This window comes from Gouania willdenowi, chromosome 22 (assembly GCF_900634775.1).
Source record: "Gouania willdenowi chromosome 22, fGouWil2.1, whole genome shotgun sequence".
Classification (NCBI taxonomy): Eukaryota; Metazoa; Chordata; class Actinopteri; order Blenniiformes; family Gobiesocidae; genus Gouania; species Gouania willdenowi.
In genome coordinates, this window is record NC_041065.1 from 14,159,659 (window position 1) to 14,448,016 (window position 288,358).

Sequence of the window (288,358 nt, forward strand, 5' to 3'; positions counted from 1 at the left end):
TCTGTGATTATACTGACTCCGAGCGGCACGACTCTGATACTGACTCCAAGGGGTCAGACCAAGGGTCTGCAACCTGCGGCTCTGGAGCCTCATGTGGCTCTTTGAGTCCTTTGCCATGGCTCCATATAGCTTTAAAAAAAATACTGAAATAAAGAGTTATTTTCTTACAGAGGCTATTAATGATTAATGACAAATAAAATCATGATATAACAATTTGTTAACTTAAAATTAAATCACGTTGTGCACCTTCCTACTTCACCTCCTGCAACATTTACAGACCATCAACTTTCCTGCACCTGTGGTTAAAATAAGTTTTAAATCCCTGGTAAGATAACTAAACCAACAAAAACACTATTCTGGAAGAAAACAGATTTTAATTGTGTGGGAACAGATTCTTTTAACCACCAATGTGCTGGTTAAATATACATGCTTTATGTGTGGCAAGAAATTAGCAATTAGCATGTGTTGACCACATGATCATGCATTAATACTGTTAGAAAGGCTCCAGATGTTTGAAGTTATTAGGCTAAGTCATTGTTTATTATTTGCATTTAATGTGTCCACCTTAAGGGTTCATGTTAACTCACCCGTTCCACCTTAAGAGCTGACGTTAACTCACCCGTTCCACCTTAACAGCATGAGCACTGATCATTAGCAGCTGCAGTGGAGAGTAAACTCCGGTTAAGCTTAGTTTTCTCATTAAAGTCCATTGTGCAGTGTTCAAATGTTGGTGTGCGTCATTGTTGGATAACCACACTCATACACCTGTTCAGAGCTGTAGCCATTATTTCATTCGTCCTCATGCCTGTTGTTCACCTGTGCCTGCAACTATTGACTAAATAGTTAAACTTCATCCATTCAAGCTCTCATTATTGTCTCCTGACCGACGCCCTGGGGGCGAATGAAGCTTAAACACACAACGAACCAACCTATTATACAGTCCTTCAGTTAAATCTAACCAACAAATACATTAAATACATTAACATAAAAAATATTATTTATATAAATTGTGTTCATGTAAAGTGAAATGCGTAAGAATTTGAAGATGCAAGACACGGTTTTGTTGTTATTTTTTTTTTTATGTCAATTCATTTTATTTTAAACTGTTTTTAAGTTGCCATTTACTTGATCAATATAAATCAAATCAAATTAAATCAAACATTATTCTATATAATTTGAACTGTATAGAATTTAATACACTGTATTCTATACATTGAGGCGGTATTTTTCCGGCTCCAGGAGGACTTTATTCGGGGTGAGATGAGGTTAAATGGCTCCTTTGAGAGTAAAGGTTACAGATCCCTGGGTTAGACGGACTCCGAGAGGTTCAGTTCATTTGTCTTACATTGTCTTTGTGAAATAGATATAAGTTTGTCTAGCGTCTTTGTAAATTTACATAAACATGACAAACTCTTTTCTTTTTATCATCTGTACTTTCATTGCAAAGACTGAAGTTTTTTTTTTTTGAAAAGCGCTAAATAAAATACATTTATTATTATTATTATTATTATTATTATTATTATTATTATTATTATTATTATTATTATCCACCAAAGCTGGAATCACCATTCAACATCTGCCCGTAGTTTGCTGATAAAAGCCTTAAATATAAATGTGTTTTCACATAGAGGTGAACCTGATCGGAGCTGCAGATGGAGAGGTGGGTGATGGTGATGTCACACCGTCCGCCGCTGCGTCCACGGTAAACGGGAGCTGCGAGGAGCCTCCATAGGGACCAGGTCCACATAGCATCACATCCCTCAGCATCCATGGCGTCCTCACACACCCAGACCTGGCTTTAGCGTGCAGGATAGCAGCACTGTGTGTACGTGTACGTGTGCATGTGTGTGCGCCGCCATCATTTCCTGCGTCGGTGTGCCGCAGAGGCAGAAACATTCAGCTCTCAGCTTATTTGGTATCACCGTGTTTTTTTTTTTGGGGGGGTTGTTTTTTTTTTCGGAGAAGAGACGATGGATGTAGGCTCATCCGGACCTTTTGCTGCAAACACGGCAAACGGACGCGATTTTTTATTCCAAACGCACCCGCATCTGCCCTACGTTGCAAGGTGTCTCTGAGAGAGAAAACACCGAGAACGGGATCTGCGATGAGACGAGAAGATTGTCGTGATGGTGAGTAATTGTTTCATCTTTCACCCCCCCCCCCCCCCCCCATTAATAACAATGGTTATTATTAATGATGATAACACGGGGACTCGTGCATGTAACGCGCAGGCTGCACATGCTTGTTTTCAATGTGACTCCTGCATCCGCTGGTCATGCACACATAAAGGATACTGTCACGAGATTCCACTAAAGCCCCCAATGTAGCCACTCATCAACTCCCATGCTGTGTCACCCAAAAAAAGACCACCATGTTAATCAGAGTCCCATCACATTCTAACATGACCTTCATTGCCAGCTGGATGGTTATTAAATCACACATGGGATGTACAGTAGACTGGCTTTCTTACATGTAGTTATTCGTGCATGAGTGAATAAGCTGCCCTATATTATAGTATGCCTGATACCTTCACCCTGTAGGTGATGTTATCACAATGCAAAGCTGTGTTTTTCATTCATTTCAGCCATGGAGCTTGTTCTGACTCGTGCTCACCCATGAGGCACTCTCTCTGTGTCCCAAATACATCACGCTGCATTTGCCCAAACCTCGCTTATGTCCTTTAAATGTGAATGAATGCACTCTGCTCATTCCTGCTTTGTTTGTGCATGCAGAGATGAGCACAATCAAAACAACAGAGAGCCACAATCACCCTTTTCTATTCAACTCATGGAAGCATCACCATGGAGACACCATAACTACATATATCACATGCTACATATTTAATAGGCCTCGTACGCATGATCTCTAGACTGCAGCTGATCCTTTTTGTATGTATAAGTGACTCAGGGTATGAAGGTATGCGTACTCGGCTGCATTCATGTAAACCAAAGAGCTTAACCCTGGAACAGATAGTAAGCACAGTCAGTGTAAGAGGATTTGTATGAAAATGTATTGATAGCATAAGCCCTTGAATTATGTACTGTATGTGCCTTGTGATCCCCCCCCCCCCCCCCCTCAGATGTGTTTTTTTGAAAACGATGGCACACATGATACAATGAGTTCATATTTAAGATTAATTTGAGTTGGGTTTTTTTTTTTTTTTTTTTTTGTACAAGCATGTGCAATACATTCAATTCTTTGCTTTTGCACGTCCCTTCTTATACAACTTGCAGGTGGGTGTGTTGTAAGCCAAAGGGGGCAGGGGGGGCTTTCTTTTCCCCTCAGCCTTAAGATGGCACTATCCCCTTTCAATAGAAAGGATATGTCACACCAAACTGCACACCCATTCTTTAAAGTACTTGAAAGAGCTATGTGGATTAATATTAGTATTGCATAGAACATAATGTAATCTCCATAGTTAATGTTTTTTTTCCCTCTCCTTCCAAGTCTAATGCAGTATTTCTGGTTCTCTCTCTCCCTGCTGGTGTAAAGGAGCCATCAATAAAAGGATCTGTGTGTTTTTCCTGATCAAACACACCTCTTGATTACATTAATATTCTACAAAACAAGCATCATTAAGCTGTGACCTCCCATGTGTTTCTATGAGTGCTGAACCACAAAGAAGACGGAGCCAACCTCTGATCAGACGTGAATTCCCACAACCTCAACACTTGCTTGGATTTCAGCATTCAGTGAAATTCACCAGGTTTGTGCTGTGAAGGAGCTCCTCCATTAATCGTTATGACCATTGATCCAGAGTGGGTAAAAGGTTATTGATTGTAATGAGAACAGGTGTGTTTCTTTGTAAACTAGCCACGGATACGATTAATTACCACATCTAATGATCTGGCGTATGTAAGGTGTAATTAATAGTGGGTGACGATATGAATGACCTCTTAATAATTGACTATTGATGATGCCGTATCTTGTTAATCCTGACTTTTTGTCTTTGGTTTGCACTTTTCAGAACAGAGTATGTCATCTGCACCTTTTCACAGAATCCTACGACCCCTTCTGATCGCTACTTTCATCCTGGGATGCTTTGTGACTCTGTTTTTGATGTATTTTAAACCATCCACCAGCTGGTTATCAGGTCCCGTTGAGTCCACGGTTACCACAGATCGAGTCAAGAATCTTTTTTCCACTAAAAGTGATAAAAACGTGACCACTGTGCTGATTTGGCTTTGGCCGTTCGGGCAAACGTACGACCTTGGAGTCTGCAGCTCTCTGTTCAACATTGAAGGCTGCTTCATCACCGCAGACAGGAACTTCTACAACAAGTCGGACGGAGTCGTCATCCATCACAGAGACATTTGCACTGACTTGACTAATCTGCCACCTCCTCAGCGACCCTCGTTCCAGAAGTGGATATGGATGAACTTGGAGTCCCCGTCACACTCGTCCCAGCTGCCTGGAATCGAGAACTTGTTCAATCTGACTCTCAATTACCGTCAGGATGCTGACATTGAAGTGCCTTATGGGTCCATTGTAGCAGCAGAGAGTGAGGAGGACTTTGTGCCACCCAGTAAAAACAAGCTGATCTGCTGGATTGTTAGCAACTGGAACCAGGACCATGTGCGGGTGAAATATTACAACGAGTTATACAAACACATTGAGGTTCATGCCTATGGACAAGCCTTTGGGGAGTACATCTCTGACCAGGACTACTTTCCCACGATGGCCAGCTGTAAGTTCTACCTGGCTTTTGAGAACTCCATCCATAAAGACTACATCACAGAGAAGTTTTACAACCCGCTCTCTGTGGGGACCGTGCCAGTGGTTCTCGGCCCAGCCAGGCAGAACTATGAGAACTTCATCCAGGGAGACGCCTTTATTCACGTGGATGACTTCACTTCTCCCAAGGAGCTCGCCGACTACCTGCTGCTCCTTGATAAAAATGAGGAAATGTACCTCAGGTACTTTGAGTGGCGGAGGCACTTTAAAGTAAAGAAGGCCTATTTCTGGGCTGAACACACGTGTCTAGCTTGTGATTACCTGCGTAGGCACAAAGAGTACAAGGCATTCAATAACCTTGATAAGTGGTATTGGGGTGGATAGTGCTTGAAGGGCTATGCAGTGCGTGTTGTGTGGTTGGAGGTAGTGCTTTAAGGTTTTTGTCCTTCAGTCAAGGTGGAAAGTATGTTACTGTTCTTTCCTTAGCAGCCAAATTGTGATTTTTCTATTAGTTCAGTGGCCCAAAACACATCTAGCATGTTTGTTTTATTTATTTATTTTCTTTTACAAGAAATATTTTTGAAGCCTTACATTTTTGTTTGAGTTTTTGCCATTTTCTATTTCTTATTAAACAAATTGCACTCACATTTTATTTTTTATTCACCCATTTTGCTTAACATGACCACATTTGCTGCTATTCTTGTACATCTTAATTTCTTGATTCTTGATTGAATGTTTCTTTCTAGCAGACCATATTTACTATGTTTTAACTATCGGGAAACCATTTTTTTTCTACTGATGAAAGGTTTTTAACATATGTTGGCTTTGAAAGAAAGCGGATAAATAAGGTACAACATTCATGTGTACGTTAAAGTATTTTCATCTTTGCTAGTGACGCTGTCACCTATGCAGCGTTCACTGAACTGAAATGTGAAAGTAGTTCAATAGTGTCATGTGCATACCGTGACTTCCTTGAAATGATGTAGCGTCCATTTTTACTCCATTGTTTTGTTTTTTTTTTGTGGGATTTTACATTTGCACTTCTGAGTCAACCTTTTCTTATTTGTACATATGGATAGTCAATATTGTCCATTGTCATATCAGGTAGTCATAGGTGGCACCATTACTTCTTTGGTCTTTTACAGCCGACGTGACCTAGCTCTGCAATAGGGAAGATGCTAGGTGATCATGTAGAAGTGGATTATTTGTCATTTTTTTTATGTAGAGGCTGATGGAAAAGCGGCTCTTATCTTTCAGTTGTGTTATGAGGTGAAAAGTTGTAGTTTCTACATGACAAGAAAGAGCACAAGTGGATGCATTATTTTTTGACATTTTAGGAAAAGATTTCAACATGCACTGCTCTTTTATCACCTTGCTCAGTTATATTTTTTTTGCAGAAAATGTTATCAATAACGATGATAGTCAAAAAAGGTTTTTGCAAGACTATTCATGACTCGTTAAACCTCATTTTTTCTATTACGCTCTTCTACAAATAGTATGCACACATCTAAAGGTGTCAAATACCTTTCATATTTTCAAGTAAATCTTCTGGATAATGCATTTCAACAGCACTCAGCAGCTATATTTACATGCCAGTTACATTTCTACAGAATCTACTGTGCAAAACCACATGTATGCAAGAAAGAAAAAGTGGCCTCGCGGTCAAACGAGTTTTACGTTATTGTTTGATTCTTTTTACTGTCACATGGGCCACTGATGTGAATTGGAATGAATATTATTATTTTTCTTATAGATAATGGTTACAAATGACACATTTGAAATCTGTACATAGCAATCATAGTGACCTGAGGCGTCACCTGGATCACTGATCAGCGGAAATCATTTCTGTATGTGCGGCAGAATGTCGAAGAGTCCACGTTTAGCGGGAAAATAAGTCGTGTGTTGTATATATTTTAATGTCTTGATAAATAAATGCCAGTGCTGTGAGGAAGTGAATGTAACTTGCCTTTGGGAGTAACGGCTGGTGCTTCAAAAAGCTGTGAATGAGTGATGGGGAAGGAACAGACACTAGAAAGTGAAAAACTGCATCAGAGGCAATGCTTTCCATGTTGTGATGTGAACTTTTTTTTTCTTTCTGCCAAAAAAGGGAAATTTGGAACTCAACATGTTTTTTGTATGTGGTCGTAACTCTGTTGGCGTGACCCAGATTGAAAAAAAATATATAATAATGTTGTGCCAAAATGCAGCAGAGAAACAGCACTTTTATTTGTTTTGAGGTGTGCGTGACTCGGTGTTTCCTGGCAGCCATAGATAAACCGCGAGTCTGTCACTCATGGTTTCATATTGTATAGTCCAATTTGATGTCTGAAAACAGCTTCCCCATGGAGTGTGACTTGTTACTTTAAGAATCAAATGTTTGTAGGTTTTTGTGTGTTGTTCCTATCATCAGTTCGTTTCTTTCACACAAACAGAGCAGGAGCTTTAATTTTTGGTACTCCCTTTGTGACCCAGGGCCCTATTTTTATAGTGCGAGACATGACACCCACTGTTAGTGTGTGCGTCATTTGTTAGCTAGAAATGCATCTCGCAAACCACAGGAAGCACACAGGACTGACACAATGCAGACAATTTTAAAGGTCACAAGTACATACATTTCACTAAGGTTAATTTTTTATCAATGCGTCATACAGAACCAAAAAGAATGTTCACAACCTCATTTTCATTGACTGAAAAACTGCATCAGAGGCAATGCTTTCCATGACTATAGCCACACGCTGCCTGCCCTTCACACCCATACATTTGGTGTCACTGTGTTGTGTTCAAGGACCCTCATCGCATTTATAGAATATGACTCGAGTTTGCACCATTTATTTACTTTAGGGGTGTCCCGATCCGATATCGATATTAGATATCGGTCCGATATTAACCTGAAAACGAATATCAAATGTTGGATTCAAATTTCGATTTTTCCATTTTTCCCCCCAATTCATTTTTTATTTATTTTATTCAATTGTAGAATACTGTAGATATTATGTTGAAGGTTAAAATGTATGGAACAATTAATTAATAATAAATGGGTCAGTTTTTCTCATACCTGCTGTTGCTGACTATTGTTCTCTGTTTGAGTGACATCACTTGAACAAGCCTTTTCTAACATTCCACACTACAAAATAAGCAATTATATTTTTTTTTTATTAAAGAAAAAAAAAAGTATGTATGATTCATGCTGATATTGGATCAATATCGGTATCATATTGGAAATGAAGAAGTTGTATGGGACATCCCTAATTTACACTTGCAGAGAGCTGAGTTTCTGATTGGTTCGGGTACAAAATTTCGACCACGGTTTCACCCAAATCCATCAGGCACACACGGTGCCTTTTTGAAGCAAGGCTAGAACAAACTAAAAATCACTTTAGGCTGTGATATTGGCCTTCTACGCTGTCAAAATAAGGCCCTGAGTCAGCAAGTCTGAGACACCCTGACAGAGTGAGTCAGGGTGTCTGTGGATACTGAATACCTTGGCACAGATTTCACTAGTATCGATGACAAATGATACACACTGTATAATGCGTGGTTTGTGTGTGTGTGTGTGTGCGCGCGTCTGTGTTTTCAAGGACTGCTCAAGTTTTGCCATTTTGCTGAAACCATCACTGAGTCAGTTGGTACACTTTTTTTTTTTTTTTTGCCAATTTTTTGAATTTCTGCCAAATGTTGTGTTCGAGCTGTAAATGTCTGATAGTGTCAAAAAAAAGATAATAAAGACATATTTGATGAAATGAGCAACTCGAGTATAAGCTTTTATTTTCTGTTCTGGTAAAACTGCTACTGGTGATGCCTTAGGATGACTGGGAATGTTAAAAATACAAAATAAATATATGTTTAATATGTTCCCAAAAACATTTCTATATACTGTACAATATAGATTCTATATACATCTATATATCACACTAGGGTTGCCAACTTTTCAAAATAGGGGGGTTTAAAATGACTTTGAAAATACTCCACATTTACTGAAATATACCTTGTTATAATAAAATGATTACCAGCTAACATCACCTTCAAATAATGATGATACACACGAGCCAAACCGAGGCTCGTTTGGCTCGGTTTGGTTTATTATAAAATAAAACAATACATTTTTAATATTTATTTATTAATTTAAAAAAATATATGTTTAATAAATAAAAATGTATCATTTTGTTATTTTTTATAAAATAATAAATGTTATTATTTATAAATGGAATACCAATTTATAAATAATGGAGCAGTTTTTAGCTGAGGCAATAGAAGAAAATCACAGCAGTTATGATAAAAAAAAAAACAAAAAAAAAAAAACAGTTTTTTCAGAGGTGAGAAAAGAGAAGTCATTTTTCATCAGTCCTGACTCATTGGATGTATGGACACAAACACTTACCTCATCGAATTGACATCCTTGCCACACCATGTCTTGTTCTCATGCACGTTATTTTAGGAATGCATTAAAATATACAAAAAGGCTCCAAAAACACACAAAATTACTCCAAAAAACATACATTACTGAAAAATACACCAAACAACAACAAACATATGAAAATGACTTCAAATACACAAAACTAAATATTTATGCAAAAATACACAAAATGACAACAGAAATGCACAAAACTACACAAAAAAAGATACAAAAATACACAAAAAGATTCCAGAATCACATTGCAATGGCAACAAAAAACAATAATTATACAAAAAATGCACAAAAAGACAACAGAAAGATACAAAAATACACAATTATACCCCTTATGCTCCCACATGAATGCATACTTCCGACGGGCACTGTACTAGTAATAATAAAAAGAAGAGCCTAGTTTGATCTTTATACACGTTTTTGTTCTTTTTTATTGCATGTGAGAGATACCCTCCCCCCCCCCCCAGTAACTTTACTTACACCAGTAACTTTACTTCTACTTCAGTAAAATGTAATCAAAGTAACAGTACTTCTACTTAAGTAGATTTTTTTTCTGTACTCTTTCCACCCCTGAAGGTTTGAAACTTTGTCATTTTGCACATCTAGCGTGTAAAATGATGTTCTCTTGCATTACATCAACACTCCTCCACTAAATAGCCATCTAAAAATCCCTGATAAGTGATTGATGAGAACAAACAGTTTTGTGTTGGTAACGCCTTGATCCCCCGGCTGTTGTTGGTTACCTTATATCCTCTCTAGCTCACTGGCATTTACAGTCGTCTCCATCACCGGCCAGGGATGACATATCTTTGTGAAGTGGCAGAGTTCACCACTACAGGTCAAAATGTGTGATAACTGTATGCTGCTCGGATCAGTGACGTACCTAATCCATCGATGTCAGTCGGGGATTAATGTGAAAGTTCAGGGGGGATTGATTTTCTTCTGGTTGTGGAGCTCAAGAAAGTCTCTGGGAGGACGTCATCCAAAGAGTCCGATCTCACATTGGCTTGATGTCATGAAATACAAAACAAACTTAATATCTGTAGTCCCTGAAATGTTAATCATTTGCTGTGTGCATTTGAAAGTGGATAAGGTCTGGATGTTGGACAGTTGGGGAGGTTGACAACTTGACTGATTAAAAAAAATGACAAAAGTGATATTTGATATTAAGAAAATCATCTTTGACCATAAAACATGTCTAAACTTACAACAATTGCAGAATTGCTGTGAGTTTAGATCCAACCCTGATGAAACTCAGTGCATCAATTAAGGAACCAACTAATTTTGTAAAGATCAGTGAATTACGAACCGAGATGTCAATTTCTGGTATGTTGCCAATGATGACAGATAGGGATTTTTCGATTCATTAAACTGATCCAGGATCAGTATATTGATCCAGATCTCCTCCAAAGTTCAGTGGAATCTTCCATGGCGTGAGGTTTATCCTTGGTTAAAATTTTGTCAAGATCCATTCAGTACTTTTGACGTAAAGCTGCTAAGAGACAAACAAACTAAACAAAAGTATTACCTCCTTTGCAGAGGTAGCGTCATTTTTGACTCCTCCTACCTTGTAACATCACTCATGGTCCAACTTTCAGGCCCTGACATTGAATCTGTTTCAGATATGAGTTCACTCCATTGGCCATAATCTCCATATTTTATCTAATAGACACCGTTGGGTTCTGGTAGAACTGGCATTTGTATCATATACAGGTAAATCTAAAATAAAATTAGAATATCATGAAAAAGTTTAATATTTTTGGTCACTCATTTCAGAAAGTCAAACCCATATATGATATAGGCTCATGACACATAGAGTGAAACATTTCAAGCCTTTATTTCTTAAAATTTTGATGATTACGACAATTCAGTGTCTTGGAAAATTTGAATTTTGCATAAGATCAATTAAAAAAAAGGATATTTCAAACAAAAATGTATGTCTTCTGAAAAGTATGTTCATTTCTATGCACTCAGTACTTGGTTGGGCCTCTTTTTGTACAAATGACTGCATCAATGCGGCGTGGCATGGAGGTGATCAACCTGTGGCGCTGCTCTGGTGTAATGGAAGCCCAGGTTGCTTTGATAGCAGCCTTCAGGTCATCTGCATCGTTGGGTCTGGTGTCTCTCACCTTCCCCTTGACAATACCCCATAGATTCTCTATGGGGTTCAGGTCAGGCCAGTTTGCTGGCCATTCAAGCACAGTAACACCATGGTCATTGAACCAGCTTTTGGTGCCTTTGTCAGTGTGGGGCAGGTGCCAAGTCCTGCTGGAAAATGAAATCAACATGGAGAAATAGATGGGTTTTTGTCCTCATGTTACATGGATTTGAGTAAAGCATGAGGTTACTGTTTCAGAACAGCATTGCTGGAAGATGAAGGAGAATATTTTGGGATTTACTGATAGATCTGCTTACAATACAAACATCAGCATATTACCGGTGTCGTGCCAAAGTAGTTAACCCCGACAGAAAGTTTATCCCCTGCACTTTCAAATGTATTTATATTAGAAATTGTAATAATACATATATACAATAATTATAATACAGTTACAGCAGCTTGGTTTAAAAGCCTCAGAAACAGCTGATTTGCAGATGCCCAGCTAAGCCCAGACTCCGACTGCAGAAAACGGCTCGAAGCAGGCCATGCACAGTAGCAATACACACACAGACAGCTTTAAGCTGGTCAAAACGGCAGCATCCACATAAAATAGGAAGCATGTATTAATAAATCGATCAGGGTTACAGTTCATGCAACAGAGACACAGGCAGACTTATCACTTCAAGCCTGATTTAAGGTTCAGTGTCAGGACCTACGCGTGCCGTCAATGTGACGGCCATGTACTTCTGCGTAGAGGGAACGTGCACTTTATTTTTCAGTATAAACATAGGAAACTAGTAAAGTGTAAAAGTGTATCAGGCGGACTGTCGACGTAGAGTCGAGAGTCCCAGCGGGGGAGTTGGAGTGGGACAGCGCTGTAAAGATTGCTTTAAACATAACATCATGTCTGCTCCTCTATCAGCCTCCACAGCATATTGGTCATTGTTTAGTGTTAATGAAACAAACACACACACAAACAGACTGTAGGTACAGGGACGAGGCAGTAGTAGTGATAATAACAGTAAGCACACACCTTTTGTCTGTGATTGACTCCGTTTGGCGGTGTTTCGTGTGCTGCAGCCATGAGAAGAAATAATTAAACTCTGGCACTTTTAGTCCGTCTCGGTTCTCTCTTTGACTCATTCCACTGTAGAAATAACGCTCGTATCGCTACGCAAAAAGTTGAAATATGGTGGTGTGACTGGAAAAGGCAGTGACCTGGGCTGAGGTTTGGAGCTGACCAATCACAGCCCTAGCTGACTATCCGTCACCTTGACGGGTAGTCAGGATTTTTGGTAGGCGCACGTAAGGTTATGGGTGAGGGGGGTCTACGTCTACGTGCGCCTAAACCTTGTGGCGTCAACGTAAGGGTACAAGGGGCGCAGACAGCGGAGCCTATAAGAATAGCACACAAGCTAATAAGCTAATCTAGCGGCTGCCGACGGTAAACAATTCAGGGAACACTTACTGTCAATCGTCACAGGAGCAGCATGGGTCCCAGAGTGGCATGACACCAAAGGGAGCGTAGCAAAGAGGAGGTCACTTTTATGGAGCGGCCAATGACTGCTCTGACCCATATGGTAACAGCGCCTGCATACGGCGCATAATTTGGGCCTGATCTTACCGGAGCAGGATCCGGCAAGATTTTGACCGCCACTTATTTCTTTCTTTCAGTTCGCAGAATGTCTCGTGAAAAAGGAAGACACAAATTTTCCTGCCCCAAATGACGTCATAAACAGACACAGGCTGGAAATTGCCGTTACTCTTCTCCTGGAAACTGGTTGGAGATATTTTGGTATTTCATAAAGTTGTCCATAAAAATGTGAGTTATAGTAAATACTCTGAAGTTACCTAAATATTGTGAAAATTTGATGCATGACATTATCCCACATGCTTTTGTGACCAGATGACCTGACAGACAAATGTCACTTTTGTGGAGAACAAGAACATGAGACAGATGTGAACTGGGCAACTTAAGGAGTTCAGTAAGAGTGATTTCTAAATTTGAAATGGAATAATCTTTTGATAATGGGAATTGTCTTTAATGCTTAGGTTCTGTTGTACCTCGGACTATTGCTTTATTTCTACTATCGCTCCACTTCAGATATTCGTGAATTGAATACAAAAATAACACAACAAAACCAAAGTACAGCTTCTTGTGTCAGGTTCTGTTTATTTAGCCCTTGGGGTCCTTTTTAAGTTATTCTGTGACTTTGTTTATTCGGTTTGAGTCTGGTCTTGTGTTTAACTCTGTGTTTCAGGTGTTCCTACTTGTGGCTCCACCCCCCCCCCCCCCCCCCCCCGGTGATGTCTGTGTCCTTGGTTGGTGTCTGGTTAGCTCCCTCATGTTTCCACCCAGGTGTGGGCCATTCCCAATCAAGCTTCCCTCACTATTTAGCTGAGTGCTTGGACACGGTACGACTGCGGGATTGTTCTGTTACGGTACGATGTTGGTGTGGACCCAAATGCAGAGAAAGAAGGAGGCAGTATCGATGCATAGCGTTCTTGGAACCAGTTTATCTTTTATTACTAAAACAAAACTTCAATCCAAAAAGACAGGAGGTACAGGGAGCAAAGACCAGACGCAGCAGGACACGAGCAGGGAAGATGACATACACACACACACACAATGATCCCGCAGTCATGCCGTGTCCAAGCACTCAGCTAAATAGTGAGGGAAGCTTGATTGGGAAAGGCCCACACCTGGGTGAAAACATGAGAGTGCTAACCCACACCAACCAAGCACACAGCCATCACTGGGGGGGTGGAGCCACAAGTAGGAACACCTGAAACACAGACAAGAGTTAAACACAACACCAGACTCAAACTGAATAAACAAAGACACAGAATAACTTAAAAAGGACCCCAAGGGCTAAATAAACACAACCTGACATCTTGAAAGACATATTTTTTAAAAACCTATAGATTCTATGTCTTTCAGATTCAGTGTGATGTTTGTTCACAGTGGTTCCACCAAATGTGTGCTCAAGGCCCACCAGCAGAAGAGGATTTCATTTGTCCAGCTTGTTTAAGTTATTAGCTGGATATAAACTTTGTAGAGTGGTTATTGTTAAACTGTTGGACCAGAATGTTTGTTGTGTTTGTTATCTTTGTCATTTATCTTCAGCTGTATATACTTTTTGCCCAAAAACACATTTTGATTGTGTTATTTATATAAATTATTGGTAAGATAAATACTTTGTATTGCATTAAAGTGTATTACCTTTTTTCTGCAAGATGCAACTTTTTTTTTTTTATATCAATACGTATTTTTATTGTTTTTTATAAAACAATTCTTGCTAAAAGAAAAAAAAGCAGGCTGAAATAATTTGTGTCCCTCATAACTTTAGCTGTGTTTGACGAAACTAGTACTAATTCACAAGTTTTGTTATGCATGATCAGAAATGTCAACAGAATAAACCAGATGATGTTAGTACATCACCTGTGGATTATGGAGGGGGATACATTTTCTGGCAGGACCAGTGTTGCAGGCTGAAATAATTTGTATCCCCCTGATAACATGTTCTGGTCCACAGTCCTGTATCGCCATTTGTCTGTGTTGAGAATTTCTGAATAAATGCTATGAAGTTTATGATGATCAACAGAGGGTATATTAAAAAAAATACACCAATATCTAAATATAAGATCCCCTGTGGAAAGGAAAGTGAGTTACAGCAACAACTATTGTTGGCAATGCTGCAGTGAGTTCATCAGAGCCTATCATTTGAGTCAAAAAGGTGGATTTGAGTCTGGCAGTGTGTTAAAATACTCACAGTGGTTAGTTTTATTAATAAGATATACTGATATCTAAACACGGAATTGCAGCTCCGTCCTTCCAAATCCATGTGTGCTCCCGCAGCAGGGGATACACTTTCTGTCAGGGGGTAACTACTTTGGCACGACGCCAGTTCCTTGTCACTTTGTTTATATTGTTTCTATTAAACGTGTGCTAACTAGAGTTGTCACAGTTTGTTTTTTTTAAATTCAAAATGCAATCGGAACATTTAAAGCAATCAATTAAGGCAAAACATTTTAAATGAGTTGTACATACCAAGGAAGTGACAACTCGTCTACAGAGGAGATCATATATCTGTCACTATAACAACCCCAACCATAAATAACTTTGATGAGAGCTGCGGTGGATCTGATGGAGGTAATACCTGGGCTCTGAGCGTGCCTCCCTGAAGGGGTGTAAGGTTTTGTGAGATAGCAGTCATCGTAAGCAGCATTTCCTGGGGTCTGGAACTCCCTGTGAGGCTATCGTGTTCAGCCGGGAGTACAGTGCTGAGAGTGAGCGTATAGACGAGCACAGACTGCTCTAAGAGGCGAGTTTGTGTGAATGCTCTTATTAACCACCAGGAACGTCGCTCATCTCAACCTAATGGATCGCACTTACGCTGTCATCGCCATGCCAACCAGTTGTCAGCTTTGGTGCAGCCGTGCCTTTGTGTTTCAAAGAGATGCAACTGAGACGTGTGTAACTGTCTCAGCTGACAACAAGTCACCAGATCACTTGAATACATTTTTTTAAAAAAAGGGAAAAAACCGCTATTGACACTTTATTGTAAAGCCTGAATACATAGGGATGAGAGGACACCAAGTCCAGGTCAAAAAAAGGTCTTTCAGTGATACAAACAAGCTGCGTATTAAATCTGATGGCAGACTCCATCTTGTTGACTTCAGAGGATTAAGCAGACATAAAGGAATCTGCTGGATCAGCAAGGCCTTTGTCGCACAAAGGTGGTACCTTCCTCTGTAAAGGTCAAAAGCTTAAGATCAGAACCATGAGCAGCAACAGTGAAATTATAAACAATCTGACATGAGCTGTGTTTCCATTACCCTTGGAAATGCGCAAAATCCGAATAGCGCAATACAAACTGCTAATGGGAAAATGTGAATTACAAAAAAACACTCAAATATCACTAAAAGGTTTTTACGTTTTCACGAGGAGGTATTTTTGAATTTTTGATATTGTAATGTGTCGCAAAAGCGCATTGGAAACACGTTTTCCACAAATACACCTCAAGAGAACGTGACGTGCATGGTCACATGACGTGACGTACTTGTTCACATGACCACTTCTCTCCAAAAAAAAGGCGCGGTACGTGAGGATAGAAGAGGAAACCGGGACATTTCTTAGCATTATATTTAAAGATTATTACAATCACATTAGACGTGAAACAACAAAGGAATACGGTGTTATAAGGAGGTTTGGAGCGTCCATCTTCCTGCAGTGAAGTCTCGCAGGATGAGATTTCACAGGAGTTACGGCTCTTGCCCAAAACAACCTTCAATGGAAACACGTTCAAAGCGCAATTATACTTTATCAACATTTAGAAATATCGCTTTTATTTCACAAATATTTGTAATGGAAACCCATCTAGTGATTCAGTTCAACTCCAGCAAACATAATATCCTTTAAAAGCTGGCAAATAAACCTGCTTGTTGACATGCAATTCATTTTCTATGACTTTCATATTGGTCTCATGGACTCAGGGATGAGTTTTTGTTTTGCAGAGGAATATAGGTCAGCTCATCTCTGGCAGCATGTCACATGGTAGCAGACATATTGAGCAGCAATGTAACAAAGATTAGAAGCCTTTGAGAGGCTATGGCTATATCTGCTCTGCAATGGGTTGTGGATTTAGTTTGGGTCAGCGTGGCTTTGTGACCTGCAGGCAGTTATCGAAACACAAGATGAGTGTGAAAAATACAATGCTTCGCCTTTTTAATCTCTGCAGTTCTGCCTACTTAGACAAAACAACACATTTATTGTGCACAGTGTGAGTGTGTGCATGTTTGTGTGTGCATGTGTGTGTGAGGAAAAAAAAAAATTGCACATATGTGTGCTGCAGAACCGTGTTGAAACATCTGATGATCCAAAAATGGATTGCTTTCATTACAGTGTGTCATTCGAGATACTGTACGAGGAACGGTACCAGAGTTAATGTGAAGAGAAGAGCTGCATTCCTTTGTGCTACATCACTGTGGCTGACCTTCCTCAGTGTGTGTGTGTGCGTGTGTGTGTGTGTGTGTGCGTGTGTGTGTGCGTGTGTGTGTGTGTGTGTGTGTGTGTGTGTGTGTGTGGTGTGTGTGTGCGTGCGTGTGCGTGTGTGTGTGTGTGTGTGTGTGTGTGTGTGTGTGTGTGTGTGTGTGTGTGTGTGTGTGTGTGTGTGTGTGTGTGTGTGTGTGTGTGTGTGTGTGTGTGTGTGTGCATGAGGGATTAGGCCCATGGGCTGGTCTGATGGTCTTCACAGGCTATTTTTATGAAGATGTTTGTCCCTCTGATCCTTTTGGATAACTGATAGGAGCACCTGTTTAGATTAAAACTTAAAAGATTATTCCACTGTCATTCACAGATGCTTAATGGGGTGTCAAAAAAAAGTGAGGTTTCAGTAGTTTATTAGTAATCTCTATTTTTTGCCTATTCTGTGTCCCCATTTAACTTTTTCATTTGCGATACGATACCGATATTGCAGCTTTCCTTAGGGTGTATTGTCATTTACTAAAAACAGTCAATAAATAGTGCAATATAAAGACCAAAAAAGGGTATTTAATCATAATCTACAACCTGCACGTATGTGATCATCAAAGCACCAGAGAAACTACTGAGTATCATCATACAAAACAATAAGCAAGATCGATTTAGTCCAACTATAAAGGTGATAAATCTTTGATAAAGTATCCTTCAGTGTTAAAGGGATCCTCCACTTGAAATGTCCTTATTAGAAGATATATGCTAAACAAATTTGCATTATTTTGCACCATATTCATTTAACTTTTCCTAATAATTTAGAGCAAAGCTGCTAAATGATCTAAAAAGCAGGTTGAATGCTTCACTCCAATAGAAAACAATGGGACGTTTACATCTTCAATCACGTGATTTCAAGATGGCAGAATACAGGTTCTAAAACAATAGAGTGGTCCCATTTTTAAAAGTTAATAAAACGAATATGGTGCAAAATAATGTGTTTTTTTAGGCCTCATTTGTAAAAATAGTGGAGGATCCCTTTACAGAGTAACTAAACCCCTGTTTTCTCTAGACCTGTCGCTAAGAGGGAAATTGAATTCGATACCGATATTGCAGCTTTCCGTATTGACCGATACCAATATCAGTCTGATCACGAGTCAGCCATACATACTTTTATAATATATTTTGTAGTGTGGATTGTTAGAAAAGGCTCGATCAAGCGATAATACGATAGAACAAGTCAGCAACAGTAGATATGAGGAAAAACTGACCCATATATTATTAACCAATTGGTTACATTTTAAACCTAAACATCAGAATATTCTATGATTGAAAAGAAAAAAAACACCCTGAACAATAACATCATTAGATCTACTAACAACAAAAAATGTAAGTTCCTTTTTTGTTGATGATAATACCATCTTTATTCATCAATATCAGATGAGGACAGCCCCTACGCCTGTGCACTCACCATTGTGCTTTTATGGAAAATAAAGCTTTCACTTTTCTGCCCATAAGCAACATGGCCACCTCTTTAACTCTCATTTTAGGTCTTCCACCATCGTTTAACGTTGTCAGCTTCTATTTTCCAAAGCGCTGCAGGACGATCTGATGGCCAGTGAGAGGTTGGGGGAACGTGTTTCAGTACGTGGGAGCCACAGAGATGCTGGCACCTTTTTCTCATAAACCATCTGTAACGTCTTTGGTGGAGCAGCTTGTGACTAAGTCCACAGTGAGGTGTTTAGATCTGCCAACTGTTGTCAAACTATTGCTTTTTTTGGCTCTAATGTTAAAAAATGATGTTATTCAGCCTTCAAAGTTATTATTATACATCAGTATCCCTTACATATCAGGTTTAATGTTAAACAAATAATAATTTGGCAACAACAAATGATTTAGCATGAGGTTTAATGATCTGTGCACCATCGACTACCTTAAAAGGTGCAGATCAGATGAAGCGTAGTATGGTCATTCCCTCCAGAGATTACTACTAATCAGAGGGTCTGTATTTATAGACAAGCCCCCGTCAGTGGATACCCCATAATCCTGACTGACCCCTCTTTCCTCCCTGTGTGTGAACCAGTCACTCCCCAACAGTGCACATCTCTAGCTGCAACCACAGCCTGGCCCACAGTAACACAACTTTTGTTGCTTTTTCTTTCAACTAAAACAAAACTCGCGCTTCACTCATCGGTGGGACGGAAAGAAGCTGTTTGGACACTTCTAAAGCATTTTCTTATCTTTTTATCTTTTTATTTTTGGTCCTCCTTCTGCTGTTTTTGACCTGAAGCTGAGAAAAGCGAGCAACATGCCCACCACCGAGCATTTCGACTGCCATTACTGCAAAGACTCCCTGCTGGGGAAGAAGTACATAATCAAAGAGGACAAACAGTACTGCACTAAGTGCTATGAGAACCTCTTTGCAAATTGCTGTGAGGTTTGCTCTTCACCGATTGGCTGTGACAACAAGGTAAGGACGAATCCGAGCTCAACGGAGAGTTCCAGTAACCATGCATGTGATGTCACTCAGCAATAAATCATTTTGTGTTTTTAAGAAGTGATTTTTTTTTTTAATTTGAAGGTGTTTTTGTGAATCCCTTTCAGGACCTGTCCTATAAGGATCGTCACTGGCACGAGCAGTGCTTCAAATGTGCAAAGTGCAGCCGCTCTCTGGTGGAAAAAACCTTCGCTGCCAGGGATGATCTGTTGCTCTGCACTGAATGCTACGCTCTTGACTTCTCGTCCAAGTGCAGCACCTGCAAGAAAACTGTCATGCCAGGTATTTGGAGACATTGAAAAATAGGAGAACACAACGGCGAGGGTGTATTGTCACTGCATTTACTAAAAACAGTCAATAAATAGTGCAACCAGAATCTACAACCTGCACGTATGTGATCATCAAAGCACCAGATAAACTACTGAGTATCATCATACAAAACAATAAGCAAGATAGATTTAGTCCAACTATAAAGGTGATACATCTTTGATAAAGTATCCTTCAGTGTTAAAGGGATCCTCCACTTGAAATGTCCTTATTAGAAGATTTATGCTAAACAAAATTTCATTATTTTGCACCATATTCATTTAACTTTTCCTAATAATTTAGAGCAACCAAAAGCAGCACCAATTGGCATTTTGACCGAAAAAGCTGCTAAATGATCTAAAAAGCAGGTTGAATGCTTCACTCCAATAGAAAACAATGGGACGTTTACATAAATAATAAAGTAGTCACATTTTTAAAAGTTAATAAAATGAATATGGTGCAAAATAATGTGTTTTTTTAGGCATAGATCTTCCAATAGGTACATTTCAAAGGTTTTAGGCCTCATTTGTGAAAATAGTGGAGGATCCCTTTACAGAGTAACTAAACCCCTGCTTTCTCTAGACCTGCCACTAAAAGGGAAATTCAAAAAAAATGCCTTGATTATGGGCGGGACTTCTGGAGCAGTTAAGACACACCCAGTCTATACTATAAAATCTCCAATGAACAATCTATGCTATGTTAACTAGCTACTCATTACTCAATAAACCTCTATTCACTCTTCTCTCAATCCATCCTACTCACCACACATTGTAGAGCCCAGAGGGGCTAGTTTTGATAAAAGGGGCGGGACTAACAGTGCTTGTATATGATGCAAGATGGTCCCAAAACATCACATGATGTTGTTCTCAGCCAATAGCGCAAATCTGTTGTAATAGCTGGGTTTCAACCCATAGAGGGCAGTCACTCTGATATTTTACAATAAAGTATGCCAAGTTTAAATAGTAAAATGTGAAGACTTGGACCAGGATTCATCAACAGCACTACTTTTGGGGTTTAGTTACTTTTTGAATATATGTTGCTTTGTGTGTAGAAACTGTCATCGATGGGTTTTCAATATTTCCAACTTCAAATAATTCTGAAAATGAAGGCTGTATCCGATTCCTCCCCAATGAATATACAGTATCTGGTGTGTTCCTGTGTGGAGAGTGTGGTCATAGAGGTACCATATGCCGATTCAGCTGCTTTCCTCCCCTGCCAGGATCCCGTAAAATGGAATACAAGGGCAACAGCTGGCATGAGACCTGCTTCCTGTGCCACCGCTGCCAGCAGCCAATAGGAACCAAGTCCTTCATCCCCAAAGACTCCGGCTACTTTTGTGTGCCCTGTTTCGAGAAGCAGTTTGCCTACCAGTGCTGTGCTTGTAAGAAGGTAGAGCAACTACGTAGTTTATTAGAGGCATCCCAGGGGGACTTCCTGACAGTGTTGGTGTGTGTTTGTGTTGACCTGGTTAGGCCATCACCACAGGTGGAGTGACCTACCAAGACAAGCCGTGGCACCGTGAGTGTTTCCTGTGCATCGGCTGTAAGAAGCAGCTGTCTGGCCAGCGTTTCACCTCCAGAGAGAATTACCCATACTGCCTGGAATGCTTCAGCAACTTGTACGCAAAGAAGTGTGTGGGCTGCACCAAGCCCATTACTAGTGAGTCAGCAGCTGTGCTTCTGTTTACCTTCAGTCTGGCACCATGTGGCCCTTTTACCAGGGTTGGGGTCAATTATAATTGTAATTGCGTAATTGTTTATTCATTACAATTTTTATGTATATATGATTATAATTGTAATTGAAAATATCTGTTGCTGCTGTAATCATAATTTAGTTGTAATTGAGTTCAATATCAATAATAATGATAATTGACTTTGCAATTGTACAGTAATTGGCATGGACATTTTATAAAAACTTTCAATTACAACGCAAACCTGTGGAACCATGCTACATACGTAGTTAACAATTATTAAAATATGTATCATATCTTTTCCCATTGTCTGTCACTTCTCTTCAGGATAATTTTACCATTTAAAAAAGAAAGTGTCTATTTGTACGGTTGCCGTACGGACAACTCCCGGTGCTATTGGTACGGTTACCTAAGCACGTGTACATAGTGTCTTAGGGTTAGGGTAAGGTTTAGGGTAAGGTTTAGTCTTAGTCACATGACTTAAACTGGCCTAAATAGGGGTGCTGCGTACGGATAGAACGTCGGTTTATTCATACGGCAACCGTACGGATAGACACTGCCTTTAAAAAACATTTTAATCTAGTGTTATACTGACAGAAAAAAGGCTCAGACACCCATTCTGAAAATATTAATACCAATATTTCCATTAAATAGAAAGCCTAACAAGGTAACCAATAGATGAAAAACAAAATAAATGACAGATACAAATTGTTAATGTATTTTACAGCTGATTTAAGACATGGGTCAAAACTGACCAGTTATCATATGCAATTCAGTTCAATTATTAAATTATTAAAAAACAAAATACAAAATTCTTAAGAAAAAACCCAACAAATCCACATGCTACAGTGGCAGATGCTAATAAGAGATGCTAACAGAAAGCTAACATACGAGGATGGTTACGTTTTATGGGCTTATTTATCAAAGGCTCAGTAACTCTGATTAATTGAATTTGAACTTTAGTATTGGTAATTGAGAATGTAATTGTAATTGACTTTGAGGGGGGACAATTATTCTTAAATTGTAATTGTAGTTGGAAAAAATGCCAGTCATTGTAATCATAATTGAGTTGTAATTCAACATGGATAATTGAAGACGTAATTTAATTGAAAAATGGAATTGACCGCAACCCTGCCTCTTCCCAATAAGCCTTTTCACACTCTCGCTGTGGTTCAGCTCTTCCGCATTAGGTCAAAGGTCAAGAGGGATAAACTCGCTATGGCTGACAGCGTAGGAAGTGAGTCTGACAGAGATTTCTATCATTTCTGCTGTTGGAGCGTTGATTCCTTAAAAGATGTTTTGCACAAACGTGGCGTCAGTCTCCAAGGCAGAAAGACCAAGTTAGCTGCTAAAGCTAATGCTGCACACAAGCTGCACACAAAACATACCTCTTGACCTATGACCCCCGCAGGTCACGCATGAGTGTGAAAAGGCTTACATATGTATTATGACCTACATGTGCACTGGTGTGTTGACTGTCATCTCAACAGCTTTTCAGCCACTCCTCCATGGTGCAAACATGTCTTGATGATTGTGTGCAGGTCTAGCCGGAGCCAAGTACATCTCCTTTGAGGAGCGCCAGTGGCACAGCGAGTGCTTCACCTGCATGCAGTGCTCCGTGACACTGGTGGGACGGGGCTTCCTCACGCAGCGGGACAACATTCTGTGCACCGACTGCGGGAGGGAGAAGTAACCTTTTCCCCAAGGATCACGTCTTTGCCCTGAAGGCCAGCAGCAGCTCTCATTGTCATACAGATGACATGTTTCTGTGAATGCCACTCATTAGCATGAAAGATGGCGCAACAAAGTCTAAATGTCACATGCTTAAATGGGGAGCTAGAACTACACACACACACACACACACACACACATGCTGCATCAGGGTTGGAGTCATTTACATTTTTCCATTACAATTATGTCTTCAGTTATCCATGTTCAATTACAACTCAATTACGATTATGATGACTGGCATTTTTTCCCAATTGGAATTGTTACAATTATGTTCTCAATTACTAATTACTAATCTGAATTACTGAGCCTTTAATAAATAACCCCATGAAACATAATTTTCTCTTTTTGTTACCATCTCTTGTGATACCGGGTACGTCTTGACCCATGTCTTAAATCAGCTGTAAAATACACTAAAAATTATCGTCTTTCATCCATTTTATTTTTAATCTCTTGGTTACCTTGTTAGGCTTCCTAATCCATGAAAAATATTGGTATTCATATTTTTGGAGTCAGTTCACTTGAGTGTTAAACTTTTTTGAATAAAACATATTTATTGTTTCATGTGTTATATTAATGATAATTTGACAGATCATTCAGTTTGAAAATTCAGTTTTTTTCACAATCCTGTTATCACTGTCAACGTCTGCTATTGCAGCAACATTTTTCACAACATTTTTTTTAAACGTTTAAAACAATTTCCTGTTGACAAGCATGTTGAAATAATAACTTCCTTTAAAAAAAAAAAAAAAAAAATGAGCAAATAATGAAAATAAATAAAAACGAACCAGGTTTATACTTTATTGTTACTTTTAAAACATTTGAAACAATGACAATTTATTTTATTATTATTAATATTATCATTATTGAGAAAGTGCTTGGCTTATTAGCAGGACATTGTTGTTGTTTTTACTATAAACAAGTCATTTTTAAAAACTATACCGTGTATTTCATGGTGTTACTTTAGTCCCAACTATGAGGGATATTAGTATCAATGTGGTGTAATTTGATGTTTCCCGGACGTTGCTCAGTCATTACACATTTAATCAATTTAACACCAAATAACATTTGTGTGAGATGTTATCTCTGAAAGATAAACACTTGTTTGTAAACTGATCATTTTGTACCAGCTCTTTGTTATAATGAACTTGGAAAGTAATCACCATAAAAAAAATGATCTTTTGTCCCAAGTAATCATTTATGTTAAGGGATTGTGCATGATTTCATACACCTTATTCCCGAAGGTGCTACTATAGATAATATTGTAAGCAAAACTCCCTGTGTGTAGCTGTAACGTGTGGCTATTCCCTAAGACATGCAGCTCTAATGTTATGTTTATCTTGTGTTTACTTCATGATTGCCATTTTGAGCAAATATAAGCTTTTTATAACAACAGGAAGTTAAAAGTTGGTGATTTGTGTGCAATGAAAACAAAACAAAGCTTAACTATCACTTGCACTTATAATTAAAAAGTAGCATCCCCTGAAATAATGCGAACACAATGACACGTTTTATCATCTTATTTTAAGTGCCACTGACTATGTTGCCCCAGTAAGCATGTGTCTAGTGTGTGCTCATGCTTTGATACATTTACAGTGTAGTTACACAAAGGAAGTGAAATAGTGACAAATTGTTTTTTGTGTCCTGAATGGAGAATGCCTTAGCTCTATTAAAGACCTTCAAAATGTCCTTCTCTCCTTCATCATGAGATACTTGGCTTCAGTTTTGCCACTCAGACGTGACAAAGAGATTCTTTAACGCACCAAAGTTCAATTTGACATATACGACCATAACGTGAATGTAAAATGTTGATCTTTTATGAGTCTAGTCAATCCTTGAACAATCTTGGCTGTGGAAGCTCACACTGCTACCAAATTTAGTCCGATCAGCACCTCTATTTGTATAGAAAGTGTCTATTTGTACGGTTGCCGTACCGACAACCCCTGGTGCTATTGGTACGGTTACAGAAGTACACGTACGTAGCATTTTAGGATTAGGGTTAGGATTAGGTTTAGGTTATAACCGGCGTTTAAAATAACAGCGTTTTTTTTTTCAGTAACGAGGTAATCTAATGAATTACTTTTTAAGCTGTTACAACGCCGTTAACGTTACTGAACGTTTAATGCGGTGCGTTACCTGCATTGATTGAATGAACTGTTATCAGAAAGCATCCCTGGCTTCATACGCAGCTGTAGTGAGGAGGTGGGTTAAAAACAAGGTGAGCGATTATGATTGGCTAAGGTGGCGTCATGTTTCATGGTAGCCAATCAGAGCCAGTGTTTTTACACATGTGCACACGTGCACACGCAATTAAAAAAAATCTGAATTCTTTGACATGTAGCAACTTTTTTTTTTCTTTTAACAGTAACGCAAATAGTTACTTTCCTTAGTAATTAGTTACTTTTATTATAGAGTAATTCAATTACTAACTCAGTTACTTTTTGGATCAAGTAGTAACTATAACTAATTACTTTTTTAAAATAACGTTCCCAACACTGGTTATAACCCACTTTTTAGGGTTAGGTTTAGGGTAAGGTTTAGTCTTAGTCACGCGACCTAAACTGACCAATGACTGACCTAGCACGTGATCTAAACTGGCCAAATAGGCTGCCTGCGTACGGACAGAATTTCGCTATATTGATACGGTAACCATACGGATCTCCACTGCCATTTGCATTTTACCCTTTGACCAAACTCCCTTTTGTTTTTTGCCATAGTACAAACAAAAAACATAATATTGTGGAATAAAGAGGAAGTGAAAATTGTAGGAGCTGAGTAAATTGTGCAAGTGTGCTCACATGGCAGGATGACCCCTGTAAAGTGCTGACATAGACTTCCTGTTAGGATATATGGTCACACTGTGGAGGCTAAAGCACTTCACACTTCATAAACTGGTTTCTAGTGCAGGAGTTACAGGAAGGCTTGGCTGCAGAGAGCTCGCGGCGTCTCAAACAGATTTCACAGGAGAGAGCAGTATCTGATTTAGGTAAATGTATTGATGCAGTCTTTTTGCAAAAAATATTGTGTTAAAGTATCGACTGCTGTGCATGCTGGTGACTTTTTGCCATATTTTTTTATATCTTTGAGGTTATTTTCTCAATTTTATTATGTATTTTAGAGCTTTTAGTCAGACACACATTTATGAAAAACCAGCAGATTCAAAAGAAAAGAGCAGAACCAGCATCCAGTGTATAGAGTGTTATGAGCGAAATATCTATACAGGGAGCCGAGATGCAACAGTCCAACACCTTATTCTTACCATCAGCACTAATGGAACCCTGAGTGCTGGCCAGAGAAGAACTAGAGAAGGAATGGCTCGAAAACTGGGCTCAAGTAGCCCGATAACTCAACTGAGAACAGTCCCACTCTACAACTATCTACTGGTTCTGTGGGACCGAAGCATTACTGCCCTCAACATGTTGTCCCTGGAACCTGTTCCGGCTCTGAAGAAGATCCAGCAAGTGTCTCTGTTTGAAGTATACAACGCCTTAGACCAAGCATTGCGTGTGGAGATGGTGACGTCCTCCAGCTCCAGGAAGCTAATCCGGATCCACCGGGTTGGAGTGGAGAGTTGGGAGGTTCTAAAGGAAGTCACAATGCAACAAAGTCCTTTGGCTTTCGCAGTGGATGGTACAAGCCTGTGTGTGGCCACCAGCGACAGGTATCTGCTCTGTGATCTACAGACTGGAAACAGCGAGGAGCTTTTCCCTCACAGCCACAGCAGGCAACACATCGTCGTGACCTCAGTAGAGCAAGGGGAGTTCCTTCTGCACGGCCCGGAGAATTTAGGTAAGAGCTGCAGCCAGAATGCCCTGCAGCCTGCTGTGCAAAAGCAAGTTCATATCAATCATAACCCCCTAAACCCATGTAGCCTAAGGATATTTGTTTTTGACAAGATCTATCTTCCTCATCCTCTCATCCCTCAGGCATGTTTGTGTTGAAGACAGGGATCTGCCAGCGACCCCCCCTGCTGTGTCTTCAGGACGTGCTGGCAGCCACAGCGTGTTTCCCTTACGTTTTAATCCTGCAGCCTCAAACGCTGTCAGTCTACAGCGTTTTAGATCAAAAGCAGAAACAGTCAGTGAGCGTGATGGGTGCAAAAGGATTGATTTCCACACCAGGTAAACCTCTAAAGCAGTGGTTCTCAAAGTTTTTTGGCTCAAGTATCCCCTTTCTCTTATTTCTGAATCCAAGTACCCCCTTTTGTCAGACTGCAACATTCTGCTTAGAAAATAGGGGTGTAACGATTCGTTTAAGCAACTACTTGATTCAAATCAGGATTCGCTGTTGCTGATTCGATTCAAAGACGATATTGGTTCATTTAGAACGATTCAACCCAAAACGATTCAGTGACTTTTTAGCAAAAATAATAATTCAACCAGTGTGACTGAAATAAATACCTGAATACTGTACAGTGCAGGTTAGGTTTCTTAAAGCTGCAATCCGGAGTTTCTGAGAGGACGTCTCGATGTCCCGCCCTAAACAGCCTCACTTCCTCCCACTGCCTCTCACAATCTACCAGAAGCCACGCCTCTACTTTTCTCCACGCGCATCACGGAACATAACAAGGTTGCTTTGGGTTGCATTGATATATATCTATGGGTCAGGTAAGAGCCAAACTCATATTTACCTGTTTGCTGTTGTGACGCGCGGCCTTGTTTCCGTGCACAGTTCCGCATTCACTTTGACTGACAGTCTCAAAAACAGGAAGTCAAAGCCTATTGGTTGTGCGCACTCAGCAATCATTTCCATTTGTATGGAGATCTATAGGACGAAGTATATACATTAATGTATATGAATGACCACCGTCAGTAGACCATAGTAAAAGACTAGTTAGGTATTTATTCGCATTTCAAAAGAATCATACATAAACATAGATTTCTCAGAAACTTCGGATATCAGCTATAAGGGAGTCATCTATACATTAATTATGAACATAAACAAGTAAACACTATTTAATGGCAAACGTATTCACATTTTATTTAAGTAAACTCCAACCAACACTGTTGCATTGAACGCTGTCAGAAGGGCCTGGTAGTGGAGTCGACACAGTGAATGACTCCTTTAGAATATCTCTGTGCTAAAAGTCAAAGTGTTTCCACACGCTGGACCCAAAAGGTGGATTGATTCATTTCTCACTCACTGGCTGTCAGTGCCCAATCTTTTTATGGCCTGATCCATTCGGATCCTTTCAAAACATGCGCGAAACGCGTCTATATCCGGTCGGCCTATTTTACAGCAGTTTGTGTCCTTTTTAAAAGGTTGAAACCCTGCTATTTAAAAACAATTAGAAATGTATATTTTGAGTGAAATCCAATTTATTTTGGGTCTTATTTTATTTTTCTGTTTTGTATTGTATTGTGTTTTGATCCGTTTTTGTATATATCGTCTTGCGCTGGTTTAGGCTTTTTGTTATTAACAATTAAAACACCACAAAAACAGTCACATATTTACATGTGTACTATCAAAATATTTAACAAACGTCATACGGTCGGTTTACATTCACATATCACGTCCCAGGAGCTCTGTCGTAAGGATTGCGAGTAATGGAAGTGACGTAGTCTACGTGCGTGCGTTGAAGGGATCAGGCCCGTGAAAGGAATGGCCACTGACACTGGCTTATCCGTTTTGTTATTGTCTGCTGACGCACGCCACGTGGAAGTAGAATAGATAGATTTGCGTGACGTCACACATCCGGGACATTTGACCTAGTAACTCGCCCCGCCATTTTGAGGTGTGCCAACAACTAAATAGTTACTACTACTGAAAGCGACACACGAACTCTCACATTTCTCTACCTTTTTGAGACCCCGTACAACGTTTATCATGGCTAAAAGGTGCGCTGCTTTTGGATATGGCAGCCACTCGCTGCAAGGCCAGAAGGTATCGTTTTTTCTTGTTGGAAATGGGCACAAGCTTTGAGAACAGTCAACACCGACGGAACTCGATTTGAAATTACTTATATATGTGTCAATGGCAGTGAATGACAATGGCTTTTAGTCTTGCCTCAAAAAAGATGTATGCCTCAAGACTTTTGTACGTTTGCATTTTCTCTTTTGTGAACACACCAGGAGTCTCGACCAGGTACTCGTAAATAGCCGGCCACTCCAAATCAGGCCACCCAGTTGTCTTTCCACGAACCCTGAGGAATTTGGTACGGACAACACTTCAAATCGAGCATGGAGAGCTTCTTTTCATACTTCAGTCTTTCTAGGGGACCTAATCCCAGTCTATAATCGTAAGACACGGCGTTTTCTTCACCAGAGTCGAGTGTAAGTTTCTAGCTTGTTTGTTGGCACCTCTCAAAATGGGGGACGAGTTACGAGGCCAAGTGTCCTGATGACGTCACCGCGAACGGTACTATAGATTTATTTCTATAGTTTTTATCATTTTCAGTCATCACACACCTGGTGTGAGACCAAAACTGACACTTAATCTGTTCATTTTCCACTGTCTCTGTCTTAAGTACCCCCGTAGTGCCTTCACGTACCCCTTGGGGTAGACGTACTCCTATTTGAGAACCCCTGCTCTAAAATACCAAACATGTCAAATTACTATTTATTAGGATGTTGAAACCAAGCCAGCTATTCCGCACAATGTGTTGCAGGAAAAATGACTGCATATCTCTCCTCAGATGGTGTGTTAGTGTTCACAGAGAGAGACATTTTCAGCCTGGCCTTGGTGCCGCTCGAGGAGCAGATCCACTCACTTGTAGGACACGAGAGGCTTGAGGAAGCTTTAATGCTGCTGGATGGAGTTCAAAGCCATCGTCCACTTGACTCTTACAAGGTGAAAAATAGATTTAAAGACACACTGCAGGGCAGAGTTACAGTACATCAGCTATGTATGACTTTGAAATGTCTCTTTTCTAATTCCCTCTGCGGCTGGTCTTGGATGCTGTGAATTCCCACCAGCGTTGGGGTCATTTATAAATGTGAACGTGTAATTGATAATTAATTGCAATTATGACGGAATTATAATTGTAATTGAGTTCAGATAATGTACTTTGTAATTGTAATTGGTATGGACATTCTATAAAAACTGTCATTTGCAATTTAATGAAACGTAAACCTGACCATGTCACAGTTCTGTGGCTTACACATAGTAACAATCATTAAAATCAACTGTTCCTACTGCCTGTCAGTTCTCTTCAGGATCATTTTACTATTTAAAAAAATATATATAAATCGAGGGGTTTACTGACAGAACAAAGGCTCAGACGCCCACACCAAAAATATTAATACCGTTATTTTCATGGATAAGAAAGCCTAACAAGGAAACCAAAAAATGAAAAAGTATATTTTACAGCTGATTTAAGACATGGGTCAAAACTGACCCGTTATCATTAGAGATGCTAACAGAAAGCTAACACAAGAGGGAAATGATGGGGCTATTGTGATTAATTGTAATTGAACTTTAACAACTGCAAATTTAATTGTATTTGACAATCAGGAGGAAAATAATATTTGTAATATTATTTACAATTGAAAGAAATGTCGGTCAACGTCAGGGTTAGGCTCAATTATAATTGTAACCACGCAATTGGTAATTAATTACAATTATGGCATAATTATAATTGGAATTGGAATTGAAGAAATACGTTGCTGTTGTAATCGTAGTTGAATTGTATTTGTAATTGAGTTCAGATTATTGGCTTTGCAATTGTAATTAAACGTTCAATAAAAACCTTTACATTTACAATGTAATGAGGAACCATGTTACAGTTCTATGGTTTACACATAGGCCTCTGTCGTAAACCATTATTAAAATATGCTTCAAATCAACATGTTAGTTACCTTAAGGATCATTTCACCATTTAAAAAAACATGAATTAATCTAGGGCTTTACTAACAGAAAAAAAGGAAGGTTACATTTTATGAGCTTAGTTATTAAAGGCTCAGTAATTGCGATTATTTGTTATTGAACTTTAATAATTGTGAATTTAATTGTATTTGACAATCAGGAGGAAAATAACATTTACCATTCTAATTGTAATTGGAAAATGTAATTAACCCCAGCCCTGATTCCCACTATTTAAATTGACTCTGCATGCTCACTACTGATGCATGAAGATCACACTCATGCATTACAAACTCAACCTGGCATTGCATCAAAGCATCAGATCTGAAAACTCTGCAGAACAGAACAGATTGTCTCAGGATGTCAAGCTGCGGAGTGATTACATTAGAGGGAGTTTGTCGTAGGTGTGTATCCCAGCTGAATAAATGCAGCTGATAGCAGCAGATGGTGTGTGTGACATTTACAGTCATCTATATATGACAGGTCAGTTAACAGGTTAGAATTACCATGTAGAAGGTTTTTGTCTTCCAGTCTGGAACCCTTCTGCCTCACTTGTTTCAACTCACAAATGGCTGCATCAGTGTGCGTCTGCAACAAAATAACATATATTTTCTCTCCAAACTGGCAGGAGTTGCAGAAGGCCATTGCTTGCCTGGCTGGATTTGCCCATTTTTACCAGGGGGAGTTTTCAGAGGCCAGAGATCTATTCATGTGAGAGTAAAAGCTTTCCCAAACACATTCTCCATTCTAACAACACTATGTAAATCTCAGCAAACAGCACCCCTAATATGGAGCGCCAATTGTATAGTTGCACATCCTAAAATGAACAGCAACTTTTGCAACAGTTAGCAAAAAACCACAGCTATATTTGTGAAATTTATGATGGATTTTTTTTTCTCCTGAAAATGTAATGTAAATGTTAAATGTAAATAGTAAATGTAAATGTAAATGTAAAGGTAAATGGAAATGGAAATGTTAAATGGAAATGTTAAATGGAAATGTTAAATATTAACTATAAATATCAATTCTAAATATAACGGTTGAATATAAATATAAATATAAAATTTAAATAAATGTAAAATGTAAATATAAATGTTAAATCTAAATATGAATGTTAAATTTAAATATAAATGTTAAATTTAAATATGAAACGTTTAATCTAAATCTAAATGTTTAATCTAAATCTAAATGTTTACTCTAAATCTAAATGTTTAATCTAAATCTAAATGTTCAATATAAATGTCACGGGTGAAGCTAAACCGGTGAATTTGCTTATTAGCTAAATATTCAGTTCCACCCGTGACATTTAGATTGAACATTTAACATTTAGATTTAGATTTGATATTTAACATTTAGATTTAGATTTGATATTTAACATTTAGATTTAACATTGACATATTTTTACGAGAAAAGAAAGATCACAAATTTCACAAATATCACTATAAATCTGGTCACAAAAATTCACACATGTTTTCTAAACTTGGTTTGTTGCTAAATGTTGCAAAACGTTGTTTATTTTAGCATGTGCAACTTTACAATCATTGTGCCCCATTACCTAATAGCAGTAGAATTCTGCTCAATATTCTCTGGATGCCTTTACAAACGTCAATACTTGTTACCTACTTGGACAGTAAAGGTGAGCTGGACCCCAGAGAAATCATCTGCCTCTACCCTGATGTGAAGCTGTGTCTCTGTGAGGATTTTCAATCTGGCCTTGATCAAGTGAACAAGAGCAGGGGCCTCCAGGTGCTCTGTAACCAAGGCACAAAGTCATCCAATCATTACCTGGCCTTCCTGGGAGAGTTCCTCAGAGCAGTTAGAGGGACCCAGCAGGCTCTGAAGTGCAATAAAGATGTGGACAGCGCCCTCCTGAGGCTGTATGTGACACTGATGGATACAGAGATGCTTCAGGAGCTCGTGGCTTCTTCCAATGACTGCTGCATTGATCACTGTGTTCCTGTTTTGGAGGAAAACAGCAGGTAATCCAGAGAAAGTCTATTATTTACCCCAAACAAGCACAAACACAGTAAAATGTCATCAAATGTAAATGAAGTAACACAGTGCAAGTCTTCATATAGGTTGCCAGATCATAAAACACAACATAATCCATAAATATCTAACAATAAAATGTTTTTTTTTAAAACCTTAAACTTCATTATACTAAACTTTTATAGTCTAGACTAGAGTCTGACTCTCAGCTGTTTATTGAGCTCATTAAAATCAGTCAAACAACAGGATAGAATTTAGATACACTTATACAAGGAGTTACGACATGTATTCTTTATTATTTTTTTCTTTGTCTCAAACTTCATGACAGAATCATCATCAAAAAAATTAAAAACCAAACAATGAATGCATATGTTCTAATCACTATACAGTGAAAAACAAATGAGAACACACAAATTGTACATGTTTATCCTCTAGTTTGATCAACTCTCAACATAAAGTGGTCAACTCATGTCCATTCAGTTAACAACACACGGTAACAGATACACACAGAATGACAGGATAATAACCTTCTTACCTGGTATGCACATATGAATCAATTTGAATTTATTCAAATATTAAAATACAATAAATTACACTAAATAACTTGAAAAAATATATCAAATACAAAATATTTTCTGAAAAAAGTAGGATTTAAAAAAAAAAAAAACATGTAAAAAAAAAAGATTACCGTGACAATTACAAAATAGGTTACACATACAGTGCATGCATATACATTCAATGGCTTTAGAGTAAATTATTGGTTTTAAGACCTTCCCTAAACCTGACACAACTACTTGAATTTGTTTTATAACCATATTTCTCATATGTTTCCATTAATTTCTTATTTTTACATTTCTTAATGTCTCACTTTTCCTTTTCCAGATATTTTGCCTTAGGTTCTCTCTATGAAAGTAATGGCATGTTGGACGATGCAATAAAGGTATAATTTCAAAACACTCTCGCAGAATGGATGGTGTTTGTGTAACAGTACTGTCTTACAGAATGTTTTATTTTTCCAGACTTGGATGAGTGTCACAGATGGCATCAATGAAGATCCTACCTGCTCAGATGCTTATGGGCACATAGTGAGGACACTCAGTCAGCTGAGAAACAGCGAGATGGTGTGGACGTTTGCAGAATGGACTGTGCAGACAAATCAGAAGGTGATTTATTTTTAATTTTATTGTTGGTTTTTTTAAAAGAAAAGTTTCTCACTGTAAACTGCAGAGGGCAGAGCAGGTCAATAGGACTGACTCACTTATAAGAAAATATTCTTTATTCCTCAAAGATAGGCGTGCACATTTTCACCAAGCGTCCACCAGATGATCAGTTCGAGGTAGATGATGTCCTCGTTGTCTTGGAGACGTTCCCACAAGCTCTGCTTTTGTATCTGGAGTTCCTAATTTACAAGTTAAACAGTAAGGTGGGTGCAGCAGCCAGAGCAACTAAATCTGATGTGTTCAGTCTTTTATCCAATGTGTGATACATAATGTATGTCCTTAGGAGGAGAGACACCACAGCAGTCTGGCCCTGGCATATGTCAGCCACTCACTGAGTGAGGAAGGAGGAACGGGAACTGGTTCAGGTGTGAGAGAGACCAGAGGAAAGTTACAGCAGCTGCTGTGGGAGTCCAAACATTATAACGTCTCCACAGTGTACGGTGTGTAAATGACTTTTCACTGAATAACAAAAACTCATCGACAAATTAAGTGGTTAAATGTTTTGGTAAAAGTCTTTTGAAATGTTCTTTTGTGTGATGGTTATTACATTCTTTCTGTTAAAGACAAAAATAGTCTCCACAGCATTGTTAAAATGCAGTGGCTATCCGTACGGTTGCGTTATTAATATACCAACATTCTATCTGTATGAAGCGCCCCTATTTGGCCAGTTTAGGTCACGTGACTAAGACTAAACCTTCCCCTAAACCAAATGCTAACCCAACCCTAAATATTGTTGCGATATTGTGTTATAACCTAACCCTAACCCTAACCCTATATGCTACATACAGTACGTGTACTTCGGTAACCAAACCAATAGCACCGGTGGGTAACACTTGAAGTTTCATACAAAAGGCTGACATTACGCTGTCATTACTATGACATAACACCTGTCATTAGCATGAATAAGGTGTCATGAAGGCTGTCATTAAGTGTCGTTCTTTACCCTAACCCTTCGTTACCCTAACTCCAAACCCTACTTAACCTTACCTAACCCTAACCCTAATCCCTACCAACCCTTAACCCTAACCCTACCAGCTCCTAATCCTATCCCTGCCAACTCCTGACCCTACTAACCCCTAACCCTAACCCTACCAACCCCTAACCCTACCAACCCCTAACCCGAACCCTATCCCTAACCCTAACAGGCTCAGAGGTGGCTGACTGCATCCAGTCTACCCACTCCTGCAAGTGGTCATGTGACCAGGTACGTCGCGTCCTGTGAAGCGTATTGGCAGAAAAAGTGTTTCCATGGCGCTTTTGCGACACATTTCAGTATCGAAACTTCTGAAAAACCTCCTCATGAAAGCGTAAAAAAAAAATTGCGATATTTGAGTGTTTTTTTTTAAATTCAGTTCCAGTACCAGTTTTTAATGCACTATTTAGATTTTGCGCATTTCCAAGAGTAATGAAAACGCAGCTTCAGACACCTCCAACACTGATACACCTTCAAATACTCTTTGATGAATGGTGTATGGAACAGAGTAACATGAGCAGGCCCGCATGGTCTGGAACCGTTCAGAGGTTTCATCTACAAAAAATAATCAATGCCCCTAACCCTACCTAACCCCACTAGATCCCTCCACCTATCACAAAGAATGCCAACATAGCTCTAAAGTGGTCCCCTTTTAGTGGTGTGTAATATTTTAGCGAACAACACTTACTGACAGCCTAATGTGCCTTCATGACACCTTATTCATGCTAATGACAGTGTAATGTCAGCCTTATGTATTAAACTTCAAGTAAAATGTTACCCAAAGTTTTTTATACCTTCTGCCATCAGGCTGTTAAACCTGGACAGGAGTCTCATGGACTGTTAGATTTGTATTATCTATTTTTCTCCCCTGTGGATGCTGAACTACATGGTGGTTAAAAACTGATGTGGCAATGAGCATCTCTGTCAATGTACTTGTACTGTCTTTGTCTGCTATTTTAAATGTATGTATGGCTTGGTGGACTGCATCCAACTGAATTTCCCTTTGAGATAAATAAATTTGTCCATGTCTAAGTAAGTTTTCTTTTCACAGAAAGTCTTAAGTCTACATCTCTGCACTCAGAGAAAGCCATTGTCCTTGGAAGGTCTGGTAAACACTCTGAGGCCCTTCAGTTGCTGGTTGATGAAGCGCGGGACCCTGAGGGTGCAGAGGTATACTGCGACAGGGCCTCACAGGGCCGCGACTCAAGCTTCAGGCAGGCCCTGCTGCTCACTCTGCTTAAAATCTATCTGAACTCTGAGGAACTCACAGGCACAACCATAGATCTGCTGAACAAACACCTCCAGGTGTTCCCTCTGGAGGACATGATGCAGCTTCTACCTGATTCTTGGTCAGTTCAGCTGGTTTCACCGTTTATTGTCAGTTCTCTTCGGGGCACTTTCCACAGGAGGCAGATGGTGAAGTTAGAGAAAGCTTTGGCCCAAGCTGAGCTTTTCAGGCACAAGGTTATTTGGGTGAGTAATATATTTTATGTTATTCTGGAGTGTCACTAATGTTGATTGCATGTTTGTTGGTCTTCTTTTCATGAGCCTTGATGACTTTTGGTTCTCTGCAGATCCAGGCCTCCAAAACAATGTGCAGAATGAACAAGGACCAAACATGCAGTGTTTGCACAAAAGGACTCACAGAACCACCGTTTGCTTCCAACCTGCAAGGGGAGCTCATGCATGTCTGCTGTACAGGAAGCTCTGGATTTTAATCATCAATAAACTTTGTCTTTTTTTATCATGAAAACTTTCTAAGTGTGTCATCTTAGGCAAACTCTACAACTTACAATCTTCGGAGGAGGCATGTTCTGAAATTAGATGAAAGTAAAGACATTGTGTAAATAACTGGCAATTGAAAAGTGAAAAAAAAGAAAAGAAAGAATGCCTGCAGAGCATTTTCCAGGATGGCATTTCCTTGACTGATCAGTTTTTTTGCTTTTTTTTTTACTTTTTGCTAAACAAGGAAACCACGTGTGGTCAACCTGATGAGCAGGCAAAATGTGACTTGCTGCTGTATATTTACTTCCACTCCATCATGGTTTCCAATGTGTATATTTGTCTGCATTGGCCAGAGAGTCTGCAGGCAAGAGCGGTTTATTTAATTGTGCAGAAATCTTTCTAAGTAAACTGTAAAATCATTCTTACGAAGCTGATTTTTTTTTTTTTTTTTTTTTTTTTTTTTAATGCGTATAAAAGAATTAATACCAAGTAAGACTTCATAGAGTTGAATAAATGCTACATAATGTGTTAGGTGAAATAAACACCGAGTGTATCAACAATGCAAGGTCCACTGACTTTCCACTGTTGCTGTGTGTTACCTTTAACCCTCATATTATCCTTGGGGTCAATTTGACCCCATTCAATGTTTATCAATCAAAAAATGATAAATTACTTTTTTTGCTTCATATTTTCTGACGTCTCCCATGTTGATGGTTACAATTGATTATGTAGACAGTTATGACGACATCTATCTATCCATAGGTCTGTGTGTGTTGAGTGTGTACGTGTGTTTGTGGAGCGAATATCTCCACAAAACTGGTAGAAACTTTATTTATCAATTCATCATGTGCATGTCCCAAAGAATTAAACCGGGGAAATCACACATGCTATTTTACTTTGCACCTGTCAATGCTACAGAGAATGTACACCTCTTTGTACTGTACATCCAACCTTCAAACACATACTCATTTGGCCATAATTGACAACTGTACTTAAGCTCCCACATGAATGCATACTTCCAACGGGCACTGACTGTAGTAGTTAACGCTAAAACTGAAAGTTTGACCTGATGGTGGCGCTGCAGGACAGATCATATCATCACCACAACCAGTAGGGTTCATACTCTTGTGGTCATTAATGTTGTCAGTAAATTTGAGAAGATTTGGATGAAAACTATTCAAAATAAATTGATTCTAATTTAAAAGTTTGGCCTGATGGTGATACTAGAGAACAGATCTAGCCATTTATTTAATGCTTGGGGTCAGATTGACCCCAAGCATTAAATGTATTTGTAATATTGAGGGTAATAGGAGGGTTGATATATTGGGTGTAAAAATAAATATACATTCTCATTTTTACTCCAACATGATAATGTTACCACTGATTAATTTTCTGAATATGAAAAACCTGGACATATTGACTTCTTTACTATCATTATGATGACCATACCCAGGGACACAAGCAAAGCCTTAACACATCCATGGTATTGAACATAAGCGTAATAAATTCATACACACTTTCATATTATAAACAACTTTCCACAAATAAAAGTTTTGCTACATATTGCATACGTAATTTACAAAAAATATATGTTTTTTTTAGATTAATTTACTCCACTCTACTCGGCTTGAGTATCACAATCGTTAAACACTCAAATCACTAGGGGTGTAAAGATGAATTGATATAGATCAATTAATCAATTGTTAGATCAATGATTTAGTCAGATCGATCTAAACTAGAAACATTAATATCCATCGCCATTTTGCTTTCCGCTTTGTTAAAACACCAAGCGTAAGTTGGTGAGAAAAAAGGTTTTTCAAAGAATGTTTTTCATGTAAATGCCTTAAACAGTCAGGCAATAAAATTATCAAAATGTATCAATGTTGTGTTTTTATTCTTTAATGTGAAAAAAATCCCAAATATCAATTGCAGGCCTCTAAATCCAAATCATGTCGTGGTAGGCTTTGTGACATCGGCAAATATTGATTGATAATCGACATCGTATCATATGGGTATGAAACAGGTGATTGATACCCCTTTGAATCACTGAACATCGACATTTTTGAGGAGCTCTGAGTTTTCTTTGTAAGTTTTCACAGTGCTTTAAAGCCTTTTTGGGGGTGAACCAACGCATGTGAGGAGCTGCGTAATGAAAAATCTAGATTCTAATTTAAACTGAAAGGTGTAACTTAGAGAGGATAAACTCAATCCTCTGACGTAATACGACTCATAAAATCCAAGAAAACCATATTTTCAGCCCGTCGCCTTGATGTGGTCTGAGGAAAATTGCCACATCCACTTCTCTATAACAACTCCCTGTAATTTCACTAATGTTAGTGTATATATTACCCTACTTTACTGTTATTCTGCATGGAGCGCTGGAGTGTAGAAGTTTAGACAATCTGAAAGCTCTCTGAGTTGTAATAGCTTGGTATGAGATGCAGAAGAGGATCTCAGCCTCTTTATGGACTGTCCTCTGTCCTGTCCTGTGATAGGCTGGATGGTGGGCTGTGTCCAATGACCAGTGACCACTGGGTGGACCGTGCCCACTCTGTCCACTCCTTCCCTCTCATAACTCAGTCGAGCCGTAATAGTTTGAACACTTGTGGGAAAGGCAAAATATTTTTCTTGCACTTTGATGGTGAGTCACCGAAAAGTAAATATAACCAAACCCAAACAGATCAACATCTCACTCTGCTTCATTTAAGAAGTGAGACAAACTAATAATGGAATGCAATTGATTGGAAATGCACCTAATATTTTCTATTATAGTGTCTTTGTTCATGAGAGTGTTAATACTTGAGTGCTGGTGTTTGACACTGGTGTAGATTCAGACCTTGGGTCATATAAGAATACTTTTAAAGCCTGCAGGTCATTTTACTTTTAAGTTAAAAAAAAAAAAAAAAAGGCTGAATGCAAACATTTAAAGAGGAAAGTATAGAGAGTTTCCAGACATTGGACGCCAATTATAAATATCGCAGTGGCCACAGAGGCTGCCCTTAGAGGAAGTAAAAGAACATTTTCTTCTTGTGCTTTGCTAAATATAAAATTAAAAACAACAATTTACTGTCTGGATGGCAGAGACTGAGTGTACATGATTGTTTTGGACAGAGAATTGATTATGTGCAAGTGTATCATTGACATTGTCACATTTTTAATGAAATGTTTTCAATTTGAATTGGTGAATATGTTACATCAAAGCATTGGTTTTTGGTCTTGGAAATTGATGGATTTCAAAACATCTCTGGTCTTAGGGCTAATCAATGTACAGTATCAGCAAAATGCACATGTCTAAAGGTCAGGGACAATCACATGTGCATAATAACATCATGCAGGGTCACCAATGGGTTAAAAATGCATGATTTCAATGAGTGGGTGGATGCACCGAAAGCTCTTTGGCTCAGATTCACATCCACACCTTCCTGCTATGAGGCGACAATGCTAACCACCCTTAAATGAGCAGCTCCAATCTAAACCGAGTCATGTTTGAAAAAGATAAATGTTGTTGTATGCTTTTTAAATAACATGCTTGGACTATTTTGGTTTGAATTCCAAATCCAATGTGTTTTTAAAGTTACATAATGTTGGGTGTTTTCAACATTGAAATGTTAAACGGAAACACCTTTGATACCTCAAACTATTTCAGAGCAAGAATCAGTTTGATAGATTTTTCCAAAATTTCCATACCTACTGATCCTAAATAGTGGTGAAGTGCTGAAGTAAATGTTCAATTGATAAAAAAATTAAAAAAAATCCCCTTTTCCACCTTGTGCACCTTGTTTCTATGAATCAAATAATATCTGGAGAGCTATTTAAGCGGCCGACGGCTCCATCAAACACTTCAGGGTTTGGTTTTCATTTTTTGTCTTTTTTCTCTCTTTTTTCTTTCTTTTTCTTTCTATTCTTTCCTCATTTTCCTCTTCTTGCTGCAGTAACAAACCAAATTCATCTGTTGGATGAATAAAGATCAATCTTGTCTTGTCTTTTACTTTATCTTATCTTATAGAGTGCTTTTTTCCCTTCATATGTAGCACAAAGTACTTCACAATTAAAAACAAAGAATTTCAGATAAATAAACACTACTGGCATACAATCATTTTTTGCTACAAAGGGTTGCAGCATCTGCTGTTGTCAATCCGTTACGGGCACACCCTGGACTGCAGAGCCAACACACTCACACATACCTATATACTAGATATTAAAGGTGCAGTTGGTAACTTGGAGGACAGAGAGGACTTTGCATTAAGTACAACCTTCAGATCCTTCCACCTCCCTCTCCGTTGCTCTCCTGCCCTGCCTCCAAAGTCCCTCCCCCAGAGCAGGCTGGCGTGTAAACTGTCGATAAGACTGTCAGGTCACTTCATAAAGATCTCGTCTGCTACTTTCTAACAAAACACCAACCAGTAAAGTTAGCATTAGTATCGGAAACAAGCTAACGTTTGCCCGACTGCAACATCACAGTAATATAACATGCACTATGGAGTACTTGTGTAACAATTACAAATCAAACATAATGTAAATCAAGTAGGGGTAATTACCTGTAAAGCAGAAAAGGCGACAACTCTGCGTCACTTTTGATTCCTTCCAGATCACGGAGATCCCTCCCCTTTTGAAAAGCCACTCCGATGTTGACTCTCGACTTGTCCCGAGCTCTGTCTAATTCTTTCTTTTTAGCTTTTCTTTCTTCTTGCTTCCTCTTTTTACTCGTCGTCTTTGCTGTTGATGCTAACGGAGTCGCGAGCATGAGCTAGCTGAGGAGGAAGGGGCGGGAGCTGTGATCGACAGCTGTCAGACAGTCCATCAAACGCAGTTCTGGCTCTGATTGGTTCTTTTTGCTGGGTCGTGGTGGATTCTGGCAATTTACAGTAGGAGCAGTAGGCGGGACTTAATGAGCCTGTTTTTTTTTTGTTTTTTTTTTACAGATTACTAGTTTCACGTAATACTGTCTTTACATTATAAAAAGTGACTTTTATAAGAGTTACCTATTGCACATTTAAGGGTGTAACTATTCATCCATTAGATCAATGAATAGATTTATATTCCTATGATCTAACTACATCGATCTGAGCTCAGCAAGTTGGCCTTCCGGGTAACATTAATCGATCTGAAACCGTTATAAAAGGTAATCAATCGATTGTATTGACACAAGGAAATAAAGTAGACTTTATGTGAAAGTGTTTTAAATGTTCTGGAAAGCATTAAAAATGTTGTTTACGTGTTTGTTTATGACCATAATTAATTCATAGACGATTCCCTTACGAGACACAAAGTTAACCTATGAAAGCTCACCTGCACTGTACAGTATTTATTTCACAGTCACATTGGATGAATTATTATTTTGGCTAAAAAGTTACTGAAACGATTTCAAGTCACTGAATCGTTTCGGATCGAATCGTTCTAGATGAATCAATTTCACCCTTGAATGGAATCGGCAGCAGCAAGTCGTGATTCAAATCAAATCATTGCTAAAATCAGTCGTTACACCCCTACTACACATACATTCATTTGTGTGAACATTTTCCAACAATGTCAATACGCGTTTACAATGGAGACCAAAACAAACTTTCTATACTATTGTATTTTAATCTATTTCAACCTTTTCTTAAGCAAATCATCTTTAATTTATAACTCCTGGCCTATTATATATACCATGGATTTATCTGAAAAAACTTTTGTCTCCAGCAGAAGAAGGTTGCTTAAGAAAGAGACAAAGATAACATAAGACATTGATATTGAATTGACAACACAATCACTGAGTAAAGCTGGAATGCTTGTAGTTCCACTTTACGCCCAGTTTGTAATTAATGGACATAAAATTAACATACATGTGCTGTCAGCTGAAAATACACCTGACTGCTTTTTATTCCTTTTATGGGAATTTTTTCTTTAAATATTCTCTTTTTTTTGTCAAATCAGATGATAGAAAAATGAATCGTTTAGAGCAAACAAAGAGACAAGAACAAGGTCAACAAACAAAGAAAACAAAGCAGGAGCTGTAATTTTATTTTCCAGGAAATCTAAAAAAAAATGTATGATACATAAAACATGGAAAGATTTTGACTTTAGGATGAAATCAAGTTTAACAACAAACCAAAACATCAATACTTAAACAAAGCTTGAGGAAAACTTAAACACACAATGCGTCTTTGTGCATTTTGCATCATATTTATAGTCAAAACCACAAATTACTGTATCATGTCCCCATATGACGCATTTTTCAGACTCAGTGGCTGCATGGAGAAAAGGAGAATCCTAATTTGCAGCCTTTTTGGTAGCAATAATGGTAAGGTAGCAGAAAAACCTAACCGATTGAACTTTAATTTCCGCTGCTTCCTGCAAAACTAATTTAGTAGATATAGTAGGAGTATGGGAATGAATAGGCAAAAAGGATGTTCAAAACATGTCTTTTTTAAACTCTCAAAGCAAGACTCTCATTTTCATGGCTTGCTACCTTGGGGTTTGGCGAAATGCCACGGGTTGAGAAGTGTGGGGTGGCCCACTGGAGACATGTAGCATGGAGACAGCGACCACAGACACCCACCCTGCCCTGCTGGGAGCGGAGAGCCAGGCTATATACATCACACTGTATAGCAAAAGGACAACACAGCCTTTGCTCGCTTGTTTCACCCAGTGGATATTTTTCACGGATGTTAATCAGATCTCTAATATTCCCTATTTTCAGCAAAAACACACATTTGTTTACTTCCAGAATATGATCTAAGATTAACATTAATCTGCAAAGTGCTAAATGAGCTGAAACAATTTTTTTTTTTTTTTTTTTTTTTTTTTTTTGTACATTTTTTCATCACAAAATAATCTCAGAGGAAATGATTCCATTTGTCCATTCAACCATGGGTACACTACTAACAAGTATAAGGCGTTGATGTAACAACCCTGTACGCTGCAATGTTCTCTCGTTCATCGTGAACGCTGAAAAAAAAAGAAAATAGTTGGATGAACTTAATTAAATTGTTTCGATTGGCAACAGCAAAATGAGTCAGTTTTTTTTTTTTTTTTTTTTTTAATTAAGTTAATAAGTTTGAGCAATACATTAATTTACTTGACATGAACTTAATAATTTAATTGTTCTCAATAAGGTGAAGGCTGTCTGAGGTCTTCTTTTCTTTTCTTCTTCTTCTTCTCTTCTTCTTCTTCTTCTTCTTCTTCTTCCTTCTTCGTTCTTTTTCTTTTCTTTTTTTTTTTTTTTTTTTTCTTTTTTCTTTCTTTTTCTTTCTTTCTTTCTTTCTTCTTTTTTTTTTTTCTTCTTTCTTCTTTTTCTTTCTTTTTTTTTTTTTTTTTTTTTTTTTTTTTCTTTCTTTTCTTTTTTCTTTTCTTTTTTTTCTTTCTTTTTTCTTTTTTTTTCGTTCTTTTTTTCTTTTTTTCTTTCTTTCTTCTTTCTTCTTTCTTTCTTTCTTTCTTCTTCTTTTTTCTTTCTTCTTTTTTCTTCTTTCTTTAAAAATACAAGTTATTTCTTGGAGCTCAAGTCACGTCGACTACGTCTTCCTTTCAAGGATATGTTGAAATGTTATCAAGATTTTTTTATATCCATAAAACAGTTTCCGCTCTGCTTTGACTCTGACAATATTACTATTTGCCTGATTTTATCACGAATTTACAACATTAAACGACGGTAGGCTTCAACGTTTTGCAGTCAATATTATCAATTACGTTACTAGTAATTTTGTCTTACTGACTTGTATATGTTACACAACATTGTGGTTGGCATGAATCTTGAGGTGCTCTATATATTTAATTGTTGTTTTTTTTTTTGTTTTTTTCTTTTGCTCCCTCTGACAAGAATCTCAAACTCTGCCTATGCTTATCCCTGGATTAGAGGTGACATATAGCCAAACTTGTCGTTATCTGAAATGTAACGAAGGCCATCACCCGTTAATGAAAAACTATTATGACTCTTTTTCTTTGCTGAAATAAGCATTATTAAATAATAAAAAAAACCTGTTTTTATTTTCTCAACAATTTTTTTTAAATATCTAAAAAAAATGTTCTAACTATCCAGCAGTGCATTCAAGTGAAATAATTGTAGCTATCTTCTCTACATGAGCTTGCTTTTCAAAATAAAAGATATTTATGCAAATGTGTAGTAAAATGTATTTTTCTTCCTTTATCGTACCAATAATGTAGCACCCCACCCCGCAGGGAAATTGACAGTGGACGAGGCCACCCCACACGCGCTCTCTGGCCCACCTTGGCCACCTCAGTAAAAATGACCTGCACTCGCCAGGAGGTGATACATTTCCCATGAGGGAAGTGGTTCCACAGTCTGTCCTGTGTGAAAAGAAATGTAATTAAAGCCCTGAAAAGAAGGAGTCGTTTGTTCGGCACCACAGGGAATCTTTATCTGCATTTCTGTGCCTCATGTGGTGTTTGACATCACTGATTACAGAGCATGTGTAACTAGAAGTCACTGTTACATCGCCCTGGGAAAGTAAAAAGAAAAAAAAAAAGGGAAACTCATAATTAGACATTTAGCACCAATCTTTGTCAAGATTGAACACACCCATTACCACAACAGATTAGCCAGGGAGTGTAAAGGGTCCCAGTCGCCCCATTATCTCAACAGAGCTGGACTGGATTAGGAATACAAATCTAACTATCAAAAGATCAAATTAGTTCAACTGTCTGTGCAGAAATATCTGACAGCACATATGAAAAAAGGTCTTATACCAAAGCACAATAGTCACTTTAGATGTACAACAATATGAAGTATACTTTTCCAAAGTGTATGCAAAGTTTTCTGATCACCCTTTTTTTTTTTCCAAAATTTCACTGTACACACAAGGCAAGGCAAATATATTTGTATAGCGCATTTCATACACAAGGCAACTCATTTGTGCTTTACATGATCAAAAAGTGCAACAGAAAACATTCAACAGCTTCAAATCTATAAGAACATCATTTAAAATCATCAGTAAAATCATTTAAAATCATCAACAAACACATTACATCAACAGCATGGCCAAAGATCTCCCTCTCAATCATACGCAGTAAAGAAAAAGAGTGCCTTTAACTTTGATTTAAAAACAAGGAAAAACACATTTTGACATTTACCCACACAAATAAATATTCAACTGTTGTACTCAGAACTGCAGAAGTAATAAACGTGGTTTTACTGATTCTGATCCGAAATATGTCAAATCGTGAATATTACAATAACAGAAAGGTAAATCAAAACTGTTGAGATAGCTTATCTTCCAATATTTATTGATTATATTATATTATATTATATTATATTATATTATATTATATTATATTATATTATATTATATTATATTATATTATATTATATTATATTATATTATATTATAGTTGGTTTAGCATTGGCTTAAAATCAGTGACGTGCCGTGACCACTAGGGTTGGGTAGGCATGTTGCGAATCGAGACCACCAATGACAATTTCATATGTTTCTGCTGGCAAGTGTTAATTCAATTCAAATCAACTTTATTTGTATAAAGCAATTTACAACAAAGTCATCTCAATGCGCTAATCAAAATATAAAATTCATAAATAAGAAAGAAAAAACCCAACAAGATCCACATGAACAAGCATTTAGCTATCTAACAAAATCAACATCATAAAACACCATTAAAGAAACATAAACAATTATTTAATATAGCCTCCATACTCTCCCAACAAGATATATCTCATGACACGGCAGCGCATCTGTTGTTTGTGTTGGAAACACAGAGAAAATGGCAACAACAACAACTCGGAACAGCCACAGTGAGGAGCATCCCCAAAGCCAATCCTTCCTTTTGTACCATTCACTGTGGAAAAGTATGAAACAATGTTCTGACCTTACCTTTGCTGAAGCTCTGGTAACTCAGGTGTTGTTCTCCCATCTTTTAAAAGCTGTCATTTTTTCCTCAAAAAAAAGTTTCTCTATCGTCTCTAGCGCTGTCATCCTGCCTGTAGTGTTATAATCCCGCCCACTAGCTAGCAGCAGTGGTCACATGGGATCAATTCACTAATGCACTGTGAACTTACGTATAGCATTTAGCATAGCGCGGTTAATGGTTGTCATCTTGGGGACCTGACTGCGCACGCGCAAACACGTAACAACACGCTATGAGAACAGAGGCAGAGCAGCAATGTGCTTTTGGGAGGGGGCGTGGCCTCCACCTGTCTTACAGCGGAGTGAGACGGCAGCCGTTCCAGGAAATAGCGCTGTTTAGTAATTTTGGCTATGAAACGCACAAAATGCGGACACTTTCAAACTTATAAGTACTGTAGGCTATTGGAAATGGAAAAATAAATAATTTATAATTATATCATAAATAAAACAAATAATCAAAATATCAATTCACCCTTTGGTAGGCACTGCCTACCTTGCCTACCCTGACGGCACGTCACTGCTTAAAATCAATGATCACATTTTAAAATCATTTAATTACCCTGAGCATAACCTTTCACTCATTGTGAACTTCAGTTATTGATAGAAAATGATTAATGCATTTATTGCAATCTCAGGAGAATCCTGGAACCATGTAAACCTGAAAGTAACAAAAAAAAAATGTGGAAAAAGACCTGTTGAATACCAATAAAATCGTTTTAGGAAGGGTTTAAGTGTATGATATTGCAAAGATACCGTTTCTTTTCATGCTTTACCAACATTTTTGCTGCATGTTTCTAATAGTTATGCACAGTTTTCACAGCAGATCAACAACCTTTAACCCAGCGTGTGTTTTTTTTTTTTTAAAGTGCTTCAGTGTTATTTTTGGATTTAAGTATAAGATTGCAATATTTCCTTCACCACATCTTGGTCCACCCCTTTACCAAGATACTAGTTCTATCTTTGACGAATTATTTGCTGAACGATGTGTTCACTTAGTGTTCAGCATGTGCTTAAAGCCTGTGGGCTGCGATGGGGCTGTAAATCAAAGAGCAGTCACCACTGTGGTAACAGCACGATAAATCACAGCATCCTAAATAAAGATCTGCTGCTTTCCATTGTTTAAGCACCCAAAACCATCCCTGAGCTCTACGGCATGAAGTGGTGCATGGTTAACATGATGCTTAATGAAGCCATTAAACTATAGAAACAGCTGCTATTATGCGTCAACTTCAGCTCGTAAAAGCTGGAAAGATTTGGGACACTGTGTTCAAATACTGTGGAAAAATGGGTTTTTAATTATTGTGATGTCAGGTTTGCATCCATGTGTGGTGTTTTCCCCTCCCAGTCTCTGAAGCTCTCAACCACTCTCTTCCCCTCAGGTGTATCCACCACGACACGGTCATTAACTCATTCAGTGCCAGCCATTTTCAAAATGTCTACCCACTCAGTGCCAGCCGTTTTAGAGCATTTTGACACATTTTTAAAGACCCACAGAATGTTTTGTGCGATGACAATCTGACATCTGAAGATTAGACTCTCTACTTTCATTTGTATTCGTTGAATAGAGGCAAGTTTCGCACAAATCGCCAGTTTGTGACAAAAGCTGAAAAAATACGGCTTTTTCTGAAAAAAATCTTTTAGTGACTTTGAAGCCATTTTTTTTTTTTTTTTTTTTTTGCTTTAGGACACCTCAACATAGGTTTCCATCTATAAAACTACAAAAACAACACTGAGACCGGGCCTTTGATGGCAAAATGATTATTATTTTGCTATTTAGGTCAGAATTGAATGGTTTGCTTATTGTATTTTTGGCCATCCTCCAAGTCTCTCCCCCCGTCATTCTCCACACACGCAACTTCCTCCTCCTCCCGGACATGTCGAGTGTCACCGCTTGCCCTGTTTTTTTGATCGTATTCTCTCACCATTGCCACACTCTCAGTAGTCCACTTAGTTCCACACATGCTCTGGTCGAGTGTGCGCTGCTGTGAGCTGCTGAGAACTTCAGCATCAACTTCCGTAGTGCCATTTTCTGTCTCGTAAACTCTTTTCCTCTCCCTCTCAGCTCTGCCCGTGATTTCCCATCCAAAGGTGCACTGCTGCCACCTACATGTCACCACTTGGTCACTACATCATTGTACAAGTTAGATAATCACTGGAGAGCTTCATCACACTCTCTCCTAGCAACCCCGGCCGAAAAACACAATTCTCGTCTATAGACGTGAATGGCACTCAATGAGTTAATAACATTAACGGCGTTGTAACGGCGTAAAAAGTAATTAGTTAGATTACCTCGTTACTGAAAAAAAAAAAACGCTGTTACATAACGCCGTTATTTTAAACGCCGTTACTCCAAACATTGGTGTTCAAACTCCTCCATGTTAATAGATAGATAGCAGCATAGGCTGTGATTGACAGCAACAAAGTAAAGTTACTGACGTACTTTACTATTAAAGTACTATTTCTTAGTATCAGTGCAGGAGAAAATCAGTGGGAGGTGAATCACGTTCATTAACAGTGTTATGTGTACCATGTTTTCAGCACAGATGGATCCAGAGAAGGACAAAGATACTCCATTAGAGCAGTATTTCAAGGCCCATTTTTCACCCTAAAACCACATTTTTCTGCTGAAGGTAAGAAGTAATGTAGTTTATTGATTCTAGTCCCACTGTTCACATTTTAGTCTAAGTATTTAAATTTAGTTTTAATTTTAGTCTTAAAATGTCAGTTGAATGCCGCCTATTGCAATTGCATTTTGCTATTAGCTGAGATCAGATCAGTGATTTCTTTTTGGATCAGTCACGTCACTAATCGTCTCTGTTGGCCATTCATCGCGAGGGTTACGTTCTAAAAATAACCCGCAATAGGCAAAATCTGCAAAATAGTCAGCTTTTTTTTTTACACTTATTATACATGTTTTACGGCTGTAGAACCCCTCCCCACACACTTTATACACTTTTCTCAGACAGGAATTATCATTTCGTCAGGCCGTCAACATGGACAGCGGTCTGTTCACCCATTCAACCATAGAGTAGAAGCTGTGGGTGACCACCTGGAGCTGTATGACACGGCCTTTATAACCGGGACCGGACTAGGAAGGCTTTGGCGTGGAGGAGAATCAGCGAGGAGGTGGTAGTAGGTAAAAGTTCTCTCTGTAGCACTGAGCTAGCATAGCATTAGCCGCTAATCACACCGGCTTTTTTCACTGGTGGTTTATGTTTATGAGAGGAGAAAAAGGAGCGCAGCTCCTCGCTTCAGCAGGCAGTGAAACTCACAGAGTTGGATGTGTCGCTGGTGGGTGAACGCAGCATTAGCCAATCAGGAAGCAGAACACAATGCGCGTTCATATGTTGTAAAAAAAAAATGCATCCAAAATTGCACAGTAAAAAAATCTGCGAAACACAGAGGCCGCGACAGGTGAACCACGTTAGAGCGAGGGACTACTGTAATAAGCAATAATAAAGCTTTATTACAAGTTATAAGCTCATTAAGGCTTTATTACTAGTTATAAGCATTATAAAAGTTTTATTACTATCAATATTTAATAATTAGCATAAACCAAAATGGTTACACAATACCAGAGTGTCTTCAATAGAGTATATCTTGTTTAGTCTTGTAATGGTCTGGCTCTCTAATGGTGTCTACTATCTTGCGTCTTCAATATGCTGAGATCAACTCCAACATCTTGAGACCCAACACATAGATGGTAAATGGTTTAATAAAAAGCTTCAGCAGCACCATCCATTTACAGACAAGATTCAAATAAACAATGCGACAAATGGAGCCAGGCCTGTGTGTGTTATCATTATAAACCAGGGTAATACTTTGTGAATGGAGATTTGAGAAAGTGATTGACAGATTGAAGTGTTTCTGTGCAACTTTCTGTGGCTGCAAATACCATCTATTTTCTTTACCCTCAGGGTTTTTACTGACAGTTATGACTTTATCTCAGTAATAAAGAAACAATGCCTGTCGACACTCAGTCTCTCAGATAAAATAAATGACAGTTTCAGAACGACACTAAAATCTGTCACATTTGAATGTTAAACACTTTCAAAGAAACAGCCTGAGAAGCTTTTAGCTCTTATCATAAAAAACCCATCTCAGCTGATAATACCAGGTTTCGGCGTATTTGTGACCTTTAATTTGGAGAGGGTGTTTCACAGTCATGAAATCTTGCAAAGATAATAGTGGGTGAAAGTATAGCTTGCGGTAGCTTCATGCGTTCAGGCGGGGAATATAATTAGCTTAATTTCAATGAGGTGGGCCAGGCACATATCTGTGAGGCACAGAGGAGATCAAACTCAGCAAAGGTGCATCACACACTGTGTGTGATGTGAACGTAATGACCTTTTGAATTAGAAGTCCAAACACTTCTTTTTAACATTATTGGCTTTTAATATCTTGATTTGAAAAATGATAAATGCATTAGATTTTATGGAGAACAACTAAGAAAACTGGCTAGTCAATTAACTTTATATCAAACTCTTTCATGTGAAAGTTATATAAACCAGGAAATGGTATTTTAATTTCAGCTTCAATTTTTTTTAATTTCTCCCCAACAACGTCTGACTTTGGAAGACAGCTTAATAAAACAGTCAGCTCAGGGCACAGTATTATACTCTGTATCTACTTCATTCAAAAAATATACTAAATTTAGCAAGTCATTCATCACATCAGGCTTAAATAAATCATTTTTAGAGCCTGAACTTTACTCAAGCATGAGCTTTCATGCACAATTAGAGATAAAGTTCAAACTTTGCAAGCAGATAAGCATCTACTCTAGTGGAAATGTGGCTGTGCAGCAGTAAGATGAGTCAGCAGTACAGATGAACAACCCACCAACATTGCACTAAATGATCAGGGCCTCTTCAGAATCAATTTGGGGCCTTTTTAATGAGGCTTCGGCACTGTTTCTGGGTTCACCAGAGCTGCACTCAGACGCGAGTCACTTTCAGCACTACTTCCGTCTCTCCCGTGCCCAGTTTGACAAACTGCTGACACGCATCAGAGCTCGCATCTCCTACCAGGACACCAACTACAGGTGCTCTATTCCAGCAGAAGAGCGCATGTCCATCTGTCTCCGCCTCTGGTTAGTGTTTTTTTTTAATTATTATTCTAAATACGTCACAGTTGGGAAAAGCTCCTGATTGGTTGACGTGCCGCGATGTGCCCCAAAAGTTCAACAACCCCAATTCTAGCATTGGCCGCATTGGAGGTGCCGGACTCACGTCAAAAACTTGAAATCTCAAAACGCGCAGCGTTCGCCGTGCATAAAACTTGAAAACGCGCCACACAGGAGGCGCAGGATGTCTCCTAGAAGCGCGTCCACCATATATTTCCTGTGTAAACCTGACACTGTTGATACTTTGGACACGTTCGATGTGAACGTGTCATTAGGGTCAATCTGACCCCAGGAATATTTACCTCCAGAAATTTATTTTCAGAAAATTGTTGACCAAGTTTTTGTGTCAAGCACTTTATTTATTTGTTGAATAAATAAATAACCCCTTGATAATGAAACCTTGACCTGTTCTCTAGCACTACCATCATGCCACATTTTTAAATTGGAATGAATTTATCTTGAAAGGTTTTCATACAAATCTTCTCAAATTTACTGACATTAATAACCACAAAAGTATGAACCCTATTGGTTGTGGTGATAATATCACCTTTCCTGTAGCGCTACCCTCAGGTCAAATCCGAAAAATCTTTCATTCCTGCTCTAATTTTAGGTGCACATTCATGACTTTCACAGAATGAACCATATGGATTGATGTTGGTGACCCCCCCCCCCTTTTTTTTTTGTCATAAACATATTTATTTACATGTTTTTTTATCTCCTTTTTTGTAACATATTTGGGGTTATTCACTATAAAGTCTCAGACACATTCTTATCTACGCCATTTTCACTGTGAAAGAGCTGTTCCAATTGACAGTAAACCTTTTCCTAGACTAGAGGACATTTTCTTCAAGAGAGAGAGAGAGTGCAGATTGCAATACACAGAGCACAATGAGGAATAGTTTGGATAAAGGGCCCCCATGCAAGCTTGTATATGTTTTCTGAGGGTTGTTTAGTCGGTAATATTTTTTACCAACATTTATTTGTTTAATACCCCACTCGTATCGAATCCAGATTGCATATTTCATTGTTATTTTTGGGGGGAAAATGGGGGTGCCCATACATTTGGACGTACTGCGTCGTTATACAGTAAATGGGGGTAGAAATTTGTTTAGAAAAGAGGCCCTCACTGAGGTAAATATTTTTTCATAAAAAAATTAAAACAAGAATCTTCTTGCTTACTATTATAAAGATCAAGTATTTTGTATTTATATTAACTTGTGATTTAAAAACATCAAATGTATTTATATGATAAGAATTGAAAAAAACAAAAGACAAAAAAAAAAACAGACAGTATGATTTTTTTTATTTACTGTTCCAACAAAGTAGTCACTGCTTGTAAATGTTTGTTTGCCACACTGAATGTGACACATTGAGTTGCTCAAATAGGGAGAGAGTTTCCATCTAAAGATAAATTCAAGTCAAATGTTCTGTGCCTTAAACTAAAATGGAAGGCTGCTACCTTTTAAAAACTACAGCGAGACTTTCCAGAGACAGCACACCTGTCTGTCTGGTGGAGGAAGAGAGTCAAGAAGCGGCTGCAGCCACAGATTTATTAAACCACAGGCTGCTAAAGTCTAACCAGAAGGACTGGACAGATGTAAACAGTGTAGCAAAAGAAGTGCACCAGTATTAGCTGTGTAATTCTCTCCTGTTTGACCACACGACCACAAGCTTCCCCATTTGAAGATTTTGTTTGAAATACAGAACTGTAAATAGCTGAGCTAAAAAACCCAGTGGAAGGTCTTTAAAGTCTTTAGCTAAAATGGTAATTTACCCAATCTGGACTGTCCAGTCATATACAGTACTTTCAGATTTCCAATATGACTTTAAAGCATAGCATTTAACCTTGATAAATGGCACTTACTGAAGCTGCATTATCCAGAGGAAAAAACTGGGATTTGGAAGAGGAATTATAGAAGAGATTAACAGGAGCTCTTTGTCGGGAAAGAAGGTCATAGACCCAAAATAGTCATCAGGCCTGTCCTAGAAAGATTCCTCACCAAACTGTCATTGCTGTTAAACATATATGCATCATCCCACAATTGAGGGAAAGAATACTGTCAGGAGAAGACGTAATTATTATGTTAAGAGGAAGGGAAAGTTTGACATGCGGATCAGGCAGGTTAACATGTCTGCAGTCGCGGTCATTTGAGACAGCTGCAGTGTGCTGTAATTACAGAGCACAATGAGTCACACGCTTTCTGTGTTGGAGGCCACTCAGCTGGTGATGGGACAAACCCTTACTGTAAAACAACCGTTCCACAATAAAACTATTGCCTCATCAAAATAACTAAGCCTTTGTTCATGCTTTGCAACGCTGACCTCAAAGACCACCTATATGCAGGAGTGGACTGGGACAAAAATTCATCCTTGGCATTTTCTATTCAGACCAGTTCACTACATTATCAGCAGACACCACGTAGAAGCTGTTTGGTCAGTAATGCTCAACATGTGGCTTTTTATGTTTTAATTTTAGTTAATATTCCATCCATCCATCCATCCATCTTCTCCCGCTTAGCCGTTTCCGGGTCGCGGGGGCAGCATCCTCAGTAGGGAGGCCCAGACTTCCCTCTCCCCGGCCACTTCCTCCAGCTCTTCCGGGGGGACGCCGAGACGTTCCCAGGCCAGCCGAGAGACATAGTCTCTCCATTGTGTCCTGGGTCTTCCCCGGGGCCTCCTTCCGGAGGGACGTGCCCTGAACGCCTCACTAGGGAGGCGTTCAGGGGGCATCCTAATTAGGTGCCCAAGCCACCTAATCTGGCTCTTCTCGATGCGGAGGAGCAGCGACTCTACTTTGAGCCCCTCCCGAATGACTGAGCTTCTCACCCTATCTCTAAGGGAGAGCCCAGCCACCCTACGGAGGAAACTCATTTCGGCCGCTTGTACCCGTGATCTTGTTCTGTCGGTCATGACCCAAAGTTCATGACCATAGGTGAGGGTTGGAACGTAGACCGACCTGTAAATCGAGAGCTTTGCTTTTTGGCTCAGCTCCCTTTTCACAATGACGGACTGGTGCAGACTCTGCATCACTGCAGACGCCGCACCAATCCACCTGTCGATCTCTCGCTCCATCCTTCCCTCACTCGTGAACAAGACCCCGAGGTACTTGAACTCCTCCACCTGGGGCAGAACCTCATCTCCAACCCGGAGAAGGCACTCCACCTTTTTACGGTCGAGAACCATGGACTCGGATTTGGAGGTGCTGATTCTCTGATTCCCTCCCGTAGGCCCACCACCCGCAGGAGGGATCATATGAGGCAGGTGCAATGTGGATCGGGCAGTCGTCCAGGGTGGGGGCCTTGGCGATCTGATCCCCGGCTACAGAAGCTAGTGTTAGGGACGTGGAAAAATGTTAATTAATATTACCCCAGAAAATCTTAAAAGGTGGAAGCTTTTTAACCTCTTTTTACCTATTAACTTTGGCTATTTTGCAACTTCCTTTGTCCCATTTTTGTCCATTTTTGCAAGTTCTTTGTGACACTTTTATCCAATACTTGTCCTTTCTTGAATTTTTTTTTGGCCACTTTTCATCCAAATAAGCTAACTTTTGCATAATAAATACCACTTGTTTCCTTTTTCCCACGACATTTTGCCCCTTGTTGTTCCACATTTTTGCCCCTTTTCACTATTGTTAGCTACATTTTTCCCTTTTTCACTATTGTTTGCCACATGTTGTTCATTAAAGCTAGCCTTTTCCATTACATACCACCTGGTTCCTCTTTATTTGCCCATTTCTTGGCCACTTTTGACTGCTTTTGGCCAACTTTACTTACTTTTCACTCTTTTCTTGGCATGTTTTTGCCACTTTTGGACCATTTTTGGCCACCTGTTACCATGCATGCCACCATTCGCTCGGCAAAAAAAAACAAAAAAAAACAAACGGCCCACTTTGGTGTCTCTGTCATCATTGCAGTAGTTTACATGAATAAAATTGGACAGAGCATTTAATAACCATCTGTTGTAAGGATTACAGAAAGTAATCCAGAACCCCAACGAGGGTAACGATAAAATTACATACAACATAAAACAAGAGCCTTAACTACAAAGACACCTGAAATCTTACAACAATTACTTTACACAAGGGCAAGTGTGAAAAAAAAGATTTAGAGGATATTTCCATGTGTGCTGCATATATCTTGTGCATCAACCTGAACTTTAAAGTTCCTTTTTTAAGACTGGAATTCAACAGCTCATTTCATATGAATGCAGGTCTAATGGCTCCTTTTGAGAATCGAAGGCTAGCTTTGATTTGTGGAGATAAAACATTTCAATTGCTTATAATTTCACAGAATTGTGTGGAAGTGCAAACGCGCACGTTCAGCCACCATGTCTCCTGTGTTTCTGAGAAAACGTCCACCAAAGCACTAAAGTCAAATTTAGCACACAAGCCTTCAGATTTGTTTGGTCTACACTGGAAGGACTGACTCTGATGACCTGTGGTTAGAAACATCTGAGGCTTTCTGATATAGGAGACACTTGAATTTTGTGCACATGTTTGCGCTCAATCAGTCAGTATGATGCCTAAAGAAAGAATAAAGTTCTAAAACCCTACAAACTAATATAATCACATAAAATGCATTGTCACATCTATTTCAACAGCGCTCAAAACGCAATAGCACTGACTTCTATACATTTATTGCTTTTCTGGTTAGTAAAGCTCTATGGATGAGTTCATAAATATCTCAGACTTGTGCTGTGTCCGTCACATTTTTATTTCCATGATCTCGAGCCACATCAGGCTCTGGACAGACTCACACAACACAAATGTTTTTGCACTTAGGATCCACCTTTGGCACGTCTGGAGAAAATATATTCTACAAATATAAAGTCTGGTCCAGTAAAGCCACAAAACAAACACAAAGCTGAACCAACTACCAACATGCAAACCATTTGGATCAAAACTTTGTCTGTGTGTCTTCATCCTGATTTATTCTAGGATGTCCTCATGTCTGTGGATTACCAACAAGAAACTCCAAGACATCTGAAGTGAACCACTAGTCTGGGCCTTTGTTTGTCAAGTAACAACCAAATCAAATAACTTGAGTGAGATTCCAGTTACTTTCAGGCCAAACATGAGTTCAATTGAGTTGTAAATTTACCATTTTGAAATACATCAACTTGACTGAAATTAGTGTTTGGCTTATGTACTGTCGCTCAGAGCAACTGTCATGGCCAATCTGATTTACCATAGGGGACAAGATGACATGAACTGCCTTTCAAATATTGGTTCATTTTCCTCAGCTGTCGCGCAAACTGCCAAGATGTGTTCCATTTAAAATGAGTCAGAAATGAAAGGCCTGTGTTGAAACCATTCTAAGTAAGTCATGCATTTTATTGAAGGCAAAATGGTGTTTGCAGAACTCAACAGCTGAATGAGTGAGTTGAAACTAAATGACAATGACAGGTGGTTTAACTGTCTGTTCATAGCTGTGTTCTGTCCTGTCTGAACGATAAAAACTCCATAAGGACGCTTTTTAAAAATACCTTTTTGCAAGTTTTGGGGGAAAGTCTGGTTTCAAAGCTTTCTATGAAAAGGTAGCATTCATGTTCAGTACGCCTTGGGGAAAATACATACCTTATACATAAATAAACATCCCTCAGTACAGCTCTTATCTCTGGGATGCCAACTTTAAATCATATTTTGCTGTATCTAAGGTAAGTGATGGAATAAATCAAATGTCATATCTTTGGTTGGGCTAGCTGGGATAGGCTCTTTTGCAAATCCACAGCCACTCATAACAAGGTCGACTCTTTCCCTCCAGCATAATAATGGAAGAAAATGTGAATTTGTATTTTTTTAAGATACCTAAACCATTTTTCTAGTCATTTCATAAGCCTCTTTAATCTTATCTATAAACCAAGGAACCTCTGTGCGTGTGTGTCTGGGGCTCACATATCTGTCTCGTGGTCCTCAGTGATGGTGAATAGCTTTTGCTCTGTCTCAGCGCCCTGTGCCCACGTTCTGTGTCCTGCTCCTGGTGCAGACGGCTCCTTGTGATGTGTCCTTACCTAGATCCTCTGTACCCAGCCATGTGCCATTGTCCTTATTGTAACTTGTGTGTCTGTGTGTAGTGGGCGGTGTATTTTTAACTACGTAAAAGCACTTTGAGCTAAATTTCTTTGTATGAAAAGTGCTTTTTTTTTTTTTTTTATAAATAAACATTGATTGATATATATCTTTTTTATAGCTTATTTTGTATCAAATTAGTTGTTTTAGGAGTCACTGCTTTCATTACTTCTCGAACAGCATGATAAGCTCAGTTAGATGGATTTTTTGAATGTGTCCTAACACAAACCTTCCCATAAACAAGCCGCACTAAAGAACTCACTCACACGTGCTGTCCCTTAGAGGTGAAAAAGTCAAAAGTGGCACATATTGTGCAGCTGTTTGTTAAATTATGTGCATGTGTGGCTTTTTGCATCATTAAATTTAACCCTGAATTGTCTTTCTGCTCAGACTTAATTTGATTTCAAAATATCGAGATTTATCTCATATATCGCTATTTCGAGAAATGTTTTTTCGATATTTGTGTTTTGGGCCATATCACCCAGCCCTAGTTGAAAGCCGAGACACAGTAAAGGGTTTAGTGGACCATGCTGACATATCTACAACATATAACAAGATAGAGATGGCACTAAGGAGATACTTGTATGATTAAAACAAGAAAGAAAGATGTGACAGAAATATGATTAATTTGTCATTTTCTGCTCCGAGTATGTTATTCGAAGACATCAACAGGATAACTTTGTTTATAGATTTTCCTAAAAGAGAACATTTCCCATTTGGAGACTATTAAGGCTGCCGGTCTGGCAGGAGTAAAACGCTCACACTCTCCATCGGCCAACAAAACAAACCTCTAAACCGCAGCGGGTCAAAGCTTGGCTCCACCATTGTGTACAAGGCCCCATACGTTAAACTCTAGCTGACTTCCTGTGGTCTTTACACACAAATGTCACAAGCAAAGGTATGTGAAGTGTGTGGGCACGGACAAACACTTTGACTCCATTTTTTATTTTAAAACAGACGGTGGGTGGAGCAAAACACAGCGTAGGGAGGCTTGTCATTGTGTTGTACAAAATGTGCCTTGTTGTCGACTCAAAAAGTGTCAGTCATCGCCACAAATTCTCGAGTGTGCTCAAGTAAATCATAATCACATAGGTAGAAAAGTCAAATATACATCCACCCTCTTCTTTCATTCCAAAGATACATTGAAAGCCTTTCTGAAAACAAGCCAACCCTGCACGAAACAGGCGGTGGAACCTAGAGTTTTTACAGCTTGATGTAGATGATTAGTTATTATCCTTAAATGCAGGTCTATGGTACCTATGCTTAAGCAATAAAATTCATATTAGGACGCTTTTACTTTGCTTTGATATCACTCGATAATCCCACAAATAGCAGTTGAATATAAGTATTTTATAATCTCTTTCTCAAATTCTTACTTTTGAATAGATTTAAAACAAGACATACAACACAAAGCGGCAACATTATAAACTTTATTCCATTTTTTTTTTATCTGTATATCTTACTCTTTACCATTGTAGATGTGAAACTGATGTGATACCCCTTATTACCTGTCCGTATGATGTGCTCATCAAACTGAAAATTTGACTTTTAAACTAAAAAGCTGCTTGATCTAAGTTAAATCACTCCAGAAATAAAACCACAACGATGAAAGCAAAAACACGCATATCAGATAAAGTGGCATTTCAGTTGAATTAACATGAGCTTTCACTTCTAGAAGTGTGTGCAACACCAAAGTCATCGCGCAGACTGGCATCAACATCACAAGCAGAAAAGTTTCCGACTTAATTATAGAGCTTTTTTCATGGGTTTATAAAAATGTAACACAAAGATGTAAATTGAGACCAGTGCGTCGTGTCTCGCCGCGGGAGAAAAGTTGACTTGTTTTTGACTTGTTAGCTCACAGTCTGGAAGCAGAATTCATTTTCACCTGGGAGTTTCTGAGGACGCCCAACAGCTGCTTTCTCTTCCCTCCCTACGGTTTCCTGTCATCCTGGGTTTCTGACTGGTGGCCTCCCAGATACCATTCCCCATCTTTAACACCGCCATCTCTATCATTTTTCTTTCGTTTCTTTTTTACTTCCGGCTCTGTTTGGGTACACTTTCTTCCAGGACCTGTAATTTCCCAACAATCACTCACAAGGGCCCCCGACAAGGCTGCCATTCATAAAGTTTAAAGTAGTTCTTAGTGGTCCGCGGAGTTTATTGAAACATTAAATTTAAATCCCAGCAGTGATGATGTATCTTTAGCCCAGCTTAACTCACGTGCTTGGTTTGGGTCCCTTAACATCAACTGCCAATTATGTTCCTCTGTTGGGTGTGGGTTTGCGTTTTGGTCAGCATGGTGAGGAAACCAGAAACATCAATTCCTGAGCAGTGGAGCGACTGAAAACAGACAAAAAGTAAAAAAGCTTTCTTCTCAAGACTGTTATCATTGTAAAATACAAGGATAAACATCAGAGAATGTGCCAGTAAAACCATCTAACAGCAACCACAAGTGGATTTAAGTCACAAGCTGGTCTGGAAGACAAGAAAATGCTCACAACGTTAGGATATGTTCTGTGAAGGGACAAAGTTTGCCTTGTCAGAGGTTCTCATGCTTGCTTATTTTTACCTTCTTTACCAACGTAAATCTACATTAAATTTAGGGTCCAGAGCTAAGTTGTGATTATACAGAGATCTCACATCTTAAACAGCAAGAAAAGCATAGCTCACTATTGTTCACTACTTGGCAGCTGCTGCGTTTCCTTTTCTGCCTTTCTGTCGCTCCATAATTTCTCTCTCTGGCATCTATGACAGACGACGACATACATTACCAGTCGTTTCAAAAGAGAGAACAGACGGCACTTTATAGGGATACTCAACCCAACTGAAAGACCGTTACATATGTGACCTTTACCAGTATACGGGATGAGAGCTGATTGAAAAGCTGCATGTGCAAATTCAACTTTAAATATTAGGCAGTGATCACTAGAGGTGGGACGATACACTGTGTTCATGATACGACAGGCAATAATGGGCTTGCAATAATGCAATGCAATAGTTTTGGAAAGGAAAAAAGATAACAAAAAACTTGCTGTTGGAGAAATACCCATGGTTTAGACTGTGGGGATTTTTTTTTTTTTTTCTTGCCACCCCCATGCCTCGCAACACAACTCGTACCCTCGAAGATACATCTTGAGACGGTTTGTTTTTTTTTTTTTAATTATCTTGATATGTTGTCACATGATATATCGTCTCATCTTTAGTAAATACTCAAGAATGCTCCATTCAAGTAACTGGTTATATATGGTTAAAGTGATCAATTTGGTGTAAGCACACACCCTCTTTCTCTGTTTACAGCCACCACCATCATGATGTTCAATAGATTACACCCCACAACAAAATATGAACAACTGTAGCCTCACATTACACTTTCAGCACAACCAAAATAGTTGACTCTGATGACTTTCCCCACTCCTTCCACTGTTCCACCCTGAATCCCTCTCCCCTGTTCCTTTCCCCCTCACCAAGGTATAACACAGCCCTCTCTTTTTTATATTGTCTTTAATAAAGTTTTTCTTACCCTTCCTTAGGGAGGGCCGGTGATGGTCACAACAATGAAATAAAGCATGCATAACTTATGTTAAAAAATTGCACAACAGTATGTGCTGACAAGACAAAAAAAATATATATATAGATTGTCCCAATCGTAGCATAGGCGTACCCTTTTTAAGGTGTTTTCCTTGTTCAAGATTGAAAGTGTTGATTGTCATCTGCACAGTAAAGAAACATGTTTCCTGCACAATGAAACTCCTACTTTGCTGTCCACACTGGATTCCACAAAGAAAAAACAACCAAATTTGAAACAAAGAACAAAACCAAGGAAATAAAAGTATAATAACAATAATTATAATAATTTATAAAAGTAATAAATATATACTGTATATGTACAAGTTAGAATAGGGCTGGAATTCAGCTGAAATAGGGTAACTACACGTCCCCTTTTTCTGGACACTGTCCCTATTTTAAATGACCTCTCCCTGCCTAAAGCTGTCCCCGAATGTGTCTTCGTCTTTACCAATGAGAAAAAATGTTGCACACAGACTAGACCAATAGTTATTACTGTAGCCGGGCGGATTACGCCTGACAGGATGTCAATATAATATGCTAGTACTTTTAAATTTAGTTTTTCAAAAATAGCTGTTGAAAACACACACATGTAATCGTTTTTTAAAACATAAATCTATATTTTTTCCTGCGTAAGTCCAACATGAGAGACATTAAGTATTCATTTTTGACCAGCTGTCCGTGACCCACCCAGTACAGGTCCGTGACCCACCAGTTGAAAATCGCTGTATTAGGGGTTATGCAAATTTGAAAGCTAAAAGTTGATATAAATGACTCCAAAGAAATTTCTTACGTGAATCAGTAACAAAGTTTTACTATTCAGCTGTAGACCAATCATCCTAAGTGCTTTTATGTGATGGGTTGCATGTTGTTTTAAAGGTCAATAGACAAATTTCCAAATGTTTAATGTGTTCATTTTTGTCTAAATGTTGCATTTCTATTCACGTAAAGACAAATGAGTGGCCTTGTGGATGAAATGAATTGACCTTGTCATTAGAGGTCATAGAAGTGAATATCTGTGTCTGAGTGTCTGTCTAAGTTGCTGGGCTGTACCATCTGAAGGCTGCAATAATGCTCTAAAGTGCTCCAACTTGGATTTGAATAAATCACCTAGAGAGAATGAATGTGCACAGATAAAGCTACATCATAGAAAGCAGCCATCTACACGGCTAATTCACTTTAACAAAAAAAATCTCATTATGTTATATTGTGTCTTTGATATATAGACAAATAACAGAATTGTCATTAGTGACAAAACATCTCTGTGATCTCACTTCTGCTTCTCTGCAATTGTAAAGTAACTCCAACTTCCTTTATTTGATCAAAAGTCATGTTAGCACTTTTAATTTGTAGACACACACACACACACACACACACACACACACTCTAGTCTAAAGGGCCCAAAGGCACATTGTATTGCATTGGATGCAATTTGCAGATACCAACTCCTCTATCACCTGAGCTGCTTCTGTGAGCTTTCACTTTGCACTCAGTATCTTTTGGATTTGTTGTTCATTTAACTTCTTAAACGTCTAAATCCGCTAAGGATTTTAAAACAAACATTTGTTTGTAAGATAGTGAAGGCATGTGTGTATTTTACAGTCAGCACCTTAAAAAAAAACAAAAGAAGAATCCAGTAAGAGAAACCAGTTTGGGAGCTGTTAACCTAATTTCTAATGGTTATTACAATGAGACTCACTAACCACATCAAGCTACTGTGGGCAGTGTGATGAGCAAAGCAGACACAGTTCTGCAATCCACTTTCACAGCCTTCACTGAGCACACAGTCTTTCTCAGAAAAAGCAAAGTGGTGTGTTTAGAGGTAAAGGAAAAAAAAAAAAAAAGATACAAACAACATCTTTCCTTAGGCTGAACTAAAGTATACTTTGGTTTCAGGGCTTGGTCTGAATGTTTCTGTCTCACATGTGCAGATGCAGGTTGTTGTGTTTTGGACATAAAAAGGTGAATCATTGTTCTCAGTGGGTGGAACTATATACAGAACTGCCTTTTCAGCGGTTTATCCATGTTTGAATTGCGTAAATAAGCTAAAATGATATGAGCCTATAAACACGTAAACTCCACCCTCTGTGCCTCAGACATTTCATCTAAATTTGTTTAAAGATGGAAAGCCTTCGCGTCCCCTCTGGGCAAAGAGATTTAAACGTAATAAAATCTAACTACGAATCCGTTCAAAGTAGCGACACATCACTGTGATATAGTGATTCAATCAAAAGTAAAATCCTCCACCAAAGAACAAACACACATTTCCTCAATCGAATTGAAAAATACAACTGCAATCTGAATTAACTTCAAGTTTTGCAGCATAACATGTGACGTCTGCACCTGTGATCCTGTGGTTACAATTTTTTTTTCTTTCCACCAAACATTTAAAAATGCAAGTCGTGAATCACCGGGTGTTTGTTTGACAGGTGGAGTGATCTTTAACAATGCTTGCCAAACTCGATTAAGTACTATGAGTTAAAGAAGGTAGCACTTTTCAAAATTGCACATAATTTGGTTTAATTTACACACACACGCGCACACAAACAAACCTAAGGGAAATAAATAGTTCAAACAGCGTGTGTCGCTGAATCTTTCATTATACCTATGTTGAAAGAAGCCTGTCACAGTCACATGGAAGAAAAAACCCCTCGTATAGAAACAGGGTGAAGCCCTCAATCATACAGTTCCTTACCATTCCTGCAAAATATACACACGTGTTGTCAGCAGTATATGTTTGAACACCATGAGAACACTGTAGGAACATCTGCCAGAAACAGTGGCGGGCTGAGAAAGTTTCGGGGATTTAGCATGGACCGTATCGTTTATGGCTACTTGTGCGTTTGAGAACGTGTGATTATTTGGGAGTATGCATTTCCTATGTGGCTGGGGTAAAATTGAGAAATTACAGTTGGAAGCTCTCAGAGTAAGCAAGGCAAGGTGGAGGGTGAGTTTGGGGGAGGATAATACTGGAGGATAGCTCTGATTTTGGAAATACAACATCATGACTGAAACCAACTTCAAGTGCAGGAATAGGTTTGAAAGCTTCAATGATGCCTATGCATTAAGGAGTCCAAAAATACCAAGTGACCGCAGGGGGCCATGGCTCCTATTCTACAGCAGCAGCACTTTAGCACAAAGAGGGATGTTGTGTATCAGTGAAACCTGCCCTCTGCTGTCCTAACATGAGTGGTTCATTTAAGCTATACTGCATTGACTATAGCAGTGGTTCTCAAGTAGTACCCCTTTTTCTTATTTCTGAATCCAACTACCCCCTTTGTCCGACTACAACATTTTGCTCAGAATACTATAAATAAACAACTATAAAGCATAATAATGGAATGAATGAATGATAACACATTTTAAAGAATTTCATTTTGTAAATAAGTGCAAAGAAACAGTATTTAGTGCAGTGGTTCCCAACCTTTTTTTGGATCATGACCCCATTTTGATATCAATAATTTATGGTGACCCCAAAGAGAATTTGTTTTTGATCATGTTTGAGCTCAGATAAAAAAAAAATTCAAAAATTACTACATTTTAGTTGAAGTAGAGTTACATTTCACAAAGTGAAAGTATAGACTTACAGTTGTTTAAGATTGTGTGTTGTTTTAATCTTTTTTAAATAATAATAATTAAAAAAATTCAAAAATCTATTTACATTTTTTGAAATTTCAGGCAACCCCAAGTGAGGTCCCAACCCAAGGTTGAAAAACACTGATTTAGTGGCTCATGAATAGATTTAGTTTAGTTTTTATCATTTGCGGTTACATCACAACTAAGGTGGGACCTAGACTGACAATTTACTTTACTTTCTCTCTCAAGTACCCCCTATAGCGCCATGGGGTACATCTAGGGGTACACATAGCCCCATTTTTTGGAAACACTGGACTATAGCATTCATAAGACTGCTCATAAACAGGTCCCATTGTCTTTTCCAGTGGATCCTTTAAGAGCATTTTAAGCAGTTTTTGAGTGAAAAATACACATAAGGGAAAAGGAAAAGGTCCTCCTGGAATAGTGGATAAAAACTAAAAAACACTGTGTTCCCTATGTGCCACAAAAACCAACAGAACCAAATAACATCAAGAAAATGTCCTGAAATAAGTAGACGAAACACTAAATACGTGTCCCTGGTAAATGAAGGCTTTATAGACAGACATAGTAAACATGATTATTAAAGTCAAACTCTCCTGCAGCTTTCATTGGTGTCGATCTGTCCAAACCATTTCCCTTGTTTACGTTATCATGGTAGTGCAGAGGTGTGCAGACAGTAAGGAAAGGTGAAGGTGGGATGAGTTTAGAACTCGACTGTACATCTTCAATGCAACCACTGTAAAGCTGAACTGGTGCCAGGACGGATTAAGCAGTTTGGTGGTTTTTTAATAGATTTATTTGGACTATTTTCACAGTTTGGTGTTTAAACAGCAGCTCTTTAAATATGACCATGCTGAGCACTGAAAACAAAAGTACAAAAATATTAGCGAAGTGAACATTTATTCTCCAGATATTCTTACATTGCTTTTGAGATGTTCTATAAATGCACATTGATTTATTTATTTGATCCTAACATGATGATTTTCTTGCTAAAATGGATAATCATGTGTCTGGATGTTCAAGGAACGGAGGCACCCTGATGTGACATGCCTTCTTTGGGGCAGATCTGTCTGCTAATTACAGCCTGGCTTTGAAAAGGGAGGTTCTTGCGGCATGGGGGCATTTCTTTTTTTTTTAAGATGTGAGGGGTAGATATGGTATAAATACCCACATTGGTGTACTGGAGAGCAGCATATCCTCACTTGTGCTCATACCCTAAGGATATACAGCAGCACCAGCGGCTCACTGGTGCTGAGGACATTTGGCTTTTCTCTCTGTGGATGCTGGTATGTGTGACTTAACTTTTTTTCTGTTAACTTGTTTGTATGTTTGTTTGTTTTTTGGAGGAGTGTAACCAACATGTAGGCTTTGTCAGGGCCTTTGTTCAATATGATGATGCAAAGAAAGGTTTATGACTGGTTTGGAGATCCTAGAGGTGTCTCAGCTTTTCTGAAGGATAAAGAATTATCTTCAAACACACCTAGTTCATAAACATTGCAGGGACTGTGTATCTTTTAGAGGGTGATACAGTTTGCTCAGAACTTCTGTCTGAATTCTGACTGCCATCCCTCCTAGGTCTGACTTTGGAAAAGATGGACCTACGTGTAGCGAGCATCCTCCTCATCATGGTGGCCTCTACAGCTGCCCATGGGAAGGGGTACGTTGTGAAGAAGGTGATGCCTTACCCCGTCAAGAGCCATGGTAAGCAAAAATGTACAATTGACTACTACATGTTGTGCATTATTGTGCACACACAACAAAAAGCTGATTTAATGCAAGAGTGAAGGACTGACACTGCTCTTTCATCTATAAAATGATTTCTCCTTACATTTTCATTCTGATCCTGAGGTTTTTTTTGTCATTGAGGAAGCATGAAAACTACCCCAAACAGCTGGACACATGTGCACAGCTGCACCTGACTTGGAAATATTAGCTCCACCTTTTGAGAGGGCAAATAGAATTTTGATTGGCTGCAGCGTTCTACGTGACTGTCCAATCCCTAATGTCCTTTCAGCTCTAGGACAGGATCTGACTAGAACGGGGCACAGTTTCACTTTTTCAGCGGATGGTTTATCCAATAATGAAGCCTGCTTATGCAAACCAGGAGCTCAATATTTATTCATTATTTACTAAATGCACGATTGCACTCTTTAAGACCTTTACGATTTATCGCATTCTTTATATTGGCTTTCTGCACAGCTAAAATGATTTCTTGAATTTAATTTGTATTTGAAATTGTAGGAGGAAAATAAACACAGATCATTTAAAAGTTGCTTTTATGTAAACATTTACCTATAAATGTCTAAAATGTCTTGATTCATTTTTTTGTATTACTTTTAGTTTTATGTCAGTTTGTTATAAGGTTAACAAAGTCTAAATAACCAGTGCAGACGTGCATCATCACCCCTACAAAAAGTGATTTGCTCTACTTTAGACGCATGTGCTATGGATTGTTTTACAGTGTTCACTAAAAGGCTGCACATTATTTGAATGATGTTTCCATGTGCCTTGACATGTTCCTGTTTTATTTGAGAAAGTAGCTGTTAGTGGATTATTTTTACTTTGACACCAACAATTAGAGCCCAGTCAACCCAGAAGTGCGGTTGGTTTGGGTGTGTCAGCGTAACACACAAGTAGAAACATCTGTTTGACTTAATTCAAGCTAAAAGAAAGTTATCCGAGCAAAGAGTCTAATACACTTAAAAACATGTGACCACATTAAGTCAACAGGTTATAAAAAGAGATCTATTCTCTTTTTTTAAGCCTGCTATTTCTCAAACTCAACCAATCAGACGTTCCTTTAAAGTTCAGTTCATCATATATATATAATATAATAAAATATAATGAATGGAGAGATAACTATTTTAACCTTTTTATGCATATAACCTTAGTTTAAACTAACAAACATTCATGTGTTTTAACTTCATTGAATCATAAACCTTTGGAACTGCAGTTATACACTGAAAACTTTAGTGGGAAAAATAGTGTTCAATACCTTTCCCAATTTAGAAAAAAATAGTGAAATATTATTTTATCATTATATGAAAAAAGGAATGATCTCAATGCACACTTTATGGCCTAAAGTGAGATAGCTACTCAGGATGATGCTGCAGAAATTGACTTAACAGGTGTTTAATCTTTAAGTCGGAAGAAGATCCATCATTCCCAAAGTTCAGGATTGATGATGTTCCTTTAAACCAATGCACATGGCAAAGTTCCTCCCACAGTGACACCAAACCAACCATTCACATGACCTCAGTACATGTGTTCTGACCATAGTTTATGCTAATGTAGCATATTGAGTGTGAGTGCTTCTTCCTGTCTTCATAAGATGCATTTTTAGTCCGTTTTAGTGACACTGATGATGTTCTTTGTTTTTCTTTTACACAGTGGTGTCTGTAGCAGGTGAGCCTGGTGCTCCAGGTGAACCTGGCCCTGAAGGACCTGCTGGCCCTCCTGGCCCCCCTGGTGAGAATGGTGAAGGCCTCCCTGGACCCCAAGGACCTCCTGGATCTCCAGGGGCTCCTGGCCGTTCCATTGCTGGAAAACCTGGATCTCCAGGTGGAGCTGGAAAACCTGGCAGTGCTGGTCTACCTGGTGATAGGGGAGACACTGGGTCCCCTGGCCCTCAAGGACCAAGGGGAGCCCCTGGATCCCCTGGAACTCCTGGACCTGCTGGTCTCTCTGCTACTGGCAAGCCTGGCCCTTCAGGGCTTCCTGGAGCAATGGGCCCCCGAGGAGAGCCTGGTCTTAAAGGACACCCAGGTGTACCTGGACTGCCAGGGGCTAAGGGTGATAGAGGGGTAGGAATTCCAGGACCTCAGGGTGAGACAGGAGCTGAAGGACCTATGGGTCCACCTGGAAAGCCAGGTGAGGGTGGAGTTGGAAAGCCAGGAAGACCAGGAATGGCAGGTGAACCAGGAAAGTCAGGTACCCCAGGTAGAGATGGTGCCACTGGTCCCATGGGACCTCAAGGACCTAAGGGACACACTGGTGCACCCGGTGTAGGTGCTCCTGGAAAAGCAGGCGATAATGGTGCCCCAGGTTTACCTGGTCAAACTGGCCCTAAAGGTCATCAGGGACCTGCAGGTGCCCCTGGTGCCCCAGGTGTTCCTGGGTATGGAAAACCAGGTGCAAATGGAGAGAAGGGAGAGAGAGGAGCTACTGGTAGCCCAGGTGCAACAGGTGCAAAGGGTGAGCAAGGTCCTACAGGATATACTGGTGCCACTGGTGCAACTGGCGCCACTGGTCCAACTGGACCTCAGGGAGAGAGAGGTTTTACTGGTGGACCTGGTGCTGTTGGAGCTAAAGGTGACACAGGTGCAACTGGACCTCAGGGTCCCAAGGGAAACAAGGGTGATCAGGGAGCTCAGGGGTTCCAAGGCAAGCAGGGTTATCCAGGTGCAGCAGGTCCTCCTGGATCTAGAGGTGCTACTGGGCCAATGGGTGATAAAGGAAATGTAGGTGCCCCAGGTACTCCTGGTGCCCCAGGTATTCCTGGACCTGCTGGACCCAAAGGTCATCCTGGTCGTGCAGGTGAGCCAGGTACTCCTGGAGCTGAAGGGGTTACAGGCGCTAGAGGTCCAACTGGGCCTCAAGGTCCTTCTGGGGCTGCTGGCCTTAAGGGACACCCAGGTCTACCTGGTGCTCCTGGCCCAGCAGGTTTGGCCGCAAAGGGTGTTCCAGGACCTCAGGGTCCCCCAGGTCTGCCTGGTGAGAACGGAGCTGATGGCCCAGTGGGTCCTGCTGGTCCTCCTGGTCCACCAGGTCCTCCTGGTGAGGTTGTCTTTGAAAAGGGTATGGGAATGAGTGAGGTCATGGTGAAGTCCCCCATGTCTGCTTTCACTGCATCTCTAGCTACGCCGTACCCTGCTGCTGGCAGCCCGATTAAGTTTGACCAGATCGTGTACAATGCTGAGAATCACTATGACCCAGAGTCAGGAATTTTCACCTGCCAGGTTCCTGGAGTGTACTACTTCTCTTACAGCATCCATGTTAATGGAGCTCACGCTCTGGTGGCTCTTTACAAGAATGGCCAGCCTGTTATGTTCTCCTATGATGAGTACAACAAAGGCTTCCTGGACCAGATGTCCGGTAGTGCTGTTCTTTTGCTTGATGAGCAGGATACAGTCTATATCCAGATCCCTGATGAGGAGGCCAATGGTGTCTTTGCTGCCGAGAATGTTCACTGCTCTTTCTCTGGGTTCCTCATTGCTTCAACGTGATACGTTGATAGGACAGTTCCCAAAAGCCAACCAACTAAATTTGCCATCTATTTCTCAAAGTAAACTCCCTGTTCAATTTCCTCAACCCAATAGACAGGCAGTTCCCTCTGCTTTGAGCAATAGAAGCATCGCAACTTGAAAACTACAAGAAACAGGTGCTCAGAAGAAGGAAAATTAATTTATGATAAGATGATCGGTGAGGAGAAAGCAATTCAAACAGTTGTCAGTGAGCTTGAAATGGATTCAGCATGTGAAATTTAAATTTTCTAAGTATGTTGTGTCCTGACTTTTTCTCTTCCAACTTTTTTCTTTCATACTGACTTTAGCTAGTGACTCTTAAGTTAGTGTTTGTCTGTTTTTATTTGTTTTTGTACAATTCGCTTTTTTTGTTTGGGTGACCAGTAATCTTATTAAAGTACACTTACTTTTCTGTTTGACACGTTGTAACTGAAAGTGACTTGAACAAGTTGTGAAATGGTAATGGTCAAATTGACTGTTACGATGAAATGAGTCACTAGAATACTGTCATGAAAACACAAACTGTTTAACAGCAACATTCGTGTATCCCTGGACATGCATTATGTCATGTAAAACATAATGACCAAAATAAATCATGTCTTAACTAATGTTCTGTCTCTGCTGTGTTCTTTTACAAATCACCCAGAGTTACATTAAAGTGTGTTATAATTGTGCCTGTTTAGATAAACATAAGCTAATATCTTAAATTCCAGATTGGTTCTAGTTGTCAGTGAAGTTGTGGCCAAGATTAGATTTTTTAAATTCACGATAAGTTGTTGATTCCGACACAGTCTCACTCCCAACTCGTCACATATTGACGATCGGTCAGGACTGGCCTTTTCGTGATAGAGTTCAAGTGTTTTTCTCCCCTTTTATCTGAGGTACTCTGGTTTTCCTTTTTGGTCCAAAGCATCAAGTGGATTCACTACAATTAGTTTAGAACTCTTTGTGTCTGTGATGGTCTTGTGATTGGCATCTTATTAGCTTACATCAGGCTTGAGATCCCAGTGCTGTGTAACTGGAGGTAGCTACAGAGGAAGACTAATAATCAGCTATTAAATGTAGATTAAGCTATTCAATGTAGATTAAATCATATGTATGACAATCAACAAATCTTGACTTAAGAAGCATTTATGACTTTATGTCACTGTCAGAGGTATTAAGAGTTGGCTTGGGTTGTAGTTTTTAAACTCAGATTTTTAAGAACAGTAGTATATTTAAAATTTACATGAGAAATTTTTTTAACATTAAAATATATTTCTGAATTAGTGTGTTTCTCACTTAGCTACAGAGCACGTCCCAGACAGGATGCCAGTCTGTTGCCAAGCTATACAAAGAGACAGACAAATAATTTCAAACACCCATTAAATGTTTTTGGACTGTGGTAGGAAGGTCACTAGGTCAGGTAGAAAACCTATTAGGGTAAGTAGTTGTCAGATATTCAGCCAAAGTGTAGAAAGTTTAATACAAACCTCTGCTATGAATAGATTGGGTGGCGATAAGAGGCACTGGGACGGTCATTAAGAAAAACAGCAGCTAACAGCTGTTTGATTATCTTTAGAAGATGGAGCAAGGTGTTAGTGAGGTAAGAGTGATGAAGTTGGTCAGAAGAAACCACTGAGGATTGCCACTGATGGTGCAGCCATTCAGAAAAAGGTCTGTGGTTGGTGCCCAAAGTGGTACGAACCAAAGCACATGAAGCCTCAACCCCTACAGGCCAAAAAAAGCCAAATGATTGTAACTTCAAGGAATTCCAATTTGAACTCTTACCTGATATGTCATGAATGTTTATGCACATTGCAGTAAATCCAATTAGTGTAGAAGAATATACAGTAGTTATGTGCTTCTTTGCCTGTGAGTGGGCTGAGAGGCCAGTAGAGACCAAAGGAAACGTGAATCCCTCAAGAACCTGACCAAACAGAGACTAAGACGCAGAAATAGAAAATGTGCAAAACACACCCGTCTAGTGGTGACAGAATCGGTGGTGTGCAAGGTTAAAATGGGTGCAAAGGAAATTGGTGGTTTGAAATGAGAACTGGTCAGACTGTGGGCTGCTATAAACACCCATAGAGATATTTTGGGCATTCTCTTCCACCCTAAAAAAGGTGCCAGTGTTTTCCATATGAGGTTCTTTTAATCAACATGTCAACATTGAGCACAGGAGTGACATACATCTACACTGTACTGTAGTCGTATATTGTAAAACTTGTTTAAGGCAAAATTGGCAAGTTGTTTTTCAACTTGGGATATTTGGGACAATAACACATATTTTGACCAAGATTCACCATGTATTGTATGACATGGCAAAGAAAAATGAAAGTATTCCTGTTTATTTTCCAAGATACATTTTTTATTAGATGACAGGTGGGGTGACTGTGATTGTCTGTCACTGTTTAACCTGTGATGGACTGGCCGCCTGTCCATGGTGTACCAAACACTCTGCCCTGAATAAAACACTCCTGTACTTAGAGACCAGCAACGTGACGTGAGCACTAGGGTTGGGTAGGCAGGGCGTTGCAAATCGAGACCACCAATGTCAACACCAATGACATTTTTATATGTTTCTGCTGGCAAGTGTTAATCTAACAAAATCAACATCGTAAAAAACCATTAAAGAAACATAAACAATTATTTGATATAGCCTCCATACTCTCCCAACAAAATATATCTCATGACACGGCAGCACATTCGTTGTTTGTGTTGGAAACACAGAAACAGGGAGAAAATGACAGCAACGACAACTCAGGACATTAACAAAGCCAATCCTTCCTTTTGTAACATTCACTGTGGAAAGTACAAAACATTTTCTGACATTACCTTTGCTGAAGCTCTGGTAGCTCAGGTGTTGGTCTACCATCTTTTAAAAGCTGTCGTTTTTTCCTCAAATAAAAGTTTCTTTATCATCTCTAGCGCTGTCATCCTGCCTGTAGTGCTATCCCGCCCACTCGCTAGAGTGCCTTACAGCGGAGTGAGACTGTGCAGCGTCTCTGCCGTACCAGGAGATAGCGATGTTTAGTCATTTGGTCTATGAAAAGCACAAAATTCTGACACTTTCAAACTTATAGGTACTGTAGGTTATCGGAAATTGAAAAATAAATAATTTATAATTATTATATTTAAAACAAAAAATCAAAATATCAATTCACCCTTGGGTAGGCACTGCCTACCTTGCCTACCCTGACTGCACGTCACTGTTAGAGACCCTGCACAGCAGGAAGTAGAAAAGATGCAAAGGTGGGTTTGAACTATTAATCCAGCCATGCAGAGATTCCTAAAGTATGAGGCAAGCTTTGAGCAGTTGATGTCCACTGTTTTTTTGTATTAACAGTTTAAGGATGTAAAATATAGGAGAGATTAAGTATTTTTTGCTGTTTGGAGGTGAATGAATTTCTGTCAGCTTTAAGTTGTCTACAAAATAATACACACTTGGTTCTTCCAAGCTCTTCAACCACATTCTACTGACCTTATGATGTACAGTATGTCTTATCCAAGTGCCATCAAATACTGTTCAATAGGATGTGTTAGCTTTCTTCTGCATTGTTAGCATACATATGTTAGCATAGCCTCTAAAACAGACACAGGCAACTTTTAGTGGGGGCCACAAAAATGATTGTCTGCTCTGTCGGTACATTTAGTATATTAATCCATCGTTTTTGTTCATTTTTTGTTGTTTTGTATATTTTTCTGTAATTTTGTATATATTTTGTATATTTTTGTTTTTTTAATCATCTTGTGTATTTTAGTTTTCCTTTCTTGTATTTTTATCTAATTTTATATGATTTTTAGTCATTTATTTATTTTATTTTGTGCATTTACTGCAAAAAATGATCCCAAGGGCCGAATGGCCCCTAGGCCGCCAGTTGACCATGTCCGCTCTAACACAAATGGCTGTGCCTTCAAAAAGATGTTGTTTATGGGGTGTGGCAGAATGACAAAAAAGATTTTTATGCATATACAATTGTTGTATGGGGATGTTTTTCTGCCTAAATATTTTAGAATACAGCCTTATTTGAACATCTTTAAAAAAGAACAATGAAATATATTGTGAATCACCCCGCGACCCTGACAAAACAGGAATAACTGGGTCTGAAAATGGATGGATGGATGGATGGATTATGAATCAGTAAAACTCAAAAGTGTGTGTGTGTTAGCCCTGCATGGACTGGTGCCCTATCCAGTGTGTCAGAAGATGAATAAATTCATGAATAGCAAATATTAATTGATATTACTAATCATTTTTCAAATTATTTGATGAGTTCCACTAAATTCGAAAAATTGCTAATTTGATTCTTAGAGTTCGATGGTCTTGTAATGTCCTTTGTGTGTTTTGTAATATTTTTTGCTATGTTCTTCATTTCCTCTGACTTTTCATACGTTATATACGGTTTATCAGTACTTTGTTCAAAATGTCATGGTTAGAGATGGGTGATTTTATCAGACCACCTATATTAGCCATATAATGTGATATTGGTTGACACCGGCAACGGTTTTTTCGACCGTTATTGGGAAAAATCGATATGTAAAGTAGTTTAGACAAAATAAAAACCAATATGAAACGTTTTTCATTACTAAAATGGATTCTTATTTTTGCACAAATGTTTATTTGTGGAATACATCCAGTGGAACATAACATTAAAAGTAGTCATAACCTGTTATTTCTATTGTGAGTTATATATGACCTAAAAATAGGTTGATAGGGAGGCTTCTGTGTATATATTATCCCTTAATTCCAAAAATGAAATAGTGTTGGAAAAGGATGGCAAAACGCTAGTATCAAACATCCCTGTTCATGGAGTTATTATGCACCTATTGTGTAATTGTTTAAATTAAAGGAAAACGTTGTTGTGCCACAAAAAGACAAATGCTTGCAGCAGGTTTGCCATTATTATTTTTTTTTTAATCTAAAAACATCCAATTTGAAAGTTTTAAATAGTAACAACCTAAAGAGGGAATTTGCCCTGTTAAGGCAGCATTATGTAACCACTGTGGGTTTTTTTTGGTGCATTTTGATAATTTCATGGCACTTTTTTTTGTAATTTGATTGAATTTACCACTACCTTTTGAAAAAGGTTTTGAGTCCCACATAAGATATTTGGCAGAGAAAAATATTTACATTATTCAAGTTAATGTAAATTATCTTTAAAAAAAAAAAAAAAAAAAAAAAAAAAACATTTACTAGTACTTTTATATGCTGATGCAGACTTCAAAATAGGTAGTGACTCATCTCCCCCTCTTTTGTGAGATGGCTGATGTATTTACCTCAGTGCACCACATGAGGGTGCTATAGGGCATGAGAATCAACCTCCAAGTCTCAATATCACAGTGCTGCAGAACTGCATTGTGAATAAATGAGTATTGAGGACCAATTCACACATTGTTTTATTATTCAGCAGTTTGCGTTACATCTCATGGCATAGAAGGTGCGCGCCATTATATATATATGTATGTGTATGCTAAACTTAAGGTGTGCATTAACCAACAAAACTCATTTTTAGCTTAAAACATCTCCCAATTTTATTCAATCTTACAAATGGTGAAAAAACAAGAAAACTTCATTTACAATGGGTAATCTGTTAAAAACTTCAGTCATTTAGGTACATCTCAGTCATAAAACCAGTAATATCAAAGTCTATACAACGTGCATTACTACAGAGTTTGGAAATGGTAGAATCTAATGACAAGTGATGAGCACCTATTGTTGACAGATTACTAAATCTAGATTATTCAGGAATGGTTTTGTGTCCACGGGAGCATCGAAGAGTTGTAAACAACTGTGCACTGCAAAGACAACATTTAAGACTCAGATTAAGACTTTCCCTTTAAATATCACAATGTGTCGGATCTTGCAGACACAGCTTCAGCTGCTACATCCAATTGCCCAGCACCAAATACTTTGTGATTAAATATGTCAAATTCATCAACATATTGACACTCATGGATTCATGTAAAGAAACGAAGAAAACAAAAAAGAAAAGAAAAAATCCACTGACAGTCGCACATTCACACTCACCCATGTCACAATTGCAAGCACCAACGAGCAGTGAGGAAGCAGCACACACTCCACCACACCTCCTGTCCATCACTGCCAGGGACGCTGCCGTCATTATGGATGAGATGGTTGCAGAGTAGTAAACAAACAAAAAAACGATTTAAAGAAAAAAAATCCCTGGTTTTAGACAAGTCCTCGCATTCCTTCAGATGGGCTACATCATTCTCCTTCATTCTGGCGTCTGGTTCAGCAGGATTACTCAGTGGCAGCAGCGGCCTCTGGACTAGCTGCTGCCTCTGGCTCAGGTGAGGCTTCAGCGGCCTTCTCTTCTCCAGCTGCTGCTGCTGGTTCTTCTTCTTCTTCCGCCTTGGGCTCCTCAGCTGCCTCCTCCTTGGCTCCCTCCTCAGCAGGTTTGGCCTCCTCAGCAGCAGAAGCTTCTGTTGCTGCGTCTCCGTCGGCTGGAGCAGCAGCCTCAGCTGTTGCTGCCCCTTCCTCTGCAGCATCTTCAGATTCTTTCTTGGTTTTCTTGAAAGAGAAGCCGCTCAGCTTAAAGGAAGGCTTCTTAAAGGAGAAACGCTTTTTCTTCTGCTTGCCATCCTCGCTGGTGGAAGGAGTGCCTTCCTCCGCTTTGGCAGAGGCCTCCCCGTTTGTGGCGGCCGGCTCCTTCTCTCCATTAGCCTCCGCAGCCTCAGCTTTCTCACCATCTTCCTTTGGAGCCTCGTCAGTCGGAGTGCTGCCGTTCACATGCACATCGGATTTGTCGGCATCCTCTGCGGCAGGAGAGGCATCCCCGTTAGTCTTGGCGTGACCATTTTCCTATAAAATGCACACAAAAAATACAAACTAAAACATTTGCATTTTTTATACTTTAGAGAAATTGAGTGATTAATGTGCAGCAAGACACCATCCTGTAAAATGTAGGTCGTTTTGATAATGGATGACCTCAGGTTTTAGGAGTAACCAATGAGAAAACGAGTCTAAAACTGCACCAAACATCTGTTACTAGGAGAGTGACGACAGAGGCTTGTGGAGCGGACTGCAGTGACACCGACATCCAGCAGGGGGCACCCCACGTGGTGTCTGGCACGTCTGAAGAATTTAGGCTTTTGTTTTGTTTTCCCTTTTTTTTCCCTTTTAAAACCGACCAATGAACTCAACCAATGCGAGTTTATTCAACAAAAGACACGTATCCCCGCAAAACATCGATGTTTATTACATTTATAGTTTTGATGGAGGGGTTTTAAGGGGGGAATTGTGGGGTTATCCCCTAAAAACCTGGCAACAAAGGCGTGGTACCGCTTTTTAAAATGGCCATGCCTCCGCAACCCCCTTTCTGCACATTCCCATTTAAACTAACCGTAGAAACCTACTGTTTGCTTATAATATAATATATACCACCATGATGTGATAAATTCTTAAAGGATTTTGCAAATATGTACATATTTTAGGAGAAAATATTTAAATCATTTTTCCCAGTGCCACAAAAGACACATTGGCGTAAAGATGTGCATCTAAACCTACATTTTAAAAATAAATAAAGAAAAATCAGCTTAATGCGTATATATATATATATTTCCTTAAATATAATAGTCATTGTGGGAGGTTGAAACGTGTTCACTTTCTCTGAATGCCGGTGAGCGTGTGGATGCGCTACAGGGAACATGGAGCACGCCATTGACGCAACACATTGCTAAATTGGGACAAAAAAAAAAATCGGTGCAAGCGATAAAGTGTTGAGTCAGTGTGATGTTAAACATACCTGTCCGTTGGTTTTGGCTGCAACAGCCGCTCCTTCTGCCGGCTTTTCCACCGCGGCTTCGTCTTTCCCAGCGGTTTTGGAGATTTGTGCTCCCATGCTTTTGTTCCAACAAAGGAACCCACCCGATCAAATGAATGAACAAAGACCACAAGCGTCCTCCCCACACGGTCTCAAGCCAAACGCCGACACCTCACTCTTCCTGCTCGGAATTGGCTCGAATTCGAGGACGACCACAAAAGGACAAATGAGCGCTTGCAATAAATAGAGACAGAAAAGCGAATTCTTTCCAATTTTTCCTCGAGTGGAGTTTGTAAATGCAGAAATCGGCCCCGCCGCAAATGAGATGCGGAGTACAACGCCCTAGTCCGCTGATGAATGGACGCCGAGCCTATGACGACACGGCTCCTGCCTCTCCACCAATCACAGACGCCCAAGCCAATGAGTGGGAGGGGCATGGGTGAGGGGGGCACGGACAATAGAAGAAGCAAAACAACATGGCTCACAACTTGTTTTAATTCACATTGGTGCTCTGCACAAACTTCATTTTACATTTCATGTTAAGATTTAATCTCCACTGTGTGGGTTATTGAGTATTTCAATAAAATCTGTTACAAGGCGGTGCAATCAAAGAGGAACGACAGTAGAATGGACGATTTAGTAGACAATAGCTTTGACTTTTTTTCTTCTTCTTCTACTATTAGTAATGCTTCCCTTTTCTGCACCAATTTACTCTCTTTTCTCATGTAAGCAAGTTCCAATCACCATAAACTGTTGCTGAAATAATTGTTAGGGTACCAACATTTCAATAATTATTATTCCTTTAGTTATTTGGTTATTTGTTTCAGCAGCATATCAATTCTAATAACAATAATAATAATAATAACAATAATAGATTTAATTAATCATGCAATTTTCATTCCAAGGAATCTCAAAGTGCTACATTTAAAAACACAATCAAACTACACAAGATTTAACAACACTTGTGATTGTAAATTATTTTAAATAAATAACATAGTCAGTACATCTGCATCTGCTGAACCTTCTCCAGAATCGTCATCATTTGAAGATGAAGTTAATATATTGTGTGAAACGGATAAATGACGTGTTTGAGAATCCACCTTACAATTTCTGCCTCGATGAAACAATATGTAATGTTTTACATTAATGATTATCACAGATCAACTTAGAATTAGAAGAACAATCCTGGTCTTTCTGTGCCATTTCATTCTGCATCAACATCTTCATACTTCCAGCTATCGCTTCATGCTTTATTTCTTTAATCGCCCAGTGATTAATGGAATAAATGGATAAAAAAGTCATTTTATCATGTATATGATATATCATTTATATTTTCTTCCATATATTGTTTAAATATAATAAATGATGTGCAGGCAATTTTTAAAAACTGTATTTCTAATGAACTTTAAATGCTCTTTACCTGAAATTAGACTTTTTGCGATATATAGTTGTGACAAATATGGCATTGAATAGTTTCTGTCAATTAAAACAAACAAGCCTCAAAACAACAGTGAGTAGGAACCCCTGCTTTGAATAAAGACCATTCATCTAATCTAGTATTTAGTCACACTCCTAACATATGTCCCTCTCAGAAACAGACAGCCTCTGATCACCCTCGCTCGTCCCTTTTCTTGCATAATAGTGTCTAGTCTGTATGTTGCAGCAGGAGCATCCCAGTGACCCAGATATAATGGGACTTTATGGCTCTTTGCTGCTGACTGCCTCAGCAGCCTGCACTGTTCCAAAGCTACCACCAGCTACAAGTCTCTTTCTTCCATCCCTGAATGACTCTCATCTCTATGGTTACCAGTTTAAAATGGCTGCATGAAGGAGGCTGCTTTTTGCTGATGAGTGCCTCAGTCATGCTGGCTCACAGTGAAACATGCAGTTTGAGGATTAGGGTGACTTCTTTCATCCACCCTCCATTCACCAGGCTAACTAGGCCACAGTCATTGTTGTGATATTCTGATTACATGCAGAGCTGTGATTGTTATGGTGAGCGACCATGAATATGTAATTGTGGAGACAAAGCCTTGAGGTCACGCAATATGTTTATAGTTACTTTTTTTTTTTCTTTCTCTTTTATCTCTTGTAACAATGTTTGCTTTATTTGTTTGATTAAATGTGTTGTATTGTCAATACTGGAAAATCTACAACGTTTTTCATATATTTTTTTTATTAAATGACTGATCTTTGGGGCAGTTTTAATAGTTTTTATATATATGTTTAAAATATATATATGTTTAATACACAACTTCAGTGAAGGACAGTGGCAATGCTTGATTTTCAAAATAAGTGTTTAACACGGGGCATTTTTGAGAAAAGTTTCCCTTTTAAAGCATTGCTGTGATTTTTTTTGAATGAAAATTAATCCGATTGGAAAACAATGCAAATGACTGTGATTCCAAAGTGCCAGAGAAGTTCCTTCAGTTTGATAGTATCCATCCATCCATCTTCATACCCGCTTATTCCCATTTTATCAGGGTCGCGGGGAGTTTGATAGTAATTCATTGAATATCAATGTGTTTAATTTAATTAGGAACTGTATCAATACATATGAGAAAACTGAGAACTAATGTTATAATCCACCAACTATAACAACATAAGTGTTAATTCGTCTGTTTGCTGGTAGGATTTCAGACTTTAACAGAATGCATTCCTTTGCTGCACAGCAGCCACTAATGAGCCATTATATGAGTCAGGTGTGTTTAATGAGGCAGAGATATAAAAAAAAAAACATGTGACATCATTGTTGTGATTTGGAGCTGGGGTTAGAAACATTGATCTCAAAAGGAGAGGGTTGCCAGGAGACATGTGGTTTTCATAAATCATTTGACAGAAATAATGTTTGTTTGTTTTTTTTGTTTTGTTTATATTTTATTCATACACAAATGTAAGTTTAGGCCTAAATTAAAGCAATAAAAAAAACACTTTACAGTGTCTGTTAAGCAGCCAAATGAAGAGGTTTTGGTAAATTGAGATCAAATGTTATCAGCGTGATTCATAAAGTAGTTTATTTATGTATTTATTTAAATGTTGCTGTCATTTTTTTGTCTTTGGATGGAGCACTGACAGGAGGGGGTGGAGCTTTCCAACATTGCAGACTGCACCTCCATCCATCCATGCCTGCTCCTTATCAAGGTTGCAGGGGTCTGATGGTGCCTTTCTCCAGCTATAACAGGCCGGGTTGGACAGGGCGCCAGTCCATTCATCCCAGGGCAACACACACACACACACACACACACACACACATGGCTCCTGGACACTCCTTGAACCAATGGCCTTCTTGCTGTGAGGCAGTCCTCCAAATGACTTCTTCACCAGCGGACACCACCTTTAAGAGCCAGAGTTTAGGGTGAGGGGAAGAGATAGAGAGGGTTTAGGGTGAGGAAAGACAGAGAGTTAGAGCAGCATGGACGTCTTCAGTAACATGATGATTCTGCAGGATCATGGACAGGCTCTTATTGGCACCGTCAAGATCTTTCGAAGAGGTATTTTTCCTAAGAGACACTTTTTGCCACAAAGCCCAACATTCTTCCTGCTCTGCCAACAGCAAAACTATCTCCAATCCACAGCTCATGACTTCTGAGGCTTCATCCAAACCTAACTTGATCACAATCCCAAAGATCCAATTTTCCTCAACAATGGTCAGAAGCTGATAAGGGTGCTCAGCCTGACTCCTACACGATGGTGATTCAAGCTGTTTTTAAGAAGACCCCTCAAAACATTTGCTGGGCTGCATCCTCCCACTGCAGCCTCGGTCCAAACTCATTTTTCGTTGGTAAAAAGACTCTACAGGAGGACATTTTCAGTGGCAGCTTCACTGACAATGTCAAATCCAGAAAAGGATTCATGGCAGTCCCCAATGAAGATGGAGTTGTTAGAGAACCTCAATAGCTGCATATGACACATGCATGTGTAAGGTTTTAACCTTCTCACAGACGGCAAACACAACGTTTGGCAATTTAGTCATTGTCTTGTGCTTCAGCAAATATAAAATGTGTTTCATTTTTTTTTTATCACACTTATTATTCTCCAGATGCTCCAAGCATTGAGACAAGGTCTCACACTCATGGGAGTATAGATTAATTATAGTCTGTCCAATTGCTTTTTTAGAGTAGGTTCACTTGGACGTGCAGGTTTTGCTCTCATGCTTGGCTTTTGTATTTTCTGATGTGCCAGTGTTCCCGGAGGTGTCCATGGCAGCATTTCCTTAAATGTTCTTGCACCAATTCCTCGTCCATTTCCTGGTTGCTTTTTCCGAGACATCGGTGGCGGCGTTTCCGGCGGTTTTTGTGTTCGCTCCGATGGAGGACTTGAAAATGTTGGTGGCATCGTTTCCTGATGTGTCAATTGCAGCATTCCCAGAAATGTCTGTGGCGCTGTTTCCTTTTCCATTTCCTCAACTGTCAGTTGCACTTTTTCTTGCCATGTCCGTTCTAGTATTCCTGGAGGTGTCTGCAGCAGCTTTTCCGGAAATGTCCATGGCGCCATTTCCTCTTTCGTTTCCTCAAGTGGCAGTTGCAGCATTCCTGGAGGTGTCCGCGGCACCGTTTCCAGAAATGTTGTTGGCTGCTTTTTCTGAGGCATTAGTGACAGCCTTATCTGAGGCATCGGTGGAGCCATTTCCACAGGTCTTGGTGTTCGCTCTAGTGGAGAACTTGGAAATGCGAGTGGCAGCGTTTCCTCGTCCGTTCGTGTCAGTTGCACAGTTTTTTGCGGTGGTGAACTCTGCGCCAAAGACGACTGTGCCTCCATTAGCAATTGTACTGTAGCAGCTAGTTTCTCCAACTGTGCGGACAGCGACTGCAGCTGAATTCCCTTGACATCTTTGTACTTAGATATTAGATCCAACCCTACCAACCTAAGCCTAAGGCATGCCAGTGTATCCATGACCGATGTGCATGCGAGAGTCGCTATTGGGAACTTAAACCTACTCTTACCTGCTCTATCAGCAAAACATCCTGACACGTTGCCTAAATCGTGTTCATGCTAAGTCACTTTAGCATTTGGAAAGTTGGTTTTGAGTCCTAAATCATAGTCTGTTGATCTTCCCATACATTGCAGATATTCCTCTATGGCCAGAAAACTGAAGGTGATTTCACCCAATGGGTCAGGACGAAAAATAAGTCATGAAAAAATAATTAAAGTCCAATAAGTTTTTTTTTTTTATATATATATATATATATATATATATATATATATATATATATATATATATATATATATATATATATATATATTATCTTTCAAAGCAAATCCAAAGCAATTTTCTAAAATGTTCCAGATGTGAGGCATTAAAAAAAACAACAACAACAAAAACATGCCTTAAAATTATTGTTTGTTTGTTTGCAGTAGGGGGCTGTGCAGCTGTATGCCTGTTTTAAACTTTAGGCTCTACGTGTCATGAACACAAAAAAAAAAAAAAACATTTGCCATCCTTGCCCTGTTTTCAGCCACTCGAAGGACGAGAAACGCCCCTCTCCATATTGTTCTTTGTCATTGGAGGAAAGCGAGGTCCATCACTGATGTAGTCGGTGTGTTTCTGCATCAATAACAGCTGCGTTTAGAAACCCAGAGAGGAGACCGGAAGTTAGAGACTGATGCATCTCCAAAGTAAAATTTCATTTGAGACTCATATTTATACATATTAGTTGAGAATGAAGGATGAGTCGTCACAGTTTGATACAAAAACCAGAAATATTTTGCCTTCACAAAAGAAGCATCATTCGTTTTTCCACCACGGACGGAAATCAAATGTCAATTCAGGGACGCATGTTATTGGATCGTATGAGGAAAACAGGATTAGTTTGAGGAAATCGAAGGACAAACAGCTTTATTTTTCTTTCGTTCTTCAATTTTTGCACACATCTATCTAATCAGTCAATATATCAAATAATGTGTTAGGATTCCACCCCAAAGTTTATATCACCCATAAATAATTAATATATTGTTTCAAATGGAGATCACAAACTAAATTTGATTTACTATTTTAATGAATCAAAAACTTTCTCCACTGTCCACATTGACAACACATATTATTTATTTACCTTGAGGTCACAATCCCATGTGGGGTCGCCTGGAATTAAAATGTGGTTGAAATGTTTAGGAATTGATTAAAAATAAAATGTAAAAATACTGATAATTAAAACCACATTTTACAATTTCTTCACACTATTAATCATTGTCACACACAATCTCAAACAACTGTAATCTTTACTTTCACTTCCTCAAACATAAATCTAGTTCAAATGAAATGTCTCTAAACCTGGCTACGCTGTATTTGTAACGCAGTATCATAAAACGTGATGAAAAACGAATTCTGGAGGAAAAAATGTCTCAGGGGTTGCCAGAAATTTGTGGTATAAAAAAAAATGGGGTCACGTGACCAGAAAAAAAAGGTTGGGAACCACTACATTAGATGATAGTGGGCTTGGAATAACAATACAATACGATGTTTTGGCATAAAATAATCCATCAACTGCTGAATGGGAATGTGCAAAATAAATGGTCGAAGCTGATCAATATACTGATTATTGATCAACTGAGGGGGGGGGGGGATATATCTATCTATCTATCTATCTATCTATCTATCTATCTATCTATCTATCTATCTATCTATCTATCTATCTATCTATCTATCGTTTTACTGCTACGAGAGTTTTATTTTGAAAGGTCAAAACGGAACCCATTGTTGTTTTTAATGTGGGCTTGTTGCAAATCACCGTCGTCGTCATCCGTACACACAGCATCGGCGACAGGAGCTCCTGAATCGGCAGGGACGGACGGGTCTCCCGGTGCTCGTCTGCCTCCCTGCGCACACATAAAACCTGAGTTGGAGAACACACACACACACACACACCGGTGCACTTTCTCCACGAAGCCCCCTTTGGAAACTCCGATGGATTAGTCTGATTTTTCTGCGGTAAGAGCCCCTTTTTCTTTCCTCCTGCGTTGAATTTCAATCGCTGCACCCGCCTTGTCGCCTGTTTTTGCGCCGTGAACTGCGAGATGAATCCACCTCCAGAGAGATGGAGGAAGGTGATCAATTAAACACATTGAATCAAAGCCGTTTGTGGGAGACCCGTTCATCTAATCAACAGATTAGTTTGGCCCCTGGGGCCGCAGAGGAGAGAGACCCCGGGCTGACGGCGGCTGTTTGTCCGCGTGATGTTTTGCAATGCTGTGATTCTACAGAGGGGGCTCCGGTGTTGCAGCAGAGGATGGATGCGCTGCAGAGCAGGGCTGACCGCTGAGGCCACACGCACACGCACACGCACAACACAGGCCACAGTAGCCTGCTGACAGCTCCTCACTGATTTACCCTTAACGTTAACATATGCTTTGGGCTAATTGTGCTGTTGCATATCCAATCAGGGACAGGATGCTTTATCTGATGAGCTCATCCATTCATCCATCCATCCATCCATCTTGTATGCTGGGTGTGTTGTTTCTAACCTCTGCTGCTTTCCATGTGAGCAGATAAGTTGGACATATTGGCAGCCTAGTGTTTCCTGGAGCAGCTGCACGGCTCACTGCACAATGGCTCTGGGTGACATGGAGTCACTGAGAAGGGAGCACATGCATACAACCCTCAGGCCCTTCACGCACAAGAACATCACTTCTGTGTATCAGACATGCTCACACACAAGCAACATCATCATCATTGAGTGTGTTTTCCTGATAACGATCAAATAATTGTTTCGGTTGAGCAAGACGACAACATATAGTTGAGTTGGTGACAGAAGTTGCACTATTTTAAGTATTCATCCATCCTCCGTCCTGCCTCTACACACTTCAGGTACGGGTTAAGAAGTACCTGTACGTACTTTGGGTCAGTGCACAGGTCCAGATACACACAGAAAAACATGTAAAGGAAGAAAAGGCCGACCGATTGATTGTTGTGGGACGATTGTAGCTATTACCACTTATTTGACATCAATCAATAGCCTAACAGTGAGTTATTAGGGATGGGACGATTTACGACACCAGGCCAACCATAACCCTAAGACCAAAAACATGCAGTATATTTGACTAACTTGTACTTGCACATTTATTAGGGATGTCCTGATACAACTTTTTCACTTCCGATACGATGCCGATATTGCAGCCTTGCATATTGACCGATACAAATATCAATACGATATCAGCACAAATCATACATACTTTTATTACTTATTTTGGAGTGTGGAATGTTAGAAAAGGCTTGATCAAGTGATGTCACTCAAACAGAAAACAATAGTCAACAACAGTGGGTATGAGAAAAACTGACCCATTTATTATGAACCAATTGGTTACATACATTTTAATCTTCAACACAATATCTACAGTATTCTACAATTGAATAAATATAGATGCATAAAATCTTATATTTGTTTTCTGGCTGATATCGGACAGACATCCGACATCAATATCGGATCGATACACCCCTAATATTTATCTAGATGTAACTCAAGTGAATATAATAAAAATTGAATAAACAACAAAATAGGACCTATTTTTCCGATATGAAGAAAACTCCAAAACAAAAACTGACTATTTACTATATACCACTGAATATATATATATATATATCTTGTGATAATTTAATATCGTAATATCTGGTTGCATGATATATTGTCCCACTCTTAAAAGTTATGTATTAGTGTGGCTGTGGCTTTAAGCATTATAATCTTGCCACCTTTGTATCAGCAGTAATGATTAGAAAAATGACAACACTGGGAGAAGTGCACCAGTTCATTATTTACAGTTACATCATGCCTTTTTTTGATTTTCCCATGTTTACTGTCAGCGATTTGAGCAACTTCATTTTTTACATTATGTTCTGGAAATACAGTTTGCACAAGTTTGTTTTTTTCTTATTTATCAGTGGCTTTACAGTCTCAATGTTGACAGTGTTACTAATTAAAGTCCCTTATTTTAGCTCAGTAGCTTTTTGCTTCTTTGTCTTGAATCATATTTTGTGTATTTTAAGAGTTTGTGTTCATGTACAGTATCTAATCTGTGCATATCTATGTTTTTACCTCATACAGTATATTGGCTGATTTATCAGCTTTTTAAAGCCCCAAATATCTGTTTGGGCATTGGCCCCAAACTGTCTCTGTCAAATGTTATTCCCTTATGGTCCATGTAGAATAGCCCATGTGACACTATTCATGTTTACTGTAACCTTTTGATGCACATCATACAATGATTTCTAAGCACAGCAAAACCACTGATTATAAAGAAACTAATATTCAACTCCCTCTAGGGATGAGTTTAAGAAAAAAGATTTAAATCGAATTTCTATTAGGGATGTAGGGAAGGGAGTTAAAAATCGATTCATAGGTATCACGGTTCATATCGATACTCTGAAAATTGAATCGCAGTACTTTTTTAAACAGCAGAGGGCGCTTTATATTTATCCTTCTCTTGTCCAGAAGTGTAGGCGGCGGGCGGAATCACCTACTACTCTTAAACATGTTCATAAATGATTCATTACCCCTTTAGCACCGAAAGAATATCTGTAATATTACGTGAATATCTGTAAAAGTCACGTTTTTCTATTAGCTCTGTCTCCTAGTGCATAGCATCTCTTCTTCACTGCATGAATATCTGCATGCCAACCGACAACTGGGTTAAAAGCGCCCTCTGCTGGTCCAAACAAATATATGACGTAAATACAGTGCAATGACTGGTTTTTATTTAAAGTCAAATTGTTAAGGCACAAAATACATTTTCAGTTGCACTTTTAAAAAGAAAAAGAACTATTATGCAGTTTTGCATTGTTTACTATAGAACCAGAATTTAAATTAATAGGCTTCTAAATTTGAATTATTCTTTTATTTATTTCATTCAAGATTTATTTTTAGTTAAATTGCATTGTTTTGAATAGTTTATCAAGGGATTCTTTTGACAATGAAAAATAAAAGGAAAATAGTACAGTATCTTCTAATTTGTTTCCCCAAAAAAATAAAGGAATAATTTTCAGTCATCATTTATCTACAGTCCCATTTTGTAAAATAAATCATAAGAGAATCGTATCGGGAGTTGAGTAAATCGTTACATCCCTATTTTCCATCGATTGGGCCCATATTGATTCATAAAAGTTTTAAATCGATCATTTATTATGTCTTTTCTACCATGTGTAATGGCAGGGCTGTGGGCTCAATCTTTACTGAAAATCAAATGGAATACAATAGTGAATGAAATCGGATCCTTGTGAATTGAATCAAATCTATTTGGGGAAATCTGAATCCCTTACCCAGCTCTAACCCCCTTATTTTACAATTAGTTAATGCTATAATGGTGTAAATCCTTACACATGTCACGTCTGACCAAACTGTCACTACAGTCTTGTCCTCTTTCTTATTTTGTTTCTGCTCAGTGACGACTTTTAACATTTCCTCAAAGTTTCAGTTCCGTCTTCTCCAGACATGACAATGTGCAATTTGTGGTTCATCCCTTGGTTTTCAGTTTCCATCAAATCCAATGTGATATAGGTCAACCACCAGCTTTCCAGCTTCCATTGCGAGAGATTGACCACAGTATTATTTTTTTTTTCCTACTGGATTTTCACACACACCATTGCAGTCCGTTGGCACAAGATTAGGAAAGTATATCATCTCAAACCTGGAATTCAGATTTTTCAGGCTGGAAAAAGAAGATGAATAATCTCTTCTTTGGGGAGGAAAAAAAAAACCAGTTGTTTACTGTCTTGAGACTCTTTTCGTGTATTCATGTGCATTTATTTAACAATGGTTGCAGTCATGTAACGTGACGCTACATACTCGCGTGTGAACGCCGTGGTCCTGCAAACATGTTTAGGATTAAACCCACACGTCACGTACATACTGTATGAAGCTCAGCTGTGAGTTTTACAACAAGCCCTGCTCATTCAGTGCACGAAGAATGCTTGGAGAGCTTTAACACAGATTGTCATTGTGCACATAATCCTGTTGCACAGTGAAATGTTTCTATTGTCTTCTTGTTGATTCACTGAATGAACTCGGTTGTCCGACTCAAGCAAATGTTGTAACTATTCAGAGAATGGCAGACACAAGTAGGAGACTGTGTCCTGCAAACATAGCAGTGGGTTTCATCTACTAGTTCATATTGGGGCTCCAGTGAAAAGCGTCTTCTTTTTGTTGCTGTTTGAATGAACAGAATGTGAGATTTAGGTGATAAACAAGGTCACTGTGAGTGGGATGTCAGTGGGAGGAGTGTGGGTTGACTGGCCTTGTTTTGTGCCATGTCAATGATCTTAGTGTAAACGGACTCCAGTCATTCATGAAGACTGGGCAAAGTTGTTGAACACAGATCTCTTCATATCTGACATGTTTCGGGGGCCACTCACCTGTCTGTGTACTGGATTATAAACTATGCTGCACACACCAAACACATATTTGTGCTCATAGCCCTGTACTACAAATACTGACGCCCATTTATCGATGTAACATTGTAAAATAGTTTACATTATTTTAAAATGATGAGTACACCCACTTAGGGATAGACCGATATGGATTTTTTTAGGGCCGATACCGATTTATTTATTTATTTTTTCTATCAACGTTAGCCAATGACCGATACGGACTGACGATTTTCTTCAGCCGATGTTTGGAGCCGATACTACTATTGCTCCCTTAATTTACATCATAAAAATTACACAATGATGATAACAAATGGTACGAGTCTCAATTTCTGCTCTGTAAATAAAGCGGATTGGGGAACGCAGCAGCCTGCATCGGCCAATGCCGATATTAGAGGTCGACCAATATGGACTTTTTTCAATATCAGCCATCGGCTGATTTTTATTTTTTATTTAGCACTTTAGAGTAGCCATTAAAGGAAAAAATAACATAAAAAACATCCATTCGGGTTTATGAATATACAACAAAAAAAGTAATAATAATAATAGCATGTGCATGGGAGAGGTAGAAGCCAATAGGCTTACAAATAAAAAGCCGATATAATAGGATATGGATATAATAATATAATAGTGCCTGATCAAATATCCTTATCCTATTATATCCTTAATAGGATAAAGATATTGGTTTTGTATGGGTATGTTTACTGTACAGTTCAATAAATGTTAAGAGTTCTATTGGTGTATTTGATTTAATTTGTAATATATACATTTATATCATATAACTGTTTCATAATCAATGTGCTTTTAAAAAAAAAAAAAAAAAAAAAAAGTATTGGCCATCGGCTGAATTAAAAAAATAAATAAATAAATTAATATCTGCATCGGCCTTTGAAAATCCCATATCGGTCGACCTCTAGCCGATACACTTAAAAAACGCAAAAATCGTCCGATAACAACGGCCGGTCGATGTCTCGGTCTATCTTTACACCTACTTAATAACCATTTTACCAGGAACTACATGTTACTGATGTGCCACCAACTATTGGTAACTGCTACCATTTCTCCTTCAGACATTAGCACGAGAATCACAGATTTAACTCTCTGAAACAAGAATGGCAATTTGACACGGAGTACCTATTTTGGCAGAATTATCATACGTTTTCATCATATTTTCCCATTAAATTATTGCTTAATTGTGAACAGACGTGATCAAACCCCCTGATTTTGGGATGATTAGTACGCCAGGAGTTGCATCATATTAGGGAAGGCTTATTAAGTGAATTTGAAGTGTCTCATATTCCATTTTTTTTTCAGCAAAAGTAACTTTCTGCTTTTTCTTTTATTATTATTATTATTATTATTATTACTTAATTTAAAACATGATTTCTTGTGTTTCTTTGTCAGACAAGAATGACAGTGATTTACTTGCAACATTTTTGTTTCTCATTTGTACCGAGTATTCCATCTGAGATGACCTCACTCGGTGAGACAGTTAATTTTGGCCTGATTTAGATCTGTCCCTCTAAGTCCCAGAAATGTGTTGGGTAGTGACTTTTTTGGGGGAAAACACAAGAAATTAGGGCGATTTTGCCTAAAAAGAAAAATTCGAGTTTCGATTCGATTTTTTATTTATTTATTTTTTGTTTCAATGCACTTCAAAATGACTGCATATATCAGATATATTGTCATAAGTGTCAAGAGTTAAAATGCATAGAACAATCCCGAAATAAAAGGTAAATGAGGCTCTGTCATTCAACAATTTCAAGCTTTAACCCAGGTTTAAGCAACAGCAACTTTACAGTAGATTAATTATTATCTGATTAAGAAATCAGATAATTACATGTTTTATAACATAACATTACAATTAAAAAAATAATAAACTCTTCACTTAGCATCTCAGCATCCTGTGCATAAAACATTAAACATGCCTGTGGCACACATATAGCCTACTCTAAGGGTAAACACATGTAAACAAAGCGGGGGCTGGCTGACATCGTGTTACGGTAACCCACAAGGACGGAACGCAAAAAAGTCAGAAAAAACTGTTTTGTTTTGTTTTTTTTAACTCAAATTTTATCGACAAAATTTGATAAATGGATTAAATTGATTTTTTTGCCCAGCCCTATAGGAAATCGACGTAAGAATGAAGTAAAATCACTTATGTATCCGCCTATGGGACTCCACATCCCACAATGCAATCCGCAGAACTTTTCAGTTTACAGCTGCAATTTTAACCTTTGACATCTTTTTTTTTTTTTTTTCTGGAGCAAATGATCTTGGATTTATTGACCTACACTTAGTCTTGATCTGATTAAAAAGATGATCGTCTCCAGCAGCTTTAACATTGGACTCTCCTCCATGAGATCTTCTTCATCACACAGTCGAGCTTTTCTTTAAAACAAGCTGCACTTTTGCTTCTGAAAATAGCCTAATGAGTGTTCTGGCTGAGACTGAGACGGTCACACGATACCCAGCCTGCACCACGAGAAAAAAGAAGCCTGGCAGGCTGCAATGCCATCGTTTGTTTTTACGTGTGTGTGGGGGGGGGTGGGGGGGGGGGGGTTTAGGTTGTGCCTGAGGTCAGAAGCTGAGTGGAGTAACATTTGTCTGAGTGCCTCGCTGAAATACAGGGAGAGAAACAAAACTCACCTAAAATCACTAAACTGTGATCTCCCTTGACATCTTAATATGACACATAGTGTTGACTCATGCGTGTAATTGAATATCAGAGTTGTTCCCTCTCAGATCTGGAAGCATAATGATGACGACTTGTGAAACCTCACAATATGACGGTGAGCAATTAACATTTGCCCTTTGCTACCGTCGGATCTGTCCGATAAATCTAACCCAATGAGGTGCAGTGATATAGAACCTATGGTGGTCAGGAAAAAACCGAGAGAAACACTGTATGGTTCAGTGTTACTGTGTAGATGCAACTGATGATATCAATGAGGCCTCCGGTTTTCCATGATCGTGGAAAACAGACGGAAAAAATTAAATTAGCTTTCCAAAATGGAAAAATCTTTTATTTCTCTTTATTTAAAACAGGTGTAAACTGTGTTTACCTCCGTATTGAGATTATAACCATAACCCTGACATATTTCAATAATCAAATAAAACACGTGTCCGTTGACTTTGAAAACAAAAATAATATTATATAATGTATTTTATTTTTTTATTTTTTTTACCTTTGTTTAACCAGGAAAGTATTTTCCACTGCAGGAGACATTGTAACTGCACAAAGAAGTGTACTGAAACCTGGGCATGTTGACCAGCTTGTGTTTTTTCAAAAAAATCTAAAAAGAAAGTACTAACTTTCTGCATTTATTTGTTGTTCTGGGCATATACCTCAGTTATGTTGGACCAAAGTCAAAGTTGGTTTAAAAGCCACAGGCAGATTGTATGTTATTTTTTTATTTTAAGTTGTTGGCATATGGCATGTTAAAGCCAATGTTTTGAGTGTAAAATATGCCAATAAAATGTATTTCACACATAATGTTCTCATGAAGGTGTACACATTTACAGATTAGTTGTTTCTTAAGTCATATATTTAAAAAAAATTGCAATAAATGCCTTATACTTTAATATCGGGATATATCGTATCGTATCGCTACCTATGTATCGGGATACGAATCGTATATCTAGATGCCAGGCAATACACACCCCTACTGCCTTACATTCTGAAATGGCACTGATACACAGACAGGTTTAACTAATGGTGTATTAGTTCAACTGGTGGTCATTTTACCTGGTGGCACGTCACGGCAGAAGCATCTACAATCACACGGCTATGCTGGGTTTCGTGCAAAACAGGAGGGTGATTTTGGCTAACGAAAGCATGTAAAATTGATAACAGTAGTTGACACTATTAACCCTATTTAGCAGGTTTGGTATGATTTCAGGAAGTTTAATAGCCAGTACATGGGGAAAGATGATAGAACGGAACAGAAAAAGTGTAACGTGCTGCAAAAATGGGTATCCTGAAAAGGAATTCTGGACATTTAATAAAACATTAAGTTTAACATCATAAAGTAACTTCACAAAGACTTTCTTCTGATGGTACTAGGGATGCACCGAATATTTGGTGGCCGAATATTGCAAAAAAAAGCCGCCTTCGGTTTAGTGAGTTAAAAGCAAGGCCGAATAGTAGCGTATGACGCAATCAAACAACGTGCAGTGATTTTGAGTCAGAAAAGTGTGTGCGAGTTGCTGCAGCAGCTCCTTCTTTCCGCACACAAATACAACCAGACTCTCTCCTTTCCGCACACAAACACAACCAGACTCTCTCCTTTCCGCACACAAACACAACCAGACTCTCTCCTTTCCGCTTACCGCTCTCCGTCATCCGTCACCGAGCCCGTTGTTAGCGCTGTGAGCCACAAATCCGTAAACATCCCCATCGTTTCCTCCTCAGTTCACAAGCGATGTCTGGTGTCGCTGCCTAGCTGGTGTAGCATTAGCACGGAGTGCTAACAGCTGATGTGTGTGAGCAATGGGTCCGTGGCTCCAAGCAGTGACTCCCAACACGATCGGCAGCAGAAAAAGTAGTGCAGTTTGGGCGTCCAGTAGTGCAGTTTGCATTTACTTATATGGCAATAAAGTATAATATATATTCTATATTAAACCGCAGTGTTTGTTTTAGCTGTTAGATAGTTGGAGAGGGAGGAGCTCACATTCTAGGAGGCGTGTTGGGTGACGTCACCTGCCAATGTGGGCAAAGTCCAACTCGCCTCGCTCTGAATGAGGCTAAAGGAATGTATATCACTGTATCAAAACTATTATAAAGTGATTTTTTTTATTTCATTTATTATACCTCCCCTTTAATGCACTTTAGTTTTTTTTTTAGAATGCATGTTTTGTTTTATTTGAAGTCCTAATATGAATGAAAAACTTTGTTGTGCTTTTTTTGAAAAGCAAAGGCTACTGGAATATCTAAAAAATGTCAGAATATTCAATAAACATTTACTTTCTTTAAAAAAACATGTTTAAAAATGTATTCTAGGCTATTTATGCACTATTTAATAAAAATAGTGAAAAGCTTAATGATATTTGGTATTCAGCCAAGCGTTTTCATTTTATTCAGCTTCGGCCTCAAATTTTCATTTCGGTGCATCACTAGATGGTACTTTACTAAAGGCCTACAGTTTAGTTTCACTGGCAGATTTACTTCTTACAAGCCAATAAAAGTGCTCATGTGTTTGTTTGTTTTCACTTGTACCAAACTGCAGTAGAAACGAAAGACAAACCAACTCGCTCCTCATGCAGACCTTGTTCTGAAAAATGACTTGGTACTTTTTCTGTTTTTTTTGACACCCACAGCCATGAGTCACATCGCATGTTCAGCAGAGTTTCAGAAGAAGATTTTGTGGTCACATTATTAAACTGTAAAAGCAATAGAAATGGCCCATCTCCGTGCAGCAGAATGAGCAGATATGCTAAAGCTAAAGTAGTTCCAGGCCTTTTTACTTGAAGTGCAATGAGGTTTTTATAATCCCTGCAGGCATCATGGTGACATGAGCTCTCCCCTCATTTACTGGGATTCCTTCAGGAGTGGAAGCACGGCTATTTCAATCACTGCAATCCATCAGATAACAAGCTTGACTTGATTTATTCCTCTCAGGTCACATTTTTTTGTTCCTGCTTTAAAGGTGTTGAGATTTTTCAGCATTATTCTCTGCATTAACTGATAGGGGTGTCCCGATCCGATATTGATATCGGATATTGGTCCGATATCTGCCAGAAAACAAATATCGGATTTTATTGTACTGCATCTAAAATCTCAGATATATATTATATTATATTTATTCAATTGTAGAATACTGTAGATATTTGTGACGAACCCCGCCACAATATTATGTTGAAGGTTAAAATGTATGATCCATTTATCATTAACCAATTGGTTACAGTTTTTCTCATCCCTACTGTTGCTGACTATTGTTTTCTGTTTGAGTAACATCACATGATCAAGCCTTTTCTATCATTCCACACAACAAAATAAGTAATAAAAAAGTATGTATGATTCCTGCTGTTATTGTAGGGATGGGCAAAAAATCAATCATTTAAAAATAAATAAATGTATATTTCACGCTGATATTGGATTAATATTGGTATCGGCTGATACGCAAGACTGCAATATCGGTATCATATCGGAAATGAAAAAGTTGTATCGGGACATCCCTATGTGCCACAGGCACGTAAAAAAAATTATTCGCACTATGCTGAGATGCTAAGGCAAGAGTTTATTATTGTTTTTTAATTGTAATGTTATATGTTCTATATAGTTATCTGATTTTTTAATCAGAAAATTGAAGCTACTGTGAAGGCGCTGTTGCACTTTTGCTTAAACCTGTGTTAAAGCTTGAAATTGTTAAATGACAGAATCATTTACTTTTTATTTTGGGATTGTTCTATGCATTTTAACTCTTGAGGACAATCACAGCAATAAAGTTGCACTTTTGACAACATATCTGATGTCTACAGTCATTTTTAAGTGCGTAAAAAATAATAATCGAAACTCGAATTTGTCTTTAAAAAATCAGAGATTTTTTTTTTAGGCAAAATCGCCCAGCCCTATGATATCGTATTGGATCGATATCAGTATCAACCAGTTCTCAAGGCTGCAATATTGGTATCATTTTGGAAGTGAAAAAGTTGTATTGGGACATCGCTATTTACTGAATCTTTCTTGGCTTTATGATGTTTTGAGGTTCAGACATCACAGATAACACACCCATCAGTGCACTGACACAGGCTGACCACGGAAACTGTAATTATCATGGAAGGAAAAAATCAATTATGATGTGTAATGATCACTATAGCTTTTCACATCCAAGGTCATGAGATGATGTAATAATAATCACAGGGCTCTCAGACACTCAGGAACATGGAGTCACTGTATATTTGACAGTATGTCAACCTTAGTCTCGTAACTTCTTCCGCACTGTTACCATGGTACCAGACACCATTAACGACCTTTTTTAAAAAAGCATTCAATAGACAGAATATGCCACCTTTAGCTTGGTGACATCGGTTATCAGACTAGATGCTGATCCAGGTCTCGTATCAGCAGTAGCAGGAAGTTGAATATGGTGACTCTGAATGTATAGCATTTTTAATTTTTTTAATGATGGCGTCTTAAAGGACTTGAAAACATATTTAGGCTTTTTAATTAGAACAGTATAAATAGTATTTGGGCTGTTTTGCTGTCTTTGTATTTCCAATCACCTCTAGAGTTGGACACACTTTTGTGTCTTTTCCTTTCTCGCATCGGGTGACTCTTTCCATTTGTGGTAAACACTTCAAACGATCCGACACACACGACTTTTCCCCTCACCAGCAGCGTATACTGTTTAACTTGGCTGCTCAATGTTGCCGGGCTTGCAGCAATGTGCAGCAAGTGACACATCTGTTTGTTTTTTTCTCGTGCAGGCATTTTTGGTTTCCTGGCCAATAAATGTAAAACAGGCCTGAAGAAGTTTGCTCTCATACAGTACTTTGTAGATTTACTCAAACCGTTCCGTTCTGGCCCTTCATAACGCTCCACAAATGTTATTTGAGGACACTTTAAAGCGCATACATAATTGTTTTCAAATACACTCTTGCTTTCTGCGTGTGTTACATCTGATGGAAATTAGGCAATATTTTTAAATGTGTGTCTCACTCAAAGATCAAGAGTGTCCTTCGTCTCCAGTTTGCTGGACCAGGCCTTTGCCCTCAGCTCCACCTCTCTTCATTTTCTGTCGCCATAAACAAGTGTGTTTCCAATTATCCATCTCTGAAGTCAGTTGGCTGCCGGGGTTGATGAAAGACACTGCATCCGTCGGCGGCCTCTGCAACGCCACGTTGAACTGGTTTTCATGAGTTTCCAGGGCTTAAAAAGGGGGGCACGGTGATCCAAAATGTTCATTAGTCTAACTGGGTCTGCAAGATGGTTTCGCTCCCTTTTAATTGACACTTCATTACATAAACTGGTTTAGTTTCGCCGCAGCTAGGCCACGTTCTCGTGCAGACCCCCTCGTGAGACTCAGAATAGTAGCAAGGAAGCGTTTACTACAGTGTGACAGATTTGTCTGAGTCTGACAATACAACGCTGTGTAACAAAGGAATGTCTATCTTCTGTTGTGAGTGTATCTACATGTGATACAGGACTGTGACCTCTGAACATCTTCACACACAGTTGATCATTATAAGAAATGAAGGACTAGCGATCAACGTCTCCCTAAAACACAAGTGAAAGTGAAGTGCGTGCATGCTTGTAAATGCAGTAGCTTGGTGTAAATTCTTCTCACACGTGTGCTCACACTCATGCTGGAAAGTAAACCATAAAAAGTCCACGACTCCACGTCTTAATACGTTCTGGGGGGGTTTTCTCTCTCTGAAGTGTTTCTCATTAAATTTGCTACATAAATACAGTGATTCCAACAACACACTCCCTTTATGTTCCTTATGGTTTGATTAATAACGGAGTTGTAATATCATGTTTAATTTCAACTAATTGGAAGATTTTTTTTTTTTTTTTCAGTAGAATGTCTCTGATTCTCAGAGGAACCTGAAAATAATGAAGCACTAAATCCCAATCTCCCCAACGGAGGCAGGTTTAGAGTTATAACTTTGACGTCTGTACTAACCATGTTTAATTCTCTCTCCTCCCACAGAGAGTAGAGAATGGGCTGTGTCCAATGTAAGGATAAAGAAGCAACAAAACTCACTGATGACCGGGAAACCAGCCTTTCACACAACTCTGGGTATCGCTATGGGTCCGACCCCACGCCGCAGCACTACCCCAGCTTCGGGGTCACCACCATTCCCAACTACAACAACTTCCATGGCGCCGCGTCGCAGGGAGTGACTGTGTTCGGAGGGGTGCACACGTCCTCGCAGTCTGGAACGCTGCGGTCCCGAGGAGGCACAGGTTAGACTAGTTTTCTGGTTCCACACTTGACAGATTTGCTAGAAAAAAAAATAAATAAAATGGTGCAAGAAGTTCCTCAGCTCTGTGTTCCCATTTAATAACTTACAAACTGTTTCGTGTCTTTCCCTTTTTCTCGTGTGAAAATCTAAACGCTGACTTTTTTTTTTTTTTTTGACAAAGCTGTTTTTCATTTGGTTATAAGTGAAGAAATAGTCTATGATAAAATAAAATGAAAATGGTTTTCTTCTTTTGTCTGAAGTTAGATGGAATGCGTGTCACTGCTGTACTGTTTTCTTAAAGTGTGGTATGTGGACCTCCAGTGGTTAAGTGCCCCCTGCTGGTCAGTGAGGTCACAAAGCAACTTCCTGTAACATGAAACAGCTGTTTTTACCCTAGTCTTGGCTAATATAGAATATTAAGACTCCTTTAACTCTTTTGAATTGAGAGATTGGCAACTATTAACACAGCTGGGCCACGATTTTGTGATTATCCGATTTAGAGCCACATTATCAACATTTGTCAGCATATAGAATAACGACCAATCTGGGCATTAACACAGGAAAGAACAAAGGGTTTGCCTTTGTTGTCGTTTTGTGTGGGTTTGTGAGATTTTCTTTTTCATTATTTTCTTTTATTTGAGTCCTTTTATCATTTTGTGTATTTTTGTGTCATTTTCTGATTTTTTGTTGTCGATTTTGTTGTCGATTGTTGTCAATTTACGCGTTTTTGTAGTAATTCTCTGTCATTTTTGTTGTTTTGTTGATATCATTTTGTGTCTTAATTGTCATTTTCTGTATGTTTGGAATATTGTGTGTTTTTGTTGACTTTTTGCTCATTTTGCTGTCATTTTGAGTGTTTTTGAAGTCACCGTGCATTACGTTTGATTTCAAATATCTTTTATTTTCTTGAATTCCAATTTTTGAGTGATTTTTTTTTTTTTTTAATTATTAGTATTATTTTGGTGGGGGGATTCAAAATTTTGCCAAGGTCAACTGGTGGCTCCTGGAGCACCAGTTGCCTGAGTTTTGAACTGGTTTCAGTTTTCTACCCTCTGAGAAAAGCAAAAATGTGATTTTTTTTTTTACCATCCGACTGGCACACTTGTTGTTTTTTCAAGGTCTGGCGCATTAATATTGTGTCACTTTGACAAATGAGCGTGTTCCCAAAGTCCTCATTCTGTGCGTTTCTGGTACGCACACACTGACCTCATTTGTTGCTGCTGTTCTCTGAGCCACATCTGACGAGCAGAGGCTCGACACGGCGCTGATCCGCGCTCGCGCTGTGGAGGAGCGGCTTTTACGGACTCTCTCCCATGATTTTTAACACAAAGACAGCGTGTGCTGCATAGATTACTGCTGTCTTTTGCCTTTTGATGTCGGCTGTTTTGAGACTGTATCTCTGAAGGTACGACCCAGCACAAAAAAAATGCGACTCTGCGGAGTCAGCACCAGCAGCTTGTATGAATAAGAGATGACTCCAGGAGAGAAGAGTAAAGGAGCATTCGTGTCTGAGAAAATGGAAATGAGGACTTGAATAAAGACGAGTTTGAGTGAAGATCAACTGAGAAAAAAAGTGGGGAAGAAACCTCAGATGAACTGGAGCGCATCAGGCTCTGAGTCGTTGTTTTGACACGAGGTTCAGAGAGCATAGCATTAACTGATGGGTTTGAGGTCACATGACAGTATATCTTCTGCTTTTTGGTTTTCATTTGTAGATTCACAGAGCCAAAGGCCATTTACTACACGGATCAGTCATGACAACAGGACCTTCAGCCTAGCGCTGCTTCTTGTTTTCAGTTTGAAAGTGCGTTCTGAGTCATCATTAACTACTTGAACGATTTCAGCTGCAGTTTCTCGTCTCTTGAATCAAAACTGAGCTGGTCTTTTGAAATAGTTTCCATACTTTTTGTCCACCTTGTGCCCATTTCCTTTTCTCAGGCAACTTTAATTAGAAGCAGCAGGAAAATGTCACTAGACCTGCAGCGATCAAGAGGGCGTAACCTGCCTTCTTTTAAAATTTTGCCCTTGTCAACCAGTTTTCATGCATTTTCTTTCCTTTTTTAAGTGTTTTTCGACTCCAAAAATGTTCACAGGAATGTGATCATAACTTTTGCAGCCATTTCTTACGTGTAAAGTTGTCATTTGCCTTCCTTTGTGTGAACCTGATGTAATTCTTTACTTCACAGATAGGAGAATGCAGAGTTTTTTTTTTGGTTTTCTTATATTTTCTTCCACTATGAATTAAATTCACCGTTTAACCCTCAGGGCACTTCTAAAAAAAGTTACAGTACCCTTCATATTACCCACCTAAAACTTGTTTTCCCTGTATTGAAGGTAGAGGCTTAGATTTCTTAGGTATGTATTGGACAACAACGTTTTAGTTATAAGAAAGAGGAGGCTCGCTCTCTTGGTCAAGAAATAACATGAACAAAGTTCATTTTGACTTTTGTTATTCGACTTTTACACACGTACACACAAAATATATTCTCAACCACATATACGCTACTCCTTTATGTGTATCCCAACACATCAAGACCATTTGTATGATTTTCAGCTTTTGCAGGGTAAGAATAACTCTCCTCCATTGAAACTCTATGTAATAAAGCTCTGCTGATGGTCAACAGGAAAACCTGTTTTCCCTGTATTTTGAAAGTATAAAGGCTTAGGTTTATTAGGTATTTTTGGAAAAACCGCTTTTATATGTCAGGATAACAGTATATCTAAAATATGTGGGTATAATGGGAGTCAATGAGAGGGTCGGTACATTTTATATACATGTGCAATACATCTTGCAATACAATGGAATTATGAAGATGACAATAAAATAAAAGTCCTGTCAAAAGTTCGTACAATTACGCTTTAAATTGAATGAGACATTGAGAATTTAGAACAGTGAATAAGCAGAAGGTACATGTTTGGTCCCCAAAGGTTAATCTTTTAATACCTAATTTAGCTTTCAAATGCATTAACAGTAAAATGCACCAAAATTTCAGACTGAATTGCCTGATAGAGCTATGAAGTGAGAAAATACAATCATGTGTATAGTTTTAAGTAGGTTTGATAGCATAAGAAAAGGATTTGTCCATCATTTTGACTTGGGATCTTTTATTTTGAAATCTCAGTCTCAGACAAACAATAGTACTGTATAACTTTGGCTGAGGACAGTGTGAGCTATTCAGACCAAACAGTAAATTAAATAACAAAAGTCAAAAACAACCACGTCCATCTCCTCCTTTGTTCCCCAACACTAATGAAGCGATGCTTTGTCCTCCTGCAGGGGTCACACTGTTTGTGGCTCTTTATGACTACGAAGCCCGGACCGAGGATGACCTCAGCTTCAGAAAGGGGGAGAGGTTCCAGATCCTTAACAGCACGTAAGTGTAAAAACATCTGAATGAGAGCATGTAAGGGTGGCGGCCTTGTTTCATTTCCTATGGATTGTATGACCTGGTTATGCTTTCTCAGACAGAGGACGAATAGATTCTTCACATTGTTGAAAACGTTCCTTGTTATTGTTCTATTGATTGTTTGAGGGTCTGCTTTAATCCTGTAGTTTAAACAGTAAACTGCACTGGAACTGCACAATTAACCAGTAGAGGGATTCTAACGTTGTTCTCTTATAGCAGGGGCGTCAAAATCATTTTAGTTCAAGGGCAAAATACGGAGCCACAGATTTTTTTATTTTTCTGTGAGAAAAAGAGAAAATTCAACATTAATGTGCCCTGGTTTTCACTTCAAAGTATGCGAGTATGTTCGTCCCTGCAGGATCTTCATTTCAATATCCCTGATTTTGGGAATTTGGGGAAATTTTGTGGAATAATTTGAGAGAAATTTGTCAGATTTTAGAGTTGTTTCAACAATTTGAGGTCTAAAAGGACTGCTGTCATGTAATGTAAGAAGTGGAAAACTGAGCTTTGCAAATATTGTGGACTTTGATTGATTTCTATCATTTTTACTTTCTCCAGAGGGCCATATTTGATGCTCTAAAGGGCCATATTTGGTCCCCACGCCTTGAGTTTAACATGGGATGTTTTGTTGAGCTTTTTGTATCCTACAACTTATAGTCTGAACTGTGGTGCTCAAGGGGGGCAGAGTACTAGTACTGTAACGACTGATATTCAGAAATACTTTTCTTACACTTTTAGGCATTTTTGCATTTTAAACAAACAGATAAAAAAAAAGACTTTGTATTTTTCGGTAAATGTTCAAATGTATAATCTTGATTTTGTTAGAAAAACAGTGAACATTAGTGTCGCACATCAACAATGTTTGCACGTACATGTAAATGTTGATTTATCTCTGTTTGCTTCCACCTCTGCTCTTCTTCACAGCGAGGGCGACTGGTGGGAGGCTCGCTCTCTCACTACAGGTGGAACTGGATACATTCCCAGTAACTACGTAGCTCCAGTGGACTCCATCCAAGCAGAAGAGTAAGAACAAAGCTCTTATTCCCCCACAGCCTGAACTCAATGCTTGGTATTGGAAATTAGTCAAATATCAGCAAAGAAAAAAATGGAATTATATCATATCAGCCTGCATTTAAAACGTCTAATATAAACACGCTGATACAAGCAGTCCATTCCAGACTCCGCTCCGGCACCTCTAACCAGCAGCTGACAGAACTAAGTAACTGAAATGATTGTTGTTTTGCACTTTAAAAGTTTTATAATAATAAAAAAAAATTCAATTTATCATTTTAACATTTATCAATCTCAAAGTGCTACAGTAACCAGGACAGAAAAAAATCAACAGATAAAAGCAATGATAAAACAAACCGCAAATAAAATCAATAACACATAATTTAGCAGAAAACTTTAATTAAGCAATTGGTTTTTATTGGTCTTGATGTTGTTTTTTTAGGGTCTTCCAATCAATTTTTTTTATTTATTCTATTCGATTGTAGAGAATTATTATATAGGTTAAACTAGTGGTTTTTTTGCACTTTAAAAATATATATTTTTTTTGTTATTGTTTTGTTATTTTTTAGACTTCTAGTTTCTTATTTTACTTTATTCAGTTGTTTAGAATATTGTTTAAGGTTAAAATGTATGCAACCCTCTGGTTAATAATAAATAGGTTTGTTTTTCTCAAACATACTGTTGACTATTGTTCTCTATTTCAGTAATACCAATTGATCAAGCCTTATCTAACATTTCACACTACAAAATACGTAATAAAAGTATGTATGATTCATGCTGATAGTATCTGTATCATCGAACTGATATCGGTGTCGACTCTAAGCTACAATGTGTGTATCGTAAACCCGTACTGTAGTTTTCTGCTGGAACTGGAATAATGACATTTACTGTTCCTGAGATGATCTTTATCATAGGAAATTGAGGAGCAGCGTCTTTTCTATTTTTCAAAGTGTTCTAAGCAAACTTTTGTGGTTGTGGTGTGAGTTGTTTTTTTTTTTAATGAATCAGACCAATCTAATGCATGAAGTTATGCATTAAACTACTATTTATGTTAATGTTTATTTGAACAGCGAGTGTAACATGGACGACACCAAAGAGAAACTCTTTCCTTATGAATATTATAAAACTCTTCTCATCCTCTATTATTCAGTGTGGAGTTGAGTCACGCACACTGTGGACAGCGAGTCCTTCAAACATATCAAACTAATTCACGCTCGTCTTTGAAATGACTGTTGTTTTCTCTGCAGTTGGTATTTTGGTAAATTGGGTCGAAAGGACGCTGAGAGGCAACTGCTCTCCAACGGCAACGCCAGGGGCACTTTCCTCATCCGTGAGAGTGAAACAACCAAAGGTAGCAAACACACAGATGATGATGATAATGATGATGGATGCATTTAATCTTTGCAAATACAGATTTATGGGTAAATGTGAGTTTACGTGTAGTTAATGAAGTTATTGATGATGCAGATTACCGAAAAATTCTCTTTAAACTTCTTTTATTTGTAGTAAATTCCCTCATCCTGCTTTATTACTTACGAAAACGATTTTCGGACGTACGTTGGTCAGTCTGATTGTCTGTTTGTTTGTTTGTTTGTTTGTTTGTTTGTCTGTTTGTTGTAATTTTTCAAGTTCTTTTGTACACAAACAGACAAACAGATTTTGATGAAAATGTCAGGAAATGTTGATAATGGGACAAGGAACAACTGACCAAAAGAAAAAAAAAAAAATTCTCACATTCTGTCACCATCACTGTTGATTCTACCACTGTCTCCATGGAGACGTACGGATCCGATCGGCCATTTTTAAAAGTCTGCGCTAAACGAGCGCGGGTTCATATTAGCTGTTGTTTTATTGTGTGCTGGTGAATGTTTATGTTTTCAGAAGATGATTTGATGAGTTCGATTTTTCTTTCATTTTCAGGTGCCTACTCTCTCTCCATCCAGGACTGGGATGACATCAAGGGCGATCACGTCAAACATTATAAGATTCGCAAACTGGACAACGGTGGTTATTACATCACCACCAGAGCTCAGTTTGAGACTCTGCAGCAGCTCGTCCAGCACTATTCTGGTGAGGATCCACCTCATCATCCGTGCTTTAGATGATGAAAACATGTCAGCAAGATAATCTGAGTCAGACTTATTTCAGCTGTGGCTGTTTTCAAAGAGCGCAGGCCTTCATTTGGATGTGTTCTCAAACGTTTGTTGACGTGTTGTGTCCAGCTCGGGCTGCAGGGCTTTGCTGCCGACTGATCGTGCCGTGCCACAAAGGCATGCCCCGACTGACCGACCTGTCCGTCAAAACCAAAGACGTGTGGGAAATCCCTCGGGAGTCTCTGCAGCTCATCAAACGCCTCGGCAACGGCCAGTTTGGTGAAGTCTGGATGGGTGTGTATTATTTAAAAACAGCTGGATGTTCACGATCCCTGCAGTTTATAATGACTGTTCTGTCTCTATTTAAACATTTACATTGTGTAACTATTAATACACTTTATTACTGGAGTTACTGTTGATGGATGCTGCAACTCCTTATGTGTTAGAACCTGATATGTAACGAGACCCGAATTATTATAAAAAGAACAATGTGATAAAACCTGAAATGTAATATCTGGTCAATAATGTGAAAAAATGTGCTGAGCCCGAAATGTAATAAAACCCGAATGTTACAAGTGGTCAATAATGTAAGAAGATGTTGAACAAGTTTTGCCGTCGTTATTTTATTATAGGGCATGAAAAATATGATTTCCCTAAATAGTGTAATCATTTTATGACATCATAGCGAGTCAATGATTTAAGGATTAAATGGCTTATTGCTTTAATAATGTAGTGTGTGTGTGTGTGTGCGTGTGCGTGTGTGTGTGTGTGTGTGTGTGTGTGTACTGGTATATGAAAAGACCAGTTTTGATGTTTTGGGCTCAGTATCTTGTTAGATTATTGACCACTTGTAACATTTTTGGTTTAATTATATTTTAGTTTTTTTTAGAACATTTCGGGTCTTGTTAAATTTCGGGTCGTTCTTACATATCGGGCTCTAACATTACTCATTAGGACAACAAATGGCTCTCCTTAAAGACACACATTTAAGTGCTGCACACACAACTTCTGCCTTAAGCGTTTAACAATGAAATATAGTTTTAACTTTAAATCCAGCTAGCTATTACAATATTAAAAAATGTCTTGTAGTTTTTTACCACTAATAGAACTGATGCTGTTACTGGTTTGCCTCCCAGTAATTGTTACCCCTTCTATACCACGAGAAGCTAGCGCAATGACAACTGGCTCTTTGTTTTAATGTCAGGCACCTGGAATGGCACCACTAAAGTGGCAGTGAAGACGTTGAAGCCGGGCACCATGTCCCCCGAGTCCTTCCTGGAGGAGGCTCAGATCATGAAGAAGCTCCGGCACGATAAGCTGGTGCAGCTCTACGCTGTGGTGTCAGAGGAACCCATCTACATCGTCACTGAGTACATGAGCAAAGGTAGCGTAAAGAGGGAGAGGGCAGCCGTGCGTTATTGCACACATTCAGTGTTCACCTACGTTATGCATCTTTAATGCACAGTGCAGTATGTCCAGCCTCCATCATAGCAGAGTGCTCAGGATTACATCATCACTTTTTAGTATACGAGCTGGATTATTTAAGATGAACCTGTACATAGGCTTAAAAGCCAGGTTTGCCTGAAATCAGAGTAGAAATATGATGGGATCATTACATTATTATTATTATTATTATTATTATTATTAGATCAGAAGCCTAATAGGAGACAATACTGTACACCAAGGTTGGGATCTATTACATTTTCAGTTACAATTACATCATCAATTATCCAAGTTCAATTATGTTTACGGTGACCAACATTTTTAAAATGTTTAAAAATAAAATTATGTTTTCCCTGAAAGTCAATTACAATTAATCCCAATTACAGAGCTTTTAATAAATAAGACCATAAATAAAAAAAAATAAGAACATAAAACGTAACCTTCCTCATGTGTTGGCGTTCTGTTTTGACCCTTGTCTTAAATCAGCTGTAAAATACACTAAAAATATGATCTTTCATTACATTTGTTAGTAATACATGAAAATATTAATATTTTTGGTGTGGGCGACTTGAGCCTTTTTTCTGTCGGTATACTCCTAGATGTATGTTTTCTATTAAATGGTCAAATGAGAACTGACAGGTTGATATGAAACATATTTTAATAATTATTAACTACGTATGTGTAAGCCATCAGACTGTAACATGGTTCTACAGGTTTGATTGATTAAATTGTAGTTTTTAGCGATCCAGTTATGATACAATACCAGATTTGTAAAATTACAATTGTAATTATGCTTACAATTACAATTGACCCCAACCCTGCTGCACACCTTAATTTATCATTAGGCCTTTTGAATATTATCATGGTAACTTTTTGTGTACATTTTCAGGTGTTCATTGTAAAATATATATATTAAAATTGACTGACCTTTAACAAAGCCCACACCTTTGAAGTCTGCATGGTTCACGCTACAATTTTCAGTGTTTTTTTTTGTGTGAAAACAATACAATTATTGCATGTTTCACCTTTTAATAAATTTAATACTAATAATAATAAACAATTTCTGTACAATGACTTGAAAATTCCATTAATTGTCATAAATTATGGTCAGATTTGCAATACGTTTTTCAAATTGATTCACACCACCAATTATGTATGATTTTTTTTTTAAACCTTTCTCAGGAAGTTTGCTGGATTTCCTGAAGGATGGAGAAGGGCGGGCCCTCAAACTGCCCAACCTGGTGGACATGGCAGCTCAGGTACGCTGCAGGGAAACAAAACTAGACACAGATTCCCTCTAAATATACCCAACACTTGATTCATTTCCACCCAATGCGACTCCTAAATATCATGATTCTGTGTTCAGTCAGTTTTAAATATGATGTTGTCTAATGAAACTCTGAGCGTACAAAGGGTTTCTAAATGACTTGCATAAACTCGCTGTAGTTGTTTACTGAAGCCGACGGACTGTTTGCCCCCCTAACACCAGTGCACATTAACTTTGTCAGCACACCCGAGACGTTCTCTAAAGGAGAAGTAATGACTCAGTGGCTGTGTTTTTATTTGAGATACATGACTTTTTATAAACAGTTTATACAGCCTGTAATCAGTAAACAAAGGAATATAATGCTGTTATTTCCCAGGTGGCTGCCGGCATGGCGTACATTGAGAGGATGAACTACATCCACAGAGACCTGCGCTCTGCTAACATCCTGGTCGGAGACAGTCTGGTGTGTAAGATTGCTGACTTTGGTCTGGCCAGGCTGATTGAAGACAATGAATACACGGCAAGACAAGGTGAACCTAAAGGAATGGACACGAGCAGCGTTTAATGACCCCAATGATTCTTTATTTCAAAGCATTAAAACATTAAATTAGATTAGTTACAGTATATCTGTGTGTAAACTCGAAATAGTTCAACTGTTACATGCACTGGGTTACGTTTGATTTGATTGGGCTCAGACTGCTAGTTATTTTTTTTTTAATTTGGCACAGTTTAAAATACAACAAAACATAATCATATCAACAGTGGACAGACATGAACAGAAATCAGTATACCCCCCCAAAAAAAACCTCAAGGGGCTTGAAGAAGAGGGCTCCCCTATATAACATTTAAACTTTAACTAAAGAGAAATAAATTCAAATAAAATAAAGTCAAGACATAATAAATAAACATTGAGACAGCAAAACTTTTAAATGGAGCAGAAAACAGGAGAAATTAAAAATCTAAAGTTAAGCAAAAACCCCCAAAAAACAACAAATAACGCAATAAAGCAACCATTGCTTGGTTATTTATTAAGGAGTAGGTTTTTATTGATTTATAATCTGAATCTAAACTTGATCAATTATTACAGGGTTTTTCAATCTTAGGTTTGTGTCGCCTGAAATGTTTTGTAGTTTATTAAAATAATTACTGAATGAAATTATGTAGATATATATATTTATATATATATATATATATTTTTTTTTTTTTACATTATTATTCTTTTTCAAATCAAAACACAACACACAATCTTAAACAACTGCATTCTATTCTTTCATTTTCTCAAATGTAAATCTAGTTTGAATAAAATGCAGTATAAAGATAAGAAGAGAGAGAGAAAAATTAATAAATAAATAAAATAAGTTGCTAATGTGGTCACTTTGTGCACTACTCCCTGTGTTTGTTTCACAGTGTAACAAACATGATCAACGTTCTGAACACCCTTTACCATTTTCTAAAAGTTTACCAAGTTTGTATTCACGGAATAAAAGTTTAATGTGTCTGCAAACCTTTTTTTTAAATCAATTTTCAACATTAACTGCACCACTGCTGCTGCTCACAAACACAAACAAACAAAGCGGCGTGATGGTTCACAGCAGCTTTTATGAGCTGTGTGTGTTTGTGTTTGTCTAAAATCAATCCCTCAGCCTGGAAAAATGAGGATGAAATAGGTCAGACCTGATCATCTGTTAGTCAGCCTGTCGCCATGTTCAGCCACTCATTAAGTGCTTACTTGATCTCTCTGAGCCAAGTGCTAACTGGGATTTTGATGGATGATACTTGTTTTTTTGTCACCGTCCCATTTGAACATTATGATGTCCATAAACCACTATATTAATGAAACCACACATCTGCGCTCTAAACACTGTCCATTTTGTTGTTGTTGTTGACAGTACAACACAATTATCACATACACTGAAATTATAAATTGGGGGGGGGGGGTGTATAGCATAGTCATGCATGCTGATGAATAGTTGACTTGACTAGTTTTGTTTGAAGTAAAGATTGACCATGACTCAGGGATGGGTTAAAAGCAGAGGACAAATTCCATGTACAGTATGTAATAACATTACATGGCCAATTAAAGGCAAAAGCCCCGATTTAATCTTTAATCTTAATCTTTAATTTGTAAAATGTTTTAGTGACAATATTAAGTTTTTCTACAACTTGAATTAACTTAACAGTAGCATAACTAACTTAGCATCTGCATTGTTTCACCCCATGGAATTAAATTCAGAGGGTCCAGCTGTGATAGTGGGGTCTCCTAGCCATCTTCTCCTGGTCAGGGGTCTGCAACCTTTACTCTACAAGGAAGCATTTAACCTCATCTCACCTGGATTAAAGTCCTCCTGGAGCCAAAAAAATACCTTCTCAATGACGACAATACAGTGTATTAAATTCTATTCAGTTAAAATTATATAGAATAATGTTTGAATTTGATTTATATTGATCATGTAAATGGAAACTTAAAAACAGATTGAAATAAAATAAAATAAATTGACATCAAGAAATAAAACAGTATCTTGAAATTTTTACACATCTCAGTTTGCATGAACTCAATATTATTTAAAGAAGTTTTTTTAGTTAATGTATTTGAAAGGCTACAAAAAGTAACTTGAATTTGATAACACATGATCATGTGATCAATACATGCTAATTGATCATTTCTTGCCACACATAAAGCATGTATATTTAACCAGCACATTGGTGGTTAAATGAATCTGTTCCCACACAATTTAAAATCTCTATTTTCTCCCAGAATAGTGTTTTATTGGTTTAGTTTCTTACCAGGGATTTAAAACTTAATTTTAGCCACAGGTGCAGGAAATTTGATGGTCTGTAGATGTTGCAGGAGGTGAAGTAGGAAGGTGCACAACGTGATTTATTTTAGGTTAACACATTCTTTATCATGATTTTATTTGTCATTCATCATTAATAGCTTCTCTAAAAAATAACTTTCTTTCAATAGTTTTTTTAAAGCTATAGGGAGCCATTGCAAAAGAGTCAAAGGGCCACATTAGGCCCCAGAGCCACAGGTTGCAGACCTTTGCTTTGGGAGAACCACAGCTGAACATCTGTCTTGGCATCATAATCCATCAGTTCTGGTCCTTCCATGATGATTCTGATGAGCGTGTACGTTCTATAGCTGAGCTCGGCACGTTCTTCCTTTTTACTGCTGCCCTCAATGTGAGCGCACTCTCAGTGAAGGACTCGTCATGTCTGGCTCTGTTAGCGGACCGCGCGCACTCCAAAGGAGCACATTGGTGTTTATACTCGGCGTATTCACCGTTGCATTACCCGCAACCAAGTTGCGTCACCACGCACCGTCTCCTCGGCTCACGGAGCAAGAGAGAGAGGGAAGTGCACTCTGGTACGTGACAAAGCGCTCAGCCTCTCCATCCACAATAAGGTCACCTATACACACTCGCACAGATGCGAGCAGATAAAATTTTCACTCGCACACATTGAAAATATGCTCGCATATGCGACCATTTTGGTCGCAGTCTCGAGCCCTGAATTAAATTTGAGTTGCTTTTTTTCAAATAATGCATAAATAGATATATACACATGTACCGTCTTTTATATGCAACATTTAACAAATGCCAAAAAAAACACAAACGTAAATCTACTGCTTCACCTAACTCTCTAAAATATATTGTGATATTTTCTTTTTGAAATGAAATAATGTGTCACTCGTTTTTTAAAGTAGTTGTTTAAGGTCAAATCTCCTTCTATGATTTTCATCTTGAGGCTTTCCTGCAGGAAATTCAGCTGAAAAATAATAGAAAGGTTGAAGTTTTTGTTTTATTCTTAAATAGCTTATAATAATGGGGTTTTTGGGGTTTTTTTTCTTTCCAGGTGCAAAGTTTCCCATTAAGTGGACCGCCCCTGAGGCAGCACTTTATGGAAAGTTCACAATCAAGTCTGATGTGTGGTCGTTTGGCATCCTGCTGACTGAGCTGGTGACCAAGGGCAGAGTGCCCTATCCAGGTGAGTCAGACACTTATTCCCTCCTTATTCCCTTCATCGCCTGCGTTTGATTAAAGCAGCAGGTCAGAGAGTTTGAGGGACCTCAGTGGGTTTAGAGAAGAAAAAACAAAAAAGAAGTGGGAGAGAGAGAGCGGCATGTTGCATAATGTAAAACACACTGTGCATTATGCAGAGAAATGTTCCCATCTGTTTAAGGTCTGTGTGTGTCTTCCATGTGGCTGTGAATAGAAGGTGTTTAACTGATTTTAATGCTCAGAAAATATTTTCAGCATGTTGGTGGCAATCATTCTAAAAAACAAGTTCTGCTGAACTACGGCCCAGCCTGTGGCCCTCACCGAATAGCACGTACCACGTTCCCGAGAATTCAGTGAAATGACTCGGTTCCATTGAGTAAAACAAATTAAATTGTGCAACGTAAAATTGTATTCTACGTCGAATTGCCTTTGAAACGATATATCACACGACTATGTTCCAATAAATTTAGAAATTACCGGAAAAGGGGGTGCCCCCCTTCAAAAAGGTCTCCTCGAGGCTATTTACATCCGCTCATAGAATATCAATGTGAAATTACAGCCTGATTCAAAGAGCATTAACAGGGGAGTAGTCATTTGAAAAATGGGGCCCCCGGGGGCCTCCTGGTGCCACCGTGGCACATACGTAGTAATGGGCCCCATTCATGCATTGGTATGTATCAATGATTCGATACCACCAACTGTCGCAATATTTGACTCACAAATAAATAAGAAAATTACTTTAATGGAAACTACCAGAAGAAGTGGGATGGGCCCCCGGGCCCTTAATTGAATTGTGCGAGTCATAATTGTAATCTACATTGCCTTTAAAATGATATATCACATGACTATGTTCCCATAGAGTTGGAAATTACCGGAAATGGGAGGTGAGCTCCCTGGCCCCATTTCAAAAATAGGGCTCCGAGTGTCTTCATACCAAACTGCATTCCGATCTAAGGAGAACTAACAGAGGAGTAGTCATTTGAAAAATGGGGCACACGGGGGCCCCCGTGACACGTACGAGGTAATGGGTCCCATTCATATATTGGTATGTGCCAATGATTTGGTACCACCAACCATCGTAATATTTGACTCACAAATAAATGAGAAATCGACTTCCGTTTTTTTTTTTTTTCCTTTGGGGCCCCCATGGGCCCTAAATCGAAAATCGGGCTCCGAGCGTTATACCTACCAAATTTCAGCCCCATTTGTTCACGAATACCAGAGGAGTAGTGATTTTAACTTGTGTACACAAGAAGAAGAAGAATAAAGAGTGTGAGTGGTGTTTTGAGTCCAGTAGCCCAGCCTAATGTTGTCCTCTAGTGAGTGGGTTTATAGATGGAGGGATTATTTTTTATTTTTCTAAGTCAAACAAATGTTGTCTTGTATTGAGGACTCACTTGTCTTAATACAAAGATTGTTTAATGCGTTAATTGCGATGAATTAATTACACACAAAAAAAAGTGAACGCCTTTAATTGCTGTTTTCTTTTTGGTTTCTCGGTGGTAGAGGACGAGGAGCTAAAAGCGCTGCTACTGATAGCATCGTCGTCTGACCCAAATTACCAACTTATGAAATGCTATGCACAATTTCAAACATAATGAATCAGTTTCATCAGTTGGCCTGTTTATTTCATGCCACAGATACTCTAACTATTTTTGCACTGTTCAGTTTCCACTTCTCTGGAATGTTCTGTACTAAGAGCTGGGTTGTGTTTTTTTTTATACACAAAAACACATTTGTTTTAGAAATTCAGAAAAGCATAGTATAGTTACTATATAAATTGCTTAAATTGAAGTTTGTGCTTGGTGAGCAATGCAATCATAATGTTCATTATTCATATTGCACATTACGTTAGCACTGATAATGCACAATTTTGGGTAACATTTTACTTGATGTTTTCTACATAAAGGCTGACATTACGCTATCATTATTATGACATACCCTAACCCCACTAGATCTCTCCACCAAACCCAAAAATGCCAACATAGCTCCAAAGGTGTCAACAGCCTTAATGACACCTTATTCACGCTAATGACAGTGTAATGTATACATTTTTTTTTTTTATTTATTAAACTTCAAGTAAAGTGTTGCCCAATTTTGTTGTTTAACGTGTTTGAATTTGAATGCATTGATTATTTAAAAGGACAATGAACATTAATAAACAGACATGCTGTAAATGAGCCAGATTTAGGCTAAAGAGGCTAGTTTTCATCTGGTGTCCCTGGCCAGATTTTAAAAGGCAACTTAAAATGTAAAAAGGTATTAAAATACAGAAAAAAAAATACAATATGACAAATAACAATAATTACTGATAAAACAAACACCAAGTCGAGACTAAAACTCGCACAATATCACAATACATTACAACAGGAACACAGATCAAACAGAATAGTAAATCCATACTTAACACAAGAGAAACAATGTATAAAAATCAAAATAAGATTAAAAAAAAAATTAATAGAATAAAAGGCTGTCAGTTTGAACATAATTGGTGGCGATAATTGTTTTCATTAATTTAATTCAATTGAACATTATTTATATAGCGCTAATTACACGTCGTCTCAAAGCACTATACCGAAATCCATTTAAATTGAAAAACGTTGAGTCTCGTGTCAAATATTATTATGAGATTGATTTACATTAGAGAATAATTAATTAGATTTTTTTTTTTTTTTTTTATTCAAAACCCACCTTTACTTTTTTTTTTTTAAGTTATGCATTAAAGCTGCTATCCGGAGTTTCTGAGAGAACGTCTCCATGTCCCGCCCTCAACAGCTCTACTTCCTCCCCTGCATCTGCCAATCTACCAGGAGCTACGCCTCTACGTTTGTGCAAAACATAACAAAGTCGCATAACATAACCAAAACTACACATTTATTGTTAGAGTGCCATAACTTTTGATTAAAACATGTTTATTGCCTGTACATGAGACATGTCGCCAAATCCTTGTCTGTTCGGAATCCTTTTAAAAGCAGTAAGTCCCTCCACCTTTGGAAAGCAACTCCGAAATAAATTCTGTTGCGGTTACGAAGACGTTTATCCAGACGTTTTTCTTTTTTAGTAGAAGCTTTATTCGTTGGCAATCGTGGAATGGGTAGCTTTGGAGTTTCGGAGTGCTCCTCCATGACGATATGCTGCTCAGTGTGATACCTGTTTGATTGACAGTCCTTTCTCCAGGAAGTCGAAGCCTATTGGCTGGGAGCACTCGGCAATCGTTTCCATTTGTATAGGGGTCTATAGGATGAAGGATGGACTTCTATACAATAATGTATATGAATGACCACCGGCAGTAGACAATAGTAAAAGACTAGTTAGGTGTTTTTTCGAATTTCAAAAGAATCATAGATAAACATAGATTTCTCAGAAACTCCGGATATCAGCTTTAAATGACACAGAGTGGAGGCAAAAGTGTGATTTATTTAATTTTTTACCTCGATGTTCTTGTCTCCAGGAATGAATAACCGCGAGGTGCTGGAGCAGGTGGAGCGGGGCTACAGGATGCCGTGTCCACAGGACTGCCCCGTGTCTCTGCATGAGCTGATGGTGCAGTGCTGGAAGAAGGATCCAGAGGAGAGGCCAACCTTTGAGTACCTGCAGGCCTTTTTGGAGGACTACTTCACTGCCACAGAGCCTCAGTACCAGCCAGGAGACAACCTCTGAGTCGCACCGCCCTCCATCTCATGTCATTGCACCGGATTTCCACTGGACGGAGCCATACACCACCCGTTCTTTCATGCTGTCGCTCCAACGACCTGAACAAAGCTCACAGACTCTTCCAAGCTTCCCACCAAGAGGGCGGAGCAAAGAGACGGATCAGTTCCAAGGATTTTTTTTTTGGAGGCTGTAGAAGATACAAAAGACTACAATGGGTGAAAGACATGAGTTGTGCTGTGTGTACTTGTATGTACTGTAAATATAAATTGCTTGTTTACTTCTCCTTCCGTTTTATTTTCTATTACTTTTGATAATTTGGGAAATGTGTGGATTTTCCAAATCCAGAATTCAACTGGTTTCAGACGTACGACTCTTAGAGAAGCGTATGAGGCTCACAGCTGGTCACAAATCTAGATAAACAATATTAATAGTTGGAATGGTGATAGTTAGAACACGTGGACCAAAACTGTCCTCTCAGCTTTTTTTTTACAAGGCTAAGTAATGATAATTCTCAAGGATCTTAGATGTACTCTAACACCTGTTTTTGCCTTTTCATGTTTAGTATTATTCTTGTAATGTAAGAGAATGCCTTCATGCTTTATACACACTAACTGCATCATAAACTCCCCCCCCCCCCATCCCCCAAATGTATCTGCACAGATATTAAGTCGCATTTCAGCTTCTGCCAATTTTTCACAATGAGCTTAAAGTAAACTTTTTAGTTGAGCTTCAAGTAGTGGAAAAAGAGACCCGACTCCTTTCCAGCTGCAGCTTTTGGTTCAGCAGAACTGCTTTGATGACATTTTAAAAAAAATGTGTGACATTTTAATCCATTTGTGGCGGCAGGCTGTGTAAGAACTCCCACATTGTATTTTTGGCCAAAAGAAGCAACAACAGCCGTGATGAGAATGAAGGATGTGTACCTGTGTTTGCCCCATTCTAATGTGTATTTGTAGAAAACAAGAGACCAAATATGATTTCTTTAATTTCACCTGTTGTTCTGAGCACATGAAGAAGCGACCAACCCCAGAAGTACCCCCACGTCTCCCTCGCTGGGTGAGAAGGACCATCACTGTCTTTTATTTAGTTGATTTCTATTGGTGAAGAAGTGACTGAGCACAACTTTAGTAGAAATCCAGAAGGTTTAATGATCTTGGCATTATTTATTGTCTGTCTGTTCCATTGTACACATTGTTTTCAAATAAATTGTCTTGCCTTTATTCTTTTGTTTATTATTTATCTTTTTTTAGTTCATGTTTTTTAACTTTAGAAAGGTTTTTACACCACAGATTAAAGCTGATACTTGTTGACGTTCTTCTAAAGTGACCTGATACTCCCCTGCAGGCGGATCCCTGACGAATTAATCCAACAATGTATGCAAATCATGTGCAATGAATAAAGTCAACTGCACACTTACAATGCATTTTTTTTTTTTATATATTGTTTATAGAGCAGTTGGCCTAAGGCAGAAATATGAGTATGTTTGAGTGTCATAGTGTCCTTACACAGGACCAGGCGTTTGTTTTTTTAGTTAACTTTGACAGCTAAACTTTCCTGTTTCATCCTGGCAGGGCTCACCCTGCATTCCAAGCAAAAAGATTTGCATATAGCAGGCTGGAAACACAAACAAGCCTATGCATTGACAGAAAGGGAAACATTCAGCGATGAGCATGGAGGTAGATGAATAAGTGCAGCGTAGTTGCTGTAGATTGCATGAGAATTAGTTGGAAGATGACTTTTTTTTTTTTTTAACTCTTTGTATATTGCAATAGCTTAAAATATATATATATTTTTTTTTTCCAAAGAAGAAAGATGGATGGTAATAAAGTAGCAGAGATGTTGGCGTTTTCTACCAAATGTCAGACATCTTTCCCACGTTCTGCAGACGGATGGAGGGATGTGATGGAAAAGTGCAGCAGTGGATCAGTGGATCCATTCAGTGACATCATGTTGGAGGATGGATTTGTTCCTCAGCTACACACCGATGAACACCTCGAGCCTCCTTTGCCGCTGAAAGATGAAGACGAGGGGGAAAACTACAGACCAACTCTACACCAACACATGCCCACATGTGGTAAGTTTGAGTGTGCAGAGCAATACAGTGACTCATCATCTATTGATGTTTACTTTTTAAAAGAAAAAACAAACTTAAAAATAACTTGTCAGATCAAGTTTTGATTTGCTAAATTATCAGCTAGATCCCTCTTGGTTCTAAATGATGTCTTATTTTGGTACAGATTAATAATTCAGGGGGAAAAATGCACAAAATGATAGAATTTCATTTGAATTCGCTCATAGCTTTTTGAAATATTCTTTCTCAAAAACATGTTCTGGATACTGTATCTACATTACCTTCCTGTAATTCTCCAAAAGCAAATCCGTTCTTCCTTTTGACATTGTATATCAGCTCACCAAATTTCATTTAAATCCATTCAGAACTTTTTCATATTTTTCAGTTTGTAAAGGAAAACCTATATATAATTTAAGGAAAGAAATAGTAGCCCTACAAGCTACGTTTTCTTTTCACATTAAGTTTTTATTCATACATACAATTTTTAAATAAAAACTCTTATGTGTGGCAGAACTCATTGTGATATTCTGTGTAAAATAGGAAAATATATAGATTTGAGTCTTTTTTTTTTATTCAATGAAAAAAGTGACTTCAATCATTCAATCATATTTATTTCTGGAACCCAAATGTAAATCTTCATCTCATCTGTATCTATGTATTCCTTACATATAGTGCATGACTGCTACTGTACACAAAGGTGGACGGACAGCTTTCCACTGCCGTGCCCTCAGCACTACAGTCAACCCCAGAACTGGTAACCATCCATCACTACTCATTCTATTGGATCTAAGTGCTGCATTTGACACTGTAGATCATACATATTTGTTGCACAGATTGCAAATGTGGGTTGGACTGAATGGAAAAGTAATGCAATGGTTTAAGTCCTACTTGGAGGAGCAAAGCTATTTTGTAAGCATTGGAAACTTTGAATCTGACAGATTACCAATGTCCTGTGGGGTTCCTCAGGGATCTGTTCTTGGACCTCTTCTGTTTAGCCTTTATATGCTTCCTTTAGGACAAATTTTACAGAACTGTAAAGTTGATTATCAGAGCTACGCAGATGACACACAACTATATCTATCACTGAACCCAGATGATCATGGTCCCATTGAGGTGTTGTGTGACTGTTTAGAAAAAATAAACTGCTGGATGAGTGAAAACTTCCTTTAACTAAATCATGATAAGATGGAGGTGATTGTCTTTGGTAACAAGGAAAAGAGAACAGCTGTCAGCAAGTATCTTGAGTCTCAATCTTTAAAAGCTAAAAACCAAGTCAAAAACCTTGGTGTTCTGACTGACTCAGATCTGACATTCAGCAGTCAGATCAAATCTATCACAAACAGCCTTCTACCACCTAAAGAACATCTCCAGAGTGAAAGGTTTAATGGCTCAGAAAGATCAGGAGAAACTGGTCCATGCTTTTATCTCCAGCAGACTGGACTATTGTAATGGTCTTCTGACAGGAATCCCCCAAAAGAGCATCAAACAGCTACAGCTGGTTCAGAACGCTGCAGCTCGGTTCTTAACCAGAACAAAGAGGTCAGAACACATTACTCCAGTTTTGAAGTCTTTACACTGGCTCCCAGTCAGCCTCAGAATAGACTTTAAAGTTCTGCTGCTGGTGTATAAATCTGTGAATGGGTTTGGTCCAGAATACATCAGTGACATGTTAGTCAGGTATGAACACAGCAGGTCTCTCAGATCTATGGACACAGATCAGATAGTGGAGCCCAGAGTTCACAGTAAACATGGTGATGCTGCTTTTAGTTGTTATGCTGCAAAGAAGTGGAACAAACTGCCAGTAGATGACTGAGAGGGAGATTTTTGGTCATGTTGTTGATGATTTTAAATAACTTTACTGATTATTTTAATTTCTTTTTACTTCTTTTTTTTCCTACTTTAATGTTCTTACAGATTTTAAGCTGTTGAATGTTTTCTGTTGCACTTTTTGATCATGTAAAGCACATTGAGTTGACTTGTGCACGAAATGTGCTATACAAATGTGCCTTGCCTTGCTGGCCACATTTTCAAGTATGAACTGGTTCCAGTGAGTCATCAGGTGATGCAGTCTTCTTTCTGCTTTCTCAGGCTTCAACAACCTGACAGCCTGTCTCATGGAGGGGTGTCAGTTAATGTCCCCCTGTTCTCCGTCCCTCCTGTGGAAGAACTATCACAGCTAATCATGATGAACTCAAGCTCTGCAGGAGATAGAAGGACTGGGTCACATCCTCATGAGAAGATGAGAACCATCAGCCTGCCTCCAAAGTACAGTAAGTCTGTTTGTTAGTGCAGGCCAAAAATCCTTTTGAGAGTGAATAAATGATTTCACAATTTATTGATTCATTTTATTTATTATAGAGTCAATGTACATTCATTAACATTACAGTAAATGTACCAGAGTTAGCCTAATGGCTATTTTTCATCTGCTGTCCCTAGACAGCTGTTAAAAGTCACCATAAAAACTAAATCCATCAACATTAGTACAATAAAAAAACACACGTCACATTCTAAAACAGCATAAAACATTCATAAAACAATGTTTTTATGCTAATATAACTTATTATCAAGTTATGCTACCTTTGATATTTTTTATTAGATGAAATCATTGTGGAATCTTGATTGATCAATCAGTCAAAGATTATTTGCTGTAAAAAAGAAAGAATAGGATAATTTTCTCAAAAGGAAATGTTGAAATTGTTACTTGAAAGTTTTGTTTTCATCTCCACTATAAACAATTTGTTTTTGTCATTTTTGTGCATTGCATTGTGGGATGGGGAGTCACGGGAACAGATAAATAGAAGTGTGTTTACTTCATTACTGGGAACAAAGTAGAACAAAAATGGTAGTAAAGTAAAAAGTAAAAATACTTCTATGCATCCGTCTACAGGACTCCACATCCCATAATGCAAAGATTGAATCAGCAAATTTTACCCAATTTCCTTTCTTTTTAGAGTAAAAAAAAATGTTCGATTCATTGATCTATGAGTTATACATTATTCTTATTCAGATTTCCCCGTCTTTTCAGAAAATCTTTTCCTAACCTACTCCTCAGACTTGTCCTCAGAGATTCCTCCGTTTGTCGACTTCCTCACAAAGCAAGGATTCAGAGTTGATGTAATCAACCATATTTGTACCTTTGTTCACTCAACCATCAGTGAAAGTCTCACGATTAATGGTGTCATGTGATGTCTCGTTTTTATTTTTTCATTTTTCACAGATTGATTTGTTTGAAAACCCTGTTAGTAGCAAGGACGCACACAATTGGAACCACAGTTATTTAAGAGATGTGAGTAATTATCATTAAAACTTTTTGTGTGTAAGAATTCAGTTGATTTAATTATTCATCTGTATAAATAATCGTAGTAATTTAAGAAGTTCAAATATCTTGTGCAAAGTACATTTTGTAAAGAAAGTTGTGTGTGTTTTGCAGCCGTCAGTCCTGATTATTGTTGCCATAAGTCCAAAATACAAATCAGACATTGAAGGATCTGTCATGGACAGCTACGCCCTGCACACCAAATACATCCACTCAATGGTGAAAGGAGTGTTTTTACATTGTGGTGTTAGAAAAACACGCACTTTACTCATTTGACGTTCCACCAGCCTGTTAAACACATCCACAACGCCTTCATTTATCTCTTGTTTTGCTGCAGATGCAGAACGAGTTCATTCAACAGGGCAGCATCAATTATAGATTCATTCCAGTTCTATTCTTCAGTGCCTCCCAGGTGGGTGTGTCTGTCTCTCTCTGTGTGTGTGTGTGTGTGTGTGTGTGTGTGTGTGTGTGTGCGTGTGTGTGTGTGTGCGTGTGTGTGTGTGTGTGTGTGTGTGTGAACAATTCCCAGTGTTATGTCACCACGGCAAGTCATAATTATGAGTTAGTGAAGTCATAATGATGAAAAAGTAATAATTATGAGATAAAAAGTTATAATTATGAGATAAAAAGTCAGAATTATGAGCATTTTCAGCAGTCTACCGACACGGACTGTCACCATTATTAGTTACACTTCGAATAATAATTCATTCAAAACACTTATTTTGGCTGTTTATACAGTTCTTAGAATTCAACACAGTGTAGAAAATAGTATAGGACATAAAAAAGTATTTATTGAAATGATTCCATCACATTTTTGTATATTTCTTTGCAAATTTACATTGAAAATGTTCTCTTTCTAGTGCCATAATTATGATTTTCATTTCAGGCAGTGCATCCACCAGTAGTTACTACAGTATCACAGTATCCATGAAGTAGCCAGCAATGACCTTTGGATCATCATTGGTTTCAGAGCTTCAAGCCATAGTACAGTATGTTCTTCTGGAAAATCCATCAATGCTTCCATTGATGCCATTCCAAGGGGCTTAAGTTTGTCATACTCATCGATACGTCGGACCATGGCTGTGTAGTAATATTCAAACAGTCACAATTCAATTTAACCAACATTTTTGGTAGACCCATCTGTAGCCATGGCACTGAGTCTACATTTACTGTTCAATAAATCGTGCAACTTGTTTTATCCTTTTGATGTCAGAGCCACTTATTTCTTTATTAGTAAAGATCCATCTAGACTTGTCCTTTATAGTCTTTGAGCCATCTCAGCGTCAACTACTCACCATGGGAAAGAGCTGTCGGAAATTTGTTAAAATATCTCATAATTATGACATTCTTTCTCACAATTATGACTTATTACTCTCATTATTATGACATTCTTTCTCACAATTATGACTTTTTTCTCATAATTTTGACTTTACTAACTCATAATTATGACTTTTTATCTCTTTCGTAATTATAACTTTTTAATCTCACAATTATGACTTTACTATCCTATAATTATGACTATTTTCTTATAATTACAACATTCTTTCTCACAATTATGACTTTTTAATCTCATAATTATGACTTTACTATCCTATAATTATTACTTTTTTCCTCATAATTATAACATTCTTTCTCACAATTATGACTTTTTAATGTCAAATTTATGACTTTCTTTCTCATAATTATGGCTTTTTATCTCATAATTATGACTACAGTATACCATCCCAAAATTGACTTTTTATCTCATAATTATGACTTGTGCTGTCTCATAATTATGACTTTCCATCTCATAATTATTACTTTTTTCCTCACAATTATGACTTCGTGATCTCATAATTATGACTTTACGATTACATAATTATGAATTTTTAATCTCTTATGACTTTCTTTCTCATAATTATGACTAATTTTTTAAACAGGCTTTTTTACATACACACCCATTTTTCCACAAAGCAAATGATTTAAATGTTGTGTATTTCTGACCACACAGAAGCATGTTCCCAGTTGGCTCCAGAACACACACGTTTACCGCTGGCCACAGGAAACTGAGGATCTGCTGCTGCGGCTGCTGAGAGAGGAGAGGTTCATCTTTCCTTCTGTGCCTGGAAACCTCTCCATCCTCATCAGACCAGTGACCATGAGTGCAACAGATACTCAGTGAAAACCTCTACGCCTCAACCTCTCTGTCACATAAGACTTCATGTATTTAGTATCAATAACTGATCATTTGCATTAACTTTTAGATTAAATCAGTGGCACATGTGTACCCCTTCTTCATATCATAAGTACCCTCCCCATATATATATATATATATATATATATATATATATATATATATATATATAGAGAGAGAGAGAGAGAGAGAGAGAGAGAGAGAGAGATAGATATTAAGCTGGTGTACTTAATATAATAATAAAATATGCTATAAAATATAGTAATGACTGTTTGATAGGTGACAGGAGTTGCTCTGCACATAAGTTTATAGTGTTCAATCAATTTGTTGTTGAATTATAGCCTCAGTTAACACGTCCTGCCTCATAGTAGCGCTGTTTTACTGTACATGTGGAAAATATTCATGTGGATCATGAATGGGCTACTTTCATGTTGTGTGATCTGAGGGCCACGTTCTAGAATAATGACCAGTCTGAACATATATACAGGAAAGAATAAAGGTTTCTGTTGTCATTTTGTGTTGTTGCTGCTGACATTTTTGTGTAAATTTGCTGTTTTAGGTATTTTCCCGATACTTTTTTTTCTGTCATTTTGTGTGTTTTTGTTGGCGTATTGTGTGTCTTTTTTTTTTTTTGTTGTTATTTTGTAAATACCCCCATCATTTTGTGTGTTATTCTGTAATTTTGTACGTTTTTTTAAGTAATTTTGTGCTTTCATTTTATGGACAGCACAAATAAATAGCGCGAGGGCCGCCAGTGATTCATGTCTGCTGTAGATTGAAATCCAATATGAAAAGTGGAAAAACACGACCAAAATAAACCAAGATGTTTTCATTTTCTGACCCTTTCCTTAATCTGGAAAAGAGAGATCTGCTGCTGAATGGAACACTAAGATGTTTTTTTTCAGTTTTTGCCTCAGGTTCTCTGTAGTTGTTTTCCACTGCTCTCCTTTGGCACCTGATGTGTTGTTTAGTGGGCAGGTTGCAGCAGGAACCAGTAGGGGTGACCAAATAGGCCAACTGATCTCACACACCCTAAAAAGGCCTGGCCGTTCAGCTGCAGAGCAGAGCTTCAGCTAAGAATAACCTGGGATTAAGTTACTGTAAAGCCTCCCTGGTTCCAGCTCTGACCTACACCCCTGTGAGGCACCAATCACCCAGGTCCCCCCCTCTCCCACCCTGCTTTGTGCCTATGCTTGACTGCTCCTCTGCTGCGCTGCTTCCCTTTGCTTCTCCAAGCCAAGACTCTCTCTTTCAAAGCTGCCAACAGGCAGCTCCAAATTCCCCCCAAAACCTTTTGTCTTATTCTGAAATGAGAAAATTCAATTTATTTTAATATATATATTAATATATATATTTATTTAAATTTTTGTACTTGAGAACTTCAACCTATGGATATGAGTACATCAGAAAGGCCTTGGTCACCTGATCGAATGGAATAATTTCACTCACTGGGATTTTATATTGAACATTAGAGGCTGACTGGATTTAGAGGACCAGTAAGGATCCAGTCAGGCCTGCACGTGGAGGCTTTGACCCCCATTTGGATCCTACCTGGACTTATCTACACCTCACCATGGCTGAAGGTACTGTATATACATCAAATAATTGCTGTGTGATTATACTCACATATCTTTGTTCATTAGATTAATACTGACTGTGTGACACTGAGACGTGCCCTGTGTGGAGAATGTGTTGAAAGTTGTTAGGTATAAATATAAGATATCATGTAGCTGCACAGTGTGAGTGTTGCACTTCTGTAACAGACGTGCAGCTGACCTCCAATGTTCAGGAAGTTTATCTGTAAAACACTCCTTTTACAACATTCACTGCGTCAAAAGCACAAGTAGGCAATACAATCCATACATATACACATTGTTAATGGATGATCTTATAATAAGGAGGCATAATTATGTTGTTTATAGTGGGTCTTGTCTTGTTCTTGCATTCTGATTCATACAGTTGCGTTCATAGGGTCAAATTCCATTACTGTGAACACGTTTAAATGTGTGTTTGTTTTGTGTTTTATTGCAAAATCCATCAAAACCAAAACCTAACCTAAGTAGTGGTTTGACTCCCATTATGGTTCATCATTAATGATGATTACAGAAATAGATGTTTAGAAAAGATTAGAATAAACTAAAGTAGTTTTTTTTTTATTTTTTTTTAAATAACTGTAACCCTGCATTAACTGGGTGCATGTGTCTATATACTGTAGTGTATTTATTCATAGGTAAAGGCTTCTACCAAACATGCTGTGTGTTAGGCCCAAATGTCTGCTTATGACTAGCAACGTAAAGTGAAGGGGCTTTTTATGTAGTTTTTAAAATCATTTGATGTCTAAGTGTTGTCTACGACGACGTGTTAGGGCTACATTAAAATAAAATAAAAAAAAGATCTTGGCACCACAAAATCAAAGTTGTAATATTTTTGAGAATAAAGCTGTAATTTTATGAAAACAGTCTTATTTTAATGAAATTGTAATTCTATGAGATTAAAGACACAATATTTTAAGATTCAAATTGTAATATATCGAGAATAAAGTTGTAATATTTCGAGAATAAAATTGAAATACAAACTCTTGTCTGTGTTGCGGTCACTCGTGCATTATGGAGAATGTGGAGCATTTAGTGAGATTATAATTCTCTACGGAAGCAGATTAGGGCCAATTTTGAGGGAGAGAATAATTTTGGGCAAATCAAGAATGAAGTCGATATGTCGAGATTAAAATTGAAATTTTGAGAAGAAAGTTGAAATATGATGGTGAGATTAAAGTCCAAATTTCTAAAAATGAACTCAAAATACAATATCATATTTAAAGTCAAAGGTTTGCTATGGAAGTCAAATCTACGGAAGCTCACTGGGGCCAATTCACCATATGACAACAAACAGCAGATCATGGCCGTCTACAAAACGCCGTGTATTGATGAATGCGTTAAACCTATAGTTTGGTTTAACAACAAAAATATTAATTCTCTTTTAGCTCAAAAGCATGCCGCTATAATCTCTTTAATGACTCTGAAGAGATAATGTCAAAAATGTAATCTGTTCAAAACAAAAAAACCAATGAAGTTTGGAAGAGGAGGAGCATTGTCATATACGGTGAAATGGCTCTCGTCAGCTTCCGTAGATTTGACTTTAATAGCAAACCTTAGACTTTTATCACAATATTGTGATTTGAGTTTTTTTGAATCTTGTTTTTTTGACTTTATTCTCTACATTTCAACTTAATTCTTGATTTGTCCAAAATTATTGTCTCCATTAAAATTGGCTCTAATCACCTTCCGTACACATGCTGATTTACTGAGCCCATTGACGGCCCGTCATCACCACACTGTATTCAGTTTAAGGACTTTAAAGCAACTTAACAGACTTTTTGACGAAAGAACCAGACTGACTACAAATAGCCTCTAATGTGGCATTAAAATAAAAATAAATCTGAGCACTACGAGATTAAAGTCGGAATGGTTTGAGATTAAAGTGAGAGTAAAGTCATCATTTTATCAAAATAAAGGCAAAATATTACAACTTTAACCTTGAAATATTATTACTTTAATCTCATTAAATTACGGTTATTAAAACACAACTTTATTCTCATAAAATACAACTTTATTCTCATAAAATACAACTTTATTCTCAAAATATTTCGACTTTAAACTTGTAGTGCTCAGTTTATTTTAATGTGGCCCTAATAAGCTGTTGTAGTTGTCTGATGACAACACTGAAAATAGTCTATTACTGAACCAGCTATAGATGACAAGTCTACCGAGAGTTGCTTCTCTATATCAATAATGTAAAATAAAGTTAATTTATTTTAAGGATATTTGTAATTTTATATTACCAATGTTTTTATGGACATGGTAAACTAGACTTATCTCCAACTAGCTTTAATCATACACATGTAATTTTTACACAAGTGAACAACTGAACAAAGTAAAATGATCAGGAACATGTATACTTATATTAATCAAAGCTTCTGTTTGATAAAGCTTCTCACAATCTTACATTTCCAGAGTGTAAGAGTGAAGCAGTTCGTAATGTTTGCTGTTGTTTCAAGGAACTGAAAGATATCGTTTTGGTTTAAAACCTCAAACCTTGTAATGAAACCCTAACCCTAGATACTTTTACGATACCCAATATTGGGTCACAATTCTGGAAAAGAGCATTAACTCATAAGACTGTCAATGAAAGACTCTCACAGATGAGCATTAAAACAAAATAAGCATGAATAAGCAAGTGTGTCATTGGATTTTCTTTGTTCAGAGTAGGACTGTGGTTCCCACCCTTTTTATTTAATTTTTTTCATGTCACAGTGTGTTACAAATACGAAGTAGCGACAATGTATTTTTACAAATCATTTTATTTTAACTCGATTTATATTTGAGAAAGTTAAAGTACAGAATCATACAGTTGTTTGATATTTGTTGCGTGTGATGTGTTAATTTTAAAAATAATAATGATTTCAAATATATATTTTTAATCAGTGAAGTTTTTTTTATTATTATTATTACTGGACATTTTAATTGACCCCACATTAATTCCAGGACGACCCCTAGGTTGAAAAAAAAACTGGAATAGGATATTTAAAAAAAATGGTTAGTTGTTTTGATTTTCATTTCAAAATTCAAAAATCAAGATTGAAATTCAAGGCATTTTTTGTTTTCGAGTCGAGAAGGGATAAACAAAATAAAAACAAGAAAAAAAAACAACAAAAAAACAGTTAATTTCCATTATTTGTTTCTAAAAACAAAAAAATTATGAAAAACACAGCAACAAGGATGATAATAAATGATTATAATAAATAATTTAATATCATTTTGTTAACAGAAAATCTAAAACTACTGACCGCCACAACGGGCTTGTACTGTGGATTCCTTACTCAGAATAATGCTCACAGCGCCCTCTGCTGACCTCCACCTGTAAACATGTCAAACATCACCTGATATCAGTCTAGTCGTGTTTAGTTTCATTGTGCATGCTGCATTTCTTAATGCTAAAGCTAATTCAACACATGTGCTGCTATATATAGCTATAGTTCTATTAAGTTTATTAATAGCTCATATTGTTTCATGTAAATATTAATGCTATATATGTGTATTCCTGATTTTGACTAGTTTTACAAAACTGGCTCTTCTTTATCTTTACTTGATATATCAAAATATTCCTTTGGGACTTTAAGGACTTAAAAAAATAAAGTCTTTCTTCTTTTAACTTTTACGCTTCAGTGCTGAGACATTGTATTTGACATCAATTAATTTAATAACTTTTTTTGACACTATTTTAGTTGAATAATATTTACTTTATTCCATTTAATTGTATTATACTGTATGTTTTTTAAACTTTAACATCATAGCAATCGGACAAAAACAAATCCCTTTGGTTTTATGTTAATCTATTTGTCATTTTGTTTTTAGATTTTTATTTAATTGTTTGATTGTATACTTTTTCTTTTTTTTAAAAAAAAAAACTAAAAACGTAAGGTTTATAAATTTATAAAAAAGAAAAAAACATTTGTGGGTATAATATTCATCCCCACCGCTGTACCACTGTATAATAAAACAGTCTGAGGCATCTCTACTTGAACTGTCTCCGGGATGAATAAAGTATTCTGAATCTTGAATCTGAAATATGTCAATATACCTCCTTGCCCCCGCCTGTAAATATGTATATATCTGTATCATTTATTCTTTTTATAATGTTATTTCTATTTCTATTCTCTTATTCTTTTGCTTATTTCTCTTCATTGCACTATTTTTCATGTGTTGTCTTCTGTTGTTTTTTTTACTGCACTTTATCTGATGTGAGCTGTCGTATGGGATCAATAAAGATATTTATTTACCCATAATGAAAAGCAAAAAAAAAAAAAAAAAAAAGTGAAAAATATGTTTCATCTATATAACATTTAATTCAGAATGTACTATATTTTTCAGTATTAAAATTGGGTTACGAGAAAATATTTAAACCATATGCAGGAATATTTTCTCAATGACCTATTTTTTTTTTAGGATCTAAATCTACTGCTAGAGAGAGCGCTGTGGCTGCCTCGCCAGCACAGAGCAGCTCCATCAGATCCAAAGGTATGAACGTCCTCGGGAAGCTGAAGATGTCTGCGGAGCTGCTGATCGCTCTGGCTGCCCTCCTCTCATGGCTGGTCGTGGGTGTCGTGATGTTTGACTTTGTGGAATACAAAGCTGTCCCTGGTAAGTCACACAATCCACACACAAAAAAAACACACACATGGATATGGAAAATGTTTGAGAATGATCTTCTCATCTGGCCTTTAGAAGTCCATCAAATCATCTCCAACCCTGTTCAAGCTGTGAACGACGCAGTTGATGAGGTGTCCAGTCTGTTCAATAAGTTTCAAGGTACCCAGACGACACTTGTACCATGTAGTTCTACTTTAATATCAATCCAACTTTGCAAAACTTCTCGTAACTCTGTCTTCCAGAATGCGCGCCTGACCTCAGCGACCCCGTGTCCGTCGCAGCTTACGCAGCTGAAGAAATATCACAAGCAAAAGATGAATTTGTGCAATATTTTTCAGATGAAGAGGGTAGGCACGCTCCTATAACTTATGAAATCAAATGCATCCATTTTTCAATAAAACAGCATTTTAATGTTTAATGTTGGCTGTGGTCCATCCGTCCTCAGGGACCTTCTACCTCAGCTATGTTGACCCTGTGGTCTTTGGGAGACAAGCTTTCAGATCAACTGATGACCTGGTGTGTGCGGTGTTGAGCTGTGTCAGGGACACACTGTGTGCTGTCGTGGATACCACTTTGGACGTCACGCAAAGCCTAACTCGAGGTGCAAATTCCTTATTTTGATAAAAAAAAACAAAAAAAACTGGTGTTTTAATGTGTGTTTGCGGAGAAAAAAGTAACCATTAAGCCCCCCCTCAAACCTCCCCCCTCCCCCATCCCCCTCCCCATGCAGGAGAAACTGATTTCAGCTCCATTGACCCAGTGATAATAGGCAGAGGTGTGTTTAAAGTTACCAATGACTTTGTGAACGGAGTGATGAGCTACATTCAAACTGGGCTGTGTGCCATACTGGACACTATACTGGATGTATTCAAAGGTATTCATACTCCCTCCATCAGCCTGTTACGGAGGATGATTAGGGCCAATGTCGATGGTGAAAATACATTTTGAGCAAATTTAAAAATGAAGTTGAAATGTCGAGAATAGTCAAACAGTCAAGATTAAATTTAAGTCGAAATTTTGAAATTGAACTAAAGATACAATATCGTGATAAAAGTCGAAGGTCTGCTAATGAAGTCAAATCTACGGAAGCTGTCGAGGGCCAGTTGATAACAAACAGCAGATCGTGGCCATCTACAAAATGTCGTGTATGGATGAATGCGTTAAACTATGCTTCAAGCTGGGTTTAATAACAAAGAGATTCTTTCTTTTTTTTTTAACTCATAAACACAGCGTTGTAATCTAATTAAGGATTTTGAAGAGATATTGCCAAAAACTTAAGCTGTTCAGAGGGAGAAACCAGTCAAGTTTGGAAGAGTTCTGTGGCTATTGAGGAGCTGTACGGAAACAGATTAGGGCCAGTTTTAAGACTTTTATACCAAACCTTTGACTTTTATCACAATTTTTGTATTTTGTGTTTATTTTCAACATTTTGACTTTAAGCTGGACTTTTCAACTTTATTCTTGATTTGCCCAAAATTATTTTCTCCATCAAAATTGGCCCTAATCCTACTCTGTTACCTGTAACACTACAGTAAAATACACTGTGACTTTTATGCTGATCAGCCCCTTCGTGGTGCTTTGTTTGCTCAGGAACCATTGACATCTCTTTTATGGATCCTGTGGCCATCGGCAGAAATATCTTCAATGTCTCAAACGACACTGTGAATGGAATAGTTGGCTGTTTCCAGAATGTACTCTGTGCCATCTTAGACAATCTGGTGGACATATTTAAAGGTAACTATCCAACTATCCAACTATCCATGTTAGAACAAGAGTTTTAAGTTAAGTGGTTCTTAACCTTTTCAGCCCGCGACCCCAAAAATATAGGTAACAGAGACCGGGGACCCCCACTGTATCTGAAGGTGGTTGAACACATGTGTAGACAGGGTCATCTATAAGGGGGAATAAAGGGGGGAGATTTTTGTGGCCCATCCATAAAGTCAGCAAAATTATGTTCCATTGTTCTATGAATCTGTGATAACCACATTTATTTATTCATTTATCCCATTATCCAGGAAGTTTATCATTATTTGTGCCATACTATATAGTCATTTTAAAGATGTAAATCCTTGGTTTAATTAGAAATAAAATGGGTTAAAAATGACCAAAAATGGTGAAATGGAATTTTATAAAACACAGAAATTGCTAATAAGTTGCAATTTAGAGTGGCCAAAAACGGACAGAAAAAGTGGTAAAAAGAGTGTAAAACATCAGTATTGGCCTAGAAGTGGCAGAAATGGGGGTAGGGGTGTTGGGGGTTGGGGTAATGTATTTTAAAACGTAGGAACAGAGAGTTTAAACTGGCAAATAATGGGCATGACAAATCATGAATGGAGTTAAATTGGTGAAAATAGGCATGAAATATGCTGAAAAGAGGTTAAAAGTGACAATAACGAGCCAACATATGGAGCATTAGGCGGGAAAAGTGGTGGAAAGGGTTTACGAAGTGCTGAAAATGTCTGAAAATGTTCAGAAAAGGCATTAAAATTTGACAGAGAAGCGGCAGAAATGCCAAGACATTGAAAGGAGCAAAAATATGGCGAGAAAAAGTGATGTAGTTGTAGAAAAATGGTAGAAATAAGCAAAAATGAGCTCCAATTATTCAAAAAATATTCTTAGTTTCTTGAAGGCATCTGGCGACCTCCTACCAGTGTCTCGCTACCATAAATGGGATCCTGTCCCCAAGGTTGAGAATTGGGGAAATAAATCAATAACGTATGCAGCATGTGTTTGGTTTGTCAGTCATGCGTCCTAGTAACACCAGATTCACCCTGTGTGTACGTGTGTGTGTGTGTGCGTGCGTGCGTGTGTGTGCGTGTGTGTGTGTGTGTGCGTGTGTGCTGTTTTCTTCAGGAACAACTGACATTAGCTTCATTGACCCTGTGGTCATTGGCAGAGATGCCTTTAATGTTATTAATAACATAATGAGTGGGATGGCAGGATACTTCCAGGATGTTCTGTGTGCAGTCTTTGATGTGATACTGGATGCTATTAAAGGTACAGTATATGTCGTGTATCCATCCATCACCTCATCTGAAGTTCAGCTCTTGACTGCAAAGTGCTTGTTTTGGGTTTTTATTTTTCCTCTGCTGATCAGGTGTTCAACAAGCCACAGGATTTAGTCCAGGTTCATTCCTGAAGACAGCGTCTGAAGCGACCAAGGAGCAGATGAATATGCTCATGAGCTTCGTCTCTGACACTCTGATTGGTGAAGAAGGTCAGTTGAACGTGTGAAATCACAATATCTGAGGTGGTATTTTTTATGAAAGAGAAAGGAAGCATCGACAGGTTTTTACTAACTGTTGTGTTTGGATTGTTTCAGGGATCTTGCCTGAAGCCACCACTGACCCCATGAAAGTTGTTGAAGACGCCGTGCTGGAGTTCACAGACAGAAAGGATTTGTTTCTAGCTTACATGTCAAGCATGTTTGTTAGCGATCAAGGTGAGACCATTCTATTAAAATATATCTCTATAAATCAAATCAATGAAACACAATAACTTGCACTGATTGGTTGTTGGGGTTTCAGGGGAATCTGTTTCTCCAGTCCTGAATGTGGTCTCTGAAAAAGGTTTTCATTATTTTATTAATATTCAGTTTAAATACAACATAACTTCAAATATAAGTGTAAAATATATTGATAGAGTAAAACCCAATAACAGCAGATATTTACCTTCTCTGTTTGTTCAGATGAAACTCCAGCTGAACCATCCGACATCACTTTGTTGAGAAGAAAAGGTGGGTGATGGCATCAGTCCTCTCACTTCACTGCAGTGTTTTAGAAAATAATTTTCTGAATTAACATCATTTTTATTCTTATAAATATTTTTAATACATAGGTGAATTTCTTCCCTCCTTTGAAAAAGGTAAGAACGTACACACGCTTCGCGTATGCTTGAAATAAAATGCTTTTGCATATTTGATGTTTGTTGCAAGCAAATAGATGCAAGCATTGACTCATTGCATGCTGTTTGTTTACTTAGTTTGCGTTCATTTCCTGGCTCATTTTGCAAGCGTTTTGAACGTGCTGTAAGTCAAGGTAGAGCAATAAGTGCAATAAATATTGGCAAAAATTTGTAAAATACTGTTATCCAAATACTGCATAATATGAATAATCTTTTTTTTTTTTTTTTTTAGCAAAATTCAAAGTGAAGCCACTTAATCTAAACTGTCGTGATGTTAAAACTCTTTGCCTTCAGACGAGCATTTAGTCATATTAATACAATGTACAAACATTTTATATCAATACAGTGAAGTGTATGATCATGTATTTTTAAGAAACAGCTGTAAAATATGCTGTGTATGCAAGTGTTTCACTTGAACTAGTTTTGGTTGAACTGTTGCTGTTTGTTGTTATTAATGTAACTGTGCTGCTACAAAGATATATTTGTTTGCACTGGGATTAATCTGGATAATGAAAAATCAGGTGCAGGTTAAATAGTTACATGGAGGAACAACTGTGTTCTGAAGGAACAAGATCCAAAATAGTTATACTGCATCATCTGTGCTCTGGACTGAAAAAGTACAAATAAATCTGGAGAGTTTAAAAGCTCCGGGTTCTACATTGATATACTTTCTTGATCCCCAATAGGAAAGTTCCAAAAATGTGTGCTATAGTGTTGTCAGTATATACTGAAGGCAAAGGGTGGGCACAGAAAACACTGTTGGGATTTAGATTTATCTTCATTTACATCTCATTGTGTGATGAAAGTAAACTATTAACTCTTTAATTGTATTCATTTATTAAACTGAATGTCTTTTCTAGAAAACTACATTTGTACTTTAATGGCATGATCACATATGTGTCATAACCTCCTCATGTTTAGTGATGAAAATCATTCTCATGCAATATAATGGATTAAATGCTTGAAGTTCATTCTGTGGATTTATTAAAGGACTTGTCTGTTTGCTGGAGACAAGGGTTTGTTTGTTTGTTTGTTTGTTTGTTTGTTTTGACGGTGTAATATTATGTTCAGCAACTCGAAGCTGTAACTGTCCGTTCTCTCCCTGTTGTTCTGTAATCGGCACAAATAGCTGTAATGTAAATGTGTTTTTATTGCTGACTCATGTTTGTTGTCAGGTGAAATGTTGCATTATGAATATGATTATATGGATTAGTGTATATGCAGAAATGTATTATTAAAGGGACCCTCACTGTTTTTACAAGTTTTGGTGAAAACACCAGGCACTCTGAGGCTGATCTGTGCCTTTATTATTGACTTTATCAATGGTCATCAAAGCTTTTATTTCATTTTTTCTCTCTGTGTGTTTGTAATCTACATTTTGGGCAAGCAATGAGGGATTTAAACACAGCCCTCTGATAAGGCCTACATTTAGAAACTTTAAGGCCAAAATTGTGAAAACAGTGGAGGGTCTCTTTAAGATGTAAAATCTGCAGGTATTTTCACGTGAGACGTTTTGAATGTCAGGGTCATATCAGTTCTGCCATTTCTACCCATTCACCCACTCATGTAACTTAAAGAAAGTGACCATAGCACATGAAGGTTCATTATACAGTTGCAGAGATGATGCTAGTAGCTGAAGATGAAACGGAAGAAGTGAAAATTGATGAGACAAGGGTGGACAAGGTGGAAGCTGCAGTTCCACCTGGAGCTGCCAGGGAAGCTTATGTGGCAGATTCAGAGAGAGATGATGGTATTTATATTCTTTATCTGCCACATTCATTAGACTGAGGGTCAGCAACAGACTCTAAACGTATTGCTGTTAAATCCCTAGCAAAACACACAGACCACGAAGACATGGAGCTTGAAACTCAAATGAAAGAAGACATCTTCAGTGACCACACATTGAAGGAGGCAAATTACCCTGATGAAGAGGAGGAGGAAGAGGAGGAGGAAAAAACCAAAGCTGAAGAAGTTTTGGAAAAAGATGAAATGGTGGAGGAAGAAACCAAGCTAGGGGTTATGGAAATGGAGGAAACTGAGGAAATGGAGGAGGAAGAAGAAACCAAATTTGGAGAAGTTTTGGACAAAAAGGAAATGAAGGAGGAGGAGGAAGAAAAAACCAAACCAAGAGAGGTTATGGAAAAGAAGGAAACAAAGGAGGAGGAAAAAGAACCCAAAGCTGGAGACATTATGCAAAAGGAGGAAACAAAGGAGGAGGAGGAGGAGGAGGAAGAGGAACCCAAACTTGGAGATGTTATGGACAAAGAGGAAACTGAGGAGGAGGAGGAAGTGAAGGTGGAGGATGAAGAAGAAACCAAACCAGGGGAGGTTATGGAAAAGGAGGAAACTGAGGAAATGGAGGAGAAGGAGGAAGAAACCAAAGCTGGAGAGGGTTTGGAAGAAGAGGAAGTGGAGAGGGAGGTGAAAGAAACCACACCAGAGGCTATGGAAACAGAGGAAACAACGGGAATAGAGGAGGAGGAAGAAACCAAACTAGGAGAGGTTGTGGAAAAGGACAAAATTGAGGAAATGGGGGAGGAGGAGGAGGAGGAGGAGGAGGAGGAGGAGGAGGAAGAGAAGGAAGAAACTAAACCAGGCAAGGTTTTGGAAAAGAAGGAAATGGAGGAGGAAGAAACTAAACCAGAAGAAGTTATGGAAAAGGAGGAAACTAAGGATATGGAGGAAGAGGAAGAAGGAACCAAAGCAGGAGAGGTTTTGGAAAAGAAGCAAACTGAGGAAATTATTGAGGAGGAGGAGGAGGAGGAGAAGAGGGAAGATGCGGAAAAGGAGGAAGAAACCAAAATTCCATCTCAAGACACATTAGAGGAGGAAGAACGGGAGATCACAGCTCAAGACATTCAGCTGGATGGTTCACAAAAAGAGGAAGTTACCAAAGACATAGACTTTTTGGAAGACCACAGTGAGGAAGAGGAGGAAAGACGAGGCCTTGCAGAGGAAGACGGGGAGACTCAGACTGAGGAAAACTTAGTCACAGCGCAGAAAGAGGAGGAGGAAGAGGAAACAGGAGTCAAAGACAAGGCCATGGAGGAAGACATAGAAGAAGAGGAAGACATTCAAGTTGAAGATCTTCATTCTGATGAAGACCAACATGAAGATTTTACCATATTCACTGACTCTAAAAAAACTGAGGAAGAAGAGGAAGCCCCAGAGATCCAAGCCATTAAAGGCATGGATGAAGAGGAGGAAGATGAAAATTACATCCATATAAAGACTGAAAGTGAAGAAGATGATGATGAAGATACAGAAGAAACACTTGTCAAACCGCTGTATCTTAATACATCAGAACTTTTCACCAATGACTCTGTGACACCTGATCATGATGACGATAGTGAAGATGAAACATTATCATCGTATTATGGGGAGGACAAATACTCGCACATTGTTGATGACCATGATGAAAACAACAACAACAGCGAGAGCAAAAAGACTGAAGTCAAACAAAGGAGAAAAACTCATACGACCTTTAGAGGCCTGAATGTCAGACCTCGAGCATCTGGAAAGAAAGAAAATCTCCACAGAAGAAAGGAAGGTACTCTTTAGCTTTCACCTATCATCTGCCTGTTTATTCTTTCTTTTGTTAACAGATAATACAGTCTCATGGTGAACAGTGACAGGACTGGTTTTATACTCTGTGAGATAGTAAGAATTAAACCAGTGATGTTGAAAAAAAATACATCACAAAACCTGAGCCATTAGAGGGTGTAGTTCAGGTTACAGAGTGACTTTGCATAGTGCGATGGTTAGAAAAAAGAAGTCTTTATTGTTCCTTGTATGACCAAATGTTTTGGTTTGGTTTGGTTTGATTTATTGGTCAGTCAGAGCAGACACAGTCTACATCCACACTCTGAATTGAAAATGAAAGCAAAATAATATACATACATACATATACAATATGAATTGACAATCAAATCAAAAATAATATACATACTGTATATACCTATATAATATTAATTGATAATCAAAGCAAAATAATATACATGTATACATATACAATATTAATTGATAATCAAAGCTAAATAATATACACACGTACATACATACATTCATACATATTCTTGATACTTGATAAATAAAAAATATCAAGATTGTGCTGTAAACTTCTAATCTTTCAGTTAAAGTTTTGTCATTTTTTCCGTGTAAGATAATATATTTGTAAAGATCCTTTTATAAAGCACCTAATATGTTTCTTCTTTAACCTCTCAAGAATTATTAATGTTTTTGAGACTGCATCGGGTAAATACATCGAGTATTTCGAAAAATGTAGTGTTTACTTGAAAATATTAACTCTATTGGATAAATTGTGATCTTCCACTAAATTAGTCACAATTTTTGGATTAATTCAAATTTGATTGTAATCTTAAAAGTATTTCTGGACAAGTTGCTGCCCAAAAACATAGTTTAATTGTGTTTATAATGTTTGAAGACTACACTGATAATATCCCTTTTATGAAATAACAAACATTGTGATTATAACCATTGAACAACCATTGAAATAAAACTAATTTGAAAAATATTTTAGAAAAGCAAGTTTGTGCTTTTGCTTCTTTGTTTTCTCAAGCTTGTAGCGCTTTTGCAAGCATGTTTGTTCACTATAACGCAGTTGTACATTAAAATTGTAATATATTTTACTGTTTTGTGAATATTTATTTTGACAAACTGTTCTGTAGTTCTGAAAGAAGCAAAGCAAAGACACGCAATAGATGAAGTTAAAGACACCATCATCAAAGGTAATATACTTTAATCACCTTAGAATTCAAAGGAAACATCAAGTATCTTTAATAAATATCGAAATTGATTTTAATCAATGTTTAACTGGATCATTTAAAATTGTATTCAATTATCTTTTTTTAATTTGTTCATTAATTTTGCCAATTACTTTCTATTCACAACAGATTTAAAGGCTCCAGATCTGGAACAGAAAGAAACAGAAGCAGAACCTCTTGAAAGTGTAAAATTGCTAAAAGAGGAGGCCACACCCATGCAAGGGACACCTCAAGGTGAGCTATGAAATTTCTAAACACCATATAGCATGCAAATTAATTAGGTGTGGTAACAATTTTTATAGGGTTGGGGCTCGGGGTAAGTATGAAACAAACTATTTAAAAATAAGATAATGAATACAAAAAGAAGTGGGAAGAAGTGTATAACTTATAACTCCTACCCTTCTTGTGACCGGGCTAGATGCTTTGTAAATATACAGTACAAAAGTCCACTCAAAGATGTAGGTTGCCTACATTTAGTATATTGCACATGTGCGTGTGTGTGCGTGTGTGTGTGTGTGTGTGTGTGTGTGCGCGCGCGTGTGTATTTGTAGTGTGCACATGTGAGTGACTAGCTTACAATAAACAGAACATTCAAATTCGATGTGGTTATGTGAGCAAAAGTGATTCAGTGGAACTATTCAGTATGAAACTGTTATGTAATGCAATTTCTCATGGCTTTTAGAACAAACTCCCGAGAAGGCTATTATCCAAGATGAGGAGGATACTCAAAAACTGTCAGCAAAAAAGAAACACCTTGAAAAGAAGAAAACACTCCTCAAAGACAAGACAGAGTACAAGAAACCTCTTCTAAAACAAAGGAAGATCAAACAGCCCCACAAAGAAGAAGTGGACACTGAGAGGCCAATGAAAGAAAAGACAGAAGTAGGACGATCAAGAAAGAAGGATACATTTACCAAAGACATAGACGTAGAGCAACTCTACAAAGAAAAGGAAGACTCCAAACCTCCTAAAACAAAGGAATCACTAAAGAAACCACCTACAGATGAAAAAGATGTCAAGAAACTACTGAAAGATAAGAAACAGTTAAAGAAAACAACCAAACAAGAGAGAAGAGTTAAGGAACCATCTAAGGAATCACTCAAACAACCCAGTGAAGACAAAATCAGCAAGAGAGTGAAGCCACTTAAAGAAGAAGCTCCCAAAAAAAGAAAGGAAGGTGATAAACCATCCACTGAAGAAGTCAAGAGTTTACTTATAAAGGTAAAGACAGTGAAGATACCATATAAAGAAGTTAAAGAACCCAATACAACACACATAGTAACTAAGAAATTACTCATGGATAAGAGAGAACAAAAGAAACCTCTGAAAGAAGTGGGAAAAGTCAAAAAGCTACTAAAGGACAAGAAGGAAGATAAAGTTAAGGAAGCTCTTAAAGAAGAGACGCTAACCAAGAAACTACAGAAGGAAATAAAAAAAGTAATTACATTCACTCAAAAAAGGAATGAATCGTGGACACCTACTGTAAAAGTGGTAAAAGTTGAGAAACCACCTAAAGAAAAGATAGAAGTTAAGAAAACTTCCAAAGCAGATATTAAAATAAAGAAACCATCAGAAGAGGAGGCAGAGATCTTAAAACCACCTGAAGAAGAAAAACTTCACAAACCCCCTAAAGAAAAAGGGGTAACAAAACTACCTGAAACAGAAGTAAAAGTTAAGAAGGCACCAACAGCAAAACCAGAAGTCAGTATTTCCCTTAAAGTAGAGGCTGAAGAAAAGAAAGCCCCCAAAGAAGACATAGAAGTCAAGAAACCTGTCAAAGACACAAAAGAAATCAAAGAACCTTCCACAAAGAAGGTAGCAGTAAAGAAACCTCCTAAAGAGGAGAAGAAAGTAAAGAAAATACGAATTAAAAAACTGGAAGTTGAAAAATCTTCTACAGACGACACAGAGGTGAAGAAACCTCCCAAACGGCAAAAAGATGTCAAAATATCCCCAAAAGACAAAATAACTCTGAAAGAAGAAAGAAAATTGAAGAAAATCAAAAAAGAAACAGGTGAAGTCAAGAAACCACCTCATGAAGAAAGGGAAGAAAAGAAACAACCTAAAGAAGAAGACAAAGTCGAGAAACTTTCCATAGAAAAAGCAAAAGTCAAGAAACCAATTAAAAAAGAAGATGAAGTCAAGAAGCAACTAAAGGAAGACAAAATCATGAAAGTATCTTTTCAAAAAGAAAAAGGTTTGAAAACATCTCAAGTGGGCAAAGTTGTAAAACAGCCACCTAAAGAAGAAAAAGAAGAATTAAAGACTTTACCACAAAAGGAGAAACTGGATACGATGTCCCATGTAAAAGAAAAGAAGGTCAGAAAGATTCTCAAAAAAGAAAAAGACATTATGAAAATTTTCGAGGAAATGGCTAAAATTAAGATACAGCCTAAAAAAGAGACAAAAGCAAGGTTAATACTGATGGCTGCAAGAAATATTACAAAACCACTAACAGAAGACATAGATAGCACATTAACACCTGAAGCTAAAATCTCACTAAAAGATAAATTCAAGAAACTACCTAAAGAAGACAAAGTTGTAGGAAAAACCTCAAAGGTGAAAAAAGGAGACATGATTCAACCCATTAAAGAGAAAAAGATATCCATTAAAAAAGAAAAGAAACCTAGAACATTTCTTAAAGAAGGGAAAGAAATTAAATGCTCTGATGAAAAAGTTGAGATGGAATCTAAAAAGGATAAAGAAAGAAAAATACTTCTTATGGACGAGCTCGATTTTATGGAACCACATACAAAAGAAATTAGGTTGCCATTGGAGGAAGAAAAAGAAGGCAAAATATCTGCTAGAACAGCTAAAAAAGAAGAAAAACAATTAAAAGAAGGGAAAAATGTAACCATATCTCATGTTAAAAAAATCGAAGTTAAGAAACCACCTAAGGAAGATAAAGTTGTAATGGAACTGCCAACAAAAGAAACAACACATAAGAAACTACCCAAACAGGAAAAAACACCCACCAAACCTGAAAAAGAAGAGATGAGACTAAAGGGACTACCTAAAGAAGAAACAAAGTTAAGGAAAATGTTAAAAGAAAGGATAGGCATAAAGAAATCTGTTGATGTCATCAAACCAACTAAAAAAGAGAGAGAAGTCAAGGAACAACTTGAAGAAGAAAAGAAACCAATAACAGAAAAAAGAATATTCAAGAAATCACTCAAAGAAGTGAAAGACGACATAGACACGGTGGTACAACCTTCCAAAGAAGACCATGATATCAAAAAACTAACTTTAGTGACTGTTCATAAAAAGCCAAGAACAGAACAGATAAAAGACAAGAAGCTAATAAAAGAAATTCAAGTAATTGACAAACCAAAAGCAGAACTTAAAGAACTGAATAAGACCACAAAAGTGGAAAAGACAGAAGACAAAGTGCCAACTCCAATAGGAAAGGAATTGAAGAAAGCTCCAAAAAAAGAAAAGGGAGTTGAAAAACTGACCAAAAAAGAAGTCAAGAAGCCAACCAAAGAAGCAAAAGAAATTAGGGAACTAACTAAAGAAAAAGAAGTCAGGAAGTCAGCCAAAAAAGAGGCAAAGAAACCTTCCGAGGTAGAAAAAGAAGTAAAGAAACCAACCAAAGACAAAATACAGGTGAAGAAGCCAACCAAAGAGGTGAGAGAAGTCCAAAAAACACCCAAAGAAGTAAAAGATTTGAAGAAGACAACCAAAGAAGAAGTGAAGAAACATTTCAAAGGAGAAAAAGAAGTCAAAAAACCAACCAAAGAATTAAAAGAAATTAAGAAACCAAACAAAGAAGTCAAAGAGCCAACCCAGAAAGAAGAAATCAGAGAGCCAACCAAAGAAGAAAGAGTCAAGAAACCAACCAAGGAAGAAGAATTCAAAAAGCCAACCACAGAAGATAAAGAAGTCAAAAAGCCAACACAGCAAGAAGTAAAGTTGCCAACCGAAGAAGTCAAGAAACCTTCAAAAGTACTAAAAGAAGTCAAGAAACCAACAAAAGAAGTCAAGAAGCCAACCAAAGATGAAGAAGTAAAGAAGCCAACCAAAAAAGAAAAAGTCGAGAAACCAACCAAAGAACAAGAAGTGAAGAAACATACCAAAGAAGAAGAATTCAAGAACACAACAAATGAAGAAAAGGGGTTGAAAAAACCAACCAAAGAAGAAGTCAAGAAACCAATCAAGGAAGAAGAATTTAAGAAGCCAACCAAAGAAGAAAAAGAAGTCAAAAAAACAATCAAAGAAGAAGTCAGGACACCAACCAAGGAAGAAGAATTAATGAAGCCAATCAAAGAAGTAAAAGGAGTGAAGAAGCCAACCAAAGAAGTAAAAGACGTCAAGAAGCTAACCAAAGAAGAAATCAAGAAACCAACCCAAGAAATAAATGAAGTCAAGAAGCCAACCAAAGAAGAAGTCAAAAAACCAACCAAAGAAGTAAAAGAAGTTGAGAAGCCAACCAAAAATGTAAAAGAAGTCAAGAAGCCAACCAAAGAAGAAGTCAAAAAACCAACCAAAGAAGTAAAAGAAGTTGAGAAGCCAACCAAAAATGTAAAAGAAGTCAAGAAGCCAACCAAAGAAGAAGTCAAGAAGCCAACCAAAGAAGAAGTCAAGAAACTAACCAAAGAAGTCAAAGAAGTCAAGGAGCCAACCAAAGAAGTCAAAGAAGTCGAGAAGCCAACCAAAGAAGTCACGAAACCTTCAAAAGAACTAAAAAAGGTCAAGAAACCAACCCAAGAAGTAAAAGAAGTCAAGAAGCTAACCAAAGAAGAAATCAAGAAATCAACCCAAGAAGTAAAAGAAGTCGAGAAGCCAACCAAAGAAGTCAAGAAACCAACCAAAGAAGTAAAAGAAACCGAGAAGCCAACCAAAGAAAAAGTCAAAAAACTAACCAAAGAAGTCAAAGAAGTCAAGAAGCCAACCATAGAAGAAGAAGTGAAGAAACTAACCAAAGAAGTCAAGGAGCCAACCAAAGAAGTAAAAGTAGTCAAGAAACCAACCAAAGAAGTAAAAGAAACTGAGAAGCCAACCAAAGAAGTCAAAGAAGTCAAGAAGCCAACCAAAAAAGAAGTAGTCAAGAAACCAACCAAAGAAGTAAAAGAAGTCAAGAAGCCAACCATAGAAGTAAAAGAAACCGAGAAGCCAACCAAAGAAGAAGTCAAGAAACCAACCAAAGAAGTAAAAGAAGTTAAGAAGCCAACCAAAGAAGTAAAAGGAGTCAAGGAGCCAACCAAAGAAGTAAAAGATGTCAAGAAGCCAACCAAAGAAGTCAAGAAACTGACCAAAGAAGTAATAGAAAATGAGAAGCCAACCAAAGAAGTAAAAGAAGTTGAGAAGCCAACAAAAGATGAAGCAAAGAAGCCAACCAAAGAAGAAGTTAAGAAAGCAAACAATGAAGTAAAAGAAATTGAGAAGCCAACCAAAGAAGTAAAAGACGTCAAAAACCTAACCAAAGAAGAAAAAGAAGTCGAGAAGCCAACCAAAGAAGTCACGAAACCTTCTAAAGAACTAAAAGAGGTCAAGAAACCAACCCAAGAAGTAAAAGAAGTCAAGAAACCAACCAAAGAAAAAGTCAAGAAACCAACCAAAGAAGTAAAAGAAGTTGAGAAGCCAACCAAAGAAGTAAAAGAAGTCGAGAAGCCAACCAAAGAATTAAAAGAAGTCAAGAAGCCAACCAAAGAAGAGGAAGTCAAGAAACCAACCAAAGAAATAAAAGAAGTTGAGAAGCCAACCAAAGAAGTCACGAAACCTTCAAAAGAACTAAAAGAGGTCAAGAAACCAACCAAAGAATTAAAAGAAGTCGAGAAGCCAGCCAAAGAATTAAAAGAAGTCGAGAAGCCAGCCAAAGAATTAAAAGAAGTCAAGAAGCCAACCAAAGAAGAGGAAGTCAAGAAACCAACCAAAGAAATAAAAGAAGTCGAGAAGCCAACCAAAGAAGTCAAGAAACCTTCACAAGAACTGAAAGAAGTCAAGAAACCATCCAAAGAAGAAGAAGCAACAAAATCAACTAAAGAAGAAGAAGTCAAGAAGCCAACCAAAGAAGTAAAAGAAGTCGAAAAGCCAACCAAAGAAGAAAAGAAGCCATCCAAAGAAGAAGCAAAAAAATCAACCAAAGAAGAAGTCAAGAAACCAACCAAAGAAATCCTGAAGCCATCCAAAGAAGAGGAGGTCAGGAAGCCATCCAAAGAAGAAAAAGAAGTAAAGAAACCAACCGCAGAAGATAAAGAAATTAAGAAACCGACTAAAGAAAAAGAAGTTAAGGAGCAAGACAAGGAAAAGGCAAAGGTCCTCAAACAGCCTAAAGAAAAAATAAAAAAATCAGCTGATAAAGCAGAATCCAAGGAGACTCAAGCAGGAGAAGAGAAGCCTTCAGGAGTTAAAAAGACAGTTTTCAAAGGTAAAAGAGATTCCCAGAGGGGAAAATAACATTACTATGCTTTTCAAAGAAAAAAAATAGAATTTGAGGTGGTCCTTAAAGAGGACAGGGAACTTTTGGAATAAAGAATCAGTAAGACCAATACTCACGTGTGCCAGTCCCACAGCGAAGGACGTTTTTGTGTGGATTTAATTTGATAATATTTGAGTTTTTTTAATTCGGATAATCTTTGGACTCTCTGAAAACAATTGCTTAATGGAGAACATATAAAAAAAAATCATGCTTCTCAGTGATAATGTGAGACTTTTTATTGTCCAACAAATACCAAATCAAATGTCTGACTGAGTATTAAAGAAGGGTGGGCAATGTTTTAGGTTTATTTGATACATGAAGAGAGAAATTTAACTTTCAGTGTGATATCTGTGCATTTCTCAGATGCTAAACTCCAGAAGACCGTTGGGAAAATAAAACTAGTCAGGAGAGACGTTGGATCCATCCTCAAGAAGGAGCATGTCAATGTTACAAAAGCAGGTAAGATTATTGTACCATACAATGTGTTTGGGAATTAATTTCTAATTTATTCATAAATTATTCTCCAAATAACCCTAGCCACGCATTTCAGAACTACTGGCTCAAATATAAGGAGGGTTGGGTAATGCTCTTGCAAAGAAACCAAAAAAAAGTAGAAGTTTGTAAATTAAGAAGAAAAAATAATAATAATAATAACATTAATACGATTTTTCAAAAGAAAAAAAATTAAGACAATTTATAATTCTCTATATTTCACCAAAGCAGACATTCCTAAAGCTCCAGAAGAAATAGTGACACCACTGGCAAAGAAAGGTAAGAGCATGGTTTTACTGTTGAATCAGGTATATGTTTTTTTGTTTTAATATACCTCTAATCTAGTTTTTTTTTTACTTTGTTACTCTACTCAAGTATGTATAATTGTAGCTGCTTTATGCAGACTTAACACTCAAAAGCTTGTTGACATAATTATCCTCCTATGGCAGTTTTCAAGGAGTCAAAGAAGGAACTGAAGGAAAAAAGCAAACCTGAACCCATAAAACCAGGTACTTAAGTAAATATACTATGTAAACTCCAAATGGATCACATATTGTTTTTACATAGAGATATTGTGATTTAAGATGAATATTAGGTTATATGGTTTAGTGCAATACCCACTGTTTTTATGTGTTACATTGTAATGTAAATCTCTAAACAAAGACTAGCCTGCAATACTTCATCATTGTTTCTATAATCAAATGATTGTATGGAATGCTGAAGCAAGGCAAACAGAGTTTCAAACAATTTAGTAAATATGTAAATAAATACTGTAAATTTTACAATACAGTGTAAAAAAATGCCATTATTTTTTGGAAATTTAAACCCATATATATTTGCTTCTAACAATACCGTTCATGAACTGATGACAATATACAGTAATTGTTATAATTATTCTGTTACAGCTGATACGTGTATATATGTATTTATAATGCCATATGATGTTAATGACCCTTATGTTAGTAACGTTATTAAACATCCATGTGAATACACATTTCAACTCTTCAAGTAAAGTGCTTTTGATGGAATAAGCCACTATTAGAGCAAGAGTATTATTTCACCAAACAGGTATTTACCGCATTTAATAAACATCCAAACAGCTATTGTTTGTCACCCTTGTAACACAGCACAACCAAAGAAAAAGACGAAAGCTACTCCTGTAAAGAAAGGTAACAATTCCTTCATTAAAAAGGTCATAATTTACAACAGTCATATTTGCAAAATTTATTTTACAAATAATTGACATTTTATGAAAAATTAACAATGCTTATCATTACAGAGGCCGCCATATTAAAGGAAAAGGCGAAACCACTCATCATGAAAAAAGGTAGGAGGGCTTTATGTTTCAGTGAACATTTAAATACCAGATACATAAATAACTTATGGATAAGTTATTTCCTGTCAGAACAAGAGAGCACACACAAAAACGAATCCCTGGTGAGAGAGAGGGTGAAAATAGTGCTCACGAAGAAAGGTAGCGCCTCTTTTCATGTTTTCAAAGGCTTTTGTGAAGGAGCTTTGCACACTTGGTTAACTGCTTTGTACCCACTTTTCATTTCAGTGATCAGAGCCCCCAAAGGAAAGGTTGAAGCAGCCTCTGCAAAGTCAGGTACTGCAGAGTTCAATATATTAACGCTATAGCGGGTTATGTGGGAAAGGTTAGGACTGGGTAATGTTCTTATCCAGCTGTGTTGCCCAGATTTCTCCTGGTTTTACACTGATTATTGTAAACTAATTTGATGCAGAACCAGCTCCAGTCAAGACAAAGCCAGAACCAGTAGTTAAAGGTGAGAGGAATTCTGTGTAAAAAGCTTTCAGTAATTTAAACCTGAAGAGATTCATAACAGTGTTCAATTATATGTTGATTTATGCCTTACAGAGTCAGAAGTATCACACAAAAATATCTCCCTTACAAAGGAGAAGGTGAAGGTGGTGCCGTTGAAGAAAGGTAGGACTACACTGCTATCTGCTACATTCAATATTAACTGGTAATTATATTAGAATTTATACTGTATAGGACCTGTGACTTCAATCAGGAAAGCCAAGCCAGCATTAAGAAAACAAGGTAATTGCAGTGATTTAATATGTATATTATTAATTTAATAAGTAGCTTGAGATGTAAAACTGTCGTTAAACGTTGTTCATGTGGATGTTGTTGGGTTTTTTCTTTCTTATTATGGATTTGAAATTTTGATAAGCGCATTGAGATGACTTTGTTGTAAACTGCGCTATACAAATAAAGTTGAATAGAATTGAATTGAAAATTAAAACTATTTGGAAAATTAAAACTATGTGGAAAAACACATTATATTTACATTTATAAGCAGTGTATGGTGTCTTCTTAGATAGTTTTACTGTAACTTGGTGAAATGCCGATATTCTCTAACACTAAATTTTCAATTTGAGATATTTACCAATATATATATATATATATATATACATACCCCCTCCCCAGCAACCTATATATAGGTCACATTATATACAATATATCACCATATAAAGAACAGGTTATGGCTACTTTAATGTGATGACGCACTGGATGTATTCCATAAATAAACATCATCGGTGCAAAATAAGAATACTTATTTAATTTTAATGATGGACAAGTGCCATATGTGGAAAAACCACATTTAATGGCTATTGATCGATGATAGCATTGGGTCGATACTATCACCCATCTCTAGCCACAGGAATGATATTATGTAGGTCGGCTGATGCATCCCCATGACAACAGAGTAATACATAATCAATAACTTGTTTTATTTATTTTGTGTCTGTATATGAAGCTGAGCCTGTAAAAGAAGAGGTTAAAGTCCAGCCAACTCTTAAATCAGGTTTGTTTGTTACATCGAGCCTAAATAAAGCAAAAGATGACCTTCAAAGTCAGTTATGGCACAAATATCCATGTACATGTTTGCACATATTAACAATATCAAAAAATGAAGGTTTTCAAACTGATCAGTGAGTTTTTATCGCAGCTGAACCAGTTTTGAAGCGAAAGACCAAACCAGCCTTAACAAAGAAAGGTAAGGTTTGTTTTGAATTCTTAACATGTTTTATTATCAGTAAATCTGAGAGCAGATTGTACTTCTTTAGATTCTTCTCTGATCAAAGCAAAGCCAGCTCTGAGTGTTAAAGGTAAATGATCAATAAGTCTTTACAATGTGTGTATTTGTGCGATCCGATCACGCTTACAATCAAACATTTGTTTTGTGCAGAGTCTGAAACATCACAGAAAAACGCCTCCGTGACAAAGCACAAGGAGAAAGTGGTGCCATTAAAGAAAGGTATAGTGTTGTTCTTTGTGAGTCTCTATAGAGTTGCTGGAGTTTTTTTTTATCAGATAAGACATAGTAAAGGCCTCATAGATCAATAAACCAAAGATAATTGGCTCAAAAAAAAAAAAAAAGATTTAAATAGTTGAAATTGCTGCTCAAGTTTATTTTGATCTCCACTGGAAACACTCTCTTATTGACATTGTCGATAAAGTTTCACGCATTGCTTTGTGGGATATGGAGTCCTATAGATGGATCCATGGAAGTGGTTTTGGAACCACTTTATAATAACCATCATCTAAAAAGGGTAAATAATGGTAAATAGATAGTGAATTAACCTTTAGTTAATAGTTATTTACTGTTAACAAACAATGAAATGATATTTAATAATGTTTTTTGATCATTTGTAATGCTATAATTGATGTTATATAAACAGTTTATTGACGCACACATTATAACGCAAAACTTTTAAGACAATGTTAATAAACTGATTACAATGTAGATCAAAACTAACTTTGGATCGGCAATTTCAACCTTTTACTTCTATAGTACTTACAATTTACACTTTGTCTTTAGCTTGATTGAAGAAAATGTTTCCCGCTGCTATGTAATTTTTTAGGGTTTTACTTTTAAAGGTTTTGTGCAAATTTGAAATTAGTGTTTTTAAATGCAAATGTTGTTCACCCCAAGTTTGCCTTTGCAAGTGCTCTATTCATATAAGTCCCACTGGTTTTATGAAGTAAAAGACTGCCGAATGGTTGCCATGGTAGCTCAGATTGACCTGTTTTAAGCTAACTTCCTTCTTCAGCTGGAAAGTATGGGTGTATCAGTAGTGACAGATAGAGGTATCTAAATGCGCTTCGAGATGACTTTTGTTGTAATTTGAGCTATATCAATAAAGTTGAATTGAATTGAAATGCTGCAGCCACCGGCATTTTCAAAGTATAATTTCTTTTTTCCTGGTGAGAGCAACTTAAAAGTCCATCCTGGTCTTTTTTAGCAAAAACGTCATAATGTCCAAGGAACTGCATGAAATAGCTAAGCAGTAAAACATCAAAAAACATGCGTTCGTTGAATAAAGTGTATTCCTCTGTATACCTTTGAGTTATTATAGATTTTTTTCTTCTGAATCATTCCAGTGCCTCGTGCAAAAACACCAGACGAGAAAAGAATCAAAGGTATAGAACAGATATTTTTTTTCAACATTTTTTATATCCTGAAAATGACAAGTTCTGTAAAATCACTATATTTAGCACAAAAAACATTAATGTGTATGTTCAGGTTTTGCCATGCTGGACGCAGTGTCTCCAGAACTCATTTGACCTCCCGTCGTTTTTCCTTACAGAAAATATACTTTCATATTAAATACAGAGTCATAAACCTGCACACACAAAAAATACTTTCACACGAGACAAACCTTTGGAGCTTTGTTTAATGAATGCATTGAGCGACCACGCAATTCACTCTCTTCAGATCGTTACCACCGCCATCACTGTTTTCCTTGATCTTTGTTCAATTTTCATTCAGATTTGGAGACCAAGTCCTCAGTCATTAAAGATAAACCACACATTGTTGGTCAATGTGTGGTTCACAACAATTCAATCGCTTATTCTCTGCAGAATAAGTGAGTAAAAATTAGAAAATAAAAAGAAACGTAGAAGATTAATAAAACACTGATATTAGGATAAATAATTAGAGCAAAAAGTCTAATTTCCTCAGTCATTTAAAAACTAAAGCAGGTTTCTCACAAGTAGAAATCAGCTGTTTTCATGCACTGAGTGATTCTTTCTGCTGATACATCCATGATTCACTGCTTAATTTTTATATTCAATAGTTGACCTGTGGTCATTTTAAACCATAAAGAGTAGCTGTTTAAGCCAGAGCAACATTATCTAGCAAACATTAACTATCATATATAGACATAAACCTGGTGATGTTCTTCAAATCAAGTGCATTGTTTTCCTTAAATATACAAAATGTTAATCACAGATTTTTGTTTTTCATTTTGTAGAAGAAAAAGAACAACCAGCTCCAGTACGGAAAGGTAAAGTCCTTTAGCACAATAATGAACAAACACATTTAAATCTGTGTGAAATGCATGCATATAAGGACTTATTTTAAAATTCTATGAACGCTACAATGAAACAATGTGTGTGTGTGTGTGATGAACTGTTTGTTTCTCTGCTGGTGCAGCCGCGCTGAGGAAAAAATTCAAAGTGACACAAATGAGAAAAGGTACATTAGTGATGCAGACCACGCTCAGTGTAACCAGCAATTGGGTTTCTGCCGCGTAATCTGGTTACAGCATGAATGCATCTGCCAGTAGTTGTAAAGGTTTTAAGAAATAAGAGTAGAAAAGCCTTTAAACAAGCTGCTGCTGCTGCTGCTGCTGAGACTACCAGCTTTCATACTGTAATGTATTTACACTTAGTTTAGGACAATACAACACGCTAAACATGATATATGTTATTGTATTACTCTACTTGTTAAGTGGAGGGTCAAAAATCCTAAGATAGTAAAATACAATAACTTGGAAATGGAAAGTTTCTTTGTTACTGAATTAACTTTTTGCCAGTAACAGCAGTTATCACTTTACATTTGGTGATACAGGTCATTTTTTCCCTCTTATACAAGAGTACTGATGTATATAAATGTACCTTTAGAGCAGTGGATCTCAACCTTTTCAGCCCGCAACCCTCCAAAATAAAGGTACCTGAAGGTGGTTGAAGACATAAACATTCAGTGATAAAAAAAAAAGGTTCAAAGTGCCAATATTGGAACACTTATGGGCATGACAATTCGTGAATGTGGTTAAATTGGCAAAAAATAAGCATGAAATATGGCGAAAAGAGGTTAAAAGTGACAATAATGGGTCAAGATATGCGACATTAGGTGGGAAAAGTGGTGGAAAAGGTTTAGAAGTGCAGGAAATGTCTTTAAAGTGGAAAAAATGTGCAAAAAGAAATTTGATGGAGAAGTGGCAGAAATGGGGGTAATGTAGCAAAAATGCATTAAAAAGAGCAAAAACTATAAGGCAAGAAAAACATGTGAAAATGGTTTAAAATATAGCTAGTGTGGTGGAGTTGCAGAAAAAGGACAAAAATAAGAAAAATGGCTCAAATTGTTCAGAAAATATTCTTAGTTTCACTCCTCCCAGTGTCTCACAACTCCAAATGGGGTCCTGGCTCCAAGGTTGAGAACCCCTGCTCTAGACGATGGTGATGCTTGAAGTTAAAATGATTGTGTCTACCATCATTTATCATCATTTGCTTCAACCATTTTGTATACAAAAAATAGTGAAGTTACTCTAGCAACAGGTTACGCTGCATCATAAACGTGTGTTTTGTTCAAAGACTGTGAACACATCTGTTTTTGCATCAGGACATATTGTCTATGATGTCTTTGTGCATCCACGTGTCTCTGTTATTTTTGTGGGAACAGAGTCTCTGGAAGTGAAGGAAAAGATCAAACCCACAGCAGGAAAGAAAGGTACAGTAGGAAAAAGTGATTGAAAAAGTGATTGTTGCATTCATATGTACCAGATATACACCTTCATTTTAACATTTAGAAAGAATCTAAAACATACATGGTTGTACCAAAAACCACGGTTTACTGTTTTTCCTGCTTTTTGATAACAACAGAGAAGAAGGTGGCCAAAGAAGACAAAGATAAAGGTAAAGGCTTTTAAAAAGCATACTATAATTAATTAGACTTATTGGAAATGTGTCAATTGACTGAGAAAGGGATGAATATTATGGGGCATTGATTGTAAATTTGAGCATGCTAAATTAAACAACAACTTTTTGCAACATTTAGCATCAAACCACATTTTTAAAAAAACTTTAATTTTGACCAAATGTACAGCAATATTTGTGAAATGTACTTTTCTCATGAATATTGTCAATGTTAAATCTAAATGTTTAATCTAAATCTAAATGTTAAATACACATATTAAATAATAATCTAAATGTTACATTTCATAATGTTACATTTCATAATGTTACATTTCATAATGTTACATTTCAATATGTTACATTTCATATTGTTACATTTCATAAATGTTAAATGTTGAAACTAAATCTAAATGTTACATTTCATATTGTTACATTTCATAAATGTTAAATGTTGAAACTAAATCTAAATGTTACATTTCATCAATGTGAAATGTTGAATTTATATCTAAATGTTACATTTCATAAATGTGAAATGTTGAATCTAAATGTTACATTTCATAAATGTGAAATGTTGAATCTAAATCTAAATGTTACATTTCATAATGTTACATTTCATAAATATTAAATGTTGAATCTAAATCTACATGTTACATTTCATACATGTTAAATGTTGAATCTAAATCTAAATGTTATGTTTTATAAATGTTAAATGTTGAATATAAATCTAAATGTTACATTTTATAAATGTTAAATGTTGAATCTAAATCTAAATGTTACATTTCATAAATGTTAAATGTTGAATCTAAACGTTACATTTCATAAATGTTAAATGTTGAATCTAAATCTAAACGTTACATTGCATAAATGTTAAATGTTGAATCTAAATCTAAATCTTAAATCTAATAGTTGAATTTTAACATTTTTTTTAAACATGGTTTGTTATGTTATATGTTGCACAATGTTGCTGTTTAATTAAGCTGCCCCATAGTAAATACCATAGATGAATCATTTAAATAAAGATCTGAAGAACCATCTTCATTAGAAGAAGAATTAGGTTAATTAGTTAATCAAACTCTACCACAGTCTGAACTAACTCTGTGCTGTTGTTCATAGAAGAGCGAAAGGTTCTGAAGGAGATCCAGGAGCCTGCAAAGAAAGGTAATATGAGCTAATCAAGCCATTTTATTTAGAGGAATGTTTCTCAAATTGCAGTGTCTGTTTGTAAGGTTACCGTATCAAATTTACCTACATTCTATCCGTACGCAGCGCCCCTATTTGGCCAGTTTATGTCACGTGACTAAGACTAAACCTTACCCTAAACCAAACCTTGACCCTAAAAATTGTTGCGATATTGGGTTATAACCTTATCAAATGGGGGTACAGTACGCAGCGGCCCTACAGGGCATGAAAAATATGGGGATTTTAAAATGTGCATTTTTGGTTAAATATGATAATCATAATAATGATGATCATCAGAACATTAAAAAAACAGCAGGCCTACATTAAAGTTAAAAGTAGATTTGTATAACCTTCAAAAAGAGTTACTAAAAAAATATATATAATTTCATTATTGTATCATTATGCTCTATAATTGTTTTTTTGTAGAATTCTCAGCAAAATGTTGTAGTCTGACAAAAGCGGGTACATGCACTCAAAATGAAAAGAAAGGAGGTACCACTGATTTTGAGCATTGAAAACACACTTGATTAAATTCAATTTTACAGAAAAACTGCAGACTGAGAAGAAAGTTGCCAAGGAGGAGGACGTTAAAGGTAGGCTACTGTGTGTTCGCTGTCGTTTTATCCAATATCAGACTCCAAACTGCAACGGTTGACCTTTCATTTTCTATTTAAAAAGTAGAGCCTGCTGTGTCAGACAACTTCCTCACAGAAGGTGAGTACAACCAGTTCATGTTTTATTATAGAAAGGTGACAAAAGGTGCAAACTACCAGCACTCGTTCCTGTAGAAGACTTCAATCTGAACATGTCTCCCTCTCCCTCTCCCTGCAGATGAAATGCCCTATTTCCAGTGTTTCTTTGTGGACGAGGACGAGGCCCAGTTTCCATTCTACGCCTTTTCCCCTCTGCAGATTTAACATGTGGGTTTAGAGATTTACACTTTAATCAAACTCCTGGACAAGGAAAAGCACCCATCACACCCTGCGTGGTTGAAAATATAGCCTGCAGTTGTTGGTCTTTTAGCAGGAAACTGTGAACAGCCAGCAGAGGGTGGAGAAGAGTGCTTCCAGGTGATGGACCATTATATTATAACCAGTAGTGGTTGAGCTCTGAAACTACATGCAGCCAGTGTCATTCCTTTCCATTCGAGGTAGTTTACTTGTATTTATGTTTTCCTGTGTCCCTGTTGAGAGGTGAATAGTTGTACATTATACAGTATAAGCCTCGTAAAAAAAACTATTGTTAGACATTTTTACATCCCAATTTTTCAGATTATTCTTAATAAAATGGGCTGTTTTTAATTTAACTTGGTGTGCACAGGTTACATCTGATTTTTGAGAATCATTCAAAGTGTTGTCTATACTCTGTACACACTTGTCTGAAATATAATTTAGGTTTTTAATGTTTACATCACGTATTTATTTCTTTATTTTTTGCATTTCACCTTGAGTACATGCAAATATAGTTGCTCACTCGTCAATATTTCCTTCTTTTTTTTTTGTTTCTAACCTCAGTAGGAATGACTGTGCCTTGTATCAGAGCTCCCACATACTGATGAAAAACTACCTTAAAAGTCTTATCAAACCTAAACATGTGGATTACAGCTCCTCAGTTCCACCATCAGGCTGCTCGTCGCACGCACCCTGAAGTCTGAGTTGAGTTTTATCAATGGATTTACACTGTTTGTACCATCAAATGTCAGATTATTCTGACTGTTTATTCCTTAATTGACCAAAAACACACCGTCACTGACTCCTGTCTGTGTCTGTGTGTGTGCGGACTAAGGAGAGACGTCTCATCAATATAGGAATGTATTGTAAAGATAATGTAGAATAATATTCTTACATGTCTTATAATGACATGATAACATATCTGGGATTAAATCCAGTAACAGGTTACGATCGCCTGATTCTTCTTTATTACAGACATTAGAAAGTCTTTGAATGAGGCTGTGGGCCATCCACTAAAAGCCATGTATTATAAAAAAGACGAAGAGAAAATATGAAAACAATCATTTTTATGATTACAATAACAAGCATATGATTACACTGTACGGTGCTAAACAGTGTCTTGTTACTGGGTGTGGATCCTTTTGTTTTGCTGCATAGAGAAGAGCTATTTTACCTCCACCAAGGAGGTTCTATTTTTAACAGGGTTTATTTATTTACTTGTTTGTTTGTCTGTTAGCAGAATTAGGTCAAAAGTACAACATGGATTATAACAAAATTTCAGCCAAAGATAGACCATGCGCCATGGAAGATTCTATATAATTTTGGAGGGTATCCGGATCAATATACATGATTCTGGATCAGTTTAAAAAATTGAAAAAATCCTTTGAAAAACTTGACCATGTTTCCTCGGTCAAATAAACTGATTTATAAGAGTGAGAATATTGTATAAGCTGCATCTTATTACTGTCACACATGATGAACAAATACATATTTCTATTTATCAGAATTGTGTCTAAAGTCCCATCTAAGCAGTAAACATGTGCAATATCATTACCATTGTATGATTGATAGACTTTGACTGCACTGTGCATGATGTGTGTGTGTGTGTGTGTGTAGTCTGAATTAGTGATGCACATAACCAACAACCCACATTTAAATGAAGAATTGTGTAAATAGGTGAATAAATGTTTTCTTTAGATATTACAGCAGAACCTGCATATATACTGCAATAAAAACACCTTTTTGTGATTTGTCATTTCCCACCTTCAATGCAGTGAATGGTACCACTATGCTAATAAAAAAAAGTAGAAATGCAAGTATTGGAAGTGTGCTTTATTTAACATCTGCAACATTTTAGAATAAAAAGATTTTATATTTGTCAAATTCATTGTGATGATTTGATTTATTTTTTTAGACAATTGACTCACTCTTCACAGTGATACCAGTTGATGCCCAAATAAGCCTTTGATTTGACCTGTGGAAAGATTTTTATCATATTGATTGTCTTTACCTGAAGATAGTTTAATTAGGTAATTTAATACCAACAATTTTGCATACATCTATGTGTTTAATTTTTAGTTAAATTGTTTATACGAGAACAGTGCCCGTCAGAGGTGTGTATTCATATTGAGATTAACAGGAGTTCCACAGACAGTGTGGATGGGAAAAAATAAATAAAAATTACATATATATATATATATATATATATATATTATTTTGGTTGCCAGAACATCACCAAAATTTAATCAGCTGTTCCTTGAATTATTATCAACATTTCCTGAAAATTTTATCAAAATTCATTCATAACTTAAAGTTAATATGTGTACAGACAGACAGTGTCGTCGCACTGCATTAGCATTAGCATCAGCATTATAAAACACTGATGATGAAGTCACTGTTGATTACATCATCAGTTAGAACATTCTGATTGGGACTCTGATGACAACAATGTTTGACAGGTGTTCCATTTCATAATATATACGATATATATATATATATATATATATATATATATATATATATATATATATATATATATATATATATATATATATATTATGAAATCAAGCCCGCAACAAATCCTGTTCTAAATCAGAGTAAACTGTACATGTTGGCATGTGTACAGTAAGCCACTGTTGCTCTAAAGCTGCAGATGGGAGTTCAGAGGCAAAAATGTAAACCAGGGCGGGGTCACCAACATGATGGCCGCGGGCACCAGGCTGTCCGCATGGACGACGTCAGGGACCGTCAGACCTGTTCTAACAGCAGCACCAATCACCAATGAGCTCCGTCTAAAATCTGATTGACTTCCCTAAATACTGCTGCACTTGATAAGTTTTTGTATGAAATTAACCATTGTTAAATGTTTATTTTCACTGAAACATTGTCCTAGAGAGGATTTTGTTAAGACAAAACAAAGAGTGGCTTTTTGTGAAGTATTACAAAATTGTAGAATTAGACGTGTTTTACGATAAGTTAAATGTTAGTGTCAAGTAAAAAATAGGAATGTGACAATTTCTTATGTATTCAAATGTAATAAAAAGTTTTATTTGTTGAAAAACATTTCTTACCTTTTTTAGTTAGTGCTAGTTTTTCATGATTATCTTTTGAAACCGTGAAAATATAGTATTTAAGAAGTGTATATAAAAGTGTTAGCCTTCAGATTATATTCAGTACCAATGAAATGGCTTGCAGTTTTAGAGAGGTTTGTGCCCCCTAATGTCATGGATGGAGGGTATACTTCTGTTTTTAAGACAGACTCAGGGGTCACACATGACAGAAAAGGTTGGGAAACACTTCTCTATAGCGAACATGAATCATTGTGTTGATTTCCAAATAATTCAGCTGTATCTGAATGTAAGGGAAAATAAATTCTGAGACATGCTTTTAATTGTTGCATATTCGTGATAAGGCTCAGAATGTAAACAAAGTGTGTGTGTGTGTGTGTGTATATATATATATATCTAAAAGATATTTTTTTTTTGTCTTTAATTCTTCAGTCCTGGAGATTTCAGTATTACTCTGTCTGCTGAAATTGAGCTGTATCATGCCCCCTTTTAAACCCCTTAATGCCTCAAGCAACTGTTTAAAGTAGATTGTTGCTGTCAGCAGACCTGCAGAAAGCCTGACTCTGCATCTTAGGAAACATCAAAGAACTGTAGGCACGTCACACCTCTGTTTTCTATGTTCTTGCACTCAAACTGGTTCTGATGCTTCATCTTCTAATTACTTTTCCCTTTGACTAAAATATTTGTTTAAATCCTGAAATCCCTCCTGAAAATACATCCTTGCCGTTATGATGGCTCTCTAAAAGTGTGTATCAAAGAAATGGGGGATTTTAATGAAAGCTGAATATTTGGGACATGAGTTGGTCCTCACATTTCTTTCATCTAATGAGGCCTGACAGGGGTTACTACGGGTCACTTTACCACACTGACACACATTCACACAAAGAGAAAACTCCTGCTGCTCTCCAGGGAAGAATGTTTCAACCACTAAGCAGAGAAGACGCTACATCAACTATTTCCCCTTTGTCTCCTCAGTATGGAACATGATAAACTTCCCTGTTTTAACACTTTAACTTGAGCACAAACTCTGAGCTGTGTTGGTGTTTGGGACAAAAGAAGCTGAAATACTTATGCAAATGATTCTGTGGGAGAAAAAGCAAACTTTTTTAGTGTATTATAACTGGAGCAAAAAGACAGATCTGAATTTAAATAAATTCAGTTGGCAGCCATCAAATGAATTCCACTCCAGTTACCCCAGTTTCATTGTGTTATGGGCTATTCAGAGAGGGCTGAGAATTTGGCAGCAAGAAGGATGAGATGAAAAGAATGGCCACTTGTAGTCGCCGTGTTTAGTATGCAGGACAGGAATGGTGGGAGCGCTGCAGACAGCTTTTACTCAACTTCTTAAAATGTGACGGAGACGGTAGATGATGCACTTAATATGAGAACTTATAGACTGAAGCAGGGTTGGGGTCAACTACATTTTTCAGTTACAATTATATTTTCAATTACGCATGTTCAATTACGATTTAAGTGACCAGCATTTTTTCCAAGTACAAATAAATTACAATTATCATTTTCTTCCTGAAAGTCAATTACAATTACGTTCTCATTTACTAAAATTCAATTACAATGAATCACAATTACGGAGCATGAAATAAATAGCCAAATAAAAGGTAATCTTCCACCCGCCGGATGTTCCTAGTCATAACAGGCACACACTCACTCCTAACACTCTCTTCTCAGAAACTACACTTATTATCGGCGATTCAATAAAGAGGAAAATTAGATTCAGGTGCTACAGTTTACGCTATCTTAAACAAACTTAATCTAATGCTGCCCACACTGTAGAGACGTAGGATATCACCCAACGTGAATCGATACGGACCATGAACGTTATTTAACGTTCTAAAGACATGTGGGAAATCGATATTCATTTCTGGCCCTCTTCCTACATTAAATAGGGGTTTAGAACGATTTAGCCACCTATTACAGCAGCACAACTTCTTACAATCCTGCTGCAAACTCCATAATTTCACGTTTATTGATAACTTCGACCTCTTTTGGAAAAGTACTGATCTATTAAAAAAAAGACAGTGTCCTCCCTAATTTACGTGGAGCACAAATGCTAAAATGAAATCTACAGTCTGTGATTTACAACTCCACACATGCATGACTAGCTGAGAATAAACCAGCAATTACAACAAACACTTTGATAGATAAGTCCTTTACTCAAAGTACAGAGCACCTATACCCCATAAACATTGTGCTGAGCAGTACAGAACCACATACAACAAAAACTAAAGCCCACAATAGAGGAGTTAAAATTAAAACTACAAACAGAACACAAAACAATGAAAAACCATTAGATGTGGACTACAGAATATCAATCGCTTTCATCTAAATCTCTCTTAGTGAGTGATCTTATAACTGACTATCAATTAGGTTTATTATGCCTCACCGAGTTTGGCTCAAAAAATGAAGAATTTATTGCTCTTAATGAAGCCAGCCTTCCCAATTATAGTAACCACCATATTCCCCGTGAGAGTGGTCGGGGAGGGGGAGTGGCTGCAGTTTTTCACTCCAGCTTATCAGTCACCCCAAAAACGCTTCTCTCTTGAAATTTGTAATCCCAAAAACAAAATAGAAAAACCCACTTTACTGGTTATAGTTTACCGTCCTCCTGGCCCATATTCGGAGTTTCTCTCTGAATTCTCTGACTTTCTCACTGATCTAGTGCTGAGCACTGATAAAGCTATCATAGTAGGTGACTTTAATATTCATATTGATGATAAAAACAACAGCCTAAATAAATGATTTTCCTCACAATTAGATTCTGCTTTACACAACATGTAAACTAATTATCTAAATCATCCCCTGGACCTTGTTCTAACATATGGTTTAGATATTGATCACCTGACAATATGGTCTCATAATCCTATTCTTTCTGATCACTTTTTGTTACCCTTGAATTCAGAATAACAGTTTGCTTAAACTCGGAGAAGAGTATTTGTTTTATCGTTCCTTGCATCACAGTGGTTGTCTAATGACACACTTCAGGGTAAATGTTGATGTGTTTGTAAATATATAAAAACATCTGTCACAGAGATGGTTGTGAATAAAAAAAAAAGAATACAGTAGTCATCACAATACTTAATAATAAACATCAAATTGTACTTTTGAGGGATTTTTTTCTGGAAGCAACATCCACTGATACAATGTCTGACAAGATTTCCTAGTTTGACTCAGTGATTTAATCAAAAAACACAGTCTACATTTCTTATTATTCTAATGCAATACGGATAACATTAAATATCACGTGTTAACACGGCATACACGTTGCAACTCCATGCTGATTGGTCGATGGCATTGACAATATTACACATTCACTCATGCTTTCTCCTTCAACATGCCAAAAAGAAAAACAAGTTTATTTTTTTGTTTTTGTTTTATTATTCAAAACATTTTAATATTGAGTAAAAATGTTGCTTTTTTTGACTGATGGCCACTTTTAATTTAGTTCATCCATTGCAATCATACATTTCATCCAAAAGGAAGAAATAAGAAATCTTAATTTATATGACCTTTTTTTCATTACAAACAAAAGCACATGTAAATAGTTTCTGTTGGAAATCTGTTGTCTTTTTTGGTTAAATTACTGTCCCGGTTTTAAGTTTTAAAAATCTGGCCACCCTACCCCAACCCTGGACTGAAGTGCTAAGATTTAAAAATGCAATCAAACAAAGGTTTATCAGTGAACAAAGTCTGTTTAAGTCTTAGATAAAAGGCCTATAATAACTAAGGACTTGTCCACATCTTGCTTTGTGTCCATCTTCTCACGGCCTGACTAGTCATGCCAGCAGCAGCAGCGTTCAATTACAGTTGGATCACGCCATCGAATGATGCCTCTACGTAATGACACCACAACCTAAATCGGATTATCCCACAGCCTGGTGACATCACCAATCCCCCCTCCTCCTCCAGCCACGGACCATCTGGAGGTCACTACAGGAGGTTCACTCAAATAAGTTCAACGGTCGCTGCTGCTGCAATGGTCAGACCGACCTGCTCTGTCCACTCACAGCTGTCACCTGGAACTGGCCCATTACAGGGATTGCACTGTTCCCACGGCCGACCAATGCAACATGTGGGACTGCATACAAAGTTTGAAAAAGAAGGGGTTGATTCTCAGTAGAAGAAAGGGCTCTTTTGAGCTCAAGAGTTGCAAAAAGACTTTGAAAGACCAACGGCTTTTGTTCAACAGCCTTTATTTCTCTTCATCACATGTCACACAGAGGACAAAAAAGGTTCAGACTTGCAGTTTTTAAAAAAAAAAAAAAAAAAGGTCTTACAAAAGAGTCACTCAATTACTTAACTCATGTTAGGACAAATCAGAAGCAAACGCTATGCAAAGCTAACACAGCAGAACAGTAGTTGGTGGTTGGTGGTGGTTTGCGTCCCAATGATTTGCCTTTTTTAATGGACGGTGAAGTTAAGCTTTCTCATATGTACGGACAGCCTGGACACCCTCAAAGGTTAACGTCTAGAGGCAGAGAGAACAAACGTTGCAAAATCAACAGTTGGCTTTGATTTTATGAATTCAGGTTTGTTTGTGCTTCAGCATTTTAGAACAAGATGATTAAAAAAACCATGGGATCTTTAAAGTTTTATCGTCTTACCATCACCATCTTGCCATCCTTGAGTTCTCTGACAAACTTGCTCTCTTTGCCATCCCACTTCTGCGTGTGCACAAAATTGTCTCCTTCCATGGTGAAGGTAGACTGCAGGAGGAGGCACAAGTAACCATATAAAAACCAGACGGGGCCTAATTTACACACAGCATATAAATCTTTGTTCATCTTACTTTGACATGACGGTCATCCACTGTGGTCTCATCAAACTCCTCCCCCAGTTTGGCACTGAGCTCAGAGTTCTTGAAAGTGCTGGTGGTTTTCACCACCACTTTGTCTCCATCCTGGCTAATCACTACAGTAGGTTTGGTGACGTTTCCCACTTGTCTCGTGGCAAAACCGACACCTGAACGAAAGGAAAATAATTTGAATGATCATGAACAACAAATAGACAGATTGCAAACTTTGCTTTTCAGCAGTGATGATGAAAACTGCTATAGTTTGAATGAGTTTCAAATTCAAACGATTGATTAGTATTGATTGAACTCACCAATTGCCTTCATATATTCATCAAAGTTCTGGCTGTCCACCAGTTTCCATGTAGCGCAGAAAGCATCAACCATAGTTGCAGATGTTGTAGTTCTCCGTTTGAGTGTCAGACAGGCTGTGCTCTGGAACTCCTCAGTCTGTCTGCTACACTGTGACGGGGGAGGGAGACAAGCTGCAGTGGTGCAATCTGATTGGATGCGTGTGGTGTTCAGATAGCTGTGATTGGCTATTAGGAGGCTGTATTACTGTAATGTGGGTGGATGAAGCCAGAAGTTGATTTCTCATCATATCTTCTCTCAACTCTCTCAGCTAGGTGGACCATGATGTTATTTTAGTAAGGTAGTTCAAGAGTTTTTCCTTTACACTTTTTTGAAAATCATCATCATCAACAAAAAAAATAGCACCTCCCCACCCCTGACTCCCTCTCCCTATTTTCTCCCACCTCACTAGGGTGTAACACCGCCCTCTGTTTTCCCCTCCCTTCGGGGGCAGATGATGGTCACAACTAAGCAATACAATAAATGTAATATTTTACTTTCAGTAAGAAAAACAACACCCATAACTGTCACAAAAATATTGCACTACATGTATTACTGTACTAACCTTTGACGACATATGCAGACAAAAAAAGAACAGAAATTAATCATTGTGTAAACTACAAGATATTTCAGTCCCTTCGAATACACAAATTCAATAAAACTCCTCAATATTTACGGGGCTCATTGTTTTCCCGTGCTTATATCACATGATGGCAATCATTTTTAATCTCGAAATGTTGAAGGAACTCAACATTTTTTTTCAAAATCCTGCAATTTTCCATAAATTACTACACAGAATTTTGACAAATTAAATAACTGGTCACAAAATGAAGAAACTTTAAAGTGGATATTCAGCTGCAAGAACTGTTATTGTGATCTGTCACGTATTGCTTTGATATTGTCAGTGATTTACTGTATATACAATTTATACGTTAATGTGAAAACTAGGACACAATGATTTTGAAATTGCTTGTTTTCCCCACCATGAACTGGTTCTTTCTTGGTTATTGGCGTGTTGCAACCAACTTGAAGAGATGCATATCGCCAGCTACTGTACATGTTTTATTTTATTATTATTTTATTGTCAGAGGTCAACGAAAAGTTTCTTAAATATAACTGTGGCTCCTTTGACCTCAGACTGGTCCTTATTTGGCCCCTGTCTTCAGTCCATGGTTGACTCACTCTCTCCTAGGCTCCATGATGGCTGACTCCACATTCAGGGTGAATAGCTGATGCTCAGCCAGGATGTGGGCCCTCTCCTCAGGCTCCTCCCACTGATGTCTTTGTTCTTAAGTTCTTTGTGAATCAGCGAGCGTACAGGCTCTGAAGTTTGTCCGTCTTCTCTTCTTGCTTCACGAGGCAGGCCAAGGCTTCATTTGTGTTAAAAAATTAAAATATTTGAAAGAAGAGCGGCCAAGACAAAGGAGTCACCACGTGTCAAACTCAAGGCCCAGAGTCCATTTCGACCCATGGGATGGTTTAGCTCAAAGTAAACGAAATGACATTAAAAACATCACATCATTCTTTAATTGTAAAAGTTATTTTTTTCTCAGGGGCAACATTCAAACCAGATAAATCCAAGCTTTTTTCTAACAGAAATAACAAACATTTCACCACAATCGTGCCATGTTGACATTAACTAATGTAAATGGCTTCTTACACATCAAAAAGTATATATTTAAAAGCAAGACAAACATCAAAAACATAACATCTATGGAGTTTTACTTCAATAAAACTTGGTGTTTCTCTTTCAAATGGGCAAACTTTGATGCTTTGATGGGTAAAAAACCAACAGCAGGCCTTAATTTGTTAATCAACATAAAGCTTAGATCCAAATCTCTATAACTGCATACAATACACTTTAAATACATATACAGTCAATTACACATGAAGTGTTACATAAATGGCTATAAATTACAATAGTGATTTCTGCTTTGGCCCACTTGACACTAAACTGGGCCTACTAAAATGAGTTTGACACCCCTGACTTAAAGGGATACTAGAATGTAAAAAAATCCACAATAAATATTAAAATCTATGACACATAAATTTATTCCGCTGTATTATCAATTTACGTCCTGTTTTGATCGACCTGCGCCTTTTTTTTCCTACAATTTTGCAAACGATTTACACTGTAATGTTCAGCCTGCAGTACCTCCAGGACTCACCATGGGGGCAGTAAAGTCTCTGCAAGTGATTGTTTAATCAAATGCATCATTCAATATTATTCTTTTCTAAAAAAACTTAATTTAAATTTACTGCAGAGGCTTTTGACTCAATATTCTTAAAGCGGTTTAAAGACATGTTTTAATAACTGAAAGCTATTAGTCATGTATGTTTTTCATATTTGTTAAGTAAACAAAATTTGCATTTGATTTGTTGCATTGTACAAGGGAAATTCAGAAGCTGGTTTATTTATGTTTATTAGGGGGAAAAAAATCAACAACATTTGGACTTATTGTTTAATTAATTTTATTTGTCAATGTGAAGTTATAACTTAAGATATTCAAATACTGTAACCATAGTTTATTTCAAAGCAGCAGATGTTTTAGAAAATACAGATCAGACTTAAAGTAGTATGTTGGGTTGACAACATTAAACATCTGCCTCACACAAATAGTTTAACAAATGTATTAATACATGTATGGCACAGATTACAGACACAAATGAAATAAATTTCCAATGGCCTTCACCCAAGCATGTATGCACAACAATGTAATATCACTTTTCCAAATAAATCAAAAACACATTTGATTTTTGTTCGGCACAGGTGCAAAAAACACAGATCCTCACTTAGAATCGTTGTTACAAAGTATAATTCTTAAATACATGATGCATGGATGCATTGATAAATGAAAACAAATGACTGACTTCATTAAAGAGCTTTAAAAAAAAAAAAAAAATAGGTTTGATCGTTTTCCTGTTATTATATACAACTAGTGCAGTGCCCATAGAAAGTATGTATTACTCTAGAAAAGTGGGAGGTTCAGTAGCTTTTTCATGGATGGTTAATGAGGTTGAGTTTGAAGGTAGAACGTCAGGGACATTTATGTTTGTTGTGAGATGTGTAGAGTGATAACTGTTGTGTTTTCATATATTTAAATGAATAAATTGGGGGAAAAACAATGCACCAGCATGAAGTTATGTCTGAGTTTTAATTCCTCTTTAATTCAGAATAAAAGTTAAATACTGAAGAAAACAGCACACACGCACACACAAACAGAAATTCCTTGCTTTATAGATAGAAGTCATTTATTCACCTGATTCAGCAAAGTAAAATTGTATCATTAGCAATGTGTGTACAACACTGTACAGGGGGCTAACAGTTGTTAATATCAAGTGGTGATAGAGTGAAAAAGTTGCAAACTAATCTGACATTGCTGGAGAGGTAGACAGTATGAGGTCAGCTGACCAAAGCAGCACAAACGCTTTGATAATCCTAACTTTAATATAAGTATTCAGACAATGCAGAACTTTTCCCTTTAGAGACTTTGTTTCTGGGAAAAGACTGTGTAGAATATGCAGTGAAATTTGTAGAAAGTTGGCTTTTTTAAATATCTTGTAAATATGTTATACATAATAAGGCCAGTGAGGCTGATCCCATTGTAAATTTTGTGGGCAGATGATAAACAATCAAAGCAAATCAAATGAAAAAAAAAAAGCTTTTGACATAATTTGCTTTTATAAAACTCAAAAGGCACATAATAACTGATAGATAACAGGCCAAGCTTTTAAAACATCTTCAGGTTTAGTGAATATATTGGATTGTCCTTCCTGCATTGTAGCGTCTCTACATGCACACACCTTTTTTGGCACCAAAGGTAAATTGAATGCTATTTGAACTCTCCCACATTAATTGACAGTGCAACCTCTTGTTTCCTGGATTTGTTCTGTTTAACCGTCTTCTGTGATTCAGCATTATTAGAGTCTGCAGCTTGTATTCTGAAAACAAAATAAAGAGAGAAGATTCAATGTGATCAACACTAAAGCAGAAGATTGGTTTGACAGGTTAATAAATCTGCAATTTATTTGTATCTGATTTCATTTAATTTTTATTTTGAACATGAACACAAACAGCAGTGTATTTACCACAATGAGAATAAAATAACAACAATAATTAAGAAATCAAAAAAAAAAAAAAAAAAATCAAACAAAGCAAAGAGAATAAATGGTTACAAAACCCTGTATGTCCAAAACGGAGCACTTACATGATCCTACCACTTGTAATATCTAGTACTATACTTTATTTCTATACATGGTTTTGCTCAAAGTAAATGAAATCTCATTAAAAATATCACATCATTCTTGAATTGTCAGTTGTTTTTTCTCAGGGGAAACATTCAACCCAGATAAATGCAAGCATTTTTCCAAAAGAAATAACGAGAATTTCACCACAATCGTGCCATTTTGACGCTAACTAATGTAAATTACTTCTTACACATCAAAAAACATATATTTAGAATTAAGACTTATACACAAACATTGAAAACAATACATCTATGAAGTTTTACTTTGTGTTTTTCTAGAAAGTTTCTCTTTCAAATGGAGAAACTTTGATTTTTTGATGAGTAAATTAATCGACAGCAGGCCTAAATTTATTTATTTGGTAATCAACACATAGGAGTAGGAGGAAGTATAAACTTATATGATCCTACAACTTGTAATATCTAGTACTATACTTTATTTCTATACATTAATCTTATAATATACACCTATTAACACTATAAAAGTAGACATAATTCATTGATATATGTTAAAAAGGTCAGATTGCCTCCGTTTATGCTGTTTTGGCACCCCCTAGTGGCTAGCTTTATTAATTTATCTATTTAATTATACATTGAACGTATTCCACTATAATTCATCAGTCAACATGCACATACTTAAGTATACACACCCCGGTTTAGAAACTTTTTTTCCCTTTAACACTTATGCTTTGAGAAGATACATTTTATGTATTTATGTTTTTGCTTTAAATTCAGACATTTTTTTAAATTTTAATCCACACACACAAACTGTTCCATAACCTGTTACCACGTACTGACACACATAAGCTTCATTTTGTCGTCTGTGCGTGCAGTGACCGAAAGTCCATTATGTCTCCTAAGTTATAAGTCTCAGCCTTTTCAATAAAGACTTTCTGAATATTTTTTGGGAGAAGTATTTGTTGTGTTTTAAATACTATTGACAATGCTCCTCTTCCCGCTCACCCTTTCCTGCGTTGTTCTGCCAGCTCTCTGAGTGTCTGCTGGGCCTGTTTGTCCTCTAAGGTGATGAACTCCTTGTTGTTGTCCACCAAAAGATTCTGTTGAAAACAACACGAGAAGATGATGCAGCCCGTGGAACATTCACACGCAGTGGATTCATCGCACAAAGAACAACACCTTGATGCCGATGGTGTCGCCGTCTTTAAGGTGGAAGGGTGCTCCAAAAAGTGACTCAGCCTTTTTCTTCTTCTTCTTTTTTGAAACCTGTTGTGTCTGAAAGAAAACAACACTGTTCACTAAGTAGGTGATGATGAATACAGATTTATTTATTTTAAGAAAAATAAGTCAAACAAAAACTTATTCTAAGAAATGTTTGTTGAAAAACGTCAGTTAATATTTACAATAATTCATTTTTAATCATGTTTGTTATACTGTGTAACAAATACAGAGTAGCCAGGATTACTGTACAAAGTGGAAAGATGCACCAGCTCAGATATTTTTTTTTTCCCCTCTATTTTCAACAAACCACGTTTTATTTTAACTAGATTTATATTTGAGAACGTGAAAATGTAGAATAAAGCCGTTTAACATTGTACGTTGTGTTTTAACTTGAAAAGGAATAATTAACATTTTCAAAACATAATTTTAATCAGTCATTTTTAAAAAAATTTTTATCAATTACTAGACATTTCAGGTGACCACACATGGGGTCACGACCCCAAGGTCGAATGAAGTGGGACATTCCCTATGATTCCTGATAGCACTGTGCTCTGGGATAGAAAACACACTAAAATCAACAGCTACCTGTGCATTATAGCACTGATTCTCAAACTGTGGTGGGATCCATTTAGTGGTACGCCAAATTCATTTTATTTGTCTCGTTATTTAAGTACAGTGTTGTATTTTCCTATATTTAAACGGTGTTACTGTTCAAACTGTGTTTAATGTTACAGTGGCCAACAATATTAAATATACTTGTTAAATAAAAACTGATACTTAGGCCTACTACATTACTGTATTTTAATGTTGGTCATTATGGTGGTACTCGGAGAGCCAAGTATTTTCTGAGGTGATACTTGGTGAAAAAAGTTTGAGAACCACTGCATTATAGGATGTTGGTGCTGCTGTAACTAGTAGTTAATCTTCAACAAACTATACAAGCATGTTTAGTTATTTGTATCAGCAAATACACAAATTTAACCCTTTCGCTTGTACATGTTCTGGAATATTTTATACTGGTGGATCCCTAACATTTACTCGTTTCCACTCTTTACCCAGTTAGAGATTTCATCCCAGTTGTGTTTATCAGGCTGATGTTTGGCCAGCAGCAGAGAGTCGGGGGAAACGTCGTAGTGTGCAGCGAGACATGCACGGAGAGAACGAGAGGAAGAATCACAGGAAGCGTCCCAGACCAGCTCCTCAGGAGGGAAGTAACTGCTCTCCCCTGGAACCCCCATCCTGATCTGGAGCAGCACCTCCTTTGACCTAATGGGTAAGAACATCAACATTTAGGGGGAATGCACCATTGCCAGAGGTGAAAGTAACAGATTACAAGCACTCACGTTACTGTAATTGAGTTGCTTTTATGGGTATTTTTTTAAATCATTTTACTTGTACTTAAGTATGTTTTAAAAGAAGTAATTTGTTTCATTTCTACACCCAACTGTTACTGGGTAAATTATATATTTTTTGCTTTAAAACAATCAACGGACAATGTGAAACTACAAAAAATGAAACGACCAAACAACAATCAAATGTATCACATCATAGCCGACCAATCAGATTAAAGGTAATGCATTGAATGGAGGTTATTTTCTCAGTTTTAGAATTTTTTTATTTTAAAGGTATTGTGGACAATGTTATTTTAGCTTCAACTTCCGAGTGGATCATCAAGACTATTGGTCCTCCTAATTGTCAATCATTCTGATGATATGTTTACATAAGGCTGTTGTACGTGTTTGTGCTCGGTGCGCACCGGGTCTTTTTTAAAAATAGATTTTCAGTCTGACATAGTGGGAAAAGTGCAAATCTTTTTTGGAAGGTAAGCTTGTATGAGCGATGCCAACTCCAACATGTAAACAGAGTTGTGCACAAGGAAAACTGGGCTTGTGCACGCTCTCCCACACACGTAGGCGTTCCCTCTTGAGCAGGTAGAGTGTTGCACACGTGCAGAGGGCATTTCTTTTCTAAACTTTGAGAAAATCGTGCTCTATACCTTTAAATTTAATTAAGTGGTGTTACTTTATTTTAATTTTTTTTTATTGTACATTTCGACAAACCTTATATTTTACACAGATGCCTTTGTGGAAAAGATTTCCTCTCTTGCTTTATAAGTTTATCCATGAGATGTTTACTGTATGCAAGGGAACCGTGGCAAGATTTATTACCATAAGAAACGTGGGAGGTGAAACTACTAACTTTTACTTTGAGTACTATCTAATTGAGCTACGTTTGACTTGTAATTGGGTATTTTAAGTATGAATTACTTGTACTTGAGTACAATTTCAATCAAGTAACAGTGCTTCTACTTGAGTATTGGATATATCAGTACTCTTTATACCTCTGACCATTGCAAAGAAAAAGAAAGATGGTATCTAAAGAGTGAGTTAAAAAATGAAGTATGAAGTACGAGGCATACTTAAGGTCCTCCTCTTTTAGTAACTGCTGCACACAAAGGTCAGCTCCCCTGATCAGCTTCAACTTCCTGAACAAAAGGAAATTAAACAAAAAACAGTTGCATTAAGACTAAATGTCATGATGTGGACTACAGAAGGTTAAAAGTTTGGGAACTGAGAGCTCAGACCTAAGTGTGGCTTGTTGTCCTCGAAGGATGCGTACGAGCCTGCATCCCTCTAGCTGCCACACACGCAGGAAGTTTGTGGTTGGCACGGACACGTCCTGGAGACCTGGCAGAGTCAGGACCTGAAAAAGAAGAAAAAAACATTTACATCACAACCAATAACAGTTAAAGGATCGAAATGTGGAAATACATGGATTAATATTCTAAATGTAATTTCAAAATAAGTAAATATAAGTTATTACAATATTAATGTGAGTCTAATCAGGATGGATTTTTTTTTTTTTTTTTAACTTCTTTGACAAAATCCTTTCCGGGAACACTTTAGTTTAATCCCCACCTGAGCCTTCAGGTCGTCCAGCGTGGCCTCGTCCGATATCTCAACCTGTCCAACACTTTTCAACTCCGTCGTGTTTCCTCCACAGAGCACAAACAACCGACTGGCTGCCTCAGCTCCATTTAGAGCAGGACCATTGTTGGTTTGATGAAAAACTGGCTCCATGATTTTAGGATCCACACACAGCCACACGGACAACTTTAGAAACCCCTGATGAACGGAAAACAACAGTAATGTAATGAAGCGGTGAACAATTCAACACGGGAACCACATTGTGTACCTTTGGAGGTAAAAGTCCTTCAGTGATGACCAGTGTTTCTCCACTGTTGATCTTCAGCTCACACAGAGAAGCATCCTGAGCATCAAAAACATTAATTATTTAACTTTACATTTTGGTTGTTTTAAGACCAATGCTGGACAACTCTGGTCCTAGAGTGTTGCTGTCCTGCATGAGTAGAAGACTCTGTTCCCACACTCTTAGTTGGATTATTAATAGACATTCTGCAGAGCTGCTTAGTGACAAGCATTTGAGACGTGTGTGTTTAAGCAGCGAGACAGCAGTCCTCCAGGACTGTGAGTTTCCTTCCTGACAATTAATAGAAAAACCCACAATCAAACCCAAAATAAACAAAATTAAGGGTTTCTGACTCAATCTGGTGGACCCACATTTTTTTAAACTAAAATTTCTGTCAGTGCACACAGTGTTCAAAACAAACTACTATTTATATGGTTACCTCATCCATTAGTGGTTCGCCAACCTCTTCACACCAATCAAGCCTCCTCAGATGCCAACCAGTGCCTGCCAACAAATAAAATCATCATCCTCCAAACAATGCAGCCTGAATTTAATTTTAGAAGAATGTTTATGACAAGTCTGTAGCACATCTATCTTTAACACAAGGAAGCTCTGTCTGTCTGTCTGTTCCTCAAATATTTTTGTGGATCAGGCTCAGACTGACCTCAGACTTTCAACATGGCTGCTGCTTGGTTCAAAGGTGTGCGACGTCGAATTTGTTTGGACTGGATTGATACCGTTCATAAATTATTTCATAAAATTGTCCACCGGGAGCGGAGCCAGCAGAGTCACGTGCGCGCCAGAGCCTATCACTGGAGAGCTGGGACTGATGACTTCATAATTGGAGTTAGAAGTGATGAGATCATCACTGTGGGGGTTGGACTGATGAGCCTTTGCTGGCTTTAATCACCGAGTGGCGGCGGCACAGATGGTCGGGTTGGAGGCGGCCTGTCCCGGCCTGCAGAACGCCAACACTTTACTTTTTGCTCGCTTTGGGTGAACCGTGCGTGTGCGTGTTTAATTCAGAATTACATTTGCTTTAGAAATTAAAGCAGAACTAAGTAACTTGCGCTTAGCGCTCCCCCTAAAAGGTCCCTTTTGGTTATGTCACTGTCGTAAAAACTCTGCACCCCCCGCCACCTGCCCCACCTCACAGCAACATGCGCACCTTTGCTCTCCCAAGACTGTAGCAAACAATCATTGAAAAATTCTAATACAACAGTGACACCTGAGGGTGCTTTCACACATATAGTCCCATGTGACCATGTGAACAGTATGAGGAAGAGAGACGAGTACACCTAGTACTGCAAGCAGTTCTGAAAGGGGGCCAAGCCTCGCCCCCAGGTATTGCGGAGCCCATGGAAGTACGTCACGAAGGATGACGGGCTTGAGGCGACCGTCAGGACACAGGCTAACGTGTCATTTGCAGTGTTGTAATAGTAATGGGCGTGTCCCAGCCTATTGTGCTATTAAGGAGTGGGCGTGGCCGATGCCAGAAGATGCAACTGTATTGTGTGGATATAAAGTTTATGATAATGTGATTTAAAATGTGAAAGTTACAGGTCAAAATACACCAAATTTCATTAAAATCTGATTAACTTTCATGTTGCTTGATGTTTCTCTGTTTATAGCGCCCCCTATTGGCCAATTTGCGCCAAATTTAGCACAGAGTTTGGTTGACCCCTGACACAAGTGATGAAGTTTGATGTTGATAGCTTTTACTTTGACAAAAATATGCAGAAATAAATGTGTATTTAAAACTAGCAAGTTTCTATTTAGGGAACACGTGGATTCAAAGTTTATGAAGATGTGATTTAAAATGTGAAAGTTACAGGCTATAATAAATAAAGTTTGAGTTTCACCTTCAAGTCCAACAGCATTGAGCATTGTCTTTAGACACTGAAAAAAACAAAATATTATTGTAAAGGTAGTCAAAATGCATCAGAAAACAAACAGATGAACATTTTGTGTATTTACCTCTCTAACAGTGCAAGTTCTTTCCACAATGATGTCCATCTCCAGACCAGAAGAGGGCACCATTCCCACAGTGAAGTGTAAGAAAAGCTGCAACACATTAGAAAAAAAAGGCTCTAAACTTCAATCAAACACATAAAACCCCCATAACCCCTTCATATGTCTTAAACTGTAGCGTGCAATTAAAGGTTGTTCAGCTTTAATTGAAGCAGCTGCAAGAGCAAAAGATTTTACTGAAGCCAGGGAATAAAGACACACCTGTGAAGCCTTGGGGGCATTCCCCAGATGGAGAGTCAGCGTGGTCATGAGTCGCACTCCTGCAGCTCGAACACTCAGCTCCTCACATACTGTTAACAACACAACAACGATGCACTTCATGAACGTATTTCAGGGACTTCAAAGACCAATGATGAGAAAAAACATTACAAGCAGGGGGAGTACCTCTTAAAAATTTAATCAAGGGACAGTTTAAAGTTAAGAGCATCTGTATATTACGGTTAAAAAACAGGGGATTTCCAGCATGGAAAGCAGCCTTTGGGGAAACAAAGACACCGTACCTGGAGGAAGGAGTTTCCCTGTGCAGTCGACCTGCCTCAGACAGTAGGACGCACCTGGTCAGTCACAGGAAAACAGAACACAGCCCAAATTAAATAATTAAACATCAAGACACATTGGATACAAGTTAAAAAATATTCCAATTATTAACAACTAAGTGGCAAATATCGGAGTACTTGATGGAAGCATTCAGATGTTGCAAGGATGTTGAACAGAGCAACTTGCCTGTGTGTTGCTCCAGGAGCTGCAATTCTTCTATGGCTTTCTGTTTCACCTCACCCAGCAGCTGTGAAAGAGAGACAGTCACAGAAACAAAGTCAGGTGTGTTCTAAGCCATTATCTGACACTTCTACTGTCTACACACAGTATATAGCAAGTGTACAAAAGGAAATCTGGAGAAAAACAATGATTTGTGCTTTTTTTTTTTTTTAACAGCTGATTTTTCAGCTATTTTAGGTTTTTACATTTTCATTGTTCAAAATGAGAAATAAAATGATTCCCAGGAATCATGGCTGGGTCAAAAATAAACAAAATCAATGACTAGATTTATAACGATTTTCCTATGAATGGCCCAATATCGATTCATGAAATCCTGGTGAATAAAGTATTTTCTACCATGTGTAATGCAGTGCTGGCTATTCTTTAGAGCAACGAAACACCATGCTGCCTTGAGATTTAAAAAAAAAAAGCCTTGACTATGGGTGTTGCTCCTGTAGCAGTAAAGACACGCCCAATCTCGCTCTCAGCCAATAGCAATAATCAATTATAATAGTAGAGTTTCAGTCACTCTAGCATTTCACAAAAAAATACGCCAAATTATAATACTGTGACTAAAATATGAAGAGTTGGACAAGAATCAAACTAAAACACTACTTCATACCCAAATACAGATGTATTGAGCAGGAAAACGTGGGTTTGGTATAGGTTACTAATTAATATAAACATGAACATTTTTAATACTTTCTACTATTTACAGCAACGGTTATCTGAGTATCTCTTCCACATTAAAGTAAAGTCGGTACCGAATCGAAAACTGACTGTTAAGTTGAGTGTTATAGATGTGTGGTTTTTAAATAGACAAAGTTTTTAAATGTAGCAATAAAAAGTATAAAATCCCACATGGACTAACCATATTCCCAGTGGCTGGAACCTTGATTCTCTTCCTCTCCTCCTCTTTGGCTTCTTCACCTGCCGTCACGTGTGGCTGAAACTCCACCTGAAGCCAGCGGCAGTCGGAAGGCGTGGTCACAGTGACGACGTCTCCATTCAGGGTGAACATGCTGAACGTAGTGAAGACAACATGCGGTAACTCCACTGAGAAAACCCTCTGAGAAAACTGTATCCTGAGAAAACTGACCTGCTGTCAAAAGACTGAGGCTCCAACACCAACAGTGCATCTCCGTCTTTCAGCGACAGCTCCTTTAGAGTCCGCTGCATATCATCAGGTGGGAACACTCTCCATCCACTTGCGCCTCCACCCTCTTCTACCCCCACACCACTAAGTTTCCCACCTTTTTGCTCCTGACAGAGGAGACTCTCCTTTGGCTCCCCCAGCGCCTCTTTCACCTCCCCAAGAGTCGCAGCGCCTGCAAAACCTCGAGCCTCCTTCTTAAGTCCAGGGTCTCCAGTTTCACAACCACCTCCATCCTCCTTAAACTCCACTCCATCCATCACTTCCTGTTGGTCACTTTCACCCAAAAATGGGCGAACAACAGTTAGCAGCACTGGTTCCCACTCCGGCCCTGTCAGCACAGTCGCACCACACACCTAAACAGATGTTAAAACAGAGCATCAGATAATTTAGTGACCGTGGTTGCCCTAAAATACAGACACTATATTGAAAAGGCAAATGCAGGACTGCCCCTCCCTACACGCAGAACACCCACTGTGCATTCCATGGAAAGCTGAGTATTTATTAGACGATGTATACTTGATATCTGAAAAACACAAACTAGTTCACTAGTTCAGCTGTAAAAACTCTGACATGTTAACTAGTTAATCATTGATTACTTAAAGCTGCAGTATGTAGAATCATGAGGCACTCCCTCCCTTCCTGAAAAACTCACCGGTCTTCTTGGGAACACTTGCGTGTACAACTGTGGGACTCTGCGACTGTTTTCTCCATGAAGACTAGTAACAAATGTAGGGACTTTACCGTGTGTTACTGGAGTTTTTTGTTTTAGAGACATGAATTGAAAGCATGTATCATTACTCTGCTGTGAGGACAGTAGAGGCTCACAGCCGCTTCTCCGCCTCCTGATCAGAACAGACAGACTCCACACGGCAAATGAAATGGGTCTGTTCTCTGTTTCCACGTTTGATAATGTTTCTTATAGTTTTACAAGCTATTTATTCCTTCTGTTATCACTCTCTCTGACTCGGGTCAGACAGCGCAAGGACTGAAAGCGGAACGCTCGCAGTCCATTGTACACCGAGCGAGAGGAACCTCCGTGGACTCCGTTCCTCCCGAACACGTTTGTGACTTTATTCTGTTGCTTCTCCACCTCAGGCTTCCCTTTTCCTCTTGCAATGTCGTGTAACCGCTGTGCCAAAAGCGACAATAGAGACTTCAGCTTGAGTATAATGCCATGGGCCTGGGACTGTCCTTACTCACAGATAGAGAACGTCCATCGACTTATGACGAGCAGTCAAAAGTAATGCTTAAAACAGCTCATTGGATCGCCCTGTTGGTAGAAAGATCTCTGATTGGCTGAAGTCCAGCGTCACGCTCCTGTATTTCTAAAGCTCATTTACCCAGCCAGGAGAAGAAGCAGAGATTCACTGTCCACTCAGAACACTTCGTATTACAATATGCAATACAATATAATAAGATGATCATGAATTTTTGACCAAATAAAACCCCCAAAAAAATTAGATTTGATTTTGTTATTTCAGTTTCAAGTTATTTCTATTTAATATTTATCTATTTTTATTTTAACTGTAACTTATTGTTTTCATTGACGCAAATTACTGTTTCTCTACTTACAGACAGTACATTATTTAATATCAATAAGGGTTGTCAAGTTAAATGTATGTTTATTTCATCATTTTGTACCAATAATTAGGGATGGGGTGAGTTGGGAATCCTGGGATCCAAACTCACTTAGGGCCCCAATTTGGTCAGGGGCAGCCCTGGGTTAATGAATTTTCTGTACCTCTCTGCCGTTCCACACAAACAGGTCAGTGTTTGTGTGGATTCCTGCACTGTACAGTGAGACGTTGTCATCTGGAAAAGAAGAAAACTGACTTTAGTTACAAAGACATGTAAACTTTCTTTAATGGTCCTTAACCCGAGGTGCATTTTAAAAGCAGTGCCTGACCTGTAAGTGTGTTGTAAAGGTGTAAACCTGCAGGAAGACTCCTGGCAACCGTGAGAGCCATATCTCCTTCCCACAATTCATGCATCTAAAAGCACACAAACACAACTTAACTCCACTTTTGCTTTCGAGAGTTTAGAATAACGCTAATGTTTTGCTGTTCACGGTACCTGATAAATAGCTAATCGCAGAACACCAACAGTTTTCCTTCGGTCAAAGCTGAGTGTGGTGCTTCCATTAGGCTGTTCACCAACTGAATGTAAGGCTCCATTTATCAGCCTGTAACACGGTGCCAGGTGCAAACACAGCTGCACAGTGTTGTTGGTGGCTTCAAACTTCTCACTGAGACACAAATTATTGGATTCTCGTAAATCAATGAAAAAACAAGGCAATTTTCACAAATCATGTGATTTAAATTACAACTGAGCATTTTTAAGATGAAAGAAATTGGATATCAGAAAGCATCCAACAGTTTAAAGTGGAGTGATAGATCACAATATGCATAAGGTTGTTACTGTACCGCATCTGCTGCAGTTTGAGGTTCTCCTCCTGAGCCATCTGAATGAGGTGAGAGGGAACTTTGTACTGAAGATTGTTCAAAGCTGAAAAATAAAAACAATCATTCTCTCATTCATAATCTATTCACCTCCCATTAGGTTGCTTCCTCCCAGTCTCACTAAACATGCATCATTTTCCTTCACTCTGTACCTTCCACAGGCCTGTGAAGCTGTGTTTTCCTGTAGAACAGCATGTAGGCACTCTCTTTGCCTTGGAACTGCTTCTCTATGTCTGACTCCCTGATGGAAGTCACATTTGAGTCATTGAGGTCAAACCAGTGATTACCCTGTGGACAGACGCAAATATACATTGTGAGGAAGCAGATGCTAAAGTGATCACACAATACAATACTTGCCAGGAAGTCGTGGTCTTAATAAAGTTGCACTGGCTATTAAACTACGTTGGCTGTTCTGATATACCTCTGCTTCAGGCTGTGGTTTCTGGTTTCCTTTGTGTTCCTGTTCAGATGTGTCTGGCTCTGAGACCAACGAAGGATCAGCGTTGCTGCTCTGCTTAGCCTCTTGACTTGGTGGATTTGCTTTCAGCGCAACTCGAGTGCCGTTGGCGACCAACATAAACACGTCATTGTGGGATTGGAGAAACTAACAGACCAAAAAACATGGGATAAAGAACAAAGAAATCTGCTTGATAATCAGTGATCATTAGCACTGATAAAAAATAATACCTTGCCGATTGGGCCGCAGTGTTTCCTGAACTTCTTGCTCCAAGATGAACCAGTTTTATCCATAAGCTTCTGGCCCAACTGGTCCAACAACACACTCTTTGAAGGCTCCTGTGTGGGCACCGAAAGATGACTTATTAATTTATTATGTAGAGAGGAAACCCTGACTCAGCATAAAAGGACCAAACATGCAGATAGGCTTTGAAATGTTTTTGCTTTTACCTGAGAAATGATGTTGGACAGGACAGACAAAGGGTCGTCGTCTTTTAGTTTTTGCTTACTAATGACTTTGACATCCTCTTTGACTTTCCTTTGAGTTTTTGGCTTGACATCTTCCTCCTGACAATCAGACAAAACATTTGCTGCTTCTTCTGATGCACAAATTCAAAGGCTTGCGGCTTTTGAACCTGTATTCTTTTTTAGACACTGAAAACACTTCATAGCTGTTTTTTTAGGTAAAATGTTTTGGGCTTCTGTTAAGTTGTGTCGGTCACTCACCGGTGGCTCCCATTGACCAAGTTTGTCAATGTCCCTGATGTACACGTGGTAATGTCCGCCATAGCAGCCGCCTTTATGGATAATTACGGAGAATAGTTCATAGGAGTAGTCAGAGTCATCTGCATTGATCTAGAAACCCAACAAACAACAACTTACAACTAGGAGTGTGACGGTATCTCGATATGGAGATATATCGCAATATTTTTTCACACAATCAATAACCAATATGCTCGCACTAAGTATCGATTTTTTAAGATTTATTTTATTATTTTCAAAACCTTTTCTGCTTTTTCACTCAAATGTGCAGGTAGGTCTTCACAGAAATGTTGTCACCGTTTGTTGAAGGAACCAATATATTGTTTACTGGAATATTGCACTATAATGGTGTCACTGGTAAGAAAGATCCTATTTTTTGTTTCCAGAAAACACTATTGGAGATACTTATTTGTTTACAATGGTATGTTGACACTTATTTACAGAAATGTTGCTCTAAAATAGTGTCACTGTTCATAGGACACTTTTTCAATTTATTATTATTATTTATCGTAGATTGATTTCTGGCCTATAAATCGATAATCGCAGTATTGTCATATCGTGTATTAATCATTACCGTGAGCTTTGTATCGTGTATTGTATCGCTAGGTACTCAGAGGTTCCCACCCCTACTTTCAACTATTACAAAGAGAACAGATCACCTGTTTTTAATGACACTATCTATTAGAATTTTCACTCTAAAGGCGCTAAGAAGCTATTGTTTTTCTATAGCAGAAATAAAACAGAAAGGTACCAAAAGCAAAGCTAAGATGCTATTTGATTGCACAGCATCAGGGGCGTCACAGACAAAGTGGTAATATTGTTACATTTAAATTTTAAACACACATGCAAGTATCTGCACCTGCTTTCCTGCCAAAAACACACAGTGTGTCAACACTAATACATCAAGAACCCAAACAAGTGTAAAATCCTGTCAGTGTGAAATACACTGAATGTATCAGTAGCTTTGCCAACAGGAAGTAGTGAGCAAACAGCAAATCAAACAAATGTATGCAACATTGCACGTACCTGTTCACAAAAGGGTCGCAGGTTGATGGTGAGAGGAAAAGTATAGTGGCCCGTCTCCTTGTAACGTTCTAATTTGGCAAAATCAAAGCTGAATCTCAACAAAGACATAGTCATGAACGGTGGGAGCTTCCTCAGCTTGGCAGACTGAATAAAAGAAAAAATAACAATAATTATACCACTGAGAAGAATAGGTGACGCTGGAATAAAGTACTTGCTATCGGAGTAAAAACGGACCTTGGCAGCAGGGACCAAATTGTCACAATGTGCACAGCGGTACAGGTTGTTGCCCTCGAACAACTCCTCCTCCACAAACATGTTCCACAGAGCCTCCTCCAGGCTGGACACGCCACAAACACACACGGTCAAGTCCAAGAAGTCCTCCTGAAAAAGCCAACACACAGACTGAGCTCCATTTGACACTTTTCATCAGGGTTGGGGTCAATTACATTTTTTCAATTACAAATATGTCTTCAATTATCAACGTTCAAATACAACTAAGTTACAATTATGGTGACAAACATATTTTGTCTGAAATAGAAAAAAAAACATTTAAAACTTAACTTGTGTTAGCATTTCATATGATAATGTGTCAGTCTTAAATCAGCTGTAAAATATACTAAAACATATTGTCTACCATCTAATTAGTTTTTTATCTCTTGGTTACATTGTTAGGTTTCCTTATCCATGAAAATATAGTTTTTCAAATTTAAAAATAGGTTTGGTGTGGGCATCTGAGCCTCTTTTCTGTCAGGATATACCTCTATTTATATTTTTCTTTAAATGGTCAAATGATCCCCAAGATTCAATGACAGGTCAAATTGATGTAAAATGTATTTTATTAATTATTAAGTACGTATGTGTACGCCAATAAACTGTAACATGGTTCCCCAGGGTCGCGTCTAATTAAACTGCAAATTTAAATATTTTGCATCATTTCCATGTCAATTATAACTACAAAGTAAATTATCTGAACTCAATTACAATTCAATTATGGTTACAACAGCAATGTATTTTTTTAATTACAATCATAGTTATGTCATAATTGACCCCAACCCTGCTATTCATCCAAGCATGAGATTTATTCTACTGTAATGGTTGCTAGATTCTCTGACAGTGAAAAAGAGTGAGTTTTGATGCAGTGATTGATGAGGACACACCTGCCTCTGGCTGACATTCTTGCACTGCCTGCACTCAATGCTGTTGACAATGGTCCCATGATAGAGCTGGTGGATAAATGTACTGCCACTGGTTCCCACAAGGGAGTGCTCCAGTGCACTGAACAAGATCCGATTCAGTTCCTGCACATCGTGCTGATTTGTGCCCTGTGCAGATAAGAAAACATCAATTTATGGACAAAAGCATGATATTCTCCTTAACCACATGGTATGAATGTAATACACTTCATTATTGATGGACATGTTGCAGTAAAGCACTGTAAATGTACCCTGTCAGTTTAAAGTAGGAAAATCACTGTTCATCATTTAGAATTCACACATCAAACTCCAATCAAAGCTTTAACTTCTGTAAGGAGGTGTCCAATCATTAGAAACTTTTAGGACTGAAACCGTCCGTGTACTCGTATTTTGTAGTCCATACATTTCCTCACTGCTTTTGCTGGAAGACAAATCAATGATCAATATTTCATCCCTGCTTCTCAGTAATATGCTCTGACCTCGTAGCTGTTCCAGCCAAAGCTATCAGTGAGATCTGAGGTGGAGGCGCTCTGCTGGTCCACCAGCAGGAGATAAGCAAACAGCCTCTGAAGCTCCAATGGGATCACTCTGACCTGAGGGCAAAAAGTGAGTGAAAACCTTAAACTCACAACACATGGAGGGATTAATGAAGCCAAATCACACGCGTTTGGATGTCATGATGGAAAAATTTGAAGTGTGTCTTACTTTTGCTCCTGGTTTGTCTTTGTCTTCTAGATGTCCCAATTCCTTTGGGCCCAAACTGAACAATGCCTCTGCAATAAAAACCTCAACTCAGTTTATACATATTTACCACACAGATGAGTCAAAACATAATAAAGCAAATTACAAGATACTGCTAAAGCCAAGAGAAGCCAAAAGGGATGAAACGGGCCCAGTGTGAGGACTAAGGGTGTCCCGATATGATATCAATATCTGCAACAACAACAAAAGCCCAATATCAAAATATATCAGCCTGTATTTAAATCTCCAATATTAGCAGACAATTTATTAGATTTATTTAGGGTTTTTTCAGTCTTTTTATTTACTGATTTCATTCAATTGCAGAATATTCTTATGTTTAAGATAACACTTTATGTAACCCATTAGTTAATAATGAATGGGTCAGTTTTTCTCATACGTGCTACTAAAGGCTGCAATATCGGTATCGGATGTGGAAAAAGTTGTATCAGCAGGACCCCAGTCTACCCACAACCCTGGACAGGATGAAAAGACAACATAAAAAGATCAACCATAAAACATTCCCTCCTCCGAGACATTTCAGCACTACGATTAGCCTAATAAACATGAGTGTGGAATGTGGGAAGCAGCTGGAGTGCTTGGAGAAAACACAGTGAGAACATGCAAACTGCACACAGAATAGTACCAGGTCTACAACATGAGAATCAACTAAGAAAAAAAGCACTTTAAACAGGATGCCAGATCTGATCCCAGATTGGATTCTCTGGAGGCAACATTCTGGCCCGTGGCCCTTATGTTGAATAGAAATGGTTTGAAGCAGCGATTCTCAACTGATGAGTCGGCACCCAAAAGTGGGTCACAGACAGCTGGTCTAAATTAAATAAATACATCTCATGTTGGACTTGTCTTTTATTTTTAAAGAAACTTTTATTTTGACAGGAATGCTGTGAAATGCATGTTGCACAAGAAAATATATAGATTTTTGTTTGAAAAAAAAAAAAAAACATGAATTTTAGAAAAACAAAATTTGGTGGGTTGAATTCTTGAAAAAAAATTTAAATTTAAAAATTTAAAAAAGTGGGTCGCGATTTAATGGCAAAATGTGGGTCCTCGGGTGAGACCAGTTGAGAACCCCTAGTTTAGAGGATCCAGTCACTCCTTCTGTCTTTGGACACTTCAGTAAACCAGAACCATGGCCTGAGCAGACAAAGACAGTTCTATAAAGACAGGACAGTGCTGTGGTCCTGTCCTCCAGGCCTGGGGGGTCATCCTCACCTCTGAACTCGGGGGTGAAGAGCAGGGTCTGCAGCAGAGAGTTAAGGTAACACGTCCCTCCCTGGTTCTTGATCCCACTCAGCCTACTCCTTCCCCGCGGTAGAGGCGGCTCATCTCCCCCGGTGGACACTCTCCCTTTGGAGGGGGTGGAGGAGAAGCCCTCCTCGTCCACTTCCTCAAAAAGATTCCCAAACATGGTGAGTGGTTTCCACGCTGGTTAATGGACGCTGGTTGTTGACGTGCCCTCTTGCTATCTCATTTTGGTCTTGCCCAATTCTCGGTTGACAATAGTTGGACTCACTCTGAAATATGAGGACTTTACGGGGCTAAACATTGCGACTTGTACCGTGTGGTGTGAGTCAGACCCGTAGGACGCGGCGTGAGGCCGATTTTACGTTAACGAAGGTTAATGAGCCGTAGCCAAAGGGAGAGATTGACAGCTCAGCAAAAACACACACGGACAACAAAATGAAACAGACCGTCTTTCTGCGACTGAATAAACGACGTCTTCTTATCTCCTTGCACAAGCTCTGTCCTCCCCTGAACGCCTTAAAATAGAAAACAAACGAGTCGGAAATGAAAATACAATGGCTCGACAGTAGGCAGCCATCTTTTTTTTCCTGGCAGGGAATGCCGCGTTGCATTGTGGTACTTGTAGTCATATACGTCACGTTTTTATCTGATAAGTTGGGGGAAAAAAAACTATGAAATTATTTTGAAACTAATTCAAACAAATATTTAACTCAAATCACATTAAAAAATATACAAAAACATAGATTCATTAGGTACGAGGAGGAAGAATGGATATATATTGAACAGTATTGATTATTACTTATTATATACAATGTAAATCTTGGAAATATATCTATTGCTGTAATGTATACCTCAATAACTACTGGTATTTGTTAATAAATAATGGATAAGTAATATATATCATAATGAGGGTAACTGATTATTGTTATTATACTATTGGATATTGTTTATTAAATCTGTTGTTATTAATATGACCTGTATGGATTGTAATATATTATAGGGGTTAATACATTTCTATAACAACTTTTTGTTAGTACTGTACTGGCATTATATTTATTGTAATGAAGTTGACGATGTATTGGTGCAGTTGATTAATTAGGTTAATGCAAATTCTATACTAAATCATTAATTATTTATAGAAAGTGACAGTAATATTGCATTGAATCATAGGGTGATTAGGGGGTGGGGCTTCTTCTTGCTGCTCATCTTTGTTTTTTGTTTTTTTTTCTTTTTTGATTTAATCTTTTTTAATAAAATGCCAAGGAAAAAGAAAAGAAAAAGACAATTACTGAAATTGGATCTTAAAAAGTTATTTAATAATTGTGTAACTATTAGATTAATCCTAACATTTACTACACTAAATCATAATGATTGCTACTGTAATACTATTAACCTGAATGAATATTTAATCAGTTTTTACCCACTATTGTTTACCAACATGAGGCTATATAGTAATGCATAAACAATGTGTATCTCACAGATGGAAACATTGAAAAATATGCTTTATTCATTTCCAATAATTTACAGACACTTTTTACAAATAATTTTGGGTTTCAGGAGGGAAAAAAAGTTATAACTCATCTTCTGTGAAAGGACATCATACATTCTATAGATTAAAGAAAAGGGTACATTTTCGAAAACTTTTTTTAATTATTATTATTTCTGCTTAATCACACACAAATACTCATAGACAGAAATGGGTTGAATTCAAATGAAGTCTTTTTTTTTTTTTTTACCTTCGCAGTGTATTCATCTGTCAATACCCTTATTTTATTATGATTTATGTTCAGTCAGACAGTTGCTCTCCACCCGGTTAGAGTGTTTTTCATGTTAAAGGGGAACCACTGCTTTTTCATGTGAAACGGAATATGGATGAGCTGTAATGGGTTCAAAATAAATAAAAATGTAAATAAAATGAATCGTTTACTTTCATCAGTACGTTTTCAGTTTAAATACTTTGGAAAGAGGTGCTTTGGCACTGGAATAGATCAAGTATGATTCTCCACCCGTGGTGAAATATTCCCAGTCACTGCACCCAATTGTTGGAAGCCAGTGAATAGGAACAAATCCTTCATATCCCTGCCATCTAAAAGGAAACAGAAACAAGGACATGAATCATCGGAGTCATTTTCTTCTCCTCACAAACACATTAGGACTCACATATCAAAAGTGCTGGAAGGGAAGGGAATAAATTTACATTACGAGGTGTGTGTCTTCAAGTTTCCGTGACAGACACGACTTGGTAACCAGAATACATGAATTATTTTACATTGGGAGTGGTGCTGTTGACACTTTGATTACCTATAGAGAATGCTGTTGAGAGAGTAGGATTCCCCATTGAAGGAATTAGCAACAACAAGGAAGTATTCTTCCCCGAGACTGAAGAACTCCCAATCCACTGCACTAGAGGGAAGGAGAGCAAGCAAGAAGTTAAGATGACGGCTTAGGGTACAAACACACATGCATGACCTTCACGTGCACATGCTTCCCACCTGTGGGTGACAATATCCTGGAAGCGGACAAACAGCTGTGCACCCATGTCCAGTTCGTATATAGTTGAGTTGATGGTGTATTGGCTTGGTTTGTTTCCATGAAGCCTGTGACCATTTGCAACAACCAGGAAGACTCTGCTTCCAATCTGGAACATTTCCCAGTCTGTGGCACAGAAGGTCTGGATCGATAAAGAGAAAAAAGCCAATCAGTCAATGAACCTTCATCTGAGAGGCAATGTAGTATTACTGAGATGAGAAGTGCGAATGGAAAAATATTAAAGAAGTGTTTAATAGCATTTATCAATAGGAACGTCCATTTATTGTAATGTATATAATAATGTATTCTTTATTAATCACTGTCGTGAAATAATTTCTCTGCATTTAACCCTGAACAGGCCTCATCCGTCCGATGAAGCCTGTTTCGTTTGCTGATCTCCATGTGTGCGATAAGTCAATGCATCCATGTTAATGTCTGCATGTTTATGCCTCCGTCCAGTGTCGGCTCTATTCCGGGCCGCCATGGTGGATTATGTCGTCACCCAGCGCGTCATCGCCGCAAGTCGCATATGCGCAAAACAACCGAAATAAACTTAAAGCGGAATTAAGTGTTGTTAACTGTTTATAAGAAAGAGGAATTATTTAATTCGGAATTAAAAACAGAATAAACCAGCCACCTAATTCGGAATTAGGTTTAATTCCGAATTAAATTAGCATTAGGAATGAAGTGTTTAGAAGGTCAGGTTAAAGAGAAATTACAGTAACTTTTATTCTTTTAGTAGGGAGCAATTAGGGTTCAAGGACTTGCACAACATCCCACAGTGACCCAGGTGAGATTCAAACCAGTGACCCTTCGATAACAAGCCCGCTTCCTTTACCACTACATATTCACTCAAAATGCTAAACAATCATCATTGCACCATTCTCAAACTCAGCATCAAAATGTCCAATTTTCCATATGATCAATTTCAAGATAAAACTTCAATTAAAATAAATCAAAAAGATGAAAAGGGCATTATGGTTTTTTATTTTTATTTTTTTTTATTTTTTAAAGGCATAAAAAAAAAGCAAATTTTGACAGCATTTTTATATTCTCTCTGACACTGCTTGAACGGTTTTGGGTTTGTTTGGTTTGTTTTTTTCAAATTGAATCTGTGTTACATTACATCCCAAACTTGACCACTGAAGCATGAATTTGTGTGTGATGATCTGCCTCTGTATGTTAAACTCTGGATTGTGTCTTGAGTAAACTGGGTTAGAGTCCAGCTACGTGCAACGAAGAACAGGAGGGAGCAACACACATAGAATATGATGAATAGACACAACTTGTTGAAAACTTTGTACATATGGGGGATTGTGCAGAGTTTCAGTCACAGATGAATAAAACAGCATAATAAAACATGGGGAAAAAAGGAAGATATTTAGACACATGGGCACATACAGAGAGATTGACAAAAGTGTTCATGAGATCAAATTAAGCTACCTGTAGTTTGTGTTTTGTATGTGAGTTTTACATAACATGGCATTGTAATTGGGAGCCCTACTATTTAAAACAAGCTGCATTAGCCAACACAATTCCAAACCAGTAAATATCCATCTATCTTCTGCACCTTGGTAGCACAGTAGGATTTCCCATCTGAACTAAGGTGCAACAATACATTCCACGACTGACACACACAAATACACAATGACTGGCTTTCACTTTTACTCCCAGATTCAATTAGTTCACTGTTTGTACTGTATGTCTGGTCGGGGTGTCCTGATCTGATAACGATATCAGCCTGAAAATGGATATCAGATTCAAATTTCCAATTTTTTTTTTTTGCAATTCATTTTTTATTATTTTTATTCAGTTGTAGAATACTGTAGATATTATGTTGAAAGTTAAAATGTATGTAACCAATTGGTTAATAATAAATGGGTCAGTTTTTCTCATACCTACTGTTGCTGACTATTGTTCTCTGTTTGAGTAACATCACTTGATTGAGTCTTTTCTAACATTTCACACTACAAAATAATCTTTGTAGTAATTTTTTTATATATATATATATAAAAAAAGTAAGAAAAGTATGTATGATTCATGCTGATATTGTATCGGATCAATATCGGTATGTGCCGATACGCAAGGCTGCAATATTGGTATCATGAAATGAAAAAGTTGTATCGGGACATCCCTAATGTCTGGTGTAAATATAGATTTGACTGAAAGAGGAACAAAGAATACCAGGAGAAAACATGCAAGTTTTTCACAATAAGACCAGTGTACGATCTCACAACCCTTTAGTGAAAGGCAACATTATATTTCCTCATTTCCATTCTGCAGCACCACATATCAGCCATTGACAGCTTCACAATGCGTTACGCTGCTAACCTGACTGAAAATGTGTCATTTACACAATCATATTCATTTTTGTTCCCAAACATTTTCAGGTTGTTCATAACATACTGGCCCCTCAGGTGTTTCTTTGGATCCTCATAACCAGCAGTGGAGTTTCCCTAAATCACACATTTTACTCGTGGCTTCTCACATGGCTATTAATGTGTCAACACTCACACATCAAATGTGACGGGATTCATGTATACCATTCACTATCAATTACATGTCAAAGCACTGCTATCACTTGGGCAAACGATGCCAAACCACACGCTCTATTTTTGGCTCGGACTTGAATGCATTAACACGCTTGATGTCTTGTTACCCTTTAATCTCACACTCAGTATTTCCTTTATTTTGTCAGGCCAAAAGAGTTTTTTTTAATCTTCTCTAAGATAAAGATGTCAGAGGGAAAGCCAAAGCTGAGCGAGTGAGAAAATGAATGGAATGGATAATAATTGTTACCCAAAGGACTGCTGAACTTTTTTGTGGATCTGCAGTGGGAAAAAACTAACCTTAATCCTCTGGAACTCCTGGAAGCTTGCATTGACCCAAACATAGATGACAGAGTCTACAGATGTGGTCACTCCATCAAAAGCATTTGCCACCACTAAAAAGTCATACGGGCCAACAGTAAAGAACTCCCAGTCGTAGGCTCCTGAAGTCTGCAGCATCTGGTGAACCCCAAATGACTTTGTCAACCTGTTCCACTTGTAGATTACACTATCGATGGTGTGATTATTGTTTCCTGGAAGGCAGACCAATGGATGAACTGCAAAGGGTTTCTCGTTGGGCAAATCTGTCATATTTTACAAGTCTCTGTCAAAATGAAATGCGTTCTTACCTTTACGGTGATTTGCCACAGCCAGATAGTGTTGGTTTGTGATGGTGAATGCCTCCCAGTCTCGTGCACAGTAAGTTTTGAGTGTCTGTACCGCCACAAACTTTTTTCTTCTTCTGCTCCATTTGTAAACAACAGAAAAGTCCCCCTCTGACTCTGTGCTAAGTCTCTTGTCCAGACCTCCTCCAGAGTTTGACACCACCAAATACGTCTACAGCACACCAAAGAAAATCAGTAAATGTTTATGTTTCTATTAATGACAATAGGGGGCATTTCTACCCAACATTCCTCTGAACAGGACCTTCTTTCCCAGGGTGAAATGTCTCCAGGCCAGCGCCCCCTGTGTGCTGATATTCTGGTAGAGCTGGAATCCAGTGTGGTTCCATCGATACACAGCAGAACCAGAGACTGTGGACTGGTGGGCCATGGCAGCCATGAGACCCATGCCAGGCACCTGGAACACCTGGGTTATTGATGAGATGAGAATAAGACAGGACAAAGACCATGACAACGGAGCTGATCAATAAGCAGTGTTCACAATTTAATCACCATTATGGATCAGAATTGAAGTAAATATTCAAATACTTCTTGATCAAAAAGAAAAGGATCAAGTTAGGCTTGCAGCAGGGATTTAAAGCTCAGTTATTGGACAGGCTATAGTCGTATTGTCTGAGATTAGGATGTGTTTCAATCCTGCCATTCAGACTGTGTTTTTAAAATCCTCATTCCTGACTCAGGATACATCAAAGTAAAAACTTCCAGTTGAATGGATGGCTGATGAATGAGTTCAATTATATAACTGTCAGGCAGACTTTATATAGTGTCAAACTCAAGGCTTGGGGGCCAAATCCAGACCGAGAGCATACAATTTGGCCTGCAGGAGAAATAAAAATGGGATGAATCATTGTGTAAATTACCATCTGATTCAGTTGTAGATCATTCAGCCTCTCCAAATACCCAAACTCAATGAAACGTCCCAATATTTGCAGGGCACACAGTTTTCCCATGCTTGTATCACAAGACGACTTCAGAACTCAAATTATTCAACAGCATTTCACCAGATTAAATTAAAAAAACTGGTCACAAAATCTAGGAAATTTAAAGTGAAGATCATTCAGGGACTGATATCTGTCACTTATTGCTTGGATATTGTCATGCCTTACTTTACTTTATATATCATTTATAAGTGGAAGTGCAAACTAGAGCACATTAATCTTCAAATTACTAATTCTGCGACTGCTCGATATTTGGCCTCTGGACTAAAAATAGTTTGACGCCCCAGATTTATAGGATCTTTCTTTATCTTATATATTCATATATACTGTAGCTGAAGAAATTGGAGCCTTTAACCGCCAACATTTGCCTCTGGAGGGAATCAGAGGACCCCAGAAAGCTCACGTATGCACACTGAAAACATACAAACCACAAAGACAATCACGGCCCACTTTCAAACCCACACCCAGTTCTTGTGAGACACCCAACCTAATCATCTCCTCACTGTTCTACCCTCGAGCTCAATCACTTCCCACAAGTATTCAAAAGACAACAATAAATACCTCCACATCGTGCGTTTCAGAGCTGGTGGAGATCACCTGGTGTTCCAGCACATAATCAAGCCGTTTGTGATCTGTATTCATGAAAAAAAAAAAAGAGAAAACTAGTATTGATTTTTATTTGTCAAGAGCAGATAAAAGTCAACTAATGAAATAAACCCTCACCTTCTAACACAGTAATCCACATTGCTCCGTCACAGATGTACAAGCCTTTCCTGAGAGGGTTAAACCACAGCTGACCTTGTTGCGAGTCTGAGCACGACCTCTCCAAACCCACTGATACCTGCTGGTCTGCTTTTTGACAGACCACACCAAAAAAGAACGAGGCAGTCAAAACGACTGACATGTGTTCCTTGTGTCTGTGTCGTATGAGATTTCTGATGAAGTAATAGTTCAAATTACCACGGGATGATAGATGTCTGTCATCCTCACTTCCTTGATGGGGCATATCAAGGAGAACTGGAGGCACTGACAGTGCCGCCAGTCGGGGGTGAGAGGAAGGGCAGATATGATGTGTGGCGTCGGCATCAGGCACCAGAACCAGCTGTCGTATCAAACCCTGATAAAATAACAACACATGAGATGCATTACAGTTCACCCTGCATTTCAATGGCTTCTTATTACAGAGGAAAAGATAGAAATCTGTCTCACTGAAAACAAGCCTTTCCATCTACCGCGGCTGCCAATGTGGAATCTGGATCCCTGAACGTTGAGGTCCGAAGGAAACGGCCTGGGGGGAACACTTTTGACAATAAAAGAAATTCATAATTATTTCTAATAGCCAAAGTATGTTGTTTTTTTTCTGCAAGTGCATTAAATTCTCTATGATTAAAGTAGTCCCCTCTTTCCTTTCTGAGACAGGAAAACACAAGACATGCCTTCGCCTTCCATTACATATTTAACTATTATGTGGGTGTTGATGTTATGGCCTGAGGGAGTTTCCACCACAAAAAACATTGATCAAATTCTGTCAGACGACTATGATAGGGCTGCAGGGTGCAGGCAGATTTGGAACAGTACCATTTTATTGTGGTGAATGATGTACAGTGCCTTAAGGGTGTTCAGAGAGGGCAGGAAGAGAGGGTGTCAGTAGACAGTGTAGAGCAGCAAGCTCACATTTCCAAAGGTGGGTCGCAATCCACGGTGAGCCTCACGTGATGCCTCCCAGCGACTAAAACTAGAGTGTGCCACTGCGTATCAGCCAACGGGGTCCCCCGAAACACCCAGTGCTCCGTGACCTCTCCTTGACCTTTGAAAAAAAACTTCAGCCGTTTTCTGGAGAACTTTAGACCAAGTGCGACCCGCCCATGTGTCGCCTTCCTTTGCCGCACATCTTTTTCTTTTTTCCTCTTCCTAATGTCAGCTTCATCCCTCTTCTTCTCCTTCTTTATTCCTTTGTTCGGCTCCATCATGGTGAAGACATATTCATTTCCCTATAAAGGAAGATAACAACCTTTGAAACACAAAGCAGGAAACACTTTAACTCAATAACATTCAGAGGCAATTAAATTAAATGTTTAACCGCACTGTGTCAATTTTAGTTATGATCTATAGCCTTAACATCATGACCACTAAAAGATTTGCTTATTGTGAAACATGTTCATGAATGGACCAGATTCGGGAGCAATTAGACATTTTGTAACTCATATTTAACGCGTTGAAAGCGGAAAAATGGAGAATAATGAAGATTGATGAATGAGTTAAGGACGTGAGTTTTACAAGAAGGAAATTGCGCGTAAACTTTAAACATGGGTTGTTCTGATCTGCAGTGAAATGAGCCGAGGTTTCATTAATGCACAAAAATGTTCAAGTCTACAGTTTAAACAGTTGAGAATGGTGTTTAGGTGACAAGTTGGCTGTAGCAGTGTTTTTGTGTAAAAGAGGCAGCTAAAGGGAACCTGCAGATTAGGCAGGTGATCATAATGTTATGGCTGGCTTGTGAATATCTAACAAACAAGTAACAAATAGGGAATTAAATTCCATCCTGATGAAGTGAAGCTCACAGACGTCTAACAAGAAATCAGCAGTGGGTCTACATTTATGACTGAATACTATTATCCAGACATAGGCAACTGGCGGCCCGGGGGCCACATACGGCCCTCGGTCTAATTTAATGCGGCCCCCAGAGTAAACGTACAAAATGACAGGAAAATACACAAAACAAAAGCAAGAATACGTTTAAAAATACAAAAAATTGGTTTTATGTATCTTGAGATATGTAAGAATATATATGAAACCCAATAAAAAAAATATGTGGGAAAATACAAAGAATTACAACATTGCAGGAAAATACAGTAAAAGAGTAGAAAAACACACAAATACTCCAAAAACACACAAAATTACGACAAAAATAAACTAAACAACAACAGTAATATGCAATATGACTAAAAAAAATACTCAAAAGGATGACAGAAATGCAAAAAATGCCTCATAACGAGAAAGACAAGAACAAACATACACAGGATGACAGAAAAAACTCATTGTTTTTTAATGTATTAATGCTCAGATTGGTCATTATTCTAAATGCTGACATGAATGTTGATAATGTGGCCCATTGATCAAACAATCACATTTTTGTGGCCCCCGCTGTGATAAAAGTTGCCTATCTCTGCTATTATCTATAAATCCTTGTCTGATTGAGTTTGGGTTTATTATTTTAAACTATAGTAATTATAAATTAAAATAATTATCACATCTTCGAGTAGTGTGGCGTTATCTTTTTCATCGTTTTTTTTTTTTTCCTTCGACACATGAACAGATGGTAATTTGCAGCATGAGTTTGGGCTTTTTCTGACAAATTCTTACCTTTGGAGCCACTTTACTAAACTTCAAAGTCAAAACAATGGAGAATATCTTTGGGAAGAGATCACAGTTTGCCAGCAGCTCAGAGGCAGGGAAGCTCATGGAGGAATCGGGGCTGGAAAGCTGAACACCCCTCACCCCCCCATCCTGCCTTATCTGGACCCCGGGCACAGGTTTCGAAGGGTTTTTCTCGAGAACCAAAGACAGAAGGTCCAGAGGAAGGGAATCTAGACACATAGAGCAAATGTAGACGATGAAAGGATAATTAACGTTGAAACAAGATCTAAATGGGCAAAGAATATACTGTAAGTCTTATTAAAAGTCATTTCTGGATGGCTTACGAGAGGATTCACTGTATTAGTTAAATACTACAAAGTGTTTCACTCTTGAATCAGTTTTTAGACTCATTATTTATTCAGTTGCAGCAAAACTCACTTTCAATTATCAGTAATAAATAACGTCATTTTTACACATTAAATCAACCCAATACCGTCAAACAAGTAAATAGTTTAATACTATTTGTTAACTGATAATTTCATTCATGTATTTATTAATCCTCTGTATAAGCTACATCCTGTACAGCAGGGGTGTCAAACCAAATATAGAACACTGTGATCTCGAGTGGGCCACGGATTTTTGGTGGGAAAAAGGTGCAATTTCAACATTTTTATGCCCATGTTCAAGCAATAAATGACAGATATCACTGCTGGTTCTTTTCTTTTAAAAAAAAAAAAAAAACAATCCATCATTTTAAAGAAAATGTGACCAATGCGTGTGTAATTTAGGGCAATTTTGTGAAGAAGTTGCATGATTTTAGAAGACTGGAGCGTTCCCTTCTATTGTTGTGATTATAGTGTGATTAAAAATGACTGCAGTCGTGTTTTAAAAGCACAGGAAAATAGCGATCCCCTGTGCAAGTAATGAGGAGTTTTATTAGGTTTGTGTCAATGCATAGGGACTTTACATCTGAATGTTTTGGTAATTTACACAATGATTCATGCTTTCGCTGTCACTTTAAACATTCTCCTGCAGGCCAACATGGATGCTGTCAAGGGTCAGATTTGGGGCCTTGGGCCTTGAGTTTGATTAATGGACTGTACAGAGTCATGGGTGTCTACTTATATACATGTTTTAGGACTGTGAGAAGAAAGACTATATGCAAATTGCACTTACTGTATCTGATCCAAAGTCATCACTTCTGAAGTCAATCCCAGAATATATCAATGGTGCTAATTACAGTACTTGATGATGAACCATTTTACTCAGCTGCTTCTGTGACTAATAGTTTCTACTGACCAAGCAGCATTTTCATAAGCTACAATTGTCCTTATTGCTTTTCATTTGATTGATTACGTGGTGAGGTTTCGATGTTTTCCATGTTTTTTGACGCACTCACCTGCTTTACCTGCTGATCTTTTCAAAACCTTCCCGTACTTGTATGTTTCATTTTGTTTTATCTGACAATAGTTGCAAAGTCTGGATGCCCAGGCTGTATTCTGATCAAATAATGACTATTTTCTAACTTATTTTGCTCCCCGTGTGTGCATCAGTAGCCAAACGAAGCTGGTAAAGCTTTGTGAGACAGTGAGATGAGTGGAGAAAAATCACCAGCGTGAAGAGTTTCATAGTGACAGTGTATAATGTGTGTCGAACAGTTGTGGAATTTAAACCGCATCCACTGTCTGTACTTGTTACAAGATGTTCATTTAAGTTAATACAGCAAGAACACACACACACACACACACACACACACACACACACACACTCACTCCCTTTGCGCTACAAGCAGACAGAGACAGTGAATTATCCAAAAGAATTTCACCTCCAGGGGTTTTTCATGTTTGGGATGAAACCATAAACCATCCAGCGGATAATCATTTACTCAACATTACATGCAATGATTTGAATTTTAGGAAATAGAGCGTACGCCTGAGATGGAAGAAATTAGGCAGAATAAAAGCTGGAATGATACCTGAACATTGTCTCTGTGAGTCTCTGGATGTGTCGGTGACCTTTAACCCCAGTAGAAGAAGTTGAAGAATGATGAGAGCTGACATTTCCACAAGTCTCTTGCTTTCTCAACTTAAAAAAGTGCCTCCATGTTGAAGATAGATCTCTATTTGTTTATTGCATCCATTTAAAAAAAAAAAAAAAAGATATCTTCTAAGTGATGTACAATCTACTTAAATGTGTGTTTTTCATTTTGATTGCAGGGGTTCTCCTCCAAAGTCCAAGCAGCAAAGAGCTGGAAGTCAGTCCACAGAAGAAGAAAATCCCCCGAGCATCTGTGCGTGGAGAGAAGTCCATGGACTGTGAGGAGAAACCTGCACCTGCAGCTCCTTTTCAACACGGCACTCATGCAAATGTCTGAGCAGCCTTTCACTTATCCACCCTCAACCACAAATCTGATGACACAGAGCTGCCAGAGGGGTGAGCTGCTCCTCTTTGTGTGTCTGTGCTCACTTTGAAACACACAGACTGACAGACACAATATATGAGCTGGTCTGCAGAGAAAATGTGTGTCAGAGAGGAACATTTTCACCTTCATTTAGACTGTGAACGCAGACGGGTGAATAGAGCATGTTGAGCTTTTATTCACTAATGCAGAGGTGGGTGTTAACTGAGGTGCATTAGTTGTAATCCCACACTTTATTACCAGAGAAACTAAAGTACAAGCACAAAAGCTGGCTGTGATGTTTCCTAGAATGTGTGCATACATCAGAGATGACAAGTATTGAACAAATACTCCATTACTGTATATTTTCTGGTATCTGTACTTTACTTGAGTACTGGTATTTATTTTTTTTAACTTTTTTTAAACAAATATCTGTACTTTCTACTCCTTACATTTTAGAAATGAGTTAATTGTCACTTTTAAGACATAAAGATGACGTTACGACATAAAATAACATCAAATATTGGTAGTTTGAGCTTTTTTCTGTTAGGCAGGTCCCTTTGATTTATTGCTAACATTTTCAAGTTTTTAAAAATGTTAAACTCAAAGCTGCTTTGATGGTTTAATTGACCATTTTCATATGTTTTTTCTTAAAACATTTTATTTACAAATTGTATTTATAATGAGTGCTAAATTCTCCAGGTGTCCAAATGTAACAGATTTAACTTGTTTTCATGTATCAGTATTTTAGAAGTTTAAAAAAAAAAAAAAAAAAAGATATCTTATTATTGAAGGGACATATGTTTTACTTTTTTTTATTTTTACTTAAGCACATTTAGTAGCATGTACATTTTTACTTTTACTCAATTAAGGGAGCAACTTCCATACTTTTACTTTTACCAGAGTTGTTTTTTATTCACTTATCTATACTTTTACTTGAGTATTGAAGACTTTGCCATCTCTGGCAAACATGAACAATAAATGTGTAATAATAAGGCCCAAAGACAATAAAATAAAATGAAGTCAAGTTAACTATGTTTTTATTTACTTTCTCCATCTATCCATACTATATAAGGATAATACATTTGTTTGAAAAGTGCTGGAACAAAACCATTTCTGCAAATAGCACCAAACTCATGTACAGATGTAATCCCACAGACAAGAACTTTACTGATTTTATTTGGAACATATTTTCTAAAGTCCTTTGGCTCCGGCTTCTCACAACCTTTCCACACCGGGCGACACATTTACAAGGCAAATAGTCTCTATTCTTTACAACCACATTAAAATCACAGAGTGCACATGGAAGCACATTTTAAAATCCTCTCTTTATTTATTGATTTTTTTTTTTAAATGTATTTATTTACGGAACAATATAACAAAACAGGCTTCCAGCCCCCATCCCACCCCAACCACTCCCCCATTACATTCATACCACAATCACAACTAGGAGTGTGACAATATCTCGATATGGCGATATATCACGATATTTTTTCGCACGATCGATTATCAATATGCTTGCGCTAAGTATCGATTAAAAAAATTATATATATATATTATTACTTTCAAAACCTTTTCTGCTTTTTCACTAAAATGTGCAGGTAGGTTTTCACAGAAATGTTGTCACTGTTTGTTGAAGGAACCAATATATTGTTTACTGGAATATTGCACTATAATGGTGTCACTGGTAAGAAAGACTCTATTATTTGTTTACAGAAAACACTATTGGAGATACTTATTCATTTACATTTGTATGTTGACACTTATTTACAGAAATGTTGCACTAAAATAGTGTCACTGTTCATAGGACACTTTTTCAATTTATTGTCTTTCAGAGATATAAAATCCATCCATCCATCCATTTTCATACCCGCTTATTCCCATTTATCAGGGTCGCGGGGGTCTGCCGGTGCCTATCTCCGGCTCTCATAGGGCGCTGGGCGGGGGTACTTAATATTTTATTTTTTTTCTTGTTATGTCATAGATTATCGTAGATTGATTTCTTACCAATATATCGATAATCGCAGTATCGTCATATCGTGAGACCATCGTTATCGTGAGCTTTGTATCGTGTATCGTATCGTGAGGTACTCAGAGGTTCCCACCGCTAATCACAACCACAGTCATCCACACATTCATAGTGTTGTTAAATTAAGATTAAGATTAAATCGGGGCTTTCGCCTTTAATTGGCCATGTAATGTTACATGGAATTTGTCCTCTGCATTTAACCCACCCCTGAGGAGCAGTGGGCAGCCATTTTTTGCGGCGCCTGGGGAGCAGTCACAAAGTTGTGATAGGAAAGCCAAATAGAAATAGAAAAGGAGCACAAAGCAAACACAAATGTATAGCATAACAGAATGAGAAAAATAAATAAATCAATAAACAAAATACAACGCGGTTGGAAAAACAATAATAGCGTAATAAATGGCACACCTTTAAGAAAGAACACTTAATAACTACGTATATCCTCTGACTTCACTCTTTGTTAATTCCCTCAAAACAGTTTGTATCTATGAACAGGGTCAATGTCGTTTCCACATATATTAGTGGTATAGATTTGATTCCTTGGGGTCAATTTAACCCCATTCTATGTTTATCATTTGAAAAATAATAGCTGACTTTATTTTATTTATTTTTTCTTCATATTTTATGTCTTTTCCTTAGTTGGTGGGTACAATTGATGAAGCATAAACTTTTCATAATGATGTTTTTTCAATATGTTCAACACATATTGCAGGCATTTGTGTTCCAGGCTGTTTTAACTGTGTAAAACTTGTCTGTGTTATTTTACATAACTACACCTTCAGGTGCAGAGTTTAGAAAGTTTCACCTGATGAACAGCTCAAGGTTTCATTATCAAAAGGTTATTTATGTATTCAACTAATAAACAAAGTGCCTGACTTAAAAACTTGGATAACAATTTTCTGAAAATAATTTTCTGTAGGCAAATATACCTGGGGTCAGACTGACCCCCAAAAGGGTTAAAACGTGGTTGCAGCAGTCTGAAATGAATGTTGATTTGGACAAAGAAAGTGATTAAATAATAATAAAATGTGGCCTAATAAGTCATTTTGTTGAAACTGCGTAACATAAATTTAATTATTTGTTATAGTAGGTGGGTCCGTTATTTTTTTTGTGATGTTTTTCCTTATTTCTGCTTCTCAAATGTAAAAATGATCAAGTGGCGCCACCTGGCGTCCATTATGATTCACAACAGTAAAGAAAAAAAATTAAAAACAAAAGAAAAAAATAAGACAATTATATTTTTCATCTAAAAATGGTTTCCCCGCAGTAACAAAAATACAAGGAGAGAAAAAATTAGATAAGTAACATTTCTTGATTTTTCTATCAATAAATGGTGTTTCCTTTCCAAGGAAAACCATTGCAAACATCACTTATAAATGACATGATGAAAAATCTGAGTACCAAACTATATTTATTGTATACAGTAGTAAAAGACCACAAATAATGTACAAATCAGTAGAGAAACAAATAACATGACACACTCTGGGCCCTGCTCTTCATACATTAGTTTCATTCATTTGATGCCCAACCCCTAAAAATCCTCAAGATAAAGCTGTTCCATAAACGTGAGTGGAAGTTCAACGATGGTTACTGTGCTCTTCATATCAACAGCAAGGAATGGGAATCTCGTTAATGTCATGAATGAGATTTTTTTTTTTTTTTTGTGGTAACAGATGTAAAATGTGTTGACGAGACCAACAGGGTTAGACAAAAAGGGGAGACCAAAGCTAATCTTCAGTATAAAATATTAATGACATTTTATACTGTTCTGGCTCATCCTAGTGGTGTTGGCACTGGGGGCGGTTGTGATTTACAGTTGAATATTTATTTGTTGTAGAAAACTTGACATTTAAAAAGCAGAACGGCATATTTTCTCTCACACAGCAGATGAAGCCATGAACACAAAGAACGAGAAGGATTTTTTTTTTAGAAACAGATCTCGTATTCTTGTATGTTTAGTGGTGACCGAGTAATCAGACAATCATCACGATGACACTTCCTCAGAGAGAAGTCTGAACTATTTAGCATGCTCAGCCTAGCAGCAATACTAGAATGACTGACAAAATGTGTGAAAAATACAATAAAGTTGAAGGTTGGCAAAAAAAAAAAAAAAAGTCTGTCTTTAAAAATGCATACAAATGCTACCAAGATGTGACAGTTTAAAACCAGGGGGGGAAACACTGTTTAAGACCTAACATAGACTCCAGTCTTGAAAAAGTGGATAGAAAAAAAAAAAAAAAAAAAAACTTTTAAGTCATAGATTCTGACCCAAGTTCAATTAAATTAAAACAAAAATCTGAATATGATATATTCCTGTTTTCTGCATGAACAAATGTTTGTGTGTTTCAAAGCTCAGCACTTCTAAACTAGCACTAACCTGACAGAGAGCGGCTGAAATGACACTGTCCTGACTTAATTTTCAAAAAAAAAAAAAAAAAAAAAAAAAAAAAAAGCACATAAATGAAGAAGCAGTCTGCCATGTCTTGGTCCCAGCCTTGTTATTAGTATCTTCTAACACTCGTTCTGACTCTTCTGTACGGGGGAAACAAGTCAGTTACAAAGCCCTATGAGGGTGGACGCATACATTACAAATCACTCAGCAAAGCCTGTAACACACAGTAAGAGTTCAAATATAATAGAAGACAAACAGAAGTCATATTGCATCACGAAAAGAAACAAAAAACAATGGAAATGGAAAGTGGCCCTGTATTAACACACTCCCACGTGTCTATGCACACATTCAAGCCTGATGGATGAAGATCATTCAGACTAATGAAAACCAAACCTTCATGATTCGGGGATGCGGAAAAGACAGACATGAGGAACAATATCTGTCATCAGACACCAGTTCAATCCCAGCATGTGGTGAGGGAGGAAAAAATGTCCTGACTGGCCAGTAGAGACTGTTGACATACAAAGCTAGTTTATTCTGGGCAGCAGGGGAAAAAAAACAGCCGAGGAGCCCCACACAGGCCGTACAAAATAGCATGAATGAAACTGGTATCTTTAACAATAATAATAATAATAATAACAATAATAAGCTGAGAGGAGCAATGAGGGGAGGGGGAACAGTGAAGGTAGATTAAAGGGGGGGGGGGTCTCAGGAGGATCAATAAAGAGGTGGGTGGAGCTTAGCAGTGCCCGCCTGTCTGCTGCTGGAAAACATCTATGGTATCCTCATCCTCCATCTCCAACTGAGAAAAGAGGATAAACAGATGTGCATGTTGTCAACATTCATAATCAATAATAATAAATCAGTCATTAAGTAATTAAAAAAAAATACAATATTTTAAAATATATATTTACAGGTAGCCCTGACCCAAGTTTTACCCCTTGAATTATATACATGCTGTCCCAAGTGTAAGTTAACACTTTTATTATCTTTTATTTTGTAGGTATTTTTCTGTATACAAATATTGGTGTCGAGTAGGGCTAAAACTCATGTCTTGATATTTTTTCTGAAAACGGCGATATACGATATAAATCTTGATATTTTTATTTAAATAAAATCAGACCATAAAAACTGTTCTGGGTTGAATGTGCTGATGCAAACAGATGCACAATATGTGCCACTTTTGGATTTTTCTCCTGTGAGGGACAGCACGTGTGAGTGAGTTCTGTAGGTGTGGCTTGTTATGGGGAAGATCTGGGTTAGGACGCACTCAGAAATGCATCTAACTGCACTTTGCTGTTCTGAGAAGTAGCAAAAGCAGCAACTCCTAAAATGAGTATTTTAATACAAAATAGGCTATGAAAAATATATATCCATATCTGCGATATTGTAATTTTTCTTATCACCAAATAGAAAACTCGATATATCTCCCAGCCCTAGTTGCGAGTATGATTCCTGTCTAGCTCGATGCAAATGTGTTGTTTTCCTTAGGTAAGTTGGTCTATAAGTTAGTATATATACTAGTTTTCCTTGGCGTATTACCCTCCCTATCCCTCTTTACTGTGCCAATGATAAAGGTGAGGTGTGGTGTACGTAGTTAGACCTGTGCGGGTGTATCCGTCTCATTGATCGGCTGTCCATCGAACCGGAACCTGATCTGCCGTATTGAGAGACCCTGTGAACGTGCAGACAGAGCAGATATTGAGTCGACTCCTTGGGCGAGAGCACACGTGCTCCACAGAAGAACTCCCAGCTCACCTGTCGTTCACAGTACGCCTTCATGAGTTTGCTGAGCGGCGTGTGCCTTTTGATTTTAAACTGGACCACAGACCCATCTTGTCCAGCGACCTTGAGGTTGATGTGGTCGTTCTCCGTCTTCACTCCCTCCTGCACAGACATATCAAACCACAATCTTTAACAATAATAGAAAATCTAAATCAGATTTTAACATTTTTGTATAGAAATGCAAATCACAGCAGAGTGGAGACGTGTTGCACATATACTGCAATTAAAAATAAAAAAAAGAGAAACATTTTAAATGCTTTAAAGAATAACAATAAAATTTGATTAACAAAAAGTTGGGGGGAAAAAATGCACTCATTGAAAGTAGTGGATACCAGCGTCCAACGCGTTTCATGGTTGTACTACAGTGTGAAATGAACATTTGAAAAAGCAAAATAGCATTTGTTTTGACTTTAAATTCGTATCTATGTGTCAATGTTAAGTGTACACAGATCTGTCGATAACAACGTTTAAAAATAAATAAATAAATAAATGAAAAGTTGGGAAGAAATCTCAAACAGCTTTAATAAATAATGTGACTTAGTTAATTTTAACATGTCGGGTTTAAGTTTAAGCGAATCTGCTTAAACAGAAAACACTACATTTTATGTACCTTTAAACACCTCGTCACTAGTTCGCTGGGGAACCAGATGATCCATAGCAGCTGATGCATGGTCTACATAACAACAGATGCTAACGTTAGCATCATTAGCTCACAGAAATACAGCTCCTGTTGTAGCTGCCGGCTAACTGGTCTTGGCAGTTTAGTTTAGTGTGCCAAATGACTAGCACACATACGGAAATAAATACACGTTTATAAATGTAACAGTCAGTTTACAGACGTCAGCGCCACCTTCGTTTGCGCTGTTTCGGACGATGGCGCAGTCGCTGCGTTTGCGGACATAGCGTGGTCCCTTCATCCGACAAAGAGAACGTCGGCAAATAAATATCACTGAGAAACACATTCTCCACTCGACAAGAGTATGGACTATTTTTCGCATGCCTGTGGGTTTTGTTACACCCATTCTAAGTGGAAGAATGTGCGCACATACAGCGCATCTGGGCGCGCAGCCCGCCATTCATTTGCGAAACAAACACTGCGCCGATTTGGAGAAACGTGCAAACCAGGCCATTTTAGACCGCACATATGAAGCGATTTAATTCGCGCCATTAGCACTAACATACATCTCTTTGGTGTAAAAGCTCACCTTTGGTTTTTCCTCTGACATCTCTGCTGTATGTGGGGTGAGAATGTGCTCAACAATCCGCTAATTGGTCTTTATTTGGTCTCTGCTGCCTCGGTCCTCTCTCTCCAGCCTGATGACGGGAGCGCGCCTGGAGCCGCTGTTGCAGACACGTGATTGGACCATACGGGTCCACGTGGTGGCCAGGTCTCGGGAGCGCGTAAGCGGGAGCGCGCATTCAGACAAAATCCTCGATCACGCGAACCTACGTTTGGCACTGAACTGAACAGCACCCGCCAAATAACAGTATATACATTCTTCATTCTATATTTATAAAACGTTTTTTTTTTTTTTTTTTTTTTTTTTTTTTACAAATATCATTTATTTTCAACAAAATAACATGTAGACATTAGATGTAAAACAATTTTGATTCTGTAAGAATGTAAAGTAGAGACAGAGTATACAACTTAAATAGAGGCCGTGGCTAGAGCCACTGCCGCTCTATGCACACGCAGCGCCCCCTCATTGGCCAGTTTAGGTCACGTGACAGGTGCACCACGTGACTTAAAGTTCCGTCAGTTGTATTTTAGCTCATATTTATTTTTTCGCTACCCCCCTAACCTTTTTATTTTATCCCCAGCCCTAACCCAGGAAATACCATTAAAATATTTGTTTTTGTTAGATATGTATTCTTAAAGGTGGATTTTTTTTTTGTGTTAAATATGTTAAAAAGAAAAAAAAAAAAATGACAAACGTGGGTTTCGAACCCTCGTTGGCAGAAGGAAAATCGCATTACGCTTATGTAGAAAAGCTCCGGAAACGTACCCGTAGTCCCGGGGGCTATGGCTATGTTTAACCTATCTCTAGACACTTTCTTAAATATACACCACTCAGCTAAAGTGTGAGCACCTAAAATGTGAATGTTCACCAACCAAAATCCATTTCACTGTTTGTTTACACTTTTAAAGAGAAAGAAAACTGCTTTAACTTCCTAAGCCAAATGTAAAACTGTCCATCCATCCCTTTAACAACTTGATCCTTGTCAGAGTCACGGGGAAATTTAAAAACTAGTAAAATTGAATTGTTTATATATTTAAAATATTCAAATCCGATATGCCAAAGCTAAACCTGTTTGGTCTGCGTTTACAGAGACTACAATGAATTTAAAGAACAATAATAATTAAAAAAATATATTTATGAAAAAGTTGAAAACTCCTAAACTAAATTAAAATTAAAAATTAATCTGCTTTTTGTCATCATTTCCATAGACCTTTACTATATTATTTTACTAATGCTTGACTTATTACTGCATTTTATTTATTCATCTATTTTAGCTTTATTTTATTTTGATTTTTTTGCATATTTATTCAGTTTTCATGTCTTTCTTATTTCAATAACTTTTCAAATTTTGATCTTTTTACAATAACGTTTACTTTCAACTTTTTTTGAGTCTTCTAATATCCTTGCACGTCTTACGTATTGATAATACATTGGGTTAAATGTTTCTGTTCTAGATTGTATGATTTTCTTTGTTGTTTATTATTTAAATGTGTGCATTGATAATGTTCTGACTCTTTGTCCAATTCTCTTTAGCTTGCATACATTTCCCGTCTCCCATACATCCCAGCCTAGGTGCAGTAACAATAATGTGGTTTAAGTACGGTAATTATAAATACAGAATTTAAGTCCAACTTTTTATTTATTTATTTATTTATTTATGTTTATTCAGTATATTTACAAGTGAAAATGAAAGAGTTTAAGTCTTAGAATATTTCACTGTAGGGAATACTTCAAGACTGAAGACTTTATTTTAACATCACAGTGCAAACATCATCTGCAATAATTTGAAAAAAAAATATTAAAAAGTCTTAGAGCTTGTTTAAGAGAACAAAATAGTCAATTTAAAGGAACAATCATAGTACAAAATTACATTCTATCTTTTAACATGTATAACTCTAAAGTCAGCAGCATCTCATTAGGATGGGAAGGCTTTGACTTATTGGTTCACCTTCACTGGAATGATTCCGGACTTTTATTAAATAGAGCAAGCAGATCAATGCTGTTAAAGCTACGAATGTCTGATCTATCGCTTAGTTAAAATCATCTACAACTATGTAGATTTAAACATGTCATAATTGTAGATCTATATAAACAGATTCATTCTTCAAATAGGCCAGTTCAAAGGATGAATGATGATATTGATACAAGACGGCTATGACTTCACAACAATATCTTCATTACATTAAATCACAGGTACTCTAATAACTTCCAGGAACTTTCGTAGCGGATGATGAAAGCATCCCTTCATGGATCCTCTTAAGCAAATTTGGAGTATGGGTTTTGACCACTTAGACCTGGAAAATAGCAAACACTTAGTGACGGACAACAAACGTCATGACAAAAACTGAGTAAACAAACCAGAGAATTAAAAAAATTATAAATAAAAAAAGGCATACAGTATAACTGCTTGGACATATTGATGCAGTGGCAGTAAATGCATCTAAAAACCCTCACCATATTTCTTCCTGATTTCATCGTGCCTCTGTTTCATCTCCGACCGCCTGTAAAGTCAAAAATATTCATGCATGAGCACAAACACACGCCTGTTCTGTGGAAGCTTTAAATCATGTCAATGGCATTTTTTTTTAATATTTATTTTTTATGTAATTTTAATGTCATGAGTTTCCCCACTGAGTATTAATAAAGTTTCTCTAATTTAATCTAAACAGTGACTGATAGTTCCTATTCTGTCCAACAGGTCCAAAAGTCATGTGTCCACAAACCAGTTTGAGGGGAAAGGAGTGTATTATCGTCTTAGCGAAGTGACGCAAATTACACCCAACAAAGCATTAAAGAAGATGATAAATGAGATTCTAGATCTGTGGTTGCCAAAGTGGGGAATGGGGTCCTTTAACGTGTGCTAGAGGTACACGTTAAAGGTACACTGGTTGTTAGTGATTTAGAAAGTTTGTAAAAAAAACAAAAACAAAAAATATATTAATAGCACCATTATGACTCAGTTGAAAGATGTATTTTTTCCCCATCATGAAGCACAATTAATGTGTACTTTAATGCCAATAATTAAAGTCATAAAGTAGTTTTTAGTTCTATCGGCTAGGTATTATAGCAATCTTTGAATATTTTACCTTTATTGTATTTCATCTTAAATTGTAAAACCATTTTGCTACCAATATAAGAAAAGCATACTTATAATCATTCCCATGTGCTGTGTAATCAAACATTTTTACACAAAATACCCAGTCGTAAAAAATCCAATCCCTACAGAGAATAATGTTGCTCACCTTTCCTGCTGCTTGGTTCTTGTTTTATCAGACTGTTTCTGCATCTTGTTCTCAAAACGTTTGGTTCTGACACACAAACACAAGACCATTATTAGGTTACAGTTCATGTAGGTCATTGGATAGTACCGCACACAGCAAACATTTTAAAGGAGAAAATTAAGGTCACTAGTCTGAACTGGGGAAAACCAAAAAGTGGATAATATACTAAGGACTAAGTGGGTTTTTAATACAAAAAGTACCATAATCTTTGTAAAAGCAAGTCATTTGTGTGGACTACTATAAAGACTTGTAAAGATTACCAACATGAAGTAGTTTTTCTGTAATAATGAGCTGCATGCGCACTCACCCAAAGTTCTCACACTTGCAGCAGCAGAACAGACAAATCAAGAGTGCGATGATGAAAACCCCACCAACCACTGCTATTGTGATGATCAACGTCTGGAAGTTCACTTCAGACACAAACAGACACATTGGCAATGTTATGTCACAGATGCACTTTCAAAATGGAAATACAGTTATATGCATTTTATTTTATTTTACCACAATGTCTAATAACACCAAAGCAAAATCCAGGATTTAGCTGTTTTTTTTATAGCCTTATTTAAGCAGAAAAACCTTGTTAACAATAACAATCTATTTTATAAGCGTTTGCGGAGAAAAAAACATCTGCAGCTTTCTGCCATCAACATCAGTTTAACAGCAGCTTCCTTTACATTATATATGCAACACATGTTTGTTTGCAGAAGGCTAGTGTCAAACGTGTTCTTACTGTGCTGGGTTATTTTCAGATAATGAGGCCTACTCCCACAGCCTCAAATGTTCACGCTATTTAATTTGTTTATTTATTTTAGTATTTTTAGTTATAATCTTTGCAAAGTTGTGGCTTTGTATTAAAAACTTTTTTTTTTGTCATCTATTAGGGGTGGTACGATGCAATGGGATACCACTCATACCCTTGACGATACATCTTGTGATGTTTAAATATCGCGATATATTGTTGCAGTTGCATCAACCCACCTCTAGTGTCTGTTTATTCTCACAGCTGGAAAGCATGGTGTAAGTCAGTGTTTCTCAAATGGGGGTACGTGAACCCCTCGAGGTACACGATGACACAGAGGGGGGACTTGAGAGAAAGTGGAAAATTGACTAATAAAAGGCATTGAAAAATGTGGGAAATTTGAAATATGTACTTTTGGTCAAAATGAAAATCATGAACATGAACTGAAAATACAAAGGTCAGTTTCATTTCTGGCCAAGGAGCTACTTCCACATTGGCCACGTTTACATGGGAGCTTTAATTCATCTTTAAAGCAGAATAAATGTTAATTCCTCTTTAAAATGACCCTGTAAACACTTAATTTCTAATGCTAATTTAATTCCGAATTAAACTTAAATCCAAATTAGGTGGCTGGTTTATTCCAATTTTAATTCCGAATGAAATAATTCCTCTTAATTCCGCTTAATTCCGATCGCTGTGTGCATGCGTGACTTGCCGCGATGACGCGCTGATGACGACATAGTCCAGGATGGCCGCCCGGACTCCAGCCGAGACTATTTAATAAGAGCCTTAAAAGACATAGATATAAGAAAAGAGTGGATGGACGGAGACATTAACGTGCGGACATTCACACGGATTTATTACACACACACAAGGACACACGGACTTTTTACGCACACCTACTTCGGCAAACTGAACAGGCTTCATCGAGGCATGAAACACCAGAGTTTCACTAATGGTGCACAGATCATTATAAAGTCATTTTTTCACTCAACGTCCTGTAACGTGGAGGTAGAAACAGCTGTTGCATTAACCGCTGGCTTTGATGACCAAAGTATGAACTATCTCTCTCCTACTCCGCGGGGCCAAAGTGAAACAGTGTGTGTATTGTCGAGCTGCTGCTTCAAAACTACAATAACAATAAGAGAGAAAACAGTTGTTATTGTGTGGTCTTCTACGTTGTAGCCGAAAAGAAAATATCTGTTCTGTGTTTTATCCCGATAAACATTCGCCACCTGTCCAATCAGAACCCTTCCCACCCCTAGACCTAAGTCGAATAAACCGGTTTTCCATGTAAACCTCAGTTTGGGAATGACTATTTCCATGAAAACACGAAGCAGAACACTTGAATTTTCAAATAATTTAATTTGTAATAACTAATTTCGAATTAAGACATCATGCAACCATGGTCAATGACATAACCAGTTACTAGAGTTTTAAAATATTGCCTTCACCCAGAGTGGTAACATACAAAGCCTAAACATTACTATCCTTCAAGTTGTAGAGGGAAACAAAGTTTAATGTTTTAAATGATCTTAAAATGTAAGAAAAATGTTACATAAATCGATATAATAGCTTAGTAGAGTTATGAATTAGGGGTATCTTTATTAAATTATCGGATTACACTTACAATCTTGTTTCCTAACATGGTTCTTCTGCTGGAGAGCATACAAACACTGTAGGAATAAATCTATTTAGGAGGCCACTAAACACCCTTTCATTCCACTTTTTTTTCACGTTTTTTTCCTATTCTTTCCTTTTTTACAAAGTTCATTCCAAAAATATGCTTTTTTTCTATAGTGTTTGGTAGCAAAATGTTCTGTACCGGACTAAAGGGGTACTTTGATTCAGAAAAAAGAGAATGGGGGTACCTGAGCCAAAAAAGTTGGCAATGGCTATCCGTACGGTTGCCGTAACAATATATCAACATTCTATCCGTACGCGGCGCCCCATTTGGCCAGTTTAGGTCACGTGATAGGTCGGTCATTGAATCAAACTAACCCTAACCTTTGATTTGATTCAGTCATTGGTCAGTTTAGGTCACGTGACTTAAACTAAACCTTACCCTAAACCTAACTCTAGCACTAACCCTAGCACTAAACATTGTTGCGATATTGGGTTATAACCTAACCCTAAACCTAAAGCTAAACCCAATCCTAATCCTAATCCTGAAACACTACTTCAGTAACTGTACCAATAGTACCGGAGGTTGTCCGTACGTCAACCGTACAAATAGACACTTTCAAAAAGTTTGTAGAACCACTGGTGTAAGCAATAGTAAAGTGTGAACACCAAAGACTGTCTTTAGTGGTAAATAACGTAATCATACATAAAAAAGCATGTGTTTCACATCCACATTTTAACTAAATTAGCTTGGATTAAGTGAGTTGCGTGAGGCTCCCCTGTGTTGGATGTGATGAGGTAACTGTGTGTGTTCTTACTCCAGCAGAGCCCCCAGCGTGCATTGTCCAGTGGGCAGAGTGAATGGGGTGGTAGGATTGTCCTCACTGGATATGTTACACAGGATTTTGTTGTGATGCACCACAAACACTGTAAACAAACACAGACGTTGACTTTAAAAAATGAAAAAAAAAAACAAATGCAGGAAAAGGAGGATGAGGAAGAAGGGGGTGGATGAAGATCAGCTGCACCTCAAACCAGTTGAACTGGATTGTTTAGAGAGGAGGAGCTGCTGATAGTTCCATTACCTGACCTTTTTTTTTCTTCTTCTGTTCTATTTTTTTTTTTTATACAAACACACACTGCAAACCCAGATTGAAATCAGTGTTCTCTCAGCACTTACCGTCACATTCTTCAGACACTCCTCACAATTTGTTCCATTTTTGGTCTCACATGCTGCAGAAAAAAGAAGAAAGAAGAAGAAGAAAAAAGACACTTTGTTTTTAAAATGAAAGCACAACTGTGTGGGAAATAAAAGAAGGCAACATGGCGGACACTTTAGAGGAAAGGTGATTTTAATAATGAAAGGATTATCACTAAACAGGGAAAGCAGATTAAAGAAGTCTTGGTAGTTTTTTGTTACCACTACTAATCCTCCTGAGAGCTTTTCCATGGACACAGTGAACACAGTGGGGACCAGTCACATTGTGATCAGCAGACTAGATGAATGCCACACTGACTGTAGTGTGTACAGTATATACTTAAAATGAAACCTTTAACAAAAGTGTTTAGTTAGAAAGTAAAAGAGGACCTGAATCACCAATGACTGTAAAATATGACTTCTGTGTTTCTTTTGAGAAGGATCCACAATACACAAAGATTCTAGACCTATAAAACCAACCAAATACCTTTCAAAATAAGACTTTCACCTAGTGTAAATTCAAAGCTCAAACTATTGTTATATTATTATTATTATTATTATTATTTAGTTAGAGAAAGACAAGTCGTCATTTAAAAGTAGTGCAAACTGAATTTGTATCACATATGAGTCCATTAGAATTAAATCAAAAAGCAACAGTAACAGTAACTTAAAACAGTATTAACAATAAAAGTGACCATGTTAGGTGATTTCCTACCTTGACCAGAGGGACTGGGCCAGAACTACCACCAGCCCAGAGAGAAGAGGAAAGCAGTAAAACCAGCCGTAGAGCCATAGTACAGGACAGGAGGTGCTGGGATTGGAACAATACTAATACAAGGTTTTCACAAGGCTTTTTATATAACAAAAAATAAAAGTACAAATACTTCCAAATCAGAGGCTCGCAAGAAAGGAAGAATCGCTCCGGTGGCTCCGGGATGTGGGTGACCATATGAGAATGAACCTGTGTAAAAAAAAAATGAGACGCAAAAACCTGGACGCCACAAAAGAGAAAGAGGAGAGGGCAGGGAGCAGAGAGAGAGAGAGAGAGAGAGAGAGAGAGAGAGATTTTGCTTTAGTTTTTGCAGTGTGTAAACGTGTTTGTCAAGTAAATCTGTTAATGGTTTTTTTTTCAGCTTTCTGTCGACGTTTTTACTTTCCAGCTGTTTAAAAGTTTAATAACACAAAAGTACTGGCATATGGAAACCCAAAATAGTCATAATTAAGTAAATAAAAACAACATTTTGAAATAAATAACAGACAAATATCAAGCATGGCCATTAAATTGTAAATACGGTAATATTTATGAAATATGTTTAATGTATTCTTAAATATCTACAAACTATTATTTTATTATCATTATATATTTCATAATGATATTTTAACCAATGTCATACTTTTTAAAAGAATTACTTTATATTAATTTTCCAATATTTTAGACAAATAAAAACGTTTTTTATTTTTTTTATTTTACAAAGGCAGTTTTTATTTCATATAATGTTGTTTTTCAGCAGAATGGCTTCAGTCTGTCAATCAAAGCTAGTGGGTTGGACTTCTGCTTGATCCTTTAAGATCGATTAGTTTTCCTGGACACCGGTCATGGCCGTTCTTTGAACGACACGGTGGTAGACATGGTAAGGAATATAAATAAAAGTATTAATTCATAATGAAATGTAAAGCAAGAACAGTGGTGTGAGATGTGTCCAGCTTGAATGTATTCATTTTGAGTGAGGAGCAGGTTCGTGTCAGTGGAGCAGATGTGTTTGTGTTAAGTCCTGAGTCCAGTCCGACACGCGACCAGGACATGTTGCTATCCAACACCGACACAGCCTGTCCTGTTGTTTCTGCATGGCTGCTGCTGCTTGGTTCAAGCGTAGACACAATATGTAGACGCCGCATCGACTGCTGCCGCCCACTGGGGCGGTGCTTCAACAGGGCGGCCATCTTGGACCGGTGGCAATCGCTCCTACAGTGCATTACATCAATAGAGAAATGATGTGCTTACACTATTAAAGTTGTCATAAATCGCTCAATTCTCAAGTAATTTTCACCGGGTTTGTTTGTAACAAACGTCAGACGGTGACACCGGAAACAGAAGTATTGCGAGATCTCACAATAGTTGCAAATTTTCTTCCTTTAATTTTAATTGTTTTTTTTTTTTTTTTTCATGTTCCTTTAGGGGCTCCGTAGTACGATGATGATGATGATAATAATAATAATAATAAACAGTAAATGGATATGGTTTTAGGCCTACCTAAAATTACTTACCATGACTATGAATATGTTTGTCACAACAAATGTTCAAAGAAAACCAAAAATGCAGGAAAATTTTCAATAATTTATTAAAGCATCATTTTGTAAAGCCAGTTACAAATAAAAAAAAAAAAAAAAAGAACAACACACATCTCTCTTTCTCCTCTTTTTTCTTTTTTTTTTTTGGTGAAATTATGATTATATTCCTTGTTGCATATATTTTATTTTAAATTCAGATGAAATCCGAACTAATTTTGATATAAATAATCAAATTTACTTCTGCCTCTAGTCACAGTTACAAAATCAATTATTTTTCAGCCTTCATTTGTTTTAGGACCGCTTTCAGTTTTGATGAAGCCGGAAGTAGGTCATCAGATAGCACAGATCATCGTACGTACATGACACCAGTCTAGACCTCAGAGCAGACGGTCTCCGACACAACACTGGTGTGTGACTGGTTTAAAGGGAAGTCCCACTGAGAAACACTCAGCTGGTGGATTTTACAGCTGTGAGCACAAACTGGTTTCCACCAAATACACACATTTAATCCGTTTATTTTTTTTTTTATCTATGTCTTTATTTATGGTGATGATACCGTGACATGAATCTTTAAATGTACTTTGTGACCTCTGTCTGTGAAAGGTACTATAAAAATAAACATGACTTACTTACTTAGTGTTTATTCATTTTACAATAGCCATATTTTAAAATTAATTTGAATTTTAAGATAATTGTTGATGAAAAAGACAGTAAATCCATTATCTGAGGCTTTTGCTGAGTGACAGCTACTAGTGGACTTTTAACAGACCCCAATATACAGACCCTGTTAATCAGAAACACTGAATAATCTGGTGCCATTTAATTTAAAATGACCAAACTGGAGTTGCAGTATTTGTGTACAGTTCATAATTTTTTTCTAAATTATGTTGAATCCATTGGAAGGAGAAAACTCAAAGCTCTATATATACACGTGCCCAGATGAGGAAGTGTACGGTCATTCTAGTGAAATCAGGAGAACCATGTTGTGAACACAATCCTGCATATTTAAAGTAATAAGAAATTCCAACAGGTAAGTGTTAAGATTCGTATTTTATCGAGTGCCCTAGGAAAGGAAGTTACTGTTACTCTATGCTTTGAAAAACAAACACCAGATTTAACATTGCCTCTAACATTTAAAAACATCCTCACTGTTAGTGCCTTTGCACATGTTTTTAGGAAGATATAACAGTTTGCAATAAACAAAATAAAAGTTCTGCTCTGACCTACGATGTTAATCATCCAAATCAGTGAGAGAGAAATAAACTACCAACAGTTCAACATTTCAATAAGCAATAGGAAATGAACTGTTTTCACACATAATTTAAAAGTTTGAATCATCACTGAGGAGAAAATACAGTATGTTCTCAATATATTTATTTAAAACTCCACAAACACGACCAACTCACAGTATACACACCACAGACACACACGAAGAGCTCATTGGCCTGTCACCGCTGTCCGCTGTCAGAGTACGACCGCCAGGAGGCTGAGCGAGAGCCTTTTTGTGCAGTAGGCTTTGATGTATTTGCAGCTTCAGCTGATGGCATCTTTGAATCTGTGAAAGACAACAGACAAAGTAAAATGACGTGAAGGATGACACACGAGCAAAGTGAGGAAAATATTTGCAACGTGATAAAACAGCTGAGTCATAACACAACACTCGGTCTGTAGTGTGTGTTTCCTTTTGGTTGAAGGGGCTCTGCAGTCTTTGCTGGTTTCTTATCCTCCAACAAAGTTTTGGGCGGCACTTTGAAACCGAGCTTCTAATCATTCTTCTCCCAGCTTTCCGTCTTGGCTCGTTTCACTCCTGGGGCTGAAGATTCCCTGTGGGAAACACAAAATGAAGGAATCAGGAATCTGCTACATGTGATCAAACAGCAACAGGAAGAAGAAACTCCAAGAGCCTTTAAAACAAAACTGTATTTAAAATAGGGTTTGGGTCAACTGTAATCACGTAATTGATAATTAATTACACAAATGGCACAATTGAAATTGTAAAAAATCTGTTACTGTTGTGATCGTAATTGAATTGTAATTGAGTTCAAATAATTGACTTTGTAATTGTAATTGGCATGTAAACTCAATAAAGTCTTATCAACATTTTAAAGAAACACAAACCTGTGTAAGATGCCAAGACCAAAAATATTAATACCAATATTTGTATTGTTAGGAAGCCTAATAATGTAGCCAAGACATGAAAAACAAATTTGATGATAGCTGTAATTGACTTTCAGGGAAACAACAATCATTTTAATTGTAATTGTTAAAAAATTCAGGTCACGGTAATCATAATTGAGTTTGCAATAGAACATGGATAATTGAAGACGTAATTGTAACTGAAATTGACTCCAACCCTTATTTAAATAGTAAGACAATCACATTGTTTATGTCTTTTTTGTAGTCATACACATGAATGGAAACACAGATGCCGTCAGGAACTACAGTGTAATGATTAAAGATATAGAACGTCTGTTTTACAGAACTGCAGAGAGTCATCATACCTGTGCCTCGGGTGGGTTGCCCAGGGTGACGATGTCTGTAGGTTTGTCTGTGTTTGATCTTCTGCAGCTGAGTGCTGCTGCTGCTGCTCTCCTCTTCATCGTCTGAATCAGGGTTCCTCTTTCTCTTGTGCCACTGAAGCTCCAGCACATCTCTGTAAAAAAAGTAGCGATAAAGCCAACAGCCTTCAGTCATTTTGATTGGCTGTGGTTTGCAGAAAAGAACACCCAGATAAATAAACATAATGTTTATCATGAAATAGAATTATTGTTATTGTTTAAAAAATTCATAATCATGTCATGACGGGAAAAATCAATGTAATTTTATCTCCCATCAGGCATCATATCAGATGTCATTACTTCTGGAGGTGAATTAGTTTTATAATGAAGTCACATGAACAGTATGGAGTGGAAATCAATGTTGGCTTTATACTTCATTCTTCACTCACCTTAATTCCACCTCATCCTCTTCTTTCTCCTTCTCCGGCTTCTTCTCCGTTCATCTCTCTGCACTTGGCAACAATTACCTTGTAGTCCACCTGGGCCTGCCTTTGGTTCAGCTCCTTCAGCTCTTGCAGGTTCTCAGAACCTCCCTCTCCCGTTTATTTTCTTTCATTCTGTTTTCAAGCACCTGAATGAAGAACAGTAACACAGAAAGTTAATATGACTCACATATATAATACAGTGAAAATAACAAGTGAAATATTTTGCCATATTTCACTTATTGTGTTTGAAGTGTGATGTAACATATATACTAGAAATATTTTACCATTGATTTTGTTACAAAAAAGAATTATCAGAATTATTTACAAAGTTGGTTTTAGAGACCATACAAATTCCTTATCTATCAAATCAGGGTTATTAAAAATGTAAGAACACAATTTAACTGCAAACATGAGTTTTTATGTTTGAAGCCAAAAGCAGAACAGAGTGTGTTCATAGATTATTTGTAAGTGCGTCTGAGGATGACGATCACAGGAGGAAATTAGATTTTAAGCACCAAGTCGTTCGTACTACTTCAAGAATAATGTTCTCGTCTGTTGTCGGTGTGAGGTTGTGGAATGCTCAAGAAAATGATTTAAAGGTTTGTACAAATATTTGTCAATTTAAAAAAAAATATAGGGCAAAAAAAAAAAACGTGATTCAGAAAGTTGACTTGTAAATTTATTTGTCATTTTTGGGTTATCAGAGATTCCCTAAAGTGAAATGGGCTTATCTATTACAGGCTCATTAATTGAGAACGCAATTGTAATTGACTTTCAGGTAACAACAATCATTTTCATTGTAATTGGTAAAAATTCAGGTCACGGTAATCATAATTGAGTTGTAATAGAACATGGATAATTGAAGACGTAATTGTAACTGAAAAACGTAATTGACTCCAACCCTTATTTAAATTGTAATACATCACATTGTTTATGTCTTTTTTGTAGTCATTCATATGAATGGCAACACAGATGCCATCAGGAACTACTGTGTAATGATTAAGATATAAAACGTTCTGTTTTACAGAACTGCAGGGTCATCATACCTGTGCCTCGGGTGGGTTGCCCAGGGTGACGATGTCTGTAGGTTTTGTCTGTGTTGATCTCTGCAGCTGAGTGCTGCTGCTGCTGCTGCTCTCCTCTTCATCGTCTGAATCAGGGTTCCTCTTTCTCTTGTGCCGCTGAAGCTCCAGCACATCTCTGTAAAAAAGTAGCGATAAAGCAACAGCCTTCAGTCATTTTGATTGGCTGTGGTTTGCAGAAAGAACACACAGATAAATAAACATGTTTATCATGAAATAGAATTATTGTTATTGTTTAAAAAAATTCATAATCATGTCATGACGGGAAAAATCAATGTAATTTTATCTCCCATCAGGCATCATATCAGATGTCATTACATCTGGAGGTGAATTCGTTTTATAATGAAGTCACATGAACAGTAGGAGTGGAATCAATGTTGGCTTTATACTTCATTCTTCACTCGCCTTAATTCCCACTGATTCTCTTCTTTCACCTGCTTCTTTTTCCATTTCTTCTCTCTGCACATGGCAATCATTCCATCGTAGTCCACCTGGGCCTGCCTTTGGTTCAGCTCCTTCAGCTCTTGCAGGTTCTCCAGAACCTCCATCTCCCGTTTATTTTCTTTCATTCTGTTTTCAAGCACCTGAATGAAGAACAGTAACACAGAAGTTAATATGACTCACATATATAATACAGTGAAAATAACAAGTGAAATATTTTGCCATATTTCACTTATTGTGTTGAAGTGTGAGGTAACATATATACTAGAAATATTTTACCAATGATTTTGTTACAAAAAAGAATTATTTACAAAGTTGGTTTTAGAGACCATACAAATTCTTATTTATCAAATCAGGGTTATTAAAATGTAAGAACACAATTTAACTGCAAACATGAGTTTTTATGTTTGAAGCCAAAAGCAGAACAGAGTGTGTTCATAGATTATTTGTAAGTGCGTCTGAGGATGATGATCACAGGAGGAAATTAGATTTTAAGCACCAAGTCGCTCGTACTACTTCAAGAATAATGTTCTCGTCTGTTGTCGGTGTGAGGTTGTGGAATGCTCAAGAAAATGATTTGAAGGTTTGTACAAATATTTGTCAATTTAAAAAAAATGATAGGGCAAAAAAAAAAAAAAATTGCCAATGTGCTTTAGAAAGTTGACTTGTTGGGTGATTTGTAAATTTAGGTTTTTCAGAGAATAAGGGGCAGAAATATAAGAATATTATTCTTCTTATTGCTCATTTCCAATCATGAAAATGTTTCATTTAGAGTTTGATATTATTTAATGTACATGGGGAATCTTTGTTGGTTTGCATTTTCATAAAATGAATGAATAAAGAAAGAAATAAACAACAACAACAGAAACTGACCTTAATGGGGTCGTTCAGTTCCTCATCATCCCTCTCCTGCTGGATCCTGCTCACTTCACCCTGGAAGTTTCGCGTTGCACCGTGCTCTATGGCGTAGTCTGTGTTCGTTGGGTCAGTCTACAATTTCAAAGGAGGACAAGTTTAAAAAAATGTTTGTTTTCAGAAATATTAACGTAAACAAAATGTTTGGGATAGCCATGACATTCATTCTAACCTTGAATGTAATCTCAGCGAGACATCGAGTGCACTTAATGTAAAAACGGAAGATTGGCAGGCCCATGCACAGCTCATTTGGAACCGTCTCTTTACGTGCATTGAACTTCCTCCCCTTGTAGATGTATTCACCACATGTTTTACACCTGAAAGAACAAAGATGATTAAAGGAGAAAGGGGCAGGATTTGAGAAAAAATAAATAATCATTTTAATTTAAATAAATCAGAAATAAAAAAGAATGAGAAGATGGCTTGGAGACTGAAAGAAGAGAAACACAGTGGATTAAACTACTGTTTGGTTCCACAGATGCACGCAGAAGCATGTGCACAGGTCCAATAATACATAAATTATATCACTACTGCAGCAATTAAAGGAAACTTAAGAGATAGGGAAAATAATGCCAACAGAAAAGTGTATGAAAGTTACACACCTCATGTTGAAGGGAGCCATCAGTCGAACCACATACTGTCGGCCTTTGGAGCGTTTTAGTTTGGGGATTTTAGCAGGGTCAAAGTCTGGAGGGTAATATTTCTGTGGGAGGAAAAATACTATGGTTAAAAGTCTGAACTTGCAATTACAATTTTTTTATTATATATACAAAAACAGAGGAACACATTGATGCAGTTAAAAACCCAATGTGTGATTTCACAGTGAAAATCTTTACAATGTTTGTTGAAAACGACAATCATGTCAGCCAAGCCTCACTCCAACCTACATGCTATATTTTTAGAAATCAACAATCCTGAATACTTGACTTCGGTCTCAACTCTAATGGAGGCAATAGAGGAATCAGAACAAGTGTGGATAGGGAGTAGTTCACATTTTTTGACATTAAGAGACAATCCGGATGCTTTACAAAATATTGAAATGACACTGAGCATTTTATCCATCATTGATTTATCCTTTAAAAAGAAACAAGTGTCATCCGCAAATTGACTAATCTTGAACTCTTTGTTAAAAATTGTAATTCCCTGGATGTCACTGGAGTTATTGATCAGAAGTGTTAATAATTGTGTTGCTAGGATAAAGAGTTTTGGAGAGATGAGTTATCACTGCCGAATTCCACGTAACACCTTAAATCTAGGAGTCACACCAGGATTCAGAGAGACTGAACTGGTGATGTCAGTATATAGCATCTGTGCAATGTCACAGAAATGTACTCCAAAGCCCAAGAAGTGAAGTGTTTTCAACAAAAAAAGGCTGTTCAACAGTGTCAAATGCCGTGAAAAAGTCTATCAATAACACCAAACTGTCTATTTCAATATAATCTCTATCATCTGATATATCAGGAATCAGCCTTGTATGGTTATGAATATGTCTGCCTTTTACAAAGGGTGATTGGCATTCATCAACTATATTGTTTAAACCAATACCAAATCTCTTAGAGTTACATGTGCAAACATATTATAGTCATTACATAAAAGAGTAATAGGCCTCCAAGTGAAGATTTATCCTTATTGGGTTTTGGGATTAAGGTGATTATTCCATCTTTCATGGTAGAAGACAAGTGTTGAAATACATTCTTTAAAGGCATTAAAGAGCAGTTATCTGTTATTGTTCCAGAAAAAGGAATAAAATTTCAATTAAGTCGTTAAGTCCTGGTGACTTTTCTTTTGGCATTCGTTTGATTGCTATATCTAACTGTTCTATTGTAAAGTCATCCTCCAAATGCTGCATAAAGTCCTCATCAATTTTTCCCCCATACTCCCTAATGACCTCAAAAAACTATTTGCAATTCTCCTTAACAATTTTAGATACATACAGATGACTATAAAAGGTTCTTATTTCTTCATTGACCTGTTGTTGATTATCAATACCTAAATTATTAACAAGTAACTTGTGAATTTTCTTTTTCGTTTGTTTTTGTTTTTCCAGAATATATATATATATATATAAAATTTTATTTTATTAAAATAAAATTTCAATTAAGCCGTTAAGTCCTGGTGACTTTTCTTTTGGCATTCGTTTGATTGCTATATTTCCTCATTGACCTGTTGTTGATTATCAATACCTATATTATAAACTAATAACTTGTGAATTTTCTTTTTCGTTTGTTTTTGTTTTTCCAGAATAAAAAAAAAAAAAAAGTTTGTTTTTTTTCACCATCTTCAATCCAACGAACTCTTGAACGAACAAATGCACCATTGGCTTTTCTCCAAGTATAAATTCAAGTTTGTTTTGCTAGTCATTTAATTTAACTTGTTCATATAAAGATAAATCTGCATGATTTATGACATAGTTTATTTATATCATTAATAATGTATCGGGGTTTTTTTTTCTTAGCTCTAGAAATGTCTTCTGCTAATGGCAATTTCTCTAATTTTGAATTAAAACCACTCCAATTTACTTAAAGGTGCCGTGCTTACTAGGCTATTCTGGCTCTTTTGCTGAGGAAACAATTATCAAGCCACAAACTAAAAAAAATCAATATAACTCACGTTAATCACTTTTCTTTCTGCCATGTTCGGTAAAAATAAAGGTCCAAAAACTGCAGAATAAAAACAGACGTCTTCTGACAGTATCCTTTACAGCTCGATGTGCTTTCCACCAGAGAAAGATGTTTAGTGTGTGAAGTATCTCTCTATCTTTCAACGTCGAATGAGTCACTTGCGACAACGGAAGTTCGAAATGCGTGACGGTCACGTGATTCATGTAGCCTTAAATAGTTCCCGGAAGTTATTAGCGGGTCCATTCGAATCCATTGACTCCGAGTGACATAACTGGGATTTACGGTAATTTGTCGTCAATAACTGCATTGATTTACAATATATATGCAGTACAGCGTCATATGTATGTACAATATTTGTTACAATATTTAGTTCCATAAATATTTTTTTCTTAATTATTATTATTATTATTATTATTATTTTTTCCAAGATTAGTGTAATTCGCTATAGCTTGCCTGCTTTTTTGACGTTTTGACCAACATAACTTTGATTAAAAATCGTGTTGATATGGATTGTATACAGTATGTATTGCTTTGAATTTTCTACAGTTCACCAAGACAAATTTCTCGTGTGTATAACATACATTACTTGGTCAATAAAGTTGATTCTGATTCTGATTTAATGTTTTTAAACTTGTATGGTAAATGGACGTGATTTATATAGTGTTTTATCCCTAAAGCGCTTTACATATCAGCTCATTCACCCATTCACACACCACTGGGACAGAGCTGCCATCAGTACCGGCCCTATGGCCCTTATACGCTGTTTTTTATACCAAGTAATTGATATTTACATTATTGTTATATTATTATTATCAGAATCATTTCTAACACTTGCATAGTGGTCTTCACCATATCCACAAAGATGCTTTACATGAGGAGAAAACATGAGCAAAATTTCTTTTTTGACATTTTATTTAATTTTGATAAAAGGGTTTCACATACCCACATAAAAGAACACAAACAGGTAAATGAAAGCCAATTTAAATACCTTAGTGACATGTTCAAAATACAAAATATTAATATTATTAGAGCAAGGCATTGCGCAAAAACAAGATACAGATAAAAGATAAATAGATAGTGGTGGGTTGGCTCCTCAAGTATGCTTTTTTTAATTTAAATACTTGTAACTAAAATGTTTCACTATTGACATTCACATTTTGTGCAAAGATGCAAAACTTCCAGATTTAACACAACAATACTGAAATTGCAGTAATGAACACACATCATCTTAAACAATTGCAGTTTGCAGAAGTAATGCACAAAAAAACTATTTAGTAAAAATAGTGCAATTTTCTGGCGGTGATTTATAAAGCAGCTTTAACCAACACAAGCTAAAAAAAAAAGCCCCATTCATTCTTTTCATCCTTCAGTCCAGCTTTAAATGTTTATTCTCCTGGTTTTCCTGCAGCAAAGTCATGTATGACATCGTCACATTTCCTCACTGAATCTGTAGGGGAAAAAAATTTAATGTGAACCAACTAGCTAGTCTATCAATCGAACCGAGTCATAGGATATGCATGATGCGATTAGAAAATGATACATATTTAGATATTTAGAAATAGAATAGAAGCTGTACACATTTAAGATTTAGCACAAAGCAGATAAAAGTAGATGAAAGTTATTATTCATGAAGTAGATTGACATAGGATACTAGTAAAGCACAAGTTTACATAAAAAATACAGTTTTATTAAAAGTAAAAAGGTCTCAACTAATTTAGAAATATTAATGTTCTTAATATCTTATGTATCTATATTATGTTTACCTATATAGATCATGTCAAGTAATTTATACATATATATATGTACAGTATGCAGTATATGGATTAAATAAATAAGAAAGTGTCTGGAGGTACGTTTTTTTTAAGTCGATGTGCATTTCTGTGAAATATATGTTTTCTGGAGTCATATTGTGTATTTGTGGTGCCATTTTGGGTTTTATGGAGTAATTTTTGTTTATTTCTGTTGTCGTTTTACTTTTTTGTTAGTACTGTGGGTTTGCTGAGTAATTTTTTTGTTTATATTGTTTTTTTGTGTACTTTTGTTGTCATTTCTGTAATTTTGTATATTTTTGTGTGTGTTTGTGGAGTATTTTCTGTGCTTTTCTCTTTTACTGTATTTACCTGCAATGTTGTAATTCTTTGTATTTTTGCTCATGTTTTGTATATTTTTGGAGTAGTTTTTTTTTTTTTTTTTAAAGGATTTTTTGGGCTCTAGTGGCCTTTATATGACAGTTGCTCGACAGGAAAGGGATTAGAGAGAGCAGGGAATGACATGCAGCAAAGGGTCCCAAGCCGGGAATCGAACCTGGGACCGGCTGCAGGTGAAGAACTATAGCCTCCGTACATGGGGCGGGCGCTCAACCCACTGAGCTACACACCACCCCATTTTTGGAGTAGTTTTATGTGTTTTTGGAGTATTTTCTGATGCTAAATAAATAGTTTTATTTGTACGAATTTATGTGTCTTTTATCGGATTTTACCAAAACTGCAGCTGCAGTCAAAGTCTCACTCTGAACTGAGTTCAAAACTTGAGAGCTCTGGATAGGGTTAGGGTTTGGGATAGGGATAGAGATAGGGATAGAGTAACAGTTAGGGTTAGGGCTAGGGAAAAAATAAAAGGGTTAGCAGGGTAGCTAAAAATAAATATGAGCTACACGAAACTTTAAGTTACGTGGTGCACCTATCACGTGACCTAAACTAGCCAAACAGTAAACACCTGGGCCGAGCTGCCGTCACGCCTCAGAACTGAACTGTCAATCAATTTGGGGGGCGGGTATAAAACAGTTTTTTCAGTTTTCATTAAAACAAGACGTACTAGTTAATAATAATACTACCAAGTGTAGTTTGCTAATAATATAAGCGTTTTGATTGTTTAGTAAATTTTAAAAAAAAATACAATCAAAAAGTTTTTTTTCATTTTGCGCCCCCTATGATTGCCGGCGCTCCTAGCATTTGCCTATACTGCCTAGGCCACGGGCTGGCCCTGGTTGTGAGTAAGTCTGTCACTGGCAGCACTGACCGGCTTCCTGAGTGGGCGTGTCTTACTGCGTCAGGAGTAATGCCCATGATCAAGGCATTTTTTTTAATTTGCCCCCGAGTGGCAGGTCAGCAGAAAGCATTGGTTTAGTGACTCTTTAAGGACTTTTCTATGGAGAAATACCACTGACTGTGATAATAATCCATTCAACATGAAAAATGTTTCTTTTAAATGAAGCTAGTTAGGTTAGGCCAAGGTCGTTGTTGGAATAACGCACCTTGCAAAAAATAGCCCAAAAAACCAGGGATCTGGTTTTAAATTAATTGAGGGATTAACACACAGTAGTAACTGCAGCTGTGCTTTTCTTTATGATTGAATAATGCTGTAATATTTCATCTTCTTCAATAGTAACTGTCTCTTTCGGGGCTCCGTAGTACGATGATAATAATAATAAAAATAATAATAATAATAAACAGTAAATGGATATTTTTTTTAAATGATAAAAATGGTTATAGGCCTACCTAAAATTACTTTCCATGACTATGAATATGTTCGTCACAACAAGTGTTCAAAGAAAACCAAAAATGCAGGAAATTTTTCAATAATTTATTAAAGCATCATTTTGTAAAGCCAGTTACAAATAAAAAAAAGAACAACACACATCTCTCTTTCTCTTCTTTTTTTTTTTAAACAAGCACAATGTTTTACAATGTAATAATGATAAATTAAGCATAGAATAAAAGGAGTGCGGGCCCATCTCTGGCCGCCTGCAGCAGATAACTGGACCCTTTGTGATCACATGCTTCAAAATCAGATTTTAAACCTCACCTTTCAATTCAGCAAACACACGTTTCAGGTTTCAAATGCTTCTCACTCTGTGTACCATGAGACTGATGAGTAGATGTAGAATGACACATAACAAAGGGTTCCTGATCTTTTAAAAGTTTATGCTTTTACAGACCTCTTATAATCCTAACTTTAAACTGGAACTAGAAACTCTGACTTATTCATATTACTTGGTTAATGTACACGGTCAAGGCTGTAGCTAGGATTTAACATACTAAGGCCTTTTAATTGAAAAGTTGATGTTTGGCATCAAACGATGTTTTTAGGGACAAAATGTTGAAAGCATTTTCAATTTACCATTGAGATGTCTCTTATCAAAAAGCAAGCCTAAGACATATTTTACAATCACCGTATTTGTGGCCAAAAAAAAAAAAGAAAAACATTATTTTTTGTCAATGTTTATGGCACTTGTCCAAAAAATGTGACAAAATGCAATTTGAATCAAACCAAATTTAAAATAATATGTATACTGTATATTGTATTGTTATGTTTTCTGGGTTGACTTTAGTATTTTTAAAGTCCTAGCGACAGCCAAGTACAATATAATACATCTGATAATGTGTAATTAATTCAGAAGGCTTGTTTTCTCTTCAGAAGTTAAACTTTATACAAATAGTTTTTGTAAAAAGCCAAACTGTCTTTGGAGTATTTGCTAAAATGCTTATTGCTAAGGATACTTTTTAAAAAAAAATGGAATTGTACCAATTTGGACACTTGATTAGCCTAGTTTTAATTGTAGATGAAATGTTTTTGTTGTGTTTTTGGGGACAAATATTCTCAAAGAAAATGTTCTGGGAAGGATAATGCCATCCAGCTGCTGTGTCAGAGATGACTTTCAGCAAAATAAACCACATCAACGTTTACACTATCAAATCTCATCATCGTACACTGAGAATAAAATTTTAAAAAAAAAAACAGTTGAATCATTTGAAACAAACCTTGTCATAAATACACAATGGAAAATAAATAAATAAATGAGACTTTAAAAAAAAACCTCCGTTGAGATCCCATGCGTTTGTCATTCACTCAGAATTACAACATCGTATCTTTGCAAAAATGTTCGTCACATAAATACATCTTATTTCCATCAAACACACTCAGTATAATCACCTCTCTATTTTCCTTTTCTAAAACTTTCCATTAAACCATTGACACACTCAAACACAGCAGCAATCCAGACACAGCACTTCAGGGTGACTGAGATAGACAGGGGTATACAGTAATAATAATAATAGTATTATCAGTAATAAAAGTCATATATTCATAAACCTGCTGGACAAAAACAAATTAGAGCTTGCAGGCATTTTTGCTTAAGTCCCCATATCTCCTCTGTAGGGAGGACTATTAGAAATAATGTTATTTACAGTACTTTATGGCTCAAATAATGCTTTTAGTGAAAGTCCTGCCCAACGACAACAAAAATGGATTTATCAAAACGCTGTTATTGTGATCGCGATAGCAGCCACCTCAGGTTCTGTGTTCTTACGTACGTCCTTGTATGTGAGTCACAACAATGGCACAGCCAGTGAATACAACGCTCAGGTGTACAGTGGTAAGTTTACAGTGTCATGTTGTAATAAGATACTGTACAGTGCAGTGGACACTATTCATTTCAATAATAACTTTTCATATAATGCGTCTTAACAGTACGAAACATTACACGTTTCTTCAATTTCATGTGTACATGTATGTACATATACAGACTTATGCAGTTTGTGTTACATATAAATAAGGACATGTTTTTATCACGAGCAGAGAGCAACAACAGTCAAAACTCATCACCAGGACAACGCCATATCCAGATTAGTCAATGCTTTTTGCATTGGCCGAGCCTCCTTTTCTGTTTCCACTCAGAGGTATGAACGAGTGTGTGAGTAAACGCCATGAAGGAGAGGAATCACCATAGATGTCACACAGATATTGTAACATTTATAAGACAGAGAGAGGATGGAAGGGAGAAAAGCAAGCAAGAGACAAGACTTCAGCAACAAGAGTAGGAGTACACTGAGAGAAAGAGAGAGACTGGATTAGGAGGAGTAAGAGATAAAGGTGTGGCTTTCTTCTATCTGGCAGTGCACTGGGCTGTGGAGCAGCCACCTGGGACTAACTGGAGTTGTGCTGAGTTTAAGTTGTCTAAACAGGAGAACCTGGAGTGTGCTTTGACATCTGCATGCAGGGTTTTTAGAATCAATCTGTGGGGAAAATTTTTAACTACAAAGGATTAATTAACTTAGCCATGCTGAAGGGATCCAATATCCCATCATCCTAAGTGAACCCCACACCCATAGAAGGCTCATTCTGCTCTTCTATTCACATTTTTTTGTTGCCTTTTCCATATTGGCACGCATCCCTTGGCACTTAACTCCACCTGCATGTGGTTGGTATGACAGCTTTAATCAACCAACAACTGGCCAATCAGTGCAGAGGTGAGAGGGGAAACATCTGCAACAGCTGAACAGATGAACCGAGGACTGTGATGAGACTGGTGGTGATCACCTCACCCAGGAACTGGCAATGCTGGTCACAGACATGATGCTGCAGCGCTTCTTAACCATCATGTTAATGTAAGCCCTCATGATTTTAGTGATCTCACCAACCTGAGGAGAGAAGGATTGAAACGTAAGAAACTGGAGAAAATTACACGCAATATAGAGCTGAATCATTTCAGAGAATTGTGTGACGTTAAAGTGCAAGTACACCCTAAAAACACTTTTTTCTGCTGAACACACATATGATTAGGTATGAAGTAATATAACAATTCCAGTAAGTTCATTTTGTCTTAATTTTAAAAATTTCATTTATTCAGACTTTTTTCAGGAAATTTTAGATGCCTCTGAGGAAGACTGACAGTTGGCAGCTGAAACATGTCAAGAGATCAACATGTCTTGAAAAAAGTTGTCTGAATAAATGAAACCGTAAAGTCCATGTAAAGCAAATTCTGACATTTTCTTCTAAACGCATTAAATAGGTCATAAATGTATTCCTTAAACATGTACAAAGCCATTCAACCATTTAGAATGTAATTGTGGAGCTAGGCCTCACAAATTTTGTTTGAAATATCTGTGTTCCGGATTTAATGGGCGGGTCAGAAATCATGGTCACGTTACATAACGAAGCCATCATTAGCATAAACCTGACCATGCTGCTCAAGCACACCAAACTTCCACGGCCTCCAGCGGGCACAATTCGGCCGCTAGACAAAAACAAACCACATATTTGTACTCAGGGGAATAAAACGCGTCCGCTGGTGCCACAATTTCTATGAAATTAGCACTTTTAAACAACGCAATTTGGTTTTTCGAGTCTAGCGGGCACAGTTGTGACTCTACCCAGGAGGGATGCACATATTCGGACTAGGGCGGACCTTTCCGCTGATATCTCGTTTGGCCCGATCCGAGTACTTTTGGAAGCACTATCAACGCCGGAGCCGCTTTCACACTGCTCTCTCCCATAGACACAGGAAGGAGGCGGCGCCCTTCGTGGGAGTGGTTCCAGCGCCTCTAACTGACACGCCCCCAGCGTCTCAGAGCAGAGAGAAGTGCTTGTTTTTCCATGATTTTGAGACCTAATTTTACATACTTAGCCATTTTTTTCATCTTTCAAATTTGGCTCAGTGGTCAATGACACATGTTTCTGTGGTGTGACAAACTCATATCATGAATTTATTTCTGCTTTACACAGACTTTAACATATGAAGTAAAGTAGTTTATTGTCCCTAGTCCCACTCTTCACCCTTTAGTCAAAGTATTTAAATTTAGCATTTTCAGTTGTAAAAGATCAGAGTGACTGCCCTCTATGGGTTGAATGCCAGCTATTGCAATTTACCTTAACTATTGGCTGAGATTAGGTCAATGATGTCTTTGTGGATCAGTGACGTCACTAACAATCACTGTTGGCCCCGCCCCTTCTATAAAATATGGGAGGAGCAGCCCTCAGTGAGAATTGATTGATAATACGGGACTGTGCAGTACTGTGGGGGCGGGGCTGCTTTGACTGGGCGTGTCATAACCACTCTAGGAGCAACGCCCATAATAAAGGCATTTTTTGAATTTCCCCCTAGTGGCAGGTCAGCAAAAACCTGGGGGTGTACTTACACTTTCATAAAGTTAATATCCTCTATTTGGATTTCTACACTCTATCGATTGCTTTACTTTAGATATTTACATTGTACTGAAGGATCATTTTATTTCTCACCAGTGGTGTCTCAAAAAATATCTCCCTCTCATCCACGATGACCTTGTATGTGCACGGCTGTGAAGCTCCAAAGAAGGTGATCTGTTCATACTGGAAGGTCTCCAGTGGTTTTGGCTCGCCTCGCTTATATACCGACACATTATCAGCACTCACACCCAGCCAGAGGTCGTGAGGGAAGCCGCCTTCTTTGCACTGCAAAAAACAGGTAACGTCAATAAATGTAATCTTTTGCAATAAAAACCTTCACATTGTTGTTTTCTTACCTCCACGTCAAACAGAGTCGATCCATATCCAGGCCACTCCTTAATGATGGTCATGTATTTAAGCATTGCCTGATGCTGGGGCATGCCCTGCAGACGAGTCCACTTCTCCAACACGCTGGTCCGAGTGGCAGACGTCTCCTCCTTCACCCACATCTCCAGCATCTGCTCCTCCTCCACCTGAAACATGAGGTGATGGCTATTAACTGCAGCTGGAATTGTTTTATTTTAATGTATTGAAATGTTCATGTAGTTGCCTAAAATTCTTCAATATAACAACCTGCGGTCTCGACAATCACTGACCTTCTGCTTCTTTAGTGAACCTGTTTTGAAGCTTCTTCTGAGCGTGCCATCAAGGAAACTTGGTGTTTTCCTTTTCTCTGTCCCGGTGCCAATGCCACCCTGTCCTCCTGCTGTCCCTTTTCCTTCTCCCGCTCCTCCTCCACCTCCTCCTGTTCCACCTGCAGATCCCACTCCTGGCTTGGTGGAGTGCATGATGCGGTTGCGAAGGCGTCCGATCGGATAAACACTTCCCAGGCTCCACCCAGCTCGACCTGCTCCGTCACCATGGAGATACTGGAGACGGAACGCAGCCAGATGCTGCAAAGTCTCCTCTGATGCCGGGAAGTGGCCGTTGATCAAAGACTCATGAGCCTGTGTGTAAAATAGACATTATTTTGGTTTAGTAAGAAAACTAGAAAAAAAATAAATAAATAAACATTGAATCTGTTTTACAGTTTAATGTGGTAGTAGTTCATTTTTCCTAGGATTCAGTTTGGATCAACAAACTGTCTAATCTGTAATTTTAGTTTTAGTATATTTTAGGTATAATAACAATAAAACACCTTTCTCTTCTTATGGTTTACTCGGAGTATTGAGGGAAATCTGAGTATGCTCTAACTTGGTCTTGTTCAAGTTTTATTTCCAATTCTTCTCTTACTTCACGTATTTTTGGGTCATATTTTGTGTTTGATTTTTCTTCCAGAAACAATCTTAATTGACTTTGTGTTTCAATGAATTTGTAGCAGGTGAAATCACTACCTGTCAGTGTTGTGCTAGTTACTGAAAAAAAGTAACTAGTTACCGTTACTAGTTACTTCATTCACAAAGTAACTCAGTTACTATTTTGAATACTTACACCAAAAAGTAATGCGTTACTGGAAAAAGTGACGTTTGAGGTACTTAGAATTAAAGAATGTATTATTTATTTTGGGTCATTTGTGTCCATACAGCTTCATATTAGTGCTGTAATAATATAATAATCCACTGTTGATCAACTGCGATAAAACAACCATAAATGATGTGCATATAAAGCACAAAACAGCTGCTCCAAAATATAAAACAGTACATTTTCAGCCTTAGCACAGTAATGTAAAGTAAGCTGTGCATATTTTGATGTTGAAAATGCTTGTAAAAATAAATGTGGAAAAACTAATTCACAGCATTTTTCTCAGCTACACAATGCTAAACATATCAGCCTAATGAGCTGCTGTTAGCAGTGACTCAGCAGCAGCGACAGGCTGCTTATTTACAACAACATACCATGCAATAGTTTGGCTGACCTGTCCCTGGATAACAGTCACAGTCCGTTAAAATCCAGCCGCAGCGTTAGCTTAGCTTCACTGGTGCATCTTTTGGAGACAAAAATAATGTGCGTATTTCCACTCTGAGAAGCTGGTCCTGCTCTCGCAGAAAGATGCATGACAATGCTTCTTCTTCTACTGTTTTACCGTGTTTGGCACGGTATCCCGCAAAATATTTAGTCCCACTGTAAACAGGAAGTACACTGCAGCAAGCAAAGTAACGGATAAACGCACCATATTGTAACGGTAACGGCGTTATTTCTTTAGAAAAATATTGCATTACAATACTAGATACTGTCAAAAGTGACGTTGGGGCGGTAACGCGTAACCTGTTGCCATGTGCTAACCTGTGATAAACTTTAACCTTTTTTTCCAAATAGTTGAAGACGATTTTGGATAATGTAGCCAAAAAAACAAACATTAGAACACAACCAATTATATTAAACACTGATCTGCAATGGCCTTGTTAGTTAGAATCATATGTAAAGTATATAAAAAACTTCTGCTGATGCTTTTTGTAAATTCTGGACATATACTGTTAGTTTTGTCCTTTTCTTTGATACATTTTGCAGTGAAACTCACCTGTTCAAACATGAAAGCAAACTCCACCCCTTCTTTGGGCATGCTCTCGACATCTAAGAAACAGTACAGTTTGAAATACAGCTTCCACTCTCCTTCCTCCTCCTCTTCCTCACTGCCAGCCAATCTGAAAATTCACAGAAAAAGCCGGCACACCTGTTAAGTCCCTACACAGACCCAAACACACTCAGGAACACAGACAGGAACTGGGTTTGTCCTTGCCTCTCAAACTTGGCAAGGACATCAGCGACAATCACTCTGCTCTCCAGAGCTCGGTCTGTACAGGAATTGTGTTCGAACAAGGAAAATAGGTTCTTGCTTTCCTCCATGGCCAGACCTCTGATCAGCTTCTCCACAACCTGTAATAACGGCAAACAAGGAAATGAGTGAGTACTTTTGATTAAAAGATAAAAAGATTTGGTCTACTATTTGTATCTACTGGGTTTAATAATCATTTTCTAGTGTCCATAAGTCCATGTTTCTACCTCTCCTGCTGTGGTGTGAGAGTTAATGGAGATCTTGCAGGAGCCTCCTCCGTGGCAGTACACGGTGGTGCTCATCTCCTGTCTCACCAACAGGGCGGCAATCTCTTCCTGAGACGGTACAAACTCACGAGTCTTGGTCTTCTTCAAGGATTCCCCAATGAAAGTGGCGTAACGCTCAATTTCCGTACCCGGATAACGCTCACGCACCCTGAGAGAGAAACAGATGTAAATGCAGATTTAGTTTGAATTAATTTAATGTGCTGTCCATTCTGCGGACGGTCACCGCTTGAGGTGGAAGCGGAGGTATCTGAGGATAGCTCGACTGGGGAGGAAGGTGCAGCTCATACAGGTGAGCAGGTGCCAGTGAGCTCGATTGGCTGGGCTGTATGGTTGAGGCACATGATTGGTCTGCTTTATCACCTGACAATATACCTAGAGGGAAACAATCAGATAAAAAAGATCATGTAATTATTCAGAATGCATCATCTATGTCAGAGATGGGCAACTCTAAACGTGGCGCCACAAAAATGCTCACACTTTACTTGAAGTTTTATACATAAAGCTGACATTAGCATGAATTAAGCATCATTCACTAAATTTTGACACCTTTGGAACTATTTTCTGGGTTAAGTGGAGGGATCTAGTGGGGTTAGGTAGGGTTCTGGTTAAGGTTAGGGTGACAAACAACACTTAATGACAACCTTTATGACACCTTATTCATGCTAATGACAGGTGTCAAGTCAGCCTTTATGTATAAAACTAAAAGTAAAGTGTTCCCCAAAAATGTGATTGTACCTATTTCGAGTGCCAGATTATCACCATACATGACTACATTTAGAATAATGACCGATCTGACATTAATACAGTCGGAAAAAAAAGGATTTTGCCTTTTTATAGTCATTTTGTGTGTTTTTGAAGTCATTATGTCTGTTATTGTTATTTTTTGTGTTCTTGTTGTAATTATATGAATTTTTCTATCATTTTCTGCATCCTTGTTGTTGATTTGTGCTTTTTTTGGGGTCACTTTCTGTATTTTTGTTCTTGTTTTCTGTATTTTCCAGTTTGTGTGTCTTTGGAGCTATTCTGTAATGTGCTGTTTTGTGTTTTTTTTCATCACTTTGCTTCATTAAAGGGTTGCTGTGTCTGTCTTTGTTGACATTTTGTCATTTACGAGTCTTTTTGTACATTTTGTGTATTATGTCTGGCTTTATATTACTTCCACATGTGGCCCCCGGTCCGCCAGTTGCCCATGTCTGATCTATGTGGTAGCAATGTTTAAGTTAACCCTGTGTCACATATATTTTGTCAATTTGAAACATCTTTGGAGTGTATACCTCATCCCTGAGTGGACGCAGGTCCTGACAGGTCTGCAGGATGCCCTGAATGATGGGCACTGTGTCCGCCAGCGTCTCCATCTCCTGCAGTGAGTTGAAAACCCGCACTGCCTCATCCTGTAGACTGGCATAACCCTGCTGCCTTTGTACTGTAGGATCAAAGTCATTGGGGACAGATCATGTTTAGATACATTTTGAGAGGGCAACAGAATAAAACTAAGGTCATAAGTGCTCGAAGGTGTTTGCAGTTTAGGGTTGACAGAAGAGAAAAGAAGAAAGGCTTTTTCTTACAACTGGTGACCTCTCCGTATGGGAGCGGCAGTAGAGGGGCGTGCAGAGGATGCTGTGTGTATCTGAGGATTGGGTTCCTCCTGTACATCTGCTCCACGACCTCTGGGTTCACACTGTTCTCCTGAGATCGCACCATCACAATGCAAAAAAATGGAAAATAAACATTGCAAATGCACACCGCTAAGGGATAAAAAAAACTTGATGCAGGTCGTGAACATGTAAACGTGGACTTTACTTTGATGTCTCTGATAAGCTGCAGAGTCGGGGTCTCAATGGGGGTCTTGCTGTCAATTACTCCCTGAATGGCAGCTGTCCACCTCATGGCCTCGTTCAGCATCTTAGTGTAGAGACGGTACGAATGCTTCCTCCCGTAAACAATGATGTTCCAGTAACCTGTAACAACAGGACACTCATTGTTTCTATCTCCTACAACCAACATGAACATGGTAATAAGCTCATTAAACATGATTCCGTTAATGTGGAAACTAATGAATCCTTACTTAATCCTAATCCCTGATTAAATGTACAAATCTTTTCTCCATTCCTCCCTCCTCACCTGTCTCCCTGTGCACTCGTTCATCTGGTTGAATGATGGAGCAAAGGGAGTTAAGAACCAGAGTTCCCATCTTGGAGGAGTTTCGCTCGGAGCTCTTGTAGTAATCCAGAGAGTTGTGGGTTAAAACGAACCAACGCTTCTTCAGTTTTAAGGAAGTGCTCTTAGCATTGGTTTTGATTTCCTTTTGGAGCCAGCCTGAAAGAAAACAAGTTGGAATGAGAAGAAAAATTTACCTTGTTTCAATCAAAGTGGCTGTTCAGCACAAAAAGCTCATTATCAGCACATTCTTACAGTGACAAGAGGACAGGAAGCTTCAGACTAGAAGAATGTAAACATTGCAGGAAGTCAACAGGTATGTAACTGTTATGAACAAATCTCACCTCTAACCAGAAACTCCTGTCCGTCTATCCGGGCGTCTCCCTTTGGTTTCTGCAGCAGGCTGATCCAGTGATGCATCTCCTCCGGTGTGTCGCTGTTGCAGTGGATTACACGGTTGGCAGTAATGATGACAAAGGAATTCGGCCTGCGAAGAGGAAATTCCACTCAGGAAATATTTTTTCTATCTTAAGTAAGTACAGAGGCTACAACAAACATTAACATTGGTTTTTTTTAGTATATTAACAATATTTCAAAGTAGACAACTGGTTCATTTTCAAACACAATTTTCCAACTCATTACATTTTCTGTATCTGTAGCTGTATCCATTTAGTGTTGTGATTGACAGAATCAGAATTTAACAATAGCAGATCTGAGCATATTTCAGCTACAAATACATTATTACTTAAACAAAGCGATGTCATTCCAAAAAAAAGCAGAACCAGAACCAGAACCAGAACCAGAACCAGATATGTGGGTGGGTTTTGATAATTTTATTGGACGAGTGCAGCCTAAAAAAAATGTTTTTCTCTAAAATAAAATTTCTATTGAGAGAAAACATTTTCTATTTAATCTGGCAACCTTTTATAGACTCCTTTAATAACGATAACTAGCCCATAAAAGATAAATATTAAACAGTTTGTGATTCCCCCCCCCTTTTTCCCACTTCTTTATCTTTTCTTCTCTTATTCATTCATGCCTTTTATGTGGGTATGCATATTTATGTTTATAAATGTATGTATGTGTATATTTATATGTATACATATATATATGAATCGGTTTTTGTTTTGTTTTATTTTTTAGTAGTTTGCTAACATTTGAATGCATAATCATACATTCAAGCTGTACGTTTCTAAAAGTTGAAATAAAAAGAGTTTATTAGTTTCTCAGTCCACATATTGTATGTTGGGGGGCATTAACATTGTTTTATAACAATTCATTTAAAGTGTTCATTTAAATGCATGACCTGTTGTTGTCTCAAGAATGATAAGTCATCAGTAACTACTTTCTCATTCCCTCTAAAGAAACTGGATTTTTTAAAGCTTTTATTTTGAAATATGTTCATGCGTATTGTATTCCCAAAGATATTTACCTGACCAATAAGCATATGCACAACAATAATCCTGCTTTTTTATAATAAACAGCATGCTCACCGATCAGGGTTGTCTGAGGCACAAACAGAGTCAATCAGCCCCACATCAAGAGTTCCCTGAACCAGAAACAGGAAGAGATGGAAAAAATTAATTGAGACGACAACGGTTAGTACACACCCTGACTTTTAGGGTAGTATGGAGTCAATAAATAAATCTTATTAATAATTTAAATATCAATATTAGTGATCATTTTTAGAACTAACCACAGCATTCTTGGGGTTCGCTTGTTCATGAGACATCTCCAGCAGCTGCTCAGGAGTGCACACTCTGACCTTACTGAGAACCTTGAACCATCCACTGAACAAACAAATAAAGAGTCAAATACAAGCTACAATGTACAAAATACTACATTTGGTAACGTTTCCATCACGTGCATTACGTCTTCATACCTCGCGTCCTCTGGTGACTCAGCAAAAACTTGGTACGTTCTCTCATCCGTCACAATGTTCAGGGCGTTTTCCTTCTCATGGTTATCCACAATCTCCCTGCAAAGTCACCACCAGGACATACATTACTATAAAATTGAACACTTGCACCATAATATTTTTACATTTTAGGTGCTTTTTAATTCTGCTTAAAAATGACTGAAATGTATACTTTGCTGCTTTGATGTCAATAGTTCCTTTCAGCTTCTCCTCGCTGTCGTTATCATAATACATCAGCTTATTATCTCTCAGGACAAACCAGCGCATCTTCCAGTTTCTGGGGAAAAAATAAACAACATGAGAAAAAAATAATCATAACCTGTGCAACAAAAAATGCTATGAGCTTAAATATTAAATTCACACTTTATTAAATGTAAAAAATAAGTGAGTAAACATCTGAAAACTCATAATTTTAATTGTTAACCTTTAGAGTCTAAGTTATTTGTGTGCAACGCCGTCTGTTTGAATCAGCTGAATGATTCATAAATATTTCGATGCAAAATACACAAAATCATTCCTCCTAGTTTGGCGACACAGATAAAGGAATATGAGATAGAAACACATGTTCGATGCACATTTTTCAAAGCATTTTCCAAATTCTTATTTACAAGTACATGTTATTTGTGCACTGTGAAACACATAACACTTTTCTCTACTGTTATTACAACGTATTTGTGGAATTAACGTGCAGCCTTCAATCAGTACAAACTACAACAACCTCCGTGAGAGAGTGGACAGTCCTCCTCCTTTCTTGTAGAGCCAGCCGGACTTCAGCGACTCCTGTTTGGAGCGAAACCACATGAAGGTTTCGTCTTTTAACACACACCAACGCCTCCTCCAGGGGATCATCAGACCAGCTGAGGAGAAAGGAAATAATGAAATTGTATAGCGCAGTTCATCCACAAGGCAATTCAATGTGCTTCACATGATTAAAAGGTGCAACAAAAAAGATTTAACAGTTTAAATATAGCTAAGAACATTAAAATCAGTCCTAAAAACTTTTGAAATCAGCAGTAAAAATATCAAATCAACAATAATATGATTCAAATCTACCTCTCAATCATACGCAGTATAGAAAAAGAGTGCCTTTAACTTGGATTTAAAAATGTTCACATTGGATTCTGACTTCAGCTAAAAGCATGTTTGCACAGGTATAAAGAGTTTAGGTATTCGACCAATGCGAAGAGAGAAGGCAATCTAATATTACACCAAATACATTTAAGGATAGGCATCGGCAGACCCTGGCGACTCTGAACTAAGACAAAACTGGTCTGAAAATGGATGAATGAATGGATATTTTTAAGGAAATAAGATATTAAACTGTACAGGCCCAGATTATATAAGCTATTTGTATAATATAGATTAAAGTATGAAGCTTATAGTTCTATGAGGTGGGTGGAAATACAGAAAAAAAGGGTTATTTAACTATAAAAAAAAATCGTAATAATAATAATGATCTATAAATAGTGCAAACCTTTCATGTAGAGGAAGCCATGGAAATAGGGTGGACCATTTCCATTGAGTAAAGTGACTCTGCCTCCATTACCATTTGTCACCTCTTCATCAGTGTCCATCATGCCATCATGTTCATCCTCACTGTCAGCATACTGTAGCAGCACACAGTAATCATTATCATCCTTGTATGGCATAAACAGGTACATTTGTTTATATGATCCTTTCATACATGAATGAATGAATGAATGAATGAATGAATGAATGAATGAATGAATGAATGAATGAATGAATGAATGAATGGTACTGTTGCTGCTCATACATATCTGCGTGCACGCGTGTGAGTGTGTGTCCTCACAGAGTCCGAGCTGCCTCTGTAGGACTCCATGCTGGCGTTGGTGTAGGTGGATTTCCTGGGATGGTCCTCATCCGTCACTGCTGCGCTTCCACAGTTGCTTCCTGACACGGAGCCGTCGTCTCCCGCCGTAACGGATCCTTCCTCCTCCTCCTGGTCGTAGTCCGACTCAGTGTCTGCTGGTAGGCTGTAAATGGGCTCCTCTCCGTCCACCAAGCTATCCACCATGCTAACTTTCCTCTCCGGCTCCAACTTGGCATTTTTATTTTTATCCCCGTCTCCCGGGACAGATGCACCATCTATAGGTGGAGGGAGAGGAGGTGGTGCAGGTATGCCAGGGCCTCCGTCTGCAGGGAGGGGAGGGGGAGGCGGGGGTCCAGGGGGAACTGTTCCCTCAGCAAAAGCAGGCGGGGGAGGAGGGAGGTGGGCGAATATCTCCTGATCCAAGGGAGCGTCCGTCTCTGCAGGAGGAGGGAAGTCTGGCAGGGGGATGCACTCCTCCTCAGCGTGGAAGCCTTCATCTACTTCCTCCTCTTTGGATGCACCTCCAGCTGCGTTTGCTGCTTCAGGGGACTTGGCCTCAGCTGCAGGTTTACCTCCGACTGCTCCCAGAGATGGATCCACACCTCCGAAGTTCAGCAGGTCGATGACCTTTGTGGCCTTGCGGGACGCCTCCTTATTCATTCGCTTGAGTTCGGCATCTCTGCGGAGCTGTAGCTCCTGTTTGGAGGACTCACAGAGCTGAGAAACCTCATCCTCTCTCTTCTTCTGCAGACGCTCGATCTCTCGCTCAAGCTGCAGGATCTCCTCCATCTGACGGGCCTCATCCTTTAAAGAAGAAAGAAAGTAAAGAAGGGAGACTATTGAATCAAAGATTGCTCAGTGACATTTGTATTTTACTCTTTTATCTTCGGAAAAACAAAAAACTGAACAAACAAGTCTTAATTGTCTAACTAAACAGCCGGAAAGGTGTAGATTGAAGCAAAAGCTTGTACACACACTTACTCCATCACAAAAAACTAAACAAGGCTCTCTAGATAATGTAAAAAATATGTAATAATAACTAATGTTACTAGTTTTACAATACACATTCAATATATATCCTGTTTTACATATACAGTTTATACATGCACATCGAACATATATACATACAGTATATAGCTTCACACATTTACAAACACAGTACATATATACACATACATGACATGTACATAATATTAAAAATATACTATTTAATAATTACTACACAAATGTAATCAATTACATTTTAAATATAAAATATAATGTGGCAATATTTAAATTATTAATATTCTCTATCACAATATATACCTTTTATTAAGTATTAACATATTTTATACCATTATATATTATTGCTATATTATTGCTGTGGTAGGTAAAATTGTTGCTCTTCTTTCTTATACTTACTAGTAAAGATATATGATATAAAAAGCTTTTTAACGTTGTTTATGTTGGTGCTTTATTTTATTTCATCCTATAGGCAGTTCCATAATTTAACCCCTGCTATTGTTATACTCATTTTTTTCAATGTTCTGACATATTGCATCTTGAAATGTGGTTCTTCTCTTAAATGATTTCCCCTTCTCGCTCTCGCTTTATACATCATTTGGACAGTTTGGAGTTGGATGAGATCTGGGAGTTTTTAATCTGGTGTTTTTAAGAATAATCCATTTGTGTATCAGCCTTAACATGGTGAAAGTTTGCAAAAACACTCCTACTATTAATGTGAATCATTGTCATATTTTTCACACTTTTTGTACCCTTTCAAAGTGCTGAAAAAGAAAGGATGTGCATTTAAAAAACTTACGCTTTCCTCTGAAGACTTATCTGCTTTCTCTGCACCCTCCTCTTCCTCGTCCATTTCACCTGGTGCTTTCTTCTCTTCCTCCTCTTTCCTCTTTGCTTCCTCCTCCTTCCTCTTCTTCTCCTCTTTGAGTTTTCGCACCCGAGTGCGAGCCACCTGCCCTCGTCTGTGCTTCTGCAGCACCAGCGCAGCCGTGCGCTGCTTTGTGAAACGTCGACGTTGGATGTGCCTCCGCAAGTGTTTCTGCAGGGTGACGATGCTGACACGAACACGTTTGAAGTGTTTCCTGAGGGTCAAACGGACACGATAAGAAATATTTAAATGTAGCCGACAAACCTGCTTTGCTTTTTGAGAGGGTAAAATGTGACTCAAAGTGGTAAACATTATTATGGGCTCTTACTTTGCAGAGAATGTGAGCAAATGTGCTCTAATCATCATGGCAGCTTGGCGGCGAATCTCGTCCCTGTCTTTCTCCAAACGATGCTCCAAAGACTCTTTCATAAATACCTACAATTCAGAAGCAGAAAATATAAGTGGAATCTTTAAAAACTAAAAATCTAAAAAAGGAAAATTCTGACCTTGGTTTTGCCTAATTGCCACTCCTTCTTAGTCTTGTCATATTTATACAGAAGGTCAGTGGTTTTCTTCTTATCATCTCCTGCTACAGGCACTTTGTCTTTAAAGATGATCTTATAGCTGCAAAAGAAACAAATGATGGAGGCACGATATTCCACTACGCAATATCAACGTGCACAATACACTAAATAGATTAAATGAATCGTGATTCAGAAATATTACCGGGTGAAGAAATCTTTAAAGGTTCTGCGAACAGGAAAACCAGCACGTCTGATCTTCACTGTCTCCAACATCCCAGAATACCTGAGCTGGTTGAGGACGACTTCGGGGTTGAACACGTTTGGGTTCTACAGTGTGAGGATCAGAACATTCAGCTGACACGTATTTACATTGCATAGCATGCACTTAATGAAAGGAATCCACATAAACCGACCTTTTCCATGTTGGGTTTAATGCAGCGGATGAAGAAAGGGTTGGACACACTAAGGGTGGCCATGAGGGCATGAAGGGAGTCCTGAGAAATCAATTAAACCTATTATATGCATACAAATATATGACAATGCAATTTAATCACACAAATATTAGACTTGCCTTCATTTAAAATGCTGTACTAATATCAAATTTAATCAAGTTAGATGAGGCTTAATAGTCAATTTTTGAATTTGGATTTTATTTCGACAGTCTTCAGAAAAAAAAAAAAAAAAAAAAAAGCAGAAATCACCCAAAAGGGTGTAGGTTGAAGTTTATACACACCTACCCCATCACAAAAAACACAACAAGGCTCTCTAGATAATATACCATAAAAAAAATATTATTTAGGAAACTATGATTACTATTTTTAGTAATACACATTCAATATATATTCCACACAAAGTTTTAGAGATACAGTTTATACATGCACATCAAACATATATACATATACGTACACACATACACAAACATATACATATACACATGCATGTAAATTACATACACATAATATGAATATTATATTCTTTAACATTTACTACACAAATTTAATCAATTCATGTTTAAATACAAAATATAGTGTGTCAATATTTCAATTCATAACATACTCCCAATATATACCTTTTATTATGTTTATTGAGTAAGTATTAATATATTTTATACCATTATATACATATTATATATTTTTGCTGTCCTAGGTAAAATTGTTGCTCTTCTTTCTTAGAATTACTAACAATATATGATTTAAAAAGCTTTTTAAACTGGTTTATGTTGCTGCTTTGTTTTCAATCCTTCATCCTTTAGGCAGTTCCATAATTTTACCCCTGCTATTGTCATACTCATAATTTCAGTGTTCTGGCATATTGCATCTTGAAATATAGTTTTCCTCTTAAATTATTTTCTTCTTCTCTAATGGTAAACGGCTTCTTCCACTGAGCGCGCTGTGCAAGCGCATTTCCTGCATCACTCACTCTGAACTGGGAGCTGACGGTAGGTTTACGTCTGGCTGTTCCCATCTTCTCCTCGTTGTTTCTGCTGCCAACTTTCTCAAACAGGTCGTAGATGAAGTCCAACCTGTGAAACACCAGCAGCACAAACATCGACAATACAGCAGGAGATACACATACAGTACGTGCTATGTTCAATACAGGAACAATAACTGGTTCCTATCTTTGCTACAGTTTGATTCAATACTTTTTTTTCTGCACCGCCAAAATAGAAAACTTGATATATCTTGAATCTATATATATCGCCAGCCCTACTTAGCTTTGATAACGTGCATGCATATATGTTCTTCTCTTTTTGTTCTTTAGTTCTAAATTAAATGGCAAGCCAAACCAGCAAAGACAATGTTCTGCATCTTTTGGAAAAATAAAAAGTAATTTTCAAAATAAAACATTGAGTGCAGCTGTAGTGGTGTATATCACAATTAAGTGATTTTATTTTGTCCAAAACACCTTAGAGAGAAATGATCAGAGCAAATAGTGTCTCTGGATGGCATTACTCTGTCACCCAGCACCACAGTAAAAAACTTAGATGTTATCTTTGATACTGACTTATCCTTTAATTCTCATATTAAGTAAATCTCAAGGACAACTTTCTTCCACCTCTGTAATATCTCTAAAATCAGGAATATATTGGCCCAAAGTGATGCTGAAAAACTAATCCATGCATTTGTTACATCTTGACTAGATTATTGTAACTCTCTACTGTCAGGATGTCTCAATAACTCACTAAAAAGTCTCCAGTTAATTCAGAATGCTGCAGCTAGAATACTAACAGGTACTAACAGCAGAGAGCATATTTCTCCAGTATTGGCTTCCCTTCATTGGCTTCCTGTAAAATCTAGAATAGAGTTTAAAATCCTCCTGTTAGCATACAAAGCTCTACATGATCAAGCTCCTGTATATCATAGAGACCTGTTAGCGCCCAATCGTCCAGGCAGAACACTCCGCTCTCAGTCTGCTGGTATTCTGGATGTTCCTAAAGTGTCTAGAAGTAGAACAGGAGGTAGAGCATTCAGCTACCAGGCTCCTTGCTTTTGGAGCCAGCTCCCAGTCTCAGTACGGGAGGATTGCTAAAGCGTATAATAGTGTTAACCTTAACGACTAGGAACAAAGCTCTAAACCTAAAAATAGGAATTAAAAAATAAGATTATTTAGTAGAACACCAACACTATATTCAAACATAATCCATCATCTACACAGAGCTCTCATGGGTTGCGCTGGGTGAAGTCCAGTCAGACAAGGTTGTACTGGGTTGTAGCCAAATCCCCACTTCTGAACCTCGTTGTACACCCATCACATTGCCCACACTGCTTACACACCATTTACACTGCTGTCCACCCCATATTCATTCTAATTCCACTCACACATAGTTTAGCACCAGGTGTTTTCATCCAGGCAGACCTGCTAATAGTGTATCATGTTGTTCTGCAGTCAGTGCCTTCTCCCCGCCCTTCTCTCTCTTTTCTGTTTCAGGTGTCTTGCAGATGGAGTTGACAGTTCCTGACCTGTGATTCACGACTCAACTAGTCTGGGACACTCTGATGTTCTATCTCTATATCCTGTTTTGTTGGTCCTTCTGTCCACTAACCCCAACCAGTCGACGCAGATGGCTGCCACCTCTGAACCTGGTTCTGCTGGAGATTTCTTTCTGTTACAAAGGGAGTTGTTTCTACCCACTGTCGCTAAATGTCTGTTCATGTGAATCTTATTGGGTTTGTTCCATCTAGTTATGAATTTTATATTTTGATATTTTGATGGCGCTTTTAGATGACTTTGTTGTAATTTGCGCTCGATGAATAAAGTTGAATTGAATTTAACTGAATTTATTTATTTTTATTATATTTTTTTTTATCTATGACAAAAATAAAAATAAATCAAAAACATTTGATCAACTCCCACTGTTTCAGTCACACTACAGCAGAGACTATAATGCATTGTTTAAATTTGGCTAAAATAAAGATCTAAAATGTAGATTTTAAAGATTAGGTGTCAGTGTCTACATTTTACCTGCTGTCTTTAAGCATGTTGAGGATATCGTCTCTGAAGGTGTCTCTGTTCTTCTCCAGCACTCCTTTAACATCATACAGGACCTGAACAAACCACACACTCATGAATGTGTGCGTTAGGTGCATCAGGAGGCGTTTTGGAAGCTACTCAGGCACACATTACTCACCTCCCCTGCATAATGTTTGATGCCAAACTGATGATCAGCAAGTCTGGGCTTTACATAGTAAGGGTTTGTCTGCAGGAAAACCAAATCCTATTGAGACATCTGACACTGTCGGGAATGAAATGAACGCACCAAAGCATAAATGTTAATAACTCACAGAATGTCGGCTGTGAAGCTTCTCCAGCAGCGTGAAGTCTGTGCCTTTCGGGAAGCGACTCTCTTCATTCACCAGTGCCAACAAGCCCAGTTTCTAAAAAAACAGGGGATAGATTTACTTTTTCATTGATTATGATTTATGAGGATGCATGAGATTATTCAAAAGCTGATAAAGCACGAACACTGGACAAGAATAAGTAAATCAAGTCTGACATGAACCAAACCGTGAAAGCTAAACAATTGAGTAACATGACTTGATTTTATCGATCAAAAGCACAGCAGCTAAAGCACACTTTTTAGCTAGTATTAGTGTAAATATAGTTAATGCTTACCGGTATATCATATATTCAAAATACTCAACATTTACATAAATATACCTTATAATACAGTGCTTCCCAACTAACATCACTTTAATGTGTGTGCACCAAATAATGAGACACACATATGAGCCGATCTGAGAAAATAAATAAATACTTAAATACCAATATGGAGAGTTTATAGGTGAGATAACACAGAATACCACAGCAAGGCCACAAGAAATAAGGAATAGTGACACAATTTTAACAGTCAACATTTATTTTACTAGTTGTAATAAAATAAAAAAATCAAACATTAAAATTAAAGAAGTGCAGTTTTTAAATCAACTTCCAAACAATTTGATAAAAAGAACAAAAACGTAAAAAAAAAAAAAAAAAACTGTAAACAAGTATATAAAAAACAACTTTTAGTTTTTTTTAGTCTTTTTAATTATTTTTATTTACAGAAATACAGAAAGTGTGTCCTATTCAATAAAGGATGTGTAGTTTTATGATCAATTAGGACAACTGTATATTTTAAGTATTGTTGGCAACCCTCGCCAAGGCCCACCTTATGCAATAAAACCATAGACAAAATGAGTATAAATGTATATTTGCGGCGTTACTTCGCTACCTAGTGACCTCTACTGACATGGACGATTAGGAAATTCAAAAGTACATTTTCACATTACATTTAGTTAAAATAATACACTTTAAAAATAAGAAGACTGAAGAGGAAAACTGTCGACATTGTTTACCTTCTCTATAAGGTCAAGACACTCTGCATTGTCCATCCAGTCAATGGCGTCCCACTGAACACCCTCCCTGTAAAATACATACATTTATCCACAAGAAAAAGCACTGCAGTGTGCATTTCCTGTTGCTGCAGAATGAATTGTATTTAAAAAATCACTGGACATTTTTGGACAGGTATACATTCACCTGTTGTACTCAAGCTGCTCCAGAGAGAAGATGTGCTTGTTAAAGTACTCCTGAAGCTTTTCATTGGCGTAGTTGATGTTAAACTGCTCAAAACGATTGACCTGCAGTTATGGAGACACAAGCTTGGTAAGTGTACTTGTCCTCCTGGCTAGCTGGACAACGATGCTAATTTAATAGCTATGGCTGTGTTCAGAATGGCATACAAACTTACTACACACTCAATGAGTATACACTGTCTACTCTATACTATTAGTATGATTAGTACGAAGACCGTTACCACTGAAGTAACCTTCCAAGTTTCCCAAGATGCATTTCAAACCTACTGTACAATGACAAAAACCGAAAGCAAACTGAGGCTAAATATCTCCTTTAAAAGTTCTGAAAACATTTTAAGCGAGAAATTGACCAAGTAGAATAACAACATGTGGTCATTTGCTCCATAAAACGCAGAAAACACATTTCATGCTGACATTTCACCAAACTTCCAGTTAACTTCAAAATAAGAGCCCTATTTACAAAAGGGTTAAAAACGAATGGAAGACAAGAAGAGATGTTTGAGTTTTAGCTTGAAGCTTTACATTCCAATTGCAATGCATCATTGGGCAGTTGAGTATGAGTAGTGTGCCCACTGTGCATACTTAAAAAAATGTCCTGATATAGTATACATCCGGGTATTTCTCGCATACTCTATCTTTGCATACCATCTAATGTGAATGCACTACACACTCATTTTGGTGTCAGACTTATGAGTAGTACGTTAGTATGCGATTTTGAACACAGCTAATGACTGGAGTAACGTGCTCGTTTTACAGAATGACCACCTGCAGCGGAATAATCATAGCCCTGACCTCAAAGTTCTCAAAGCCGAAAATATCAAGGATGCCAATGGATTTGAAGTTTTCTTTTCCTTTGATCTTCTGATTTATCTTGAGGATAATCCAGGAGAAACACTGGGAGTATAAGGCCATGGAAACCGAGTCCCGAGAATCCACAGCCTGCAACAAAGATAAGAGCAAAGTTAAGATGGGTGTGTGTGAGGAGGCTGAGACGAGGCCAAGAATAACATGAGAAGAGGGATGTGTGTGTGTGTGTGTGTGTTAACCTGCTCAATGGTGAGTGGGGAACAGATTTCCTCTCCTCTGAGGATTATAGAGCGCTGAGTCAGGACTTCAGAGAGCTGGAAGGCATCCAGACCTAATAGCTCACTGGCATTACTGACCACTGGAAACACAGACACGGAGAGTTACACCTCTGCAGAGCATCCATCTCAGCTTAACAAGATCGTACTCAGATTCACGCAGCAACACGAACCTTGCTTTGTGGTGATCTGGGCTCCTCCTGCTGTCATGAACTCAACGTTACCCAGCTGTAGGACTCCAGACAGCAGCTTAAACATGTCTCTGATTTCCTCCTCTGTGAACTGGAGGACCTTCAGCGCCTCCTGAACAGCAACCAGCACAGAAAGGAGAGAAAGTTATTTATTCTTACATTTTTCCCATGTATTAGTAAACCATAGCTCAAATTTCAATATATACATATTTTATTATTATTATTATTATTATTATTCATTTATTTCGAGCTAGGCAATAAAACAAACACAAACAGGGTAGGGCAAAAAAAAGGAGATACATTCTGTGCAAATCAAGTCTGTATCTGGTTCATGAAACAAGATCTAAAGGCTGGATTCTCTCCATTAACTCAGTATTTTGGTCCATTTGTTTAAACATGTTGTAGTTTCGTGATTATGATAGAAAACAAGAGTTTTGATGAGTGGTAAAACAAACTACGTTAGTTTTAGTTCAACTCAAAGAATTGTACTCACTTCATCTGATTCAGATCAGCTTTATTGGTGATGCTTAATCAGATTTTCTTGTCGTTAAATTTCATTCACTTACAGAATATGAAGATTACAATAGCCTCTAACTTACCATGACACTATTATATACTTCTTTATCATTTAGACTCTTGTCCTTAAGACATCCTGCTTGGCTGAGGTAGTGGAAAGATTCAGCAGAATCTTCAAGGAAGTATTGGCCTGGAAAATCCAAAATATCACCATTTTATTTATATATTAAGCAATTTTGTAAAAAGGCCTATGTCTGCATCTTGATTAGTATATTAAAGCCACAATGTAGAACATTTCAAAACGGCTACATCTGTATAAACTAAAAAAAATACACACTGATTGTCCTTACTTTTATGTTCTTTGTTAGCACCTGCTAGCAGAGCGTAGAAGATGTGGTAGTTTCTCTCTTCGGGGTTTTGTCGAACGACGCGGTTCTGCACGGAAAACAATTCATGCAGCACAGACACGATGAACATCTGGCTGCGACTCACGATGTAAACATGAGAAGTAACCCTAAAAATATAAACATGTCATAAAACCATCCCGATATACACACCTTTTCCAGCAAATCTGAGTGTTAAAGAAAGTCAAGGAAAAAGCAAACAGATGACGACGTTTCTCACGCAAAATGTATCAACGTGAGGATACAGTCGATGACACAGCCTCCTTGGATGTTGCCGCACTCGGAGAAGTGAAGCTGGATGAACTTCCCAAAGCGACTGGAGTTGTTGTTGTAAACAGTCTTAGCGTTCCCGAACGCTTCCATAATGGGACTGCAAGGAAAACACAGACGTAAATATAGTGTACGCACATTTCTCAGAGTTTTATGCATTTATTTCAAGTTTTGACAAATACTTCCTTCAGTTCCCACAAAATGCAAATGCTATTTTCTTAATATAATCCAATGTTTTTGATGGAATAAAGTAGCATGCACAGTATGTGTATTGTCCTGCTGTTAGCGCCTCTCTGGCTCCTTCCTGCCACACTGAAAGGGAAAGGACTTTTGTGCCTTTGTAGATGTCCCCCTTTTTGTTGTTATCCCTCTTGTATGTAAAATATAAAATCATTCATTACCCTAAAGCAGTGTTATTCAATCTTGGGGTCATGACCCCTATGGGGTCACCTGGAATGTCTAGTAATTGATGAAAATATGTGACTAATTACTTCTTTATTAATATTCTTCTTTTCATAATTAAAACACAACACACAAGCTTAAACAACTGTATTGTATATTTTAACTTTCTCAAAGATATTTCTAACATATAATATAACATGATATATTTTATATTTTAAATCACTAATCCTGGCTACTCTGAAAAACAAATTTGAGAAGGAAAAAGTATTTGGGGTGGCCAGAAATTTGTGATATTAAAATGGGGTCACGATCCAAAAAAAGGTGGGTAACCATTGCCTTAAAGTATAAAACATTTGTTCCCCCCTGAGTTTCATCAGAGTTCAAAGTTCAGACTGTAGCTCTCCATGCAGGTACTGTAAGCTGCAAGTATTGGAATAAAGTAAACTGTAACAATGTCTTTCTGGTGTGATTTTTTTTTTTTTTTTTAAATCATATAAGATCATGGGGTTTTTTTTCTTTTCTTTTTTTTTTTTTACACCTTATCTGCACATGCTCTCAAAGGTCAACACTGCAAGAAGTGCAATCTTTTTAATGCAGCAATGCATGTTTTGTTATTGCAGTTAAATAAATGCATTTATTTATTGTATTTTAATGCAATAAAAAATAAAAATAAAAAAAAGTGGTGTTTTTTTCTAATTGAGGGTTTTGATTAGGGATGTCCCGATACAACTTTTTCACTTTCCGATACGATACCGATATTGCAGCCTTGCGTATTAACCAATACCGATATCAATCATCACAAATCATACATACTTTAATGACTTGTTTTGTAGTGTGAAAGCTTAGAAAAGGCTTGATCAAGTGATGTTACTCAAACAGAGAACAATAGTCAACAATTCAAGTTCACTTCAGTTATTTTTTACTGTATATTTTGAGAACAACTGAGGACGGGGACAAAAACAACAAAAAATTATTGGAGCGCTTATGTCAGAGATTTTAGATGCAGTCCGATGAAATCTGATATTCGTTTTCTGGCTCATATCGGACCGATATCAGATATCATAGGATCGGGACACCCCGAGTTTTCATTACAGTATTATTATAAACCCAAACAAGATTAAAAGTGTAAATACCAGAGACCAAAGACATACTACACAAAGACCAGTCCATCAGTGCACAATACAATCTAAAACAAAAAAATAAATAAAATATTGATGCGTTGATTTCACAAGGACACATTGGTGAGTGAGGAGACGTTTGGTTCCTCAGTACCTGCTCTGAACGATGGCCTGCTCCACCCTCGTGCTCTTCTCTGACAGAGGAGTCCCAGCAGAGTTCTGGCTCATCACAGACAGAAACTGGAGCAGCAGTTTAGTGCTTTCAGTCTTCCCAGCACCAGATTCACCACTGTCACACATACATAGGAAACACAATTAGTTAAAAAAAAAAACAAAACATGTAAACACAGTTTGCTGTCCTCCTGCTCCTGCTGTGATCTCATACTTAAATTACGTGTTAGCTTGATCGTGACCTTTGTTCTGTCTCCGTCGCTGATAAAATGATTGAAATCAATACCTTTTCACTTTGTCACTTTCGTATTTCTTTAGCTATGCCCTTGTTCTTACATTTAGCACATTATCTTCCATTCTGTCCCTGCAAAATATTAGCTTTAAACAGTCTCAGCTGTCCTTTATTGTACACCAGACTCATCAACAGTCCAATGATGAAACCAAATACAGTATGTTCACCAGACTTTCTTTAGCGTAAAGCAACTCTTCAGGATTTATTCGTTTATTTATTTTATCAACAATTTGACACATGCCATGAAGTATTTGATGACGAATAATGACACACTGCTCCATGATATGAGCACGTATTCATACCTCTACTACAGACTTGCCTGTGAGCGCCCCCTGGGGGGTATATACATATTAAACCACTGAAGTTTTATTTTGAAAAAGACTACAGTTTACCAACATTAGCTGGCAACTATTTGTTGGTTCATGCTGACAAAGCACAGTGTGTTTTTACTGGTAACTACTGGTAAATTAAATGAGAAGAAAATGTAATTTTGTGTACTTTCAGTCGATAAAAATTTTGATTATATTATATATTTATTTACATTCATTTCTTGTCGTATGGATAAAATCCTACCTTACCTTGTTGATTTCATGTTTTTATACCCTGTGTAATGTTTTTATTGGTGATTTTTATTCCTGTGTAATGTTTTTATGTTTTTTTAAAATGGTTTAAATGTTTTTGGTTGCACTTTTTAATGATGTGAAACACATTAAATTGCCGAAAATGTGCAATAAATTTGTCTTGCCTTTAGTTTTTTCATTAAAATGCAAGTTTAATTAGGAATTAAGGAATTTTCCTCTCATCACCACTTTCAATGTATTTGTATTTATTGCAAAACTTCTTTTTGAATGTTTGTCTACTTTTTGTATTTTGTGGTGTTAACGTTTTAATCAATACATGTGACTATTTAAAGGTATTCAGGCTGATGATTGGTCTTGAAGTCAGAGAAGTGGGAATTGCTGCGTTAGATAGTTGTGATAGTTGTGTATATATATATATATATATATATATATATATATATATATATATATATATATATATATATATATATATAATAAAAAATAAAAATAAAAAGTAGCATTTTTAACATTTGTAAATATTTGATTTTAAAATCTAAAAAAATATCTCCTGTAAGACGTTCCCTAAATTTCTGAAAGTTCTAAAAGGATTTATCATAATATGCTCCAGCATTCCACAATCCTAATCTAGGATAATCTAGTTTAGAATATGTACTGTATATCTGAATGAAACTGACCTGATAAGGACACACTGACTGTCATGGCGTTTCCAGATGCAGCGGTAGCATTCATTGGCCACAGCAAAGATGTGCGGTGGAAGTTCACCGAGATGGTGCTTAGAGTACAAGTCCACCCTCTCCAGATCGTACAGACCTGCGATCTGTTTATAAGGATTCACAGCAGCCAGAATGCTGCCGATATTTGTCTGAAAGCAGAAAACAAAACACACTTTAGTTTAAGTTTGTTAAATCATGAATTGAAAACATTTTTACACTACCATGAATAGAAACACACATGATTGCACTGCATTTAAAGCAGACTTGTGTTGTTCATACTAATCTGAATAAAAGGACACATCAGTGTGTAAGATCCTTCTTGGAAAGCTGAAGTCCAAATCATAAAATCATATTTCTGCTGAAGGAAGAAGACGGTCATATCAGCTGGTCATTTTAACTCTGTCTTTGCATTTGATCGATTAAACACGTGAAACTGTTTGGAAATACACACAAATAATGATGACACAGAAAGCTGACCTGCACACATGAGACATTTTTTTTTTATGATCAGCTTATGGAAAATCTGTGTATGCACAAAATTTCATCACCTAGATTAGGTCATAGCCAGAGAGCCTGTCTGCGGTGGGTTTTCTGGTAATCTCTTATGTATGTCATTTCTTCATCGTTAGATAAAGACAAAATGAAAAATAAATGTGGTTGTTGGTATTGATATTGCCCTTCCATTGTAATGATATTTAAAAAGCAGAGAGAAAGAATTGTAGACTAAAATAAATGATTTGGCCAATGCACATACTGTAGATTCACATGGTTTTATTGCAAGGCTGGTATGCTGTATTTAGAATTTTAGCCAACGCTAACTTTGATCACGTCCCTGTCATGACCTGAGGCTGGTGGAATTGATTTATGCTTCTTCCTATATAATTATTCAGTCGCGTTTAAGCTATTTCCCTTTACAATGACTGAAGTTATGAGTTCTAGTCCTGGTGGAGCTCATTTTAAATTTGTGTTTTTGCTTCAGTCCATGTTTTTACCTTATTTCCTGACTTATAGGCTACGTCCAGACAACAGGTTTTAGATTTATTTTTTTAGGTGTGCTCGTACAAAATGAACATGAAATGCAACTTCTATCAGTTTAGACATTCGAGTATGAACTGAATGCGACGCTGAAGCGATGATGAGCAAAAGGGGTCCTGAGGTAAATATTTATTTAATGCCACCAATGAGGTTTTGTTTTGGCAGGCACTCGTTTTTTTATTTGTTTGTTTTATTTGTCTGTGAAGAGTCTAACTCAAAAACAAAATGACAGATTTGAATTAATCTTTTAGGAAATATCTGAAATGAGATTAAACTTGTGGAGGGGATCAATACACTGATTCTGGATCAGTTTAAAAAAAATCAAGGATTTCCTATGTTCAGCTCTTTCAGCTGATTATTAAGTACCTTCTGCTGGTGACTGAGTGCCTTTAAAGTGTGAATGATCAGAATTATTGATCCAGATTACTGTGAATATCTGGCAAAGATTAGTTTTGTCGCCGGTAGAGATTTGTGCTTTCTTAGTGATATTATTAATTCTTACTCTCACTTTCCTTCAACCGTCCACTTTTCACTCCATCCTCAGCCATGGCGTGTCTTTTTTTTTTTTTGCCCGTCATTCTTCCTGGAACGCATTTCAATGAGCTTGGATAAATGCAACCTGTCCATTCAGACAGCAGTCACATTGCAAAATATCAGAAGTATTGGATTTAGGAGCACATATGAAAAGTGTGTTCTCTCCTTACTGGAGGTCAGGTGACGCAGTTCGTATTTCCCTCTAAAAGCCCTACATGTGCAGAAGTTCCAGGCAAATGTAAAACTCATTAAAAAATCATGTGCAACGATGCTGATGTAAGCACATTAGTTTCTGTTCAGCGCTGCATATCCATCATATGCATTTATATTGTTTTATTGAATTACTTACACCGCTTAAAAAAGGAACATTTTAAGTGGATACGAATGGTGTGTGATGATTAAATTCCTAACTCAGAATATCTTAAGTGATCCTTTGATCCTGTAACCAGTGCTGGTCAATTAACAGAAGGATGAAGGAGAATGAAGAGGATCCACCAAGTAAAGCAAGGCCCAGAAAGGCAACTAATGCAAGACTAATAAGCCAAGGACATAAAATGGAATGAACATGTGAAAATATTAATGGTGTTTGTTTTTGTAGGTTATAGATAAAGACACCCATGAATAAGAAGACTGGTTGTCATTATAACTCGCAACCTTTTCCTAAATGTCCTAAATCTAAGAACTTAGATGTATACATCAGAAAATATTATCACATCAGAATATAAAATTACTATCTTAAACGGGTTCTCCCTTTGAAGATACCTCGAACAGAGTGGAAAAAAAAAAAAAAAAGCACAAGATCAATAACTCCGGAAAAAACATTTGCAAACTTCTCATTTTCAAACTCCATCAAGGTATTGATACCTTGAAGCCACACACCGAATGTAGTTATACTACCTTAAACGGTTTCTAAGAAAAGTTGTCCATTTGAAGATACCTTGAACAGAGTAAAAAACCGGAACAAGGGCAATAACTCCGGAAAAAATAATTGTGCACTTCTCATTTTCAAACTCCATCAAGGTATTGATTTCCTGAAGCCACACACCGAATTTGGTTATCCTATCTTAAACAGTTTCTGAGAAAATCTGTCCCCTTTAACTCAGACGGACAGATAATAATAAAGCCAATAATCTGTAATCAATCTGTATAATATGGACAAATGTCGAACATGAAGTGTTTTAGTAGCAAAATGGACCAAAAACAGTAAAAAACAAAAAGTAACGCTTTTCCATTGGTAGATCATCATATGCAACTAAAAAACATTAGGAAATTCCTTAAATATTGTCTTATAAAGTGGATTCTTTAAAGATTAAACTAATTTAAAAGCATCACAGATGAAATATTGGTATTTTAGAAAAAGTAGATAAAAGAGACAACAAATATTTGGAGAAATACAAATGTAAATACCCATTAAACACCACAACTGGTGATTCCTATAATTCATTAAAATGTTTCTGTGTTGATTTATTGTAATTTAAAAAACAAAAAAAACATTGTAATAATACCAAAAGGATTATTTGTAGTTCTTCTAAATTGTGTGCTTATTTGTCTCACACATGCGCACACAATGGATGTTTGCATGGACTTACATAGATGTTATCTTTATGGTAACGCTGGTACAGGTTGTGCATGATGGCCGCATCATGCAGCTCAGCCAGCGCTGACATGTCCTCCACCCCGTCGATGCTGGACTGGTGCATGGCGTACACTCGCTCCCTGGTGATCTCGGCCTGCTGCAAATACAGCACCTGAAACACAGCGAGGTACCATAACTTTAAAAACAACCTCTGTGGTTTGTCAACCACTGATGATCATCAAAGAAATATTGGATTTTGTTGAATTCATTTCCAAGCATTCCTGGAGTGATGTGTTGTGAATCAGTACAGTCTCACATAGTGGTGGGAACCTCTGGGTACCTCACGATACGATACGCAATACAAAGCTCACGATAACGATTATCTCACAATATGACGATACTGCAGTTATCAATATAATGGTCAAAAATCAATCTACAATAATCTATGACATAACTAGAAAAAAAAGATTAAGTGAAAATACAATTTTTATTTTATATCTTTGAAAGACAATAAATTGAAAAAGTGTCCTATGAACAGTGACACTATTTTAGTGCAACATACCAATGTAATCAAATAACTATCTCCAATAGTGCTTTCTGTAAACAAAAAATAGGGTCTTTCTTACCAGTGACACCATTATAGTGCAATATTCCAGTAAACAATATATTGGTTCCTTCAACAAACAGTGACAACATTTATGTGAAGACTTACCTGCACATTTTAGTGAAAAAGCAGAAAAGGTTTTAAAAATTGATATTTAGCATATTGATAATCGATCGGGGCAAAAAACATTATCGCAATATATCGCCGCATCGAGATATTGTCACACTCCTAGTCTCACAACAGGTTGCAGGTTTTAAACCCCAGCTGCCCTTGACTTTTGCGTAAACTTTTAAACACAATATTTGGCAAGTTAAAATGAGGAAACAGCTTGACGTTAACTTTAACTTTGAGTTTTCTGTGCTGACTTTTTACTTTGACTCTGTTTGCAACCGTACCCTGTGACTGTTGCCGGGTAATAACAGTGTTACTTGGCAGCATTTATTAGATGTTGTAACTTACCACCTCAATGTTTCTGCTGGTATTTGTTAACACAAGCTAATAATAGGACAACAGCATCACACCAACACTTGCTTTTTGTACGTTCAGTGCCAATTGTGAGGGAAAAGGGTTTTTCATCCCTTTCTTCCCTTTAGATAACCACATCTATCCATGTCGTGCATCGCCATGGCAACGGCCTATTACGGGACCAGAAGAGTGAGGGAAACTTCAGATAGAGGGAATGTAAAAGTAAAGAAAAGTAAAAGCGAAAGCCCGAGCGAGGAACGAATGAAAGAGGAGGAAGGAAAGGAGTGACAGACATGATGTGACGGGTGAAAGCAGCTCTGTCTCTATTCAGGTCGGCTACACACACACACACACACACGATACCTTAATCTCTGTGTGGTTACCTTTGATATGGTTCACATGCATATACAGAGCAGATAAATCTTATCTCAATGTAAAAGCAATTTTATTCATTCTTTTAAAGAAACTGAAGTTGTCATAAAACAGAAACTCTTTCTTCTATTCCTTTATGCCAGGGGTGTGAAACTCATTTTAGTTCAGTGGCCAAATACAGAACAGTTTGATCTCAAGTGGCCACAGAGTTTATAAAGGAAAACAAGTAATTTTAACATCTATACATAAAATATAAAATATGTAAGAAACCGACATTATCCAAGCAATAAGTCATATATAACAGTCCCAACAGGATCTTCACTTTAAATTTCCTAGATTTTGTGACCAATTTCTATTTAATTATAAGGTAAATGTTATGTAATAATTTCAGGGAAATTTAAGAATTTTGAGTTTTTACAACTGTTTAACCTTAAAAATGACTTTAATTGTACAACATAAGCACCAGGAAAGCTATGAGTCCGTGCAAATATTGTTGAGTTTCGTAAATGCAATGATTCATGTTTTCTCTGTAATTTTCACTGTAATTTTTCGGCCTCCTGGCCATGAGTTTGACACATGTGCTTTATGAGCTTAATTCATGTAACAATGTTACATTCCATTTGTTAAAACACGTTTTAAATATACGATGTAATGGCAAGGTTACATTTCTAGTAAATATGTAAGGTGTATGTGTGTGTGTGTGTGTGTGTGTGTCACTGGAACAGATGTGCCGACAGTTTGCTCAGAGTTCGCTCAAGGCATTCCGCCTCCCTAAATAAGTCTTTTTTACTTCAGTAATGCTGCTTTCCACTGTGCTGAGCTGTTGCATGCGCTCAGCTTTCTGGGAGCAAAACAGAAAAAAGCTCTAAATGCACCATCTGTGAACCGTCTGCAAGCCCCAGAAAACACTATTATTATGACTGAGATTGTCACTATGACTGTTTCATTACCTATATCCTGATGGCTAATCCCTGCGATTCTTAACTGGTGGTTTGGGACCCAAAAGTGGGTCGCGGACTTGTACTAAGTGGGTCGTGGACAGCTGGTCAAAAATAAATAAAAATGTAATGTCTCAATGTTGGACTTGTCTTTTATTTTGAAAGAAAGCTTTGTTTTGACAGGCATGCTGTACAATGCATGTTGCACAAAATTGGAAAATACATAGATGTGTGTTTTAAAAAAGATGATATATACTCTGTAAACCTGAATGTTCAAAGTAATTAAAAATATTAAATATGTCAAGCTGGTGTAACATGTTCTTCCTTCACTGAGTTACTTCAACTCATATTTCTTGAGTAAATGGAATTATATGTGTTTATTATTATGCATAACTGAAAAACACAACTTAAGTACAACTTAATAGAATTAAGTAATTACATGCTAAAAATGATAAAGTCCTGTTATTGCTGTTGTTTCAAATAGGGATGTTCTAAAAAAAAAAAAAATAAACTTAATTCATATGGCACTTTCATTTAACTGATTTCAAAAAGTACAAGTATAGCCAGTCATCCAACATTTTAAGTTCTGAAAATTTTTGACTTTTAGGCTGATCAATTTCAAAAAATGTAGGCAATCCATTGCCTCAATTTGTTTTAAGTTTTGGTAACTTATTCGGGTTTACGGTGTATGTGTTTTCCACTACTATTTTTGAAAAACTAAATTTGGTTGTTTTAATTATATTTTTTAAAAAAAAGGTTTCGATTTAATGACTGTGGCCAAATATGGTTCCCAGGGTGAGACCAGTTGAGAACCTCTGGTCTATCCAACACGTGAAGTCCTTGATAATTCTCCATTCATTCAGCTGGGATGAAATGCCTCCATTAGTGAGGACACAACTCACGCAGGGTCATGAGCAACATAACTCATAAGGATAGTTAGCAACGCAGCGTCCTCGCTGTGACCTCATTTAATCAACCTTTTTGGCATCGTTGGCCAACATACAGCCAATAAATAGTTGGCTGTAAGTCATGTTATTGATGCCAGAGGTCAGAGGAGAATGGTAAGATGTTTGACATAATAAAAAGGCATTAATAAATCAAATAGTAACTAAAGCATGGAACAGTGGGCCTAAAGACATGCCGTGTTAAACAAGCAGCAGAAAAACTCACCTGACATGTCTGTGAGCTATGAACAAGGACCTGAAGCTAAAGCTTACACAGACAGTTCAAACTTTCTTTAAATATGTTTAGAAAGGCTCAAAGTAAAAAAAATAAAAACTGAAATTGAAGCCACGGGGTGCAATGGTTTGTGATTTCCTCCTTCATTCTGTTCACTACAGCTGACAAGAGTTTAGGGCCGGGCTCGGGCCTCATTTTTAACTTTTTTTAAATCTCTATTATATTGATATTATTACTATTTTTTAATAAACACAAAACCACTTCTATATTGTTGTGGTATCATTTCTAAAGTGATTTCTGCTAGTAGTGGGACGGGATATTGACGGCGTTGAGTTGCGTTTTGTTGTTCAGCGTTCACATTCACTGAATATTATTTTTGCTCATTCCTCACTTGCTGCTGGAGCTCAGGGAACAAATATGAATGCGTGCTTCAGTCAGGTCTGCGCTCCACGCATGGGCCGCCTGGTCTGGTCTGCAATGCTGTAACGGACTGGGTTCTATGTTCTGGTTATGTTCCACTTGTGTGTATTCAGTGGTTAACTGATGCTGAGACTTCCCATGGCCGAGAAGGCATCATGGTTACGTGGAGCTCTCTCTGCCGATGTGTGTCTTTGTTTACATGTGTTCTGAATGTTGATTGGCTGGGAGGCTGGGGAAAGGGCGGGCGTAAGCGAGGAAAAGAGGGAAGAATTCTGTTCCCACGGTAGTGTGAGTGTATGACGGTGTAAGACGGTCCTTTGTGTGTTTGATTGTTTATTTTTGCCGTTACTACGTTACTACTAAAACTGTGATAACGGCCCGAGTCACGTCATTAAAATACCTTTTGGGCTGCAGTGAGTGTGCGCACCCCCCCCTCTCCCCAAGGCACTGCGATACTAATCTACCAGCTGCAATACGTTCAATAAAATAATAATTTACGTCGGGTTTGCTTCGAGTCGGGCTGGATTGTTTGGGCCCGATCCAAACTCAACAGCAGAGGTTCTAAACTCGTGGGTCAGAACACAGGAGTAGGTCACACAGTTTTCTTCAGTGGATCAGAAGCCAATACAATGTTATGTTGACTTAATTTCCCTTTATATTTATTAATAATAATAATAATAATAATAATAATAATAATAATAATAATAATAATACATTTTATTGAAAAGCACTTTTCTCAAAGACACTTTACAGCATAAAAACTACAGCGAGTACATTGATTGAAGAAAATAGAAATGCGTGAGTGGGTGGTTAAACGTTAAAAGTTGAGTAAAACGCGTGAGTTTTGAGAAGTGATTTTGAAAGACGGAAGGTCGGTGCAGTTGCGGATGTGACTTGGGAGGGAGTTTCAGAGGGTGGGTGCAGCGACAGAGAAAGCTCTATCCCCCCAGGTTCTGTGCTTGGTCCTGGGGACAGTGAGGAAGTTTTCATCTGAGGAACGGAGGCTGCGAGAGGGAGTGTAGGGGTGGAGCAGGTCTGTGAGGTAGGAAGGGGCCTGATTATTTAGGGCTTTATGGGTGAGAAGAAGGAGTTTCAATTTGATGCGCTGAGGAACGGGGAGCCAGTGGACGTTTTGGAGGACAGGGTGTGGGTGAGCAGGAGGGCAGCTGCATTTTGGATGTATTGGGAGTTTATTTAGGAGTGTAGAGGTTGTACCAAAGAGGATGCTATTGCAGTAGTCGAGACGGGATGTGATGAAGGGGTGAATTCGAGTTTCGGAGGCGGGGAAGGAAAGTGAAGGACGGAGACGAGAGATGTTTTTGAGGTGAAAGAAAGCAGTTTTGATGATTTGTTTGATGTGGTGGTTGAAAAAAAGGTTATTATTAAAGACGATACCAAGGTTACGGCAGTGAGCGGCGGGACACAGGGTAAAGTTATCAATGGTGAGGTGAAAGTCTGAGGCTGTTTGGGTGAGGGAGTTTGGAACAATAAGGAGTCAGATTTGTTACTGTTTAAGATCAGGAAGTTTTGTTGGAGACATGTTTTGAAGACAGAAAAACAGTTTGACAGTGTGGAGTGGGCTTCAGGGGTGACAGACTTGGTGGAGATGTATAATTGGACGTCATCGGCGTAACAGTGAAAACGGAGACCATGATGACGAATAATTTGAGCGAGGGCAAGGAGGTAGATGGTGAAGAGGAGAGGACCAAACACAGAGCCCTGGGGGACTCCTTGGGACAGGGGGGCAGTAGAGGAGGAGCAGTTGTTAATGAAGATGAATTGTTCTCTGTTAATGAGATAAGACTGTAACCAGGTGAGGGCATTGCCAGATATTGAGGAAGGATTTCTAGCGGGAAAGTGGGATGGAGTGGTTAATGGTGTAAAAAGCAGCAGCAAGAGCAACATACACTTTTCCATGTGCATGTTTTTGATTTAATTTGATTTAATAATTTTGGTTGGTTTTATTATTTTGTAATCTCTGTTTGAATGTTTCACTTTTAAGCCCACATTGTGATATAAAAATGCCGTGCCTAATGTATGTGTAACTTTCTGCTCAGAACACGTTCACATTTCTAAAACTGATGAAAGAACAATTTGTAAATCTTGGTTGGACACAAGTTTAACTGTACTGTAATTTACAGTAGGTGCAGTAATCTATTTGCTCGTGTTTGTAAAATGCTTTTTTACAAGCAGCTAACTGAATGTTAAAGGTAATGTTTTCCTCTCTTGGATTACCACCTGCTAGCAGCTTATTTGTACTGATTTATCAGTGAACAATTTCTAATGTTACCATATCTTTAAGCATGACAGATTCCCTTAATTTGAGTCACAGGGTGTAATTTCTAGTGTCTGACATGACTGGAATGTTACCAATTTGAGGCTTTTCATTTTTTTTTTACTTTCAATTTCATTTCAAAAGTGACGTCCGCCCTCCCTCCTGCTTTTCCGTACAGGTCATGATTGTGATGTGGAGAATCCTGACCTAAAAATTCATTCAAATTCCACCATGTGTATTGAGATATAATCCACTTGATCACACAGCTCTAAACTGGGACAAGGGGACATCATCTGTGCTGTTTGATCTAACAATTGAGTGATGTCATAGCTGTGGCATACATGATTTTTCATTTATTGTATGAAATTTAGACTAAGCAGCAGTTGTGGCAGAAACAATCCAAAGGTCTCCATCCACTTTTTATTCATATAATATTAGCCACTCTCCCCTTCTCTTAATCTCCTTCTAAATTCTGCATGACTTTATATCTCCAACATCACGCCTCTGTCACTCTCATCGTTTTTTCTCTTAGTACATCACCCCACTTTCATCTCTCTCGTGTCACGTACTTCTCTATTCACATCATCCCACTCTACATTCATTTACCCCACTCTCCTCACATCTTGCTCTACATTCCCAAATGTCACCCTCCCAGAATCTTTCTTTCTCATTTTTTTTTCTTCCCTTTAGATTTAATTTCAGATTAGCTCTGATTTCAGTGGATCACCAAGGACAGACTTGCATATCACATATAACCTATCCAAACCTATCTCGACAAAAGCTGACACAACTTTAATTGCATTTGTCGAAAGCAGAGGACACAAAAAGGATAAATAAAAATAAAAATGTTACAGCTTCCATTCATTTTCACTTATTCCAGTAACTGATGGTCTCCATCACATCAATTCAAATTTGTGTTCATCTGTCATCAAAAGTTATTCCATCTGCAAAATGTTACTGTAAGAACCTATACACTACTTTATGTCAACTCGTTGATGTACTAGTACAAAACCTGCAAAATAATATATAGTATAAAAGTATTTTGGAGCAGGAAGCGTCTGCTCTTTTGTAGTGTGCCTCTTAGCCAGGCCTACCGAGAAAAATAGGCTTAACTCAAGGGACCCTCTGCTAAAGGTGTGGGGCACAGGGCCTGGGGGGGGGACCATAATAGTAGTGCACTGATTTCTTTCAAAGGTAGGTTTTGGCATATTGTAGCAACAAACACTTTCTCTGCTGCTGTAGCAATTTTTATTACTTAAATGATTATTTATCATTATTATTATTTATTTTATCATGTTTTTATATATACTGTAGGTACAGGCTTAAGTGCTTTCTGTAATAACACAATAACTAAGGGACATTGTATATATTATGTATTCAGTGTTGTGCTTTTGATGCTTTGAACATTGTTAACAGAAAAACAACACACGCACACTCAATCTGTACAATGTGCTTCCACATGCTCACGCGTAGATTTAACAAACCTATGAGTTTAAAATAGGAAACTTCCTTTTTAATAATTAATTAGCAGATAGAGAAACAGTGAAAATACATTGAGCGGGTGAGAGGAAGATTGTGAGACTCATGGTAACCAGCTTAGTTCTGTATTTGTTAGTGGGGAAAAAAAGATTGGAATGTGTCATTCCATCAGGAAAAAGCTGTTTCAGTACCTTGTTTCTTAAATACTTGTTATATAATCAAAGACACAAAACATCATCTTTATTTGAAATATATATATATATATATATATATATATGTGTGTGTGTGTGTGTTTGTAGGTGTTTAGTGTGTTTTATTCCAGTCTTGTGATTGGTCTCAACAGTGGAAATAGTACACTTGAAAAAAGCAACCCAAGTCCCATCTTTTTAATGTTTCCTGTGCCTGAAAAAGGAACCAAATACCCAAGATGGTTCTAACTCCCTGTCCACACGTAGCCAGGTATCTGCTAAAACAAATATACTTTTTTACAATTTGGCCATTCATCCACACAAAAACGCGGGATAAGGTCATTAAAAACGGTGTTTTTGGAAAACTCCCACCAAAGTGAAGATTTCGGAAAACTCCAGTTTTGCATTTGAGTGTTGACATAGATAACCAGAATTTTAAGTTTCCAAGCATCACTGTCTGCGACATCTAATGAATAAATGTCGTATTTGTGCTCCTGTTTATGTCGGGCAGTGGGCGACATGAATACTGTATTACTTGAATCGTTGCTACAGGCACTTTTTGGCTGCCTGTTAGTAGAAGTGCAACTACTGCTGCAGTCGGCATGTACATGAAATAAACCTCCCTCCACTTCAAAGGCATTTAGCTCATCAAAGACGCCGACGGCGATTTTGGATCAGACCTGGACTCACTTTCAGCTGGTGGGACAACTTTGAGAAAAAAGTTGTCATCCCGGATGAGTGGCGTGAAAACTTCTGCACGTCCCGGTCCTCCCTCCTGTCATTGACGGAGTTACTTTGACCTCATACAGAGGAGCAGGCCACAATAATGCGATCACCAGTCAGTGTAGTTAATAAAGTTGCCTGCACCCTGTACTATTTGGCTGATGAGGGTAGATTATGCAAAACAGCAAATGCATTTGGTTTGCCGAGACAGGTCGTCTCAAACATTGTTAGGCAGGTGTGCAAAGCTATAACGGTGCACTTGGGATCCCAATACATAAAGGTAACAACAACGGAGAGTGACATCCATTCACTTGCTGTGAATAGCACGTTTATGCGGTTTTGTGTTAAGGTATTTATTTTTTTAAAACGATGATGTGTGGACGTAACTTTTTTTTTTTAAAACGGAGGACGGTGGATGTCTGTTTATTACCAAGCTGCATGTCAACAAGGTCTAAAATAGCACAAACAACCAAAGCAGGTCCAAACCTGGCCAAAATGAAGATAAAAGTAACCATGTTTCTTTATTTACCTCCGCCAAAGAGATAATATTTTCCCAGGTGTTTAGTTATCTGTTTGTTTGTTAGCAAACTTACATCAAAAGCCCTTGATGGATTTTGATAATATTTTAACCAAAGAGAAACCTTGGAAGATTCCATTAACTTCTGAAGGGAATCTGGATCAAGAAACTGATTCTGGATCATTTTGAAATATCAATAAATCCATAACTCTCATCATATTTGATCACTCACATCTATCATTTGTAATTGACTAATCTTCATGAAATTTGACTCAGCAATGTCGGGTTGGGTCCTCAACTACCCATCACAGCTTCATCTGGATCCAATCTGGATTGCGCTTTTTTTGCGATTTTGCGAAAAATGCTGCGACCCATACATTTGGACCAAAACTGTATTTTATAGATTTTCTACCTTTGGATACGAACAAAGGATAATATTTATTAGTGGAGATGGAAATTTCTTCTAAGCCTTTAATGTGTGAATGATCATGGTACCATTATCAGGATCACTGATCCAGATAACTGTCAATATCTGGCAATGAGGAGATTTGGCACTTGGTGGAATTTTCTTGTTATCATACAATTTAATGAACAAATTTAAGATTAAAAAAATCTGATTAAAGCTGCAAGCAGAGATGAACAAGCCCTCGCAACCACACGCATGTCGGGAAGTGGCGCACGTTGAGGTGTGTAGCAAGTCGGGTAGTGGCAGAAATGTTAAAGTGTTGAGACGTAGCTGACCATTTTCAAGGATTATATCACAAACTTTCCTGCAATGTTCTGTCCAAATATAATGCCTATGATTATCTTTTATCAACAGGTGGCGCTATGACTATCAATGACGTGTGGGTTAAATCATAACTAATTTTTTTGGCATACAAAGGAAAGCTGTCATAATTAATAAGCATCTACTTAGCTCTACAAACTCTTAATAACTTCCATAAATGGAGCACATCATCCAAGTGAACAGGCTGCTAAGAGGAATATTTCAATCTATAAGGATTTTATAAAACAACCAAATAACCATGTATGTGTAAAATGAAAATATGAATGTGCTAAGTACTTAACAGTGCAGTGTTGGATGCAAGACCTATCTTTATAAATGGCCATTAAATTTATTCCAGTGGTGTGTGAAAGGAGGATAGGTCGTGTGTGTGTGTGTGGATGTGTGTGTGTGTGTGTGCGTGTGTGTGTGTGTGTGCGTGTGTGTGTGCGTACGTGGGTGTCATTTATAACGAGCAGCACCGAAAAAAACGGCACCACCTTTTGCAGAAGTTTTTAACCCAGGTGTATTTTCTCATGCACAAAACCCTTAGCTCATCATTTAAGGTAGCTCTATTTTATCTGAATAGCTGCGGCTTTTGAAATAACACGGTTTGCTTGCCAACAGGAACAGAAACACAGTGTGCAGCAACTGTTAAACTCTCTGATGTCAGAAGCTGCTTTGCATGATTCAGGAGGAGAGCCAGGGGAGACAAGCCGCTCCATCTGACTTCAGATATTAGCTGCAGCCAGTGTAGGGAAGATGTAAAAAAAAGATGGAGAGAGAGAGAGAGAGAGAATAGACAGAGAGCCGAGGGCACAGTGACCCATATTCTGCAGACTTCTGTATGCAGTAGGGATGGGCGAGATTGAGAAAAAAAATTATCCCGATAAATTCTGGTATTTATCACAATAACGATAAAAATCACGACACATAAAAATAATAATAAAAAAATTCACAACTTGGTGTAAACAGGTTCCTTACAAACACAAATACATTTCAATACATCAACACTAGACACATTAAAAAAGGCTACAATATCTGCTGACTCAAAGAGTTCATGAGCTGATATTTTATGGAATATATTTGTGCATGTGGATCACTTTATTAGTGTTATTGTATGTAATTAATTTATTTCCTCATTTGAAATAAAATTATTTTCTTAAAAAAATGCACATGAAAAGCAAAAATAACTCCGTTAGTGTTGTTACTGTTGATGAATCTTGTTTCATTTATCTGATAATGAGTTACATAAAGTCATGATTGATAAATATAACTCATTGATTTCCTATAATTAAACCAGATCAAGCTGATGATTTAATCATTCAGTATATTTTGGTGTAATAATCTCAATAGTTACATTAGTCTAATGGGAACAGCTTTGTTTGTGAACACGTGAAATATAATTAAAAAATATTGCGTTTCACAAATTGGGACGGATGAATAGTGACATTAATATTTATGCTAACATTTATTTCACACAACATGTGACATGTTAGTTTTTATCCTTCCATAGTAAAGTGTTAAATCTGACCATAAACAAATCAAAGGCTCTCTGTGGCTTTATGACAGTAAGACGTGTTCTTTTTACTTGGTCTGTTCCGTATTTGGAGTGGTTAGCATTAGCTCTTAGCCCATTCGGTGTGTTAGCTTAGCATAGTTAGCTTTAGTTGAGTTTCCAGTTCATAATCGTTGCTACAGGTTCATCTCTGTCTCCGTGTTTGTGGAACTTTGGGTGGATCTGACGGAGGAACTTGAATCGGTTCACTTTGTTGGATGGTTGTCTGGTTTTGACCAAGTAGTGATCCATGATGTATCGCAGCACGGCAGCTTCAGGTAGCTGAGACGAGCACTCACACACACAGACGGCGGTGTGTGAGGGGGGCGGTGGCGGTGCTCGTCAGAGCTTCTGTAAACAACGTTCTGCTCCAGAGAATAATAAGTTCACAACAAACAGGGGCAGTTTTGGCTCATGGAACACGTTTTTTTGGGTGGCATTCTTAGCTAAATTGAGGGACAAATGGCCGATGGCCCTCGCTAATTTCCGACATGGGAATTTATCGTTTATATCGTGGGATGACAAATTCTTACCGATGAGAATGTTTTTGATGATAAATCATAAACGATAAAATATTGCACATTCCTAGTATGCAGCAGTGTAAAGGACTGTATCCTAGAGTAACGCGCACACCTGCAGCTCAGCACACTGGCATGGGATCTACCATGCTTCCACAAGTCTGATTAGGATCTAGGAACACTAAGGAGGTCCTCAATCTAATCTGATCCTTAACATCAAAGCACACTGGCAACGTCTGCATCCATTCAGAAACACCTATTGACTAGGGCTGGGAGATTGTGCCTAAAAAAAAAATCTCAGATTTTTTTTTAACGAAAAATTAATTGCGATTCGATTTTCAATTTATATCTTTTTTTTGTTTTTCAATGCAGACATCAGATATATTGTCAAAAGTGCAACTTTATTGCTTTGATTGTCCTCAAGAGTTAAAATGCATAGAACAATCCCAAAAATAAAAAGTAAATGAAGCTCTGTCAATTTCAAGCTTTAACCCAGGTTTAAGCAAAAGCGCAACAGCAACTTCACAGTGGCTTCAATTATCTGATTAAGAAATCAGATAAATGCATATTATATAACATATAATATTACAATTAAAAAAATTATAAACTCTTCCCTTAGCATCTCAGCATTGTGCGAATACAAAATTAAACATGTCTGTGTCACACATATAGCCTACTCAAAGAGTAAACACATGTAAACAAAGACAGGGCTGGATCACATCGCGCTACGGTAACCCACAAGGACGGAACGCTAAAAAGTCAAAAAAAAAAATATATATACATATATATATATATATATTTTTTTTTTAACTCGAATTTGCAAAGTAAAAATTGTTTTTATCTACAAATTCAATAAATCAATTAAATCGATTTTTTGCCCAGCCCTACTATGGACACTAATTCATAATAGAGGTAAACGCAAACCTAACTGGGATTGTTGGTATAAACATTAATAGTGTTAGGATCAATATTATACATTTTAATAACATCATTAACATGATTATCATTATCTTTATGGGTCTGTGCTACGTCGCTGGTTAACTTCTTACAGGGGTAAATCACCATGGTAATTTACGCTAAATGGCTAACCAGGTTGGGACCAGGTTAAGTGCTAGGATAAAATATTGAGCAAGTACAAAAGCCCCGCCTACTGACCAATCAGTTCTCTTGGAGAATGACCTGCCCATTCTCTGGACATGCTGCTGCTGCGTGAATCTGATCCGACAGCTGACAGGAAAGAAAGAATGGATAGATGCAATCCCTTATATACTCGATGACATCCTAATGGAAAGATATAGATTTTTATCTAATGGACGGTCCAAAATTATTCAGCTGATAAAGCGTGCGTGTGTCGGGCGCTCTTTAACTGATAAATTCATTCATTAATTTATTCATATTCGCTGTTTGTGACACAGAATCTCAGTCCTGTAAGATAATACAGGCTGTATAAAATTCAAATATTGTCCACCTTATGATGTAGACTGAGCTGTACGAACGCAGCATCAGACCCACAGACTGCACCCTAAATGAGGCAGATAAGTGGATAGAAACTGTGCCTTAGTATTTATTTTCTCATGAATCAATATTGTATAATCCCACAAACAGTCATCAATTCTCTGCCTACATTCATTTCTGACAGCTTTTGCTGCAGCAACAGTGTCGTTTTTGGTCTGAATTATGGATTTTAAATCTTCATATTTTTAAAGAATTATTTCTGGATTGTGGCATAAGTTGCTCTGCACGGTTCCTCCGTGTTTGTGATTGGTCTGACACTGAAAACAGACACAAGGATTGTATTACGCACACACAAATAGTTTTGTTACAATAATGACCCCATTTGAAATCTCCACCCGTTTAATGTGAGCGCACACGCAGCCAGGTTAAAATCACCTGGGTTAAGTTAACATGTTGATAGCCAGCTTCGTAGTACAGCTGCTCTGTGACGGATCATTTTTGGTAAGGTGAAGCCCACTGAGGGAGAGATATCCTGGATATACTTATCCAGCATTGTCGCATTAGCCCTATATCTTACAATCCTATTAATTATGAATTTTGATTAAGCTAGGATTTTACCAAGATTTTATTTCATAAAGGAAGATTTACAACAGTTATCATATAGATATATATTAAATTACATTTGCAGCGAGTTTGCTCCCAACCAGGCTATTAGCTACACCGGCTTAATCAATCCTGTTTGTTAATCACCACTCAATCACTTTACTTTACTGTGAGATTCAAAATGAGTTTGTTTCTAGGAGAAGTGAGTTGCCATGTGGGGAGATGAGCATGTCGTAGTAATAGTGGTTTTTTTTTCTCCATATCCCATTTTGTGAGGGTTAAGTCTCTGAAATCTGATTATATCGTCATTTTTTGCAGGACCTCAGTGGGTTAGAGATGCAAAATTGTGAGGTAAAAACTGGGTCAGGGGGGCACACATTACAACAGCATTACAATGTTTCTTTGCTATGCCGGAACAAACAAGTATTACTTCATTTATGATGCACATGAAGAGCTACTCTGTGAGTGAATGTATCTGAGAGCGTTTAGGTAATGTCGTATGTGCCCAAGGAACACTAACTACAGAGTTCATGCTCGCTTTTGAAAATTTTTAAAATAATAAAACCTGCAATTTTTCTGTAATGTATTGTTTTGGGTTTTTTTTTTTTCTTTTTAAATAAAATGAGTGTAATAGTGTGAATATTTTGTATTTTCTGTTGCCTTACTGCGACAATTCTGTATTATCTCAGTTATAGACCGCTCCATATCTTCAGTTTCACTCGTGTGTGCGTCTCAATATTCAAAGGTGATGTTAGCTGAGAATCACTGTATTATAGAGTATATTGAAGGAAATGTGTACACATAGTCAGCATATCACAATTGTTAGCTAAATTTGCACTATTTTCCCCGCTCTCGCTCCAAATAAACACCTTTATTTATATTTCAGGGAATTGGCAACCCTACCTTCAACTGAGACAAGATTGGAACACTAATTTATATGGGAAAGGGTGGGCAGAGGCAGCGAGGGAGCGGCGGATGGGGGTTGGGATGTTGAGGACATTCATATAATCCAGAGCAAAGGGAGAGAATGCCTTCTCCTATAACCACTCCTCTATTTTTGGTGCTTGCCTGACCTCACTGTAACACAGTAGCTGCAGTAAATGCCTGAAGCTTTGGGGCAGGTTTGGTTTTTACAAGTTTGAGAAGCCAAACTCATTTCTTGACCATTTTAAAGGCATGGTGGATGTTCTTTGGGGGTAGGAAGTAGGAATCGAGGCTGTGGCACTTCAGGCAAAAGAATGGAGTCTAATTTTAACTCCATCCTTAAATGATGCCAATTGGAGCACACATATGAGTGCGAGTTTGCCAAACACATCAACCATAAAATAGGCAAACCCAAGGTACAGCAATGTTCTCACAAATTAAATGAGCAGATAAACATACACACATACACATGAAATAAAGATCAAAGGTCCAGTTCCTATATTTGGATGAGTTGCCATGGTAACTAAGAAATGTGCTTTGCTATTGTGCTCTCAATGTCGACACCAGGCATCCTTGCGTTAACGTGTGACATCCAGTAACAATCGCTCCAGTTTGTACTCCCATAATGCTTTTATTTCATTTCTGCTCGCCTCCGAAGCCTGAATGTGTGTCACAGATGAATTCTGAATAAGTATGAAGAAGAAGAAGAGGATGATGATGAAAGAACTGGGGCAGGAAAGTGGAGCATCATGACCCAGTAGTTTCTATTGATTCACACAGCGAAGGAATAACCAGCAAAGCTGCTTCACCTTCATGCTGACCTTTACGGAAATACCAACGCACAAAGTAGATGACACAACACATGCAGGGACTGTAGCAAGCATCGGCAGCAAATCTGACGTTGTTTGCCCTACTTCATAAGGGAAGTCCATAAAGGAAGTGCATTTAATGAATAGATTGTAGAGTAATAAAATATTATTAAAAAAAATATGTGTGACTTATATTATTTATGTTTTTAGCTTGTGTTCCTCATTTCTTACCTCTCCATAATCAGTTGTGACCACAAGAGTTCCATCTCCACAGGAATTGACAGTGGCAGGAACCAGCTGCTCCTTCTCATTAACCCAAACTCGAGCGCCCTGCATTGCAAAAACACATAACAATTCTCATGTTAGGCATTTAAACACATAAGGAAACACCTTGTTGATTGGACTAAATATAATAGTCAGTAGAGGTGACCTTAGTGGAGATCATTGTGCATGCAGTAACAACTTCACATCTATCCGTATTGAGTTTAATGACAGTCTAGAATTTCTATTGTTTATAAACAAATGTTTTGCATTTTAATTTGTCTGTTTGTTCATTCATCCACTGTATCTAACCCTTTAACCTGAATAATGATAGGGTTCCAACCTTTTTTAGGTCGTGACCCCATTTTAGATTACAAATTCCTGGCGTCCACGGAAACATTTTTTTCTCTATAATTAGTTTCTGATCGTGTTTGTTATGCTGTTACAAATACAGAGTGGCCAGGATTGGTGCACAAAGTGACAAGATGCGCCAGCTCAGATATTTATATACTGCATTTTATTTTATTTTTGAGTGAAAGAATAGAATACAGTTGTTTGTGATTTTGTGTTTGGTGTTTTATTTTGAAAAGAAGAATAGTTATTAAAAAAAATGAGTCTTTTTTTACCAGCTACTAGAAATTTCAGGTGACCCCAATTTAATTTCAGGTGACCCCAATTTAATTCCCTACATGGTATCCCGACCCCAAGGTTAAAAAGGTAGATGACGAGTTAACAAAGCTAACTAGAAGCACAGCTGAGCAGCACAATGTTTTGCTAACCGAGGAAATTAATTCACTTATTGGGAATTCCTCAGTTTGCCCATATAATTACTAAGATGATCATGTGCCGACAGATGCCATACACGTGTTGTATTAAATACTGTAACATCTGGACTTTCTAATGCATTAAGCAACAATGCTAACAGCAGTGACGTGCAGTCAGGGTAGGCAAGGTAGGCAGGGCCTACCCAAGGGTGAATTGATATTTTGATCATTTGTTTTAATTATAATATAATTATAAATTATTTATTTTTCATATTCCGATAGCCTACAGTACCTATAAGTTTGAAAGTGTCAGCATTTTGTGCTTTTCATTGGCCAAATGACTAAACATCGCTATTTCCTGGTACACCAGAGACGCTGCACATTCTCACTCCACTATAAGGCAGGAGGAGGCCACGCCCCCTCCCAAAGGCACATTGCTGCTCTGCCTCTGGCCCCATAGCGTGTTTTTATGTGTTTGCGCATGTGTAGTCAGTTCCCCAAAATGAAAACCATTTACGTAAAAAGGCAGCTCTCTACGCTGCCTTTGGACGTAACCGTGCTATGCTAAATGCTATAGGTTCACAGTGCATTAGTGAATTGATACAGCGTGGCCGCTGCTACGTTCTCTAGCTAGTGGGCGGGATAACACTACAGGCAGGATGACAGCGCTAGAGATGATAAAGAAACTTTCTTTTGAGGAAAACCGACAGCTTTTAGAAGATGGGAGACCAACACCTGAGTTACCAGACCTTCAGCAAAGGTAATGTCAGAAAATGTTTCGTATTTTCTACAGTGAATGTTACAAAAGGAAGGATTGGCTTTGTGGATGCGGCTCACTGAACTGTGTTCTGAGTTGTTGTTGTTGTTGTCATTTTCTACGTGTTTCTCTGTGGGTGTGTTTCTTCTGACCCCAGGGTCAAAAGATGAGGAGACTGTACCCAGACATAAACCTAATTTACTGTCATTGACCTCTGACCTGAAACCCCTAAAAGGGCAACACATGACAGAAGAGGGAGGCAACCCAAAAAGAAACACAACTACAGAGAAATGCATCGTGTCTTCTGGCTCAGGTTGAACGATTTGTCCATCCTTTTCTACGTATCTTCATAAACCAATTACTAATCAGTACTAATGGCATTTCCACTTAAGTGTTATTGACCCAGGAAGTATTAAACTGTTGGCCGTCAACTGTTGATCACATTTCTAGCAAATTGTTTTGGATTTCAAAGGGCCTGTACTACGAAGCTGGATAAATATATCAGGAATACGTTCAGTGTAAGTTACCATGGTGATTTACTCCGGTAAGAATGTTCACCCAACATCGTAGAACAGCACACAGAATAAACCCCGGTAGTTAGTGCGACAAGAGGAAATCCAGCTTCATAGTGCTGAAGGCCCCAACTATTAGTCCAAAAAACATATTTAATCTACTTGTTAGTTTTTAGTTCAAGATACTTCGACATATAGTTTAGTTTATTTTGAACATGTAAAACATAAAAAAGCAATTTTTTTAAAAAGTAGCATGTACAAACAATGAATGAGATTATACAAACAAGCTCTCAAATACTTTCTATATAAATGTAATGTACATGTCCGAAAAGGAGTGGGAAGAACTATAAACTTATAACCTAATGCGCACCTTGGATATACATGACATGTTTGTGTGTAATTCATTTTCCCACTGGGTTTTTTGAGTTTTTCCTTGCCAAAGGAGGGTCTAAGGACAGTGGATGCTCTGGGATATTTATTATCCATTTGCTTACATCCAGCGAACATTGGTGCAAACTTTTTTAATCAATTTATCATGTGCATGTCCCATAGAATTAAACCAGGGAAATCGCACACACTATTTTACTTTGCACCTGTAAATATACCTCTTCATAACACTACACAGTACAGAGTATGTACACCCAACCTTCACATAAACATACTCATCTGGCCATAATTGACAGCTCTAATTAAGCTCCCACTATATGAATACATACTTCCGATGGGCACTTAACTAGTCTAAATAATTCTATATCTGCATTTAACAGTTTGGTGGAATTTTAGTCCAAAAATTACAAAATGATTTAAATCCCTATTTGAGTCAAATGATGAACTTGTGAGACACATTAAATCCACACAATAATTTGGAAAAGTACACCTAAAATATGACAAAGTTAACATCAATCACAGACTATAGATTTAACATTTAGATATAACATATACCATTTAGATTTAGATTTAAATATTTATATTTCATGCTTTTTTTTACCTCTATGTATGTGATTAAATGTTGTGTTAAATGTAGGAAAATGTGCTAAATATGAGAAAAGTCAGATAAATAATGAAAATGTGTTAGCTACAACTTTTATACTAAATTTTTACACTTGGCACCCCATATTTCTCTGCTGATCTTTTGAAATAACAGATTTCTTTATACACCTTCTATTTAAACATCTCTCATTGATTGTCTATGTCTTTACATCTTTGTCTCTCAAACTCCTTAGAGTTTTTTCCTTGTGTCCATCAGACCCTGGCAATAGGAACTATAGGGGGATCCTCTTTACCTCTCCTGATCTGCAGCTTACCCTGGAACCTAATGCCTGTTTTTAACACATCTTTGCATGAACTCATTTATTGGTTCTGATCAATACATGTTCTCAAGGCCAAATGCTGAGCAAGGAAGAAAGAGAATAATAAATGACTTGCCACAATGGCCACGTTTACATGGGACCTTTAATTCATCTTTAAAGCAGAATAAAAGTTAATTCCTCTTCAAACTGACCTTGTAAACACTTAATTCCTAATGCAAATTTAATTCTGAATTAAACTTAAACCCGAATTACGTGGCTGGTTTATCCCCATTTTAATTTCGAATTAAATACTTCTTTTCTTATCAACACTTAATTCCGCTTTAAGTTAATTTTGGTCATTCTGTGCATGTGTGACTTGCCGGGATGACGTAATGGTGGCGACATAGTCCAGGATGGATGCCCGGACTTGAGCCGAGACTATTCATTTAATAAGAGCCTTAAAAGACATGGATATAATGAAAAGAGTGGATGAACGGACATATTAACGTGTGGACATTCACACGGACATTACACACACACTGACACGCAGACTTATTATACACACACAGACTTCGTCGAGGCATGAAACATCAGAGTTTCACTAATGATGCACAGATCATTATAAAGTTATTTTTTCACTCAACGTCCTGTAGCGTGGAGGTAGAACAGCTGTTGCATTAACCGCTGGCTTTGACTGACCAAAGTACGAACTTCTATCTTGCTTCTCCACTGCACTATCTCTCTCCTATTCTGCGGAGCAAAGTGAAACCGTGTGTTATTGTTGAGCTGCTGCTTCAAAACTACAATTAAAAATAAAAGAGAAAACAGTTCTTATTATGTGGTCTTCTATGTTGTAGCGGAAAAGAAAAGATTTGTTGCGTGTTTTATCCCGATAGACGTGATACGTCTCGTTCTCCCTCTATCCAATCAGAACCCTTCCCAACCCCCAGACCTAAAGTGGATCTGAATAAAGCCTGTTTTCCATGTAAACCTCAAATCGAGAATGACTATTTCCATGAAAACACGAAGCAGAACACTTGAATTCCAAATAATTTAATTCCAAATAACTAATTCCGAATTAAAAAACAACATGCAACCGTGGCCAATCACTGCCGACAACCACCAACAACCTCACTCTCTTTCTCTCCGTCCCCCATCCCCCCATCCATTACCTTCCCACCTTCATCTTAACCTAAATCTACAGCACCAACCTTTTACTAATATTCTTCTTGGGTATTTGCTCATGATTTATCTGCAGAAAAAACTCCCTGACGTTCCACAGGCTCCATTGAAACCCAGTCAACATCAATCGTTCTCTCATCCTATTGGCTACGCTGACCTTTGATTGAAGAAACCGTAACATGTGGCAGTAATTATTATGTCAATCCTACAGTATGACTGGGAAACTTACAGATTTATGATTAATGTTAAAATGTTCTCAGTGACCTGTTAGTTTGCAATCATTTCTGTGTTGTGCTCAATGGCAGCATTTTTAATCAAGAAGAAACATTATACGACGACATAGCAATTTAGAGAACAACCTCGAAAAGCTGCCAAATGCACAAAACGTTGATATTAGTTAGTCAACTTGTTGGAAGTCTGGTATTGTCCAACAGGCTCCTTAGCTTTCTTGTTGCACGTCCTCTTGCACGTATGTCAAACTCATGGCCCGAGGGCCAAATCCGGCCCTTTTGGAGCATCCAATTTGGCCCACAGGAGAAAGTAAAAATGACAGAGAAAGCATAAATACTTGTACTGTATAAATGAAACTCAACAATATTTGCAGGGGCTTACAGTTTTCCCAGTGCTTATATCGCAGGATTACAGTAATTTTTTTATGTTAAACAGCTAAGAAAAAAACTCAAAATTCTTACAAAATCCTTCAATTTCCTTGAATTATTACATAATATTTCCCTTAATTAAATAAAAATTACTCACAAAATCAAGGAAATTAAAAAGTAAGATCCTGTTGGGACTGATATCTACCGCTTATTGCTTGGATATGGTCAGTTTCTTATATATTTTTGTATTTTTTGGATACGTAGAAGCGCAAACTAGGGCCCAAAATTGTTGTAATTCCTTGCTTTCCCCTATAATCTGTGGCCCCTGAACTAAAAAGAGTATCTTAAAGTGTTTGAGGTTACTCATGATGTTGTGATTTACTCCCACAGTCACAAACATAATTATTTGGTGCGTTAAGTAGATTTTGAAATGAACCAAAGGTGAGAATATGTGAATCTGTTTCTGTGTGTGAACTCCTCCATGGAACAGGGTTTACACCTTTACAACAACTGAAGAACAGAGTTCATTTATTTAACCAATAGAACAATCGATCATCTATCTAATAATCTTTGTTCACGGGACACATAAAGAGCAACCCAACAGTGATTGCACTTTTTATGTGCATGTTTCACTGGTTCTGTGTCTGTGGGATAAAATAATTGCTACTGTCCAACAGATTACAAAGACTCCTGTGCCTTATGATTAGGGCCTCGCCCTAGACACGGTCTCTGATGAAGGGCCCCTCCCCCTAGCCATGCTTCAACAAACACAAATGGATCCTTAATGTAAACAAAGGCCCCCAGTTTGCAGGGGTGCACCTGGTTCAAGACAGAAAATGTAGCTTCAGGCTTGACTTTTACATCAGGCATCCAGTTTGTCACATGGTTGTGTTATTCTCTATTGTTTAAGATTGTCTCAACATTTTTGTAGAATTTAGAAAAGAGTGCGTGTTTCCTGGGAAGAAAAAAGACAGCATGTCATAGCGTTGCTCGACCAAACTAAATACAAACCAAAGTGAGTTTAGGCAAACAGCAGAAACAGAGAAAAAAAATGGAACAATTGAATTGCAACCAAGCGACGACACAAGACGACAGAATTGACACATTCGTGAATAAGTGATGAGAGAAGCTGCTGACCAGTCTGCAGCTAATGGAACACAACTAAGGACCAGTTGGGAGGGTACTCTATCTTCTCTGGTAGCCAAAGGTCAAAGGTTAAAATTGAAAAGACTTTAAGTGAGTGCGTAAATGGGTGAATAGAGCTTACAATCACACATAGTGTCTGCCATGTTTTGTTTTTTTTTTAATTTACCTTGTCTGCACATGCGGTCAAAGGTCAACACTACAAGAAGTGCAATCTTTTCATGACAGCAATGCGTGTTTTGTTATTGCAATTAAATAAATGAATTTACTTTATTGCATAATTGTGACCATCACCAGCCCTCCCTAAGGAAGGGTAAGAAATACTTTATTAAAGGGAGGATATAAAAAGAGAGGGCAGTGTTACACCTAGGTGAGGGGGTGGGGGGAGGGGTTAGGGGGAAGGGAGGAGAGACTTTAGGTGGTAAATGGAAAGAGTTGATTATTTTAATGTAAGAGTGAGATGTGAAGTTGTAGTTGTGTATATTGTGCTTATTGTGCTATGGTTAAGTTACTGTAAGCTTTAGTCTTTACATTTGAAAGTCAGTCAATGCTCTCATCTAGTTGACTTGATACTCAGATATTTCTGCATAGTTCCTGATATGAAAGGTGTTGAGGACTGCTCGTCTGATTTGACATAATTCTGATCAAACGCTCTGATCCTCTCCTCGGGGCAAGGCAGGCCTAAACTGTGACAGTAATTTTCCATTAAAGGTGATAATACAATCAGGGCAGTGAGGCTTTCTGCAGATTAAAGTAGCAGGAAGCGGAGAAACAACATGTGTTTGTATCAGCGTGCACACATTTCTGTGTGCATGTGTGTGTGGGCGTCACATGCTTGTGTATAAGTCACATCTGCCACTAAAAGAGATTACCGCTGAAATTCAACACTGCAGATGTAAAAAAAAAAAAAAAACATCTGGAGGCACTTGAAAATCTGCTTTAGTCCGAAAGTGCTTTGTCAATGTGGGTTTAATCCTAACACTTTATTTAAATATCATGATGAAGTTAATAAATCTTGTAAAAAAAAAAAAAATTACATGTTGAGGCCTTTAGAATCAGCAGCGTTTGCTTGAAATTACTTCAATTTTGAGTTGGCCATAGTTAACACAGAAAATCACAAGCAATTATATATTTCTTATTTATATACATTTTTTTCAAACCACAATTTCTGATTGAAGAAAACCATTGTCAATTTTCAAATTATGAACAAATAAATCTTCTACTAAATATAAACCTAACCAGTAGGATATCAGTGATGCTTTTTAATGTGTATTCTGTCTTCGTTAGTTATTTCAGTAATAGCATATAGTCTGCTAAATGAATTACTGTGGGATATTTTAATAGATTTCTACATAATAGAAATGATATGTGATTAATTTAATTTTAACATTATTTATACCTTTTTGTTTTTTATTTTGTAGTTCCATTTACCTGAGCCTGATGTGGGCGGGGCAAGAAGGCTATTTAGGTTGCCATGGTGTCTGCACAGGCGTTGGTAATTTGGTTTAAGAAACAGTTTTCGATTGTGTTTGGTTGGGTCACCTGTGTTCACCTTTTAGGTTAAAGTATTTTGTATACTGTAATTATAAAGCTTTGGTATTATTATATATTAAATATATCAAAGGAAAAGGTGGACAATTTTGTTTTAATCCATAACCGAGTACACATCAAAACTCTAATCCCTGAATGCAACCAGTAGTAGACAGAGGTAAAGAACTTGTATGGTACAATATTAAATCAAGAGCTGTTTGCTTCTTAACCCAAATGACCAACACCTGTGCCAACACCATGGCAACCTAAATAACCTTCTTGCCCCGCCCACATCAGGCTCGGGTAAACAGAACTACAAAAAATACATTATGGCTCCTACAATTATAATATTTTTTTAATCAATTATTTGTATTTATTTATTTAGTGACATGATGGTGGATAATTTAGTAGGAATCCCTCAGTGTAAAATCCATTGTACACAAAAGGTTTAAAGCTGAATCTATGTTGATGTATGATTCTTTTGAAATGCGAAAAAATACCTCACTAGTCTTTTACTATGGTCTACTGCCGGTGGTCTTTCATATACATGAATGTATAAAAGTCCTATAGACCCCTAAACAAAAGGAAACGAGCGCCGTGATCGCCCAGCCAATAGGCTTCGACTTCCTGTTTTTGAGTCTGTCAATCAAAGTGAATGCGGAACTGTGCACGGAAACAAGGCTGCGTGTCACAACAGCAAACAGGTAAATATGATTTTAGCTCTTACCTGACCCATAGACATATATCAATGTTACCCGATGCGACCTTGTTACGTTCCACGATGCGAGTGCAGAAAAGCAGAGGCGTGGCTTCTGGTAGATTGAGAGAGGCAGTGGGAGGAAGTGAGGCTGTTTGGGGCGGGACATCGAGACGTTTCTCAGAAACTCTGGATGTCAGCTTTAAGTGACAAGAAGTAGAATAGGGATGTCCCTTTTGTGTCTGTTATACTCATTATCAAGACATTTTTGGAAAGGTTTAGATTTTTAAACTTTTGACCCGTGCTTGTTCCCACATTAATACAAAACTTGTTTATCCAAAGCGACCCTGATCAGAGTCTGCCGCTGAATTACAAGGATTAAGGAAGCAGATAGCAGCAGTTCTTAATGGCATTTTGTGCGTGCACATGTTCATGTTTGTGTGTACGGTGCAAATCCACTTGAACAGTGTGCTAATTATCACATTCTCTCTCATCTTTTTTTAAACTACAGTCGCACAGCCCACCCCAACCCCCACCCTGGCAACAGGACACCCCAGCAACAGTGAAGACAAGGCACCATGGAAACAGCCCCTCTCCTCTAAGCACGGATGCTGGCATTTAGTGATCAGGTGAAATGGATTCTGGGAGATGCAGTCTTTCTGTATTGATTTTTTTTTTCCTGATTTTTTTAACTAATTATTTTTCTTTTCTGTTTGTGATTATTTCTGAACGGAAATTGGTAGAGGACTTAATATATTCAGGTTTTCTCAACTTCTTAACTTTTCCTAAACTGAAAACGTGTTCAATCATTAACTATCGGTCACGTCAAAGTAACTGATAATGTAAAGTGGCACAATTTAGTCTTTTATCTTTCAGCTTGCATCTATTGGTATTCTGTGACACGATTTTACGTTATTCAGCCCATTTCGCTCACAGCTTTCCACAAAAATGAAAGAATTTGAAAGAATTGACTGAAAAATGATTGTACTGTAATTGAAAGACACACCTACTCATGCAAAAGAAGCCAGAGAGGAAGACATGAACCAAAGATCAGAGAAAAGTAGTAGAGATAAGAAAAGGAGCTGCCAGAAGGGGGAGGGAAACTGACAGAGTTACATTGAAAGTGGTTGGCTGAAAGATGTAGAGAAGAACCAAGAGAATGTCTGCCGGGGGGGGGGGAGAGAGAGAGAGAGGGGCAAAGCTGAGGCAGCTCCTGTGCAGTACAAATGTGTTTGGAGCTGCTGAATATAGGTCACACATCTCCAGTGACTGTTGCCTTTCCTGTGCTAAATGAGCTTTCTGCAGTACTAAACCATACATTGCATATTTTTGTATCTCTGTGTATGGAATCTGGATTGGCTTAATTTCCCTGAAAATGCTTTGGGTTTTAGGCTAATTTGAAGACAGCGAGTTTCATCTAAACTCCTAAGACCTCATATTCTGCTAAGTTCTATGTTTGCATTAATGTTTCACATCCATGTGCAAAGTGTTGGACTAAATGCAACTCGAAAAATTAATATTTTACCGCACAGCAAGTCCATTGCATTTAACAGTCATCGTGACATTGAGCAAGCTTCAAGTGCTTGGTCCTTGAGAGCAGGAAAATGTGTCTACTGAACCCATTGCATAGTAAATAAAGATTTATGATTTGGTTGGATAGAGTGGCAGAGAAGAGCACCAAAAGGCAAGATGGGAATAAATTAACCCTTGATTCTCAGTCAGTTTCAATGCAGGCAGATAACAATGCTGATCTACTTACGTTCACACCTGCGTGTCAACTGGTTATCGCTTCATACCCACCCAGCAAAATATGGTTGAAAAGCCATTGAAAAGACGTATTTGCCACACGTCTAAACAACGTCAAATTTGGTAGGAAAGTGAAAGGTGAAAAGGCCTTTTTTTCTGGTCGTTGAAAAAACTTCTTTATTAAGACGTCTCATAAAAGTATAAATATGGTTGAAAAGTGAGAAGTGAAAAGCTGGATTTTTCTGGTCATAGGACTATGCACTCAAGATTAATTTTGTTTTGATTTTTTTTGAAAAAAAATCTCTGATATTTTTAAGAAAAATTTGAGTTTTGATTCTTGACTTAAAAATGACTGCAGACATCAGATGTATTGTCAAAAATGTAACTTTATTGCTGTGATTGTCCTCAAGAGTTAAAATGCATAGAATAATCCTAAAATAAAAAGTAAATGAGGCTGTCATTCAACAATTTCAAGCTTTAACCCAGATTTAAATAAAAGTGCAACAGCAACTTCACAGTAGCTTCAATTTTCTGATTAAGAAATCATGTAACATATAACATTACAATTAAAAAAAAATAATAAACTCTTCCCTTAGCATCTCAGCATAGTGTGAATAAAACACTAAACATGCCTGTGGCACACATATAGCCTAGTCAAAAGGTAAACAAATGTAAACAAAGAGGGGGCTGGCTCACATCACGCTACGGCAACCCACAGGGACGGAACAAAAAAGTCAGAAAAAACTGTGGTGGGGAAAAAAATATGTATATTTTTAAAAATTTTAATTATTTTTTTTTTTTTTTAACTCGAATTTGCAAAATAAGAATTATTTTTATCTACAAATGCAATAGATCAATAGCCCTAGCTGGAACAAGACAGCTTTGGGCAGTCTCGTGTACAGCTGACAGGATGTGTGACACTCCTGCAAAAGAGCAACAAAGCGACACAACAAAAGACTGTGTATACAGTTTGGCAAAAAAAAAAAAAAACACAAAAACTGTAAACCCATCCATGTGCCATGTGTAAGAACACTTACATGGATAGTAGTCTTGCTACAGATGTAAACCCATAAAGCACTGCACAATGTTTACTCAAACAAGACAAGAGGTCGTTAATTGCCTTGAAAGCATAGCTCGATAGTTGTGTGCATGAAGTAGAAGTACTGTATTTAATTACTCTACCAAAAATGTAAATACTTCATTTAATTCTATACATTATTACAGCAATAATCGCAAAAAACGTCAACAGTGTTTAGAAATCCCTGCCTTCGAATATTAGCAATATGAGTAACTCCACTAATCCTTCTTAAGGGCATGCCAGAATCCTAAGGTTCTAGGTGGAAGTAGCCTATGTCAGCATAATCAGGGGGTGCAGATCGCCAGTCCATAAACATGTAAACATTTACTCTTATAGAGACTTCAATCAGCTGTAGCCTGCAGTTGGAAACCAATGTAATAAACATAGATAATAAAGACACAAACATTAGAAAACTTTGTAGGAGTGTGATCTGATTAAGAATGATCATATCTGCTTATTCACAGGGTGGTGGGCTGTGATAATGCCCATTACCTTACTCATGATGAAACCACGTTACATCCAGGCCAAAAAATAGTTTACAAGTTTGTATTTTTTGGTCATTATATTGATTCTGCTAGTATTCTAATTTGTTCACTGTCACTGTACAAATATCTTTATTTTAAGCCCATGTGATGTCAGGGGATGCCCTTCTCCTGATTGTTTACAAAGTGAATTGTAGCCTTTGCCCTTGTCATGTATACATCTCCTTAGATTTGTTTGTGGTTTATTTTTGCCTATTCAAGCTTGGAAAAGACATACTGGTGATCTGTTTTGAAATACACGAAGATCAGAACGCATACGTGGGACAAATATACTATCATACATGTACATTTAATTTTATTTCTACACAAGATGTTTCTACAATTGATGGACGCCCTTACCAACCGTAATATGCAGGGATTTGACAATAGGCTAATGCCACCTGACATTTCATGCTTGACTAGTGGGACAGCTTTTATGTTTTCTGCCTGGGTTGAGAGAGAAAGAGAGAGAGAGAGAGAGAGAGAGAGAGAGAGAGAGAGAGAGAGAGAGAGAGAGGTCAACTGTTCACTCGTCATAATTTTAGGCAATAAATGGAAGAATACACTGATGCACAGAGTATTGAAAGTAGCAGGGGAGTGAACGTTGGTCATACTCCTCCCAAGGGGATCGATTGGTCAGCGGCACGCAGCATGAAGTCATGCTTCTGGGTATCAAATATGCAGCTTATGCAGGGTGAAGGTTTGAACATTACAACTCAATAAGTCACTCCATTTTTGGATCTCATATGGCTTTTGGAGAACGGGCAGCGTGGGGGGTGTGAGTTGGTTTTATGGTGGTCTGTAAATCAATCATGTGATCAATATATGACAGGCAGACTGATGGGAAATGGAGCAACAGAACGGGTAGTAGCACTTTGCTGTGGCTTCATAATGACAAAAAACACTTGTGGTATTTTTCGTCTTAGTTTTGTGCGATATTTTTCAGACTTTTATGGCCTAATTTTAGAATTTTGGATATACTACAAGAAAATAAAACACATAAGCCTGGACACGGACTAATAAATGGAATGACATCACTGGCAGTGTGAGAGGAATTTAAACCCATATCAGATTAAGCTAAGATGGGGGAGGATAAGTAGCTTGGAGAGGAAGGATATACTGTACTGGCATCACGGTCAGAGGACTAGACCGCATTTATGGGGTTGTCCAGTGTCAGTGAATGGGTAACATAGATGAAGGGAGTGGTAGGATGCACGCATGTCCTGATGGGAGATAAAAGCCAAACATGAGCAGGAAATTGAGTAAGACAAGCCCTGCTGTGAGGTCCAGGACAGTTGTCATGATGGAAGCCATATATTCAACCTGATGTTGATGTGTCATCTACCTAAGATTAAATTGTGACACCATTTTTTAATTAATCTCCCACCTGTCTCACCCATTTCATTCTGACTCACAGATACCCCCATTGTGCTGCCCCTCCTTCCACTCTCCATCCCTGGATACCATCTCCATCATCCCATTCACAGCTCCATGAAAAGGGTCTCTTGACGGCAGCATGGTGTAGGATGGCTGTCGCTGAGGGCCAGCACGGTTTACCCTCCCTTTAACAGAATGGTTTTAATCCGAGAGACGGCCTTATGGATACAAACGCTCGTGTCAGCTCTGGTTTGGCCAATTTTTCTGCGGATCTGCTCAGAATTAATTCGCCCAGCAGACAGTCAGGCCCGGTGCTCTGCGGCTGTAATAAAACCATAGAGGTGTTCCTCTGTTTCTCATCGATGCAAGTTAGGATTTGTAATGGGATGAGGCTCATAACAACGGGAACCAGTGATGAATTATTTCTGTTAATAAAAGAAAAGCGACATGCATCCAAAACAGGAATATCCCACATGAGCATTTTGGAGTAACCAGACATACATGAGTGTAAACTGAATCCAGATAACACCTCTAATGTCTCACCTCTGTGAAAAAGCCCTCCATCCTGCTGAGTCCTACCAGACGGGGCGCAGCCAACACCGGCCTCGGAGCGCGCACACACCGGCTCCGGTCTCCGGCGCGTAAACCTCACCAACCGGTGCAGTCAGCGTGTTTGCCAAGATGGGGGAGATGTAGCGCTGATGCCGTGCTGTCCTTTCCCATTCAACGTCACAGGCTATGTCTTTTCCGTGCGTCTCTAAAGGTTTGTCTGCTCAAACACACCTCAGCCGTGCACGGGCAGAGGAGACGCGCATGATGTGAGGAGATCCGTCAGAGGAGGTGTCTGCTGCCTCCACGTCTCACCGCGGGTGTGTGCGTGGATACGAGTGTGCACTGTGCATGATGCTGAGGGTTCAGAGGACCAGTCCGTGGGCAGAGTGAGCTCGACGATGCCCTGCGCGCACACCGATGGGGCGGTGCACAGCACAGCTCTCTCTCTCTGTGTGTGTGTGTGTGTGTGTGTGTGTGTGTGTGTGTGTGTGTGTGTGTGTGTGTGTGTGTGTGTGTGTGCGTGTGTGTGTGTGTGTGTGTGTGTGTGTGTGTGTGTGTGTGTGTGTGTGTGTGTGTGTGTGTGTGTGATTCCACACACTAATCAGCCGGCTCACTGATAAAGGTGCATTGATCTGAAAAATTGTGTCAACATCTGGATCCAGTAGTTCATTGACTAAATGTTTTTTTTTTATTTTCCATCCAGTCATTCATCAATCCATCAATCTATCCATCCATCTATCCATCCAACCATTTCTCAGTCAATCCATCATTCAATGCCACCCCATCCATCCATCTATCCAACATTCCAGCCATCCATCCATCCATCCATCCATTCATTCATCTATCTATCATCCATCCAACCATTTCTCCATCAATCCATCATTCAATGCCATCCCATCCATTCATCTATCCAACATGCCATCTATCCATCCATCCATCCATCATCCATTCATTCATTCATCCATTCATTCATCTATCTATCTATCATCCATCCACCTATTTATCCATCTATCATCATTCAATGCCATTCATCATCTATCCATCTATCCAACATTTCATTCATTCATTCATCTATCCATCAATCCATCCATCCAACCATTTCTCCGTCAATCCATCATTCAATGCCATCCCATCCATCCATCTATCCAACATTCCATTCATTCATTCATTCATTCATTCATTCATTCATTCATTCATTCATTCATTCATTCATCTATCCATCTATTATCATTCAATGCCATCCATCCATCCATCCATCCATCTATCATTCCAGCCATCCAACCATCCCTTTATCTGAGCAAAGCTAGTCTTTCTCCCTAGTTAATCAGTCAGTGGTAATTTTTTTTCTTGTTAAATGTGTCACTGTTGCTCTTGTAAAACACACTGAGCCGTGTGTTAAATCCTCTCTATAAACAAAGCTTTCACTGATGCTTAAATTATTGATTTGCATGCTTTTCAATTTCTAATTCATCGTCACAATATACATGCTGGGTTTGTTGTTTTATTTGCGTGCCTGACCTATAGCTATAGTAAACTTTATAGTTAACGCAGTTTTTGTTCTTCTCACTAAACTGTGCAGGTTATTGTGATAAATGAACTGTTTTAAAGTTTACCATATAATGCTTATTTTCCTTGTGAACATTTACATTCAGTTTCTAGGAATACTGATGAAATAACAACAATTAAACCGTATTTAACAGCTACGGAATACCTAAGGTAAGGAAGCCATCAGTGTGTAAACTCCTGTGTATGAGCTCTGAATGGAATAGGTGGCTGTAGACTATGTAGAAAATCACTGCTGTATTTTCTAACTTAAATTTTCACTAGTTATGTACTTAAAGGCTTTTGTTTTGATATAAACTAAAACATCTGATAGGCCAGTTTTCTTCAGAGACATATTTCAAATATATTTTTCTTTAACAATTTAATAGTAGTACAATTCTTTTTTATGTCTTTTTACAGTAAAACTCATCATTTTATTGCAGAGAAAGGTGCCGCAACATAGACAAATGGGCTCCTAAATGGTGTAGAAATTATATATACCTCACTACTGACTACTCGCATGACCATAGAGTTAGGAAAGAACCCCAAAAAATGACCCATAATACCTGAAAGGCAAGTTCATCTGATTGAGGGGGAAATATAAAGACAGCTGGTCATGATGTGAGCTTGATTTCCTCTTTTTAGTCCCAGTCAGCTGCATTAGAGGCCAGGTGCAGACATCAGGAGCCCAGCAGGCGGAGGCTTCTCTGGGGTATAGAATTGAAAAGCCTACCCTGTTCCCCCACGGAGCCCTGGAGGTACAGAGCTGTTAAGGCAGGGGGGTTTGGCTGCTGTTCATATGCCAGGAAGTATTATTAAGCTGTGCCCTCTGTCTTCACCACAATGACAGTTCAAACAACAGGGTCCCACATTGTGTTTCACTGACCCAAACATGCATGCACACCACATAGTGTGCCATGTAGCTCGTGTCTATAGGTGCTTTGAAAAATCAGTATCTGACATTGTACCTTTCATCAAAAGTAATGTAATGTGAAGCTGAGTTTTGAACTCTGACTCTCAAAAATGTCTTGTTTTTCCTGTCGACACTGTGGAAAATGAAGGTAATGAAGTTTGAATTATTTATAAGAATTTGTAAATAACAGGCAGTTTTGTTATGTAGCTGCTTTGTATACCCATGTAACGGGAGAGGCATCATCTCCCCCATGACCATGAGTCAGTAAAGGTAATAGAAATTAACTGATGGATGAAATGCATACATTTTTGGGTTTATTCTCTTACATAAATTCTAGAATATTTATATTATAATACAAATTTCATGAGGTTTTTGAAAACTGTTCACAGAACAGATGTCGTCAAACCTGTAAATGTGCACAGGAAGACTAAAAAGTGCTTGCAATTTTCATTTCATGATGACATTCCTGCTTGTTCGCAGTACTCTAACCTCTCCTCTCCTCATACATATATGTGGCTCAGTGCATTAGAGTCAAAGTGTAAAGTGTTTTAGTTGCTTTCGGTGCACATAAAGTGAAACGCTCAAAGCAACGTCCTTACCCACACTATTATTAGCGATACGTGTGTAAATGAATAGTATGTCTATGCATGTGCCTGTTGTCTGTTACATGTGATAATAAGCCTGACTCACAATGTCACAGCCAATCAAGTTTTACGAGGAGAGTAACCATAAATCTTTCCATTTATTAGCATCTTTTTTTGTCCTCCTCTGTGACCGTCCTCTCTTACAGGTCACATCTGTTAATGACTGTCTGAGAGGACGCCATAAATAAGAGAGATGCAGAGAATATCAGCATGAGATGCCCTCACCAAACATCAACCTCACTTTGAGGTGGATAACTGATGAAATGGGACAATGAAAAAAAAAAGCTTCAGGGCTTAAATTGATTCTCAACTCTGAATAAAAAGGTTTGTTCAAATGTTATGTATTTAAAAAAAAAAAGACTATTTCCTTATTGCTTCCTTCCCTTGATGCCACTAAATAGATTTGTTATGCACTTATCCAGAAATCAATGGTGTTACTGAAACTATCATAGATTTACATCTTAATTTGTTGCATGCATCAACACACACATAATAAGGGATTATGATATGGGTTAATGGAAGGTTTTCAGTTCATCTAAATCTAAACTTTTCAGAGTCCCGTACCCCTTCAGACCTTTAACCTGATGCCATGTACCCCTCACCGCTGCACACTTAAAAAACATAATAATGTAATAATTAATGCAGTGTTTTTCAACCTAGGGGTTGTGACCCCATGTGGGGTCACCTGGAATTAAAATGAGGTCTCCTGAAATGGGTAATTTATAATAACAAATAAACATATTTTTAAATTTGTTGCATTCTTTTAAATGATAACACCACACACAAAATAATCTGAAATAAATGTATTCTTATGCTTTCACTTTCTGAAATATAAATCTCGTTCAAATAAAATGCATCTTGTCACTTTGTGCACTAATCCTGGCAACAACACCATCATCAAAAACACATTCTAGAAAGAAAAAAAAGTCTCTGGAGACGCCCAAAATTTGTGTTATTAAAATGGGGTCACGACCCACTGATGTAATGTCACAGACAATGTAGCTCTACAGTACAATGTGTCTCTGAAGTTTACCTATCCTATTGAGGAATAATGTATAATAATAAATTAAAAGAATAATAATCTGTAAGGAATGTAAATCAGTAAATCAATGTTCCGTAGCTTACATCATATTTGGGCTTTTTTGATGAGATTTGAGGATAGTCTTACATCGGCTAATGTGTCATTTCTTGTAGTGCATGGAGGCTCCTGACTGCTGGTCAGTTTATATTCTAGTTTCCAATTTTTATTTTTTATTCATGTATCTCCTATGACAATTTGAGTACACCTGGGGGTACCCGTACCCTACTTCGGAAACCTAGGATCTAGATTAATTTGCTTACATGTCAACAATTTACCTCTGACTGTAAAAAGCAAACACTTTTTTTTCCAAACAAAAACATGGACAATGGCAAGGAGTTTCAAAGTCCAAGAATGTTACGGTAACTATACTTTTGCAATACTTTTTAATTGCAAATATTGATTCATACTCCCATTTAATAATGTCTTTTATTTTTTTACCTTTGTTGTTATTGATTAGGAGAAGTTAAACAAATTGAAGTAAACATATCTGTAAAGTACCTGTACCTGAACAGCTCAGGGGGTGATATGATGAACACTATTCTGATCTGATGTCAACGGACGTTTATTGTTGTGGTTCATGGCATTGCTGTTTCAATGCAAGAAGATTATGGCTTGGTGCTCAATTGTCGCTCTTATTCTCCTTGATGAGGTCAAAAAAGGAAAAAAAAAGAATCCAAACAAATCACAGCTATCAGAAACATGTTCTATAAACTTAAAATCTATCCACCGACCCAAAATCATGACATCTTGCGTGCAACATGCCTAAAAATGCTTAATGAAACATTACTCCACCATCATCACTTTAAGGTTTCTTGTGATGAGTGGAGATTAGACCTCAGTGAGGCCATGCAATGATAAATCACAACTATTATCTAAAAAAAAAAGAGTGAAAATAAACATTTGCCTTCCCTTAGCAAAGTAAAGGTTTAACAACCAATCAATAGCACCTCTGTTACAGCTGAGTGAGCGAGAGCTTGGAGAAAACAGTGGATGAAGGTCAAACTTTCACTTATGTCCTGCTGGTGTCAGCACAGCTGGTTTTTAAAATAGACCACAAGTGTCAACTGCGGCTTGATCAAGTACATTTTCAAAATGATAAAAACCCTGAACAGTAGACTTCACCCGCAATGACCTGCTTTGTTATCAAAGCCATCATATCTTTTAGTTTTCAAGGGTTGACACAGTGACATGAGTCACACACATCAAAGTGACATCTTGTGTGAGGGAGTGTTGTGTTTGCATGTGAGAAGGAGAGAATTTAAACAACCTTCTGCACCAACTGTGCCTCAGAGGTACAGCAGTTATTTTCAGTCTTGTGGTTATCTTTTAATGTTTAGTCAGTAGAAATATGTTTTCTATTAGTTTGCATATAACTTGATAACCTAGGTCAGGGGTCTGCAACCTGCGGCTCTGGAGCCTCATGTGGCTCTTTGACTCTTTTACAATGGCTCCTTATAGCTTTTAAAAAATGTTGAAATAAAGAGATGTGTTCAAAC

The 288,358-nt window shown here is 37.6% G+C and overlaps 15 protein-coding genes across 24 annotated transcripts; 7 read left to right on the forward strand and 8 right to left on the reverse strand.

Annotated features, from left to right (window-relative positions):
- The first annotated feature begins 1,668 nt into the window (after window positions 1-1,668).
- fut9a (fucosyltransferase 9a) lies at window positions 1,669-7,615 on the forward strand. Of its 3 annotated transcripts, XM_028438773.1 has the most exons (3): window positions 1,669-2,129; window positions 3,493-3,706; window positions 3,968-7,615. In XM_028438773.1, the coding sequence occupies exon 3, from the start codon at window positions 3,976-3,978 to the stop codon at window positions 5,056-5,058; it is 1,083 nt and encodes a 360-aa protein (XP_028294574.1). In that variant the 5' UTR covers window positions 1,669-2,129; window positions 3,493-3,706; window positions 3,968-3,975; the 3' UTR covers window positions 5,059-7,615. The 3 variants fall into 3 exon arrangements, with proteins under 3 accessions (XP_028294574.1, XP_028294575.1, XP_028294573.1); XM_028438774.1 differs by having other exon boundaries at window positions 3,493-7,615; XM_028438772.1 differs by lacking the exon at window positions 3,493-3,706.
- An 11,560-nt stretch (window positions 7,616-19,175) lies between these two features.
- fhl5 (four and a half LIM domains 5) lies at window positions 19,176-24,152 on the forward strand. Its single transcript, XM_028437977.1, has 5 exons — window positions 19,176-19,618; window positions 19,753-19,927; window positions 21,171-21,340; window positions 21,424-21,610; window positions 23,183-24,152. The coding sequence occupies exons 1-5, from the start codon at window positions 19,457-19,459 to the stop codon at window positions 23,332-23,334; spliced, it is 846 nt and encodes a 281-aa protein (XP_028293778.1). The 5' UTR covers window positions 19,176-19,456; the 3' UTR covers window positions 23,335-24,152.
- A 2,114-nt stretch (window positions 24,153-26,266) lies between these two features.
- Window positions 26,267-37,157, forward strand: LOC114456313 (transforming growth factor-beta receptor-associated protein 1). The gene is made up of 11 exons (XM_028437976.1): window positions 26,267-27,158; window positions 27,296-27,490; window positions 30,004-30,158; window positions 31,798-31,880; window positions 32,801-33,148; window positions 34,041-34,098; window positions 34,178-34,321; window positions 34,447-34,581; window positions 34,662-34,818; window positions 36,403-36,824; window positions 36,926-37,157. The coding sequence occupies exons 1-11, from the start codon at window positions 26,477-26,479 to the stop codon at window positions 37,067-37,069; spliced, it is 2,523 nt and encodes an 840-aa protein (XP_028293777.1). The 5' UTR covers window positions 26,267-26,476; the 3' UTR covers window positions 37,070-37,157.
- Window positions 37,158-66,472: 29,315 nt separating this feature from the next.
- On the forward strand, window positions 66,473-71,135 carry col10a1a (collagen, type X, alpha 1a). The gene is made up of 3 exons (XM_028438284.1): window positions 66,473-66,569; window positions 66,859-66,984; window positions 68,674-71,135. Exons 2-3 carry the CDS (start codon window positions 66,876-66,878, stop codon window positions 70,506-70,508), a joined length of 1,944 nt encoding a protein of 647 aa, XP_028294085.1. The 5' UTR covers window positions 66,473-66,569; window positions 66,859-66,875; the 3' UTR covers window positions 70,509-71,135.
- A 4,879-nt stretch (window positions 71,136-76,014) lies between these two features.
- marcksb (myristoylated alanine-rich protein kinase C substrate b) lies at window positions 76,015-78,656 on the reverse strand. Its single transcript, XM_028437832.1, has 2 exons — window positions 78,275-78,656; window positions 76,015-77,331 (listed from the first exon to the last, which is right to left on the reverse strand). Exons 1-2 carry the CDS (start codon window positions 78,368-78,370, stop codon window positions 76,771-76,773), a joined length of 657 nt encoding a protein of 218 aa, XP_028293633.1. The 5' UTR covers window positions 78,371-78,656; the 3' UTR covers window positions 76,015-76,770.
- Window positions 78,657-85,030: 6,374 nt separating this feature from the next.
- fyna (FYN proto-oncogene, Src family tyrosine kinase a) lies at window positions 85,031-116,645 on the forward strand. The gene is made up of 12 exons (XM_028437558.1): window positions 85,031-85,217; window positions 98,294-98,550; window positions 101,827-101,923; window positions 102,881-102,979; window positions 104,215-104,318; window positions 104,888-105,037; window positions 105,190-105,354; window positions 106,265-106,444; window positions 107,686-107,762; window positions 108,147-108,300; window positions 111,626-111,757; window positions 115,223-116,645. Exons 2-12 carry the CDS (start codon window positions 98,304-98,306, stop codon window positions 115,429-115,431), a joined length of 1,614 nt encoding a protein of 537 aa, XP_028293359.1. The 5' UTR covers window positions 85,031-85,217; window positions 98,294-98,303; the 3' UTR covers window positions 115,432-116,645.
- Window positions 116,646-117,081: 436 nt separating this feature from the next.
- On the forward strand, window positions 117,082-123,102 carry LOC114456056 (adapter protein CIKS-like). 3 transcript variants are annotated; one of them, XM_028437560.1, is made up of 9 exons: window positions 117,082-117,101; window positions 117,231-117,499; window positions 118,169-118,250; window positions 119,585-119,766; window positions 120,522-120,610; window positions 120,714-120,782; window positions 120,927-121,031; window positions 121,150-121,224; window positions 122,803-123,102. In XM_028437560.1, the coding sequence occupies exons 2-9, from the start codon at window positions 117,238-117,240 to the stop codon at window positions 122,971-122,973; spliced, it is 1,035 nt and encodes a 344-aa protein (XP_028293361.1). In that variant the 5' UTR covers window positions 117,082-117,101; window positions 117,231-117,237; the 3' UTR covers window positions 122,974-123,102. The 3 variants fall into 3 exon arrangements, with proteins under 3 accessions (XP_028293361.1, XP_028293360.1, XP_028293362.1); XM_028437561.1 differs by having other exon boundaries at window positions 117,091-117,101; window positions 117,311-117,499; XM_028437559.1 differs by having other exon boundaries at window positions 117,087-117,499.
- A 1,069-nt stretch (window positions 123,103-124,171) lies between these two features.
- Window positions 124,172-155,662, forward strand: LOC114456154 (titin-like). The gene is made up of 42 exons (XM_028437736.1): window positions 124,172-124,568; window positions 128,988-129,182; window positions 129,267-129,350; window positions 129,434-129,538; window positions 129,637-129,792; window positions 129,922-130,065; window positions 130,782-130,925; window positions 132,045-132,188; window positions 132,289-132,408; window positions 132,514-132,633; window positions 132,719-132,760; window positions 132,880-132,927; window positions 133,029-133,055; window positions 134,707-134,844; window positions 134,926-136,644; window positions 137,783-137,842; window positions 138,008-138,112; window positions 138,561-141,947; window positions 142,005-144,245; window positions 144,660-144,755; window positions 145,017-145,067; window positions 145,238-145,297; window positions 145,916-145,957; window positions 146,068-146,115; window positions 146,194-146,262; window positions 146,350-146,397; window positions 146,534-146,575; window positions 146,668-146,736; window positions 146,806-146,853; window positions 147,575-147,622; window positions 147,767-147,814; window positions 147,885-147,926; window positions 148,007-148,075; window positions 149,203-149,241; window positions 150,075-150,107; window positions 150,257-150,298; window positions 151,505-151,552; window positions 151,705-151,737; window positions 152,851-152,895; window positions 153,462-153,509; window positions 153,595-153,630; window positions 153,748-155,662. Exons 1-42 carry the CDS (start codon window positions 124,559-124,561, stop codon window positions 153,831-153,833), a joined length of 10,179 nt encoding a protein of 3,392 aa, XP_028293537.1. The 5' UTR covers window positions 124,172-124,558; the 3' UTR covers window positions 153,834-155,662.
- A 5,691-nt stretch (window positions 155,663-161,353) lies between these two features.
- Window positions 161,354-162,215, reverse strand: fabp7a (fatty acid binding protein 7, brain, a). Its single transcript, XM_028437737.1, has 4 exons — window positions 162,056-162,215; window positions 161,739-161,911; window positions 161,554-161,655; window positions 161,354-161,417 (listed from the first exon to the last, which is right to left on the reverse strand). Exons 1-4 carry the CDS (start codon window positions 162,126-162,128, stop codon window positions 161,367-161,369), a joined length of 399 nt encoding a protein of 132 aa, XP_028293538.1. The 5' UTR covers window positions 162,129-162,215; the 3' UTR covers window positions 161,354-161,366.
- Window positions 162,216-165,240: 3,025 nt separating this feature from the next.
- On the reverse strand, window positions 165,241-183,168 carry usp40 (ubiquitin specific peptidase 40). Of its 2 annotated transcripts, none has more exons than XM_028438464.1 (31): window positions 182,539-183,168; window positions 181,270-181,337; window positions 181,044-181,157; window positions 180,529-180,693; window positions 179,606-179,752; window positions 179,372-179,515; window positions 178,310-178,438; window positions 178,034-178,147; window positions 177,815-177,922; window positions 177,549-177,731; window positions 177,280-177,415; window positions 177,092-177,173; window positions 176,742-176,913; window positions 176,575-176,659; window positions 176,410-176,480; window positions 174,612-175,021; window positions 174,384-174,534; window positions 173,480-173,540; window positions 173,257-173,310; window positions 172,958-173,046; window positions 172,703-172,789; window positions 172,588-172,624; window positions 171,165-171,229; window positions 170,711-170,785; window positions 170,434-170,640; window positions 170,100-170,218; window positions 169,935-170,000; window positions 168,571-168,781; window positions 167,474-167,569; window positions 167,300-167,394; window positions 165,241-166,034 (listed from the first exon to the last, which is right to left on the reverse strand). In XM_028438464.1, the coding sequence occupies exons 1-31, from the start codon at window positions 182,732-182,734 to the stop codon at window positions 165,926-165,928; spliced, it is 3,846 nt and encodes a 1,281-aa protein (XP_028294265.1). In that variant the 5' UTR covers window positions 182,735-183,168; the 3' UTR covers window positions 165,241-165,925. The 2 variants fall into 2 exon arrangements, with proteins under 2 accessions (XP_028294265.1, XP_028294264.1); XM_028438463.1 differs by having other exon boundaries at window positions 178,034-178,150.
- Window positions 183,169-184,279: 1,111 nt separating this feature from the next.
- On the reverse strand, window positions 184,280-194,994 carry tspeara (thrombospondin-type laminin G domain and EAR repeats a). 3 transcript variants are annotated; one of them, XM_028438343.1, is made up of 13 exons: window positions 194,603-194,994; window positions 192,634-192,857; window positions 190,945-191,261; window positions 190,480-190,570; window positions 190,231-190,387; window positions 189,994-190,119; window positions 189,832-189,902; window positions 188,577-188,738; window positions 188,279-188,486; window positions 187,950-188,182; window positions 185,064-185,242; window positions 184,873-184,974; window positions 184,280-184,657 (listed from the first exon to the last, which is right to left on the reverse strand). In XM_028438343.1, exons 1-13 carry the CDS (start codon window positions 194,685-194,687, stop codon window positions 184,504-184,506), a joined length of 2,109 nt encoding a protein of 702 aa, XP_028294144.1. In that variant the 5' UTR covers window positions 194,688-194,994; the 3' UTR covers window positions 184,280-184,503. The 3 variants fall into 3 exon arrangements, 2 of the variants coding, with proteins under 2 accessions (XP_028294144.1, XP_028294143.1); XM_028438342.1 differs by having other exon boundaries at window positions 189,994-190,122; XR_003672837.1 differs by having other exon boundaries at window positions 184,539-184,657; window positions 184,769-184,884; window positions 189,994-190,122.
- A 4,958-nt stretch (window positions 194,995-199,952) lies between these two features.
- sumo3a (small ubiquitin like modifier 3a) lies at window positions 199,953-202,590 on the reverse strand. The gene is made up of 4 exons (XM_028438777.1): window positions 202,434-202,590; window positions 201,202-201,330; window positions 201,047-201,118; window positions 199,953-200,245 (listed from the first exon to the last, which is right to left on the reverse strand). The coding sequence occupies exons 1-4, from the start codon at window positions 202,452-202,454 to the stop codon at window positions 200,183-200,185; spliced, it is 285 nt and encodes a 94-aa protein (XP_028294578.1). The 5' UTR covers window positions 202,455-202,590; the 3' UTR covers window positions 199,953-200,182.
- Window positions 202,591-204,180: 1,590 nt separating this feature from the next.
- pttg1ipa (PTTG1 interacting protein a) lies at window positions 204,181-210,290 on the reverse strand. The gene is made up of 7 exons (XM_028438892.1): window positions 210,026-210,290; window positions 209,293-209,345; window positions 208,931-209,039; window positions 206,058-206,160; window positions 205,712-205,777; window positions 204,924-204,970; window positions 204,181-204,763 (listed from the first exon to the last, which is right to left on the reverse strand). Coding segments are annotated over exons 3-7 (255 nt in total). The 5' UTR covers window positions 208,932-209,039; window positions 209,293-209,345; window positions 210,026-210,290; the 3' UTR covers window positions 204,181-204,725.
- Window positions 210,291-213,066: 2,776 nt separating this feature from the next.
- Window positions 213,067-219,808, reverse strand: LOC114456861 (splicing factor YJU2-like). 2 transcript variants are annotated; one of them, XR_003672893.1, is made up of 9 exons: window positions 219,631-219,808; window positions 217,623-217,723; window positions 217,193-217,337; window positions 216,979-217,095; window positions 216,070-216,248; window positions 215,629-215,782; window positions 214,547-214,728; window positions 214,101-214,252; window positions 213,070-213,423 (listed from the first exon to the last, which is right to left on the reverse strand). XR_003672893.1 is itself a non-coding variant. In XM_028438891.1 (7 exons), exons 1-7 carry the CDS (start codon window positions 219,652-219,654, stop codon window positions 213,367-213,369), a joined length of 777 nt encoding a protein of 258 aa, XP_028294692.1. In that variant the 5' UTR covers window positions 219,655-219,808; the 3' UTR covers window positions 213,067-213,366. The 2 variants fall into 2 exon arrangements, 1 of the variants encoding a protein (XP_028294692.1); XM_028438891.1 differs by lacking the exons at window positions 214,101-214,252; window positions 214,547-214,728 and having other exon boundaries at window positions 213,067-213,423.
- Window positions 219,809-223,202: 3,394 nt separating this feature from the next.
- Window positions 223,203-283,112, reverse strand: myo10l1 (myosin X, like 1). Of its 2 annotated transcripts, none has more exons than XM_028437569.1 (43): window positions 282,674-283,112; window positions 268,906-269,004; window positions 252,898-253,056; window positions 249,701-249,888; window positions 248,137-248,271; window positions 246,438-246,562; window positions 246,346-246,359; window positions 246,139-246,223; window positions 245,872-245,978; window positions 245,255-245,384; window positions 245,046-245,164; window positions 244,792-244,938; window positions 243,944-244,044; window positions 243,760-243,826; window positions 242,707-242,799; window positions 242,553-242,621; window positions 242,387-242,469; window positions 240,344-240,446; window positions 239,338-239,418; window positions 239,127-239,251; window positions 238,907-239,024; window positions 238,729-238,835; window positions 238,332-238,614; window positions 236,510-237,334; window positions 236,174-236,306; window positions 235,418-235,556; window positions 234,872-234,976; window positions 234,664-234,759; window positions 234,478-234,571; window positions 234,275-234,330; window positions 233,126-233,268; window positions 232,746-232,940; window positions 232,425-232,582; window positions 232,190-232,310; window positions 231,899-232,047; window positions 230,848-230,996; window positions 230,565-230,772; window positions 230,302-230,438; window positions 230,083-230,206; window positions 228,221-228,571; window positions 227,921-228,097; window positions 227,658-227,849; window positions 223,203-226,060 (listed from the first exon to the last, which is right to left on the reverse strand). In XM_028437569.1, exons 1-43 carry the CDS (start codon window positions 282,692-282,694, stop codon window positions 225,956-225,958), a joined length of 6,216 nt encoding a protein of 2,071 aa, XP_028293370.1. In that variant the 5' UTR covers window positions 282,695-283,112; the 3' UTR covers window positions 223,203-225,955. The 2 variants fall into 2 exon arrangements, with proteins under 2 accessions (XP_028293370.1, XP_028293369.1); XM_028437568.1 differs by having other exon boundaries at window positions 235,415-235,556.
- Window positions 283,113-288,358: the final 5,246 nt, after the last annotated feature.

Excerpts from the sequence above, each read along its gene's own strand:
- pttg1ipa (XM_028438892.1), bottom strand. Across the intron at positions 205,778-206,057 it reads TGCAAGTGTGAGAACTTTGG|AACCAAACGTTTTGAGAACA; the intron begins GTGAGTGCGCAT and ends TTTGTGTGTCAG. Across the intron at positions 204,764-204,923 it reads TGAAATCAGGAAGAAATATG|GTCTAAGTGGTCAAAACCCA; the intron begins GTGAGGGTTTTT and ends GCTATTTTCCAG.
- fyna (XM_028437558.1), top strand. The coding sequence starts at position 98,304 with ATGGGCTGTGTCCAATGTAAGGATAAAGAAGCAACAAAACTCACTGAT. Across the intron at positions 104,319-104,887 it reads TGAGAGTGAAACAACCAAAG|GTGCCTACTCTCTCTCCATC; the intron begins GTAGCAAACACA and ends TTTCATTTTCAG. Across the intron at positions 108,301-111,625 it reads TGAATACACGGCAAGACAAG|GTGCAAAGTTTCCCATTAAG; the intron begins GTGAACCTAAAG and ends TTTTCTTTCCAG.
- col10a1a (XM_028438284.1), top strand. The coding sequence starts at position 66,876 with ATGGACCTACGTGTAGCGAGCATCCTCCTCATCATGGTGGCCTCTACA. Across the intron at positions 66,985-68,673 it reads TTACCCCGTCAAGAGCCATG|TGGTGTCTGTAGCAGGTGAG; the intron begins GTAAGCAAAAAT and ends TCTTTTACACAG.
- tspeara (XM_028438342.1), bottom strand. The coding sequence starts at position 194,687 with ATGTCAGCTCTCATCATTCTTCAACTTCTTCTACTGGGGTTAAAGGTC. Across the intron at positions 192,858-194,602 it reads CTCACAGAGACAATGTTCAG|ATTCCCTTCCTCTGGACCTT; the intron begins GTATCATTCCAG and ends CTATGTGTCTAG. Across the intron at positions 190,388-190,479 it reads GATGGAAAGGCTTGTTTTCA|GGTTTGATACGACAGCTGGT; the intron begins GTGAGACAGATT and ends TTATTTTATCAG.
- fhl5 (XM_028437977.1), top strand. The coding sequence starts at position 19,457 with ATGCCCACCACCGAGCATTTCGACTGCCATTACTGCAAAGACTCCCTG. Across the intron at positions 19,619-19,752 it reads CGATTGGCTGTGACAACAAG|GACCTGTCCTATAAGGATCG; the intron begins GTAAGGACGAAT and ends AATCCCTTTCAG. Across the intron at positions 19,928-21,170 it reads CAAGAAAACTGTCATGCCAG|GATCCCGTAAAATGGAATAC; the intron begins GTATTTGGAGAC and ends CTCCCCTGCCAG.
- sumo3a (XM_028438777.1), bottom strand. The coding sequence starts at position 202,454 with ATGTCAGAGGAAAAACCAAAG. Across the intron at positions 201,331-202,433 it reads TGTCAGAGGAAAAACCAAAG|GAGGGAGTGAAGACGGAGAA; the intron begins GTGAGCTTTTAC and ends ATGTCTGTGCAG. Across the intron at positions 201,119-201,201 it reads AGGCGTACTGTGAACGACAG|GGTCTCTCAATACGGCAGAT; the intron begins GTGAGCTGGGAG and ends GCACGTTCACAG.
- LOC114456861 (XM_028438891.1), bottom strand. The coding sequence starts at position 219,654 with ATGGCAGAAAGAAAAGTGATTAAC. Across the intron at positions 217,338-217,622 it reads ATGGCTCCCTTCAACATGAG|GTGTAAAACATGTGGTGAAT; the intron begins GTGTGTAACTTT and ends TTGTTCTTTCAG. Across the intron at positions 215,783-216,069 it reads GAGAATCAGTGGGAATTAAG|AGATGTGCTGGAGCTTCAGC; the intron begins GCGAGTGAAGAA and ends ACTTTTTTACAG.
- myo10l1 (XM_028437568.1), bottom strand. The coding sequence starts at position 282,694 with ATGGAGGGCTTTTTCACAGAG. Across the intron at positions 238,615-238,728 it reads TTGCTCACATTCTCTGCAAA|GAAACACTTCAAACGTGTTC; the intron begins GTAAGAGCCCAT and ends TTTGACCCTCAG. Across the intron at positions 234,331-234,477 it reads CGAACCCCAAGAATGCTGTG|GGAACTCTTGATGTGGGGCT; the intron begins GTTAGTTCTAAA and ends TTTCTGGTTCAG.
- LOC114456056 (XM_028437560.1), top strand. The coding sequence starts at position 117,238 with ATGGATGGTAATAAAGTAGCAGAGATGTTGGCGTTTTCTACCAAATGT. Across the intron at positions 117,500-118,168 it reads CCAACACATGCCCACATGTG|TGCATGACTGCTACTGTACA; the intron begins GTAAGTTTGAGT and ends CCTTACATATAG. Across the intron at positions 121,032-121,149 it reads CCAAATACATCCACTCAATG|ATGCAGAACGAGTTCATTCA; the intron begins GTGAAAGGAGTG and ends GTTTTGCTGCAG.
- marcksb (XM_028437832.1), bottom strand. The coding sequence starts at position 78,370 with ATGGGAGCACAAATCTCCAAAACCGCTGGGAAAGACGAAGCCGCGGTG. Across the intron at positions 77,332-78,274 it reads CAGCCAAAACCAACGGACAG|GAAAATGGTCACGCCAAGAC; the intron begins GTATGTTTAACA and ends TGCATTTTATAG.
- fabp7a (XM_028437737.1), bottom strand. The coding sequence starts at position 162,128 with ATGGTTGATGCTTTCTGCGCTACATGGAAACTGGTGGACAGCCAGAAC. Across the intron at positions 161,912-162,055 it reads TGAATATATGAAGGCAATTG|GTGTCGGTTTTGCCACGAGA; the intron begins GTGAGTTCAATC and ends CCTTTCGTTCAG. Across the intron at positions 161,656-161,738 it reads TGGATGACCGTCATGTCAAA|TCTACCTTCACCATGGAAGG; the intron begins GTAAGATGAACA and ends CTCCTCCTGCAG.
- LOC114456313 (XM_028437976.1), top strand. The coding sequence starts at position 26,477 with ATGTATTTTAGAGCTTTTAGTCAGACACACATTTATGAAAAACCAGCA. Across the intron at positions 27,491-30,003 it reads AGGATTGATTTCCACACCAG|ATGGTGTGTTAGTGTTCACA; the intron begins GTAAACCTCTAA and ends ATCTCTCCTCAG. Across the intron at positions 34,099-34,177 it reads TGTTGGACGATGCAATAAAG|ACTTGGATGAGTGTCACAGA; the intron begins GTATAATTTCAA and ends TTATTTTTCCAG.
- usp40 (XM_028438463.1), bottom strand. The coding sequence starts at position 182,734 with ATGTTTGGGAATCTTTTTGAGGAAGTGGACGAGGAGGGCTTCTCCTCC. Across the intron at positions 176,660-176,741 it reads TGCGATTAGCTATTTATCAG|ATGCATGAATTGTGGGAAGG; the intron begins GTACCGTGAACA and ends GTGTGCTTTTAG. Across the intron at positions 167,395-167,473 it reads GCGACACCATCGGCATCAAG|AATCTTTTGGTGGACAACAA; the intron begins GTGTTGTTCTTT and ends TGTTTTCAACAG.
- LOC114456154 (XM_028437736.1), top strand. Across the intron at positions 145,298-145,915 it reads ACCTGAACCCATAAAACCAG|CACAACCAAAGAAAAAGACG; the intron begins GTACTTAAGTAA and ends CTTGTAACACAG. Across the intron at positions 150,299-151,504 it reads AGTGACACAAATGAGAAAAG|AGTCTCTGGAAGTGAAGGAA; the intron begins GTACATTAGTGA and ends TTGTGGGAACAG.
- fut9a (XM_028438772.1), top strand. The coding sequence starts at position 2,105 with ATGAGACGAGAAGATTGTCGTGATG. Across the intron at positions 2,130-3,967 it reads ACGAGAAGATTGTCGTGATG|AACAGAGTATGTCATCTGCA; the intron begins GTGAGTAATTGT and ends TGCACTTTTCAG.